This window comes from Phyllostomus discolor, chromosome 10 (genome assembly GCF_004126475.2).
Source record: "Phyllostomus discolor isolate MPI-MPIP mPhyDis1 chromosome 10, mPhyDis1.pri.v3, whole genome shotgun sequence".
In the NCBI taxonomy this organism is placed as follows: Eukaryota; Metazoa; Chordata; class Mammalia; order Chiroptera; family Phyllostomidae; genus Phyllostomus; species Phyllostomus discolor.
Genome location: NC_040912.2, coordinates 19,701,545 through 19,989,902, shown reverse-complemented (window position 1 = coordinate 19,989,902; position 288,358 = coordinate 19,701,545). Strand labels below are relative to the sequence as shown.

Below are 288,358 nucleotides of genomic sequence, written 5' to 3'. Positions count from 1 at the left end.
CCCGAAATGTTGTTCTTATTTTTACCATGTTGACTCAAGCAGTCCCTGTTCCTCCAGAAGCTCTGTCTGACAGGAGGCCTGCTCTGAGTCCTCTGTTTAGTATCCTCTTTGCCTGTTGGCCCCCTGAGAAATGGTATTATCCCCTATGCTGCTAACCAGGACTCAGGAGCAAATTTGGGCTCTACTTTCTATCGTCTCAATATCCTCTAATGGTGAAAAGCTGGGCGATTTCAGCTCTTGGACCAGGACAGAAGCAGCTGGAAGGTAGTCAGAATGTTACCAAGCTTCCAGCAAAAGACTGCCTGCTCCCAGGTCTCTACTGAGGACCCAGTTCACGGGGGTTGGAAAAACCAGGAACCTTCACTTGGGCCTATATGGGCTGTGCCTCAGGAGATGCGCAGAAGATAAGATCTTCTGTCCCTATCCTTGCCGTGGGTTTCTAAACACGTTCTCCAGACTCCACATCAAGGGCAGAAAGCCTCTCTTTGTTGTTTCTTGACATGAAGAAAAAAGGAACAAAAGAATTCCTAGAATGGCCCAGATCCATGCTTTATCTGTTCAATATTTTATTGTCAACAGTGGATCCCAGTAGCTATGGGAGGCCATAATATTGGAAACAGAGGGAATACAAGATAGCATTGATTTAGCACCTAGAATGTGCTGGGCACCATACCAGGCACGTCATATCTTTAGTCTTTGCAACTCTTCCACAAGGTAGATAATATTGACTTTGTACAAGAAGAACCCTATTGCAGGGAGGAGGTAAGAAAGTGCTCCTCCACTTCACACCAGACAGAATGGCCATCATAAACAAAGCAACAAACAACAAGTGTTGGAGAGGTTGTGGAGAAAAGGGATCCCTAGTGCACTGCTGGTGGGACTGCAGACTGGTACAACCACTATGGAAAGCAGTATGGAACTTCCTCAGAAAACTAAAAATGGATCTGCCTTTTGACCCTGCAATTCCACTGCTGGGACTCTATCCTAATACTAAAACACCAATTCAAAAGAACCTATGCATCCCAATGTTCATAGCAGCACAGTTTATGATAGCTAGATGCTGGAAGCAACCAAGATGCCCATCAGTAAATGAACGGATCAAAAAACTATGGTACATTTACACAATGGAATTCTATGCAGCAGAAAGAAAGAAAGAGCTCCTACCCTTTGCAACAGCGTGGATGGAGCTGGAAAACATTATGCTAAGCGAAACAAGCCAGGCAGTGAAAGACAAATACCATATGATCTCACCTTTAACAGGAACCTAAATAACAAAACAAAGAAACAAGCAAAATGTAACCAAAGACACTGAAATAGAGGCCAGGCTGACAGTGCCCACAGAAGAGAGTAGAGAGAATTTAAAGGGACAGTGGGAAGGGTTCACAGGAACAAACTTAAAGGACACATGGTCATAAACTAAGGGGAGAGTGGTAGTAGGAGGGAAGTGGGAGGGGGGACTGGATTGGGAGTAAAAAGGAGAAAACTGTATTTGAACAATGATTAAAATAAAAAAAATTATTGTTATTCTAAAAAAAGAAAAAGAAAGTGCTCCTCATCAGTGTCAACCCAAATCTTTCTGACCCCAAACCCAATGGCTTAGTAAAACTCTTTTACTCTTAAAATATGTGCCATGTTCCTAAAAACATTGACACATATAAATATGTCTGAATACTTTTTAAACATTTCTTGATATTTTCTGCATGTACTATCTCTTGGGATGAAGCCCCCAAGCGTCTCAGCCAGTCTGTCTGCCAGTACATGTGGAGTGGGTGTTGGAACCCAGGACTGGCCTGTCTCCAAAGCACATGCTCTTTGCACTACACAGTATTTTCTAGAGTAAAATATATATTATTTCCATGTTAGCTGCATCTCAGTTCCATTTTATTAATGTGCATATATATATATATATATATATATATATATATTTAAGGGTTGATACTGTTTACAGAAATCACTGAACTTCAGTAGGTAAACACAAATTTCTCTGTCTTCCTAGACGTAAGGAAATTCCTAGAAGTTCAGACCACCTGCCTTGATATATTCCAGTTATTGCTCAATCTGAGTTGGGCCTTGAAAGATGCTAAACAAAGTTGGCAGCAGAGTTGGTGAGGTGTGTTTGGCATAATCTATACATTGTCCCTGAACTATCTCAGTCTTTCCAATTTATTCTATTGATATTCTCAGGAGTAATCATCATTTTTAACAGACTGGACCTTGTCCAAGCTAACATTTTTGGACTTCTCTGAATCTCTTATGATGGTCCCAGAACCAAACTCTATTAACTGCTAAAGACCACCCAGGGGTAGCATTTAAACTGGATGTAGCCATATCAAATTTCCCAGAGCTCCTTGGTCACCCAGGACCACACAGAGAGAGGACAGGAGATCTAGTGACTAAGTTTTGGTTCAGACTCAACTTCCAAAAAGTGTGATATCTTCTCCAGCATCATGAAACCCAGCCAGAAAAGCTAGAGCCTATTTACTCATGGAAATGGCTTGGATGCTGTATATCATCCCACCACTTGGCTTCAGGGATGTGTATGAGCATCAGCCTTCTTCCTCTGAGGATCACAGCCTGGGTATCCTAAACCAAATTTTCCAAGAATGTTGCAAAAGCCAGATCTCCCATATAGTCTAGCTAATTAGATTGAAGACAGCTTTAACTTTCTTTCCTCTAATTTTGATTCTTGGTAAGTTCAGAATATTTGATGTTATAGTGTATTGAGATTTTTAGGTGAAATGTATTGTATACATGAAAGATGTTGACCTTTTCATTCAGCATATCTCTCCGCGTGAGTTTTGGAAACAGCAGAATTGGACATATACATGATGTAAAGATAACATTAGGGTGAATCCTGTGAATTGTCAGAGGTACTTTTTGTAAGTGTAATTTTGCAGTACAGTAGTTGAATGTATTTGTATGTCTTTGTTTTACATGAGCAAACGTGGAATGTGATGAATGAGTATGTTGAACTATTCTCTAGCTGAAAATTTTTGACCTTCCAAGCATATATTAGCACTGTCATATTCCAAACCTTTCTGTTAAATCCCTTGAGCAACCCCAAATTGGTATTGTTATTTAAAAGAAATTTTTCTTGTGTAAAAAGATACTAGTATAGTTACACTGCAAGTCACCATATAATCTGACCTAAGCGTAGACATGCCTTACAAAACCCAGGATGCTGCTTTTCCTTCAACCATCTATCAACCTAATGACTGGGAACGTAAGAAAATTCTATTATTGATATTCCACTTTCCCCTCAAACCAAGAACAGAAGGTTTCATCAGTTTATGAAATATTTAAAATTTCATCTAGGATAGATAAATTGATGCCCAAGTGATAGTTCCAATGAAAAAAGAGAAAATTCTGCTAGATTTATTTGTCTATTCCTTGACTAAATGGAGGGGTTAACCCAAGAGTCATTTGTCAACCACCATGTGGAATCGCTTATGCCAGACTGAGCCATCAATTAAATGGGAAAGCATTTCCTTATACTTTCTAGATTATAGAAAGAAAGAAAAAAAAAACAACACTTATACAAATGAGAAAGAGGGAGCAGCAAGATTATACCTGGTTGATCCAATTCCCTGAGTTCCTCCAATTCTATTACCGTAGATTGTCTTTCACCACCTCCTGGATTTTCACCTACAACTGCACTGCAACACCAGCATCCAGTTACACAACCACACCACTGGTTAGCAGACAGGCTAAGAAACCTCTCCAATTTAGTCATTTATGTGTCAGCAAGCAGGGAGCCCTGCTTCCCTCATTGCCAGAAAACTTACTCCTGCAGCCCCGGAGTGATGGCCAGACATTTCCAAGCCATTTTCTTTGGCTGACAATTTTGTTTTTAAACCTTTAATGGAGCATCTGCAACTACTGTTTTATTGAACTAATGTCAAATGCAGTCATGTTTTCAATAATCTATGGCAGTTTCAGAAGGTCGAAGAGACCAGGAGTTGGAGACGAAAGTGGAGTAGATGTGTTGCATCAGGATTCACTAACATCTTACTAAAGTATGGTATAGATATATCTTAGGAGGCGAATAACAGGTCAAGCAACAACTGCTTTTCCTTAAACATGCATAATTCCATGTCACGTGATAGAATGAGAGCACACAAGCCAACGAATTCCTAGTTAAATATGCAACTCTGGCAGGTATATATAAAATATGAGGTGAAAATTTTAAAAAGCCCTGAACATGCCACAACAGATTAATTTTAAGGAAAATATACCCCTTCATTAAAAAAAAATCAGCCCCTATTTTATGCCAGACACTGTCTTAGATCCACGGGACTTATCAGTGACTAAGGTGTCTGAGTTCCAGAAGCTTCCATTCTGGGGGGTGGTGAAACTGACCAAAACAAAGACAATAAGCAAATTCCCAATCTTGTTAGAATGCGGTAAATGCAATAGAATGGAGGGAGGTAAGGGAGCTTCTGAGTAAAGGAACTGGGGAAGGGTGTCGGGTCACGTAAATTGGGTGGTCAGTATACTCTTTGACAAAGTGATATTTGTTTGTTCAGATATGAAGGATGTGAGTTGAAGTGTAATCTGTCAATTATATAAGAAGTCCAACAAATGAATACATAAATCACACAACAATTTGATAAACGGAGCTGATGACTAATATTCAAGTGTCAGAGTGCAAGAATGATGGTAAAATATACTCCTTCTCAAGGATGTCTCATTTTGCTCCTCCCAACTGCTTTTCAAACTCCCTTCTCCCTCATTTTCTATTTTGCTCTTCTATTCTTTCCCTGACAAACTGACATACTTCCTCTCCCTCTATACATGAATTTTTAAAAAATATATTAATAACTGTTTATAATAACACATTATATTACTGTTTTCCCAGGAAACCAACACCCCCACTCAGCCTTACAGAAGACACATTCTTTTCTCATTCTGTGACCATCAGAATCATGTAAAGTCTGTAGCTCATCAAATGAGTTCAATTTTGTTCCTGAAACCCTTGTCCTAAATTGAAAACAAAATCCATTAATTTTAAAGGAAAATAATGAAGTATATGATCCCAATCCACAAACTTCAAACAACTTTCATAGATTGGAATATAGAGAGAAATAGTTATCAACTAAACAATGAAAACAAGTTAGTATAAATAATAAACAATAGTATGAAAGTAAAATACAGGTTGAAGATAAATTGTAATGAAGTTTATTAAATTCATCACGAAGGAAGATATTGGATAAGTGAGCAGTTGGTGCTTATCTTAAGACAGGTATCTGGGAACTTCCGGCAAGATGGAGGAATAGGTGGTCGCACCGTACCTCCTCGTACAACCAAGATTAGAAAACCAATAATTTACAACAATAATTTACTATCAGAATAACACCCAGATCCGGCAGAGGATTTATCTGAATCCTTCCATTTATCTGAATGGAAGTCGGGCAGCCAAGAAGTTGAAGTAGACGCGTTCATCCGGACTGGTAGGAGAAGACCAGCCGGGCGGGCGCGGGGCTGCCTCGGGTCGGCGGAGGTCGGGGGAAGGTTTGGCGCGAAATCGGCGCAAAAGCCATCGGGCGCGTAAGAAGGCAGCGGTGATCCCTGAGTACGCAAGCTGCGGCTGGCAGACCCAGAGGAGCAGCGATTGTGGACCAGGGCAGAACTCGCGGCCCGGAAGCCCAGACAAGGGTCTGAGTCCAGGGGAACGGAACTACCGCCATTGTTTTCTCCCGCCCCGCTCCCGCCCCGCCCCCACATATAACGTCACAATCTAGCGACCAGGGTGCCCAGCCCCGTTGAGCACCTAAGGCTCCGCCCCCCACCGTAACTAGAGCAACCAGACCGGAAAAAAAAAAAAAAGGAGAGACAGGGGGAAAGAAAAAAAAAACAAAACCATGTTTTCAACAGAGCAAATCAGTCCCCCAGGACTTATCCTTTTGAGTGACCAAGAATTAGCCAATCTATCAGATGCGCAGTTCAAAACACTGGTGATCAGAAAGCTCACGGAACTGGTTGATTTTGGACGAAATTTAGATGAAAGAATGCAGATTACCATAAAACAGATGCAGGAAGACACGCGGAGGAGAGCCAATAGTGAAAGGAAGGAATATGAGTCTCAAAACAATACAGTGGACCAGAAGGAAGATAGAATCAACCAAGCAGGAAAGCATGATGAAATAAGAATTCAAAAAATTGAGGAAAAGATTAAGAGCATCCAAGACACCTTTAAACGTTCCAATATCCGAATTATAGGGGTACCAGAATCGGAAGGGGAAAAGCAACAGATTGAGCACGTATTTGAACAAATAATAAAGGAGAACTTCCCCAATCTGGCAAAGGGAACAGTCTTCCAAGAAATCCAAGAAGCTCAGAGAGCCCCAAAGAAGTTGGACCCAAGAAGAAACACACCAAGGCACATCATAATTACATTAGCCAAGGTAAAAATGAAGGAGAGAATCCTAGAAGCAGCAAGAGGTAAGGGGACAGTCACCTACAAAGGAGTTCCCATCAGACTGTCAGCTGATTTCTCCAAAGACACCTTACAGGCAAGAAGGGGCTGGAAAGATATATTCCAAGTCATGAAAGACAAGGACCTACATCCCAGATTGCTCTATCCAGCAAAGCTCTCATTTAGAATGGAAGGGCAGATAAAGTGCTTCTCAGATAAGGTCAAGTTAAAGGAGTTCATCATCACCAAGCCCTTATATTATGAAATGCTAAAGGGACTTATCTAAGAAAAGAAGAGAAAGAAAAGACATCTATAGTAAAAGGACAGCAAACTCACAAATATCAACAACCACACCTAAAGCAAAACCAAAAGAAACTAAGCAAACAACTAGAACAGGAACAGAACCACAGAAATGGAAGGCACATGGAGGGTTAGCAGCAGGAGGGTGGGAAGAGGAGAGAGGGGGAAAAGGTATAGAGAATAAGTAGCATAGAATGTAGGTTGAAAATAGATAGGGGGAGGGCAAGAATAGTATGGGAAATATAGAAACTAAAGAACTCATAAATATGACACATGGACATGAACTAAAGGGGGAAATGTGGGTGGGAGGGGGTACAGGGTGGAGGGGAGAGAAGAGGGGAAATGGGACAACTGTAATAGCATAATCAATAAAATATATTAAAAAAAAAAAGACAGGTATCTGATACCAAAATTGGATATGCTATTTATTAGTTTTCTAGGGCTGCCTTAAAAAATTATTACAAATCAGATAGCTTGAAATAACAGAAATTTATTCCCATAGTTCTGATGCCAGAAGTTCAAAATCAAGTGCAAAAGCCTAAGCAAGCTGTCTGAGGCCTCTGTAGGAGAATCTCTCCTATGCCTCTCTCCTAGCTTCTGGTGATTGCCGGCAATCCTTGGCATTCTACAACTTACACACATCATTCCAATCTGTTTCACATGCTGTCTTCTGCTGTGTCTATGACTCCAGATTTCCCTCTTCCTGTAAGGGCATCAGTCACTAGATAAAGATCCACCCTCCATTATGAGCTTATTGTAAGTTGATTACATCTGCAAAGACCATATTTCCCAATAAGGTCACTTTCATAGGTACCAGAGTTTAGAACTTGAATGTACCTTTTTGGTGAATGCAGTCAACCCACTGGACAAAATTCTTCTTTTTCTTAAGACTATGACAAAATACAGGCTAAACCTGAGAGCTGATCAAAACACATGGGGGATACTTGTACAAAGTGTATTATTCAGAAGATGTACCACTTCTTCCTTCTCACCTGGCAGAGCAACAGTGTTTTATTTCATCCAAACATGATGCTTAATTAGAATTTGTCCCACATGTCCCACATGATATTCTTTATTAAAAACTATTATGTTAAGTAAGTAGATAAACATGTCTTTTTCTGAAATTGTACTGTTGATTTAGTGTATTGTATTCATCATGTTTGGGGATGAAAAGGAGTTGTTATTGCCCCCCCAAACAAAAAGTGTTATTTTTGAGAAAAGCGAGATGTTTAAAGTGGTTAATTAGACAGTCATAATGTAAATATGTACATCAGAATCAAGAGCAATCCAACTGTGATCTAGACACATCATATCTTTTATGATAACATATAGCAATGTTTCTAATGTATGCTATTGAGTAGGCACTTAAGAAATTCTTAAATGCCTTTATAGTCTAGACTCTCCACAAAAATGGAGGAAAAGGAAAAGGTTGTTGTGGTGTAGATGCTGCAGGGTTTGTCCTGTGTACCAGCTGTTCATAAGTTGAATTATAGCCCCTCGAAAAGGTAGGTTGAGGTCCTAACCCCCAAAACCTCAGAACATGAGCATATTTGGAAAAAGAATCTTTGTAGATTTGGTCAAATTAACATAAAGTCATAAGGGTCCTAATTTAGTATGACAAAAAGAGGAAATTGGGACAGAGACAGATACTATATAAAGACAAAAGGCCACGTAAAGATGACTGAAGTTGGGGTGATGCATCTGCAAGCCGGGGAATACCAAGGATTGCCAGGAAGCCCCCAGCAGCTAGGAGAAAGGTATGGGACAGATTCACTCTCACAACCAGCCCAACTGACACCTCGGCCTTGGTCTTCTAGTCTCCAGATCTGTGAGACAATACATTTTTATTGTTTAAGCCACTCAGTGTATGGTAGTTTGCTATGGCAGCCCTGGAAAATATACCAGCCTTGGTATAAAGTTAAGATTAATGTGACATAAAAATTTGAAGTTATTTATTACATGCCCAAAACTTTCAACTTTGGTCTTAAGCAATGGAAACCTCAAACATTGAATGCCAAGGGTCTATCCTATGTGGGAGATTTCCATCACAACCCTGTCCATACGCTCCAGATGAGTGGGCTCTAATTGTTTCTCTACTAACAATAGAAGGTGAAACTCAGGCTCCCATAACGAAAGTGGTGGGTGGATGAAATATTGTCTCTTTCACTTTGGGTTATTAACTTCAAAGACGAGTACATATGAGATGGAACTAAAATGTAACATATACAGGGCAGTAACTCTACACTGCATGCATAATATCTATGTTTTTAACTCCTTCCATTGTAAGAGAGGATAGGGGAGGCAGTGTACCCAGCTAAAAAGACATCCCTCAGCCTTACTTGCTCAAAGGATGCCCAGTAAGATGAAAGAATACATCATAAGCAAGATATAATAGTGGAATGAGACTTCTGGAAATGTTTATTAAGCAGACAGGTGCTCCTTTACACACCCTCCCTTCTTTTCTTTCTTTCCCAAAGCATAGTTACAATGTCTTGTGGTCCATCCACCATTTTGGGACCATTAGTAAAAAACTATGCAATTTGTCCCAGAATTCCTGACACATTTGTGCTATTGAACAGATATCAGTAACTGCCAGTCTCCATACTTTTTGTTGATAAAGATAAAACCATAGTGTTTAAATCACTCTAGTCAGCAGATTGTCAGTAGTAGCCACGCACAATGCTTAATCACTATAAAAACTACCCACACAGTGGGCACACTGTTGGTTCCATGGCTCCAGATAGCATAATCTAAATTGTCATATTTTACAATGCAGATTAATACACTAACATATTCATTTTGTCATTGAAATAAGGTTTGACCATGAGAACATTACTGCAAATTTCAAGAAACAGAATTTTAATGAAAGTACATGAATGTTTTTGAGATGTATTCTCATTTTATCAGGCAACTGCTTCAGGAATAAAGAAAATAAAACCAAATAACCCCAAAACCTTTGACCTACTTTAAAATTTTTCATTAACCAGAAAAAGTAATAATCATTTTCAACAGCCACAAAATGGGTCTGATCTAACTGTTTGATACAAGTTTACGAGAGTTTTAAGTTATTTGTGGGCTGCTAAGATACATGAAGTCTGGCAGTGATTACTGACTGAGTCGCTGAGACCTCTCCAACTAGCTTCACTAGCAGAGGAGTGAAGAAAGTGAAAATTTAGGCAGAGCTAAAGGGACTCTCTATTCTTTAGGTATACTAAAGAAAAGCTAGGGCATAATTCTAAGATGAGTATAGGTAGTTGTAGTGCAAAAACACTCTAAAAGATATATCAGAGAACCACTCACCTGGGAGCCTACCCAGGTAAGTTTTATTCATAGTTCTATGTATAAGAGGATAATTGGGAACCACTCTTTGCTTTTAATACTTCCTGTTTCCTTTCTCTACTCAATGAAAAGTGAAAGGAAAGAGAGGAAAAAGGATACTATCATCTGAATTCCTTCTGAGCTGAAACTATAACATTCCCTAAGATTACGTTTGTATAATCACCAAGATCATAAGATTAAAGTACCTGATCAAAATACCTCTTTAAAAGAAAAAGTATAGTTTAAAAAGATTTCCTAGTTAAAATAAAGAGCATATTAAAAACCTGTGATTTTAAAGTAATTTCTTCCCTAAAAAACTGCACTATTTCATTAACAAATACAATGGAAGGTCTACAGCTTGAGTGGATTGATGGGGGTACAAAATGTGAGATTCTGCTTATCTACCTTATACTTAAAGAGAAAACAGTCCGTTTTTTTAATAAATGAAACTACGCTGTCTATACATTATTTCTGCTTTACACAGGCTGTGTATGTATTATATCATTCCTGCTTTTATTATATGTTAATGTTATTTTAGGTTTTATGTCATCTGGTATGGTTTCATGGGTTATTATTTGAATCTAGGAATGCTCAAGATTTTTCCATATATGTCCATGGTAATTGCTTCTTCACTTTCTGTCATTCCAGCTTATAGAAGCTTGCATAGGAACACGCCACTTTCAGACAGTGTGGAAAACTTATAGGATCAGTAAAAAGTTTAAGAAGTTCTTAAGGTATAGAAAAACTTCCATTTGAAATAAGAAATTTGTATTGCTACACTGAACACTATATTTGGTCACTTACCAAAAGGACATTCAATACCAACCACTGCAAACCTAACACAAGGCCATTCTTAAAAGCTGAATAACTGACAAAAGTTTCCAGTGGTCTCTTTTGCCTGAGTTATGTGTTTACCCTAGAGGATTTTATGAAGCCAGGTACAGGATGTCATTACAACATCTACTTGAATCAGAAGGTTTTTGCTTCTAGATTTACAGGACATTTGGCTTGTATTCCTTGTTCCTCTATCTCATCGGTTATTTCTAAGGAGACCTATGTTGCCCCAGTCTTGGAAAATGGTCTGCATGGTTAGCGAAGGATGAAGATTGGTGGCAAACATCCAGTTCTTCTCTTCTGTTCTTTCAGTTCCTACTTAATTTTAGCTCCATCTGTAGCCACGAGAATCAGCCTAGCACAACTACAAAAATAAGGTTGAGTAAGCACACCCAGAGCCTAAAGAAATAAAAACAAACTTTGAAGGTGAGAGTATAAGTAGCTGTGAGCTTAAAATTCATGTATACCTGTATTTTCTTTTGAATTTCTTTTGTTTTTCTTAGAGATTTTATGGGAGATGAGTATTCTGAGTTTACACAAATGTTAAACCTTCTCTTAAACCAAGAAGTAATTTGCTAAATCAATTATCCATTCGATAAATATTTGTTGAACGCTTATTCTGAGAGACACTGTGGTAAGTACCAGGGATATGATATGAACCAGGCAAGTCCGGTCTTGCATTCTTAAAGCTACAGTATGATGAAAATGTAAAAATGTAAAAATAAAAATTAAGTTAAACATAATAACTGCTATAGTAGTTAAAATATAGGATACTATGAGAGAATTTAGAATATGACATTCCCATGAGCATGTCTAAGATTAAACACAATCCACTGCATATAAGTTTTAACTAAACTTAGCCTTTCTCCTGCTCTTAAGAAAGTATGTAGAGATAAAAATAAATAACAGAGACATTAGTATAAGGATAACTTTGAGCTTGCTATAAGGCAGAAAAAAATGTAGAACATTCTTAAACTTGAATCCATTAATACATTTTCTATTTTATTCATTGCAAGGCGGCTCATTGTCACACTGTTTATGCTGTCATATTTCTAAATATGAAGAGATTATTTTGAACATTAACCTAGGCTACTCTTTTATAATAATGATCAAAAGGCAAACCCTTTTTTGCTAATATTTTTTTATAACAGTGTAACTCTACCTTCCTTCATCCATGTCTTAAATTGGGTACATATAAGGTATAACTCCATGAGGAAATAAAGCAAACCAAATTCTATTGGTATGGTTGAAGATGGACAGCTACAGTTAATGTCCATCTATGTTAAAAATAATAAGAAATTATATTATTCTATAAGGTGGTCAATGCTTTTGCATGATCATCCAATAGATATCACATCTTCAAATTGTTCACCTAAATTCATTGTTAAGAAGCTGTACATAATAATGGCCCAGTACTGATTTTAATACTCAAAAGTAATAATGAAATGGAACACATTATAAATTGCCTTCATAACTCACTGAATATACATAGTGTATATATGTAAAATAACCAAGAAATCCTTGGAAAGATTCCATACTGATTTCGCAATGTCGTTTTAGGAATAGAACTTGTGGCGGAATCCGTAACTCTCCACTGCAAAAAAAACTTAGCTTTGAGTTTATATTTTGAAAAATAACAACAATCACATTGCATGCACGGGAACATTTAATTCTGTTTATAATCTGTAGTGCTATCAGATGGTTTAGAAAAAGTTTCCACAGGAAACTCACTGTAGTCATCAAGATAGCCAACAAGTAGGACAGATGATAAAAGACACTCAAAGACATGCCAGCTGGATTTTCAAGGTTTTTCATAATTTGAGATGCCTTTCCATTTCAACAGAATCAAGTCCCCTGAATTTTTGTCTTGGCCAGAGTTATTGTGGTATAAATGTAACAAAGGAATATTTTTTGAAGACTTTGGTTCCTGTCTGTCTAATGGAAACAAAAAAATGCCCATTTGATCACTGATGCAAATTTAACTATAGGGGACCCATGGAACTGACAGGGGTCACAGTCCCCCAAACGACAAAATCTGAGCAAATGTTGGCTAAACTCAGGTTTATATCTGCTAAAATAAATACCTTCTAACTTCTCCATCTAACTTTATCTCCTAAAGGGCTACCAATTCTGACAGCTGCAATAGCTACCACTCTAGCCAAGCCCATGCTAGAGCAGATAGTACCAAACAAATACGAGATAGAATCAAAAAAATAAAATAAAGACATGGTGTTTTTTGCTGTTCACAATTCCCAAGAGAGTAGTTGTCAACTGGCCAGGGAATGTCTCTATGTGGGCCAAACCACAGAGAAATATTCTTATCTAGTGTATATTTATTTTACTATTTGGCATATCATAAATATGATCCAAATTTCCCTTTCTTCGTGAAATGTTAATATATGTGTTCTGATCCAAGGCCAGAAATCTCTGCCATACCAGTGATTTTAAAAGAATAGCAAAATAAAACATTTCATATTATATCCAGATATTTGACTTCATGTATTTAAAAAATTTTGACTTATATAACTAGCCTTAGTAATATTTAAACTACGCATAATATTCAAAAACAGAATATTCTTATTCTTTAAATACATTTCTGAGGAAAATATTCTAATTCTTAAATTAAGTAGTATACTTTCCATGGATATTTTTGTCTGGCATATGGCATTACAGCACATGTCCAAAAAGATTGTTGAATTTATTAAAAGATCAAGTTAAGTATATAATTCTTTAAAAATATCTAATTGCATTAGCATTATGTTAATTGTGATACTAAAAACACTCATGCATCCAGTCCAATATAAAACCCCATTTCACTCATCTGCTAAAAAATCCACTTTCAAAATAAAGAACATCATACTTACTTTTTAAATCTTTTACTCTCTTCTATTTTGAAAATTAACTTTTTCAGAGTAATTAAAATGTGGCTGTAATTTGTAGCTTACGAAATTTTTCTGAGCTACATATTTGTTTTCCCTTCCTGTGGCGACCCCCTGAAAATGACAGTAACGACAACAAAAATAAGGAATACACTCCTAACAGTGAAAGAAATGGAAGAAGGATGAACAGTATACTAGAGATTTCAAGAACCACAAAAAGTGGATGAGAATTCTTTTTCCTGGCGGCTGGGCAGCCTTAGATTCCCTAACATAACCTGCCCTAAAAATAACAACAAAAGCTGGATACAATGTACACAGCATCAGTTCAATTAGTGGGCACACTACAAAAAGGTAAGGATTATTCAAGGCCAAAATTGAAGTGAGAGGAACTAAGAAAAAATTTCTTTTTACCTTGAAAAGATATTTTCCAAACCCAGGTAATCTCACTTGAGGTCTAGTTTTCAAGGTTTCACAGATCACGGGAAACCTAAAATAAATCCTAGCGCCAAGCCAATGTGGAAAATCTTATGGATGATTTTTCTCCATAAACTTTAGAAGACACGGTGCCATATTCTTGGTTCACGTGTAGTTAGCATAAATCTCTTTCCCACCTTCACACCCTCCACCCCTGCACCTTCCACCGCCACCACCTGCATCCCTGCTGCTGATGTTAAAAGGAAAATCACCTGTCATGAAACTTGGCACTGGTAGAGAAAAAACATTAACTCTCTTAAGAATTTATAAATACAAACAGGTTCTCGATGAGTTTTACAAACCAATGCTATCCCCCCTGGCATGCCTGCAGAATTTTATGCCATGAATTTATTTTGAAGTGGTCCTAGATTATTACTAACTATAGGCACTGGTGGAAACAACTTTAGACCTTGGCTGAGGGAAACCAATCTTAAATCAAAGCCTTAAGGATATACCAGGTAAACTTCCAAGAAATATGAACTCACACTCAAATATCACCAAACATGTAGAAAATCAAGAACCGTGAAAGAGAACAGGCAGAATTAACAAAGAGCAGAATCAGAAACTCAATGGATCAAACAAATGACACAAATATATATATATATATTTTCTAACAGAAAAGGATTGAATGTATGAGTAAAGACCAAAAGACTCTAAAAACAACAAAACAGATTAGAACATAATCAAATCTACCTTTTTCAATAAAAAATGAATAACTATGCTAACTTTTGCTTTTGATCATATTAGAGTATCAAAAACCAGTTTTATTATCCTACCTTAAATATATGGAAAGTTTACAAAATATATGAAATGCTATATTTCAGACATTATATACTAGGCTGTGCAAATCTTTGATCCCCGCAGAAAGGGGAACCAATAAAGAGATCTATGACTGCCTCACCTGCCGGCACTCTCTAGCCCACAGTATGGGAAGCAGAAATCCAAACGGAGCCCAGTGCTGTTACTGAGTTGAAGACAGGGAGACGAATTTGGGGAGGCCAAAAAACAGCTAATTCCTATAGGAGAAAATATTGAAAAAGTGGGAGCTACATAGAAAGCAAGCCCCAGAGAGAGTATGTGGTGAGTATGTACCTATACATACCTGACTTGAAATTACCTGAGACGACAGAAATAAGAATTGGAAACCATCAGGCCACATAATGCCTGGAACTCACACAAGGCTAGGAATAGTGTTCCATGTAGCCAGAGCAAAAAGAACACGTGAGGCATAGGGAAGAAACCCCAAAAAGTTATACATAAAGATAGTATGTTATTATGTTGTATATTATATTACATTATATTATATTATGAAAAACTCACAAGATCATTTCAATTGATGATTCATCATGATGCAAAGTAATTGACTAATATAATACCTGTTCACAGTAAAAACTCTCAACTAAGAATAAAGGGAAATGTGTTCACCCTAAAAAAAAGACATCTATGTCAAACCTCCAAATAAAATCATATTGCTAATGAAAGACTAATGCCTACACAGTAAGACTGAGAAAAAGACAAGGATGCCCTCTTCAGAGGACTTACTTAGCACAGTACTGGAAGTTCTAGCCAGTGCAATAAGGCATGCATACATATGTTCATAGAAAATGCATATTTATTGAAAAGGAGGGTGTAAAATTATCTCTATGTGCAGATCCTATGGTCATCTTGCAGAAAATCCTGGAAATCTACTCCTATCATAAAATACAAATAAAAAACTTATCACAGTCTACTCCTCTAAAAGCAACTATCAGTAAATGAGAAAAACAGGAAAATTATGAAAGTTCAGTAATCAAAAATCTATTGTGTTTATACTTTAACAACAGATAATTGGATGCTGAACTTTTTTAAAAAATAGCATTTACAATATTATTGTATAAAATGAAATACTTAAGAATAAATTTAGCAAAATATATGTAAGACTTGTACATTAAAAATTACAAAATGTTGCATGAAAAAATAGAGACCTAAATACATTAAAAGATATATTATTAGAAGATTCAATATTGTTAATAGGTCAGTTCTTCCCAGTTTGATCTTTAAATCCAACGAACAAAAGTAAATTCTAGTAGACCTTTAAAAAAATTATTTATTTATTTATTTTTAGAGAGAGGGGAAAGGAGGGAGAAAGAGAATGAGAGAAACATCAATGTGTGGTTGCTTCCCACATGTCCCCCACTGGTGACCTGGCCAGCAACGCAGGCCTGTGCCTTGACTGGGAATCAAACTGGCAACCTTTTGGTTCACAGGCCAGCACTCAATCCACTGAGCCACCCTATCCAGGGTCTAGTAGACCTTTTTAAAATCAAAATTAGCAAGGTGATTCTAAAATGTAAATGAAAATGCAGAGGATTATAATAATCTCTTACTCTACTTGGCCCATTATTTTAAAATAAAAAACAAAGCAGAATGACTTATAGTACATGATTTCAAGATATTTTAAAGATTTAATTTATTTATTTTTAGAGAGGGAAGGGAGGGAGGGGGAGAGAGAGAGAAACATCAATGTGCGGTTGCTGGGGGTCACGGCCTGCAACCCAGGCATGTACCCTGACTGGGAATCGAACCTGTGACACTTTGGTTCCCAGCCCACGCTCAATCCACTGAGCTATGCCAGCCAGGGCTTCAAGATATTTTAATGCTACCATAATCAAAAGATAGTGCAGGATTCTTATAAGGTGGAAGAGTCTAAAAATGTGTGTGTATATGTATGTATATATATTACATATATATAATATTTATGAACAAATATATCAAGATAATAGGGAAGAGGTAGTCTAACAAAATGTGCCAAAACTACTGAATATATATATATGGGGAAATTTAATGACTTGTAAACTAAATGTTCATAACAGCTCCACTGCCAAAAATGGAAAATAGCCCAAATGTCCACTGGCCATTGATTATCTAACAAATTTTGATTTATCTATACAATGGAATGCTACTTAGCAACAAAGAAAAATGAACTACTGATATGTACAATACTGTGGTTGAATCTCAGAACTGTTATGCTAAGTGAAAGAAGTAGACACAAAAGACGACGTGGTTTACGGTTACATTTATGGGACATTTTAGAAAAGATAAGTACACTGAGAGCAGACGAGTGCTTTCCCAGGGGAGGGACTGTGAAAGGCTGATGACAGCACAAGCGGGAAGAGACTTCCTGGAGTGATGGGAAATGGTCTATATTTTGATGCGGTGGTGGCGGTTATAAGACTATGTACAATGTTTCCAGACTCATGGATTTCAAATGATGACTTCATTCCTTGCAATTATATTTCAACAAGATCACTTTTTGACCGCTGGGGAAAAAATAAGCAAGTGAAACCCTTATTCTTAGTTATGAGAATTAATAGATTCTCAATGAGAATCTATTGAATGATGAAAATTAGGAACTCATTTAATATCAACCATTGGAGAATATGTAGATGAATGCAATCTTTTGTACATTATTGGTGGAAGCATCCTTTGGTTCATCACGCTGTAAGACGTGTTTGCATTCTTTTGAAATTGAATAATTACATACCCAATAGCCTAGCAATTTCACCATGAATCCATTTACGTTAACTCTCATATGTATGAACCATGAAACATGTACAAAAAGATTCATGTCTGCACTCCATATGAAATAATTAAACTATTAAACATGTATCACCAAGATGACAAATTATAGTATATTAACACAAGGAAGAATTATACTGCAGTAAAAAATATGTTAACCATATCCACATGTGCCAACATAGAACAAATCTTAGTAACATAATGTTAAGAAAAACAGCTAGTCTTAAAAGATTACACATAGCATGATACTCTATTCATAAAACTCAAAACCAAATAAAACACTATTAGTCATTTAGTTCTTGGTTACTGTTGTGAGAGTTCAGTATAATATAAATGCATGCATTAGTACATGGACCAGTGATAATAAAGTATAAATCAGGAATAATTAATTTAGTTCTGTGTTCCTACAGGTCCAGTTCAAATAAATATATAAATGGAAAGAAAAATGAATAAGCAGATGACACATATTAACAATATTCATTAAAACATTTTGCCTCTCAATAGAAAAAGAGATGTACTAGTAGAATCCTCAGGGAAAATAAAAAACAATACTGAAAATAAGGCACCAATGAAGCTGGTGGCACATCGAGCTGCTCACTGAGCACAGTTCATGAAAGAACTGACGAGCCGGACTTTACTAAAATTAAAAACTTCTGCTTTTCAGGAGACGATATCAAGAGGATAAGAAAATAAGAGACAAACTGGGAGAACATATTTGCAAATAACACCTCTTATAAAGGACTATTATCCAAAACATACAAAGAATTTTTGGAAGTCCACAATAAGAAAAACAACCGGATTTTAAAAATGGACCAAATACTTTAAGAGATATTTCACCAAAGAGGGTATATGGGTGGCAAATGATATATGAGGAGATGTTCCATATCATGTGCCATTTGGGAAATGCAGATTAAAACAATGAGATACCACTACAGATTGTTAGAATGGCAAGGACGGTCCACATATGCAGAGGAAATGAAGCAACCAAACTCTCGTGCCCTGTTGGTGGGAATGCAAAGTGGTGCAGCCACCACTGAGGGCAGTTTGCCAGTCAACATGTTCTTAACATACAATACAGCGATCAGCCTCCTTGATTACTTACTTACTTGATACTTACCCAAAGAAAATAAAAACATATCCACACAAAACCTGCACAAATATATGTATGGCAATTTATTCGTAATTGCAAAAACTTGGAAGTAACCAATTAGGAAGTCACCTTTAGGGGGTGAATTGATACATAAATTTTGGTGCATCCAGACAATGGAATATTATTCAGCACTAAAGAAAAATGAGCTTTCAAGCCATGGGAAGATTTGGGAAAATCTTCAATGCATAATACTAAGTCACAGAAGCCAATCTGAAAAGGCCACATACTATGTAATTCTAACTATATCACACCATGGAAAGGGCAAAATTATGGAGACAGTAAAAACATCAGTGGTTGCCATGGGTTGAGGGTGGGATGAAGTGAAGAAATAGAGCACAATATATTTTTAGGGTGCTGAAAATATTCTGAATGGCGACATAACAATGCATTTGTCTGAACCCATAGAATACACAACATACACACCACCAGGAGTGAACCGTAAGCAAACTATGGACTCTGAGTGATGATGGTGTGTCAGCGTAGGCTCATAGTTTGTAGCAAGTGCACTGCTCTGATGGGGGACATTGATAAAGGGGGAGATTACACAGGGCTATATTGGAAATCTCTATACTTCCCCACCTATTTTGCCGTGATGCTAAAATTTCTCTTAAAAGGTTTTTTTTAAGATAAGACTTAGGGAAATAAATGTTTTAGATTAAGAAAAAACAAGTAGCAGAACAGAAAATTAAAAATTACAAGTGGCTGCCTCTTTGGAACGGGACTGTAGGTAGAAAGATGGGTGAGTCAGAGAACTGCTGTTTTTCATTAGAAGGCCTCCTCTGCTAGGTGCACTTTTTTCTATTAAAACAAAGCACTTTCATCTACATCAATAAATGACCAAATAAATAACAAAACCAAAATAAAAGGACACTTGTGTGGAATTTGTATTATTCCTGTAAATAGTGGCTGCCACAACATCACTATTTTTAATCCCGTGTGGAAATATGCTATTTCATATCATGAATAATCTATTTTTTTTGCATGAACCTAAATAAACCTCAGAGCTGAATCACAGTTTTTCAAGTTTTTGCAATAGCTTATAATGATCCCTAGAAGGGAGCTAAGTTGTCAACTGTCGGTCATGGAGGAAGAACATTGTAGTTCACAGACCAGCACTCAATCCACTGAGCCACACCAGCCAGGGCTGGAGGAGGAATGCAGCAGAGAGGCCCTGGAATCATGCAAACTCATTGATAGCCAGGGCACCACTGGCATTTAGAGATCCCTCGAGGCTGCAGGGATGGCGGCTCAGCCGTCCGAACACACTGCCCACAAAGTATGTAACAGCCCACAGAGAAACAGAGGCACTCTCTGTCCGAGGTTCACTCCATGACCAAAGATACAGGACCAGCTGGCAGAGGACAGGACTCACTCCTAAGCCCGTCCCATTCTTCTCTCCTAGTTAACCTTGTACAAAGCACATGGAGCTTGTCTCCCCCTACCTTCCCCTGTACCACCCGCCCCCCTTTAATAAGTAAAGAACATCTTGGAGGACAAAGCCCCTTGTTCTTCTCTTTCTTCATGTAGGAATAGGGAGGACAAGTTAGGAACCCACCCTCTTGTGAGGTAGCAGATGCCTCCTGGGTGCTTTGCTGCCTCTGCTATGGAAAGGACACAGATCTTAGATGTTGTCAAAGCAAATATATAACTTTTTTTTTAGACTTTTTTTTTAAACTTTTGAAGCATCCACTACAAAGGACATTTTCTTTTCTTTTTTTTTTAAAGATTTTATTTATTTATTTTTTAGAGAGGGAAGGGAGGGAGATAGAGAGAGAGAGAAACATCAATGTGCGGTTGCTAGGGGTTATGGCCTGCAACCCAGGAATGTACCCTGGCTGGGAATCGAACCTGGGACACTTTGGTTCCCAGCCCGCGCTCAATCCACTGAGCTATGCCAGCCAGGGCTGCAAATATATAACTTCATCAGGGAGCCAAATGTATTCTCTTCCTTCTACAATTAAAGGAGAATAAAGGAAAGTTCCAGTCTTGACTCTCTATCACTAGCTGGATTTTACTCTTCCGTGCAATTTTCTTATCAAGAAACTAATCTCAAAACATAACCCAAGAACTGGGAAACCCAGAATCACACCTTTCTAAAAGTATCCCCTGTTGATGAGCAAGCATACAGTGTAGTTGGAAACTGTACCAAATGGATGATTGCGATTCAGTTGTTTTCCCTATACCTTGTTTACTAATTTACCGCATCCTTCAACGGCCTATTTTTACTACATCTTCTCTAAAGCTTTACTTGTTCAGAACTGAACGCATCTTGTGTTTTGCATCATCTTCAAAGCTATTTAAAGAGGGATAAGGGGATAATTTCACAGGCTAATTTTCCCCAAAAGAAAGGATTAGTAAAAAATCATTGCCAGTCTCATGATGAAATCTGTTTATGCTTCAGAGCACTTAATATACTGTAAAACATTAGCATAATATAATCATTCAGATGATGAAAAACCCAGAAACACATCAGACTCATCTTTCGCCTCGCTGTGATTTCTGATCCTTTTCATTTCCACACAGAGAAATTTTCAAAGAACAGTTTCCCTAAACTTAAATTGTGAAAAGTACACCCTCACATTCAATGACAAAACTCCTGTTGAAATGTGAATTTACTCCAAATTGCTCAAGCATTTTAAAGAGTCTGCCTGTATATAGGGTGGAGATACATTTGCACACATGTGCACATGCAATTAACATACCCACGAACATGCACACCACAAACAGTGGCCTTCCTGCTCCTCCTCCAGCGCACCACATGTCCCGTTGGCCTGGGCTGTACACGTGCGGTTGTCCCTCTGCCTGCATGCTGTCCTGGGGACGGCAACATGGTTCGCTCCTTCCACAACTTCATGCTTTGTCCCAATGTTGCTTTCTTGGGTGTCACCAAATCACCAAATGGGGGAGTTGTATGAATTTGCAACTCCCCCATCCCAGCACTCTATCTCCTTCCCTATTTCGTTTTTCTCCACAGCACCTAATACTTCCACTATATAACTTATTTATGTCGTTCTTTAATGTGAATATCCCTGGCACATCAAAATGCTCAAAAACATTACTTGAATGAATTCAAAGATGATGCAAATAATATCAGTTTGGTATCCTAATAAATTTTCTAGATCAGTTCCCCACTACAAACATGCATTTTCTTTTCTATTTCAGTAAAATGATATGTTCTTTCCAATATCCAAGTGTTGTTTCATTTTTTTCCCCTCAAGAGATTTCTCAGCTTCCCTCATTTTCAATGGCCTCCTAGGCTGTCCTTATCCAGTGTTTATTTGATATTTCCTAGTGCACTGAGGACTACCTCACAAAGGGGTTTTCCAAGCAAAAAAATCCCACAAAGAAAAAACAAAATCAACCCTGCTCCAGGAAAGAAAAGGATTTGCTAGAGGAGATCACATAGGCAGAATGAAAAACGGAGTTCTAGGCCGGGGTCTGCCCAGTAGGAGAGAGAAATCGCACTGCCCGAGGAAGCCCTTGCTCCCCTTCCTCCAATGAGATGTCTCTGGCAGGGATCCCAGCTACCCCCACTCAAAGGACAATCATTTTCCAGAAGAGCCATTTGGACACATGATTTACTTTCCAATCACTTGAGAAATTCTCCAGCAAATGTGTCCTGTGAAGATATCTACAGTGTAGGTATGATTTCAGAAGATGGATCTGCCTGAGTGATTTCTTGCCTGGACCTGGCTGGGACTTTTTCCATCTATTCTAATATTTTCAGGCTCAATTTTTATGAGTATTGAATAATCAGAGTATTTTAGATGTCTCTAGTAGCTGAGATCCAGCCTGAGACAAAGGACCTCTGAGACTGAAATATAAATAGAGGAGGGCTCGGGATGACATCATGTTGTATGCATACCAGAAGTGACCACAAATAACCTACAATAACCTTTAAAATTAGTTTTTTCCTGACTTCATAAAACAATATTTTATTTGGCAGGCATGTATTGGCAAGCGCTTTCAAAAGCTCTATTTGTTTTCTGTATCCAGGAAGACACAACCAGTGTTTTCACATAGGTTTCCTTCTCGGCCGCGGTTCTGCCATTTCGGCTGCTTTATGAGTGGCGGCTGCAGAATATTTTTCTTTGGGACATTTATTAAGAGTAACAAGGATATGAATGAAAAACCATCCTTATAACAATACAGGGTGGGTTTCTGCTTCCATATGGAATGCAGACAAATCCGAAGGACAGAAGAAGAATGTATCGGCAGTGATATGGTTGCTTAATCTGAGGTTATAAAACATGCAGTTGGATAAAAAAATATATAGCACATTGAAGGAAATCAGCCCACGTGTCCTTTAATGCATTAATTAAAACCAAGGTTAGAAAGAGAATGTAAAATCATAACATAGCTTTGAAAAAGGCATAGAATTATCCAAGCCAAATTAAGGTGCAGCAGACGGTAGAAAAACTTAATCTCAAAATTACAGCATAGGCTAGACGATTGTTCCAGGTTTATATTTTTTTAAGTTCCCATTATTATAAAATAAAATATATTTCTAAATATTTTAACATCTTTAATCAGAAACCCTTTCTGAATCTGATTAATTCCATATCACTCAGGTTTTCAAACTTCTACTTTTTTCCTAAAAGACAAAGATGACTAAGTAAATCTCCTCAAGTATAATAAAAACAAAACAAGTATTTCTCAAGTAAACATTCCTTCTAGCATAAGTCACTCCATTTCATTTTCTTTTGGTCACTAGTAATCTTTTACTCTCACACAGGCAAAAGAGGAAGGTTCCAATAATTAACCTTGTGCTGTTGACCTAACCAAAATTAACTGGCTATGCAACAATTTAGTTGTCCATATAAAAACAGGAAGAGAGATTTCCCCAAGTAACCCTTATTCACCATGAGAAAAACAGCTGGTGCTCTCCCCTCCCATGTAAGCCTGTGGGGCATGGATGAAAGGATGTATATTTCTGATATCCTCTCTTGTAAATGGTTGGGGGTGGTTGGTGTGTGTGTGTGTGTGTGTGTGTGTGTGTGTGTTTTCTCCAGTGGAAGTGTGCCAACACTCAGTTCCTGAGAGGTGGGGACCCAAGAAAGTCTGGTCCAAATATTTAGAATTGTACCTTTATAAGATGAGGTCTGTGAAAATGAACAGAGTTCCCTCACCAGTGTTACAGGAATGATCACGGCAGAATCATAGTGGAAACCTATACCTTCTCCTCCTGTGAAAGGAGAGAAAGATTGAAAAGAAACACTGCCGTTCCAACACCAGAAATCAAAGTTTTAGTACCAGACTTCTTTGTGTCCTGTTTTCCAGTAGTTCTGCTACATTTCCCACAGTACACTGCTGGGATTTTTTATTTTTTATTTTCGCTACGCATGCTCACACATCTGTTGCACATGTGTGATCAACCGACGAGATTTTTTGAGCCAAATGTCCTGTTAAATGGACAGAGTGGGCAGAGCATTCCTTTGAGAGTTAGATTTGGCCTCTGGTGGATTGCCTCTAAATGCAATGGTGTAATAAAGACAAGAAATCTGCTCATTTGAATTGCATTGAAATGAACTGTGTCCTCCCCTAAAATGCCATATGGTAGTGGTCCCTGGAGGTATGGCCCATAACACCTAGGCCTGGCAGGCTCCCCTGGAAGGCAGTAAACGTCCCTATGCAGTGAGGCTGTGAAAGGCAAGACAGTTGACAAGAAGTCTGCAGGGTGAAACAAGAATCCTATCTGATGTCCTTCAATCAACCTTAAATGAAAGAAAGTAGATTGAACAAAGAAATCCCAGCAAGTCAGCTTGGAGAAATCCTTCTTCCCCCATTAAAAAGCAGTTCTTGGATCTCACCTCCAGTAAAGTGAAACCTTATGGAAAGAAAGCTGTTTCACCTGAGCAGTAGCCAGAGTTTCTTTGCAGCAAATTATCTCAATAAGACTCAAGTGCATGTCTGCAAAGCAAAATGCAGTCTTCATAATCAAACCTCCACCGGAGCCGAGCGCAGATGGGCCTGTAACCGGAGACACGAGAGTCCTGCCTCTGCTTTGGCTAGCACTCTCAGTGAACCTGATTCTGCCGCAGGTAGTAGCTAGCGACCTGCATGCCATTCCAGGGAGTCTCTCGAGGGGCGCACGCGCACACACACGGCTTGTTTAGTGGGGAGAAATTCAGGTAATGGTGGTGAGTTACTAAAATGTCTGTGTGGCAAACAATAGGAAAAAACAACCTACTTTATCCCTTACAGCAGTAAGGCACTGCTATAGAAGTGTTATATTTAACTACAATAAAACCCCAACAGCCAGTAGTAGTTATAATATTTTCACTTGTATCAACAGCTCAATTCTGGTCTTTTCTTTCATCTTTCTTATAAAGGGACAAATTTTCCACTAATTGAGTCCATAATCAAATATGTTTATAGACACAATATGGTAAATTACCTCAAGACATGAAGTTATTCCTACCTGAATTGTTTCTATCTTAATAAATGCATTATAAATGGTGTCTATTTATAGGTGAAAGAATTCCTAAAACTATAGCTTTTTTCTCAAACCTCACCTTTCTATTTTTTTATCTAAAAGCTTTGGTAACTAAATAAAAGCCTATCCACATACTCAACTTTAAATTTTGGATTTATAGACTTATTGTTCATTTTCCTGAAAATCTGTGTTATCGTTTTATCTCAAATGTGACTTTGTGCTTTAATTTCTACAATTGCTTTGTGATTATTTTGGGGAAAGTCAATTTATAAAACATAAATATTGTATAATGAAATAACAGTAGCTACCACATATTGGGCAGTTTTATCTTAAATGAGTTAATAGTAACTCATTTAATCTTAATGACAATATAGTAAAATTGGTATTACTATTGGCCCTGTTTGTTACAGGTGAGGATATTGAAACTTAGCAGAATTTTGTAATATGCCCAAGGCTACAAGTAGGCAGTGTACCTGAAGTATAATCCCGTAGTTCTGAGATGTCTATTACACCATCATGTAAGAAGGGGGTTGGTTTGGTTTGGTTTTTGAAATCCAGAGTCTAGAATGGTCATTTCAAACCTGTTTTCCTTATGTTCTAAGACCATCAAAAGGGAAAACTCTGTTTACATCAATATTTTCATAGGACTTTTAAAAACATTGTGTAACAATATTTTTCCTCCTTTAAATCTGAATATTTGCCTTGACAAAACTATTTACCCATTGTCTCAAATTCTGTCTCTCATTTTATCATAAAGCTTAACTTTTTCTTTAACCTTTTCTTCATAGAAAGAAAGAACGAGTTTCTTTAATCTTGCCACAGAAGTCAACTTTTTTCTTACTTTCTAAAGCAAGGTATTTTGTGAAAAGTAGAGACCTCTGAGCAAAAATAGATTTTGTTTTGAAATGTTGTGAAAGCAATGTGTTTTAATTGAAGTCTTAGTACTGTTTGAGTCATTTGTACTTGAGGACCTTTATGAATTTGGGGATCAAAAAATGACCCTTGGAAATCATATGGCAGGTAGTTGACATTCCCAGTGACATCTGTATTTCAGAATAATCCTCACGGTATTGACACAGATAATTCTTTTTGCATTAACTATACGATATTCAAATTTGATACTGAAATACCAAATAAATGCCAGCCCATCTTTGTCATCGATAAAGAGGACAATGGGTTTTGAAGCAGTACTCAAACCCATACGGCACGGCCCTGTTTATCATTGGAACAGGGGAATCCTGAGTGCCAAGTATGTGGGAAGAATATTTATCTTATTCTGACAGATCAGAAAGCTGATGCATAGAGACTGAATGATAGTTAGAGGTCAATGAAAAGATCAACAGGGCTGTGATGAGCCAACTCTGCATTCCACAAACCGTCTAAAAATAAATTGGATTTCCAAAGCCGTATATTACTAGCATTCTATAATATCTTGCAAAATTAATATATTCATATATTCATGACTTACATCTCAGCTCTAATTTAGGCCATCAACGGTTTATCAGCTTGACAGGAAATTCCCAGCACAGTGTGCCAACTGATCTAAGAGCGTGGAGTCCAGAGGGGTCACGTCCACGCAGAGATGTATGTTTTTAATTTACAGGATATGTACTTATAAAATGCACTGGGTTATCTGTGGTAAGTAACGAAAAGTACTGAGGTGCTTTTAGATGGGGACAAGATGACAGGAATACCAATTCTCACACTTCTCAGCTCATTCCTAACAGCTATTTTCTGGCCATTGTAACAATGCTCCTAATTGTCCCAGATGTAAATTTGGGTGTGGCTGTATTTCTTTTTGGATATTTGGTGTCTCTCATCTAATCATTCAGAATCTTAGAATCTGATCGATTCCAAAAGAGGCTTGATTTATTCATTCAGGTACCCATATCAATAATTCCTGTCTCTTGCTGAATTTAAGTAAAATTGTCACAAAAAGTTTCAGTGACAAGCAAATAGCATTCTCTACCATTAGCATCTCCAAGACTATGAGAAATAAAATCCTGATCAGACATTTAAGCATGGCCTAATAATATTCCTCCTGAAATTTCATATCTGAAGTTAAGTAATTAATATTTATAGCCCCCTTCTCTCTCTCTCTCTCTCTCTCTCTCTCACACACACACACACACACACACACACAATGAGAGAGAAGCAAATAAACCACAAATAAGGATATGGCGCACCAGCCTCGGGAGCTTTTCCATTCAGCTGTTTGCTCTCCAGTTAGCATGCAGTATGTGGTGTGTGAAAACTCTCGCGTGTAATCAGGAATCTGAGCTCAGCGACATTCCTGTTCACTTTCTTTTCCTGCCCCTTCCCTTCCCAATGTCCTGTCACTTCCTAATCTGCCAAATCAAATACTAAATCAGGAGCAATAGCCAACAATTAGCTTTTTCAATTAAAATATAGACTTCAAAGTTCACTCCAGAGTGAGTAATTGCTTTTGCAAACCACAACCAGCAGGCAGCTGCCAGATTATTACAACAGTTTATTTAACCTCAAAACATCAGATCAATTTTATTATCTTAGCAGAAGGGAGATATCCTGAAGAGGAGGGTTTAGGATATACTACTCATCCTAAATGTTTGAGAGGAAATACAAGTTCCTCAATGCTATAAATATCCTTTGCCATCAACTTGCTGAGAAAACAAACTCAAATCACACTTTCTTCACTCGAAAGTCAACGGAAATAAAGAAACTGAATGCAAAAGCTTCATGACATCAACTTGGGCAGGAGCAAGGGGAAGGGGCCAGGAACAGACAATTTTAAAAATTACAGGGTTTAGAAACATTCAAACATCCGGTTCATGATGTTTGGGGTTTTATTCATCCAGAAAGGAGACACAGGGAGGGCCGCCAACCTCACCAAAACAAAAAAAAAATATCACGTTTCCAGAATCCTGATTTGGCCATCTCCACAATGCCAAATTTATTTGTCTCAAATCTGCTCTAAGAATGGGGGGATGCGGCGGATTGGAATCTGATTACACACAAGGATTGAGTTGACCCTCAGCACCCCTGCCTCCCCCAGCAAGGCTGGCCTCCCCCAAATGGCGCCCCTGGGTATTTCTCCCAAGTCTTTCTTCCTGACCCTTCTACCCCCAGTCTGCGAGGCCTCCCCTACAGATCTTCGGGTTCAGTCTCCCTCAGGGCTTGCACCCCACTGCATACGACAGGTTGTGGTGACCGACTGTTCCACCCTCCCCACCCACTTCGAAGGGACAGCAGGGAATGAGAACCCAGACTCTTCAGCCAGTCTCGCTGGACTGCAGTCCCGGTTCCACTGCACACAAACAGAAAGCTCCTGGGCAAGTTAGTCTTTCTCTCTGTAGCTCAGTTTCCTCACGCATCGCATTGCTGGGAGGTTTTTGTGTCCAGTGCTGAGAACCGGGCCCAGCACGTAGGAAAGTGCAGTAGAAGTCTCAGCAGTTTGTTTTCACCGTTCACCCGGGATGCATTCTTCGGTTGCCTCTGGCTCTGGATCCTGCCTGTCGGACAGTTCTACCCAGTCTCAGGCCCGGCTCCCAACTGTTGGGACATCTCCCCCAACAGTCTGGAGGGAGAGGTCAGACACAGAGCTTCCTGGGCTCTCCCTGTGTCCTGACGTTGGGGTCGTGCTATTGTACGAGAAAGCTTTAATGCAACCAATCACGTATCTCTCACCTTTCTAGCAATGTAACCACCTTGAACAATGTCTCAGGTAGACCCAGAACACAGGTAACCCCTACCTACAGTCATCGCCAGAACAGACCACCGTTCACAGCTACACAAGTGTAGCCAGAAACTAAATGCCATTGCTGCATTGGAGGGATATGAGGACTGTATCTTTTGTGCCTATTTCAGCAAATGTTGACTTGAAAGAAAGAAAAAACATAGTCAAAGAACAAATCAATTTAGAAAGTGTTGATTTTTACAAAAGGTACATGAGTAACTTACCCCCACCCAAATCATGAAAACACTGCTTAAAAGCTGTTCTTTCTGTGTGTTTTATTTTTCGTTTTTTTAATATGCATTCCCCAATCCCATTTCACTTTTCCTTCTAGAACTATGCTAATGTATTTGATAGCCTTGAATTCTTAGGATTTCTTGTATATATAATGCTTTATATGTATTTTAATGTGAAGTACAGTGATTTATAAACTAGCAATCAATAAAAGTTAGTGATTTGTAAAGATTTTGAATAATTCTGTGTTACTTTTAATCTTTCAACAGTGTTCTTACAATATACTTGTGTCATTTCGGGTTCAGATGTTGGTTGCTTTGAATTACTGCAGAGCACTCCGGAGAGTGTGCCCAGGCCCTTCTTACCTGCCACTCAGTGCACGCTATTTAATTAACAGCAACAGCGTAAATATTACCATCCGGTAGTCACTCTCACACTTGACCAACCTGATCTAAACTCCCAATCGTTCTGACAATTCTTGAGGGACTTTTTTTTTCCTTCCAATCTTTTGCTTCAGGGTTTACCACCTGAATATAGAGACGAAGGATTCTCTTTCACTTTCCAGTAAAGAGACACTCAGAGACATTAGCATTCTTTTGTTTGGAAATTCAATTGTTGGCCACCAATATGTTTTGTTGGTAAAAGTAAATATCTTTCAGAGACACAGACCAACATAAAACACAGACGTGCTCAAAGCTTTGTGGAAATAGTCAGGTCATGAATAAAAAGTAAATAATGAGCCAGCCACGTCCTCAGCATCTACAGCATGTTGATTATAAAAATGTAGGACGCACACGGGATCCCAGGGATGTTTACTCTAATTCCTGCCTTGCAGGACTATCTGACATAATGCAATACTGGAAACAATTCAAATGCCTATCAATAAGAAACTGGAGACAAAATAAAATATGGGATTCTATGCAACTGCAAAAGATGATGTAATTTTGTAAGCACTGACACAGAAACATCATAAAAATACATTGTTAGTAGAAAAAGCAAGCCATGGGAGAGTGGTTTTCAGATGATTCCTTGTTTGAAAAAAGTAAAGGAAATATTTCCGTCTCATAATGTGAATATATACTAGATTGTATAGCAAATACACCAGCAGATTCACACTGCACAGAGGGATAGCGAAGCCTACAAGAGGAGAAAAAAAAATTCACCTTCCAATTTTTGTCTTTTAGTACCATTGGCATATTTTTGGTTGTTTGCAGCAATTATTAATTTTATACTCAACTTTTCTAAACATAAGTAAAATAAGACTACAACCCATAAGCCTGGCTCCCGAGGAAGCTTGGAGATTGGCTCTATTTACAAATAGGGCGGCAGAGGGTCCAACCTGCAACAGCATCCCGCGACGGACGAGCAGAAGCAGACGTAAGGAGACTCAGGGCAGAGCAAAAGTCACCCCCACCCCACCTCTCTCACGAAAAGGTAATGTGGGATCAAAATATTGTAGCCATTTCTACCTGGACACATCACTTGCGAAGTTTTTTGTTGTTTTTTTTAATTGCAATGGACAAGAAAAAAAATGAGTTAAATGGAAGCAACAACTTGCAGGGAACTGAGAGATTAGGAAAAAACTCTTGTGGCCATGGATGCTGACAGGAGGGTGAGTTTCAAAAAAACAGAAATGTATTTCAAATAGTTAAGATGCTAAGAAATTAATTTTTATTAAAATAGATTTGAAATAACACACATGCACTTTTTCCTTGATGAAAGTTACCTAAACACAGTTGAAAAGGTATTTTGTCAATAAAAAGCTAAGATCTCAATTTTTCATAAATATTTTACTTTTGAACTTTTAAAATGATTTCTGTAATGTTCAGCATTTCTAAATAGATTATAAATCACTTCTAGTTTTTCTCCAAATATTCAAACAAAAAGTTCAATGCAAAATGGAACTTGGAGATTAACATCAAAATTTGACTGTATTTCAAATTATTTACAGAAATTGGGGAAAATATAAGAAATTTTTAATAGAAACATGAAAATAAAAAAGGGGTAAATGCAGAACCAGTAATCCCAGAGTAAGCAGTGCTTTTATCCCTGAGAAATATGTATTTTAAATGTTTCTAAGACAGGTAAGCAGTTTTTTAAAATTTAAAAATTTAACATTGATTTTGTGACTATATAACCAAACTAGTTCTTTAGCAATGCAGTTATCTTACTTACATGTCTGGAAAAGCCATAACTGAAAGTGGTAGACTAACAGGTAAATACTGGAATTATATCCACGGCAAATAAAACAATAACAACAGACCTAATAAACTTGGTAAGATACGCTCAGTGCAAAACCAAGGTGTTTTACATAATGACAGCCGCAAATAGTTGATCTAGATTCTGTTTCCACATAATGATTTTAAATTCTGGCTTCCTCACATATAGAAATAAAAATATTAATGTTACATAGTTTATATTACACTTGTTTTTAGCAAATTTTTTGCTTACCAGTATATTTTATATTTTAATGAGAAAAATGTTAGAATACGAAATGAACTCTAGGTATTGCAGTCGAATCTCGCTTTCTTGCTCCTTTACTAGAAGCAAGGCAACTGAAATGAAAATATTTATGATGTTATACTCCCTCTAGTGGCCATTTCTAATATGGAAAGGTCAGCACTCTCCCTACACACTCCAGTGTATTCTGAGCCTCAAGATTCTCCTGATCCTGCGAGGGTCTTTGCAGGTCGTCTACTCAACACTCCTGTGATGCTGGAACCTCAGAGGACGCCAGTTCATGGTTCTAAGACTCACTCCCTCAAGAAAGCTACTGTTTCTACTTTGGGATAACTATCACTAGCAAGTTACCTTTATACTGAATCTAAATTCCACTCAGTGAGACCTGCACTTTTAGATCTCTTGAAGAAACGGGACAATTTATTCCCTTTCCCATTTTGCCTCTCCTTAAAGCATATTTAGAAATATCTCATCATAAAGGTATCCACTAAAAAAAAATTAGAAAGAGAGTAACCACTAAACAAGTGAAAAACATTCACTTGTTTAAGCATTAAGAAGCCATTTAAAATATGTATTCTTTCAGGCAGGAGTAACAAAATTCAAATGCACCATTAATAATCCATGAAATTACAAACATAAAATGTTTTTGTTATTATATAATACCATTACTGAGCATATCCCAGACTGTGTTGTACCTAATAGCAAATAGTGTATGCACATATGCGCCCCCAAAATGTTTGTTAATTTGCATTTAAAGAAGTGGCCCTTCACTTTGTATAAAACTACACAACTCATTCTTGTTATAAGGAAGATTTAGGTCACCTGACTATGTTTGCCAGCCCGCAGTGGGAGAGGAGCTCTGTGTGGAATCTAAAAGGCCTGGAGGGACTTCCAGTCCAAAGGGTCCGGTAAAGATATCTGTACAAAGTACCAGAACTTAGTCATAGTAAAGAGACCCAAAGTGAACCTATCCTACACACGAACCATTTAATCTCCCCAGTTAAATGGCTTCACGCTGACATTGCCACCATTGAGTTATATGCCCCTTGAGCAGGAAGCTCCTCCTTGGTCCTGTGACCCTGAGAGCTAGCACAGAACCTGCGACTGAGAGCCGTGGAGGTCATGTGCACTTGAAGTTGATGGAGATGAAGCTCCAGGCTTCTCCAATGCTCGGGTTTTCCAATGTGTATTCATTCCCATTTGTCCCATATGACAGGTTAACTTGCCTTTCAGATTATCTGCTGCCATCAGAGTGTTTTGGAAGGGTCCAGAGAGTAGTGAGACTTAGGACGGGTGTGAGGGTGTGTCGTGGTGGGGACACTGTGGCAGACAGCGCACTTCAAGGTTGGAAGAAAGAGAGGCATTTAAGGGAGAGGATAGGGGCACCAAGGACATACTTGTCTAGGGCAGCCCAGATCCACTTTCCCACCGAAAATCAAGCTCAGCCTTTTGGAAAGCCTAGTGCCACCTACCCCAGAGGAAAATTAAAGGACGTTTTCCTATAACAATACTAATTTTATCTACCCTAGGTCTCCTGGGAAGCACGAATTTGTAAAATTGCTATATGGTTGCTGGGGTGAGGGGCAGGTATGAGGTAGGAGTACGGTGACAGGGACAAGCAGATGGAAGAGTTCTTCATAGATTAGATCGCTCAGGCACGCACGGATGTTTGTACAACTAAACAACTCACATGGGGTGGGGGCGGGCAGGAGAGACGATGGCAGCAGGGGAGGGGGGCTCTAAGTATCAGCTACCATGGGGAAAAGCAGACATAACTTTGATAAATCCCTTAGAAACTGTCATTTGGGGACCGACATGCCCTCAATTAGATTTCCCTTCTCTGTGGGAACGGAATTTGTTTTCCTTGAATAAACACGAGATTACATAGTTGTCCAGCATTTGGAGGCCATATTGAAAAATATTTATGTTTAAATTATAGAAATACCTTGAGCTTGGAGAAATTACACTCTGAGAAGCCCTGGGTAAAACCAAGACCAGCTGAAGAATCAGAAGCTTTAAATCCTTCTTCAGGCTAAACCAGAGAAAGTACTGATAAACTGAAAGATAGATATATTGATTTATTGGTTCATTCACTACATATAAGGTGCTGTATTTAATGATTTGAATATCAAGAAAATGAGTGAAATCAGTGTGATCCTGATTAATGAGTTTGTTGTATTTCCAGAACCAACGTTATGAAAAGTTATAAATTAATGAGAAAAACTTTCCAGTGCATATTTTATTTTTAGGTTGATACTATGAACTCTATTAAGGATTCTAGTTAAGTGAAAAAAAACATAAGGACAATAGGTGGAGCTAAAGAGATGAATTTTAATTATTCACAGGTGATAACGGAAGAAAAGTAAACACTACATCTTTCCACAAGAATTAGATCTACTTCAATATTCACCTTCAAGTATAGCTTATTGGCCTCCTTAGTTGGTGTTATTATTTAAAGGTATTACAGCTGATATCCCCAGCCTCCTCCTTAGAAACCCAGTGTATGACTTTAAGAAGTAGTCTCCTATGAGGTCTTAAGTGAATACTCAGGTCTGGAGCTTGACTTCCCGAGTTGCCCTTTGCATATGTAACCACATCATTGTTGTATGTATACCTGACAGCTGACACACACAGAACACACAAAGTTCTTCCTGTGCCATAATCTCGTGGAAAAATTTATAAAGCATCACTCTCTTAGTGGGTTGCAAAATGTCAGCAGTTTTCTGGTTCAAAAGCGGCAGGAAAAAAACCTCCCTAACGCACATCGTGCATCTCAGGAGGAACAGCAGTGATATGGCCGAAGTGACCGTAATTGGAAACAGACTCTATTCCTAAGGTCAATTGCAGGGGTAGGAAAGGGCTATGTGAGTTTATGCTTTTATTTTCGAAGCACTATTTCAATCCCACACCTAGAAGGGTACTGATGCAGAGTTACGATTCGCTGTAAGAAGTGCATTTCTAAACTGGAGAGAATATTTATCTATAAACGATGCGTGCTTAAATCCATTTCTGTTGATAAAGTCTCAATATTCTGAGGTCTAAGCTTTCACATTTAACTCCTAATTCCCCACTCAAGATAGACTGCCTCCTTCTCAGCCCCTTCTACTTACTTCACTCTCACAAATCCATACGCTGTGAACTTGAACCAGAGTCCTTACATCTGTAGGAACACTGGCTGTGGCCTTTCTATTCACTAGATAAACTGTGGCAAAATCACTTTGTTATTTTGAGACTTCCTCCATATGTCGTGTTTAAATCTAATCTATGCAGACACTACAGCAATCTTGGGGAAAATATAAGAAAGCTCATCTTTTGATACCTTCTATCTACCACATGTCTCCTAGTCACCAGCCCATCTCCCTGCCTCACGGTAGGAGCACAGTCCTTTACCCATGGCCTTCTCTCCCTGCTGTTTAAGGCTAGGAATAAATTAGGACAATGACTGTCAAGACAAAGAGGAGAACGAGAATGGAAGGGTAAGAATCTTTCATTGTTTTAAAAATCATTTTAGTACTATAGCTTTCTATCTTGAAAATGTATAATTTTTTATAACAAAAACTTCAGAGAGCAAACTTCAACTAAAACATCTTTGCTGGTAGAATATGTTTTTATGGTTGCTCTAATAAATGACCACAAACTTGGTAGTTTTACAACAATACAAATTCATCATTGTCTAGTTTTCCTCACTGAGTTAAAACCAAGGTGTCCACTGGGCTGCATCTCTAGAGATTCAAGGGGCAAATCAGTGTCCTGGCTTCTGAAGGACACCTGCAGCCTTGGCCTGTGCCCCCCACCCCCCATCTCCCAGCCAGCCATGTCGCCTCTCTGACCATTCCTGCACACTCATTCCTCCCCCGAACTCTCCTCCTGGCCTCTGTTTTCATGTTTAAGGGCCCTTAGGATTATGGGGCCCACCACTTAACCCAGGATAATCTAGTTAAGGTCAGCTGATCAACCACCTTAATTTCACCTTCGATCCTAAATCTCCTCCATCCTATAAAATAATATGTCCACAGCTTACGGGGATTTAGATGCACACACCTCTGGGGAACCATTTATTCTGCCTACTCCAACCGGTGAGAATGGTCGTATAACATGATAATTACTGATTATAGGAGAAGTGCTCCTTTAAAGCAAGATACACATGCAAATCAAAAAGTGGTGGAGCATGAATATTTAAGCTCATTCGAGGGGGACCAGGTTGGGAAAGCTGGCAGCTCTGGCTTCCACCTAATATTGCCGATCAGGAGGGGGCAAACACATTTATTTAGGTGGGAGCTCAGGTTTGAGCCTCAAACCCTCAGCTGAGGAGTCTGTGCCCTTGTCCAAGTCCCTCTGTCTGTCGTCCAGTCCCCTCTGTGAAGTGAGCAGTTGGACCGGATGATGCCTGAAACGATCTCAAAGTGAAAAGAAATAATACAGCCTCAGATAGGCGCCGGCATGGGAATTTGTATTTTAAAGAAAAGTTTTAAAATGTGTGCCGCCTGTAGTTAGGATAAGTGAGCATCCCTTTAACTTAGGTACCACACCATGTGAAGCTTCCTATTCCGTCACTGGTACAATGCATAAAAAGAGAGAGAGAGCAATTTTCTGTACCTTTTGTTCCCTTCATAATTTTGGTGATTATTCACCTGTGTCTCTTCACTTTCTTCTTTTACCAGACTCCGGGGGTCTCAGGTAGGCACCGCAGACGAACCACCCTGCTCACAAATGCTAACACCTACACGAGCCAGGCAAGAAAGTAAGTGGAGCCAGAGTGCACAACGCAGGGAACAGCAGGGCTCATGGACCATCAGAGGGTGTGACCACCTGCAAAAGGCACCTGCTCCTCGGGCTGAGATCACTGGCCCAGCCAGGAAAGGGCCCTGCCTTGCTAGAGAGCTGCATTTTTAGAATGAAATTTCCATTTCCCAGTTTTCAAATATAGGCAACTTTCTCATAGTTTAATACAAATGTAAAAACAAACAAACAAACAAACAAAAACAGGTGGTTAAATCCAGCTCGAGGGCTGCTGGTATGTAAGCTCTGACTGATGTTCTAGTCCTTATAAAATGAAAGGCGACAAACCACCACTCAGCTGAGGGATGGACACAATAATGCCCCCACACGCTGTAAGAACATGCTGTGTGCTGAGTAAAGGGTGGGGTGATCCAGCATTAATATATGATTTATGTTAATGTTTTCAAATGTTTCTCCATTTCATCTTTGTGATTTTATATGCATCATGAAAGCCTTTGAATTCTTCTTGTACTACCAAAGCAAAAATCAAGTCCTTCCAAAAAATAATGGGGGAATAATGAGGACAACTGTGATTGAACAACAATTAAAAGAAAAAAAAGAAAAAAAAAGCAGTTTTGATGCGAGTCAGGGGTGGGAGGAAGGATTCAGTCTGGGATATCACACTGAGATTATTCTGGTCACCTCTGAGAGCCTAAACATCATAAAACACTTGTACCAATCGAATGCTGAATGCCATGTTTTAAACATCGATGTCAGTAAATAACACACACATTTCACGACTCTGGGGACAGAGGAAAGCCTGTGACACACACACAAATATGTCTAGGTATGTTTTCACATAGAGACATGAGCACAGATCTTCATTGCTAAATCGATCTCACTGCGTCTGCTGAAGTCCAAACAAGATGTGAATTCTACCACCAGGTGGAGCTTAGCTTCCATTTAAGTAGCAAATACATAAAAAAGATTTCAGGGGATTATTTAAATTCTTTGTGTATCTTAGGAAAAGACTGAAGGAAAGGGAAAACAGCAAAGGGACCTGCGTGTTTGGAAAGGCCAGTCAGCAGGCCTGAGCTTTCTTTAGGAGCCCCCCCCCACCCCCACAATTTGGTGCCTGGGGCAGCTCGTAAATGATTTGACAACTGACTTCCTTTCTGTTCTTTTCCATTTCCTTGCATGAGAATGTTGCTAAATTCCTATACATTTAGGCACTTGCCTTTAAATAAAAACCACAGACACTGCTAGGAGAGGCCCTAAGAACTAAAACTACCAAAAGCAATAGCTTCCGTTATGAAAAGGTTGCACTATTTCTGTTACCCATTAGAAGAAATGAAATTCAGTGCATAAAGCATCTATGGCAGAGACTGACTATTCAGGTGATAATAAAAGTTCCTTCTGCCCTATGCACAAGAAGACAACCATTTCATATTCATCATGATTAATCCCCACCAAATCAATGTTTTGGGGTGTCTACAAAATGCTCACTGCCATGTTCAAAGCACTTCTAGGCCTCCTAGAGCAGCCAGTTGTAAATTGAGGTTCCATGTCTGTCCTTAAACTGAAAAGACATTACAGCAGTTAGCGTTTGAACTAAGTCTCAAGGTATGAATTTATCCCTTGTATTCATACTTACTATACAAATAAAGAGAGGTCAGGGAAGGTATCCCAGTGGAACAGAAACAGGAATGAACATCAGGAAGAACGGGGGTTGACCCGACAGAGGACAGGTGAGAGCCAGCAAAGGAGTCCGAGCGCAGAGCAGGGGAGGGCCCAGGAGGCCAGCAGGTCTGATTCCACTGCAGGGGTGTTTTGGCCTAGAGTAAAGCGAGACTGGGAAGTGAGATGACGCGCCATAATATTAAGTGGATGACAAAATGTGGGTTTACTTGCTAGAAAATTAGGTCAAAAGTTATTGAAGCCTGTTGTTCAGGAATGCAGGAGGAGAAGAACAGTATTTATGTGTCTTAGGAAGGAAAAGAAAATTTGGGAATCTCATTCAGTAATAAGCATGCCTGTCTGCCAAAATGCTTTTATACCTGTTTCCAATCATTAATATTCTAGATTCAAAGAAAATAGGCATGTGTGAAACACGCCCTCTACTCTTAAGTTGTAAGGTACCGCAGGTTCCATAATGATGAGAGAGCACTGCATACAAACAGGTGTAGAATAAATTACACGTGTGTAAAAGATATAATAGAGCATGTCAGGCAACAACAGCTGTTCTGAGGCCCAAGGTAAAGAGCAGAGTGTGATCAGGATAGAGTGACTTACTGGTGCATGAGGCAGATAAGGCACTGTGAGTGAGCAGCTCAGAGTGACGAGCCCACAACCCCGAGTGATGGCAGGAGAACTAAAGGAGAAGGCCTAGACTCACTGGAGAGCTCAAGGAATTGGGTGGCGGTTGCATAGGAAATGAGGCTAAACAAAAGGGTCCAGAACTCCAAAAGTGGAAGAGCAGTGAGCACTGGCAACACTGACAAGACATGAAGTTGAGGAACAAGTCAAACTTGGGGAGAAAGTACAACCTCTGTTTTCTACTAGGTTAACTAAGTTGTAAGAGACCCGAGTGCACAAAGGTTGTTCAGCAGGCGATTGGAGATGTGAAGGGAGTACCTGAGATATTCACTGGTGGGGGCGGGGCTTGGGAGAGACCAGAAAAGTGCACTGAGTGACTTTCCTGGTCTGTGTCCCTCATTTAATACTTAATATATGAAAGCCAGGCTTTCTTGAGTAATTTCTTTGTGTTTCGCTCTTTGTGCTTTTCCCTCTCCCTTATATTTAAAGCTAGTAACCTGGTTTTATGGTTCCTTGCCACAAGGCATTTTGGAAGAAAGGAAGCAGGAAGAATCTAAAGTTACAGAAGCTGCTGGTTCTGGTGTAAAAGCCAAAGTCCATTAGATTTGCTAATGACCTCTGTGTAAGGGAAGACAAGACAGGCCACTGAGGCAAGTAGAGGAAAAGAGAGCGACCTGGAGATCCAGAAGGGGATGACAGGACCCAAGAGTTCAGGGAGGCTGGTCACGCTGCTGCTGATCCCTGACTTGTAGCGACAGGGAGACTGGCCCCTGAGGAGGAGGGGACAGTTCCAACACTTCTTGAGACTATGTATTCCTAATGCAAGAAGAGTCAGAGGATGCCTGAGGTTGATGTTATTTCTACCCCATGAGACTGGGGCTGGAAATCAGGGATGAGTTGATTTTTCTAAAAAAAAGATATTTTCGAATACATGAATTTATGAGTTGAGATTCAACCCATTACACATGCTTTAGTTGGTTCCCAGGTGTCACTTGATCTACAGTCAGCCTTCTGTACCCAAGGGTTTTCTGTACTTGTGACTTCAAACATCATAGTTTTGAAATAATAAAGAAAAAAGTTATGTTGCTGTCCAGGTAGTTTTTATAGAGTTAGGCCTATTATGTCAATAGTTAGGCCTGTGATGGTTGCATCTGCATTCACTAAATTCAGACCATTTTTTTTTTGGCCATTCCCTAAACAATATACATTACCCTTTACATAGCATTTATTTTAAGTCATCTAGAGACTACCTGAAGTATATGGGAAGATGTGTGTAGGTTAAATGCTAATACTATGCCATTTTATTGGACTTGAGCCTCCATGGATATCCACGGGGGTCCTGGAAGCAATCCGCCACAGTATGGAGGGGCAGCTGCACACAGGGGTGGGCAACAGTGGGTTTACATTGTAATACAAATAACTAACACAACAATTATGAAACAATAATATAAGGATAACTGTTTCTCGTACTCACAGCTGTAAACCTACCTTTGCCAAACGCATATGTTCTGTCTTCCTTGCTGAGCAAGTCTGTAAATTTCTCAAGAGTCGATATCCCACCTGATAAAGACTTAATTAAAGAATTGTTGACAATGCTACTAGACAGAAATTAAATTTTGTGCCTCAGAGGGACCTTAGCAGATTACTGCTACGTTTATTGAAAGCTAAACTTAACCAGATAGGTAAAGCAATGTTTAGCCTCAAGGAGATTACATCTTAAAAGTGGACAGAGATTTTGCAAAGAGAACATTTCAGTTTAATATGTCATCAGTAAGTGAAGGTGTCTCCTGGTGCTATGTGAATACTGGAGAAAAAAAGATGTGTTGCCCAGTCAGAAAGCTTAGAGACAAAAATTCATAGGAACTGTAGTGAAATCTTCAATGCTAAGGTCATAAGGAGACAGAAGATCCTGTACCTGAACTCTTATCACTACCTAATGATGCCATGTATTTCATTTTTACCATATTGCCTTTGATGGTCATAATTTTCATTTGTTTTTCTCATCTTTCCACAAAAAAATGTCAAGAAGAAAAGGAATCCTGTTTTTGATCTCTTAGTAAAATTTCCATAGGACCTCGAGGTCTCAAACCTAAGACTGGCTCAGTAATTAGGAATGGCTGCGTAGTCCTAATAATTCAGTCGGCTGCGTAGTTCTCATCTCAGTGACCAGGAGCGTGCAGCTGTTGTTAGTGAATAACTCTGCCAACTGACTTGAGCCCACAGAAGAATGAGAATCAAAACAAAAACAATTGAAAAAAGTGGACTAATCATTGTTATCACCAGATCTATTCTCAGTCGTTTTTCATTATTTAGGAAAACTCTCAGATCCTATCAATGACCAGCAGTGTAAGAAGAGGGAAAAAACACCACGTTTGGGGATTGGCCGTGCCCTTGACAGACTGTGTGATCCGAGGATGCTCACCGGGTCTCTGTGAGCCTCAGGCTCCTCTGTAAACTGTGATGTCCTCGCTCCCAAGGAAGTTACATCAGATGTGTGAACATTGGCAAAGAGTAGGACATAACTTAATGGTAATTATTATTAAATAACTAGTTTGTCTCCAAGATACTCTTTTACCACAATAAAGATCACAGGGATTTTTAAAGAAAAAAAAGCAGAGCCTTTCTTTGACCTATTTCGTCCACATTTGTGTCACTTTGTAAAATTGTCTTCTTTCATGTATTCAAGTCTCATAAAGTATTTCTCCCTGCTAAGTACAAGATATTTTTGAAAAAGATCTTTTTCTTTTAGTGTTACAAGTTGATCATGGCTAAGATTTTTTTAAAAATGGAGAGGTTGGGGAATGTGTCAATAGTCACACTATTCTGTGTTTAACACACGAGCGTTTCTCTCCGAAGTAACGGATGATAGTATCATCACCCATGCTGGGGAGTGTCTCATCTTAACATCAGGAATTAGGCAAGTGCGTTGGGCAGGGATGTAGTAGAGAGTGGGCACTGCTTGCTCTCTGGTCCAGGAATAGTTAGGCCCAAACATCTAGGAATTGAAAGTGTTTCTGAGAGTAAACCAAGTGCAAACAGGCCTGATGTGAGCGGCAAACCTACCTTTGCTTCTCTCTATACTGACAGATAGATGATGGCAATTTCTGAAGAGTGTGGGCTCCCCCTCCTTGAACTGTGCGCACCTGAGATGAAGCTCTCTGAGGAAGATGGAAGGGCATCCAAGGCAGGTACCCTGAACGCAAGGACAGTCCCTCATTCGGGGCTTTAGTGGGACATACGGGGCAGCTCAGGCTGGAGGAGGCAGTGCCTGGTAGAGTGGCTTTCTCATGAGGGTCTTCAGCCACAGACGTAACAGCGTGCAATAATGAAGAAGGAAGGGTAAAGGAAACCGAGGTATTTATTTTAAAGCAAGCAGGAAATTGCTGGGGAGGATGCTGTGAATCAGGTTAGTTTCTGGCAGAAACCAGGTGGGTTCATGTTTTAAGAGTTTGGCTTAATAAAAAAGACACGATTGTAAAATCATTTTTGCATCACAGGTTAGTGAGGCCACCAATATCAAAGTTATACAATTGATCTGTATTGCCAGTGAGTATTGTTAATTATGTATAATTATTATACATAAATACGTATTTGTTATATATAAATACATACAATATATTTTCTCTATTTTCCCAATTTATTTTAAAATATACTTTACTAAATCAGTAATGCCTAATCTAAGTTCTTGTATTTGCATACAAAGCACAAGCTTACAATCCAATTGTTTTAGAACAACTCTTTCAAGAAAAGGTTGACATGAAAAAAATATTTATTTCTCTCTCTCTCTACATATCCTTTCTACACACAAAAAAAAATCAAGAGGAAATTAATGAAGATACAGTGATGAAATTTTAAACTTATGGGTTCTCTTTCTTAAGAGGAAATTTTACATTTAAGTCTGGGTCAAAGGCAATAAAAAGACCCTAATTTTACATTCATACAGAGACAGTTGCAAGAAGAGAAGAGTGCATATCAAAAAAGCGCTAAAGGAAAAGTCCTATATCAATGTATCTTCCACTGTGATAAATTCATGTAAGTCTATCACAGATTTATGTAATTATGTAGAGAGTCATTAATTTGTTATTAATGATAAGACTAAATTTACATACATATGTATATGTATGATAATTTACATACATACGTAGTGTACTAAAAGAGTATTAAGCAGTGGCTTCACAGTTGAAGAGATGTTTGATATTAAGCAAAAATTAAAAGTTAGTAAAATAAAAACAAAATTCCATTTAAGCAACATATAGAAGTTTGATAAAACATAGTGCTGTGTATAACCTCATAATTAACCCAAATCTTTTACTATTAAGATTCCCACACCAGAGCCAAGAATATTTGGTCTGCAGTTGCTTCTCCCTGCTATCTTACTATAGCACATTATACTTATCTTAAATTCCTGATTTATGGTAGAACTTATGGATATTCCCACTGGGATCCTCAAAACTCTTAATTTGTTTACATAGTTTGGCTTCTTTCCAGATTTATGTGAACAGTATCTGATCCAAGACACAAACAGGCGGAAACGTCTTTGAATAGCATTCTTTTACTATCAGGTCATACACATCCCATTCAGTAAAACAGGCAACTGAATTCCTGAACTGGGCAGTTCAATAATACATTTTTTAAAACTCAGGGGGAGATTAAAGAGAATTATTTTCTATTCAAACGAGAAAAGAAAAAGGAACTATGAACTTAATAGGGTCTTAAAAACACACACAGGATGGGAAAGAAATTCCTCCAAACTATTGAAAAAAATGAGTAACATACAGATTTTATCATCTATTTCCTCCTCCTCCTCAAAAGGATGTTTTGTTATCCACTTAGACTGAAGAGCTTACTTTCTACCATATTAAGGGCTCAGATGTAAAGAATAGGAAAGGGAAAGAAAAAAAAAACACTTGACATACCAACAAACCAACCAATTTCAACAGTCCATTTTATAAGGAGGTAGAACAAAGAACAAAATAGATAACTCCCAAATGGCAAAGTTCCAGAAACTTCATTCGGTTAATCTACCAGACGCTGTGCCAAACCTCATCCAAATAACCCAATTATTACAGTCGACAGACTAGGGGAAATTCTTACAAAATTGGCCTCTGTGTGGAATCTCAAATCATGTCTCCACTCGGGTCAAAAAGATCACTAGGATTGCCTTGTTGAAGCTTTTGCCTCTGGGCTTAACTGCAATTTTGCAAAATGGAAAATGAGGGAATGCATCCAGGTATAATTCTGGATGTAGATTTAAATCAGATTTAAAAAAAAACTTTAAGTAAAAAAATAGTTCCTCCTTACTATAATCTAATTCCCTGAACAACTGTCCAAAGTAGAGTCAGAAATTCTGGACTTCCAACCTCAGTTTAACTTTGAGAGTACTGGGTGTGCCCAAAATCTCTGCATCTGCCTTTCTTCAATTGTCCTATCACAAAGTGGACAAGGACCTACCTCACAGAGACCATTCGAGGATTAATTAAGGGTAAACTGGAAGAAAACAATTGCATTTGACAAGCCAGGCTTTATCCATGTTGCTAAAGAGACCCAGATGTTTTCACAACTGTCCAGATTATTTGGTAGCATTCTGAGTAGAAAATAAATTTGCATAATGCATTTCAGCTGTGAAGACATTTTTAAAAATCAAAGATTCCAGTATTTCAGAACGGAAGAGAAAAACAATCTGTCTCCATTCAGGTCGGACTCATAGGGAGCACCATTCACCCCAGCTTTCCCACTGAGTAAACATTGTGAACACATGTGCTTAGGAAAGTCTCAAGGCAAGAGAAGACTTCATACTTCCTCATGCCTGGATACTCCCTAACCTTCCTTTCTCTCACAAATACAGTGATGGCGTTTAACTTCTCTTGCCCCATCTTTCTGCATTGCTGAGGCAAATGGCTAGATGCAACTCTGATTCAGCTCACCAACTTAATCATCTTACCCTTTCCCTATCCAAGTGTCTGATCATTCATTGCCTGAGGCAATCCCAACAATGACAGAGTTTCACAGAGATAGCACTGATAATAATTGTAAGGGAGTGTCAGTCTTTGCAGATTTTCCTGGCACATGCAGATCCAAGGATGTTCCAAAATATGTTTGTGTGTTGGGGGTGGTGATGGCAAAGGGAAGAAAGAGTTTAGAAACACTGCAAGTACAGAAATAATTTTCTTTCTCTTGCTATTCAAGGAAAAAAAATCTTGGGATTTCCATCTTGGAGGGTCATACTTTAAGGAATCTTAAAATAATATGTTTTATAATATTGTATAGCAACATACTTAGGAATGTAAGCACTGAAGTTCAATAACCAAATTTTGATCTCTTTTCTCCCACTTGCTGTTTGGGTGACTTGGAATAAGTTATTCAAAATGTATGTGCCTTGGTTTCCTCATCTTTAAATGGAAATTGGTATACTACCTATTACATAAAATTATTATAAAGAAAATAAGTTACATACATGTAAATCACTAAGAAGAATTTCTGGGACATAGTAATCACTTACTAAATGTTAGTTATTTTTATTATCTATTATTTTGAATTCCCATATTTTAACTCAGCATCATATCAGGGCAAAGAAATTTTAATCTTTTTTAAAAATCTTTCTAAAACACTCAGGTCTACTCTGTCTTTTAGTAACTATTGAATAGAGAAGGAAGCAATCCTCTGAACCTCCTAGCACTTTGGGGTCATTTCCCTGACCAACATTTCCCCTTGCTTTAGCAAAATGTGCGTCCCGAGGTACATCCCAGATTTGTGAGGGCAAATATACCAAACACTGCCACAGAGCTCTCGTTGCTTAGCAATTGATGTGCAATAGAAAGACTCAAAACTCATTGATATTAAAAAACATGGAACACTTATTTAACTCACCTGTCTGCTGGAGGCTGACTGAACTGGGCTAGGTGGCCCTGCTGATCTCCACTGGACTGGTCCATTCACGTGGTTAGAGATCAGCTGATACATGCTCTCCCTTTCCTTTTGGAGGCAGCAGGCCAGGCTGGGCATGTCCACCTCCTGGGGTGGCACGAGTGGAAGAGAGCAGGCAGCAACATGGACACTCTCTTAGGGTCCAGTCTCTGTGGTGAGCCGCCATTCTGACTCACTCTATTGGTCAAAGCAGGTCACGTGATGAATCTCAAAGTCAAGAGGTAGAAATATACTTCTCCTATAGAAGCTAACTAGAGGGGAAGAGTATTTCTGAACAATAATTCAACCCACCACTCTCATGCCGTCATTGTTAAGAGATCACATTCTTTTCCATTGTATCCAAGTATCGGTTTTATAGTCTTGGCAGCCACTATAAATGCAAGAAACCTGCTAAATATGAGGGAGGGAAGAAAAACTCTAATTGAGACTTCTGGTTTTGCAAACATTTAATATGTTTTATAGAATAATATATCTGGATATAAAATTCTATTTATGACATAAAACATCGCATTGGTGTATTTTCAGAACAAAAGGTTATATTTAATCATTCAATTGTAACTGAGTGACTTTGAAAAGATATGCATACATGTTATGGAACAGCAAGTGGGGTCCTGCTGCCCACCACCACCCTCCAGGGAAAATTCTGGAAGCAGAGGTTTGGCGGTAAAGGAACGGAGTCTTTATTCAAAAGCTACACAACTGGGCAATAACAACTTTCCACGTGCATTAGTCACTTAAGCCTACCAATTAAGGCTAAACTCTTTAACTCTTTAGTTATAGCTGTAATAATCACTAAGCCTATCAATTAAGGCTAAAATATTTAACTCCTGAGTTCCCTATCATTTTCCCCTCTTTAGTTTTTAATTATCTTATTTCTATAGGATTAGGTTACAAACTAAAACAACATAAGATACAAAAGCGACACAATTTTAGAAGAATGGCAGGCTTCTGCTCAGAGCCCACCCCTACTAGAACACCCAAAGAAAAATAACCCTGCTCCCCTGCCAGGCCAGCCCAGCCCAATCCTAGGCGGTGCCGGGAGTTTCTTCTCTCATCCAAAATACCATCTTCCGGCAAACGCAAGCAGCTGCAGCACGGTCATCCAAGCATCCTCGAGGAAGGGAGCCCAAGAGCCAGTCTCTGCCCTCCTTTTGTATGAAATCTTCTGGCCCATAATCCCAGGCAACCCAGAAGCATTCAGCTTCTCCTCCAGCCCCTTCATAAACTGCTTACATTGCCTTGGGCAACCTCCTCCTACGGCCCCTCCCTTCTCCTCCCCAGTGATCTGATCAGATTTCTCTGTACCACATATATAATAAATATAATGAAAATTGACACTTGATTTTAAAATATCAATGGTTTATTTAGTTATTTATTAATTACTTTTGTGAAGAGAATATATTGAGAATCTTTAACAGTGATTTGTTACTTTTCATTTTAAAAATATCCATACGTTTTCACAATTTTGAAACTAAAAATGTGTAAGAACGTATATAATTGTTACAATGCCAAAACCACTTACACAGCCACTTACTTTAAACCATACTAATAAATACTAAATTGATATGCATTTTTCATTTATTGTTTATTTTTGAATTAAACTTTTAAAATAACTTCAAATTTTCTTCTTCCACATGGCTTTCTTTATATTTTTATTAAAGTATTATGATTTTATTTGACATAATTAGTTTAAACATTAAAAGTAAATAAAATTTGAAGATTCAATATTAAAAAATACTGTATTGCAACTTGATTTTATAAAATAATCATTGGGTTAATACATATAAAGGAAAAAGTGATTATAATTATAATAAAGTAGCATGGGAAAAAAACACTTTTTTGTTAAACCAGTGCAAAATGTTTAAACTGACCACAGTAAGAATGGCTCTGGGTAGAATATACGGGTTTGAATTTTATCTGTAAATGAGTATACATGCAGCACATTATCTCTCAAACTGAGCGCTTTAATGAGAAAAACGACTACCTCTTACCAATGTCATTAATAAAATCATTGATCAAACTGTTAAATTCCTAAAAAGGTTATCTTTAAATTGCATTTAATGAGCTAGCATATGTTCAGGAAAAAGAAAGTCTTTTTACAAAATTGTCCCCAAGTAGAAAGCAATTTCAGGAACCTGAGGAATAATTACTAGTATTTTTAATGGCTTTTGGAAATAAAGTGAAAATAGACAGTTTTCCTGAAAGGAAGCCTCTGGATCTTTTAAACAATAGAAACAGCTAATTTATCTTTCTCTCCTGGTCAATAACTCCCTCCACTCCCTTCGCCCTTAGGTACAATTTTTGTACGCTGGAAAGATGGCTACAAGGCCCAAAGCTTCAGGACTGCTGCAGCTGACGTGGCTCAGTTCGTTGGGTACCATCCCACAAACGGAAAGGTCCCCGACTGGATTCTGCTGGATTCTGGCCGGGGTGCTTGTCTGGGTTGTAGGTTCAGCCCCTGGTCAGAGCACATTCATATGGCAACCAATCGATGTTCTCTCCCACATTGATGTTTCCCTGTCTTTCTCCCTCCCTTCCCCTCTCTCTAAAATCAAACATCAAAATTAAAAACAAACGCTTCAAGACGTTCCTCCGGTAACTGGGCAGAGCTGTCCCTTCTGTCCATCCCCCAGCGCTCACCCGAGCCTCTGGCTGACTTCCCACGCACAGCCTCTCTGCCAGGTGTCCCTCGCCAGCAATCACGGTTTACAGTGGTCCTGACTTTAAGCCCTGGCTTTTGTTACTAGGCAGCCACATGGCTTTGGGCAAAGTAGTTATGACTCCTGAGCATCCCTTCCCATCTAAACTGTAAAAGATGTGGGGGGATTTCATTAAATGGTTTCCAAGGCTGTGAATCAGTTGTAAACTATAAAGAAAAAATAAAATAAAATTTTATGATGATGGTGATGATGATGGTAGTGATTAGTTTAGACACAATTTAATATTTTATTAGCTAAACCTCATTACACTGAATGTTTCCAATTGCCTAGGGTAAAGTCATACTGATTACTCCCAGATAAATTCTTGTCTGGCGTAACATTCCATTATTAGGCTGAATCTAAGGTACTCAGCCAGCACTCGGTCCATACAGTGGCTTTGTTGTGCCATAGATACGCCTTCCCTGCCTTGAACTTGAAGACACTCACCCTCTCTTTAAAACCCTGACAACATTTCCCCATTTGCCTTTATAAACAACTTTAAATTCTTAAAAACATTTTCACCTGATGACTTCAACAGGCAGAAGGTGTGAACCTTTCACAACACAGCTGACCCTCCACCTAAACAACATAGACCTTCTACCCAAAATTCACACATTGCCCGTATACATCCACCCTCAGGATTCAAATTAAATGATTTATTTTTTATTTCTGAATATGGAGAGAGAGAGAGAGAGAGAGAGAGAGAGGGAGAGAGAGAGAGACAGGCAAGCCCAGGAACATAGATAGAAAGTAAAAAATCGCATTTCATTTAGCGGAATGGATTGCAGTATTTACCCCACGTCCATTGCCTTCTACTCACCACCACTTCCATGTGAAGTACAAACTCCCCTGCTAATAGTCGCACTTGAGAAATACAGGAAAAGTTATCCCACACGTTAAAAAGAAATTCCACAAGGTAGATATGTTATAGGAAATATTTTGTGCAACTTTCATAGTTTCCATGTGCAGCCTAAACCCTGGAATAATCTGATCTAATGTGATTTTAGAAAGTACATGTAAATATAGAATAAAAGTCATCCCTAATGACTGGATGTACATAATTACACGATGCAATTAATATAGGGGAAATCACTACTATGTAAGATGTATATACCGGTGGAAATTTGAAAGAATAAAAACCTGCTTTACAGAGCAGCATCTGTATCAAACGAATAATTATGTTCTTGGACATGCAATGACTTCCTGATTTTTAAAAGACTAACATGAGGTTGACCAGAATAACTTCACTTTTACGAAGTTTCCCAGGCTTCTTTAAAATTCATTCAGAAAACCCAGAAAGCTTTTTAAAATGAGTAAAACTTACATTAAATCAAGGAGCATATTACATCTTGTTTAGGGATCTTGAGTAATGTGAGGACCAATGGTGAAGATATTTGAACCAGAATTCCCTATCTACTGTTTTATTTTACTTTGTTTTAAGGCATGGAAAATCAGAACACAAGTCAGTATCTCATGGTGAGAGGACAATTTTAGAATTAAGAATAATTCTGAATCTTATCTATTAATTTCATTTTAGTGTCATTTATTAATTAGCACAGAGATAATAGTTCAAGATTTCCAAATTCTCATTCCTTGGAGGATTAGCTCACCCATCATTATTTCTATTTGATCTTTCATGCTTTTGTGAAAAGATTATGTGAGGGCTATTATTTTCCACTTATCTACTCTTTCCTGGTTCAGGCAATTTATATTTGACATTCACAAAAAGTAAATTTTAATTTCACAGATATAAACATTGATCCACTTTTATAGCCCGAGCATGATATTCTACAAACTGTGAAACATAAAAGACAACTTAAACATTCCTCCACATACAATAGGGAGGGAAGCACAAAAGAGATACAGTACTTAGATAAATGTTTCTATAAGCTCAGTAGGTAACTCTCTGTGTTCTTCATGCTACCAGAAGCTGACCAATGAATCCAGAGTTTCTTTCTTTGATGAAGGTGGTAATGATAGTGGCACCTTGCCTTACACTCTCCTGTAGCTTCTGCTTGTCCTGAGAAAAAGAAAAAAGGATAAAATAGTATTTTAGAAAGAACAGATGTCACACACTAAATTTAGTAAGGAGTTACTTTTCAAAAACCATATTTATTTAAATGTTTTTCCCCAGCCTAATAGAGATATAATTGACACATAATATTGTATAAGTTTAAGGGGTACAATGCAATTATATATATGTATGGGTATATATATACACATATACATACACATATACATAATCTATCCAGAAAGTATCCATCCATGTACTATGAAAAATAGAAACACGCACTGAGGAAGATACAAGATACAAGAAACGTTGTACATGGGACAGTGATGCCTCAGTCCCCTTCAAAGTAGGCGCCTTGGGACCTCACACAGTTCTCCCAAATGCAGCACGTGTTCCTTCTGCTCTGGTAGCAGAAGCCATGGAACAAATTTTGCCACATGTTTCATGCCAAGATCCTACATCAAAATCTCGGACACAGTAGTTTTTGGAATCTCCAGGTCAGCTTCTGGTTCTCACACTGTCAGTTGCTGATCTTTGTTGATTGCAGCCCATACATGCTCAACATTGTCAGGTGTTCTGCTTGTTGCAGGCCTTCCAGAACGTGGCTCACTTTCAACAGATTCTCAACCATCTTTGAAGCATTTGTGCCACACTATTATTTGTGCTGCACTCATTGCATCATTTTGAAAGCCTTCTGAATCATCCAAATAGTTTCCATGGAGGAATGTTCAAGCTTAACACAAAACTGGATGCAGATTCATTGGCTCTACTCACTCACTTTGAATGCAACAGCCACACAATACACATGCTCACTCAACAGCATCTACTGCCCCCCCAACTAGTACAGCAAAGTCGTCATTGTTCATGCATGTGCATTCCAGTCCACTCTCCTTAGCTGCCAGGCTACACTGATGTTGCACGAACTGTTCTTGTTATATTAACAATGGGTGGACTTTTTCTGGACAGACCTCAGTTGTGTATATATATATATATATATATATATACACACACATTATATATATATATATATAATGTAGTGATTAAGGGAATAGTTGTCCATGTGTCACTTCACAGAGTTACCATTTTATGAGGCTGGGTGTATGAGAACACTTAAGACCTACTCTCTTAGCAACTCTCAAGTATGCAATACACTACTGTTAACTATAATCACCATGCCATACAGTTCCCAGAACTTACTCACCTTGTAACTGGAAGTTTGCACCCTCTGACTGACATCCCCTCATTTCTTCCCCCCTCAGCCCTGACGAAGACCGTTCTACTCTGTTCCTATGAGTTCAAGAAGCCGCCTTTCACAGTCTGCAGCTCTCCTGCCTTGGTATTCTGCGGTGCTCAGACCACAGCCACAGGCAGGACCACAGTGCCCCGGACAAGGGAGAAAGGCTTTTGCTGAAGATAGCCAGAAAAACACTGAAGCAATTTCAAGCGCTAACACTATGAAACAAAAGATTGTTTTCCTTTAATCCAATAGCTGACCGACTTTGGCTCTCCGCTGAAGTGTGGCTGTTCTGTTGAAGATGTGCCCCTTTGCTCTGCCTTGTTTCCCAGTGTCCTCCAAGGACAGACTGTCACAAACGGTGAGTGCTGGTGTGGGGGACGGCAGGGGGTGGGGCACTGGGGAGGAGACCTGCCATTTGTGAAGTCAGGATCAGGCAAATTTGTGAAATGAGTTATCTCTCAGTTGATAAAATGTGGTTTTGCCTTTGAAGTCACTTTGGTTATTAGAATATGTTTATCCTAATCACTGAGACTTCTCAAAGCTATGAAGAAGTGATACTGTGAAGGGAAAGGGAAAGTGGAAATGGAGCTCGTATCTTTAAGTCTCTGTGTTAAGAATTGTGCTGCATTCAAAAGGTGGGATCTGGTAACCAGTCTCTGAATTTGGCACCATCCTGAATGCATTATCCCAATGCTCAGCGTGTCTCTAGGACCTACTGCCTCTAAATCCTTTGCATTTCTCGAGTTCACATGCTCCACTCCATCTTGCATTCACCTATGGCCATTGCCAGCACGACACCTCTGTCCTGAGTTACTGAACAATCTCACAAACCGTCTCTCCAAAGTCCTGCACTGTCCCACCCCGTTTCCCACACAGCACTCAAAACACTTACTTTAGAAAAGAGATCTGGCCTGGTTGGCGTAGTTCAGTGGATTGAGCGTGGGCTGCGAACCAAGGTGTCACAGGTTCGATTCCCAGTCAAGGTACATGCCTGGGTTGCAGGCCATGACCCCCAGCAACTGCACATTGATGTTTCTCTCTCTTTCTCCCCCCTTCCCTCTCTAAAAAATAAATAAATAAAATCTTTAAAAAAAACTTAGTGATTGTAATATGTGAAAAAGATAAAATTCTATGTAAATATTAAAAAAAATGCCTTTAAAAAAGAAAAGAGATCTGATCTCATCACTATCCTGCCTAAAATCCTCTGAAGGCTACTTTTAAACTTCAGGATCAAGTCTGAACCCTTTGCCTGGCAAAGACAAGAGTCTTGTATATCCAGCCTCTCCTTCAAAGCCACTCAAATCTCCAGGCCACACAGAACTGTTTAGGATTGCTCACGCAAGCCGTTTTTCCAAGCTTCATACCTGTGCACCAGCTAATCCCCTTGCCAGAAAAGCCTTCCCACTCTCTTCCCAGCTTAGCAGGCCCCGGTTATTCCTTGTGGTTCCATCCAGATAGCAGTGACTCCTGAAACCTGTCCTGTCTCCTGTCCTCCGGCCCAGTTCGGGCGAGGTGACTCTGTTCCCACAGCTGGGAACTCCTCTAGCACGCTGGGTTCTAAATAGTCTTTTTAATTGACCATTTATTCCATCACATGATGTTGCTTGATGTAAAGAATTTTTCATTTTATCTTTGAATATGAAACACTTAGCTCAATGCCTAACACATGGTATCACTCCATAAATTATAAGAATTCAAAGCAAAGGAGGCTCTAGGATGGAGATATCATCACCCTTTCAGTGTAACTCATTTGTTAACGATGACCACTATTTGGTTACTTTGTTTACTCCTATTTGCATATTTAGCCAGAAGCCTTGGCAGTAGTACAAAGAACAACAGTCTCTAAGCTTCACCACTGCCACCAGCCTCCACTAGCCCAGGCCCTGGGCTTCTCATCTATGAGGATGGTGATGAGAGACTGCCTCCATTACGCTACTCCTTTCATCCCTTTCCTGGATTGAGTTCTCAAAGGTGAAGTGGGGCAAGACACGCAAGGGGCTGCATGGTGGCCACCCTGGCCTCTTGCCTGTGGGTTTTAATGACATTTCAGCATTCCAAATGCTGTACTGGTTTCCAAATATCACAAGACCTAAATGACACAAAACCAAATGATTCTAAAACCAAATATGTTTGGGCTTAAACTGTGATGCACTTACGTGCCACATCATTCCTAAACAAAGACATAAGTATTCTGAAACTGAACAAAACGAAAACCAACTATATATATATATATATGTATTTGTCAGTCTTAATGATTAATTAATTACAATGTTGCAGGGTTTATAATACACATCCACTCCCAAGTCTCATTTTTTAAATTAAGACATACAACAGATGATGATAATTAAAATTTCCCCTTCAAAAATAAACACAGAAAGGCTATCTGTATAGCTTCTTTGAAATCAGTTTGGACTTGTCAAAATGAAAGCAGAATAGTAACAAATGAAGAAGCAAAAGGGAAAAATCTATTTAAGATTCTAGGGCTAGAAAAAGCACCTTTCCATATCTCCAAATAAATTTCTATTCTCATCGTGGTAGTCCCATAACTTATGTATCTTTAGATAATAAAGAATTGAAGTAAGAATGCTCTTTCAAGGATTCATTTACTTGTGCATGTTTTCCAGTCCTCATTTGGAAAGATTAGAATTCAGTGAGGAAGACCTGTGTTATTCCACTGACTGTGTGTTTTCTCTCTCTGCCTCAGCTCAATTGCTCATTTCATCCTTGAAAGACATGGAAATTTAAAATGGATTAAACAAAATAGTGAGACATACACAAAATTCTAGTGTGTACGAAGAGCATACAGCCCATCTATTTGTGGGTTTCAAACTCATCTCACAATTCTGTATCTCTACAAAAGTATTGATAACACAAGCACAAAAAAATGCCAACTCAAATGGGTCTTAAAAGAGCATTTCTTGATGCCATCAGATATTCAGAACAATGTGTTTGATTCTTGTCAAGGATGGAGAGTGAAGGGGCATTAATAGGTGGTCACTTTAGCATCACTCACACATATTATGTATAAGTATATACATGTACATTCCTCATGTGTTCTAAATATCACATCATAAAAATGTTTAACTGCTAACACTAAGTAAGAAAGGTCAACACGAGGCTGGAAAATCATGTTGATGATAATGCACTCTTTTTTTTAAAGATTTTATTTATTTATTTTTAGATACAGGGGAAGGGAGGGAGAAAGGGGAGAGAAACATCCAAGTGTGGCTGCCTCTTGTGCGCCCCCTACTGGAGACCTGGCTGCAACCCAGGCATGTGCTCCATCTGGGAATCCAAACAGCAACCCTTTGGTTCACAGGCTGGCACTCAATCCACTGAGCCACACCAGCCAGGACTGATAATGCACTCTTGATACGATGGGATGTAAATGGCATTCACCTTTGTGGTCTTCCCCCCGCCAAACCCGTAATCCCAGTCTAAACCACGAGAAAAACATCAAACAAATCCCAATAAAGGGGCCCCTCCCACAATATATCTACACAGTCCTCAAAACTGTCAAGTCATCAAAAACAAGAAACTGTCACAGCCAGGAGAAACCTAAGAAGATCTGGCAACTAGAAGTCATATGGAATCCTGGAATTCAAAAAAATATATTAAGTAAAACTAAAAAAAAATCTGAATAAACTATGGACTTCAGTTGCTAATAGGGAAAACCAGGTGCAGGGCCTATGGAGAACTCTGTGTGATCATCTCAACTTTTTGTAAATCTAAAAAGCAAAGTATTATTTTTCAAAGAAAAGGTAAGTACATATTTAATTGCAGAGTCTGAATTGCAAGACAAATTTGGGGAACAAGAAATCATGACTAATTTTCATTGTTCATGTGACTGTGATAAGCTGGACCTTGCAAAAGTATTGGGGGGAAAGTGGGTACCCAAATTCCCACAATAAAAGAATAAAAAAAATTACCAAAATTAAATCTGTCAGCAGTTTATTTACTATCTTCAACTCTTAGGATTTCCAAGCTTCAGGTTTTCCTTGATTTTTACTCACCAGCCATAAAGAGCATAAGCTATAAACACAGCACACCAATGCTTACACACCCATTCATAAAAATTACAAATTCAACACTTGTTGAATCTAAACAAAAACAGGAATCCTTTTAATGATATAAGGTGCATTCAAGTCTGCATTATTGCCATAATTATAATTACTTGTTTTATCTTATACTGTTCACTTAATAACAATGTCAAATTTTTGAGAAAAATCTTAAAAATTATAAACTCTATCCCCTCATGACACAATACAAACATAACTTCTGGAATATTATCATCTTTAGCTATTTCTCTATTCCTTGCAATTTTAAGATGAGGATGAAAATATACTATGTTTAGATAAAATATACATGCAAGTTCCAATCGCCATTGTCTTTTGAACACATAAGATAATTCTAAGTTTATTCAATAGTAATTAAGTCTTGTCAGCAGAATCCTGGATGTAGCCCTCTAGTATATGGAGTTGTTTTTGTTTTTGTTTTTGGTTATTAGTAGGTTTCCCTATCATGGTCATATGTGTCTATCAGCTCCAGTAGAGGAGTAAAGCCTTGATACGGAAATTCTCATGAGACTTCTAAGACTTTGGCAAGATTCAGGAAATCAGGGAAAGTAGATAATTTTTTACTTTCACAAAAGATTGAGAATGACAGCAGCACCTGCACAGTTCAGGGCAGCTGTCTTTTCTCCCCTCCCCACCATCCACGTCACAATCTGGACAAGCGGTTCCAGAAGTAAATCACTAGGAAGGTGCACCACCTTGCACGGGAGTACAGATGGTCAATTTCCTATACTGCCCGAGTCTTCCAGATTCCTTACTTACTGTCCCTTTCAATTTTCTCAAATGACAACTTTTGGCAAAACTTCTACCAGTGTATATAAGCTTGAAAAACTCAAAGGTATATTCTAAAACGTTAAATCCTATTGTACTACACAGCTCTCGGTACTTGAATTAAAGAGGTATAAACAAATGATGGTATGCCGTTAGATTAAAATTTACGTGAGTTTTGTAGAATCCTGTCTCAAAGAATAGCAGGAAAAGCTATGATGTCATTGCTGTCTAAATCTTTATAGACAACCTGAAAGGAAATCTTTTAGAGAAATTCATCCTCTGTGCATATCATTCCTAAGAACACAATGAACTCTGTTAAAAGGAAATCTATAAAGGTAAAATACATGTATATATATTTAGGCTTAAGATGTCTCAGGAGATTACACAGCTCTTTCTGAAGGGTAAACATTACGATGTCTCAGCAGATTCCACGCCTAACGCCTAATTCAATTTCCATGAGTTACAAAGCTGTCCTGAAATTCAGATGCTTATATTTTGATATAAATATTCTTCTTCCACCCATTCTTGTTTTGGTGAACTCATGCAAAAATTACCTATATGCAATGAAATTTCAAACACTCTAAATAAATAAAACTGCACTATCCATGTCTACGCACACATAGGCATCTACAACTCTCTAAATCTAGCTACCCAGATGATACACAATTACAAACATCCTAAATTGTAGACTTTATAAACATTTCAACAATTTGTTACATTTCTAAGATAATTAATACCAAATCAAAAATGTGTACACATTTTGCTGATTTAGAAGAAAAAAAAAAATCTAATGGTGACACACTGTCCCCTAGTGGGGATGAAAGTGAATGTTTGGTGTTTGCAAATTTCTGAAACTGCAGGGGAAAAAAGTCACCCGGTGATAAAATCTGAGAAAAACTAAACTGTCTTCTCTGAATGAAAGCATTCTTGCTCATTCCAGCGCAACGCCACCTCCTAAAACCTCGAGATAAAAAAAGTGCTTGTGAAAATGCACCTGGGCCCATGGCTTAACATGATCATCAGCCAGCACTTTTCATCTCCTCTATTCTCTGTGCCCAGTACGACGCCTTGCCCATGCTGTCGGTGCTCAGTAAGTCTTTGTGGCATGTGATGATGAAGAAAAAATAATTGGTCAATAAAACTCTGGGGGGCAGCACTGGGACTTCGTTAAATAGGAAAGGCCTGAACTGCGCGCTGCCCCGAGCCAAAGTGCAGTGGGGCAAAACGCGGGCAGCCAAGAGCACCAGACGTCTGGCCTGAGAAACAAGCAGTCCATTATTGTGTCAATTATTTCTAGATCTGGGACTTGTCACACTGTCATACTTTATTTTCTTACAACATCATTCACAATATAAATTCCACAGCTTAATGAAGTTGAAAGAGCGATCTCATACACAATGTCCCTTTTAATTAGCAAACCTGTTTTGATCTTCTGCAACTCACCCTTCACCCGCCAGGCTGTGACCACTCTGAGTCACATCCACACCACCCTGTCGCTAGCTGCATGCCCTGTAGGGTGCCCTCAGTGACTACTTCCCTTTGCCTTGGGCTACTGCTCTAACTAACCTCACTGGAATAACCGTTTTCACTCTATCAAACCCACATGACTTTAGCACAAACTTCATCTTAGTGTTCGAGACCAACCACCAATAGCCTCTTCTGCCCCAGCTCTCACTCCCTTACTGTGCAGAATCCACTGCTGCGGCCGTTCTGACATAACCGTTGTTATTCCTTCTCCAGTCAAATGGTTTCCCCAAAACGTTCATTCTAGTCACACTGCTTTTCAAAATCCTTGCTGTGACAACTTCCTCATGAAATCATCTGTTTTACTGAACATCAGTAATTTACATGATCGTAGGCTCACCATCCTTTACTCATATTTTTCTTAGGTTTATATACATATAGGCCTTATTTTCTTAGCTAAATTGTAGGTAGGAAAAGACAACTCTTTTGACATAAATTCGAAGGCAATAAAGTACTATGCCCATAGTAGGTACTCAGTACACGTCTACTCACTGGATTCATTTGCTGATCAATTCTGTCAAGATCTGCCTTTACATACAAGTTATAAAGACATCTTTGAAGCATTAAAGTTTTTAAAGAATATATCATTATGAAACTAATCCCAAAAAATAAAAATAAGAAGAGAATTCTACCTGTTTTTGGGAACTAGACCGATGTCAAAAGCTAGAATTGCATGCTACGTGGTTCCCCGTCTACCAAGGAATGTCTGGCCTGGGAGGTAGGTGCGAGGGACATTGTCTCATCAGGGGGATAAAGGCGGATGATGAGGTGGTGCTCTCTTAGGTGAGGAAAAAGCTGCAGACCAGATGTCGGTGGGTGATGGGTGCTGTTCTGCAACACGTGGGAAATGCTAAAGGGGCAGGAAGATGATCCGGAGGAGTTTCTTCTTGAGTGGACGGTCCAGGTGTTAGTAAAAAAAATGATACTGTCTCTTGAAACAGAAAGACTGGTTATATAGTTCCCACAAAATATAGTTTCAAACTTTTAATTATAAACTTAATGCAAAGAAAGAATTAAAATGAGCAATTCAAACATCTCTTTCTGGCAGTAGTGTGTGTGTGTGTGTGTGTGAGAGAGAGAGAGAGAGAGAGAGAAAGATGGGGTGGTATGGGGAAGAAGATTACTCTGAGAATACTTCTGAGCACAGAAAAAGAAAAAAAGATGTCTGATGAATGACTGTTAAACTCTCCAATGTTGGTTAAATGGCTGAGTATCCAAAGTCTTAATCTCAGAATCCCATAGAAAAGTGTTTACTATTAAATTAAAAGCTCTACTTCCTTCCTTCCAAGAAGGAGGCTTTGAATAGTAACCTACAAAAAAAAAAGTTCTATCCTAACCAGTCCGGTGCTTGTCGGTCTTAACTAGGAAGAGACTGGCCTGGCAAAACGTCCCCCCCAGAACTGAGTGCAGAGAGAGGCTCTTTTCATGGAGAAGGTCACAGATTTAAAAGATTACCTACGGTGCTTTTTCCCCTTGGCATGAAAATGTATGGTAACTGGCATATTCACATAGTCGTAAAGTAGCTCCCCACAAGATATTTATTAATTATAAAGGGAAAATAATACATTTTCAGTGGCTAAACCTGGCAGCCACCACCTCACCCAAGGACCATAATTAATATCAGCAGTGGTGGGGCGCACGGACACCCAGTAACCCCTGATATAACGCACTGAGAAGAACACAAAGTTACTTCTTTGGTGTTCTTGCCAAGAATGCCTCGTCTGGATTTATTCATCAGAAAATATCAAACAAACTTAAATTGAGAGACGCCGCACAATATAGCAGGCTGACATTTAGCAAAAGTGCAAGGTCATCGAGGCAGACTGATGAAGTGTCCCAGATTAAGTGAGACTAAAAACAGATGACAACAAAATGCAGCCTGTGTTCCAGGATGGGATCCTCGACCAGAAAAAAAGATAATAGTAGGAAAGCTGACAAAATGTAAGAAGATTTGTAGATTAGATAATAGGTTGTATCCATGTTGATTTCCTGGTTTTGATACTGTGAGGATGTGCGCTTTAAAATTGGGAATTCTGGATCAAGAGGACACAGGAATTATTTGTACTATTTTCGAATTTCACATTTTATACAAAATCAGGACAATATATACCAAATAAATCATCACTGATTTTAAGTTAACAAGAAATGAAAAAGTAAATATGCATGTAAAATTCAACAATCAGCAGGAGTATGAAACAGAATTATGCCTGACACAATCACTAGGAGAAAAAGTAAAGAAAAGGTAACACATACTATGAAGTAAATTCTATTACTCAGAAACTTAAACCAAGAGAGATTCCATAACCTGCCCAAAGTCACATAGATAGTGAATGAAAAAAATCAGACTTGAAACCCAAATCACAATCAATAGAGTCCAAGCACTTAACAACATTAAGGACATTTTTATCTCAGAAAACATGCTTCTGAAGGACTGTTTAAAATTTACATCCATTAATTTTTTTGCTTAGTTTAATAGATTTAAGAATATAATCCCTGTTGGGCTGTGTACATGACTCAGCAGCAGGAAACTGGCTGTGGGGTCTAACTCACGTGCACACCTCCACGGAGTGCATATGCTGCCCTCCGGAACTGCATAAAAACGACCAATTTATGTTCTATGTCATGAATAGATGGGTGAGAGAACTACATCTCTTGGGTCAATAATAATAAAAGCTCTATTTGTAAATAATTGGAACGCTGATGCTAGAATTTGTAACATCCAGGCAAAAGGTAAAAGCAAGTGTTTTTCAGTGACTATTGGTGAAAAAATTAAAAATGGAGTTCTGTAAAACAGATGTAGGGAACATAACGTAAATATTTACTGAGTCAAAATGTCATCTTTCTCTTATAGTTTATGTCGTCACACATATACATTGCAAAGGTAAGCAGGAAGCCTTGTCAGTTTCAGGAACTGTCACGCCCTAAAATGGTAAGTCATAGGGAACAACAAATACTGGAGTCAAGTTGCTAAAGCAAAGGCAAAAATAAAAATTTAAACCAAAACATACATTGATTTGACTGTCATGGTTGGGTGGGTTTGGCATGATCTCTGGCAGGATCTGGTTTATATTGAGAAATGATGAACGTTTGCTTTCTCCGCTGACATGTTTTCAGTGAGGTGTGGAACATAGGAAAGGCTAGGCAACACTTTAATTATTGCTTCAGCATTATAATAAACTGAAAAGATCAGGGGAGAGCACAAATAAGCGGCACATTGGAAACCTCCTGTGGCACCCTGGAAAACTTACAAAGGAAACACCAGCATGTTTTCCATTCACCCAGCCTACAGCGTAATTCTCGTTTCCTGGATATACTAATTTCATAAAGAATAATTTAAGTGTTATATAGAACACACACAATCAAAAGGAAAATAGGGCTACAAAATCTTTCTTCATTTTAATTGTTTATTCATTCTGATTGAGATTGGAAGGCTTTTAAAAGGCAAATAAATGCCTGATGGCTATGAAATAATTAAAATGCTAGCAAAAAGGAGGAGGAATTACAAAAAAAAATGTGTGTCTTGATTATACACATATCCAATGAATAGAACTAGAGACACTAGGGGATACTAAACACTGAATCACAAAAGCAAAAAAAATGATAATTTTTATAGGAATTCTTAAATACAAGACATTTAAAAGTAAACCTGAGTTCAACGATAGGAAGTTCTTACAGGTAATTACATACATCGTTCTTATGAAAAAGCAGAGCCCTCTGGTAGAATGAAATCTTTCCTGCCAGGACTTGAACTGTGAAAGGAAAACGTGTACTGAGACGTCTAGCCTGCACAGATTCGTTCTGCTCGCGTTTCAGTTCTTCACTCAGAAGTGCGTTCCCATCACTGTACGGGACAAAAACAAAACAAAAACACACACTCACAGAGATTGCCTCCACAGACTAGAGAGTCTTCTAGATGTTACACTTCTCATTTCTAGAAATACGTCTCGTGAAGTTAAGGAGAAGAAAGGGGGGGGGCGGTGTGTGATCATCATGGAAGAAGCCTTTGGGTTTGTCCTTCATGTTCTCCATAACCAATGCTGTAATCAATGCCTGATTCACAGTAATTATTTCCACTCTGAGGTAACGATGTCTTGTACATCCCTTTTTGACATTTACCTTTCTACTTTGAATTAATTATTTGGTGGACAGAAGAAATAAAGTGGTTGTTTTACAAAAGAAACAAAACAGGTTTGTTTAAGCAAATGGTAAAAATTCCTTGCTCTAAAGTATTCCATTTTAGATATCGGATTTTCAGGGAACACAGGACAGTGAGAGAGTTTTTACGATCTCATAACACTAATTTGGTTGCTTATGATAGGGCTTATTAATCCAAAAAAAGAAGTTATAAAAAGAATGTAAATATAAATGATAAATGCTGTATTTTAATTTAAACACTCCAAGGCATGACAATAAGCTTCTAAGTACTTCTTCTTCTTCTCTTCATAACAAAATAATTAGTAGTCATTTCCTGCAGCCTGATATGTTACTAATTTCTGGGGCACATAAAACAGCAAAAAATCAGCTTAAGTTATAGCAGATGAATATTGAATACAGATGAACCATATGGAACTCAAATTTCAGATAAGTCCAAAGGCAAACTATGTCATATTCAGGAGGAGCTCTCTTGTTTGTCAAGAAACGACATTCAGAAACTCCAGTAACTTACGGCTAGCAACATCCACTTTCACGTCAACCACAAGAGACCAAGGATATTTTTTAAAAATAACTTTTATATTATAGGTCTTAGCAGAGGATCACCCACCATGCTAGGCCACCCAATAAATATCACGTGGTGGCGATCATGGACTCTACACTAGGGATCGTATGCCAAGTTGTGTGGTGCTTAAGAGACATGGGAACAAGTCACTGAGCCACAGTAAACTCGATGGATACTCATGGATTGGAGATTTCAAAAGGATAGTAAATTTGGGGAGTTTTAACTCTTTTATTTATAACTCTCCACGATTTAGAAAAAATAACTTGACAAATTGAGGGACGAATATATAAAGGTTCTCCAGCACCAAAAAAATGACAAAATGAGATTTTAATAAAACAAATATAAACAAAATAAAATATAAATAAATTTGACTTAATAAACATGCTGATTTTAAACTGATAATCACCTCTTTTCAAGAGCTACTCAGAAAATGAGTACCTGAAATGGCATTTAAAATATAAACTCTTTTTATCCTGCTACTATACTGCTTTCTCTTATGAATTATATTAATTTTTTGTCGGATTCTTTTAGATTTCACTTTTGGGTCATTATCCAAAGAAAATGAACACACTAATTTGAAAAGATATGTGCACCCCTATATTCACTGCAGCACTATTTACAATAGCCAAAGTATGGAAGTAATTTAGTTGCCCATTGATAGATGAATGGATAACAAAGATGTGATACACACACATATACAATGGAATATTGTGCAACAATAAAAAAGAATGAAGTTTTATCATGAATACACTTAGAGGGTACTATGCTAAATAAAATAAGCCCAACAGAAAAAGACAAGTATCATATGGTTTCATGTCTATGTGGAATCTAGAAAGCAAAACAAACAAAATAAAATAAAGCAGACTCATCGAAAACAGATACCAAAGGGATGGTTGCCAGAGGGGCAGGGGGATAGAGAGATAGGTGATAAAGGTGAAGGGAAATATAACATTATTAAATAGGCAATAATAGTGTGATGTTTGCATGGTGACATGATTACTAGACTTAGTGGGATGATTGCATTGTAGGGTATAAAAATGTTGAATCACTAGACTATATACCTGAAATCAACATAATACAATATATTGTATACCAACTAAAATAAAAATATAATTTCTTATTTTCAATGTTGGATAGGGTGAGAATGTGCAAAGTAACAGTGGTTCCTCTTTTGAAAATAAAACTAAGACATAACCTATTAAAGCTGTGAATAAACATAAAAGAATTCTTATCACTTTAAACATAGTAGCTGTTTAATTTTTCTCAAGTTATAAAATGGCCCCAAGCATACCCTCCAGCATTTACCCCGGGGCCAGCTTTGTAATGTACGATTCATCCAAAAATAGCTCAATTTCTTTTATGCAACCCAGTAGAATAATTTAGAAGCTCATTAAAATTAAACTCATTGAATCAACTAGAGAGTAATCATCATATATTTGAAAATAATGTGAGGAAGATAATAGTGAAGGCAGCATGAGCTTTCAAAGATGGGATTACAAGAAATGGGAATTATAATGGTGAACTCTTAGGAACATATCCTACCCAAATGTTATAAATTCTAAGAACATCTTTAAAGAAGAAATCAATCTACTACTTTTTAATTGTATGAATTAGGTTGTCTAATGAATGATGGCTTGAGAATATAACAGAAGAACAAAAATTTATTTTTGAAAGATACCTTATTTTAATAAATCTTTGCAAATGTGTATTGGTGGTGATAGTGGGATTAAATGCACTCTGGAAGTACACACACTGACACACAAATACACTAGGAAGGAAGGGGGGATGTACCAGTCTGGAAATATACAGCATAGAACACAACATGCACAAGGTAAGGCTCTGCAGAAGATAATTCTGGGTTGACTCAAACTGAGGGTGAACAGATTCCAGGAGCAGAAAAAGACCCTGAGCCAATATTCAGGGTAAGTTTTCATTAGCTATATTCTGAGTCAATGGGATGGCCCATCCCTCATTCCCTGCCTGCATTAAAAAACTGGAAATAAAGATGTTTACCCACAGCCTAGAGAAGATCGTGTAGGTGCTGGGTGCAAGGAAATAACAATGCTTCAGGTTCTTAGGAAATTCCAGAGAGAAAAATGGTCCTTTATGAAGGTAACAAGCTATCAGAAGTAAATGGCATGTATATAGTAATAATAATGTAAACCCTTAATGTTGTGTTAACTAGAAGTTGTAGTAATATGCATATGATGTTCTTTCACATTAATGCACTGTGGGAAAAAAGAGTTTACACTAGGATTTCAAGTTGGTTGCAATATATAAAAATCTATTGTGATTTAACACATTATGAAAGTAAAGAAAAAACAGAATAGGAATGCTTAATTAGATGCCAAAAAGCATTTAGTACTATCCAACATCTATCCCTTATAAGAAAGACAAAAAGAAATAAAGGAAAAGTGGGGAGAAGAATCAGTTTTATTATTTTAAGAATTTCCCTTAAAGTTAGAGAAAGCACAAAGAGAATCACTAGTGAAAGTATCATTGTACTGGGTTGCTTAGACAATGTAACAAGACAAGAAAAGTAAATTAGAGGGTTAAATATTACAAAGACATAATCCATTCTCCCTTTTAACTATAAAAAGTAATCATTTGAAAATATGAAAGAACTATGAACACTGTTGAGTAAGTGATTATGTACAAGATCAAGGGCATATAATAATGTGGCCTTTCTTGTGTAATAGTATTAACCAATTAAAAATTTAATATTTTAAAGATCCCACTTGCAAAATTTTGTAGCTCTCAAAACACTGGCAATACCAATTACAAAATGTGATGAAAAAGAAAATAATCGCAATAGCAAAAACAAACAAAGCCCATAAAAGGGTCATAAGTAAGTCTTGAAAATATCAGGCAAACCACTGATATTTCCAGATTAAAATGGCTAGTCAACAATAAAAACTAGTAATTGCAACTTAAAATAAGTAATTTGACTCCACATTTTCAGGATGTTCAAACAGAATAAGTCACAAATAACTACTATAATGTTAAATCTTACTCATCCAGTAGTTTCCCAGCTAACATTATTAGTCTTAACTTGCATTTACTTTTGTTGACTAACAAAACAATCAAATATCATGTTAAATTTGGCCAAGATTTCAGTTAAAAGAATAATAAATTCATGCAGCTTTTTGAAGCTACCATACTCTTTAACTACAGCAACAAATAAATCAGGTTGCTCTTAGGTGTCACGTGGAGAAAAAGTAAAGAAGCATTCTTCTAAGTTTGTCAAAATTCATCTCAACTCCCCTAAACAATGCAAGTGACCAAGAATGCCACTTTCTTTTCTTTTCCCAAAATGATATATAAAACTTTAAGAAAGCAATTCCATGGTTAGGGGAATCAGAGGGGCATTTAAATGACAAATCTGCTAATTTGGTTAGAGCTAATCTGTGACTTTCACACAAGCAGTAAAACAGGGAGAAAGAAGAAAAAGGGGGTTTCTGAAGTAGGGAAGAGAAATAAGAGGCAAATCAGGCCAAAGGAATAACTCGACAAGAAAGCTAGATTTTGGCCAAAACATAAAACATAGGAGTTCTTAGTGATAGAAAGGAAAAACATAGTCAAAAAAAGGAAAAACAAAGAAAGAAAAATAATCCATACCAGTTTCCAAAATGTAAAACAGAAGGAAAAATCGGGCCCAAGTAACATACCACCTTAGTAGGATTCTCTAATGGACAGAATTAAGGAAAAGCCAGATATGTTGCATTTATACAGATTATGATAGTCATAGAAATAAAGTTAACCAATCAAAAGCAACAAAATTCATGACTACAAGGTGCATGAATTTTTTAATTAACTAAATTACTTTTAAATAAACTTAGAAAAGATATTGAAACCATACCTAGTGGTCAGTTAATAAATCTTAGTTTAGTCCTACCTTTTAAACTAAGGGTATTAGAATGTAAAACTGTATATTTTTACTGGATTGTTAAGGCTTATCAGTTACTCAGCTGAGAATTTGAAGTGTCTTTTTGATACAGAATATCATAATGCATTAATTTGTCACATGACAAAACTCCATGTAAAAATGAAGGAATGAACACCATTCTATTTCCTTTGACTCTTAATTTCTCTTATTTTACAAAAGAACAATGAATGGCTGAATAAAACTGGTAGTTCAGAAATATTACAGAGTCTGTATAACAGATAAAGACAACATCTTTTGATCAATAATTGAATAAATGAACCCACAGCTGAATAGCTGAAACTATGTTTATATTCTTTGAATTCTAATGATATCTAACTCTTCTTCTTCAGGTTTAGTGGTTAATAAAGATCAGTCAATATATGAAAAAGTTATAACTAGGAATAAGATGAGTAAAAAGGAGAAGAGTATAGAGATAGTTGTGAGCAATCTATAGACATAAGAAAATAATTATTTTTACTTCATGATTAAATACATAATATACAAATTATTTTCAGTCTTATAGTACAGTTGTAAACAAGAAACACTGGTATATATTGCTTTAATTATTGTAGCTAAGCCATAAGAGTAAAAGCATAAAAGGAAAAGATTCAAAGTTTTAGCAATCCATCCAATTTTAATTAGTACTGCAAAACCCACTATTTTTTAGGGGCAAATGACATTGATCCCTCTTGCCACATAACACATTATGCTTCCCTCTAATGATGCTCCTCCTTTATCTGTCCCATCAGCCTATTTTCATCCCTTTGAATTTGTTCTCTTCTATCACAGGCCTTTTTATATGTTGTTGTTTTTCTTTAGAATGCATTCTCTTCCATCTTTACTTTCCTCCAGATAATTGCTTGGTGGGAAAAGTTTCTTTTCATTTTCATTCCTCTTCCTCAAGAAACTGTTTCTTAGCATCCCTGCCACGGTCAAATCCATCCATTTTAAGCTCTCATTTGTGTCTCTCCTTTGTCTCTGTTCCAATTTTTTCCCAATTCATTTTATTTTTATCATTTTTTATTATTATTCAATTACAGTTGTCTCCATTTTCCCCCTTTGCCCTCCTCCACCCATCCTGCCCTGCTCCCACAGTCAATTTCCACACTGTTGCAATTTTCTATTTATTAGTGTAATTCTCTCCTGACCTGAAGCTCCACGTTGTGACATCAGATACCACATAACCTTGTCTGGCTATTCTCAGCACTGCAAACCGAGTGTCTGCCGTGATGCACAAGCTGGAGTAGGTGCCCGTGCCCACGTTTACAGGGAATTATGTATCTTAAATGAATAAACATATAAAGAATAATTTAGGTTTCTGGCATTACTTGTTGATGGATTTCTGCAAGTTGTTCAGCTTGTTACTTTTTCCCTTTTCCTATTCTAAGCTTCCATTTCATCTCCCTCCCACCCTTTCCCATTCCTCCTTGATGTCCAGTTCCAGTGACCAGGAAGAACGTTCCTGTTTCAGGGGTCCAATTCTTGTGGAATATCAGCATTCTCACACTCAGGGCCCATTCTTTCCTGGTTGATGACCCAGCTTCACATAAGACTTGGAACAAAAATGTAACTGTGCACATCAAATAAATAACTATTGAACTTTAAAAGAAATGTTTTCTGCATTCTATCTTAGAGATTCTCAGATTCCACACATAGCATCCCTCCCACACTCCCCAGAAAATCTGTTGTCCTAATCAAACTCCTGATAGGAGTTATGTGCAATAAAAATATAATAATGAAGTCACTATAATGTTAAAAATAATAGATACGCTATGATTTTATTTACTGAAAATAGATGATAATCTATTTTTAAAACAAAATATTTATTTTTCTTTAATGCTATCTATTAGGTATTTTCCTGTCAAGAAGCAGCAAGAAGAAGGGAAGGGGTCCCTTTAAATAAAGACTCCTGAAAATCTTCAGTTATGTCATGGAGACCACCCCACACTGCATGGCGAGCTGGGAGGTGATATTGGTCTCCCAAGTAAAACTGGGTTTCTGAGGTGAGCAGGAGAGAGGCTGTTAGTGGGCTCGGTCTTGCATATTTTATGTAACCCTTGCAACAGAGTTAAACAAGTTAAGAAAAAAATTCCATGGCTGCAAATCCTTCCTTCTACCCTGCACTGCCTATCCCCAAATGGAGGAATGGATTTCCAAAGGGCAAGGGTCCACTTCCAACACTGCCTCCAGCCCCCATCCTGCCAAGCTGCAATGACGGGGAAGCTCCCTGGAGCCTCCCTTTCCCCTGTCGTACACTGCTGCGGAGCACATCAATTTGTGGGAATACGTGATGAATCTCTAGGTCTTATTTTTAAAATAAGGTCCAAACAGAACAACATCTGGAAAATATCCCTAGAAGTTTGAGATCCAAAGAGGAAGAGGTTCCCTATTTTCAGAATGAAATATATTTCCAATTTTGAGATCTTTTAATTCATTTCAGTGAATTTTCAGAGAAAAGATGTATGTATTTATCTACTCAGCCCTTGTACTCTATAAATCTTCTTCCCAGGCTAAGAATCTGCCTTCTGACTAGCTGGTTTCCAGAACAATTTTTGATGACTTGGCCATTCTGTTCCATTCACGCTTCCTAAATACCCATCATGTATATGCACAGTGCTATATAAGGAACTATGAGGTGTATGGAAGTGTATTAACAGGAAGTTCTTGTCATAAAGAGGTTTATAGTCTCTAAAGTTTTTTATGGTGAAACATATACCAAAAAGTTAAAGAATACTATAAATGTTAGCATGGTAATATCCTCTGATAATGCCTCAAAAGCTGCTCAGGAAACAAGCAGAAAGTCAAGGAGACTGAAGCTGAAGCATCTCATTCTGCTCCTCCAGGAGATAACACTCCACTTTTATCTGTTTTATATAAAAGGGAATCCACTCCATATTAAATTTTTTTCAAAATGGATGACACTGATAGAGTTTTTAAAAAGTGATAATGACAGAAATGAGGAAATGAGTGGTTAATAAGTAATATACAGATAGTGAGAAAATCATTGGAAGAATTCTCTCTTTCAATGGTTAGGTGAGCCTTCCAAACTTGAGCTGGAAGTTCAGAAGTACGGAGAACAGGATTCCCTGGCGCCACGGAAGGGGGAGGCTGTAAAGACTCCGGAAACTTGAAATGTGTGATGTCTCTGATGACCATGAGGACCACGCCCTCACAAAAGCCACAGAAGACCCCATAGCAAAGGTGTTCAATATGCTGGTTGCACAAGTGTGAAACAAGGGTAGAGAATTTAGACTATATACTCAAGATAATACCCCTGAAGATGCCTCATTATGTGATTTATGCCTCAAAAGTAGCATTTTTTTAAAGAATCATCTGAAAGAAAATGATCAAAGAGGGATTCAAGCAGAGGGTCCCGCCCTTAGTATATTGTCACTTTGGATTGGATAATTATAATTGGGGACTGTCCTATGCTTTATACAGTGTTTATCATCATCCATAGCTTTTAATTACTAGATGCCCACAGCATCACACCCTCAGTTTTGATGATCTCCAGATATTGCCCAATGTCCCCTGGGGCTTTGCCTCTGGTTGAGAACCACTGGTTAAGAGGTAGAGGGAGTAATTATTTTTAGATACAAAATGAGAGAGACCTTGACTAAAGTAATGGAGACAAGGTCTGTATAAGCCTCGAAGACATAAAGAAGAAAACATTTACAGAATTCTTGTATTGATTCAAGTTTCTAGTCTTTGTTACATGAAAATACCCCTCACAAAAGAGACATTAGAGAAAAAAGTATATGTTTTAATAAAGTGAAGGAAGGGATGAAAAAGAGATATTGAGGGATGGTTTCTTCAAACAAAACCTAAGTCTACAGAGAAGAATAGTCAATAACTTCAAGAACCTTTCCTTAAATTTTAACAGGTAAAAATAGAAATAGAAGTGACACAGAAATGGTCTGAGAATATGGCCAATCCTGATATTTCTAAACTTGTAAATTATGACAATTGCAAACAGACAATATACAAATTTACCTGTCAGAATATTAGCAATGTTCCTAAAAGTTGTGCAAAATTAAACCTAATCATAGAGCAAAGGTATTGAGGAGAAGTTCCATATTTAAGTGACTACTACATTAACCTTTTCTGAAAAGCAAAGAATAATTTTGTAGTATCATCACTGACTGATATGACTGCTTTGGAGCCTGGAGTTTTTTACTGCATTTCCCTAAAAATGGAACACACTATTAAAACAGTAAATAAGTAACTAGGTGTCCTTGGTCAAGCTCTCAAAACCATTTTATTCCAATATACTTAAGCAAAGATGGAGAATTCTCTGCCCTTTGAAGATCATGTTTTTATCATTATGGTTGGGTGCTCTTGGAAATGCTCGCAACCAAATAGAAAATCTGTAAAAGGATGTTTTAAACAGGCATAATTTCAAATGCACAGCCATAAGGTTTTAATAAATTTAAACAAGTATAGTGTCAAGCAAAAGGTTAATACATACCTCTGTGAAGACCTCTGTGTGACTGGTCCTTGCGTATTTATTTTGTGGTTAGGTAAGACTTTATTACATAAACTCTATATTGAGCTTTATGTCTTGTAATTATGTTAAGTGTTATTTGCGAAAGTTCCTTCAACTTCTTTGAATCTGGCTTCCTCAGCTGGCAGCAATTACAGATTCAAAGACCACCAGAAAAAACTCCTCAGCCCCTTTCGGGATCTACAGCTTGTTATGAACTCTAAAGCAAGGGTCCAGGAACATTACATCCAGAGAGTACACAAGGCCAGAGGGAAGGTTATTCTTTTCCATTAAGAAAAAAAAAATCTTGCTCATAAATGATTCAAAAGCCAAAAGAGAAATGATAACTCTACCAACATAATGCAACTTGATCTGAAATCAGAGCCACCCTATGCAGGGTTTTGAACTTTGAAAGTAACAGCTCACACAGATTACTGACTACTTCTCGCCCAGTCTGTACACTCATCTAACAAAGCAATTTCCATATGAGCAACCGCAAACATTTCTGGCTTCAGTTGTTAATCTCCCATGAAACACTCTTTCCATACTATTTTTAACTTATATATGGTAATGATTATCTGTTTATCTCTGAAGCATGACAACCCTTGCGGTGCCCTTTATAATGTATTTATACCATTTTCCCCTCCATGTCCTTGGCAGATGGAAGTGTTCACATCTTCCTCCCAGGAAGAAAAGTTGAGAAACACATTGCCTTTCTTTCAAAACTGGCTCCTCTTTGTCTCCCAAATTCTCACACTATTAGGTCCACTTCGCAATAGATTTTCAAGTTCAACGTCTTAGATTAAAAAATGCAGTTGTATGATACTTGAAGTTAATTAATGTTGAAAAGCAGATTAAACGTCAAATGAAGTTCATAATACACCTTGACTATGTATCTATAAAATTAAGTATTAAATATTTTACTATAAATTAGAGCTTGGACTTAAAAAGCGTAGGAATCCTTTCAAGATGTTTACAGATATGAATTAAGATTTCTTATACATATTTTACCAACTGTTTTAAATTAACTCATTTAATATTCTTAATATCCATATGATATGAATATTCTTTTATCTTCACAGATGAGAAAAATAAACTTCAGAAAAATTAAGTATCTCATCCTGGTTTACAGACCAAATAAGTGCTGGTCATGGGTATTAGATCCAGTTCCATCTAAATTTCAAAGATAAATTTTTCTATGATTCTATGCTCTATCCTTTCCGAAGTTCAAGGAGAGCCCAATTACCAACCGGACAGACTCAAATATGTAAAACCTGAAACAGAATTACAAATTAATGCTAACAATTGCTATACTACACATGGTCTTTAATCTTAAGGAACTCACAGTTTAGTGTTGGAGACAAACATTTTTATTTCCACAGTGTCTTTTCGAGCTTTGTCTGTTGCATCAAATACATGGAACATCAACAAGATACAGACAAGGTTTCACGGAGGAAAACAGATATCCATTGTCCATTGGGGTGGAGTGAGAGGAGGGTAGCAGGAAGATACAGAACATGCATATAATTATATCAAGATTCCATATATAAAAATAGAAGTATATTATGTAATACAATTGCATTAATTATATTAAATATTACATAAATAATATATAGTTATAGTAATTAATATTAATCTTAATAATATATAGGTATTATATAAATACATATACACATATGTATAGATGGATAGATAGGTCTTCTCACTACCCTGCTCTTACTCCAACCCAGTTAACAATGGATACCTACTTCCTGCCATGAAACCTTCTCTGAGGTGAAGCACTGATGATCCATGCATTATATAAGCACACATAAATATCTTTACATACACATATGCATATGATATATCTATGCATTATATACATTAGCATATGTATTTACATATATTAGTTTTAAAGTTCTGTCTAGATTACAATCTCTAAATGTCTTCCCTGTATCTGGCAGTTCTGAGTTCTATAATTTGAGCCAAGTTTGAATTCACTAAGATTAGTCCTTGAAACAGTCTATTACAGAAAATAAGACATACTTCAGAAAGGAGACCCGACAGGTTCACTCTAGTGATCTGCACTGTGACCTTTCTGATGTGGTTCACCATGGATGGGAAAGGAGTGGAATGGGTGGATGAAAAGGGACTTCTGCTCTTTATTAGGTACACTTTTATATTTTTAAAATTGTTTCATAAAAAACATGGGTTCATGTATGAATTTTTATAATGATAACAAGACCAAAGACATATTGGAATTCAAAATTAAATACTCAAAGAAAGTTGAATTTAGACACAGCTATATAAAATTTCCCTTTATTGGCATATGATTGAAAACACTATGTAATATTTAAGTTTAATTTTCCTTCATCTTAATCCAACAAGAGGTTAATTTTCCCTTCAACTTTGACTGACACTATACATGAGTTTTTCATTAGAATGTCTACTGCTTTGGAGATTCTGTTTTTTCATAAGCACTTCATACAGAAAAACAACTTGACAATAAACCTAATAAATAATTCTGAACCAGATTAAAGTTAGCTATGACCTTTGTTTTTCCATTACCACATTGCCTGCAGTATAGAAACAACCCATGATGAATTATATAGTGCATGCTTACAATTACTATCTTGAAAAAATATGAACATTTAGTGCTAATTATTAATGCTTCATTAAAACTTTAGGAAAATATCCTATAGGAAAAGTATTGCACAACATAAGCTTTATTCATTTTTGAAGGGACAAAAAATAGGTAACATAAATATTAAAACAACATCCTGTAAAAATAAGCCAAGTCAACAGAATATACAGTATGTCAACCATTCGTATACATCTGACATATTAATCTAACTGAACCCTTCACAGCTGTAGATATTTATATGAAAACAAGATCATCATTTCTAGAGAGTGTCTGCTGTTGACTCAACACCGCTGGTAACAACTCAGGTAGGACAAGCTCCTTACAGCTAAATATCTATAATTTCTCAAGAAAATAAATAGGCTATTAGAGGGTAGACTTGAATAAGATACTATATCTTGAGGCAAGGGGGGATTTTCAAAAAACTATTCATCGAGAAAGTTTTTGAATCATTCTTCTTTTGAAGCAAGAGCTTTTACGAGGTAGTCAGAGAGTATCCGAATTATACTGCAAGTTCACATTTACCTGTATTAACCTGTATTTCACGCTTTATCTGACATCAGTGAGGTGTGTGAGCTTATTCTAACTGTAATCCTACACAAGCTGAGAAACATAAACATGAGGAAAACTGTAACTTCATAAACCTAACATGCTTTTCTAGTTATATGAAAAAGTCTACATATTATAAAACCATTTTTTAAAAATACAGATTCTTCTTTAAAATTGTCACAGACTTTGACAAATGGTAGAAAGTTAGAATCATTAGTTAAAATATGTGCTAAACATCTGAAAGGACCTATTTACTCTCTCTGTGAGAGACTCACATCACATGAGGAAGTCAGAAGGCCATTAGCTGGAGCGAGGCAGTGAGGAGCACTGGAGAGAATACAGGAGGAGGAGAGGGGCCGTCTAAATCACAGATCTACGACGGAAGAACACTGGTACCCTGGGTATCTCAGTAAGCTCCTCCATTCCTCATTTTCTCTCTCATCTGCAAAACTGAGAGAAGAAAGCCTGTCCAACCCTGAATGTGCCCTATCCACACCAATATTTTTCAAAGGTTTAAATGTGAGTTTTGATAAATTCCTGAGAAAACAACGTTTTATGAAGTCACCACAGTTTTTTATCACTGATTCTCTTCATGCTACTGGGGAAAAACATTATAATACTTTATATCATTAGTTTTTTTCTGAATAATAGTATTAATATTAAAACAAAACAGAAATGTGATACAGAAATCAGATAATTTTGCTTTCCTTCACAACTTTATAGACTACACTTGCCTTCAAATCCCTGGCATCTAGCATATAGTTGACAGTTAACAAAAATCGACCAATAAAAGAAATAAAGAATGTAAAATTTATCTCGTGTGTTACCCATACTGGAATCTGCTATATGGCTTAAGAATTCCTATAACTTAAACATTCCCAACTTAGATACCTGGCATAATTCTCTATTTTTGGAATTCTAAGACCAACCATATACAGTTGCCTTGTTTTTACTGAGCAGAGACCTTGCTGCAAAATCAGGGACGTTGCATGGTTAACTGATTCAGGCTGGTTGGCCACACTTCCCACAGACAATTCAATTTGAGATTATTATTACTATTTTGGCATCAATAAAATTATTTGTAAAAAAAAATCAAGGAAAACTATTGCTCTTGAAAAAAGTATACCTGAAGGAATACTATACCAAAAAAAGAAAAAGAAAATATAAGTACTATGTGTATGTTGTTCATCAATTGATTATATGACTGGCTTGTACATATGTTACCTGCATTCATCTAAGTTACTACGCAGAGACACAGAAAGCGAGCTGTAAAGTTGAACGGCCTCAGTCTGAGAACCAGGCTGGAAGCACAGGGAGACACTTTTCTCCCCGGCCCCTCACTCACCAGCCACGGAAACCCCAGAAGTGACCTGTCAAATCTTTCTCTAGAGCACAGTTTGAAAACCACAGTCTTAGATGATCCTTTTTATCTCGACCTTGTAATCTAATTCACAGGGAAACTTTTATAAGATTTGACAATTTCCCAGCATCTCCTGTATATCTGTTTCAATAATCCAGGATACATTGATTTCTAAATTTTTGGCATTTTTAACAAATAGAATTCTTTTTTTTGTTGTTGTGTTTTACATTTGGGGTTCCGAAACTGCTGAGAATCATTCGATTTTTTTAAACAACTATTTTTGAGCACCTAGTTTGTCTCAGGCACTGAAGACAGACAGGAAACATTTTACCAGAAAGAGGAGCCAATGCACATTTTTCACGTTAATGCCTAAAGCTGGTAATGAACCTGAGGCTAAGATCTTTCCTTAGTCGGTCCACCCCACTTGTAGATACAATGTCCTATTCCCTGCACCTCCTTCCTCCATGTCAGTTGGGATCCTACGCCAGAAAACAGAACAGGTCAAGGTTACCTCCCATTTCTGTAACTAACGTGTCATAGGAACAGAAGCATCCACTCATTTGCTGTTGGTCTTGACCACTTCTGCATTATAACGGCACAGCTGAGTACCCAAAGCTGTTATCCCCTTTTAATAAGAGAAAGAAAACTATTTTACAACAACTTACAAAAATAAATAATTTTAACACATAGGCTTAAATTACACAATTTCTTAAATATTTAATCAACGCTCGACATCTGAATTTTATGCAAAATACCAAGAACCAACATCTCTATATTTTTCTTCTCTAATTTATGTAAATGAGTTTAAAAAATAAGTCCTAAATGAGCTAACAGCTGTACAGGACTTTTGATTTAGTTTTCTACAAAGACTAAAAAATCTAAAATATTCAACAGAAGAGATTTAAGTGAACTATGTAAGCATAAATCTTAAAACTCCACTTTAAAGGGCATACTAAAAAGTTATCATATATATTCTAACATTCATTATAATTTTTACCCTTCCCAGACTAGTAATTATCAGAGTGATAGGAAGATTATTTATTTAACTGCATTCGAAGTTGCTTGATAAGGAAAACCCCAGCAAAGCATTTGTATTAGTAATTTCAGGTAAGCCTGGATTTCACTGAGTACAAGAATAAAGTTTTATATTATCATATAGAAATTGTACAAGGAGAGGAAGAATTTATACATTGTGATGCTTGGTAATTTAATAAATGCTGATGAAACTGTTGAATTTTAAGCTAGTCATGGGCAAATAATTGTTCCAAAATGGTCCCCCTTTTCTAAAGAAAAGTGCAGTTTGTGAAAAGAGTTTTCCAAGGTTTGTACTCATACACTAATATTTTCAGTATTTGGCTACCTCCCTGTTCTAATCAAAATACAATGTCTGCCCTATAAGTATAAATCTATAATAAATCTCCTCTTGAGAGTAATATATAATTCAAAAATCTACCCCATGATAAATTCCAATGAGGTGTTGAGCACTTTTAGATGTTAGCACATTAATGCTTTATAAAATCATGAGAGCAAAGAATAAGGAATCTCAATTCTAGTTTACCTCTAACTTAGATGCTTCCTGTGCAGAAGGACTGTAATAAGAGTTCGCCAAGAGGATTTCAAGATGTATAACAAATGCTGAATATATCAAGAAAAAAAAAACAGAGTAAACATTGGGTAGGCTGGTAGTATATACACTCTATTGGAAGCTCAAGGTTAAAAAATGATGTTGGAAAAATAAAAGATACTCCTTATCTTGTAAGTGGCAGAGTTGATGAGCACAGAGCACTGAGAAGAGTGCCTGGCGTACGGTAAGCAGTATCTGGAGTCCGTATTATCATTAATGTCATCACAACCATCACCATCATCCTGTCTTAGAAACAGAACAACATAAACAAGCAAAAAACAACAAACAAATCCAAAACTCATCTATACACAATTTTCCTATCTATGAGTAAAAGTACCAATGACAGATGTGTATGTTTCTGGATGTTTAGAAGGTGAAAATTTCCACTATTCAGGAATGATTTTACCATAAGACATACAGGGAACCAAAATGTACTCAGTAATTTGGAGACTAAAAACAGTAGAAATGCAAGGCCAGAAAAGTAAAACCTATGGACATGTGTGAAATCCATTTAAGTCTAGTGTAAGTAGGATAGTAAATGTGTCCATAGAAACAAGTTCACAAATACCTAAAGAGAAGTACAAATAAAATTACTGCCACTTACCTCCAAAAGGAATCCTGAAACTCTAAACTTTCCATTGTGATAGACATAAGACTAATCAGGTTTATTTCTCTCTGATAGGGGTTGACTAGCTAAGGTCTCTATAGTCATGTGCAGAGTGCTAGTGTACATACGGTCATTCTCTCTTAATAGTAGAACAATGCAGTGACAATGGTACGGGCAATGGAATTAGACATGGTCAGATATTTTAGCTGTAGAATGTAGGACAATTTTCAGGAAAGACATTACTAGGGGAAACACCTAGGAAACCGCCCCAGCTCCTGACAGGAGGCAAGCAGCACCTGAATTATAGTGGTGACAGCAGGAATAGGAAAAAAGGGAGGGGGTACCAGAAATACATTAAGAATTAGAATCCAAAAGATTGAGTTATTGGTTCTAGGGCACTAAGAAGTAATCGGGGTGATTCTTGGAGGTATTCAGGCAACAGTGTCTCCCCTAACAAACATGGGAGTCAGGAGAATATAATGGTTCAGATCCCTTGTCTATAAAATTGGAATGGCTACGCCCTCATGGATGTGCCATGCCAAAAAGAGAAAGTATGAAGACTAAGCACTGTGGTGCACAGTCAGTCTTTCAACATGCTGGCCTCTGTTGCCTAAGCGGAGCTGATATTCCTTGGGAAGCATATTACGGTAGCTTTTCCAATCAAAGTAAGAATGATCGCATGTATCTGATTTATAGTTTCATATAGTAAAACTTACATACAATTTGTTCAATAGATAAATGCCATAGAATTAAATTTAATAGATATAGATATAGATGTGGCCTGTCCAGAAGATATCCAGCCATGTAATATGAAAAATAGAGACATTTATTGGAGAAAATACAAGAAACAAGAAACGCTGTACATAGAGCAATGACACCCCAGTCCCCTTCAAAGTAGGTACCTTGGGACCTCACACAGTTCTCCCAGTTGCCATCAGCTGCCCCATCATAGTTTCCTGAATCTCATCAATGGACAGAAATCTCTTTCCTTTCAAAGGTGATTTTAGTTTTGGAAAAAGCCAGAAGTCACAGGGCACCAAACCTGGGCTGAGGGGGACTGAGTCACCTGAGTGATTTGATCTTTTGCCAAAAAACTATGCATAAGATTTGATGCATGAGAAGGCCCATTGTCATGATGAAGCTGCCAATCACCAGTTGCCCACAGCTGTAGCCTTCTGAATCATCCAAATAGTTTCTACAGAGGAATATTCAAGCTTACTGCAAAACCTGATGCAGACTCACTGCTCTACTCACTAAATCATTTTGAGTGCCACAGCCACACAGTACACATGCTGACTCAATGGCATCTACCATCCCCATTGATTAGTACAGTGAAGTCGTCATTGTTCATGCATGCACATTCCAGTCCACTCGTCTTGGCTGCCAGGCTACATTGATGCTGCACAAACTGTTCTCATTATATTAACAATGGCTGGACTTTTTCCAGACTGTGCACACAGCTTTTGAACCTCATCTAAGTTTTCCAAAATACTACTATGTTATGACTTTAAACTCAAATGTGGTTCTGTAAAATTATTAGTAACCATTCATAAATTATGTCATACACAGTTTTTACTACAGTTATCACAAATACTGAAAACAGGCTAGTTAGAATCAAATGGAAAATAATAATAATAAGTAAACAAAAATAAAGTTATGCCATTAAAGATACTAAAAATTATCTCCAAAATCCCTCAGAAATACCATAAAAACCTGCTAAAACTCTGTGGTTCTCTCCCTGCAAAATGTAAAGAAAAAATCAAGAAACTAATTGAAAATTTCATTGATTGAAGATACAGTGACTTCTTCCTCATCTCCAGCCATAAGCCCCCGAACCCTGTTTCCTCATGTGTAAGTTTCTGTGTGAAGGTATTTTCCAAGTAACATTAAATTACATATATTATATGCTTTGTGATAAAGGACCATTATAGTAAGCTAAGTATGGTAAATGCTGGGTTAAACTGACTTTTTTATTACCTGAATACCCAGAGTCTTTTATAAGTCAATATAAATCTTGAATCTCATTCTGCAAAATAATTTAACCATGCAGTCATTCACTTCTTGGGGGAGAAAGAAAATGACACATTGAGAATCTATGCCTTAGGTTATTTCACATGAGTTTCCAATATATGACATAATTTGAGCCTCACAACAACCAGGGAAGAAGGCAGGCCGGATAAAGATCCAATTACTAGTGATAAAAGATATTTAAATTCAAAGAGGTAATGCAAGCAGCAAATAGATGTTTGGAATCTCAATTTACCAATATTGTTTTATTAACTGAGACAAAATTTCTGGTCCCAAGGAGAATACCACCTACAAGTGGGGGAACCTTGCGCCTCTTCCAAGTATGACATTCTAGTGTGCTCTATAAAACAGCCACAGAATAGTTTACTGGCTGTTTAACTTTGAAAAACTTAAGCTATTTGGAAACATGCCTCATAAATTAATACTAAATGTGGAGACACTCAATCTCATTAAAGCATGTGCCAAGTAAAGTTTTTAATGTCCTAGTAACTTTCTGTGATTATCCAGATTCAAAGTTCTCTTGGGAGACAGTGTATGGTGCCTAGGAAATAGACAAGAGCAAAATTAAGCCTTTCCAATATGAAGTAATATTTCTGAAAAGACAATCAGCTGCTGGATCTTCAGGGACAACCTTCATGAGAAGCTCTTTCAAATTCTTGAGAAATTATTAACTGCACATTTGCTCTAAGAGTCAAAATATTTTTGGCACATGCCCTCATTTTAAATTGTAAAAACATATGCATACATAGTTATTTATCCAATATTTTATGAGGGAGACCTGGCCCCAGTACCAAAAATTCTCCTGAGAAATCTCATTATGGTACTATTTGCAACTCAGAGAAGATGATTTATATTTTGTTAAAATACAACCCCCCCCCCCCCCACACACAGAGAAGCTCACAGAGATATACACATTTCATTATGAATTTTGGGAACTTCACAAATATATGAAAGATTGGGGAAATCTCTTCACCAAGATCATGACACAGAGAACATGATTCCCTGAATCTGAGGTACTCTATTCTACTGTTCACATACAAATAATCCATATGCCAGAATATTCATGATTCTGGTAGTACATTTAAAAATAAGTATACCCCCTTTTCTGGGATCCCTAAATGACATCACTAAACTTCATTTGGGTTTGTTTGGTTAAAATTGCTATTGCTTAATTTGCAAGGATTTTAAAAAAATCTATAGTACCCTAAGGCTTTCATTTAAAGTTATATTCACAACTACTCTAAACAGTAACAAAACCATGCTTTAACAGTATGCGGTTAAACTCCAGTGACTTCGACATTCCATTCTACAGCTCATGTTATCAATACAATGCTTTTCTGACAGTAATTTGTAAATGGTCCTTACCAGTATTTAATGTTGGTGCACTGATTTTCTATTTGCTGCCATAATTGCCACAAATTCAGTGGCTAACAAGAGTATACATTTATTATCTCATAGTTCTGTAGGTGAGGAAACTGATACAGTCTCACCAGGCTGAAGGCTGTAGGGGAGATCCACCCCCCTGTGGTTTACGGCTTCTCACCCACATTCTTAACGGGTGCTTCCATCCTCACAGCCTGCGACAGCTGGTTGGATTTCTCACTTCATGCCACTTGGACTCTGTGCCCTCCCTCTTCCACTCGTGATTCCAGGGGCCTCATCCACAGCATTCAGGATGTTTTCCCCATTTCAAGGTCAGCTGAGTGGCAACCTTGTCTGTATCTGCAACTGTGATTCCCCTTTGCCATTTACGGTCACATGTCTACGAGTTCCAGCAGTTTGGGAAGACCGCTGTCCTGCTCCCTAGAGTTGGCCACATGCTCTCTTTACAGGCCATCAGTAGGACCCGTGTTTATCATCACAGGCATTTCTCTTCAAGGAACATTTGCTTCATTGCACTCGTGAGTCTCCATGAGTGGAATACAGTAGTACCATTCTGCACACAAACTTGACCGTTCGGTCATTCCCTTTCTGGGGCAAGGCAGCGGGTAGGGGAGCTCCAAATAAGTATAACAGTAAATGGTTTCTTTATGGAAAACTGAAGAGAAAGACTGAAGCAACTTAATAAGACCTTGAGCATAACTTACAATTTCAGACATTTTAATAGAACCCAATGAACTTTAAAATCATCAAATTTGAAGTCATAAAATGAAGACAATCTCACAGCTATCATTCCAACCATCTCTTAGAAATAGGTTACTCCCTGGCTTTTGGAAAAGCGTTTGCCTGATGTTTACCACATGTTTCTCATCTGTCTGCTCTATAAACTCCCAGGGATTCCCCTTGTAAATGAAGCCTTCTATCGGCATCCTGACATCAATGTGTGGCTGCCACCACCCGCTAGATCTTCCTGATCACACAAGCCCCCATTCTTCTGTGCTGCTCTCCAGCAATCACGGTCTTCATACGACTGATGTCACTGAAGCAGTAGTTGCGTAGTTATCTGTGTTCCAGATTTAATTGAGGAAAGCACTTCCCGTTTGAGAAAAATGTGAGTTTTTCCTACATAAGGGAAGTTATACCCTAAGCTCTTTGATGGTTGGAATACATTTTAGTGCCTTATTTTAGTGCCTTTCACAGGTCCCAGCACATAGTGCAAATACAAAAAAAAAGTTCAAAGAATAAATAGAGGTGTATTAACAGATATCGCAAGTCTTTTGCCATGTTGTCCTTACTTGCCTTATAAAATATATTTCTTTGATTATATACATGTTTCCCTATTTAAACTCCGACATTCAGTCATGTTTTTTTATTAAATGCTAACTGTGCACCATGATTGTGATATTCTTTATTAATACAGGGGTGACTTACTTCCTGCCTTCATCCATATATCATACGGTTTTTCAGATGATTTTTAAATCTTAGTGCATTTGTAAATTGATATCTATTTCATGAAGCATTTCACAATCAACTCAAGCAGAAATGGTCTGCCTATTCTAGTCCTTAATATGTCTATTCCACTCACCATTTACATTGCCTCATGGTGATTATTTGCATACACATCTCATCACCCCACTGTAATTTCTTATGTAGCCCCTTATAAGTTATTTTACTCACATGTATACACATGCTACTGTCAGCATAATGGAACATACCATGTATTTTTTTCTAAAAAATATAGCCTCCACAAAAACTTAGAAAAGATATATGCTCTACTCTGAAACTCTAATTCTCATTTTCACCAAATATAATTCTTTCTTCTTTATCAACTGTGAAATATTTATGAATCTCAGCCAATAGAAAATATTTAGAGTGTGATTATACACTAACTATAGGTAAATATACAGTAACTATTATTCTGCAAATAGGTAATCTGCAAATAGGTAATTTGCAGAATAATAGTTACTTTACCCATAGTTAGTTTATATTCCTTTCAATCAGTTAAATTCCTTTCAATCACTCTTGTATTCTAAGGAAGTCACCACACACAGTGTTCTCTTCTGGGTATGATGATTACAGTCTTTCCTTCCCAGTGATGTCTCAGCAATGACTGGCGTTCAGAACAACCATTAATTGATAGATTAATTTTATGACACTTTCCATCACAAGGAAAGTGAGGCAAAGGCAATATAAGATATTAGATCAAGAGTTCTAAATAGAATTCTAAATAAAGTACAAGATATATATCTCATTCTCAAATCTGTGAGATTCTCCTACAAAGCATATAAATGTTATTTGCACAATATTTTACAGTGTTAATGCAAGAGAAAGTGCAAAAAATTTGCCTGAGCTTGATAGGAGTGACCCTTCTTAGAGTACATTTGAATCTAAAAAACTTAAATTAGATGACAATGGGTATGTGAGACAGATTAAGTAAACCATGCCCAAGAGAATGTGGCTATTTGGCAAGGGAACTAGAACTTGATCTGGAAATCATTATCAGCTCTTACTTATAACCCTTCCTAATAAGTAACACTGTCGCCTCAGGAGAGGGTACTGATGCAGACCTGTGGGGTAGGGACACAGTTTTGGTTTCTTTGAGTATTTTTAGTCATCCATTACTAAAAAATGCTCTCCAAGACCTCCTTAAATAAACAAGCCTGCCAAATACAATAAAAACTAGTTGATATTCTATAGTGAAACAAGGAGATAAGCAACAAACTACACACTAAATGCTTCACTTCATGCACAGAAGAAAACAATTTCAAATGGTAAACAAAAATAAAATGCTCTCTAAATTTTCAAAACATCTTAATGTACCATTTAGGCTTGAAACAATTTGTATCTAGAAAAAATGAATACTGTATGTTAAGGATCAGTAAAGCCTCAAATTTAAAGTTAGCTGTTTCCAAGATTGAAACCTTCTTCCATTTTATTTCATTTAGTTAATGTTCAGAAAACAAAAAATCTCTTCAACCTCTAAGCAACATTTGTAAGAGTCAATGTAGCTGTGATATCATTAGTGTAAGCAAAGGAAAATCAATAGCAGACTCAGATCATAATTTCATATACTCACAATGGAAACAGATTTTAGATGAATAAACAAGGAATTAAAAGTAATTAGGTCTAGCCTTGGCTGGTGAGGATAGACCTAATTGGTTGGAGCATCATCCTGTAAACTGGAAGGTCACAGGTTCAATTCTTGGTCAGGGCACATGCCTAGGTCGTGGGTTCTGTCCCCAGTTGGGGCACGTGGAAGAGGCAACAGCTCAACGCTTCTTTCTCATATCGATGTTTCTGTCCCTCTCTCTTCCCTTCTCCCTTCCCTCTCTCTAAAATCAATAAGCATGTCCTTGGGCGAGGATAAAAACAAAATGGGTGTATGTACAATCTATTTCACCAAGTCACTGATGATCTCGAAGGAACTGAGTTAACTAGGACTCACCCGGATGGGTTCCAGGAACCTCTACGTTTAAACAGCTATTTGTAAAGCAGACATCTTGACTACAAAAACTGAAAATTAAGGACATTGTTTAAAACTGCCACCACCACGCGTAGCTAAAGAATAACTTACTTATTAGCACCAAAAGAAATTCCTTTCTTAGTTTATTAGCACCAGTAGAAATTCCTTCCTTCCAGTCACGTAATTATTACCTTCCCTTTCTCATAAAACCCTCTTGCCTTCACCTGTAACTGAAATGCTCTTCAGATTTCTGCCTGAATCACTGCTGCCCGAATAGCTATTAATCACAAATAAATGTTTGTTGCATCTCACTTTGGCTGTTTTATTTTTAGGTTGCCATGATAAACCACCCACCAGGCAGAGCTGAGGATGGGTTCATTCCAGCAACGGCTGGAATGAAATGTCAAGCATAAACAATTTTTTCTAGTATTGTATGTATAACTTTTATTAAGATAATGCCAATTTGATTTGTCTTATAGGTAGCAGAGCATAGACATTTAGCCACTCAAACTCAAAATTATAACTATAGACTAGCATTTGGAACCAGTGCACCCAGAAAGCCTTTCGTTGGGTAAATGGTTAGAAATTTAAGGGTATGTGGCTCTCAGGTGATTTAGTGTACTAATGTAACCCAACAGTAAGCAGTGGTAAATAACATAATGGGGTGAGCAAAAACTAAACAAAAACAGAACTCGAGGTTTCTATTTCCAGGAATTTAATATAAACATTTATTGGGTACTGGTTAAGTTTTATGGGCTTGATTCCCAACATGAATTAATTATATGTTGAAAGTGAAAGATGCTTATTAAGAGTATATAATGCTAAATACTTGTCATAACAAGATCAAACTTCCGTCGTACAAGTGTGAGAGTACCAATGCATGCTGGAGTATTAAATGCATAACTAACCACTGATAAATTAATTTCTTCTTAGACTTATTATCTGAGACTTGAACTGGAGAAAAAAATTGATATTTTGTTGTTTTTAAGACTTTATAACAAATCATGAAAGTCTTTTTTAGTATAGTTGTTGGATTAATACTTTTATATATTTTTATTTTACTACTAATTCTTAGTTTTAAAATTTGAAAATTAATGTTATTGCACTTAGATTATAATGTACTGCTGTTTTGTGTGCTTTGCTTTGTTCATCATTTTTACGAAACTCCGAGGCAGCTATCACTGTCATACATCAATCGTCCTCTTGTGTTTATGGCACAAAAATTCCTGCAAATCATATTTCTGCAGCATCCAGGGAAGTTATCAGAGACCCACCTCCCTGGGCAGGCTATAGACCAGTTGAGATATCACTGAATTTAATGTGGTGAGACACGTGACGTGCTGCTTACCAGGAATGTCCAGGAGAAACACAATGATGGATTGACAAGAATTACAATTTAATAATAAAAAAAATGAGTTCTTTAACTTCAGTTAGTTTGAGAAGCAGTGTTCTCCAGGATATAATGGAAAGTCCAGGTGAGGAAGTGGCATAAATATGATTATGTCAACATAGATAATGTGTACATTTCTTAAAAATTAAATCATGTTTATAAATTAACTAAGCAAACACAAATGAAGCTAAACCCTGTATATTCTTACTGAGTTACTGAGAAAAAAAAGTAATCACTATATAATTTTGCTATCTGAAATGTAAGGAGTTTGGGTTAGTTTATTGGAGCATTAGTCGAGGTTCAGATTTAAAAATAGCCGTAGGGTCAACATTCATTGTCATTTTATCTCACTCCCCTTATCTCAGCAACTGTCACTAGTCTGTCTGAGTGAGACAAGCTTTCGGCCAGTTTTGTCCGCACTTGAATTTTGCAGCCAATTTCTGTGTCGAGGACAGACATTGGCAGCTATCTGAAAAGGCCGTGCCAAGGGTTTGACATTCTTTCTTGTGGCTTGTGTGAGTGAAGGGAAGAAAATCTAAATATGTGCGCGGTCTGAGAGGCAGGGGGTCTGAGAGTCAGGAGGCAGAGGCTTCGGCCACACACAGCATCTTCCCTTTGTGACCCCTCTAACTACACTTGATTTCCTCCACTGCATCCTCTCCCTCAGGGACCAGTGGCTGGGATTTCATTGACGGCATCTTAAAAGATCAGAGAGGCACGGAAAGACTTATGAATGAATTTATAAAATGATAGGCCTACTCTAAGAAAATTCCATACTAAATTATGTGGAATATTTTCACTGTCATCAACAAAAAATAAAATAAAGGAAGATTTATGGCAAGAAACCCAGTACTCATGTCAAATGATCGTAACAGTATGTTTCGTTTTTCTTTGAACTTTTTGGGTGTCCCAGAACCCTAAGAATCTGATGAAAGCTGTGGATCCTGTAGAAATGTGCTTGGATCATAGATCACCCAAAATGAGGCCAACGACCCCAATTTAAGAAACCCTGATCTAATCCAACCCTTTAATTGTACAATTAGCAAAATAAAAATAAAGCTCCAAAGAGGTGACATCTTTTGCCTAACACAACCCAGTGAGTTAGCAGCAAAAACACACACGTTTTTTCACTCCAATTCTAACGCCCTGAAGAGACTTTGAAATGAATTCTTTTGATAACAGACTTCAAAGCAAGTTATTTATAGAAAGCTTCCAAGAAAGGGGAGACATACTTCTAGTGTTCTGAGGTCTGAGAAATATGTTAGAGCACAAATGCTTCTTTATTTATTTTTTCCTAAAGAGACAAGAAGTGAGATTCATAAGCTTATTCTTGTTGCTCTGACTTGGAGAGACAGAGTGAGGGGGATGAACGACCGGAGTCACGTACAGTACCGGGAAGGACAGCTGAGAGTCGGGAACGAGATGATTCGGCAACAAGTCTGCAGTCATCGGGATAAAACCAAGTCACCCTGAACATTACCGCAATTATATTAATAAAGAATATTAATTAAATTTATGAAACAACACAGGTCTCACCCACCCTCTTCTAGCTGCTCCCTCTCTTCCAGTGCCGACGCCCGTGACCTCTACCACTATCTACCGAGACTGGAGGCCTGAAACACACGTCCTCCTAGGCTCCGCCTCTCCCTGGTCCCTCTCACTCTCTGAGACTTATCAGTTCTACACCTCCTTTCCGGTCTCCTCCCCACCATCCTCTCTTGTAAGGTGGGGGTGGGGGGGTTGGCATATCTAAGGTGTTACATGAACTTCGTGCATTGTCACTGAACCTACAATGGCACAGAGCAATCTGGCATAACATCAATGTGACAACACAAAATTTTACCTGTCAAGAGTCTATTCATGAGTGGAATGATGCTCTTAAAATAGTATATGTTTCCTTGTACATCTAATTGTACCTGTGTCAGGTCTTGTTAGTCTCCAGAAGACTTCCCCCCACCCCTCCATAACAGTAAAGCATGGCTGAAACATGGCTGCCAGCTGGGGACTGGGTTTCTCAGCTGTCTTTGCTACATGTATGGCCATGTGATTAACCCCTCATTGTTAATGGAGGCATGCAAGAATGATGGGAGCAACCTCTATTTGACTTGGTTAAGAGGAAATCTTTGGCCCAAGCTTAAGTTCTGTTCCTTTCACTTCTATCCAGAGTAGTGACAATCAGTGACTTCGAAAATTATGCATTACCAATGGCAGGGGCGCCACCTGAATGAAACAGCTAGTAACAGACCTGAGCAATCTATGCAGACTGTTACCTGAGCGAAGACTAAACTATCTCGTTTAGGCCATTGCATTTTGGGATCACTTTGTTAGAGGAGGTAGCCTTCACCCTAACGGATACAGTATCAGGCATTAGAAAACTACAAATCTTTGTATATCCTTGTACATATTATATTGTTATCCAATTGAAATAAATCCCCAAAGTAGACCTTTAAAGTTAGCAAATATTAATATTTGCAGTGAGAACTGTAATGCCTTTGAATAGCAAATTTTATACAACCTGATATAAAAGTTAACTTTGTACTTAGATTTATAAGTGATTTGCTGACAAAGATAAACCAAGTTTTACGCAGAATGGTCACGATAAATTTCCTGTTATGAGGCACTGCAGAAAGAGGAAGGCAAAGGTACTAAAAAAGAACCATCTGCTGCAAATCCCAGCAGGCTGATGTTCTCCAAAATGGTTGAGTTCCATTAAAAATTTCTGAAGTTTAAGTATAACTTCTGAATAATTTAACAAAACTACTGCCAGTTTCTTTTTTTCAGATGTGAACTATCTAATTATTAATGAGATTCTAGATCCTCAGAAGACAGAACTGTTAGTATAAACACAAGGTAGAATCATTATTTAGAAATCTAGTTTCTGCTAATTTTCAAGTTGACTTAATCAACTGGTTCGGCTTAATCATACATATTTTATAATTCATTACCGAAAGGAGCCCTGTAGTCATGTGTCTTTTCTATTTTCATTGCCAAAGGTCACTCATTAAAAAAGGGTCCATTAGGAGAAACTGAGTTTCTATAGGAAAGTATTCAACAAGGGAGTTCTTGGTATTACAAATAAGTGGATAGAGAGACACATAGTTTAATACATAATTCAGTGCTTTCTGAATGCTTTCTTTCCCTAGCACTTTACATTCGATGAAAAAGACAGAATGGACAACTCTATAGCATCATTCCTGGCATCACTTGCATGGCTTTCAGTAACGTGGCCCACTTTTATAAACCAGACCTTTGCCTGCTCAGGGATGCTTGTCGACACCCCCCAAAGCTTTACTGCAGCTGATGGGATTGCACTGGAGTGATGAACCAGGAGACGTTGTTGTTTCTTAATGAAATAAGTAATTCCAGTGAATGGGCCCAAGGCTGGTTCCATTTCAGTCAATTTTCACTCCAAAAGACAAGTGACACTTCCTCCTCAGAGACTGGCTTTTTATGTTATGCTTCTGAAAACACACATCTCTTTATTTCTAAGAGAACGTGCTAGCCATCGGACAGGAGCTCCCTCAACTAGTGGCCACCAAGGTTACAAAGCACAGTAGCTGCATAGGAACCTCTCCTACCTCCTTGCATGCTGTTAGAGCCCAGCAGGGTCCTCCCTCTTCTCCAAGGCCCACCACTCAACTACGCTCTGTATCCTGCCACTCTGGATGTCCTCATGCTACGGAGCATCCCCCCTCCCTGCCAACTGCCACCTTCTTAGCCCCTCCTTCACATCAGCATGTTCTCCCACCTTAAAACGGTACAAATCTGTACCTGCTGGTCACTTTTCGGGCCATACCTTCCTCCCCACCCTCCTCACAGGCATTGTCACTGTCCTCAATCACCTCGGCTCTCACTTAGACTCCAACTTACTGCCATTTGACTTCTTTCCAACAAGGACACTGCAACAGCCCTTGTCAAGGTTACCACTTGCCTGCATTTGAAGATAAATGCTTCAAAATACTTAACCTACTTGACATCCTTTTAGAATCTGAGAGTATTCTGCCCTAACAAACTTTGAGCCCATCATTCATTTTGTAGTACATGAACTTGGGACAAGGGGTTATATTCAGATAGTAACAAACTAATGGTGGCACTTGGAGGTGTGACATGTGACAGCTTGCTTTTTTTTTTTAGCATCTGGTAACCTTAACCAATTCTCATTGTCTTGAAATGCCCTTTTAACTTAGTTTCTACATTATCATACTTGCCTGATTTTCTTTCTAACCACAGGGTTACCTGTGCCTTAAATGTGACCTTCCTTGGGATGCTGTCCAAGGCATTCCTCACTGTCTGCCTAGAATATAACCTATTAAATCTACGGCTTCGACTGACTCTACACTGATAACATCTACATACATATCCTAACAATAATGATAACAGATCATTATTTCTCTGACTCTTATACTTCACCATGCATTTTACATGTGTGAACACATTTAATCCTCACAACTCCATGAGTATAGTACTATTTTTATTCAAATTTCAAAGAAGTAGGAAGTTAAGGCAGAGAGTTGTAAGCAACCTGCCTACAGCTGCAGTGTTGGTTGGTGGCAGAGCCAGTACCTCGACCAGATAACTTGGCCCCCAGGCTTCACTGGGGGGCTTCCAGCATCACCACACTAACCCTTCACGACGGCACAGATCCACGTCCCCCCAGTGAGCCTTCTCCACACCGCCTCCTCGACTTTTGATCTTTATATGTGACTACTGAGTCCATCTCCCTGAGCGTGGCTGATTTTTCAGTAATGCAACCACATGACTGGCTAGGCCTGCGTGAGCCTTTGGTCAACAGAGAGCCCCAAGTGAGACCAACTACACCAGCCCATGGCCAAATACAGCTGAGATTAAGGTGATCAAGTTGGAGAAAAACATGTTCCTAGTTCATTCACATAACTATGGTTTAAGTAAAATACATAATTTAAAAATAAATGTAATTCCAACACTTCTTGAAGTACTGTATTTGGGAAAACTATAAATTCATGATGCTAAACATCAGTCCATTAATTTAGAGGTAGTAAATTACATGAAAATGCAAAAAAAAAAAAAGTAACATTCACTTTAGCTGAAGAATGTGACTTACTCGGAGCTGCGTGGAGCCTTCGGCCTATACACCAATTAACCAATGTGGACATGGCAATGTCCCGACCTAAGACTACTCCAAGGAGAGATCTGTATTTGCTCTAGCTCAGGAAGAAGGGATTGTAATAAAGATGTACATTTTAGGTACCACAGATATATGAAAAAAATGATTTAGTTATGGTAGCTGGAAAAATGACGACATTTTACCCCTAGCAGCTGTACACATGACACAGGCAGACCTGCTTATCACCTCATGTGCAACAAAACCAGTGACAGCTTGTGTCTGTGTGCGACACTCAGACAAGCTCCTCTGCTCTACAGTTGCTTCAGCCTCAGGTTCATGTGCCCAGAATGGAACTCTTCACCTGTTCCCTGAAACCTCCTTCCCACCTTGGGGCAGGGTTACAGTGAAGGACCCCATCATGAACCAGTGCTCCAGCTAGAAACATGGGCATCACTTTTGATTTCTCCTTCTTGACAATTTCTGAATGCTTTTGTAATGTAACCTCATTTGTAATCAAATGAGATTATAGCTTTGACTATAGCAGCCCTGTGAGGCTGTATTATCTGCATTTTATAAATAAAAATATTTGTGCTCCAAGAAGGAAAGTGCTTTGCCCAGAGTCACAAAACTAATAGCTGTTTTGTGGTGCCTCACTTAGTTAATATATTTATACACATTATCTCATTTAATCATTAGAATATTCCTATGATTAAACCCTTTTATTCTCAAATTAGGTAACTAAGCACATGCAGAGATTGAACTGGTCATTTAAGGATTTAATTCAAGATTTGAACTCAAGTCTGTCAGGCTTTAAATCTCCTCTTGATTATTACTGCCCTTAATAAATTACAGTATAGGGATCCAAATCCAATTTATTTCCCTAGTAGGTAGTCATTCAGTTGACCAGATATTCCAGTGATGGGACATTCACAAGTTCATTTGGGGGCTAAAAGCTTCATAAGAAACTATTTTACTTTAGACCTTCTTCTTGAAAACAATATTAAAACATTTTATATGCTCTTAGGTTGGCAGAGTGTAATAAACCTGTTATTTTAGCTATTGAGAAATTTATGTTTTACTAAAGGTTTTATTGAAAACTATTTTCAATAATAGTGCTGGAGTTTTATTTATAGGAAACATGGCACAACATGTAGAAAACCTAACATACAGCAGACCCTGGAAGCTACATTTAGAGCAATTTTTTAAGTCTATTTTCTTTCTTACTTAAAATAAGATGTATAACTCTTCTCTATCCATCTTCCCTAACCGTCTCCAAAAACATCCAACAATGTTGGATATTTTACAATAATAAAGACTGTAAGTTTTATTTATAATTATATGTGATACAGGAGAAACACTGAGAGATTAAATGATCTGTTTAAATCATACAAATAAACTAGCAATAGTGCGAGGTACATAATAGATTTAAATTTGTCTTATAAACAAAACCCAAGTACTTGATTTTTGACATCTGGGGAAAAGAGCCCAATTTAAAATATGTTCAGCCTTCATCGGTTCCAGGAAGTAGATCAATGCCATAAACATATTCTTGCCATTGAAGAGCAACATAAGACCATATATGCTATAGCCACAATCTATGTATGGGACCACCACACACAAGGAAAACTCACCAATTAACTAACTTCCTATGTTCATTTTGTCAGATGGAACCCACATGTAAATGTACAATCAAAAATAGTCTTTTCATTAGAAAATACTTAGAATGAGCTTTTGAAAATGTCATAATTGCTTTCTTCCACCTCACTCTCTTCTTCCTCCCCCTCTCCACAGTTAGACTGCTATAAACACCATTGGCACCCCTAAATTATTAACATATATAGCTCATGCTGGTAAACTAGGTCAGGTTCATTTATACAGAGGTCTTGCCGTGTGTCCTTATAGATCCATCTGTAGACTCAGGGATCAGACTCAGTTTAACTTTATCTGATAAAATTTTCCCAAAACAACCCCAAAAGAATGGATGATATTGAACACTAGGATGTGATGGTCAAGGAAGTATCACTTGGGAAAACATTGCTTTCTCCTATTAACCACTAACCTCATTTTACTTCAGCCTTGAATTAAAACTGATTGAAGATTCTTAACACACACACACACACACACACACACACACACACACACACGAAAGCTTTCAGAGGTGATAGATTCATTTAATACCTCGACCATGGCAATAGCATCAAAGCAGTATTATAGGTCCAAACACATCAGGTATACATGAAACATGTACAGTGTTTGTATATCAGTTATACCTCAATAAAGCTGATTAAAAACTGGGGGAAAAAACCCCTTAGGTTGAACAAAGCCATGAGGTTTTAGGTACTTTATCCTCACTCTTTCTTCATTTAAAAAGCTCCAAAAGCCCATATTAAATTTTTCTTAATTGAAAGAAAGTGAAAAATTCCCCTGATCATTTTCTGTCTAAATGTGAACATTTTTATGACTGTCCCTTCATTTACTACCTCATAAATATTAAAATATTCCTTGTTTGTAAACAAAATTAAATTCCTGTTCAGTAGGCTTTGATAATTACAACAGTTTTGCCTGTTTTCATTTGTCAAGTCTTAGAAGAAAGGTGTACTAGTAAATAATTCTCTGTTTAAATGGTTCTTATTTTAATGACGCTGGGATAGACAGTTGCATGAATATCTCTAATACTGTTGCCACAGCCTGACGTATTTTTTAACAGACCATAAGAAAGGAGGTTCTACAGCTTCTGTTAGTTATCAGTTGGTGAAAGATACTTAGAGCCTCCAACGTCTCCTGACTATCAGCTGGGCCAAGTTTAAAGTCTTCAGACCACTTAATGAGACTCTCATGGCATGGCCTCACTGGGGCTCTGCTGGTGTTTGTTAGAGACCCAGAACCCCCCTGCTGTGGGTGCCCTGCTCCTTTCCATCTGTCACCACTGCCAGTGCCCTTCTCTTTGCTTTTCCACAGAACAATGCAGCCCTTAGACTGTTCGAAACCCCTACCAGAAAGCTTTCTCCGCTTTTCCAGCCTACTTTCATCACCCACTTCTCCGAACTATTTTTTTCTCACAAGGGTGAAAACATTTTATACCTTTTCTTTGCATATGACAATTTCCCTCTGAATCTTATGCAACATTTTTTTTGCATTGACACATTTTATTTTATTTTTCAATCAGTTTCACATTCAACACTATTTTATATTAGTTTCAGGTATACTGTATAGAGGCCAGACAAATACCTTACACAGTGATTCTCCAACACTTCAAGTACCCCCTGATACCATACATAGTTATTACAATATTACTGCACATACTTCCTGCCGTGCTCCACATCCCTGTGACTCTTCTGTAACTTTCAATTTGTACTTCTTAATCCCTTAACCTTTTTCACCCAGCCCTCTAACCCCTCCCCTCTGACAGCCATCCGTCTGTTCTCTGTATCCATGAGTCTGTTTCTATTTTGTTTCCAACTTCTCCAAATCTGGAGAAAATTTGTTAGGCCATAACACAGACTGGCATTTATTTATATGCTGCCTCCTAGTTGATTGCAGAGAGTTGATGCAATCTTGTCATCTGATTTATAAACTCAGTAAGCCCAGGAAATATGTCTTAAGCTTTCTTTGGACATTTCCTACCAATGCTGCCTATACAGACATGATCAATATAGCCGAATGTATCAAGATCAAAACATCATCTGTCCCAAGTTTTCCAAAAAGGGTGATCCAGTCTGGAACAAAGGAACAGAGGTCAAGTTGCCAGGTCCATTACTTATCTACATCTTTTCCTCACCCTGGTCTGTATGGTATTCTGGAAAAGGAAGGGGCTTGTAGCTATTTCTGCTTTCTACTTCTTAGTTGTCTTTTTTAGGCAAGCGTGCTCATCTTTGAGCCTCTGAAGCCTGTGTACAAAACCAAAGAATACTTTTATTTCGCTTACTACTTTGATTTCCTTGAATATACTTGCATATCCTGTCTCAGGGCTCTTTCTTCTGTCCTTTTCTCCTGGGAAAATACTTCATCCCCATCTATTTATCAGTTTAATTCCTTTCTATCCTTACACATAATATTCTTACAGAAGCTTTCCTTCTTACCCCTTTGTCATCTCCATTTACTCAATGACCATCTTCCCTGGGAAACTGCGCCTTGCTAGAAAGCAGGGACACAGGTGTTATTCCACACTGTGTATCTGGTGCAGTGTGTAAGCATATGAACGTTATTTACTAAATATCTGTTTCCCTTACGCTTATCTCTTGTTGGTTTTTTTTTTAAGGATTTATTTGTAGTTAAAATCTCCTAAGTGACTTTTCTTATTCTTTTATGTGTTTCTTAGCATTTGATGACGGTCACCAACCACCACTCAATAATTGGAAGTGAAAGAACACAAATATTGTTATTTACAGGAGGAAAATGACAAAGCCAAGCAAACCACACAAACACGGGCCACACCCCCTTTCGTGAACTGGCTAAAGACAAGATTGGTGGTAAATGCTAAGTGAGCTACTCATTTTGATACCTATGATTATTTCTTAAACTTGATCCCCTATAGACAATATGGTTCTTTTTTTAACTAGTTGATGTAAAAGTGTTTCTAAGTGAACAGAGAGAAATACTACGAAACAGAACATTTAAAGATAAATTTGGAGCCCTGGCTGGCGTAGCTCAGTGGATTGAGCATGGGCTGCGAACCAAAGCATCGCAGGTTCGATTTCCAGTCAGGGCACATGCCTGGGTTGCAGGCCACGGCCCCCAGCAACCACACATTGGTGTTTCTCTCTCTCTCTCTCTATCTCCCTCCCTTCCCTCTCTAAAAATAAATAAATAAAATCTTTCAAAAAAAGATAAATTTGGAAATCCTCTTGAATACAAATCATTATTTATTTTCATTTTCACCAATAACTTTATTGATTTGGATATTTTGAGTATTAATATGTACTTCACCAAGATTTCTGTGCCAGAGAATATGCAAATATTAAATTGATAGGCATTAATATTTGTATACCTCATATCAGTGTTTTCAACCCCATTAAACCTGAGTAAGAATCCAGACTGACATGTTACTAAGAGTGAAGCAAAACATACACACACACACACACACACACACACTGAATAAAAAGTGACAGCAATATTCTCACTGAAATGAGAAGACACTCATTATCAAAACAAGAGTTCTAACATCATTTAATCACAAATAGTAGGGTGTTTATCTAATTTTAAAAAAAAAACTCAAAGTCTACACAAATAAATTCTCTTGTTTAATTTACAGTGAAGTTTAAGGTTAACCAGTACCCACAAAAGAGTAAAAAGGAAGAAGAAGAAATATGTACTATGTGATTTTATTTACTCAACTGTTAATGAAAATAAAGTTTCTCAGCACACAGGTAATGAAAGCTACCTGTGCAGTTACAGTGAGATTTGGTGACAGTGCTTGGCGAAGCCGTGGTCCCTGAGGGTCCTTCTCACACACCAGCAACCCGACACAGCTGAGGACTTATAGTCCATGCTGACGTTATGGAAAATTTTGTTAGAGAAGTTTCAGGCATGTAGGACTTAAGGAATTCAACTCCAACTCCCAGAAACATGACTTTCTATACTTCTTAGCTGGCAGAACTACACAATTTATTACACAAATAAAAAAAAAAAGACCTTAATTTTAATGCCTGGTTTATAGCTTCCCTGACTTACAAAAGGCAAGACATCATTCAAATGGATAAAAATACCACCGGGAAACATTAAAAAGTACATGTGCTACATTAATAAAAAAAAGAAAGGAAGTAAGGACAGGAAATTATAAGGTAGAAATTTCAATCCATTCTTATTTTAAGAAATAAAAATGTTGTTAAAAGATAAAACATGCTTCAGCGGTACATTTGTCTAACCCTATAATTTTATTGAATACATTTTTATAATGAAACATGGCCAATCATAATCTAAAATTGAGCTCCAGGAAGGTGAATGATACATAAATGGAATATTTCTCATAAACTGGTAAAACGATTGCCTTTTATAAGGTATTAAACACTCACAGAGAAGCATGCTTACTAAGACAACAAGAATGTAGACAGCTTAAGGATGAAATACTAAATGTTTGAAATTCAAATAAAAAGAATTCAGTGACATTTAATTTGACATTCAGCTAACTCACAGTGTGACTCGGTTGCCTAAGAATAAATGGTCTTAAACCAGACATCTTATTGCATCATCGTTTCACTAGCGCTCCTCTCAAAGATTATATCAGAAAAGTATAAAATGCATATGCTTCTTCTAAACAATTGGCAAAATGAAGTTATTTCCAACAATAGTCCTTTTGTCTACCTAGATAATGGAAAAGAACTCTCTTTAGATCCAGAGAGAAGCACTGAACTTAGGGAAAATGAAGACAAACACAAATACTAACATTAAATTATAAGCAAATAATTTAGAATTTCCTGGTAGAGATGATAATATACTGGCTTTAGGAAGCTCTAAATTTCTGTGACTAGCACTAGCCTTTCTAATTAGCCTATATATTAAAGGGAATTTTAGGCCCTAAATAAATTAAAATAGGTTATTAAAAGCCAGTAAAGTGTGGAAGTGTAAATCACAAGCATCCCATAAAGTAAGATATCGTTACTTCTGTTGTTTCATCTCCTTGGGAGCACTATTCACCCACATTCTCCTGCTTCCTTTGCAGGGGCAGAAAGCAAACAATTAAATAACAAACAAATAAAAAATGGGTGGGTAGCCAGAAGAGAAATATTGGAACCCAAGATCTTTCGAAAAATAGTACAGAATATATTTTTTGCTGAAACACATCATTTTTAAACCTCTCACTCCTGCGTGTCAGGGCCCTGCATCAGCGAACATTTAAAATGTTACATTCCCTTTTTGTGTGGCAGCACTGACTGCCCATCCCCGTGTGATTAAAAAGCTAACTCATGCTAAAATTTAAACAATGAAATATAAATGTACATATACTTTTATGTGGCTTGTCTGTTTTATATAATCTTTATTTAAAGTGTATACCATTAATTCTTAACCTCAAAAAGTACTGTATTTTGCCATGTATAATGCACAATGTTTTGTCTACATTTTTGAGGGAAAAATAAGGATGCACATTATACATGGGAATTAGTGCTAAAGCATGGGTGTGCATTATACACGGAAGTATGCTTTTCCAAACAAACCTGGTTAGAACAAAGGATGAATTTTCCCTTAGAAGGGAGTGCTTTCTGCCCACGACTCTGTATATTTTTCTCTTGCCAAGACCCTGGAGATCTATCTATTCCACATTCTTAGCAGGTGCACTTGCTTATCAGTATCCTCCTCATGCTGACCCCTTCCTTGGATAACCATGGTACAATTTTTTTCAAATTTGAAATTTATTTAAACAGATAAGGTAAACTTTATTATAAATAGTACAGTTTTCTTTTCCTTTTCTATTGAAAATGCCTTTTCAACACCATATAGCAGCCTCCTTTCCTTTGTTTCCCTCCCCAGAGTGACAGAGTGTGGATGCTGTTGTACCTCCTAAACAATCTTAATTTGGTAATTAGAAGGAATGCTCTCCCAGTTCCTCTCGTATCTAAATAAAGGGGCAGAGACACTGGGGCATTTCCCCTCTGAATCACACATGGAGGTGCGGGCGGAATAAACAAAGGGAACTCGATGTTCATTGTTCTGGAATTGGGCAGCAGCTAGAGGGGAAAGTGAGGCAGTCACACAGGAGGCTCCACTCTCAGACAGGGGAATGGTAAGAAGCAGCGGGGTATGCAACGCGAGGCGAGGACTGGGTGATGAGGGGGAGTAAAATGTATGTCCCATAACAAAGGAGATGTGGAAAGACTATTTCTCCCTGAGTGGTAGTCTTGTCAGCCAAGAACATAAGTTTGAAATGACATTTTAAAATATGGATCACTTCCATGTCAGGTTTTTTGAAGAGGAGGTTACTAATATAGAGTGGTGAGTTAACTCATCCTGAACATTCTGATAAGGTAGACAAATGAAAACAACACAGTAGCTATTGTTTGGTGAGTTATATGTATATGATTGTGAATATTTTAAACTGTGTAACTCACATCTATCCTATGTAACCTTCATATAGGTTTAGAATGGGTTTTCAGGTGATGGGTAAAAGATATTTAACATGTAAATCTCAATCCTAATTCATTTTAGGAGCATTTAAATTGGGCATGAGGGGTGGGGTGGAGAGAAGACCTTTGAAACAAACATCATTTTAAGTATAGATAAGTCATCAGTATACTCAACATACACAGGAATGCTTTTCTCCTTAAGAAACAAAACCTGTCCTCTAGCATATAAAAATTCATGATATCCATAAACAAAACACTGATGTACTTTTTTACCTGGAGAAATCCACACTTCTCTATAGTTTTGTGAATATCCTTTTAATTATGAAGTCAGTATTTAAAATGTTAACTAGTTCAGATACATACTCATTACAGGTTAATGGGTACAATGGGCTCTTCTAATAGTTCTCAACCTGGTTGCATGCAAGAATCATATGGGAAGCTTACTGATCGATGTGTATACACTACAGACAGACAGATGCTGAATGTGAGTTTCAAAACAAAGCAAAGTGTTAAGTATAAAAACCCAAAAAGGATGAAGCATATATAATATGCTCTATTTGGGCCAACTTCATGCACCTTTTTAAAAGGTGGCGACAGAGGGCTTTCTGTTCACCAAGACTCTGTGCGGCACACAGAGGCGTAACTCCGTGAAGCAGGTGTGGTGTCGCCTGTGGAGGCCAGATGGGTCTGGAGACAATCAGCTAGAGGCTGTCTCCACGTAAATGGAAGGAAGAATGTAATAACCCAGAGAAGAATGAATAAATGTACATGTTTCTACCAAATATGATCCAACACTAAAGAGTTCAAAGGCAAATGACTAGTGATCCTCACTAATATCTGTAATTATATCCAATAAGATGTTCTAAGAAAATATTTATTAGACTCTTTCTTATCATTCAAATCACCACAATCAAACTTACAAGTGGAAGAATATATGCATGGCACTAAACAGGTCAAATTCTTGAACCATAGTACTATTTATGTATCTATTTACCAAATCTCTAGCTTTAAGACGTAAACAAAATATATACATGGAATCAAATGCACCAAAACCACAAACCTAATGACAGTTTTCACTGTAAAATCCAAAACTTACTGTCAGAAAAAAACTTTTTTTTTCCAAAATGGCATTCCTTTGGAAAATAAGGGAGCACTTTTCTCAATTTTAAAAAAAGCATAAATTATTAAATTGATCCAAGGATGTGATATTTGCTGTTCCACAACCAGTGTGTAATTATATTCCTCCACATATACAAAGGCTTTCAAGACATTTTCATACTAAGGCATCTAGAAATATTATCAATACTAAATATTAGCAAACAAAAAAGCATTGACTCTATTCCTTAACAAATAGAAATAGTTGCTTAAATCAAACCACTCTATTTACAGTACATAACATATGGATTTTTAAACTACCCCATATACAATTCATATGCATGCACATATTCAATGTAATTAATCTCTAATGAGCAAGAGGACTAGTATAATTTTGATTATCATTAGTATTTATTTCTCAATCTGTAAACCTCATGTTCAATTGCTATAAAGGATAGTAAACATTTACCACTAAACAATAAAATCATATGCAATTTATACTCTACATTTGTTTCATAAAATATCTCTTGGCATCTGGCTGAAATGTATTATTTCAGATTCTTCCATGAGGGCCAACTAATATTATCATTAGGAAACCTTAACAGGAATAACAGGAAAAATATTTGGTCCTGGTGAAATTACATCAACTACTATAATCATTTTAATTTATTACAAAGTTTTATAGGTTTCAAACTTTTAAAAATATATGAAATACCTGGAGTTTATTAGGAATTTTTAGGGAGGGTATTAGTAAACAAGCTACAGTAAAATTTTTTGTTTAAACCGAAAATGATTTAAGAACTACAAAAGTATAGATTGACACTATGGTTTGTAAACACCATTTCAATAACATCCTAATAGATCAGCCCATCCGCAACAAAGCCCACTGCAACAAAAACTAAAGAAATGAAGTATTTCATATGTTATCCAAAGAAAAACTCCAGTGTTAACTTGACCAAAATAATTTGTAGACAGACAGGACTTCAGAGAACATCTACTCCAATATGTTCATTTTAAGAAGAGGAAACTGATGCTCAAAGAATTCTATTTATTATTTTCATAACCAAGTTTGTTATTAGTAAAGCATCAGTCCCGGCTTCCCAATTTCCACCTTTAGACCACGCTGAGCCACACTAATCTTTAATAAATTAGATTACACTCAAAGTTTAATTGTGACTTGTACCAAGCTTTTCTTCCTCTTACCCATTTGGTCTTTTTCCACTGACCTGTGTCCTTCCACTTTCAACATACTGCTCCAGCTCAAGTCAAAAAATTCAAGACAAAAATCTGATGACGCATCTCTACCCTTGTGGAGTGTGCACTGATAGAGTATGCCAACAGAGTCAAAAGATTAAAAAAAAGACTTCCTTTTTTATTGAGGTGCCATTGGTTAAAAAGGTTATACACGTTTCAAGTGCACGTTTCTATGATACATGATCTTCATACTGCATTGTGCTCCCGCCACCCAAAGTCAAATCCCCTCCCTCCACCATCGATTTGATGACCCCCTTTACCTTTCGGTAACTTTGTGGGTAGTGTCAAAAGTTCTCCTTTAGATTTATTTAAACCACTTCATGTAAGTGTCCAAAGAAAGGTTTTGTGTTTCAAGTAACAGAAAATCCTAAATTACATACGTGGGCTCAAGTTTTAAAAAACGAGAACATTATTATCTGAAGCTACATGTGCCTTACGGCCAGAGCACCAGGTTCCATGCCTCAATGACGCTCCCCATCATTTTGATCATCAGCCAGGGATGTGTGATCTTCTTTAGTCCAGTACCTCTCTGGAACAAAGGATGGGTAGGTTTTCCCTCAGAAACACAACTTTATGCAACAGGGATAGATATTAAACAAAATTTGGGTTTTGATAGAAAAGAAGGGATCATGGTCACTAAGCAGTCAACCATCAATGTTAGCTATTCCTTCAGCTAAACAATTTCCATGAACAATATTCTTGCCTTATTTTCGAAACTTCCCAGGTCTACCTACATGTTCACATCCCTTCCCAAGAGAAGAAAGACCCAATGTATCATCTGGTCCCTACATCAAGCTCAAGTCCAGGATCTTCAGGTAAGAGTCATTATTTCCAGGAGGTCCAAATGGCTTAGAAAATTATTCCTAAATGATAAGGTATCTACTCCCTCACATTTACACATCAGTCAACAGAATTTTTTTTAAAATAACAATCATGAAATGCCAAAAGGAGGTCAGTAAAAAGCAACACAAAGTAATCCGTGGTTCATAGCAAGGTTCCTCATTTCAAACTCTGCTTCAACTTAGACTTAAAGCCACATGCAGAAAGGGCCTCTCTGAGTAGAGCAATACTCTTTCCTTTCCATTTTCCATTGGGCCCACTTCAGTCTGGTTTGTTTCTTTATTAAATGTTGCAGAAATATGTTGTAATCCAGTACCATCCATTTTCCCACCATTCCCTCTGACGTTGCAGCACCTATGAGCACATGGCCAACTCTCAAAGGAACAACATGTAACGTTCTCTGGTTTTACTGAAACTAATAACAAGAGCCACCCTCACTACTCTACTCTCTTGATCCTCCACTCATTCAAGTACATGTTCGAAGATGTTCCTGGAAGTACCTCACTCCACAGACCCAAATACTAACATTTTAAAAAATATATATTTGGTTCCCAATAACAAATATTCTTTATCCAAATTAGATTATCCAAGAAGGACATCTGCGGCTCACATAACAGAAGTCAGACATAGAATATTTCCATAAGGTCGATCCATCTCACCGTGTGGCTGTGTCACCACGGCCTGATGCTCGCTCTCTCTTGCCCTGCTTTCCTATCTTGAATGTTGGCTCCGTTGACAGAGTAGTAGCAAGATGGCTACAACGGTTTCAGAAATCACATCTTGACGCAACACTGCAGTGTGACAGCAGCTCTTCATTCGTGGTCATTTTTTCTCGTGACCAAGGAAAGCTTTCCCTAAGCCTCTAGCAGAGCTCCCTTCATGTCCTATTGCCTAAGGCCAGTTTCAATGCCTGTTCTTTAATCACCAGCACGGCGAGTCGTCTAATCTAATCACGGCAACCCTAACAATTCAGGATAGATTTGATGTGGGGAGCAAACCCCCATGCCCACAATAAATCATTTGCTCACTGTTCGAGTAACTTTAGGCTGAGTGAACATACAGAGAACAACTCTGTAGCGAAGGCCCTTCCTTAAATGACAGGGCTTCCCTGCAAAGTAAATGCATGCCTTCATCACAGTCTTTCCACTGGAATGTTCCAGATATCCCACAGAAGTACGAATCAGGGTAACATAATGTACAAGTATGGTGACTGTTTGTTTATTACCACCTCTTAGGACCAGGCAGTCTCCCTGTTAGATATAAAGCCGGTGGCAGGTTCCGAGAACACGTGGGACTTGGTAACAAGTAGGCTGTAGTTAAATCCCAGCTCTTGCAGTTACTTGCTGTTTGATCCAGAGCAAGTGTTTAAATTCCCTGAGGCTCAATTTCCTCAACAGGTAAATAGAGATACTAACAGGACTTCATCTTACAGGGAGATGGGGAGTTTTGGGCAAAATAATGTGTGGACAGGGTCTGCACCGTTCCTTGCACATACTAGATAATGAACTTCTATTTTATTTCATTTTACTTTTCATTCCCAGAACATGATTTTCCCTCACACATTCTCCGTTTAAATCAATTGCTTTCATCCAGCATTATTATTCACATAGATGAGGTTATCAGGAAAGATACAAAATCATCCTGTTAGCAGGGTGAGTCCCTATGATTACTAAATTCTTTCAAAATCTATTTACAATATTGTTGTCTAAAGCATCTCATTGGAATACATTTCTTCAAAGAAGTGCTATTATATATGTATATAATATGTAACATATATCCCACAGGTATTTTAAAGTTGTACATAATTTTTATACCAATATAGTAAGTCAAACTGGAGAAAAGTAGGCAAAAATATCTAAGTTCCCAATTATTTAGTAAAAAAAAGTATTAAAAAGAATATCCTATGTAGTTCCCCAGGTTTACAATTAGTAATTACTGAAAAACAAATCTACATTATGTCATTTAATTAATATCAATATTTGATTGTAAAGCAACTTAAGCAATAAAACAAACATTGTTTTCCTACATACTTAACAGTGATTTTTAATCTATTTCCAAAATTATTCATTTTTTCTCAGTAAAATGTTGTAAGTGACTTACCAAAACAATGTACAAAATACGATCTTCCAACTTTGCAGTAAAGTATAAAGTGTGCTCTCACCTCCCCCCATATTCATCTCACACTCATTGTGTGGGACAACACTGGTTCTCACTTCACATTGTTTTGATCTCCCACCTATCTGAGAAGTGTCACATCTGGTAAGAAGGTAAATGGCCTGATATGAACTAAAAATCTAATATAAATGCAACAGCCATATTATTCTTAATCAATCAGAAGACACTATCTGGGAAATAATTGTTTTCATTTATTCTCTTTGGCAAGGACACCCTGGGAAACACAATTAAGATACAGATGCTAGTTATAACGGATTGTTTTTAAAGTAAAGCAAAAGCAGTTCTAAGGAAAAGACATTAAGTAAAGAAAAAGTCCCCCTATCTTCCTCATCATTACACATTAGTAATTGTATTTACTTTTTTTCCCTAATGCTTAGGTGGGTTGAGGTGCTTTTGTTTTTGTTTTCATTCGTCCATTCCTTTACTGTAGATTGTTTGAGTATTTATAGCCAGAATCACATCTTTTCATACAATTTGGATTGTTAACTAAGCATAACAAATATTTCCCATAATTGTTACTTATAATTTTTAATAAATCCATAACCTATACTTGATATTATGTATAAATTTAATAACCATTCCTATCAAGTCTTTCAAGTAATTTCCAATGTTTGGGACATTTTGTACATATAATTTTCTATACTTATGATAATTTAAATGGGATAGAATGTAAAAGTAAAATATCCAGCTGAGGTAATGCAGACAATTTAAGACATACATAATTCCAAGGTTCAGCTTACTATTCCACACCTTCTCTCTTATGATTCTCTAGTCCTGACATAACAAGGCGGTGGTGGGAGCAGGAATGGAAAGAAAAGCTCAGTGATTTTGTATGTGGCTCCTGGGTGGCCCCTCTTAATATGGATACAGCAAAACTTACCCTCTAGATGATCATTTATTTAGTTTTATCTCGAGGCCAATTGATGATTAGGAGAGTAACAATAATTGCAATACGCGAACCATTTCAAATACATATTTTATGTTCCACAGGGGATTAAAAAAACAGGCAAAAGGAAATACGCCTGGGGTCAAATTACACAGGAAATACCATTTATGGCTAATGGCATGGCCTGAGGCATCGGAAAAGTGAACATGGGACCGAAGTGGCAGTGACACTAATGAGCTGCCTGTGGTAGCAGGGAAGAAGGAGGCAACTGGAAAAGAATGTGCATGCTATTTAACCTAAAAATTGTACTTCCAAGAATAAACTATTTTTCTTTTGCAGAAATAAACACACAGGAGCATGATAGCACATATTGATACACATTAATGTTCTCAAGAGCATCAATAGGCTATGAAATAATTTGCAGCAATTAAAACAAATGATAGACTTAAATATATTAGTGTGGAACGTTCTTCTGGATGTAAAAATCCATGTGGACACATACATACATACATCAATATAACAGATTTGATGATGCATACAAATGTACGAAGCTTGACGCCCACTAACATGTCAGCAGTCATTTTCTTGGGAGGAGTGAGATTAAGAGGGATTTGTGAGTTGATGCACACTGCACTTATTATTTTTCAACAAATATAAATATATAAAATGATAGCTCATTCAGTCAAGCAAACATAATGCCCATCAAAGAAGCCTTAGCTTTGGGGTGTGGTTCCACACAATTCATGTTCCACACAATTCACGTCATCAAACGTTTTGACTCCTGATTTCTTGGAGATAATAAAGACAAGAAAAACTGTGCCCCTGGGTTTCCCATATGTACTTGGAGGACACTGATGGACAAAGCAGAGCCGGTGACAGACTCAGCAGAGGGGGATATCAAAGCGGGAACCCAGTCCCATCATCAAGGGCTGCAAGGAGTTCAGCAATATTTGTTAACTTACAGGGAAGGTTTGCTGAAGGAGCTACCAGAAAAGACCTAAGAAAGAGTTTTAATTTTCTCAATTTAGCCTATAATTTTATTGTAATTTTTCTCACCTGCAAAAAGTTGAAAATAAAGTATTTAAAGGAAAAAAAGCTCTTCATTCATATTGTCATAATTTCCACTTTTCAGAGAGGTTGGAGAGGAATCGTTTAGAGATGCTATAATCAGTCATTAAAAAGAGAACCTTCCCCTTTTCCATTTCATAATATCAGAGTAAAAAACAAAACCTCAAATAATTTTAATTTGTATCATGAAACAATACTCCGTGATTTACAGACCAAAGAGTAAAGAGAAGGTTTTCGTTTCTTAGGTACTGTCACCGCCATGCTACCTAGAACATAATTATAGGCCCACTGAGCATATGTGCCATGTGGTTTTCTTTCTGTTCTGTTTGTGTTTAATTAGTCATGGTACAGTGAGACACACAGTTGCTAGGCAAATTTCTATGGGATTTTCTATTCCTAACACTGGAACCTCACAGTATTTCTGGATTATGGCTCAATAAATGCATTTATAGTGTTTTATTTTGTTTAGACAGGAATACTTTTTATCAGCATTTTAATAACCCATGCTAACAACATAAGCGTTGTAATGGAAAAAATAACATATGAAATAGGGCATTTTCCTGACTCCTTTCCAAACCTATTTTCTGCTTATCGATTTTTTCATCCTCACCTGAGGGTATCTTTATTGATTTGAGAGAGAAAGAAATGGAGGAAGGAAGGGAAGGAGGGAGGGAAGGAAGCAAGAGAGAAGGGAGAGAGTTGAGAAGACAGGGGGAGAGAGAGAAACATTGATTGGTTGCCTCCCATATGTACCCTGACCAAGGATCAAACCTACAGCCTTTCTGGTGTATGGGATGACACTCCAACCAACTTTGCCACCCAGTCACAGCTTTGCTTATCACTTTTTAAAATATTCTATCTCATTTTTTTCTGTTAACCTTAAGAGATTGAAAACAACTCATTCAAAAAGAGCGAGTATCTTCGGTATTCAGTACAATCACAGATACTATGAAGGAACTGTAGACACATAAAACATCAGAAAAACACGTAATGCTCCACATAAAGAGAAATGTGACCACAACTTGATAGATACACACAAATTTCAGTAGTGGGGAAGGGGTATGGAATGGAGAGAACTTAAATAACTCCTTAAGAAGTGGGAGCTGATGAAGATGCATGGACATAGGAGGATGGAGAGTCAAACCACCATAGAAGCAAAAGCAGGAACAATGCAGAGGAGAATCTGCAGATCCTACGGCTGAGGCAGACGGTCACAGTTAGTTTCAAGGTTAATAAGACATATTTAGAGGCCAGGGAAGTGCAAGTACCAGGAGGAGTATTTCAGGTGTGATGTGATCTAGTTAATGGTTTACAGGTAAGTGAGAAACTGTCTCAGTGTCAGGAGATGTACGGATTTAGACAAAATCAGTATTTCATTCTGCAAGTAATCTTTGTTTTGTGCTGTCTTACAGCAAGGGCAACAAGGACGAACGTGTGGTGGTGAGGCAAAGGGAGACAAGGAGAGGGACTAGAGGAAAATAGATGCTAATCTATTAACCATATTCAATGCATATTCAATTGCATATTCAATGAGAGCAGTACGGTTTCAAAACCATATTCACTGATTAAATGTTATTTATACACACATGTTTTCAAACAAGGTATCATACAGTCCTGTACTTGTTAACGTTATGGGCTTAGGTCTCAGCCTGGCTTGAGATTCTGTGCTATGCCTGTCTCTGCCAGCAGCATGACCTTGGGCAAGTTACAGGAACTCTCTGAGCCAGTTTCTGTGCCCCAGATGGTAATCCCCCCGCAGGTCATTGTCAGTATAACATTAGATAATGACCCTAGAGACATAAATTCAGTGTTAGAGCATAGTAGTCTCTCATTAAATTATATTTTTACCATCATCATCATCATCAGCCTCACTTCTCAAAAAAACACTATAATCTGTTAAGTTGCATGCACTTTTACACACATTTATTTTGAAAGAAATGCTTGTTTTACAAAGACAGTCTGAAGAGTACTATAGTTCTTCTGTCCTTTTTCATTCAGAATGCATTTTATAAATAGGAATTGACTAATATACATCAGGACTTTTAGGTCCTTAACAAGTTCCAAGACATAAAGGACCATCATTTCAGCTTTTCTAGCCTAATAATTGAAAAGGAAAAAAAAAAAAGAAAGAAAGAAAGAAACAGAAGAAAGGCAAGGTTAAACGCAGGCCGAATGCCTGGCACCCGCGCAAACATGCAGCGTGCTGCGACACCGTTCGGTACCCCCTGGCCCGTGGTACCGGGTACCATGGTACCAGACAGACACACAGCACTGTTCTATGTGGATTTCATGTTGCATTTCTTTTCTTGGCTCATACAGGTCATTGGGACTGGAGTGTATCTCAGCAAGAGTGTGGCTGAGACTATCTCACTAAGTCTCAGTAGCAACCAGTATATTAACAGGGGAAGTTATGCCCTAATGGTGAATAAAACCACTGCAAATGTAAAAGCTGAGGACTCCCATAACCTGGGTAGGCAAAGGACAGCCATTCTGCTGTTACCAGGTCACACTTAATACGCACTGAGATGAAAAGTACACATGAAAAATTCAGAATGTATATTGATTTCTACCCAGACAGCAATAGTGTCTGTAAAATTGTGGCTGCATGTGTACCATCTGGCAAGGGGGAGGCACTAGAAATCGAGCATCTAGATGTTTGAGTGAGAGCTACCACATACCCACATGCATGGAAAAATCTGAATCAGCAACAAAGCCAGAAGCATGTGTCCTGCCAAAGAATGAATATTCATAGTGTTGCCAGTACCACACAGGTTGAATTAAATATAAATGCAAACAACTGTTACAATTTCACATTGATATTCTGCCTGACAGCAACATCAAAGATCAAAATATACCACAATGTAAGATAATTCATCAAGGCTGTGTATATAGTCAGTGTGAAGAAATGAATTGGAGACCAGCCGTGATCACAGAGAAACGGGTTTCCTGAGTGGGCAAGAATACTACACAGAAATAAAATATAAAACACAAGGAGAATCCCAAGTGAAAATACCCAAGACAAGCAGAAGGCTTTGGGGATCCTTTACAAAGACAGAGTTGCTTTGGCCTGTGAAACCTGAGTACACTGATTTCCATCTTTGTCAAGTCTCTTAAAATGTATTTATCAATACTCAAACCATTCCATGTTGAATATTGATTGAGGGATTTTTACTGAGATTAAATATATATTTCCAAACCTCTCATACAATAATTCTTTGATTCACCAGTGTGTCAAGACCAGAAAGGCTCAAACACTGAAGGCAAGACATGCAAGCATGAGGCTGAAAGGAAAGTGCACCCAGCCATAGGCATGTCCAGTCAGCTTGCAGGCACACAAACCAGATGTCCATCTGCTGGCACGTACACAGACCCTCGCAGGGGTCTGTTATCACCATTCCCAGCATTTCACTTCAGGTTCTGCAGCCAGGGCTAACCTATAACACTACTTTTAATTGTTGACTTTCAGTAGAAGGAGCGTCTAATTTAGAAATACTAATTCACATATGCAAAGATATTGGGATTTGAATCTCTCTTAAGTATCAGGAACAAAGAATTAAGTACAGTGCAGTTTGGATCACTGTTACAAAATCAATCAGGTAACTACAATTAAACAATATGCATTCCTCAATAGATGTATTCCACTTGGTATCCTCTATATAACTGACAATAAAAATAAATCTTCAGAAAACACAGGTCTGATCATGTTATTCCTCCAGTTAAAAACTTTCAAAGGCCTCCCTTGTCTTTAGGAACAGCACATTTTTACTGTGGCTTTTGGAGCTAACTTCAGCTGGCAAGCTCATCGAACGGAGCAGAAGTTCGTCCAGCATTTTCCAGAATGGGAACCCTTTTCAGCTTCAGAATTGCTCACAGGCTGTATACCACCCACCATGATCACAGCAGGACTTTCAGTATCTATCAGTTGAATAATGTGTAATGATAATTATTAAGTTACTGAAGTTGTTAAATTATCAATAACACCTATATATCGGAAAATAATATACACACATTTACTGTCTACCAAAAATTCTGACAGCAAAATAGATTTAAAGACCCTTTTAAATAAAGACTTTGTGGATCATGGTTAAGGACCACTCCTATGGTGAAAAGAATAAGGAATCAGCAATTTCCTGGGCAAAGTATCTATTTTTATTACTGAAGCTCCGATGCCTAGAACCACACCTGCAGAAAGAGTGTGCTCAATACCTGATGAAAGAATGAACTCCTTAAGACCAGGGTTCCAGTCTCAGGGACCAGGCTTTGGGGCTTTTTATCAGGTGCTTCCTCAAGCGGGCTGGCTGTCCTGGGGTATCCACAAGGCTCCTTCCCTCAGCTCATCTTCAAGCCTCTGCCTAAATGCTACCTTCTTAATGAGGCAACCCCCGTGTGAGATTCTCAGCACCCCTGGCATACCCCATTTTTTTCTCTCAGCACTTATCATTTTCTATCACTCTCTAACTTACTATAGAATTTTCTATAGGGTTATTTTCACTCTGTCTCCCACCCACTAGAATGCAAGCTTCATGAGTATAGAGATTTCCTGTGACTTGTTCACTGGTGCCTTGCAAGCTGCTAAAACCAAAATGCCTGGCATAGTGAATTTCTTAAAAATGATTAAACCTTTGACAAATCTATCCATCTCATTACTACTGATTCTTCAACTGTTTAAAAAAAGTATATCTCTCTTACTCAACTTACAGAATGGTTTGAGGATCAAGTGAAGGTGATCCAATCATTGTTCTAAAATTTATGTGATTAGCCCTGACTGGTGTGGTTCAGTGGGTTGGACATCATTTGGAAAACTGAAAGGTTGCAGGTTTGATTCTGGGTCAGGGCACATGCCTGGGTTGCGGGCCAGGTCCCTGGGAGGGAGCCTGCGAGAGGTAATCAATTGATGTTTCTCTCCCTCACTTTCTCCCTCCCCTCCCCTCTCTCTACAAATAAATAAAATCTTTTTTAAAAATATTTAAAATTTATGTGATTAAACTTATCATTTTTCCTCATTGGATGGAGCTGGAGAAGAGGGTGAGGGAAGGGAGGTCTCCCCTCTTGCCAAGGGCCTACGGTTTGGAAGTGATAACGTACCCCGTTAGCCAACTACAGTTCAACTCAGGAGCCTGATCCTATATACTTCACAGACATGGCTGGGGGTTGTGACTAAAAAGATAGCCTACATGTTTTAATTACAAACTATAAGCCATTCTGCTTCAATTTGGAAATTTTTTTACCCCAAAGTACCTTCAGCTTCTCAACTGAGTTATGCAAAATCCTCCATAATTACAAGGGGTGGGCCCCAAAAATGCATTACCTTGTGGAGGGCAGGCCCCTTGCAGTAAGGGCTTGCCCTGCTCGGTGAGTGTTCTAGGAACCCACCCATCTCAGTGTACCAGCTGGCATGGTTATGAGAGGCTGTGTTTGGCTTCAGTGAATTTTTTTGAAAACTCTTTCAAGGCTTCTTAATGGGCAATTTAGGAGCTCACTCTGCACTCTTCTGAGTGTTCACAGTTTTTGACCAAAAACGGCATGACCCTATGACACACACCCCCTACTTATGATCTCAGCCCAAGCAACATTTTTGTTTCCCCAGATGAAAAAAGTCATCAGAGGGAAACGTTTCGCCCCTCTGAACGTTTTGCCCATGTGAAAGAGGCGAAACAAAAAATGGCAGAGGCAGGAACAGGCATCAAAATCAATGCGTTCAAAAACTGTTTTGAGTGGTAGAAAGAATGTCTCGATAGGTGTATTGCATCAAATGGAAAGTACATTGAAGGTGACTGAAGTTTAAACATTTAAGAGCAAATACAAAACTTTTTATAAATAAATTCTGTTTTTGTGGGTCCCCCTTCCTTAGGCATGGCAGTTAATTTTATGTGTCTACTTGGCTAGGCTACGGTGCTCAGTTATTTGATCAAACTGCAGTCTATGTGTGGCTGTGAAGGTATTTTTTAGATGTCATTAATATTTACAATCAGCTGACCTTAAAGCACAGCATATTATCCTCATGCTGTGGTGGGCCACACCCAATCAGTTGAAGGCCTTAAGAACAATGACTGAGGCTTCCGAGGGAAGAAGGACTTCTTCCTCATGACTAAAACACAGGAATCCTGCCTGAGTTCCCAGCCTGCGAAGCTGCCCTAACAGATCCCGACTTGCTAGCTCACACAATTGTGGCACCCTCATTTCACATATATCCTAGCTGCTTCTTTCTCTGGAGGACACTAACTAATACAATAGAGCTCTGAAGCAACCAAAGTTTTAGAAACAGTACTTGTGAAAAGCTTGCTTGGAGAGGCAAAGGCAACATGCACAGTTATCCCACAGTCTGATAAGTTATTCCTTAAAGAAACTAGTTTTCATTGAGACATAATTCATGCACAGATTTTAAGTGTAACATTTGAGTTTTCAGAAATAAGTGCAATTGTATATCCACCATCTCATCACTACACTGAACATATCCACTACCCCTATTGTCTTTTTCCACTGTTCTAGTTTCTGTTACTACATATTAGTTTTACCTGTTATAGGGCCTCACATAAAAGATTCATACAGTATACACTCTTTGTATTCTTACTAATGCTTAACATGCTTTTGAGATTCAGCCATGTTGTGTGTACCTATAGATTTCATTTTTTTTAAGATTTTATTTATTTTTAGAGAGGGAAGGGAGGGAGATAGAGAGAGAGAGAGAAACATCAATGTGCGGTTGCTGGGGGTTATGCCTGCAACCCAAGAATGTACCCTGACTGGGATCGAACCTGCGATGCTTTGGTTTGCAGTCTGTGCTCAATCCACTGAGCTACGCTAGCCAGGGCTTTGTAGATTTCATTTTTAATTTTTGTGTTTAGGTTTCTAATCACCTGGACTGTATTTCTGTATTAAGTGCAATGTGAAGGTTGAAATTCAGTTCTCTGAGAACTCTTTCCAATTGTTCTAGAAAAGTTCATTGAAAAGATTTCTTTCCCTATTAAATCACTTTAATGTCTTTTTAAAAATCAATCAATAGGCCCACTATCTATGTGTGGGTGTATTTCTAGATGCTCTGTTTTGTTCAGTTCCTCTGTCTTTAGTACACCGATTCCACACTGATTCGATTCTGTAGCCTCGCAAGTCTTTACATCAGTTGATGTGACTCCTACAGTTTTGCTGTACTTTAAAAAAAATAATTAAATAGTATGGGAAATGGAGAAGCCAAAGAACTTATACATACGGCCCATGGACATGCATTAAGGCAGGGGAATGACGGAGGGGGTATGCAGGGCGGAGTGGGATAAACAGGTGGGAAAAATGGGACAATGGTAAAAGCATAATCAATAAAATATATTTAAGAAAAGAAAGTCAGTGCCTTTTCCATTATGGATATTCTCTTTTTTAAAAAAAGGTTATTCCACACATTTTATATTTCCATATACATTTTAAAAATCAGTTTGTCACTTTAAAAAATAAATTACTGTCAGCATTTTGATTGGATTGCAGTGAAGTAGAGCTCAATTGGTAGAAACCTGTCAATACATGAGGTTGATATATATCTCCACTTATTTAGGTATTAATTTCTCTCAGTGGTATTTTATAGCATCAGGTATAGAAATTGTGAACATTTTTCTAAAATTATATTTATAAGGCTTTTATCCTTTATTATGCTACTGTAATTGTCTGTTTTTTAAACTTCAATTTTCAATTATTTGTTGCTAGAATATGAAAATAATTTAAATTTTCTGTATTGACCTTATTTTTAAGGAAACTCAACATTCCCTCAAAGCTAGTTAACTATGGGACTATTTCATGATATGCTTATTAAAACCATATGAAATTAATATCCTATACAACACAATGTATTAATAAATTGCTTTATATCTAAGATAAATTTGCTTCAATAAAAAACTCTACATTTATCATTGGTGATAGTCTCAAACTCAGAGTCTCTGATAGATTAAAATGATAAACTGTAGATAATAATACCACTGTATTTTTTAACTGGTTCACAAAACCATACAGGCTTCAAGTGTACAAACAAACACCATCTGTACACTGCACTGCGTGCCCATCGCCCAGAGCAAAGTCTCTTTCTGTTCTCATTTACCCCTCCTTTGCCCTCTGGCTATCCGCACACTGTGGTCTGTTTCTATATGTTTTATAGATATATGGGTTTTTCTGCTTAATCCCTTCACCTTCTTTCATCTACTCCCAACCCCCATCCCCTCTGACAGTTGTTAGTCTGTTCCATGTGTCCAGGCCTCTGTTCCTATTTTGCTCATCGATTTATTTCATTCACTATATTCCACATATAAGTGAGATCATATGGTGTTTGCCTTTCTCTGACTGGCTTATTTCACTTAGCATAATAATTTCCAGTTCCACCCATGCTGTCGCAAAAGGTAAGATTTCCTCCCTTTTAGTGGCTGAGTAGTACTCCATTGTGTAAATGTACTACAGCGGTTTTATCCACTTATCTACCGATGAGCTAGGGCTGTTTCCAGATCTTGGCTATTGTAAATAACACTGCTATGAACACAGGAGTGCATATATTCTTTCAAACTAGTGTTTCAGGTTTCTTCAGATATATTTCCAGAAGTGGGATTGCTGGGTCAAAAGGCAGTTCTATTTTTAATTTCTGAGGAAACTCCTTACTATTTTCGACAGTGGCTGCACCAGTCTGTCTGCATCCCCACCAACAGTGCATGAGGGTTGCCTTTTCTCCACCTCCTCACCAGCACTTGTTGTTTGTTGATTTATTTGTGACAGTCATTCTACTAGGTGTGAGGTAACATCCACCATGGTTTTAATTTGCATTTCTCTAACGATTAGTGACATTAAGCATTTTTTCATATGTCTATTGGCCATCTGTATGTCTTTTTGGAGAAGTATCTATTCAGGTCCTTTGCCCATTTCTTAATTGGGCTGTTTGTCTTCTTGGTGTTGAGTTGTATAAGTTCTTTACATATTTTGGAAATTAACAACTTATCAGATATATCACTGGCAAGCATGTTCTCTCATTCAATGAGTTCCCTTTTCATTTTGTATCTGTGCTTTTAAGTTGCTGCTCACACAAGATTAGGAAGAAATTGAATAAGTGATCTAGTATAAATGCTATAAATATTCAAGAGGTTAAATATCAATCTTTTTTAACAAGACTTTTTAAAAGTCATCATAAATTAATAAAGTAGCACTGCTTTTTCAGAGACAAGATGAAAATACGCCAGCTCCTCCGTGCTGGCTCCTTGTGTGAGAACAGAGCCAACTCACTGAGCATTGTTTTCTGCCATGTGCAGGATTCTCCACCGACTGCCTGCAGGGATTCAGAATTCTCCTGGCCCCTTCACCACCAGCATCAATCTTTCCGCTTTGATCAAATGATTGTGAATCTGACTTTTTATGTACTGTGGCTGATTGGTTGATTTCACTAAAACATAAACATTCTATGGTAAAAATTTACCAGGACCAGGCAATTCAAGCCTTAATGATGGAATTAAGTACCTGTTCATCCAAAAAAAAAAAATCCATCATTATTAAGCAGATGGAGAGCCTGGAAATCACACTGCAATTCCTGTTAGCCCTGGAGGAAACCTAAGTGAGGCCCTTTAAACTATGTTGTAAGCAGAAGGGTGTATGAACCCAGGTCTTTATTTTCCACATACAGCACTATTGTGCTGTGAATTTAAAAAAAAAAAAAATGAGGGCCTTCTACAAGAGGAGAGGCAGGGCACTTTTACCTCTGGCTCCTTCTAGAATACGGAGCTTTCCTTGGGATTCTCTTGACAGACCACACCTGCTCTTCCCCAAGGAGATTTTACACACACACTCTGTTGTTAGTACTTATTTTCCAAGTCTCCAGCTCTCTTACTAGTGTCTATCCACATCCTTTTGCCACTCAACTTTCCCCTAAATTTGACTACAGGGCTTTTAAAAAGTTGCATGTCATGAAGCTACAATCCCCATCAACACAGATCTAACTAAATATTTCAGAAAACAGAAACATCTATGGAAAATATTTCTCCCCCCAGAACAATCCAAGTGACAAAGAAAACTAACTTTAGACTTACTCCTTATATCACATTTTATGTTGTGGCACTATTTCTATGAATAAGTTTTTTTAATGGGTTGAGTGACAGGATTATAAGGTACACATTTCCCAACGATCATGCTGACGAGAGCTGAAGACAGACCACCAGACTGCACAGCAGTCAGCCGTCGGCTCTACCTTAGTACTCTGGAACCTGTGCAAACTTTTAAAATGGTGCTGTGTGAATTTAAGTGTTTTGTTTGGTTTTATTTTGTTTCTGGTGCTTTATTTGGGGGAGGGGCTCCTAAGGTACCTAAAAGACACAGCATATTTTCCAGGAATGTTCTATGGCAGGTGGCTTGCAGCCATAGGTGAAGTGGAGAATGTGCAGCTTGAAAAACTCCCCGGGTCATTCTGATAGGTTCCTGCACTGCCAGCACGACTACCCCATGCCACGAAAAATCGTGGAGCTCAAGTTACAGAAGCAAATAAATAAGGCATGAAAAACGCTGTTTAGAATGCTCTTTATAATATACATTTAGAAGCTCAACTCAAAGCACAGTAAGCTGCACAATGATCCCTGGAAGCAAAGATAATTACGATAAGCAGATAATTAAGGGAAGAGCTATTAAAGAAACAGTGCTGTGGCTCCCTAGCACTCTCTGGAATGTATCCCACCAAGCCGATTCCAGCAGTAAGTCGAAGCAAGTATCTAAGAGTGATTCCTCCTGGAACCAAGTGTTTACAGAGATTCTGCTTCAAAAAAAAAACACACATTTTTTAAATTTTACACTGACTTGAGATTTTACTTTACTTCTCTACAAAATTAAAACTGTCCTAATACAACCCTACCTACAGCGCAGCACAGTTCAGGACACCAGCTGACTACATCTCCAGATGACACAGCCGGTGTCCGATCCCAGCACCCTGAGATGGCCACTTCCCGGGAGAGCAAAGAAGGACCTCAGCCTCCCGCGTTCAGACGATGCAGAACAAGCCCTGGGAAGTCCTCAGCTTCCCTCTGGCCAGGAGTAGAGTCTGAGAAGTCACAGTGATACCTGAAGTGGTCAAGCAATTGTAGTATCTTTGGGACCAGGCTACAGGTGCACCATTACGAAAAGCCTCTTTTTCCTTGAGATGACTTTTTCCTGAGGAATGTCTTCAGGATCTGCTCTCTAAGGCCCTTCCCATCCCTTCACATTTGTTCTCGCCACTCCACAGGAACAGATCACTGGCTTCCACTCCACTTCTTGTTCTTCGTGCCTTTGCAAAGCCTGATGGCAAAGACTGCATCTGGGTTTCCGAGCACACCCAGGCCAGGATCCTGTTCACTGCTCTCTGTTCCACCTCCTATAGATGAAGAAACACCTTCCCAGCCTGCATGCCCAGCAGCATCCATCTCCAAATAGCCAAGAAGAGAAGACTGGATCATAAATAATCTAAAAAGGACAATGCACTAGCTTGATTTCTAGGATAAGTGAAAAGTCCACTAAATGTTAATAAGTAACATGGCTTACATTTCAGTGTGTGTGTGTGGTGGTGGGAAATTGAAGACAACTGTACTTGAGCAACAATAAAAAAAAGGAAGCTCTTATAAAGCCTCAGTGAGCAAGTGAGCATTGTGGTACGTTTGAGGTCCAAATTCAGTTGCAACTCAAATGTACCACATAAGCCACTTATTAGCTTATGTACAGGGAGTTATTTAAGTTTCTGGGCCAGGATCCCTCACCAGGATATGGCAGAGCTATTAACACCCATATCACAGGACAATTCTGAAGTTTTGGTGAGAGCGTATATGAAAGTGGCTGGTGCACACAGCGCCCAAGAAGCATTAGTCTTCTTCCCATACTCTGTAAGTGGCTAACTTTAACAAATGACCTTTCTTTAGCAGCTTTATTGTTCAGTTAGCCATGAGCAGCAGAGGGGAATAAGATCTACAGTCACAGTCAGAGAGATTATCTCAAGCAAAGAGGAAAGAAGAAATGTCCTAGATACTGACACCAAGGGCATTCAGATGCAGCTGCCAGGTAGGCAGTTAGACAGACATGAGCAGAGCAAAGACCTGGTACAGACGGTCACCAGGGCAAAGGCCCAAGGTGCCTAGCAATGGGCAAAACTGGTAAAACAAGAACCTCACCCCACTCCCCAGGGTAACTTTTCCTCCCCTAGCATACTGCTGGGCATGCAGTTTAAACCCCTGACCTTGCCTATCACTAGACATGTGGTTCGGACCATCCCTGACCTTTCCTCGCTTGGCGCGTCACTACTCACATGGTAGATCCATTAGAGGACAAACAAGGCACCGAAGAGTGGCCTCATGTGATTCCCATGTGGGACTCTATACAACCAGACCCCTAAGCACTAATCCTAGAGATCACATCTAGGCCTCAGTAGTGTTTCAAGCTGCAAACTCAGAAAAGCAGCAAAACCAGACTAGTGATGCTATGGCTGACATCAGGACCAGCTGCATTCACTAATGACCCCCTGCCCCACTGCCAACCATCAGTACAGACCACAACCCTGAAAGCACACACCCGGAAAGCTGATGAAGATTCTATTGAGATCCTCCCCTGCAACCTCCCCTAAAATCTCCACCCTTAAGAGTTTTGGGGATAGAGAACCCAGAGTGCTCTTCTTCTCGGGAGCAGACCCACACTTGTCCAGACCCCTTCTCTCCCCTCCCAAGTATACATTTACCCTTCTCTCCACTAAATTTTAAGGGCTCCTTCTTTTGCTTCTGTTAACTTGACTCCTGCGCCCATCCCTGCTACCACTCACTTCTACCTCTGTGACTTTCTAAATAAATTTTCTCTTACAGTTGGAGTCTTGACTCTGAATTCTTTCTTAGTTGGAACTCAAGTACCAAGGTTGCTGCAGCAAGTCAAAAAATCATAAGTTGAAACATGGTAAATCAGGGACTATATAATAAGCTCAAGACATAAATTAATGTTTTTCAACTTCAGTACAGTATTTTTGCATCATTATGGCATTTCTGGCTTCCAGATTTTGTTAATTTCATGAACCCAAGTCAATCAAATATTCCACTCTAATTTACTCTAAAACATCACTTAAGATCTGTAAACTTTCAGAAGAAATGCCCTTCCTGCTATGGATCTTACTCCCTTTCGATGAATAAATGAATTTCTACCATGTCACATGAGTTTTTGCGCAAGAAGCAAATTGACTATGCTTAAATTAAGTTCATGCTTCAGCACAACTATAAGTTGTTAATTGTTATGGATGTTGAAAAGCATTTTCTCACATTAGAAACTGGAAATTTAATCTACAAATCTCAAATCTACATGTTGTAGTATTTTAAAAAATTTTACATCAAGAACAGCATTTAATCACAATAGCTACATGTACAATGAACATCTAAAAATACTATAAACATGATCTACACTAAACATTTTCTTCCTAGAATTCACATTCCTACAAGTTCAAAACACTTGTGAAATTCTAGAAAGTTCTAAGTTACTGCCTAATTTGATTTCTAGACACCCCATATTAAGATTCAGCTACCTATGGCACCTTAAAATGTCTCCTGATAAGTCAATTAAATTTTCCTTAGCAAAACATTTTGCAAAAACTTAAATCACAAGGCTTTTTCCAAAATGTGTTAAGTACAGCCCTGGCTGGGTAGTTCAGCTGGTTGGAGCACTGTCCTGATACGCCAAGGTTGCAGGGCCGATCCCTGCTCAGGGTACCAATGAAGCACCCAATGAATGCATAGCTAAGTGGAACAACAAATCGATGTCTCTCTCTCTCTCTCTCTCTCTCTCTCTCTTACCCCTTCCATCCTTCCTGTCTCTAAAATGAATAAATAAAAATTTTTAAATGCATTATGTACTTTTAAATGTCTGATATTGTAAAAAACTAATAAATTGGCATATTATCAATTTAAGTAAAAAAGCAAGTACCTAACAATAAATGTGCACACAAAACTGTGGTAAGGAAGCATGCAGAAACCTGAAATCAAAACTAAATGATTACATCAACACATAAATACATTAAGAAATCAAATTCACTGCAAGTTAAATGAATTAAAATAATTATTATAGATCCTTTAAGCTGAAGAAGAAAGAGGAGATCAAGGGAACACACACATATACAAACACACACCCCATTTAGTATATTTATATTTTATAAAAGATAGCATTTAAAGTTTCTAATAGTTGTTTGCTCTTGTGTTAAAATATGTTAGTATATTGATTCTGTGTGCATAACTTTTATCAGTTCCTAAATTTAAAAATGTGTCTATAGGTTCTTGAGGTTTCTACATAAATAATCATATTACTTGCAAAAAATGATAGGTTTGTTTCATCTTTCCAATCTTTTAGCTTTTTATTTCTCTGCCTTGTCTTACTGTGCTAGTCAGTACATCTACTAAAAGGTTGACCAGAAATACTGATGTGAATATTCTTTTCTTATTCTTTATTTTATGGTAGTGTTCCTAACACATATCAAGTTGATGTTTGCTTTAAATTTTTAGTATATCAGTTAGCCAAATTAAGAAAATTTACTTTGACCCTCAGTATGCTTAGGGTTTATCATGACTGGGTAACGAATTTTACCATGATTTTCCTTCAGCTATTGTGGTGATATTATTTTTCTTCTGTTGTTTCAATATATGAAATATATAATAACAATATATAGTATTTTTACTAGATTACTATAGGAAGCTTTTTAATAATAAGCTCTCTCTAATAATAAACTGTTAATGAATAATATTGGCCTGCAATTCAGACTTCATTAACTTGTACCTCTATAAATTCAACTTATAACAAATACTATATGGTTTAAGCACTTTTCTGTTAATATTTTGCACACTTTCACACATACAACAGGAGCAGCATGAACAGAAGCCATCAGAGAGGTATATAGTACTATAAACAAGAAAGGTAAAGATACTCCTCAAATCTATGATCATATTTTCATATACATTTTTATTTTCACACATTACATATCAGTCAATCAACAATGAGTTAATAAAGACCTACTCTGTGCCAGGTGCCATATGGGGTACTAGAAATAAATCAGTGAAACAGACCAAAACATGCACACACACACAGACACACACATACACACAACCCTGCTTCTCAGGGTTCATATTTTAGACGAAGAAGCCAGAATGAGCATAGTTTACATAAGTAAAAGACACTGTGCACCAGATCGTGTTAAATTGCTATGAAGAAAAAGTATGAAGCATTATGGGGATTACTTGAGAGAAGGAAGGGCAGGATCAATGCACTATTTCATATAGTTACATCTTGAAAGAAACCAGTATGATAAAGGAAACCAAAGCTAAGCATTATGATAAACAATACAAATATATGAAAGCTCTAATATTGTTTTTCTGGAAAGAAGATAATATTGCAAAGCTGATAGATATGGTAGGACAATTCTCAACCTATTTCCTTCCATTGTAACGAAAATAAGGGATGATCAAAGAACATGTGTAAAGGACCCATGGACAAAGCCAAACAGGGGAAGGATTGAGGTAGGGTGGTCAGGGGGAAGTTAAGGGGGGGGAAATGGAGACAACTGTACTTGAAAACCAAAAAACATTTTATTAAAAAAGCTTAAAATGCAAAAAATAAATAAATCTCCCCCCCAAAAAATTAAGGAATGATGTTCAAGGTGTGAATTATCTTTTTTTCCCTATGTCCAGAGAGCATGCATGAATGAAAATGAGACTAATGGGTATTACTATTATCGTGGCTGATTATTTTTATTAAACTAAATTTTTTCCAAACTTTGAAACTATTTTTAACAATACATAATTTACAAGGTATCTCACAAGTGATTAAAAATAACTGTGGTTGACAATATTTCAAGCAGAGTTTGGCTATCTGTGCTTTGAAGTCCCCCAAAACTTTGATACTCTAGAATTCCATAGGTAATTAATAAACAAGCACCTAACTTTATCATGTAACCACAAATATTGAATGTCCTTACACACTTTAGTGTGTAAGATAAGCGTGTACACACTTTAGTAAGTGTATAAGATAAGTGTGTAAGATGGAAAGGTGCCCTAAGTAATAAATTGCGTTAGTTAAATCAGGATGTTGCAATAAATCACTGCTGACTAGTTAGACTAAGCCACAAATATTTACTTCTCACAGTTCTGCAGGGTGGGAGTCCCAAGACCAAGATGCAGGCAGATCTGGCATCCAGTGCGAACCCACTTCCTGGTGTGCAGCTTGCTGTCTTCTAGTGTCCTGATGTAACAGAGGGTAAGGGCACTCATCCGATTCATAAGGGACCCATCTTCATCACTTAATTATTTCCCAAAGGCCTCACTTCCTAATACTATCAGAGTTGGGGTTAGGATTTCAACATATGCATTTTGGCAGAGATATCCATTCAGTCCATAACACAAACACATAATCTATTGTTTTGGTCTGTCCAGCATCTGTCCCCCACAATGTTGAGAATGGTACCATAATTTCCTTTTCAGAATGCACCCAGTCCTTTCACTCATCCATGTACTATACGTAAGCGCACTGAGTTCCGGAGATGGGCATCTTAACTGGTCTGGTTAATAGGATGAACATCCACACTGGGCACAGTAATTGAATCAGAAAAGACAGATATGTTTTACAAACAAGCTTTAATTAGAGTGAGGACCAAGACTTTGGTGAAAATATCAGGATGCAGATACTCTTACTCCACTGAGTTTACTAAGCTAATAGAATGTAGACATGGAACAGGAGAAGGTTATGTTTAATGCTATTTAGAAAACTGCATGAGAATAAAGAAACAAGTCAAAAACTATGCATGGTGTGAGGTGGGAACTATGGGGTGAGGGGACAATTCTGTAATGTATGTGATTGTCTAACAACTATACTGTACACCTGAGACTAGTACAAAATAATGCTAAATATAAACTGTAATTGAAAAATAAAATTAAAAAGAAATAAAATGTTAGAGAAAAAAATAAACAAGCTCTTGGGTATAGGTAGGTGGAGAAGAGACAGACTAGAGAGAGAAAAAGGCAATTACCCTTTGAGCAGATGGGTTCGGCAAAGGCTAATGCCATGGGTTTTCAATTATATTGTTAAATCAGTTTGTGTTGTGTTTCTGACATTTGCAATTAAAAATTTCTGACTGGTAAACCGAGTAGTTCAACAAATTCATTCCACTGGCTTAAAAAGTCATTCTGCCTTGATCTTCCTCCAGTAAATTTAGTTGAAACTGACAAAAATGCTGCATTCTTATTTATTGATTTTAGAGAGAGAGGAGAAGGGGGAGAGAGAGAAACATCAATCTGTTGTTCCACATATTTATGCATTCACTGGTTGAGTCTTATATGTACCATGACCAGGGATCAAACCCGCAACCTTGGTGTAGCAGGACAATGCTCTGACCAACTGAGCTATCCAGACAGGGCCAAAAGTGCTGCATTTTTTAAAGTTTTAAAATAATCATAAAATTTTTTTCAGGAAGTATCATACTAAAATCTGTATCCTAACATAAAGCTCCATATAGCTCCAAATATATGGATAAATATATCCATATATTTATTAAGAGGTAATATCTTGAGAAACCAAAAAATAATCTATTTTCAAAATATTAAGGTAACTAGTTGAAAATTTAAAAATAAATTAAAATTGACAGGTCTGTGTTATATAACAAACTATGGCAAGTGTATGTTTTTTTCATATCTCACTAAACATTATAGTTATATTTACCTAAGTTACAAATTTGCAGTTTTCAAACAATATACAGTCTAAATTTTTTTTAAAAAAATAAAATTTTTAATGAATTGGTATTTTGGCCAAAACCTTTTATGTCTCCCATCTAAACCATCATAAGCATTAAAAATACATGGAATTTAATATTCAAAAATTATAAATCAATTGAAACTCTGACTGGGAAGGCAAGGAATTAGCAGTAATTTAGTCACGAAAGACAAACTGGATACTTGAGACAATTACACAATTTAAAAATTCCCATTTACATTTAGTATCTAAAGTTAAATTAAAGGTCATAGAGAGAAAAATTACCTTCTTTCATAAACGTTGTTAAAGTCAGGGAATCTATAAGAACGGACACACATTTAGTAATTTCTGCATCTTTTCTAAGATTTTTTAAAAATCATAACTTGGTAAGCTTTCGGGATTGTACTGTTTTTCTTTATTGCACATTTTAGTTAGTCAGCAAATTCACTTCTCACCAGAGCTGAGACAAGACAGCGCTCCGCTATTTGTCTTAGCACATCTGCTTTCTTACTAAACAAGGTCCCAGAGATACACAAGCTGAAAAGGTCTGTAATCTCAAGGTGGAGGCTTCCACAGAGCACGCCACACTGGCAGCAAAAGGCAAAATAAGTATTTCCCATTATTTATTTTCATGAATTTACCCCAAGGGCCACGTTTGCTAACCTCTGGGATACACATATCTGTGGAAATAAAACCCAAAATACAAAAGTTATGCATTTTAAATACCCAACTACTCTGCTATAGTTAAAACTCCTATAGTTAAAACCCTTCAGTGAAAACTCTCTCATTGAGGGCAAGGGTCAAATCTGAGTCATCACTTGACTTCTTCCTGATGCCTGGCAAAGGGCCTTTCTTGCACATACTTAACAATCAAACAAACAAACAAACAAACAAACAAAAACAAAAAACCCTTGTTTCTTTCCAAGACCTTAAAACAATTAGCAAAACTTGAAGGAAGGTAAGGAGCATTCACTTGTGATTTATTTAAGAAATATATTTGAGTAGAAAACCCACATTCTGAAGATGTTGCTAGCAAAGCCTTGTGTTTAGTTTATGAAAAAAAAAAATGGAAACCACAACACAGAAGGCACAACTTTAGAAAATATGAATGAGGCTTTCTGAAACCATATTGGCTGGTTCATTTATTAAAAATTATTAAGCTCTTCCCCAGTTGTGTTCATGTAGTTCTTCAACTGGTATTTTTTAGGATAAATGCATTGCCTTCATTATTATATTGCTGTTAAGGTTCAGGGAGATTGGTCATTGCATACTTCAATCTTTGCTCTATGATCAGCATATTTTGGGAAAATTATGTAACATCTTCATTGAAAAATTAGATAATGCCTATTCTCTCCATGGGCCGGAACTGAGAATTCAGAAACTAAATTTTTAGTAACTTCTTATCTAGGTTTTTAGCTTGTTTCTTCTCATGAGGACCAGAAAGACAATTTGTGAGAATGCTGGGCTTTTAACAAATTATTAATATTTTTCATTATTGACACTAGCACAGATGTCCCCCGTTTCCCCGCCATCACCCCCTCCACCCAGTCTCCCTCCCCAGCAGCCTCCACCACATTGTTGTCCAGGTGCAGGGACTATGCATATATGCATATATGTTCTTTGGCTAATCTCCTCCAATCTTAAATTTAAAAGAGAAAGAGAGACCACCCTCCCTGAAGAGCCTAAATCCTTTAATTGCATCAAGGCATTTTAAATAATGAAGTCAGAAATTTAATAATGGGATCAGAGGATTATGATGGTGAAGAATATCACACAATTATGTTAAACTCTGGTAGACATATGTAGCAAAACTTATTATTCCTATTAAAAATTCAAAACTAAATAGATCGAATCAGACTCAAAGACATCTACCTAGTAAATAAGCGAGAAATGTCCTGACTTTTCAGTAGAAAGGAATTAGAAATATAGAGTATAGTGCAGATGCACTAGAACACCACTAAATGCACACATTTGTACACCAAACATTTTTTATACATAGCTTGGTATTTGCTAGTCTGAACCTGGTCACAGCAGCATATCTTCAAAAGGATCTTTTATTTACCTTACTTTAGAGTAAGAACAGAGCAGAAGGTTGGCTCAGGCCTGCAAACTGAAAGTAGAGACATACCAGGAAGTGGCCAAATAGATTAGTTTAATGGTCCTTGTTTTAATGCATTTCAACACCCTAATTTTAGGTTGAAAGCCTGTAAGCAAAAATTAAACTTCCTGTCTTCAAGTACTTCCACCAAAAAAATCTTTGTGGCAAACAATAAAAGAAAAATGTGAAGTGTGTCCTATAGTAAACAATTTCTTGTGTTCTTAAAAGCCTTCTTAAAAGTCTGTCCATAAAGCAGACCTGCGGCCTAGTTATGAAGTTTACTATAATCTAGAAGAACTTAGGTCATAAATATAGTTTGAGAGTCATATATTTTTAAAAAGTAGACTAAAAACCAAAAAGATGAAAATATCTAAGTTTAACTGGGAAAAGTGGTAAATTATCTGTGGTACTCCTTAAACACTATTTCCTATATTCTTCCTGATACAAGATTTCAGCATAACTTAGTGATAAAAATATACCAAATGTAAACAATGACCAAAACTGAATAACAATAATCATTAGTAGTGTCTTTGTGAAACATTTTTTTTCTGCCCATTAAAATCCAGATTCTAAAAGAGTCACTCTAGATATATTCGTAACTAAACCAACTCATTTCCTAATAGCATTAGTATATAATTGCCATTATGCATTCAGTAAGAGGAAGCCGAAGCTTAATTAAAATATATTTCTTTACCAACTGTCAAAAGTGAGTAACGAGATTAATTGAAAGCTAATAAACCTCACCGTTTTCCAAACATAAATCTACATGCCAAACATGACTCATACCTCTCTGGTCCTCAGTGGAGAAGGTCTCTCTATATTTTCATTGTGATTATAATTAGAAACACTGATAGGATTTTCAGAGACAATAAACACATGTTACAAACTATTATCTTTTCCAAATATTGACGGATTCAGGCAGAAAATAAGGACTTTACAACCAACTCTCATTTCTGGTAAACGGTCCTTAGTCTATGATTTTGGAAATGTTACCCTTAATCTAAATTACATAGAATATCTAAGAGTCAATAAGCCATGGATATTTCAAAGTATTTAGAATTATTGCCACTGACATAGGATGTCAAACCTTAAAATAATTATTTTGGCTTCACATTTCTCCTGTCTAGTTTCACTTCTCACTCAACTTGAGCTTTTCAAGTCTTTAGCATGCACATCATGTCCTCTAGTTGACTCAGTTAAACACTGAAATTTTAGAGTTCTTTGCACAGCTGCTTCTGAAGTTTAGATAATTAGTGTCCATAAAATGAAAATAAACAGTAAAGGTATCTCCCTCCCTCTAATGTTATTTAAGGAAAGTCTGCATAAAATTGCTGTGAGCAGGATATATACAACACATTTTATTTCAAAGGGCTGAAATGATACCATCTATATTAGAAAACTCTCCATTTTTCCAGGGACTAATTATTCAGTTTGTTCTTTTGTCCTATTTGTCATGCCACCTATTATTTCTATTTTATTAGTCAAAAATCTCAGAAAGTACCTGGCTGGCGTAGCTCAGTGGATTGAGCGCGGGCTGGGAACCAAAGTGTCCCAGGTTCGATTCCCAGCCAGGGTACATGCCTGGGTTGCAGGCCATAACCCCCAGCAACCGCACATTGATGTTTCTCTCTCTCTCTCTGTTTCTCTCTCTCTCTCTCTCTCTCTCTCTCTCTCTCTCTATATATATATATATATATATATATATATATATATATATCTCCCTTCCCTCTCTAAAAATAAATAAATAAAATCTTAAAAAAAAAATCTCAGAAAGTAAATTAAATCTTATTCCAAACTTTTTAAAGACATCAATGATAATAGCAAGAATTTTACTGAGGAAGAGTTTATAAGAAATCTGTTGATTCCCAGTTAATTTCTCAGTATTTTCCACATGTCCACATGCATGTCTTCCCTGAAGATGACCAACAGATTCCAATGATCAGATTCATTGGCTTCCTTTTATCCCTCTTGACTTACTACCGCAACTCTGTTTCCTGGGAACTCTTTTCCAAGTTTCTGAGACAAAACATTTCTGGGTTACATGCTCTTAAGGTAAAGGGTCACAACTTTTTCAAATGCAACACCACCATTTTATAGCAATTATTTTGTAATGCTAGCTTCACTAACTGGAACTGAAATAATATAGCCCATCTGTACATATATGCCCCCAAAGCATTTGATATGTATCTAACCTGAATCAAGCTCTTTTAAAACAACTGTACAAATAACGTAAAAGTAAGTTTTCATGTCTTCGGCTCTCCACTTCCTTGATAACCTGCTCCAGCTGTTATGACTCCAGTAATATGTCAAGAGAAAAAATATACGTGTGTATGTGTGATCATATGCACACATATATACACACATGCACATATGTGTGTGAGTATACGGCATCTGTATTTTTTACCTTTAAACATTTCTAGTCCTATTTATGTTACAAGCCCTTTAATCTGCACTCAGTGGGTACAAGCAAATATGATTCTCAGCCTGCAATATTAGCACTCCGGTACTGCTGCGGTAGGCAGCATCCAGTATGGCTCCCAATGATCACCGCCTCCTGGTATCCATGTCTTGTCAATCACCTCCCTTGGTTGTGGGTGGAACCTAGTAATTTGCTTCAGATGAACAGGATACAATAAAGGTGTTGGAATGTCACTTGCTGATTTTTGACAAAGACTGTGACTTCCATGTTAGTTCCCTCTCTTGCCAGCACTGATGTTTTGAGATGCTCTATGGACAGGCCCCCATGGCAAGGAATAGAGGCAGGTGTCCATCCATGAGCATGTGAAGAACGGAGGCCCCAGCAGAACCGAGTCCTTCCAATCCATCTCAGTGAGCTAAGGAAGCACATCATTCCCAGGGAGCCCTGAGATGACTACGGCCTTGAGAAATGCCCAGGGCCAGAGAAACCACAGACTGGGAGATAACAAATGTTGTTTTAAGCCTCTAAGTTTTGGGATAATTTGTTACACAATAATAGCTAACTAATACATTGTTCAAAGGAATTCATTCATTAAGAAATTTCCAAGGCTGTTGTAATTCACAGAGTTGAACTTTTTATTTTAAAAAATCAAGGGGTGATCTGTAGCAGAGGTTTGCATCTGACACTCCACTTGGCTAGGATATGTCTGAGTACAATAGCTGACTGCCACTCTCTCTAATGAGTCTTCCAAGTAAGCTAACCAAACCCACAAAAACAGATTTGTTTTTCAAACTTACTCAATTTGAAGAGACATTGCATTTCATGACCTTCATATTTTCCCAAAGAATGACTTAAGTCTAAACAATAAAAGCCAAAACAATATTGAAAGTAAGAAATATTTAGTCTCATAAACATAACCACATCAAAAAAGCCTGATTATTCTGAACAGGGCATTACAGCTTTCTGTAAACAGATTTGGTGCTGCGTGTTTGGTGTGCATGCCACGTGACTCATAGCAATGGAAAGTACTGTGTGTTTAGCAAATAATTCCCAGTTACATTCCAAGGAACTGCTCATTGTAGGAAGGAGAGTTTTTAAGTCTAGCTTCCTCTGAGATTGTCATTAAAAAATGTGTGTGTGTGTGTGTGTGTGTGTGTGTTCTGCTACTTGACAACATCTGCCTACCTGTTCTTCAAATGACCACACATACTTGAAGGGGAACTCATGGCTAGAAGACACAAAGCAAACGGAGTGCATCTGAGTGGGATATAATTGGTGTCAGTTGTATCCTACAAATACAGGCCTTTGGGCACAAAGGTATCCTAGAGTAGCAGGCCCTATTCATATATTTCTTGATGTCTCGTTATGAACTTACCTGAGGTAATTACAAAGAGATTCAGAATCCAGAATGCTTCCTGAGTGTTCTTTACAGTACACACAAAAGCTTTGAAACCCAGACAACAGGGAAAGACAATGGTATTTAACTAATCAAAAAAGACAGATCTCGTTTACACTTTCTGACAGATGAATTCACACAGCTTTATCTAATTTAATGTTGTTGCCAAAAAGCCTCACTTCTTTGTTCCATGTCCTATTCTGGAGTTACACAGAAGGATTTTCATAGATATTTTATATGTATTTTTTAAATTACAAAACTACTTTGGCAACGTTCTTCCTTTTTTGTATGCCTTCTGGTGCTACAGTTGTAGGAACAGAAGACAGAGGGCGCTCAGGAGCGGGAAGACAGTAATGAGCCCCTCTGTGTCATCCCCTCCCCTCTTCGGGGCTTGCTTTTTGTAGCTCTGCTGGGTAGTGCAGGATCATCTTCTTCCCACTTTTGGAAGCTCAGTAGAGAGCTGGCTTAGAAGGTCCATCTTGGCCCGAAGCAACAAAGGTCAGATACCAAGCAGTGGGCAGCAGAGGCTCCGCCTTCCCCGCCAGGCCACCTTTCCAATCAGGGAGCCTTCGCGGGTACAAGAGTTACACATTCACTGCACTCTAGTCCATAAATGTGGCAGGGGTGTCCGAACTTTCGGCATTTCTGGGCCACACTGGTAGAAGAAGAACTGTCTTGGGCCACACATTAAATACACAACGCTGACGAAAACTGACGAGCAAAAAAAGGTGTTAAGTGGATTTACGATTTTGTGTTGGGCTATATCCATAGCCATCCTGGGCCGCATGTGGCCCGTGGGCAATGGGTTGGACACCCCTGGAGCATACCAGGGGTGGGAAAATGCATCGTTTTACTGTAGATATAAACTCTACAAGGGTTAGCAAAGAAAAACACAAGATGCTCAGTTATATTCAAATTTCAGAGTAACAACACAGGATTTTTAGTGCAAATGTATTCCATGTAATATTTGGGATACACCTATACTAAAAATTATTGTTTACCTGAAATTCAAATTTAACTGGGGATACTGTATTTCATGTGGTAACCAAACTCCCCCCTGCTATGTCAGGTACAGTGCACCGTGGCTGTTTTTGCTTAACCTAAGTCACAGAGAGCTCCAGGCATTGTGTGTGCTCTACCATTTCTCAGCTTTTGAGATTTTCCTCAGTGAACTGTATGTTCTGTCTGCAGAGCGCAGCATTAGTGTGCGTCTGTGGTCCTTGCGTGGCACAGAAGAAGGAACTGATCTACTTTTCCTACCATAATAATCTGGAGTACAACCACAGGCAATCCAGTGAAGAGAAAATATTCCTGAACTCTGACAGTTATCTGTCCTTGGGCAAGTTTATGTATCTCCTGAGGCTCTGGTTGTTCTGACTCCAACAACCCCTACAGCACTAACACTGTATGATCCCATGATCCTAAATAAACTAAATTTTGCCTTGTTCCTGATGACTCACTGGAGGTCATGCTTTCATGTTTTGGAAGCAGAGGAAACAACCTCAACATTTAAAGAAAACCGAGGGATTCTCTAAAAGATGATCTTTGCATTTAATTAAAATTCTTTTGTTTCACAGGAAATGTTACCTTCAGTCTAAAAAGGCACCTTAAATATTTCAGCAACAATAGCTGTTATTCATCAACCATAACTTTAAATACCTGTCATTTCCTGGATAGTCAGTACCGAATAACTTTCATTCCGAAACATTACAAAAGCAGTCAACTATTTCATTTCTTTGACTCCTGCGTGGCATTGCTGAGAGACTATAAAGCATTCTGTAAATTCCATGAAAGGTATCGATGTACAAAGGGCAAATCCTCTAAAGATTCTCCAAATGGTTTGATTTTATATAACATTTCTCTGTGCAAATAATTCATTTGCTAATTCATTTTACCTTCAACTTAACTAACCTGCTGCTATTAAAAGACAATGATGATGTTTTCTCTAATTAAATTAAATGACATGGACTCCTGCAAACTGAATGCTAAGCCCTGCTTTCAAGTGATTAACAACTTGTTCACCAACATCTTCAGCACAACACAAAAATAAGTGACACCAAAATATACAAATGGCTAAGAGTTACAACATTAGGGTTGTCGGTTAAATACAAAAGTCCAGTTAAATCTGGATTTCAAATTTGAACTTTCAAATTTGGAACACACTTAAAATTATTTATTATCTGAAATTCAAATTTAACTGGGCATTCTGTTTTATTGTTTGCATATCTGGCAATTCTATGTGGACTATCTAGCATGAGATACCTGCCAATTTTCATCTTTTTTCCCTAATCAAAAAACTTGTTTTCATTAAAAAAATATTTTAGTTATTTATTTTTAGAAAGAGGGGAAGGGAGGGAGAAAAAGAGGGAAACATCAATGTGCACCGGAAACAATGATTGGTTGCCCAGCCCAGGCATGTGCCCTAACCAGGAATCGAACCAGCAACCTTTCAGTATTCAGGACAATGCCCAACCCACTGAACCACATTGGTCAGGGCTTGTTTTGATTTTTACTTTTCCCCTCGAGTCAACATGTTATATCTACTATAGAACATCGATAGATGAGTACTTTTCCAGCCTATTTTCTCTTATTAATATGTCTTTGCTTTTAACAAAGTCAGGTTGCCACTGTTAAAACTGTAGTCTATAGAACACACAGTCTGAAGAGACCAACATTTTACCTACCTGTGGGTAAAATATGAGAAGACCACACAGTAAAATATTTCTTTTTTTCACTTCCTTTGCTAGTTCTCTAATCTGCATTAGGTTTTCCATTTTCTGATCAACAGGCACTGATTTGTAATCAAGAAAATGCACCTGAAAAGTAATATAAAAGTTAACCATTAGGATACCATTACTTCACTTTTCTTTGAAAGTGTAACATTAAAGAATCTACAATTATAATATTGCAATTCTTTTTATCAATTTGTGTTAATGTCTAGTCAATCATTCCAAGCCATAAATACTTAATATGATCAATGAATCATCCTTTATAAATACAGATGCATGGAGGCTACAATGCTGAAAAACATAAAGTACTAATATTCCGTTTCAACCTGTGACAGAGTCAAACATGTTAAAAATATGATCTCACCAGTTCATTGAACTTAAATCATAATTTGTAATTTGAAACTAGGCTAGAAGTAAATATATGTGTTAAATTAATAATATCAATAAAATTCAAGAGTGCTTAACTAAGTACATAAAATTTTTAGAAGAATCTATTTTAAAGTAATTAACTGGTTTCTTACAAGTAATAATCTATTCCTTAAATTAAATCTAGAAGAATTTTATACAGAATTATTTTTAGCAGTGTCAAAATAATGTTTTTCTTGAAATTACTCAACTATTTTTTGAACATTATTTTTCTATTTTAAATTTTAAAGACTCAAGGTGATCTTTTCTCATTTCTCCAAATAACTGCAGTTTTACAGTACCTTTTTTCTTTTATGGAATATAAAAGTCATATAGTCTTCAAATCAACAATTTAAAATGCAAATGCACACATAGACTGAACATTCAGAAATAGATGTATTCTTTCACAATACCAAATTTTAAGAACTCTCAAGGGTTGTAATTTGTTCAATTGTAGGTGTTCATTAACTAGAAGAATTTTAAAATATATTCCACCCTCATACTCTTCTACTAATCCCTTCCCTTTCCCTCTACTATTTTATATGAATATATAGTCTATTAGAAAACAACAACAAAACTTATCATATTTTTTTCTGTAATATGAAAGAATAATTTTTTTAAAGATTTTATTTATTTATTTTTAGAGAGGGAAGGGAGGGAGGGAGGGAGAGGGAGACAGAGAGAGAAACATCAATGTGTGGTTGCTGGGGGTTATGGCCTGCAACCCAGGAATATACCCTGGCTGGGAATCGAACCTGGGACACTTTTGGTTCCCAGCCCGCACTCAATCCACTGAGCTACGCCAGCCAGGGCTGAAAGAATAATTTTTGACCCATCACATTGCGTTTTGCTTTTTAGGGAAAAATACTTACACAACATCCATTATTACAGAGAATTGTATGATGATAATGTAATGTATATTAATTATTTCTTAGAATTTTTCATTAAGTATATGTAATTAAAGACATATAACTGCTTTCCCCTGAAATATAAGGAGACAGAAAGACTTTTTTTCCCTTAAAAATGTTCAATCCATAAAGAAACTAAAAGAACAGACAAACAAGAAAAGCAAGAAAAATAAAGGAAAAGTTTTCAGGTTTCTGGTCTATTGAATAGCTGAAGAAAAGACCATGTGACCCTAGGATCTTGAGCTCACGTCTTGTAGCTCTTTCCCTGAAAACTTACAATGGTGAAATTTCAGCCTTTTTTTTTTAACCAGGTAGCATTGCTATGATAAAAGTAACTCCTGGCTGTTGAACCACAGCCAGGCTGGAAGAACTGTAAGTGAGCTATAAATACTAGAATTTCCTTCTGTGTAATTTAACTCGTAACCAGGTGTTCCCATAGTTGGTACCTGGAAGCTAATGACTATTAGCTGATGCAAAAGATGTTCATTCCTATTTGTAGTTTAAGCCTTTTAAAAGGATGGCTCATATGCCACCTCTGTGGTCCCCTTCCTTTGCCCTTGAGAAACCAAGGTGAAGGAAGAAGTTGCAACAAAACAAAACAAAACAGCCCCTGTACTAACGTGAGTCGGTGAAATCAAGAGCTAAAACGGAAGAGACCTGTCTGTGCTCTGCCTTTCTTTTCTGCCCTATAGTCTTCAACAAAGTTGGGCAAACCAGCACCACAAAGGCCTCTTCCAGTCGTTTGAATTTGAAACATCTAGGTGAACCTAAAATTGCTGCTGATGGGCTTGCTCGCAATAAAGTAGGCTAATTCCACAAACTCAAGGCAGTTTTGGAAATTATAGTCAAGGTATGGATCCGAAGATTGGGCAGCGGGTGGGGGGGAGCGGGCCTGGTGGCAGGTAAGATTCTCTCCTGACCCCTTGTGGCCAGATCACTACATGGCTCCATACCAGCTGGGCTGGGGCACAACACCACCGTTTGAGGACTTGAATTCTTTTGACCATGTAACCACCGAGCTACTTAGATGCCATGAAATGAATGACAGAGGACAGCATGTCCAGCAGATTTTACAGGGGCAGAAAGCCCAGGCGGTTTGCAGTGCATGAGCAGGGCGACCTCAGTGCCAGCCTGGACAGACAGGCATTTCTGGTTTAATAGAATGTGAGTTTTCCTGAGAAATTTTGAGTGCTGAAAAATCTCACTGATACAAGAGAGAAGGAGGAGGGTTTGTGGGGAAAATAGCACAAGGACAGTAAAGACAAAAACCACTCTGATTTGTAATTACAGCCATCACAGAGATTTAAAATGCACAGAAATAAGAGTGAAAATAATGGAAACACATTAGAAGGAGAACGAATGATGAATAAGCATACGATAAAACGGGGAATGGATGTCCCGGCTGTGCAGCTGCCCCTCAGGTTGGCCCAGGAGGGAGTCGGCCACCGCCAAGAGCGAGGGGACCTCTGGGAGGTCAGAGCGGGAGCCGGTGCTCGCTTTTCATTTTCCCAGGGGTGTCCTAAAGGAGAGCCTGCAGCTATTTTTTACTGTGAGTTAATTACATTAACTACCAATCACAGAAGTAAATCATAACTTTGGGAACCTAAACATGGTAGAACTAAAACTGTAGATGAGAATACATTATATTGGAATGAGAATGTTCAATGGATAATTAAAACATGCTGAATCGGTGTTTTGCTTTGGAGGCCAGAAATTAGAAACTTCACAACTAACAGCTAATTATGCATATTTTAAAGTGACGTTATTTATTTAAGCCATATACAACTATATTTTATAGTTTCTAACTTGCATAATACTTGAGAAAAGTATTATGTATATCAATGCAGCAACACATAAGGAGAAAGCAGCAAACAAAGCAAATGGCCAATAGCAACAACAAAATAAAGTAAGCTTGTAGAAAGAATCCCAAATACAAAACTAATAAGAATAAATGTAATACACTTAATTCTTTCATAAGAGACGATACAAATAACTCTTTCATTTATCAGATTGGATTTTTAAGAAAAATCTAATAATACACTAGTTATAAATATCAAAACATTACTATCCTGAAAAGTACAAAAGAAAAAGATGAAAAAGACATTCCATGCAATTCCACCAAAAATAAATGTTTTAGCAATATAGTGACCCAGTAGGACTTAAGACAAAAAATATTAATATAGATGAAAAGGAGTAGTACATAATAAAAAATTATAATCATAATATTATGAAGAACATAGATTTCTATGCACAAAGCAAAAAATTGACTAAATTCTAAGAACACAATTTCCAAATTCATAAACATAGAGTATGTTTTAGCACAGTTCTCTTAGAAACTAATATAACAATCAAATGAAAAACAAATGGTCCAAAGGCTCTTACTTCCGGTGCAGCAACTGAGTTGAGGTTTTTTGTTTGTTTGTTTGTTTACCTTTCCTTCCAAGTTTCTAATTCTATTCCTGTTTTTCTGCTTGTTCTTATCTAGGAAAAGTTGCACATGAGCTTATGCTACTTCTGCATTACATGGGCCTAACTCTCTTATTTATCAATCCCATGTAACCTAATTTTTCTTAGAAAGCCATGTGCTATAGCAAAAATACCAAGGTTGAACTAAAGGTCATGGTACCATGGTTTTTAAAAGTTCTTGCCAAGCCATGAGACATCTAAACAGGAACAAGAAGACTTTCCACTCAGCTACAGATCTGTAAGATACAACATACTCTAGATCCTTGGAAAGAAAAAAGTAACAACACACACACACACACACACACACACACACACAAAGAATTAGGTGGCGAATGCTTTTCAGTGCAGATTCCATGAATTAAATTAAGGAAATGGTGCATAAAAGTGAGTTCCAGGCAAGCTATTCAGACATCTACAAACTGCCTGTGTTATCCCATCAAAACAAGTACTTAAATTATAGGGAGCCCTGGCTGGATATCTCAGTTAGAGTTTGTCCAGATGTGCCAAGGTTGCAGGTTCGATCTCCGGTCAAGCCCATGTGAGAAGCAACCAATGAGTGCATAAATAAATAGAACAACAAATCAATGTTTCTCTGTCTCTCTTTGAATCTCTCTCTGTTCCTCTGTTTCTAAAATCAATCTAGAAAAATAATTATAGGGAAACTTAATCATGTAGTAAAAGAACATAGGGAATTAATACAGGTTTTCTTGAGCGCTTAGTATGTGCTGAACACTGTGCTAGTCGACATAATTAAATTTTAAGTAAATAGATGTTGACCTTAGGAAATGTATAATCTGGTTGATACAGGCATAAACCAATAGGATGCATCTCAAGAGTTCTCTTTCACCAGGCAGGAAGGCCTGATGACCTGTGAAAAGCAGAAGATAACCTCCAGCAGGTGTACTTCCTGATAGCAATATGGGAAAACTTGAATATATACTTCCCATTGTGCTACTAATATTAACCTTTCAAACATACCAGCTACTTATGTGTTCCAGGAAGAATTTCAGTTGTTACAAGAACATAATCAATTTTAATCTTTTTTATTTTTAAAAACTGGCCAGGTTTATATGATGACAGCAGAGAGTTACAAAAATGATCATAAGAACTCAAAAGAAATGTAAACGCTTTTGCTCTAGTAAAACAAACGTACAGCCTGGACAGGCTACACCCATTGAAATAAAGCAAAGCATTCCTCTAGGTTGAGTTCTTTGATCTCTTTTTTTTTTTTTACTGTTCGCTAATCTGCTACATGTAAATTACACTAACATTACTTCCCAGTCAGGATGTCATTTCTAACAGTCCTTTTCCATGCACACATAAATGAAGATAAGGATTGCTTCCTACCCCTAAAAATGTGCATTTTTAAAAGGTAGCAAATTCACTCCTATAAACCAGCAAATTGCTTGAAGGTATAACACATGGGTAGCTTCACAGCTTTGTGGGTGAGCCGGGTTTCCACCCACGAACTTTGGAAAAGGATTCTCTGCGCCTCACATCTTCTACATGCAGTCGTACACGTGCTTTGTATTTGTCTAGGAACCATTTCCTATGTCCCTGGTCCCAGATGAATTCCAACTGACTTTTTATGTTTAAAATGCGATTTTTCACCTGTCTCTGAAGACAGGTACATTAAATAAAAACAATAATTAATATCACATACATATTCTCTAAACATCGGGAACGTTCCATAACCCATATTTAATACTTCTTTCAATCCAGAGTCCATGTTCACAGGAAGGCCTGAGAAGGGAGTCAGGATTTATGAGAAGAAGGGAAGTAGGTTCTTCGCTTATTTGCAAATTTGCAATTTGTGAAGCATAAGTATATATCCAAATAATGCACTGCTTAATGGCCACCAAAGTGGAAGGAAGAACAGTCTAAATGAGAGTTCTGGTAATTATCAAATAATTGAGTTAGAAAGATTCAGCAGATAGACCAGAGGTTCTCTGAATCCAAACAATAGATACCGCAAAATTATCTACATATGTGCACAGACAAGTAAATTGTATGAATTAGGCTCAACAACATCTTCAAAAACGGGAAATCTAATAACTGATGAAACTGGCCAATACTAAACAGATCAAAGTAACACTGCATCTTAAGGACTAAAATATATTAGGAAAACTTTCATCTCGCTTCAACTATTTATAAATTGTGTGGGCTCTATTAATGAAAATGGCTTTAACTTAATGAATTGTACTATTAAAAAGAAAAAAGAACAAACCTTCAATATTGAATCATTGCATTTCAGAACAAATTTAAATCAATGCCATCATGAAATTTAACTCATACTTCTGATGAATGGAAACTAATGAAGTTATAAACTATCATAAAAACTCAGAATTCATGCTCAACAACTCATTTGTAAATCTAACAAAGTAAAATGCCACCAAAATTGGTAGATTGAAAATAACAGCATGTAACAAAAGGTAGAAAATAAAATAACTGTACTTTGTATTACATTACTAACCACACAAAAGTTTTTAAATGTTTCTACTCACCCAAAGAACTTTTTAAAAATGAGTTTTATAATGTTATACTTTTGTACACTTTTTTCAGATCTAAAAGGTTAAAGAAGAAATGAACCCAGAACTTCACAGTTTACACAGTCAATAGAAAAACCTAACATTATTTTAAAATGTTTTTAAAAATCAAAATGAATATTTTTTTAGTTACTTACAAAGTAATTTCTCCTATAAGAACATAACTTTGCCTCTGTGGTATTGTAGCACAATTATCTGAAGCATTACATACATCTACAATGAACATCTCTACCCTCTGAAACATACTTTAGAATCAAAACTTAAAAGCAATTCAATGATTGATATAAAGCACTCATTTGTTTATCTAACATTATTTAAAATATACAACTATATTTATTTACTAATTTTTCTTTGAAAAGAGTTTTCAATACATCTGTGAGAATATATATCACAGAGGTTACAAAAAGCAGATAAGTGATTTTTTTCATGAGTTAATATATAATCCTTACATATTTTAGTGACTTGCCAAAATTTCACTTTACAAGATAAAATTCACTACTGCTTAAGCAACAATCTATAATTATTATTGTGGTTGTCCAAAAGCCACTTAGATAAGCATTATGTGGTATTTAAAAAATAAATTTAGAACATTTTTGCAGTTCACAAATAGACATTTTATGCATTTAGGCCAATATTAAACATTAGTCTTAAAAAAAACCCCACAATACCCAGTAATTCCAATTAGAGTGCTTCCAATAACCAGTTGAAGGATCATTGAAATTTGTTTTATTGAGCTTTTTTATTAAAATAAGGTGCTAGCCTAACTTCTTTATTTCTAAGAAATTTGTTTCCATAAAGCTACATCATATAAAAGGGTGATTCAATACAAGGATGGCCAAATGAAGCATAGTCTAGAATTGTACTGTCTCCACTAGAGTAGCCACTAGCTATACATGGCTATTTTCATTCAATTCAAATGTATTAAAGTGAAACAAAAATGCAGTTGCTATACCTCAAGTGCTCATAGTCATAGGTAGTAATGGCCACAATACACAAGAGTATAGAGCTCAAGTGTGTCCCACACTTGTCTAGCACAAAAGTTTATGTAATATTATTGCTGGTCATACATCCCATTAACATAGTTTGGTCATTAACTTACATGTCTATTATCACAAAAGGAATTTTCATTCCTGCCTAAATGTTCTGTTAATACTTAAAATCCTGCTCTGAGAAACTATATTGGGAATTGGCAAAATTATATAGAGTATGAACTAACACAGCCTGAGTTTCTCTTCTTTATATATAAAATACATTCCTGAAAAATGTGGATGAATAGAAAAGGTGTGAAAATAAAACTTTCAAACTGTGATAGGCCCAGCTTGTTTCCACCCAAGTGGGAGTAACACATCCTAAATTTACTTTCCTACCCAAAACAAGTGAAAAAGTGTACAAACTATATGAAAGAAAGATTTCCATGACATAATGCACAATGCAACAGGGACACCTCTGAGAGATGAGAAACAAATGAGGTGAGGCCTGTGTTTGCCCCAACTCACTGCTGTAAAAACAGTGGGGCAGCCTTGTGGCTCCCCTGATTTTGGAGCCTGTGGCAGGCTACCTGGGAGGAGACAGGTGCACAGAGGGAGAACTCGGGAGATTACGTAAGTGTCACATACTCAGCAGCGTACGGGTCAGGGCATGCATAGAAGAGAACTGTCTGGGGCTGGGGAAAATCCATCCACCAAGATTAGAAGCAACGATGCCGGTTGGACTGCCAGGGTGGAGAAAAGTGGTGGTGGCCATTACTCAGGCTAGAAAACTTCATCATTTTCAGTGCTTTAGGTACAGGACTAAGAAGGAAATGGTTACCCTGTACTAAATACACCAGCTAGTCCCATCTAAAGATCACACAAACAATACTTAAAATGTAAAATTGTTTCTAATTAACTGCCTTCTGGAACAAAGCTTGAAGTATTGCTGCTGGCACACACAAAAAAAAATCCGATACCCACCAAGGTAAATTTCAAAATATCTTGCAGTTCATAGGAAAATATCAAATGTGAAAAAAGAAAAAGAGCAGAAAAATATGACCAATAACTAGAACAAATACCAATCAGTCAAAACCAATTTTGAAGTGACACAGTTATTAGAATTAATAGAAAAATATTAAAATTATTTTATAGCTGTGTTCCATGTGTTCAGAAAGCTACAAGAAAGAATGAGCATGTTATATAGAGAAAAGAAAAATGTAAAATAGACCTAAACCTAACTTCTAAGGAGGAAAACAACATCTGGGATTAAAAAATAAAAAATAACACTGGAGGAATTAACAGCAGATTAGACATGGCAGAAAAAAAAGATAAATGAACTTGAAAATATACTAAGAGAAACTATTTAAAATAAAACTAAGAAAAAGGAAAGACTGAGAACAAAAAAGGAAAAACAAACAGAGCATCAGTGAGATGTGGATCAACTTCAAAAGCCTAATATGCAGGTAACTGAAGTTCCCAGGTGGGGAAAAAAGCAGAAAATATAATGAAAAAATAATGGCTGAAAAATTTCCAAGTTAATGAAAATTAAAAACCCATGTAACACACCTTAAACACACATAGACATAAAATTTCCAGGCATATAAAGAAGCCGAAAAATGGGCTCCATAATAAGGAAATAAATACATCACTTACAACTGACTCAAAACTGATCAAGATGTTCAAATTAACAAAAATGTGAAAATTGTAACTGTATCCCATATATTCCAAAGTGAGTACAGAAATAGAAGACATAAAAATGGTGCAAATCAAACTTGTAGAGATGAAAACTACAATGTCTAAGATGGAAAATGCACTGTGTTTTTTTAAAATTCAGGCCCGGGCATGTCTGCACACACCGAACCGGACGACGAGGCGCACTTTCATGGCGCATGTGCGCTGAGCCCGGTTGAGTGGCCAGCAGGGCTAAGAAACACCTGCTTAGCACGTGCGTTCATCATGATGGGGCAAGAGTAAGCTGAGTAACACAGATGGATGCGTGCAATAACACATTCTGTTGACAAATTGTAATCTTAGTAGGTAAGTTTAAAGATGACTTTTGATCGATATATTTATGACAAGGGCACACTCTACTTACTTTCAGCCTTCTGGACCCATTTTCTTGAAGAGGATAGATTACAAGAAGAAAACTCTTCTTCAAATGTTAACATTATAAATGTCTAATAGATTGATCAGCTTATTTCACAATCCAAATAAAATGCAAAAATAGTCTAGGAAAAGAAACCTCTATCTTCCATGATCTTTAATTCAAACTTTTATCATCAAAATAACCTAATATTTCTTATTAATTAAATACATAAGTAAATGTGCCCTGGCTGGTGTGGCTCAGTGGATTGAGCACCGGCCTGCAAACCAAAGGATTACAGATTCACTTCGCAGTCAGGGCACATGCTCGGGTTTCGGGCCAGGTCCCCAGGGTGGGGCATTCGAGAGGCAACCACATATTGATGTTTCTCTCCCTCTCTTTCTCCCTCACTTCCCCTCTCTCTAAAAGTAAATAAATAAAATATTTAATAAATACATAAGGGCTACCCACATGAATTAAAAAATAAAAATTAATGCTCCCAAATGCAAGCTTTTTACTTGCTTAATACATTGTAGTAGTAATCCATTTAAAATAAATTCGAAATAAAAAATTCCTCTTCTCTAAAATGTTAGAAAATTACACCCTAAGTTCAATTTATAAGAGAAAAATTAAGTCCCCCGTAAGAATGAGAAACACTTCAAAGTTTAATTCTACCTTTTAGAGTCAAAACAGAAAGTGAATTGAAAGAACACAAGCAGTCATTTATTGACGCAGTGAGGTGTAGTTCCGAACACAAAGCATGAAGATAGAACTCACAAAAATTAAAAACAGGTATCTGTAAATTAGACATTTATCACTGCTACATGAAACAAAAATTCTTTCTTGAAAAGGCAAAATGGAAAAAATGAAACTACCAAAAAGTAAGAAGGATAGCATAAATCAAGGTAGTAAAATTTGTAAATCTAAATGTATACATAGTAAATAACAGCCTAAAATCTCAGGTAGAACTAGCAGTATTATTCTCCTTGATAGAACGTAGCTAGTATTTGAAATGCAATTCCTATTTAGCTCCTTATACCCAGTCTCCGTCATTTCTGCAAGTCACCACAAAGCATCTCCTTGTGGTAGCAGCCTAGGAACAGGGTGGGGTAGAAGGCATCATGACTAGGAATGTCAAGGAAAGTTCAAGTCAATAAACATTTCCAAATGCCTGCTCACACTGCATGGGGAAAGGGGGGAAGAGTCTGGGCACAGGGGTGTGAAGGAAGGACTGCAAGAAGGAATACTGTCACTCAAATTTTAAGCATAATAAGAGCCATGCAAGAAAACATATGAAAATGGTGTTTCAGGTAGAAAAACTCAAGAGGAAACATTGATATGTTAGGTAATATGAGGCATGTGGGAACTACGTCAGTTTGGTGTTACCAAAGGGGAAAGTGCTCAGTGAGAAATGAGAGCAAGGGCTATAAAAATTAGCAAGACCCGCCCAGGCCAAGCCTTTATGATAGGTCTGAGCCTTCTCCACTAGGGATCTGGAGCCTCTGGAAAATTTTTGTAAGGACAGTGGCTTGGTCAATTTGCAATTAGCAAAGTTTGTTATGGTGGCAACGATGAGGTCAAAATAGAAAAGAAAAAAAGAGAGAGACTTTGGGGAAGGGATAGTTCCTGGAGGGAAGAAGATGAATTCGAATTTTTCAGACTTCATGCCCTTGAACATTCCTGTCAAAACTTAGGAATTGGTACGTGAGCAACACTTCAAATCACGAGAATTGATGACTCAGAGAGTATATGTCTACTAAAGAACTTTCTAACAGATATTTTAAGCAATGGTACTAATTAACTGTGACAAATGGTTATACAGAAATGAAAAATCCAAACCAAAATTTAGGAAACAATGGTCCATGGGTTCATTACAGCCTCCTGGTTTTGTTTTGTTTTTTTTGTTTGTTTGTTTTTTGGGGTTTTTTTTGTAAATATAGTTTCATTGGAATACAGCCATGCCAATTTTTTAAAATATTGTCTATGGCTGCTTTTGCATTATAACAACAGAGTAGAATGGTTGCAGCATCAATGGCCCATAAAGCCTACACTATTTCCTATCTGGCCCTTTCACAAGAAAAATCCCCAATCCCCAACACAAAGAAGTTATCTCAGATCTAGGTAAAGAAAAGGGCCTGGGTCATCTCTGGCAAAACGAGAGCATGCTCTGAAATGGATTTTAAAATCCTTTTCTCCTCTAACAACGTGGTTTCTAGTACCTGAAAAGGGAGAGTATTTGCGTCCCTAATGAACGTCATGTGGTAACGTGAAATGAGTATGGGACCTCCTTACAGAGATAATGGCATCTATGATCACCAACCCTCAGGACTGCTCTGAGGATTGAAGGGATCACGGATTTTAAAGAAAAGAATGATGATTCACTATTTAAAGTATTCAGTAAGTGTCTGTGATTGCTAACATCCACATAATTATACTAAAAATACACATCAGCAGGCCAGTTATTGCTGAGAGACTGAGAATTATAACTGTAGCAGGAGTTCCAGCTCCTCCAAATTGAACACAAAACACAAGATCATAGTTGGAGTCCTGTTGGAGAACAAAAACTCAGAATGCTGTCATAAACATATTAAACTTCAAAAAAAAATAGAAATTTTCACTCCTCTCACAAGAGATCTAGAAATGGGTATAATATTTAAAGTACTCAGAAGAGACATGCAGGTGACTAGTCCTATCATTGCCACATAAGAATTTCCAAAGCTAGCCCCGGCTGGCGTAGCTCAGTGGACTGAGTGCGGGCTGTGAACCAAAGCATCGCAGGTTCGATTCCCAGTCAGGGCACATGCCTGGGTTGCAGGCCACAGCCCCCAGCAACCGCACATTGATGTTTCTCTCTCTCTCTCTTTCTCCCTTCCCTCTCTAAAAATAAATAAATAAAATCTTTAAAAAATATATTGTAAAATTATTTTTAAAAAAAGAATTTCCAAAGCTAACACCAAGATCATCTCTGCAACTCTTGCTGCATCCCACCTTAGCGGGTGCCAGTGAATCAAGCACCCCAGCATTTAGGTAGAATAAGTTAAGCTTCAAAAGCCCATAAAATAAAACCTCACATGCCTGGAAAATTAAATCATACTATACTTTTCAAAAGTATTAAGTATCACATATAACTTTACTACAAACAGCATTCAGGCCAAAGCATGTTTGGATCAAGAAGCTTTTTGCACTGACTCCATCACCTTTATACGATCTCAATAAAGTGCCTTCAATAAAAAAGGTTTTCCAGAACACTGGGAAAGCAATCTATTCTTCGGTGGCTATTGATTTTTATGCTAAAGGAGTAGAGTTTAGGCCTGGTAAGATTCTTACCACCTTTCTATCCACTACCGTTTTTATTCTTACCATCTTCCTAAATACTAATGTTTTGACTCTTGCAAAAGGTGTTTTTCTTTTTTATTTTATATTTTTCAGAATATGAAACACTAGTACTGAAAAATTTTCATAAAAAACATGATCATGCAAACACTAGATAACACTTGGCAAAATTATTGTGATATGAAAAATATATATTTTAAATTGTGCCTATACCTGAAATTCTATTAAAATTCAAACATTAAGGAGGCCTTAGAAGAGTATAACTTGCCTTTCAAAAAAAGTTTTAGGATAAGCTCTTTTACATATACAATAAACACACACACATATAAAAGAATAGAGAACTTTTGAATATAAGTGAAATCATTCTAATTATCTGTCAACAAAGTTGGGATAATTATCTGCTTCCTCAACCTTCAGAAACAAATTAAAAAATCCTCTCTAATGTCCCTATCTTACTATCTAATGTCCCTATCTTACTATCACTTATCCAGTCTCACGAGATATCAAATCAGAAGTTTTCTGTGTCATTAAATAAAGTGCCTATTCTTAGTGCTTCTATGTCTTAAACATATCTTGATTCCAGCTATTTCTGCCCATCCACTCTAGAATTACTGTAGTCTTTCTTAGCTGCCATCATTATTTCTTGGACTGCTGAAATAGCCTCCTAACTAAACCAAATGCATCCAGGAATCTCTCTGATCTCTTTCATCATTTCTGTGAGGCATCCCGAGGATGTGTAAAATGCAGATCTCACCAGATCGATTTTCCACTGGGCAGTGATGCTTTATAAAGTTCAAACTTCAAAGGCTCACCTTGACATAGACCTGCCCAGTCCACGCTTCAAATCTCCCCAATGTGTAGTTCATTTTGTTTCTGGTCCAGTAGCTCTTTCCAGCTTCAACTATCCTCATGTGCTACTTTTTCCATATGGACATGCTATTCTACCTACACGCACATAACTGGACCCTGTCCAGCCTTCCAAATTTCAGCTTCCTTTCCTGTCTCATTAACAAGATCTCTCTCGATCTTCTATTCCAAGCTGACTTGCCTCTTTCTCAGGTAGACCTAGTTAAAGTTATCACCTTGGGGTGGTGGACGGAAGGGGCAGTGACCAGGACCCCATGAACTCCCAGTCACTGAATCATTTCCCAGCCTAATTCTGGTCATTTAATTAAGCTCATATTATTAATAATCTTTCTCCTGGAAAATAAATAAATATTATTTCCTTATTAAGATAAAACCATCTAGAAAATTAGCTTGTACAAATGTGTCATTCTTCTAAAGTACAATGCTGTTTTTAAAAATATATATTAATTATTAAATAAGCTGCATGTATGTCAAAATACCTGTCACACAGAAGTTCAAAAAAATGTTACATAAATCTATATTAATCAATAAATTAGGTAACAAAGAGAATAGGCTATAGTTCCCCAGAAAGTGCTAACTCGATAGCACCTAAAGTGAGTTTTAAATGAATTGGCAATAAGAAGCATCAGTGTGAGCTCCAACGATTAAGGAGTCATTTCCAGAAGACAGTTGCCTGGACTAGACATGGAAGGACAGATTCTTTGGGAGAGGGGTGTGGGTCAAGGAAAAGATTAATCTTGCAACTGTTACTAAACAGAGAGGAAAAAAGGAGGAATGAACATAAAAAGAGAAGAAATAGACTTAACCTAATAAAAACCAGACCATAAAAAGAAGATATGTAAGAAAGGCATAAATAAAGACAAACCATAAAAAAGTCTCACGAATCTTGTGATCAGGATTAAAGCTAGAAAAGTCTCAAAATTGGCTCAGAAAAGAAATACCAAAGCACCTGATTCTTATTTAGCATAACTATAATCATCTGAATTGTCCTACTATATATATATACCTTATATATACAACATCTTTATAACATAGTGTAGTATAAGAAAGAGTTTTAGAAAGAGAAGCTACTCAGATGTCTTTGAGAGCTTCCAGCTCTGTTTCCAGATAAAGATTCGGAACTAAATTCAGAGACACAAAGTTACTTAGTCAGGTTAATAGACACTTGTCATTTGAAAACACAGTATCAATACTTGTACCTTGAACCCCACTCCAGGTTCAGCATCCTTACCATGACGAAGATCTCCTAAAACTAAAATAAAAGTCAATGCTTTCTACACAATGCCCCCTTTACAACAATATAATTTATTTTTCTTCATGCAGTAAAACCCTTTTATTGTTATAAACAAAGTCAGGCTTAGCATATTTATATTAACACATGTATTACATTAGTTTATTATTAATTATAGAAGTATAACATTTAATTTTTAAATATTACATGATATTAAAATATATTTGGTTCTAATTGGTAAAGAAATAGCATAATATAAATGAGCTAAGGAACATTTCTATTATTTAAAATAAAATCGAGTACACACACACACAAATCTAACAAAACTCCCAGGCATATTTTTTGAAAAATGGAATGACCATTTTTCTAGGACCAAAATTAATGTAAGCTGCCTAATGAGGGTGAATTTCATTTATTTTGCCTCCTGTACATTCCATGTTACATTGTATACACTGATTTATTGTACCAGAACAGCACTGGCAAATAAATTCTCAAACACATTTGCTTAACTGACTAAGCTCAGTAAACTATTTAAAGTAGGAAAATAAATAGTGATTCCAAACCCGGTGCTTAATCGAGAGAAATAATTATTCATAAAACATAGGAAGAGTCTTCTGGAGTTCATTCTATTTGCATGCTCCACTAGAACATAACTCTATCTGCAAATGAATAGCCCATATTCACTAACAGAGAGAACACTAGGAATGCATGTCCTGGGAGAGTCGCACCTTCACACATCGCCGGTTACATGTGCTTCACGATGAATCTTGGAGAATGTCTATATCCCACAACGCAAACCTTCCAGTGACCATTTAGCCACAAGCAAAAATCTCCTAAAACTTAAAATAACAGTCAATTCTTTCTATTCAACACCTTCTATAAGAATGACTTCATCATTCTGCATCTTCGTGTTAGAAATGAATCCCTTCAAGAAAGAAATTGCAAAAAGGTTCTAGAGGTATTTTAAACCAGAATTATTCAGATTTTATTATTGATTTAGGCAGGAAATACCTGAGACTTACTATATTAGCGGAAAACAAATAAAAACATTTGTAGAATTTGTGGAATTGATTGCGTATCTGCCACTGAAGCTGTGCACAACCACAAAACAGAAAACTTTAATGCATCTTAAGTGGAAATAAAGTTATAATTTTCTAAAGGAAAAGTCAAGGAATCCATAAAGGTACAGTAGCAACATGGTTGAGAATGAAGTAGAACAGGTATTTGAACCTACTCCCTAGGTCACTCACTGCCTGTTAAATAGATAAAATATCCATTTGCAAATACACACAAATAAACTAGAGATCTGATATATACATAAAAGCAAACCCAACATGGGAGCAGCGAGAATTATGATAGCCAGCTCTGTTTTGTCTGTTTTATAATAACTTGTGTCTTAAAAACAAATTTTCTTAGCCTAGTGATAATAGGGTTAACAGGCAGAAGGCTATAGAACAAATAGTTAAGTAAAAGTTGACAAAGATACATGTCTGGGGTCTGGTAAGAAATTTAACAGAATTATAGAGGTTTTATAAATATTACATTCAATAAAGGCTCAATACCCTGTGAAGCTAAAGTAAGAACTCATTAGCACTTAAAAGAGGGAATCTATATGTTTTTCCAATTGTCATTTGTTCTTTATTAGGAAGAAATATTAAATACATATACTTTTGTATATGTATATTTTTAATCTTGTTCCATCTTATTATTTAACACATTCATGAGAGCATAAAAGTAACAAGTGTATTTGATACATTGCATATTGGATTGATTCTGTTCCTGGCTTTGACATTGGTGAGCTGTGGAATGTTCTGGAAACAATTTACATCTCTGTGACAGTTTCCCCAGATGTGAAAATATCAAGTGTCAATGAAGAGTGGTTTTCTATTTTTTTATTTGCTGACATGTTCAAATATTAAACATTTTGAAGTTTTTAAAGATCATATATTCTGATCTGTTGTGGCAATAAACTACTTCCTAGTAACTAGAACTAAATTAGGCACTTTTGAAGGTTTATTTATATGTTTTCCAAGCATTAAAACTCCATATGATAATTTCTTTTGCTGAAGCGAATTCACAAAGAGAACTCTTATCTCTCATAAAGCACCAATACAATTGCCAAAGAAAGTAGAACTCACATGTAATTGTCCAAATTTCTAGTGTAAAATTATTTTGCTGTGGAGAAGTGATAAACTACTTTATTAAATAAAATCAAAGAGTTTGCTTCATTTCTCGATTTTAAACTTCTATTTCGATTTATTGCTATTTACTTTCTGCTTTTAAAAATTAATCATTTCTTTGGTGCCTATTATATGAAGCAGCTATGACCATTGAAAAAATAAGCTTTAAATAAGAATGTTTTGTGAAAATCTTGCCAGATCCAAATAAATTAGAATCTCTAGCTTACTTTCAGAACAGATAAAGTTATTACTTTTTCAGTTTTACATAATCTTGATGAGAAAACAGCTATAGTAATATTGTCTCCTGAAATTCTCTTGCCCATTGTTATGAAAAAAAAAGGCTCTCTGATCATTAATTTCTAAACCAAGAATTCAGTCCTTAATTTGCTTTTGGCACTGTTTAGTTTTGTTTAGCCTAGGTAAAAAAAAAAAAAAAAAAAAAAACTATGTTCTTTTGGAGTGATTTCTAGATCAGAAATTTGATGAAATTGCCTTATACTATTTTAATACACATAATAAATATATCACTTTACTAAATAACTGTTCATCATTATTTAAAAGCAGTGAACAAAAACACATAAAAGGGGTAGAAAATAGAAAACTGAACATGTCCCACGGTGATGGCTATCGTATCAGGTGATTCCAAACAGAGCGTTCACATTATCCTCTTGAGAGCGGCAACCGGAAAAGGTGCCGGCCATACTCTACAGCCCCTGGTGACCACAGATAAGGGGAGGCCAACAACAGCAACTTCAGTCAACTCGGGATAAAAACTTTGGCTCCATGATGATTTATACAGCAAACTAAACAGCATCTGAAAAGACCTCTCAACATAATCCCTGCCCTATTTAACTTTACAAAAGAAAGTATTGATTTTTAATGTTTATAAGGTTTTCTTGTTAAAAGACATAGAAAGGGATCTAAATTTTTAAAGTTCCTTTTTGCCAACCAGTCTGGAATAAAAGCTGTTTATTTTTTTTTTCTTTCAAGTAGGGAGTATTCTCCTAGTACAAGGTGTGCTCGTGATCTGCTTTCAAAGGCTTGCAGTTAAAAGACAGAGAGGTTCGCTGAGAACAGAACACTTCTAAAGTGACCCCATCCGACCATCTCTGCCCTTCTGAATGCTCGCATCGACTTCAGCCCGAGTAGTTAGCATTACCATCAGTTGGTCTCGAGTTGATTGTAGAAATTTGGAAAATTCTGATAATTTAATATAATCACAATGAAATTAGGTTACAGCTACCAAAAACTAGGATGTCATAAAGTTGATCAAATTAACATTTGTAAACTCCTTAAAACCATACTCAACGCCATCAACAAATGAGAACTTGGCAAAATTACACAATTTAAAATAGATGAAAAGAAAGTAAGAATAAAGCTCCAAAAGAACATGTTGAACATCAAATTATTATTAACAAAAGATATTATTACAAAACTAAAAATGTCCAAAATATTTTGGAAAAATGACCACTTGAAAGACATCACAATATATCATCCTATAATGTCCACAAAATTATGCAAAATAGTTCAGTTTTGCAAACATAACCAAATTTTCTTAAATAGAAGATAAAATTATTTTAATAAGTACCTTAGTTCTTTAAAGATAAAGTCCCAGTTATTTTTTTTCTACTCTTCATGTGTAATTTTGTTTCTTTCTTTACATGGTTCTTAAAGCAGTATGCTCTACTTACACTAGTTTACCTTAGAAAATAAAAACCTCTCATATTAAATGTTCCCAACCCAGTTCCCTTTCGTAAGAGCCAAAGAGAACTGACACTTTAACAATCAAGACTCGTGTAGAACCTAAAGTAAAATCTAGCTATACTAAATATCCATTCTTTACCTTCCCAGTGATTTGCTTCATACTAAGAATACACATTCTATATTATGTTCCAGTGACATTCTCTTGTTAATTTTAATAATATCCTTAATATCAGCACAGTGAATCTATTTACACAATAAGAAAACAATGGGTGTACAAATATTAATTATGGAGTGATAACTCTCCAACTTAAAGTATTTTACAGTGTTTATAGTATGTTGATTTAGAGTATACAGACTTATAATATTCTCACACTAGTCCTGAGAGCCATTTCTTCCCTAACTAGAGGATTGTCCATCTTTTCCCTTAGTTTGATACAGAACACCAGGTAGCCAAACAGCCTTGCATTTACTGGGGTACATAAAATGGAACTCAACAGAAGTCAACAGAAAATTAAATTCAAATATTTATGGAAGCAATACAAAGGACTTAGGCCGAGATACAACAGTAGAAATGAAATAGAAGAACAAATAGTTTAAGCAACTATGTCTGTGTGTTTGACAAAAAGAGGCAGAAGAAAAAGGTAGAAAGCAAATTCAAAAGTGACACTGATTCTCACCTGGGTACCTGCCACAGTGGCATTGCCACTAAAAGAAATCAACTGAGGCAGACTGTGCTTTGGGGATAGATCTGGCAAGCCAGGTGTGAGAAGATAGCTAAGCATTCAAAACGAAGTACCTAACAGAATGTTGGAAAATGCATAACTGAAGCTCTAGAATCAGGTTAAAGCTAAGAAAGTAAATTTTCAGTCATCCCAACCTAACCCTAAATAAAAGGAGCTAGCCTAGTAAAGGAAATTAGCATTGTGCTCCTGCCAAGGGCCCAGGACTGTGATGTCAACTACACTTTGCATTCATTCATTTTAATCCTTAATGGCTTAAGAGGTAGGGTTATTAACCTCATCTCCAAAACGAAGAAAGCAAGCTCCATAAAAGTTCAGAAACTTGATCAAGGAACCGAGGCATTGTGAGTTGTAAGCTCTTGTTCTCACCACAGCGCTGTACTGCCTCTTCAGAATAATATCTGGGAACATGAACCAAATGAAATTTCTAAGCAAGTTACAATGTGGACAGAGCGATAAAGAGCCTAACACAGGACTCTGAACTTATCACTATTCTACAGAGCCTTAGAGCCTTCCAGCACTGGGTACATTTCCTAATGCTCCTAAAAAGTCTCAGTGATAACACCTATATAGCTGTTAAAATCAGTATGTGTGGAATTTATCTTTGGGGCATATAACTAAGTACAACAGGACAGTGAAATAAACCTCCTTCGATTGCTAATTTGTTTCTACTTGCACCGCTTAGTCTAGAATTACCTATTTGTCAAGCAAATTATCTTCATTCTGTATGAATGATCTCACCTAACGATAGAACTATTCAATGACCACACTGCAGAACAGGCCTGAGCTTTAGAAACATGGCAACGGTGTGCACTTGTTTTGAGAATGTCCTGTTGGGAACCCCTTCCCACAGCAAAGTGCCACACACCAAACACGACTCCTCAGCCCCTGGGTAGGCGGGACCTCGGATGTGCTTTCTTCCTGGTTTTGCTCTCTGATATTCCCCTCAGCGACACAATTAAATGCTATACTAAACATGACACTGCTAGTCTTTCATAGAAATCTCTCTCCAAAAATTTTATGGGCTCTTGTCCTAGGAATTCTCTCAAGCTGTTGTTCACTCTGCTTTGCCTGTCCATAGAACAGAGAAGATGAGACAACCCAAGAGTAAATTTTCTTCCATCTGCTTTTCCCCCTCATTTTTTTTAACTTCAGTGATGCTTCTCTAACGGCACCCTGATCAAACTCTAAATAAAGCTCTTTTACATTATCCAAACTAGTCGACGCAGCAACACACGTCCAGATTTTAATGAAGAAAATGAAATGAAATTGGTTGCTAGGTTGAATTCCATTATTCTCCAACCCTGTCTTCAACCAAATACGAGCAGGCAGTCAAAAAAGAAATCACAGCAAGAGAGTAAGCTCAAGAGTCCACAAAGAAGACTTTCTTCTTTGGGGTTTGGATGGATTTCCTCAGCTTGATAAAGCTTTGTTAAATAAAAAGTTGAACTCCAAAAAGAAAGCACATGTTTAAAGCGAAAAATCTGCATTAATTCACTTACTGAAATAACAACAACAGGATACAAAATGGAGAGATTACTCTCTTTAAGTGTATTCAGTAATTTCTGGGTTTCTTCAAATTCAGAGGTCATAACCTGAAAGACCAGACAGATAAAAGGGAGTTAAAAGAAGTTCTGAAATGATGTAAAGTTAATTCAAGGAGAAAACATGCAGAACTTTTATGTAACCATTCAAAATATGCAGAAAGCTCAATTTTTTCATTTTAATCTATTTTAAAGACTTTCCATAAGTTTATAATTACTAAAAGTTGTATTACTTATTAATTCAAACCTGTGGAGCCTTATCTGCTTATAACGAAACAGAAAATTATACATGTTGTTTAAAGAATTATTATCACCATCTCCTCATTATAGGGAATGCTATTTTCCTGTTTCAAAAGGTGAAAAATAAAGTTTCCACGTACATATTCAAAAACACAACTCATCTATCAAAATCTTAAAGTCAAATATTTAATAATCAAGGAACATAAGGTCTCTTCCACATTACGTTTATAAGATCCTCAAGTGCTTCCAGTCATTTCTATTTGCTACTTACGTTCACACAAACAAAACTGTAGCATTGCTCTAAGATGACTTGCTGAAGGTCTCTGCCAGCATGACACAGAGTCACGGATGTGACTTTCAGATGCTGGGAGAGAAACAAAACAGAGAAAAAAGAGTTTACAAATTAGATAGGAAAACCAAACATGAACATAAACAACCAACTTTGTTACAAATGAGCACAAAATTGCTATCGGCACCTAAAGCCAAGGACCACATGGAAGTGAAAACAAAATAATTTCACTTATGACACCATCAAGAAAAAGGAATTTGAACCAGCCCATAAATAAACATTATCTTTAGCAAACAAGGACATTGGGGAATTATTTCAGATAAGAAGAAAATGTAGAAAAAGCAGAGGGTATATTCTGGTATAGGAAAGTAGTCCATTTTCTTTTCTTATACAAAGAATGTTTGCAAAGAATGTTGGAATAAAATTTAAAGGTTAGTTAAACAGGGATGGTCGGACGATTCTAGAAGCACATTAAATTAACTCCAGTCACAAAGAACAGGTTTAACGAAACCTGGAATGACCAGCAGCAGAGAGAGCAAGAGAAAATTACCATAGCAACACATGGCAGAGAAAAAGAGTGGATCTCGGATGAAAGACGAGACTGAGAGATGACTACCAGTGCCGGTCCCAGGCTCGGTGTAGAAAAAAATGGTACGTGTATTGTTACAGCAACTTACCTAATATGATTTTATCCCATATAGTTCAACATTCTAATTAATTTCTATTTTTCCTATTACAACAGTATGAACAGCATAATGACTAAGCAAGGGATCTTCTGTAATGTTACCTCTGCTATAAGAGTTCCACAGGAAGTCACAGTTCAGGGGTTAATGCTGGCATTACATTTAGAATGTTTTACAAATTCATATCTAAAATACATTTTCACGTTCCTTGGTAAAGTATAAAACTTTGTAACTCTCAATTTTCTTCCAATTGAGTGTGCAATTTAATACATATACACATATATTACATGAATGTGTATGTAATTCCTATTAGATTAAACCCACAATTGTGAATTTGTCATTAAAGTACTCTAGATCTACTTATGTTGTATTCAAATCTTAACCATCCAACTCCGCTTTTCCACACAAATATTCTTAAACTCTAAGGCCATTTTCCTCTGTTGTCACAGACACTGGGCTCACTCTAGCCTGTGATGGCCACCCCACATTCTCCTTATTAAAGGAGGTGGCCTTATTAAAGCTATCACAGATATATACATATTTCTTAAACTCAATTATTAAGTTAATAAAGTTAATAAATATAACATAAGCTCTTAGAAAATAGGATAGGTATAGAAAGCACAGTGCCCAGCCACAAGATTAGTTGTTATTATTATTATTAAAATGTATTTGCTCAACTAATATGTGATCAATTAAAATCTCTAATTAAAAGATAAAGTCATTTACCAACGAATGCCCACAGACTAAGGCAGAAATACACACAATATTTTTACAAAAGGTACTAAATATTAGCATTTTTGCCCCCCCTTTGGGAAAAAAAAAACACAAAAACAGAATTATAATTTCCTTCCTTCTTGAAATTGAGACTCTTTTAATAATTGTTTCCAGTTAAGCACGATTCTTTTATTTGGTCATACTGCTTTCCTCCCAACCAGAAACAAACAATATTTTCCATGCTTGAGTAAAGAAATGTAGATTTAACCTAAATATAGCAAAGGAGTCTCTGACACCTTCCATAAACAAAAACCGCATTAGACAATGCTATTAGGTTGTTTATGAAAACGCTGGGCAGCGTGATCTTGTGCTGTCATTCCCAATGTTTCCACACTCAAAGGCAACAAATGGAAGGATCTGCGGGCTGGAGGAACTCCCTGTTCTGTAAATATTTTGGTTCAAAGAACATTTAAACAAAATTTAAAACAACCTTCCAATGTGTTCAGTAAAATTAAAGAAGTATACAAAAATAAAATGAAATATTTTCTTTACATCATAACAAATAAAAATTCAGAAAAGATTTAGTAGTAAGTAAATGCGAACATCTGCATATGGAGAATACTATTTAAAGCATGAATTTTAGGGAGGAAGATAGGTTGTCAAAAAAATATTTTCCATTTCAAGAAGAGTTACGCCTTAACTGAGCCTGAAAGCCTTTGGTTCAAGTCCCATGAGTCAGAAGTTCAAAAATGTGTTTCACTTTTTACAGACAGAATGTGTTGGCTGCATCATCTCTGATTGTGAATCCATCCATTTTTCACCTCCCTCCTATTCAAACAAATGGCACTAATGTGGGTATAAACAAGGGAACTGGAGAGAGATGCACTTTCGTCTTAGGGGCTGGGGTGTGGGGGGGATGGGAAAATGCTGATCTAAGGGTACAAAGTTTCAGTCACGCAAGATGAATGTATTCTGGAGGTCTCATGACAGCACAGTGGCAATAGTTAACAATGCAGTATTGTATACTTAAAATTTACTGAAAAGGTATACCTTAAGTGCTCTTACCAAGAGAAGGAAGGAAGGAAGGAAGGAAGGAAGGAAGGAAGGAAGGAAGGAAGGAAGGGAGGGAGGGAGGGAGGGAGGGAGGGAGGGAGGGAGGAAGGGAGGAAGGGAGGAAAGGAGGGAGGGAAGGGAAGGGAAGGGAAGGGAAGGGAAGGGGAAGGTGAAGGAGAAGGGGGTAACTATATGAGTTCATGGATAAGTTAATAACTTGACCATGATGATCATTTCAAAGTATACATGTATATTGAAATATCAGTTTGTACTCCTTAAATATATACAATTTTTATTTGTCAAATATACTTCCATAAAGTAGAGGGGAGCAGGGGGAGTCTTTCTGTATTGCAAATCCAGGTTTTGGAGGGGAATCTTCTGTAGCCAGGGCTGCTGCCAATTGAAGGCCGAGACCAGGCGGCCAGCTCATCAGTCACGGTCTCTACCAGAGTTGTCTCGGGCTGCTGGGTGCTGCATCTGGACCTTCGGCCAGAGCCTCTCCATCTCTATTTTTAGAAACTGTCACCTGAGATACTCCTTTAAGTAGTCACTATTTTCAAATTTTGATTTGCCAATTTAAATGTACTTCATGGTTATTTTTAGACTTCTGTGGAAGTTTTATCCCCCTAGGATTCAGCACTTACTGTACTACTTTTATTTTCTATTCTTTAGAATTAGCTTTAAAGCATCTTTTTGAAATTATAAGCATGACCTCTGGATGTGAATTGAACTCTGCAAAAAACCTGCTGTGTGACTGTGGGTAAATTACTCAAGGCCTGTGGCTCAGTTTATTCATCAGTAAAAAAGAAATACTTTCAAACTGTTAGGAAGATTGATTAAACTAATATGTGGGAGTTAAGGATTAATATTTCTAGGAGTCATGCCTATAAGTTAGCCTCCTGGACAGCTTCAGAGAAAACGGCCACAGCTTTAAGCCAATGGATCCTGGCAGAGTTTTTAGGTAATAAATGAACTTGGTTCCTATTCTGTCATGTTCAGTGGATCTTCAACCTTGAGCACCGAGCTGCCGAATCGTACCAGTGGCCCCAAGACTCAGACCCTAGCCTGTTCGATACTCCAAAGAAAGTCTTCCTATTCTCCCAATCCTAAACACTGGACAGGCAGAAAAGCACTAGGACCAAGGTTTTGCCATGTTGCTCTGGTGTTGAATCCCAGGGGAAAGGGTTGGTGATTCCTTAGTAATGTAGCTTAAAAGACACACTGCACAAAGATTGGAGTCTAACACTGAGCCCTGAGGATCCATTTGCAATGCCACATAACGCACTAGACACTGTCTCTGTTCCTAAGACCGTGGACTTCTCATCGATAATCACTGTTCTAGAAAGTCTAATGTCTAGTGTGAATGCTGTCATGTCAATTAGTATTTGTCTGCTAATAACCGTCCTTGCACATATTAATATATTAAATGTTTGCTATTATTATTCTACTCACTAATAATTGAGTATATATCTATGCATATATTGTTGTGTGTTTAAAGTACTTAGCACCATAACATGTTACAGATAAAAATGCTGAGACACTGAACTTTAAATAATCTGTTCGAGATCATACAGCCAGTAAGGGGTAGTACTCTGACGAAGGTCTATTGGAACCGCAGGTCCACCTACTTAACCTCTGAAGTCCACTCGGTGTCAGTGCCCTCCAGGTGACTACTGCCTCATCATGGGAGTCACAAGACCTTCACTCGGAGCAGAGTGCTACTACAGGTCCCAAGTCAACTGAAGAGAAACACCTCACCTGGAGAAAGTCATCTGAGTACTAAAAAGCTTAATTGCTTCCATACACACTCCTTTAACTCAGATCATCTTTCTGGGCCCTGGACAGGGAAGAATGGACCCAAGGAAGTCCTCCTGGATATTCAGATTTGATCCTGGAGAAGAGTCAAGTGCTCTGAACCACTGCATTCCGTACACATCGAGCAGCTGGCAATGGTCGCAGGAGAGACCACCGTGGTATTGATCCCTCAGTGCAGCCCTCTCACACTGTTAAAAGTCCCTCTGAAGGCCAAGTATTGTTCTGATGCAGAACTACAGGATTGCACGATGGAAAACAAAAGCCTCAATGCTAGCAAACCTGAGTATTATCACAAAAAAATTCAATGTTCCCATTTTATCATGCAGATTATTCATCCAAAGCTAGGTCATGTGTAATCAAAACCAGCTACTAAATGTACATCTGCTCAAGCTTTTTTTTCCATTGAGTTTTATTACAGAATACTGGACTACATATTACTAATGAATAATATTGTAATAAGTGAAAAGTGACTGGGGGTTGCTCATCCAGACCATGTTTGGCAGGCATATTTTATAAATATTATCTGTTTTTTAATTCTATAAATAACAGGATGAAATGTTAAAAAGGTATATGCAGCAATATAACCTCTTAGTGGTTCTTAGTAGTGCATAAAACATTTGCAAGCTGAGAATTGGCAAGGTGACATAAACAAATTTTGTCTTAATTTAACAAAAATATCATGAAGAATAGAGTATCCTATCCACTGATGGATTAGTTTCTTTCACTCAACCAATAAATATTTATTGAAGGCTCTGAGCCAGACACTGGATTGTGTATTGAAACTATGGCAATGAACCAGACAAAGTTTCTGTGGTCGTGGAACTTACATCATACTGAGAAGAAAAAATTAAGATTCTACCTGTGTTTCTCCAATTTCAGTATGCATAAGAATCTCTAGGTATCTTATTAAATACAAATTTTGAGACCATTAGATGTGGTGTGGAGTCTAAGAATGTGACTTTATACCAAGCAACCAGCTGATGTTGTGATAACTGGTCCATGGACCACACTTGGAAGCAGCAAGAGGTCAGACCATTTGAACTCACCTTACCACAAAGCTCCCCCTTCATTTTCAGTAGATACGTGCACTGAGGAGTGCGCTTCCAGGCAGCAATTGGAAGGCAAGTTTCACCTGGACTCTGCCATAGCTACTGCCTTATGTAGCCTCTAAAACAGACCACCTGTATCTTTATTAAATCTATCACTAAGGCAAACCTAAGTGACTAAATTGAAAAATTCATTGCTTCAACTGTTTTCCCCTCAAACTCTTGCCAAATTTATAGCATAATCTAGTTTATGTTTATAAAATTTTACCTTTTTCTACATAATACAGAAACTCCCCAGATGTATATACAGTAGTATAATGAGAGCCTGTTTTCCTAATAGAGTATATACCAGTAAATTATATTCTAATCAAAATGTCAATTTGAAATTAGTAATTAATATTGTTTCCAATCAGTTTTATAGATGATTTAAAGTCTACAAAAGAATATAGTTTATCACAGTTAGCTATGTATTCATTTTAAATTATAAACATGGCTTACGTAACTTTAACCCCCAGCCACCGTAAAACTGAGTGTGCGTGAAATGGAACAGGGGGGAGCAGCAGTTCATAGCTGTGGGCAGCTCCGTCCTTAGGGGTCAGTGAGCAATGTCGGGAAACGTTTTTAGTTTCACAGTGGGCTGGGAAGTACTACTGGGGCCTACCGGGCAGAGATGACAGGGATGCTATTAAATATTCTATAATGCATGCCCAGGGCAGCCCCCAGTGCAAAGAATTAACTGTATCAAGTGTCAACAGCATAGCCAGTGCAAAATTCAGGGTGACATGGAGAATTCTCGTTTTTGGTGTCCAGCACTTATTCACGAACCAACAACTGACACAAAAAGCAGTAATATTCTAGCAACTTTAAGGCCTTAGGACAGTCATTCTTTTTACATGGGAAGTACTAACACTGTATTTTATCAGGCAAGTGTTTTAATGTAATTTTTAAATGACAGTATACCACAAATGTGACAAGTGTTCAAAATGGCTAGATGAGGTGTATATTAAAAACAGATAGGCTATCTAGTTTCTATGCTATCTCCAATTTTAAATTAGGAAATAAACAAGAAAACTAAAATGAGTTATAAACACATATGAGTAGCTTAGTGAAGAGTTCTTCCACATGTAATCACAAAGAAACTACACACTAGATTAACTTTTAAGGGATATTTAACACCACCCAATACATACACAATCCAAATACTACCATTATAATTCCCCAAACCCTACATAGTAAGCAAACCGTTTTCCATTAATATATGTTCCTCCCAAGTGAGACATATAATTGCCATATTTACATTTAAAATAATATTTCTGTATCATACAACTTTCTATTACATATTAGTAACTTATTAAATATATATCATTTACCCTATAGATAAGAATATTTTAAATGGTAAAAATACGTAATATTTTGAGCAAAAATAATAAACATAATCATGTATTTTAGAAGTATGTAAACATGTGTATACCTCAGGATATTTTTTTAAGTAGTATATTTCTTAATAACATAGTAGGGCAGATTCGTATCTTAATAGAGAATCTTATTACAGATTCTAAAGAATAAGTCTTGAAGTGTTGTCCGTGGGCCTAGCTCCTCACCCCTCTGTAGCACCCCCTGCACAGCTCCTTTCTCCCCCCGTGTCTCTCTGTCTCTCCTTCCCTGACAGAAGGCCACGGGCCACCTACTTATCACTGTTGCTAACTGCAGTTCAGCGAACCTCTGCAACATCTGCTATTTCCCCCTCTCTTCCCTCCTTTTGTGAAAACAGTTTTCTTCTGGTTGGGAAATCAATTAGAACTTCATGGGCGTGCTTTGTATTCTAAGCTTCTCAACCGTTCACATGATTGATGGATGCCCAGCGGCTACCTCTCTATCTCCAGAAACATATTTGGCTGATGTCCAGGGGGAGAGGTATTCCAGAAGCTTTCTTATTCGTCATCCAATCACCATTACCCACAACTATTCACTGGCTCCCATCGTATGTGTGAGGGACCAGTGATAAAAGAGAGAGTAAGCCCTGGCTGGCGTAGCTCAGTGGATTGAGCACAGGTGGCGAACCAAAGTGTTGCAGGTTCGATTCCCGGTCAGGGTACATGCCTGGGTTGCAGGCCATGACCCCCAGCAACTGCACATTGATGTTTCTCTCTCTCTCTCTCCCTCCCTTCCCTCTCTAAAAATAAATAAATAAAATCTTTTTAAAAAATAAAAAAATAAAAGAGAGAGTGAAAGAGATGTAATGCATCATAACAATAAAAATAACAGCAGAAAGCAGGATGGGCAGAAACTCACCACTGTGGGTGAGTAGTTTAGCAAGTCCAAAAACCAGAAAAATGGGGACAACCTCATGAAAATAGGAATATTAAAGACTTAAATAAAATATAAAACTGAGAAGTAGAGACAACATTCAATCAAGCACAATGCTGGAGCGCACTGTTTAGCTAAAGCCACCAGCACAGTAGGATAATCCAGTTTTTGGTGTTACAGAATTAGACTGTGTGCAAATAGTGGAAATGAAATACATCATCAAACTCAATTTTTAGAGGGAATATATTAATGAATAAGTATAAAGTGATATTTTAAAACTACTTTGCTATATTTGTAAAAAATCAATAAAATAAAATCATAGTGAATAAGCTTTAACTTTATATACCTCAATTAAAATAGCATAAGAAAATTAGTATATGCATACTCATCAAAATCAACTGTTGAAGGTTAAAAACTATAACCTACATTCCGAAAAGCAATTTTTTCAGGCTTTTAATAAGGATTTTCCTTCTACACTTACCATGTGTATAAAGTCAATTTCCTGATTTAGAAGACCTGGTTTTTACAAATATGTGTCCAAAGCTAGATGTCAGCTATTCTTTTGGTTTATTTGTTTATTTTTAAACTCAGCATAACAGCTGACCTCATTCCTAAGTAGACAAAGATGTATAATATCATTTTCCCAAATTAACCATCTGGTTCCTTTAGGAAGAATAATATTTCAATAGGTCGTTTCTCAAAGATATAGACAGATATAAAAGCTGAAGATATGTTAGGTATATAAAGAAAAAATAGAGGAAGCGTCATTTAAGGAGAATTTTCCTTACTCTTTCATTAATAATCACATTGTAAAATCATGACATTATTAGAATTATAAACTCTTAACTTTATTAAATACAGCATGAACATAATTGATACCATCCCGAGCAACTAGGTGGTCCAAGAATTTTGAACCTTCTTTTCACCTCTGGAAAACTGATCAGGAAGCCTGGCTGACATCCCAAATAAACCTAAGGGAGTTAATTGGACGGTCTTCAGCTAGTTTCTGCAGTCTTGTGCACGCCCCAAACCACGTCCTCCGGCTGAGTTACTGCTGTTGGAGTGGTTCAAAGTCAAAGGCCCAATGGGAGTGTTTACAGGTTGTTTTTCTGTTATTACACCGCTTCGCAGTGTTCTGCTTCAAAAAATAAAAAGTTTTGTATCTCTAAACTATTATTTATAATATGTGTAAAAATAAGCACACAATAACCCTATATTGAATGAGTCTTACAATGCTGCAATGGCTTAATTTGTTCTGTTTCTTTTATTTCTGCCTTTTTTCATTTGCTATTTTTGATGTTTTGTTTGATAAATATGTCATACACCGAATTCAGTTAGGTCTATAAGAAAAGGCAGAGATCCGTACCCTGGACACAATCTTGAGGGCATTAGGAAAAATAAACTAGGTACCACAGACAACCTCAACAAAACCAAGGCATGCCTTACACCCAGGAAAACAAATGATTTTCAGGCATATCCTGCTTGTCATTTGTGGTTACACAAAACAATAATTAAATTATGTGCTCCAGGAAACAGGAAGGAGTGGATAAGCAAAATACATGAAAAGAGCCTATAGTCCCTGTTTGTCCAAAATATAAGTCAGCATTCATTTATTTTGTTATTGGAATGAAAATGGGGTTGAAGTAATGTGTTTCTAGGGGTAATATGATATCTGAAAGCATTTAAATACTACATGTTTTCTATACAATTTTACTTTTAAGGAGTAGCGGCCAACATAATCTTTTCACAGAAGTAAATTGGATCGTACCATTTTCAGCTAAAGTTTTCTATCACTTTGTGTAGCTCTTAGCACCAAACATGAGCATAGTGGTGGCATTGACAATGGTGGCAGTAGCCTTAGTAAGTGCAATACAGGCTGTGAGGCTGCATCATGGCCTGTGCCCATCTCTCCCGTAGCCTCCCGCCCTCCCTGACCATTCTGATCCGGTTGTTCCAGTCATGGAAGTCTTATTTAAGCCACCGCAAATGAAGGTCTTTATGTGCCTTTCACACACTCTTCCATCTGCATTTCTCTTTCAGTAGCTAGTTCTTGATTAGCCCTTTAGACTTAACTAAATGATGCACCTACCAACAGATTCTATCTCAATACACTCCACTCCCAATTTAAATCATTTCCAGGTCTTTCTGGCTTCAGCGCAGTTTACTTTTTCCTCAGAAAAGTTACCACCATATGTAATTAAACATATTTTTGTGTTTTACTGTTTTATCCCCAACTTAACAAATAGCATGTTCCCTGAGGACAGAGAACCATACTTGCTTAGTTCAACTCCCGGTATCCAATGACTACACATTGATAAGCATTTATTATTTGGGAAATCAATTAGTGAATTAAGAAACTAGTAAAAAAAACTGACCCCATCTTCCTTCTTAAGAATTCCTTACTACTTTCAGCACAGTATATAGTATAAATTATTCTTCAAAATTTGTCAAGTGTTCGGGAAAAGTGAAAGCAGCCTCTTGGTGATATATCTCTGGAGACTTCTCTCTGCAAAGTAGGAAGGTTCTGCGAAATACTTCAAACTCCCTAAGAATTCAAAGAACGAATATAACAAGCCTGATAATGATGCCTTGAAACTCAAGTATGAGTATGAAATTTAAGAAATGTGCATGTATATGAAGAGTGGAGGGCTGTACCACACCCAGTTAGTTCCTTATTTTACTTTTTAAACAACCTTTTCCATTTATTTGTTGTGTGTCATTACATTAGGGTTCAGACAGTCAGTTCACCTCTAAGGTATATCTCAAAATCAAGCAAAGCATGCCCAACCTCTTCCTTTAGTTTCAATGGGAAACATTTTTTCTTTTCATGCCAGTGAAACAATCCTCCCATTGTGTGCTGAGCAGCTCCACACCCACACTGATCTCCCCTTCAGGTGCCTGGATTTCAATAGAGGTGACTTCATCCTTTTTATATTTCTTTTCAAAGTGAGACAAATGCTCTGGGAGGTAAAAATGTTCAAATGCACAGCATGAGATGTTTGTAAGTTATAGGCTAAAAATGCTAGAAAATAACGTTGTCCTCAAGAGGGGAGAGAAAAGTTATATAAAACTAGATCTTTTTTATCCTAAGGGGACCCCTTTCTGGCCTTAGGTATAAGATCAAGGAAAAAAATCTGTTTTATTTCTTTTATTTCACCTTTGCATAGTAGAATATTAAGTAGTATAAATTATAATAAGTCAACTAGCACCTACATTCATTAGTTATGTGATCTTAGGGAAATCATTAAACCACAAGAATTCCCCCTTTCTTTTTGTAAAATGAGGGGGGAAATTATAAGTTATCCTGCAGGATTAGGTACGTAGCACTGTCTCTGGCACACAGAAGGTATTCCATAATTGTTAGAGCTCTTGAGTGAGGGAAAACATTCTGATAAGTCCATACAGTTTAAAAATTGTTAGGGAAATCTAGAAGACAGGATAGATTTAGAAGAAATGGATATTTCCTTCCAAAGCCAACCAAGATTTGCTGATGAAGCTAAGAGGACACACAAAATTCATTTTTAAAAGTTCTACATTATCTCCTAGTTTAAAAAATCTAATCTACATCCTCAAAGGTTGGCATTACAGTTAAGAGATACTTGAGAAACAGTAGTATTTCTTTCTTTAAACATTTGTGTACTTCTTGGCTTTGTTTACTATACAAAGAAAATCTCTGAGTTCAACTCAAGCCTAATTTTTAAAAACTCCAAAGTTGTTATCTGTGGTCATAGATAAATTATGTACTTGAAATTAACAAACAGAGAAATTTAAGTGCTTAAAAATTAGAAACGCTAAACACAGCATACATACAGAATAAAGGGGAAGATTCTGGAAATACAGTTGTTAGTTTTAAAATCTTTGCAGATTCTCCATAAAAACAGTGCAAGAAGGGCTTCAAAAATCTATAGATAACATCTCCCACCAAACCAACATTTGGTAGGAATAAACTGCCAGGAATTAAAAAGGCTCACACAGTTTAAGAAACTACATGAGAAAGGATGGGGAGGAGAGAAGCCAAAAAAGGAAAAAAAAAAAAAACCACAAATCATCATCAGCTACTCTCTGAATAGCTTAGTGGGCTATTCTGGAAATAGAAGAATCAAGGAAAGGTGTTTGGAAGCTTCAATTCAGAGTTGAAAACAAAGGAACCACATCATAAAGGTTCCCACTGGACTGGGATAACTAGAGGTCTGGGCCCAACAGCATTCAAATCTGACAAAGCGAGGCACCGTCATATCGAAGCAGCAGCCTACGAAGAACAGACTGACGGAGAGAGGTGCACCGAGAATGAAGAAAGAGATGTTGCAGGTCAAGGAGAAGGGCAGTGGAGGTAGGAGCTCAGAACGAGCATGGCCCTCTCTCCCACCTTTTCCTGAAAACAACTGAGTAAGAAGCATTATGCTAATAAGACAGAAAAATTATTATGACCTACCCCTTCCTCCTAAAACCTGATAAAACTCTCTTACTTAAAAAAGAAGAACTGGGAGAGGATCTTAAAAAATCTCAAATATATTTACTATGAAAAAAATAAAATAGCCTCAGCCAGGTGGCTAAGTCGGTTGGAACATGGTCCCCTACATCAGAAGGTTGCCAGTTCGATCTCCAATCTGGCACACCCCTGGTCACAGTTTTGATCCCTGGTCGGGGCACACATCTGGGTTGCGAGTTCAGTCCCTGGTCAGGGCCCATATGGGAAAAAACCAGTCGATGTTTCTCTCTCACATGGATGCTTCTCTCTCTCTCTAAAAATCAATGATTATATCCTTGGGTGAGGATAAAAAAATAAATAATACAAAAAATAGAAGAGAAAAAGACAAAATAATGTCCCTACAGGCACATCAGAAAGAGGCATCCACATAATAAATGAAAATGGCAATCCAACATTTAATAATAAGATAAAAGAATCTAAGAAAACTATAGAACTATAAAAGTAGGAAGCAGAATAAATCAGAAATTGATTAAAACAGGAGAATTGAATAAATAATGTTTCAGAAATAAAGGGTAAATTAGGAAGGATACAAAACTGAATAAAAACAATGGATAATGCCTAAAGAAAAATATAAGATTGAGGGTTTGAAAAGTTTAAAATCAAAAAGACACTTAAAAAATCCAAGATAAAATAATAGCTGTAAAGATGGACAAAGAGCATATAACCTTTATGTAATAGAAATCTTTGAAAATGAAAGCTAAAGCAATGGAAAAGAAAATATTAGAAATAGTCATGCCATAACATGTTTAATGACATAAAATATGTGAAATTATACAATTTAAAAAGCATATTGTGTAAATAAGAATATCAACCTAAAATGGCCAAGAATGGGTAAATCCTAGTAAAAATATTGGACTTTAAATTAAAAAAAATTCCTTGGGCACTGAGACAAAGAGACCAAGTCATTTATCAGACAAAGAAGATCAGATTTTTATCACACTTCATAAAAATGTTTTACGATAAAGACAATGGAGAAGTATATTAAAGATGCTCATGGAGAATTTTTTGAAGCAAGGATTTTTTTTATCAAACCAAAATAAAAATGTAGATCTTCAGCCACAGAAAAACTGTGTTCATATGCAAGAACTCAGGAACACCGTACCCAGGAAAGCTTCTAAGGAACTCTATCGGAAGATTCATTTCAGAACCAAAAGGATTCGCAAGATACCAACATAAGGCTTCACAGTGGGCGTTATCTACAAATTTTCTTATGGAGCAAAGAATAAATCATGGTTTTAAGAGAAACTTTAGTATATAATTACATATGAATGGGAGAGTATTGTCTTAACATTTATTAACTGAGTTTAAAAGTGTCAATTCAAATTAGATAGTGAAAGAGGGAAGGTAGAAAAAGGAAGAAACTAATATCAATGTACCCCAGAATAGAGAAGCATTAGACAATAGTCAATTTATTAAGGTTAATAAATAAAAGACAAAAGTATTTTTTAAAGATTTTATTTATTTATTTTTAGAGAGGGGAAGGGAGGGAGAGAAACATCAATGTGTGGTTGCCTCTGGAGCATTCCCTACTGGGGACCTGACCCGCAACCCAGGCATATGCCCTGACTGGGAGTTGAACCGGTGACCCTTTGTTTCCCAGACCACTGCTCAATCCACTGAGCCACACCAGCCAAGGCAAGACAATAGTATTTTATAACAATATTAATATCAACATAGTCATCAAGAGGGAAGGAGAAAGAAAACCATAATAAATGTAATTATTTTTTTCCTCCAGCAAAGAGAGGATATGTGAAGCCATCAACATGGTTTTCTAGAGGAAAAAGAATCCCCACCCAACTATGTAAAGAAACCTAAAAATTAGGAACAGAATCCTGTAAAAGAAACTGAGAAAAGAAAGCCAAAAACACAAAAGAAGGATCAGAAAAATAAGATGTTACAAAAGCCACAGAATGAGATTTTTTTTCTAGAAGTATTAGACAAGCGAGTCAAGTCCTGCAATAAATCAGGGTAAAGATGGATAAATGTTTCACGGATTGTGCATAGGGAGGCCACTAAGGACCTCCCTGAGAGTGGTTCCTACAAAAGGTTAAGAAAGAAATCAGATTGCAATGGATGGGAGAAGGAGAAGGAAAGTTATTCTAAAGAAGTTTGACTGCAGGGTAACCTTGGGTTAGGAGAAAATGATTTGTTTGTTTGCTTTGCTTTAATTAACCGGAGGAACTGGAATATGTCGCAATGTTGATAAGAGTGAGGTAGAGGAGGGAGGGGAGCCAGAGCTCAGGAGAGAAAGCAGTCTTCCTAAGAGGATGGCAACAGATACAAGATTCTTTAGAGATCTGGCACTGGGAAGATACGGACATCCCCACCAGGAAGGGTGGACCTCTCTCTGAAGCAGAGGGCAAGGCCATATCTCGGAATGAAGGTCAAGATGGAAGAGTTATACCAGTGGTTCCTAACTGCAGGGTTATTTTGCCCCTACCCAGGCAACACTTAGCAACATCTGGAAACATTTTTGGTTGCTACAGCTAGGGGTTGGGGGTGATACTGGTATTCAGTGGGCAGAGCAGGGGTGCTCTGAAACAGTGTACTAAGCACAGCACAGGGCCTCACAACACAGAACCATCTAACCCTGATGCCAAGAGTGCTGAGGTTAACAATCTCTGGGTTAGCATTCGAAGAGGTTTAAAATATTCACAGAGGAGAATGGGCAGCTGAGTATGGAATCATGGTTGTTTTAAAACAGTCAGTGCTAGCCCTGGCTGGCGTAGCTCAGTGCATTGAGCGTGTGCTGCGAACCAAAGTGCCGCAGGTTCGATTCCCAGTCAGGGCACATGCCTGGGTTGCAGCCCATGGCCCCCAGCAACCGCACGTTGATCTTTCTCTCTCTCTCTTTCTCCCTCTTTTCCCTCTCTAAAAATAAATAAATAAATACAATCTTTAAAAAAAACAGTCAGTGCCCACTAAAGAACAACAATCTGCATTGTTGTATAATTTTCCCCGACAGTATCAAGATTAAGTGAAAGCTTAGAGAACTGAAAAGTTCTGACTAATATATACATGGGCAGTTACCAAGTGGGTGCATTCTAAAGACAAGAGAATTGAAGATATCAATAAAAGATACATGATCCACCCTGGCCGGTGTGGCTCAGTTGGAGCATTATCCTGTAACCAAAAGGTTGCAGGTTCAATCCCCAGTCCGGGCACAACCAATCCCTGGTCCAGGTGCCTGCAGGAGGCAACTGCTCGAAGTTTCTCTCTCACATTGATGTTGCTCTTTCTCCCTTCCTCTCTCTCTAAAAGCAATGAAAAGTGTCGTTGGGTGAGTTTTTAAAAATGAAATAAAACCCATGATCCATCCATTGAAGATTCCGATGGATCATGGAATCTAAGCTAGTTAAGGAACAGGATAAAACGAAAGGAAGCTGAAAGAAAGAAAGAAAAAAGATGAGGAGTCTGGGGCTTCCTAGAAATTTGAAATATGTGCTGTAGGAGTAATTTAGTAAAAGATATGAAATGATAAAATATGATGGTCAGAAGTTGCAAATAGACTTAGTATTTTTCAATACAATGGAGATGACGACAAAACCCAGGCTGGACCCAGTGGGGAATAGATGAAGTGCACTGAAAATGAAGGTCCCCGGAATGAGAAGGACAAGGACCTGAGAGGCCAGGGTGACGAATGTATCAGAGAAGGCCAGTGTGCATCCCTAAGTCCCATGTCATTTTGTCATTAAACACATACAGGAAAAGCAGAAAACAAAAGTGGGTATTGTAATAATTGTAACCAAAGGGCTCCTTGCAGGGTCTAATACTAGAAAAACCAATCAAGGAATTCGTCACACAAATCCACCAGCTAGGTGCTCAAGTTATAGAAAAACCCAGCTCTCTAAATTTTGGGTTGGTTGATAGCCGGAGTGCCAATAATATACTTTCAGGGCCCCATCTTACCAGTTTTGGTATTGACTGGATAAAGGATGAATGAGATTATTCAAGAGTGAAGGACCATTTTTGAGACAAAAGGGTGCTTCAGTGGGCCAGGCAGTGGCAAGTTACCGACAGCTAAGTATTCTGCAAGGCACACCAGTGAAATTGGGACACAGAACTTACCTCCAGGTTCTTAACAGCAGACTTGACACAGAAAGTGGAGAACAGGTGCTAAAATCCCAACACTGGGGGGAAATGCCCAGAAAGTCACTGGGTAAAAGCAACACGGGAGATTGCAATACAACCTTTATGCCTAAGAGACAGCTAAGATGGCCATTATTTTCTTTTCAGTCTTGGGTTGTTCTCTAAATGCTACGGGTAGAATTTGGGTAGAATTTGGACTGCCCGCCATCAAATTTCCCCACCTGAGGGAACTTCTTAAAAACTTGGATTCCGCCCTTGCTGGCATAGCTTAGTGGATTGAGCGTGGGCTGGGAATCAAAGTGTCCCAGGTTCGATTCCCAGCCAGGGTACATGCCTGGGTTGCAGGCCATAACCCCCAGCAACCGCACATTGATGTTTCTCTCTCTCTCTCTCTCTATCTCCCTCCCTTCCCTCTCTAAAAATAAATAAATAAAATCTTTAAAAAAAAAAAACTTGGATTCCAAAACTAATCCCAGACTATGGTTCATTAAATTTACATATTCCAGGAATCTACATTTCTAACAGTCTTCCATGTATCCAGTTCAGGGCTGAAGTTTGGGAACTAGTCATCGTCATACTGAGGTATGAGAATACCTCAGCTCATCCTCAAAAGTTGAATTATCACAGTTCACATTCACTGAAAACTCACTGCAAGCCAGAGACATTTCTGAGCCGTTTAAATATATTTATTTTATTCAGCAATTTCAACCAATTTACCATGTAGATGTTATTGGCATTTTCAATTTGAGATAAGGAAATTGGGCCATGAAGCTGACACCTGGGCACAGACAGTCCGATAAGAGAGCCTGTCCTCTCTCCAACGGTGCCCTTGTGATAAAATTAGCTAAATAAAATGAACTTTTTCTTTCTGCTTTTAACTACAACTTTATCATGTATATTGTTAAAAAGTCATCACATGTTTATCATAAGCTCTGATTGGTGGTGATACATTTCAATGAAAATAGGGAAATTAAAACTTAATAAAGTCCATTTGGTAAACAAAACATTTCAAACACACTGTTGTCATGAAAATCTACAATGGAAGTCTTTACTGGTAAAAGTGGCAAATAATTACTGGCGGCCTCGTCACGCATTACCACTTCTTCCATTTCCTTAGACTGCTATTAGATGTGACTTTGACTAGGAAGTTGATCAGTTCACCAAACAAGGGGAAGATAAAAGAACATATGTTCACTTCTTCAATATCATTAAACTCGATATCTGAATACTTACATTTAATTCATTTTTCAGCATTTCTTCAAGATGACGACCTACATGTTCTTCATCTTCTTTGGTATCCATAACTATGCAAATCTGTTGTGAAATTCTTTCTGAGATAAAAAAAATTTAAAAAAGAAGTAAGTTCCAAACACAATACGGAACAAAGCCCTAGTACACTGAAACTTATGCTTACCTACTGTTCATAGTTATTGAACAAGAATGGGAAGGTTTCAGCTTTGGGCCAAGTGGACTGACTTGGACTACACGCTCAGATGTCCTTGACTCTCTTAACCTACAAGTCAATGAATCCATCTATTTTACACTTTGTGGGTAGCTAACTACATGTATAAGCAATGGAAACAAAAGATCATAAGATACATTCGACAGGGAGTAACTGGAGATGAGAGCCCTTTGGCTCGCCAACTCAATCTTTCCCCTGTTTATAAGGAGTCACAGAATCTGATCAACCAGCTCCCCGGCAGAGCCTCTCTTCAGGCTGTGTCTCTGTGTGCAGCTCACTGTGCCACCTGGTGTCCTGAGTGAGTATAGCGCTTCCCTTGGCTTCCTTCTAGATTGAATTTAACACAATTGCGTTCCTATCCCCTTAACTATTCTCACAACAAGTGAAAATGCTAAATGGATTTTCTTTGAATTTGGAAGGCTTACTGCACGTGGTTTAAAGACCTAAGCTATATGACACAGTGATAGCCACTTTGGGAACCCTGGATGCACTCTCCCCAAAGCTATGCACTGCTCCTCTACAGCAGATAGATCTGAAATACTAAGCAATGGCTAAGGAGATATTGAATGGTATTATGTCATGGATAAAGGGGAAAGTGTCATTTTAAATAGGAATCCCAAATGAAAGTCCACTTCTTACATGGGCAACTTTATATAGCGTGCCTTAAAAAAACATTGATCTGGCAAAAGTTAATGACTCTTCCAAGCAAGGCTGGGGAGGACAGACCATTTAAAATAATAACATCACCAGTTAATAGTACTCATATTACTAACTACCTCCCACCTATTGAGAACATTATACAGGGGTGAGCAAAAGTAGGTTTACATAATACAAATAAATAATGCAATAATTAGAAAGTAATAATACAAGAATAAACTGTGTTTCGCATACTCACAACTATAAACCTACTTTTACCTCCCTCTGTATTTTTTCTATTTAGGACTCTGTTTACACATCTGCAAGCTTCCTACCAATTTTTAAATATCTGTCATTCTAAGTTACACTATTCTAATAAAATTATAACATAATTTTGAACATAAATCAATGATCTAGATAGTAAGTGATGTGAAGCATCATTTTGCTAGAGATATAAACCGATTGACAATATCAGATAAATCTTTACAATAAAAATGATCTAGGAGCTCACTCTTGAAAGGTTAATAGGTTTTGCTTACAAACACAGGCAGGGGTTTTGAAAGCAATTAAGAGGGACAAGGTTAAAAAATACTTTTAATGCGCTGAGACAGGAGCAATGTGGGCATAAGCTTCATGTGACCAGAGACGAGAGGAGTCCTGGAGAGCCAGGGGAGGGTGTAGCAGTGAGCTATGAAGCGGGACGTGCAGTGACAGCAGATCATGGAGGTAACACGCTGTCTTAGACACTACGTTGTCCCAAAAGTGTTAGACCAGAAGGTAATGATCACACAAGCAATGGCTTGAAAACAGAGTTAATCCAAACTTACGCAGGGTAAAATTACTAAACGTTTAGAGAAATTTGTACTTTATCATGTCCTAGTAAAAATTCAGATAGCTTTCAAATGCCTCTTATACATACACACACAAAAAAAATATGATTAATTGATTATATGGGAATAGTAAAAAAAAAAAACTCCAAATTATGGGATTTAAAATTTTTTCCCGCTACATGGACTTAGTAAAGACCCTACATTACAAGATTTTAATGAGGAATAAATGAGCCAGTATGTATACAGTTATGTAGTGTGACCAGTGCAAGTAGATCTCAATAAATCACAGAATAATGCTTTTGTCATTATGGTTGCATACACTCAATAAGAATATAAAATAAGGTTCCTTTTGTCTACTCAAAACACAACCCATTTCTAACTTCTAACTGCTCCTCGTGGTCTTAATACTTCAAAGTTGGGTGAATAATCTCTACCAATTTGGTCCCATTAAGTCTTCTTTTCAAATTTCCAAGTTTCCCCAAATACACAACTGTTAGGTGTAACACTGGAATACCTGTCTTGAGTAATACACAATACTATGTTTTGTGTATTACTGAATTCCTTTCAACTAAAATGAATACCTTCTACTTAGGACCATTCATTTGTATCTCTGTTTGTCTATTACATCTAGGTTGAAGCATCCGATGTGATTTCTGTTAATAATCCCACAAACATACAGTGACAATCTTAAATGGGAATGTTAATGTACTTAAGGCCTTCATCAAAAAAAAAAAAAAAAAAGACAACAGCCGCAATGACTATACTTGAGCCATACGTCTGGAAGGCCAAAATGAAAAAGAATGTAGCTATTGGAACAGGGTTCAAATAAGCTGAACCTCTTTAATTCCATAGTTATTCTAGTATTGCCCAACTCAAAGAGAGAGAAAAAATATATATAACATTTAAAAATGTTTTTACATGAAGCACAAAACTCTTTCCAAACATAATACGATTAATCTTCATTGTTTCTCAAAGCAAAGTCTTTAACAACTTCCTTGAGGTTAATGATGAAATCAAAACAAAAATAGGAGGCTTTAGGATTAATCTGCTGTTCTATTAATATGGCATGTCTTAGAAATTTTTAGAGGTTAAAATAAAACAGAAGCACTGGGAAAACTATAAAGTCATGTTACTTCCCAGAATCATAAAAACTCTAAGCAAGAATCTAGCCTTTGTTCTCACTCCTGAAAACACCTAAGGATAAATGAGAAAAATATTGGAATTAACATGAAATCATACCTTACCTGTCAACTTGATGACTACTATTAATCTCTGAGATTTAGTTTTCACACTACTTTCTAGCTTTTTAAAAATCTTCCTAAAAGGAAACTCGTGTCACATGATGAAATATTTTGATAACTAAACCATTATAATACATTCCCCTCAAAATTATTTTTAACATGTACTCTCTGATTTAAAGAGAATTAACTCTTCATGTGTATATAGCTTCTGAGTATCCCATAGTTCAATGTGACTTAGCAGAGAGAAAATTCAAACTGGAACATGACTTGAAGTCTACAGGCTAGTATTAAAAGCTATGAGCATTAGTTAATAAGCCCAGTTAATACCTTGTCCCTGTGCATGAGAACTTGTACATGGTCAAGGTATCATGGACAATGACAATGCAGTAATTACGCCCTTTTCTGCTGGGCATATGTTCCAGGACCTCCAGCAGATGCCTTAAACCAGATATACCAAACCCTACATGTAATGTTGCTTCCTGTAAATACACACCTATAATAAATTTTCATTTATAAATTGGGCACAGTAAGAGATTAACAGCAACACCAGTAAAAAAGAACAACTATAACAAAATGCTGTAATAAAATTCACATAAATGTGTTTTCTACCTTCTTCTGTCTTCATGGTTTCTGATGAGAAATCTACAGTCATTCAAATTATTGTTCTCCTACAAAAGAATACATCATTTTTCACTGCCTTCAAGATTTTTATTTTGCCTTCATTTTTCAGCAGTTTATGAAGTGACTGGTGTGGATTTCTTTGGGGTACCGTGTTGGAGCTACCTGAGCTTCTTGAGTCTGTAGATTTATGTCTTTAACCAAATTTGGGGCTTTATTTTTAATTTAGAATTCCTTAAAATATTTTTCTTTTTTTTAAAGATTTTATTTATTTATTTTTAGTCAGAGGGGAAAGGAAGGAGAGAGAGAAACAATGTGTGGTTGCCTCTTGTGTGCCCCCTACTGGGGATATGGCCTGCAACCAAGGCATGTGCCCTGACTGGGAATCAAACAAGCAACCCTTTGGTTTGCAGGCCAGCACTCAATCCACTGAGCCACATCAGCCAGGGAATTCTTTTTCCTATACTGTACTCTCTCCTCTTTTTCCAGAACTGAGATTAAATGTTGCATTCCCACCTATACTCAGTACTATTTATTTTTCCCCCAATCTCTTTTCATTCTGTAGTTCAGACTAAAAAAAATCTGATGATATAATTAACTTTACTGGCACTTTCTCTGTCACCCATATTCTGTTTTTTATTTTGGTTATTGTAATTTTTTCCAGTTCTAAATTTCCATTTGGCTCTTCTTTGTGTTCTCTATGCCTTTGCTGAGATTTCCTGTCTTTCATTTCAAAAGCATTCCCGTGATTGTATAACCACTATCCTATACACCTGAAACTAGTATTAAATAATATTGAATGTGAAGTGTAATTGAAAAGTATCTAATTTTTCTACAAGGATTCCCCCATATTTCTTGTAGCATTTTTTAAATCAGTGCTTTAAAGTATTTGTCAGATAATCCCAACACCTATGTATTCCCAGCATGGGTATGTATTGATTGTTCTTTCCCCTGTGAGTTTAGGTTTTCCTGGTTCTTTGTGTGCCAAGTGATATTGGAGCACATCCTGTGTATTTCGGTAATATCCTCTCTTACCGCCATCTCTCCTGTCCATTCTGTTTCTCTAATGCAACCCTTTTTAGCACTCCACAATGTGTTTTCATAAGTGTTTAATTCCAATGGTATTTTAACTAAAGTCCTTCATAAAAGTTTATGAATGAGACCAAAATTTAATTTGTAATATACTCATCTTTCAATAGTTCCTCTTGGTACACATAAACTACACCGGCTTCATCCAAAGGTTAAAAAAAAATAGGTACAGTTTGGGATCTTTTCATTTAACTTCACAAAATAGTGATATGTACAATTTCTGACTTACACAGCTTCCTCTTTGCTGCATGGCAGATACACTGCCATATTAAAGAGAAAACACATCTAGATATACACCTCCATCAATTAATCATCAGTAGAGACTTATGAGTGCTCAGGATGGTGTCTGTATTTTACAAGGAATTTTCAAATAGCATGGAGGAGAGACAAGCTTAAACAGTATGTTAGTCCCACAAGCAAGTGCGGAAAAAAATCAAGAAGCCAGCCTTCAGTTTTCTTGAAAACATTCAACACCGTGACTTCCATAAGGTCTCATTATCCACTATACTGATCTCTGACCTAAAATGTTAGTGTTCTGAGGTAAATAAGAAACAACTATATCGAATCCAACTATAATCCTTTGCAAAAGATGTTTGAAGCCCTACTCCATTCAAAGGAAGGGCAGTTATCTTCTATTCTGTGGAGTTCCTTCAATCAAAAGCCAATCTGCAGGATCCATTTTCTGTCTCACATGGGATATTTTAAAGTAGTGTTACTAAAAATAGAACTGCCTTTTGACCTCGCAATTCCATTGCTGGGGGTATATCCTAAGAACCCTGAAACAACAATCCAAAAGAACCTATGCACCCCAATGTTCAGAGGGGACGGCAGGCAACTCAGGAAAAGCAGCCGACAAGCCACTGCCATAGGACAAGTGGACAATGGGGCAGCAGACAGAGACCCACGGGAGAACCATACACCCCGCATTAAAGGGTCAAAGTGGCCTTCCGAGAAGTTAGCTCTACTGCTGACTGCACATGTTTCAACTGGAGGGCAATGGTATGTAGGCAGATTTTTCAAAAGAGATGTTTTATATCAGATCTTAACCGCATTTGTAAATGAGTCACTAAATACAGGATGAAGTTTCCTACCTTACAACTAAAAGTGAAGAGCAGACCTGTGACATCTTGTTTCCTGCACATGTTTTTACATGTACCTATATTACCATTTTCCAAGTGAATGATGAAGTACTCTTTTTTCTTTTCAAAGTATATATTCTTTCTCAATTAAAAGAGAAATAAATTTAAAGGAAGTGCTAGTGACTCATCAGTACATTTACAAAATGTATAATTGCTTTGAGCAAAAATGTCATGTTTGGATTTTTTGTTGTTGGTTTTTTTTTCCCTACCTACATCAGAGTAAAATATAACTGGCTGGCTTTTGACTGTTATCAGGTCTTGTTTAGCTAGCTGCTTAGCACTGTACTGTGGTCTTAGAAGCTTTTCATCATGGCTAATTTACTTGACTATGTTTGCATTCACATCCCACTAATGACAAATTTAAAATTATAAAATTAAACCAAAAAAGTGAACTCTACTTTTTCTAATCTGGACCCAAATATTTAACTTTCCAATTGAATATTTTAACAATACTCCAAGGAAACCAAACCGCTATTAAATCACACTGTAATCTTCCTATTCTGATTAATTAAAGCTTGACGCAAATGTTCTTACAGATCAGCGTAGGGTAGAGTCATAGCACTATTATTTTCAAGAGAGAGAGGAACAAAAACTATATTATGTACAAAGAACTCATGGTATTAGTGTGAAAATTTGGGAAATGAAGCAGCACAGTCAAAAGGCAGACATCAAAAATCACAGTTTCCATGTAAATCTTAGCTGTCACTTTGCATTGTCCGAAAAGCATAGTTAATAACACAAATGGTGCCATCATTGAGTATTTAACAATAACAATTTGATGAAGACTCCCACAGATGCAAAATACCATCCAGTTACAGATGTAGAAAACTTGATTTAAAGTGTCTCACTTTTTCAATTTGATTTAAAAATTTACAAAATACTTTTCACATAACATGCCATGATTTTAAGTGAAAATATTAATGGGTCACTAAACGATTAAGGCATTAGTTTCTTCATATGTATAAATATGCACTGGGACATAATGAGTCATCTTTTCCCATAACACAGAATCAATTATATTCAAATGTGATTTTATTTTATATTCTTTAAGACAGAGCCCATTTAAAAGTACATTCAGCTACTTTCAATGTACAATATAAGCACAAAAGATTCAATTGCTTCCCTACTGGTACAATAATTTTAACTGTATAAAATATAAAAAAGCAGGTCCTGGCTGGTGTGGCTCAGTGGCTTGAATGCTGCTGCCTGCAAACTACAGGGTCACCAGTTCGATTCCCAGTCAAGGCACATGCCTGGGTTGCAAGCCAGGTCCCCAATAGGGGGTGCACAAGAGGCAACCACATATGATGTTTCCCTCTTTCCCTTCCCCTCTCTAAAAATAAAAAAGATTAAAAAAAATATATATATATATAGTACAGTATGTATATGTATATATATATATATAAAGCAGGTATTTGAGAATTTATATCTTGACTTTATAAGTACTTAACATTAAAAGGTATCACTTCTATCACTGAGGCTGAAAATAAAAATGTATTTTCGGTATATAGTCTAAATTTCTGAACCAATAGGAGATGTGATTTTCGGTATATAGTCTAAATTTCTGAACCAATAGGAGATGTGATTTGACTAAGAAATCAAATTCAATTAATTTCCATTAAAATAAAGTGCTTTGTTAAATAAAAAACATGCATAATGACTGGGAAAAACATGAATTTTTACATGAACATTAATATTAACCATTTTAACTAATATTAAATAAAGGCAGTTAAAAACAAAATAATTTTAAATTTTAGCTATTTTATTTTTCCATTTTTATATAAACCACTATTTGAAAAGAGATACCATGAGGCTTTTGTGTATCACACGTTCACTTGGGTTTGTACAATCATAACCAGGAAAGAACAAAATATAGTAAGTTCAAAAACACTCTTAACAAAATTAAATATATTAAAAGATCTGAGGAGGAATGGTGGTAGAAAATGAATACAATCATCTATTTAGAAGTTCAATAGAGACTTTTCTTCTTAGAAGACCAGAATATTGATCATTTTGCCAGGATCAGGTCAGCATATTAAATCAAATGTGGGTTGGAACTGTTTGGCGTGTGCAAGTCTAGATAAAGTATTTACTGCTGGCATCTGTTATCACTTTGATAGTTTGGATATGTTTGAGCATCCAGAGCAGGCTTGGGTGGGCTCAGCCAGCTTGTGCGTCAAAAGCACAATACCTCTTTGTTAAGTGGCTGTTTATACACTTATCAGTCAGCCAGTGTCTTGTGCCAATTAATCACACTACTCCCTAGAAAAGTTTATGTTTAAAATTTCACTCATAGTCAAAGCCTAAAAGGGATAAACATTACAGAGAAATGACCAAAGCCAACTCTCTGCCTCAAAAAAATTTAAGAATGCTTTATTAACAGTAAATTTGTTATTAACTGTACATTTTTCAATGCAGACAACATGTGAAAGAGAAATACGGGGATGCTGCTTTATGTATGCTCCCTATTATTGAATTGTTTACTATAAATAAAAACCTAGGTAAGTAAAAAAGTAATGTTAAAAATAACACTTCTCTAACAACATAAAATAAAAGTCAGATTTTGAGTCTTGTTATAAATCACAATTTGAGGATCTTATTCAAAAGCTTATCTAAAATTAGCTGCATCAAAATTCCATAGTAAACTGAAAGTACAGACTTGAACATAAATCAGGATGAACTAAAATATACATGCTATTGTAGTGACAAGCAAATTTTAGATTACTAAATGCTTTTGCAAGACATGACATTTATCAAATAACTGTTTTATATAAGTCTGAAAAAACTAAACAAGAAAATAGTTACATCAAATATAATTTTTTAACCAGCAATAACTGGTATTCAAGTAAAAACAGCTCAGGGAGAACAACTTACAGAATATTAAGCACTCATATCACAGCATGGGAAAAAAAAAGAATTCCATCATAGAATAGAAACACTGTTGTGTCTAGGTAATAAATGCTAAACTACCAGAATCAGCACAAAAAGAAAAAATAAACTAAACCAGTATCAAACCAGTCATTTTAAAAGTATTATTCTGATTTTGAATTTTAACCTTTCCTCTTTCTGTGTTGCTATCTAGATCATCCATTTCAATGTTACAGGTTTTTCTCACACTTTCTAGAAGACTACTATGTGCTGAGCATAGTACTGGCAGAAAACATCTTGAGTCCTGACTGTGTGATTATTCTTCATCAGGCCCACTGAAGATAACAGTTTTAACCAAACAGAATCAGAGTTGGGCAGGCTGAACTGTACAAGCCATTCACTGTACCCACCAAAGAGAGATACTAAATCCAGTGTCCACTTTAGTGGTCAGCATGAGTAGCTCCATAACTCAGAGGTGCAAAGTGGCCAAGTCCCAGAGTAGAGTCAGACTCAAGAAAAGGGAGACCCTGGTTTAAAATGTGGGTCTTGATCTTACTGTGTGACCCAGAGGACAGTACCTAGTCCATCTAAGTCTCACTGTTCCCACCTGCAAATGGGAACGACAACATCTACAGCACCTCATTTTTGTAAGTAAATGAGATAACACATACAAAGTCCCTGCCATATGCTCCAAGTCCTGGTTTTATACCTGGACAAAAATGCATAATCAGATATCATATCATCTTTCTTTTAAAAAAGAAAATTAAAAAGATACATGATATTGGGATAGATTCACTAGGTCCCAATGTGCATCTGTTCCCAATCTGCAAGGGGGAAAAAAGTGTAGCCGCACCCTTTAACAGGCTACTCAATTCAATTCAGCTCAATGTTAGAGGGCAGAAAAGAGAAAAGACTAGACATTCTTCCCGCCTTCATTGATTCACAACCTGAAAGAGCTTCACACCAAGTTATGGGTGGTGCTGAAATCCAAAGAGTTCTTAAAATACATTTTTTAAGGTGTTGCACTATATAAATTTGGTGGCAAAATCAGTCCTGAATTTGAACTGGCTAGATGCTTTATAGTTACTACTCCTGCACTAAATGTAAACACTTAGGCATTTCAAGTCTCATTATGTGGCAGGGTCCCAAATCCCACTGATGATGTGGCATAATATGTGGTGGAATGCAGTAGCTTTGGAAAATATAAAGTATTCCAAGTTCCAAAACACGCATAGCCCCAGGATTTAATAGAAGGGAATCTGAACAATTTTTGCTTAAGGAATCAAAGGGAGACAAGCGGTATAAAAAGGTAAACCACCTGACGTGGAAAGCTGTTTTGAAAAATGTATTTTCTATCCTTCTTAAGTCAGAATTTGCTTAGAACCCTTGGATGTGCTATAACATGGAAACAATAACACTACTTACATTGCTGTGTTCTTGGAAAAGCAAGTAGAAATACACATAAAATGCTTTAAACAATGATTGGCACAAAGTAAATACCAATAAATGCCATGTGGTGGAAATGCCTAAAAAATACTTTGAACACACTGTAGGAAAAGGCAAACAGGTAAATATACAGTTCAGACAGTTAGCTGGCTCTATACCATATTATATTTTGGAACTTCAGTTTTAAAAATCCAAGAATTTTCTCTTTCCTCTGCCCAGAGGAACTTCTACCCATTGGACCTCAGAGGTAGTATTAGTGCAAGTCCATGGAGGCAAGTAGCAATCACAGTTGAACAAAAAAGCATCTGGAGCTGACAGAACATACTAAGATGTCAAGCTCTTGATGTAAAATATACTATTTGGAAAGAAATAAACTATGAAGAGCAATCAGGAGGGATGCTTCCAGAATTCAATGTACAAACTAATCAGAGTTTTTGTTAACATGCAGATTCTAACTTAATGTGGTGGGGCCAGATGTTCCATAATCCAGTTCTCAGGTCATCAGAACACTGCTGGCCCACACGGAGGGTAGGAGGGCCCCAGAGCGGCGGTCCTCAAAGTGCACAAGCGACACCAGACCCTGTTGGGAATGAGTAGAAATGCACACCCTAGAGCATAAGGAGACACTGGGAGACTGTTGGTCTAAATCAGGCTTTCCCTGAGAGTAAAAGTAGAATACTTCTAAAATACCTCAAAAATAGAAGGAGTATAGTAGGTCATGTTACCTAAATAAGGAAATCAATTTCTCTCTGCAAACAATTTCCAAAATTATAGCCTCTATAATTACACTTACCATGTAGGCTTTTACATGATAAGAAGCCTGCTCTGCTAATGTATAGGCAGAAGTGTGTAAAATTCCCAGTTGAACCACTCGCTAAACTAACTATTCACAAAACAGATTGTTTCCATTTGACCTAGGTAACAGGAATATGACTTTGTAGAAAGCAAACTGAGTTTTTTATTTTCTTGTGTTGAGAATGTAACTCAACCACATCATGGTTTAGTCAACTTCTCCAGAGTAATGTTTATACATCTCCTGGTTCATATGTAAATATGTCAACATTTTGATTTATAGCTATAGGTGATCTGTTTACACACACTGATACACAAATTACATTAATGGTCTGAAACACAGTATTCTTAAAGGACAAAAACTTGAGGCTAAACTATAAATATAGAAGGTCATGACCAGAGAAAAATTTTCATTTTCTGAATATGAAGCCAATTGATTGTTAAACAGCTGGTTTCCCAAAATGTTATAATAACCTGATGCATTCAGAATTAAGATTCAGGGGTTGGTTTGTTTGTTTTTTTCAACTTCAAAGTTTGAATTTACAAGTTCATCTCCCAACCAAGCCTACAAGTTCACCTCTCAAAAACTGAGCACACAGGTCGGTACTTAACCTGTTTTTGAAAGAGTCGGTTACTAACCTTGTGAAGCACAACACCTGCTTCAGGATTGGGGGAGGGCCCTCTGATTTCTGCTAGGACCGTATCTTTAAAAGAGTGCTGCTGTCAGAAGACATCTCTGATGTCCACACCACAGGGAGGGCAGGGAGGGAGGATGCTTCTGTAACCTAGTGAGCAGAGGCCAGGCATGCAGCTCAACAACCCCATGCAGGAAACAGAGCCCTCAACCAGGAATTACTCAGCCAAAAGTGCCACTAATGCCAAGGTGAAGAAAGTTTGACTTGAAGCAACGGAGGCTGCAAAATCACAGAATGAATGTCCTGTGTGTGTGTCACCATTACATTCCTAGCACCGTGGGAAGCACAGCAATAAATAATTGTTGACTAGCAAATAAACTACCTCTGTGTAATAGGGACCTTACAGTCATAGAGATGAAAAGGAATGAGAAAGGCATTACTACATGTGTAATATCTAAAATTACAAAACAAAATTAGTCATTGTCAAAACCAGGAGGAAAGATGAGGACAACTGTACTTGAACAACAATAAAAGGTTTTTTTAAAAGAAAACAAACACCCACCATTCAGTCCAATTTCCATATTTTGGGAAAAAAAACGTTTCCTACAAAAGATGTTATCTAATGTGTTGCTTTTACAGTGATGGGAGTATCAGTTCTCTTACTAGTAAAAGTAAAATATAAAATCTTTATAGATATATTAAAATATCAGTTCTTACTTCTAATAGTGCCAATGTCCCATACTTTTTTCAAATTAATAAAGCATTTCCTTTATAAAAAGTAAAACAAAACCAATATGACATAAGTCATACATAATAAGTGATATTCCACAGGCGGGAAACAAAACAAAATGTAATTATTTTTCAAAAAAGCAAATCACAGACTTCCACGGCCTGCAGGCATTTATACTTCTGAGAATTTGGAGATCTAAAATGTCATGAGAAATCCTGAACTGGCTTACATTTTTGAAACACAGGAACTGAGAGTCACAAGGCCAAACATACCCTTAATAATCGATTCAGCTGCATACAAATCGCGTTTGTAGGTCACCTAAAGGACAGATAAACCTCATTAGACTTAACAGAGCAGGAAGGAATGTGAAAGCAATAAAATTATGCCCCCAAGGAAATTCTTGATTTTGGAGAAACTATAAACACATTAATACTGACAATTTCTAAATTACGACATCAGCAAATTCAGAATAATGTATCCTATTTCTATGAATGGTGGAAGTTTTTTCAATATTTAAATAAATAGAGATACTATATGGAAGTGTTTACCAAAATCTTATTAATGTAACTGAAGTATTATATCAAAGAATATGTGGTCGTATTTAAATAAAAGTTTTAGCATTATTGTTTAACAGTAAGGTCTTACTTTGAAAAGAAAAAAAGGGTAAGTGTAACAAAAATCACCAAATTGCATTTTTAGTTGAAATGAGGAAATTCCCAAAAATCAATTCACAGTAAGAAGGGAGTTCCTTCTGAATTGAGTGTAACTGTATATACCCAGGTAAGGTTCACCTTGTAAGGATTTTATGGCCCTGATAAAAAGAGCATGGAAGACACCACCCTAAGAACAATCACAATCTTTCCTTACAAACACACAGCCTCCTTGCAATTATAACCTGCTCTTTGTAATGTAACAGAACCTGGTCCTATGGGAGATACTTCCCAGGCCACATCCAGTGAGCTTAGGCATAGAACATGTCAGGTGCATTGCACTGCAGAATTATTTCTCCCATCTCACAGAGCTGAAAACGCAGTAAATAATGAACTATACTAATAACACCAAGGTCTTAGGAACTCACCGATCAAGTGCCCAGATGATGCTGATGCTAATGGTCTAAAAAATCCACTTCGAAAAGTAGTCATCAAATTAGTACCTGTCTATGCTTACAATTCAAACTTTTCTCCTCCAAATTATCTCATATCTAGGCATGTAGAAATGTTGTTCAGCTCAAGTAGCTCAGGATATTTCTACCCAAAATAGATTCCTGTGTTGTGCCTTTATCATAGCAAGTAAATCCTAGTCCAAAACTACAGTCCAGAATTAAAGGAGCAGTTAGCCCTGGCTGGTGTGGCTCAGTGGATTGAATGCCAACCTGGGAACCAATGGGTCACTGGTTCAATTCTCAGACAGGGCACATGCCTGGGTTGCAGGCCAGGTCCCCAGTTGCGGGGCGGGAGGCGGGGGCACATGATAGGCAACCACACATTGATGTTTCTCTCCCTTTCCTTCTCCCTCCCTTTCCTTCTGTCTAAAAATAAATAAATAAAATCTTTTAAAAAATAAAATAGCAGTTAATTTGTAAGACAGATGACAAGTTGTTCAAGCACTCAACTAATCTATTTAAATGAAATGTGACACAGCTACATTATCTCTAAAACAAGCACATGTCCAACCGAAACTAGTACTGTATACAGTAGTTACTGATCCAAAGTGTAATTCTATTATCTGGGGGAAATATCAGTAGAAAACATACCTTTAAAGGTTCATGGTATGCATTTTACCAAATTAAAGAATGTATAGATCTCATTCATTCATTCAAAAAATATTTATCAAGTAACTACTGTGTTCTAAGTCCTGTTCCAAGTGCTGGCAATAGAGCAATCAAAAGAATGAGGAAAGCTTCACTTGTAACAACTGCATTTTAATGGAGAAATTTTTCTTATAAGAATTAAATAAGTAACGATGTTTGCAATTTAAATGAGAAAATGCTTTTCTTCTATAACTTTCTGCTGTGTAGAGTAAACTCAGAAATTAATGGGAACATAGTTAATTACCATTATTCATTTTTCATCCCTTCCTGCTTTTGTTGCGGGATTAACACTGCATTCCAATTTAAAATAGAATTGTGAAGGTACCTTTTTTTTTTAAATAAACATTAATGATGGGTTTTTAAATTTAAAGAAAACTTGCTTTCAAAAACTAAAATGTTTTTTCTAGCATACTTGCAAGACAACATTTTTATACTGGAGTCAGTCTTATGAATTAAATACATGTTTTTATTACCCAAAGTTCCTTTCTTAACTGTATAAGCAAGAAAGACTCCTCAATTTCCTTTTCTGTCTACTTTTTCCTGTAGGCTGTGGACACCTACTGATATTCTGATTAAAGACTTTGTACTTTATTAATATCTTCAGTATAAAGCTTTATTGAATATCTCCACTATACTTCTTAAGCACTCTATACTCCTAAACATTGAATTAATGAAACTAAACTACAAAATATTTCTGACAAACTTGTAAAGTACTGTGTTTAAAACAGCCTTATTTTTGTCCAAATAAAATATCTAACATACATCAAAGGCGAAAGCACCAAGAAATGTAGTTCTCCACTGATGAATTATTCTCTTCCTGCCAAACTCTTACAGTAATATGGGTTACCCTTTCCTTATTTTTAATTTCAAAACACTTTAATAATCAGTTTTGAAGTTGATCTTCTTCTGTCAGCATGTTCTACAGTTTCTCTTTGTCTTTATATAATAGAATTTTTTTTTTTTGAAAAATCAGCCCTGCAGTGATGGAAGAGAGCCTCAGTCCTCTGATTCACTGGTTCTCACACTGCGTCCATCACGGCCTCAGGGGCCACCTGCAGACCAGGTTGGTGCTCTGAGCAGCAGAGACCCTGAGCCCCACATCTGCTGCTCATGTAGTGAAGGTCAGTGGTTGTCTGTATTGTCCCACTGTGCTTCGGTGCAATATTTCATCGGAGTAAAATGGTTAGCTAACATACATATTTTTTTCAATGAAGAAAAACCCTAAACCAAGAGCCACAGAGATAGTTTTCTTCCAACTCCTTAGGCCAGGGCTATCTCAGCTACCTCAAGATGAGCACCAAAAAAACACAAAAACTGTTCCTCCTTCTCTGCGTTGCTCCATCTGTGTTGACGCTCAGTATCATAAATTAGACTTTTTAGAGCCAAATCTAATTGGCTACCGTCTTACATGAGTTAGCTGGCACTACATTCAATGTTCTCCTGTCTTTCATCTAATGAGAAAACAAGCATAGAACCACAATAATTAGGAGCCAGAAAATCTTAAATATATGGAATGTTTATTAGATACAAATTTAGATCAGATGGTAATATTTATTACATTTATTTCCATTTCATCGATTGCATCTATGGTGAAAATACTGGGTAACTAAATGAAAACTTCTAAAGAAAAATGATGCCGCCACAGTGTATGTATGAGGTTAAAGAAAAAAGGCCAAAAGTGAGAGACTATTGTGTTTCTTTTGTTCTCAACAAAGATGTTGTAACACTTGGATCTTTAAAAAAAAGTAGTTCATATCAAAAGGAATCATCAAAAGTCATCCATTCTAGTAATATTGTGATGACTTGAACACTTCAGAAACTCTTTTCTAAAGAAATATTTTCAGACTATGGGACAGAGTTGAATCTCTTAAATAACTGGCTATAAATCTTTCCTAAATCTGTCAAGCCTTGGGGATGATTTTAGCCATTAGAAACAAGATGTCTGTTCAATTAGGTCTGTATGGTGTAGTAAGGGACCAAATAGTTAATTATATTGGGACCAAAACCATGGTATAATTACAAAGAAATAAACGGTCTTCTGTAGGCTAGGTGAGGGCTCACTGAAGTGAGTACGTGTTCACTCTGGCCTGGCAAGGCACCGCCACTCAGAAAGCATGCGAGCTGGTAGCTGCTCCTGGGCATCAACCCTACACTCCTCTGTGCTTGGTCGCTCTCTGGGGAGGCGGTTGGTCGTGCATGGAGATGCCCTCTACTCTGCATGGTCATCTAAACAAACTGAGGCCCCTCAGTATCTGCTGTAAGAGGGCTAGCATCGACTCTGAATGTTTACTTTTTTCCTCTACTTGTGTAAAAAAAGTATGTAAAATACAAAACAATAACCCTCCTGGGATTTCTGGTGTCAGTTAGAATAACAGTCCTGGCCATTCCTCACACCACCTGGCGTGAACGCCCTGACCTCGGAGAGGCAGGGGAAGGTGCCCTGGCCCTGGACTTCCGAACCTTCCTTGCTTTGCTGCTTCATGGCACTGACATGCCTCCTGAAATGCGTTCTTCACTGTGTCAGGTTTCTGAATCATGTTCCAGGTAGAGTGCCTGGCATTGCCGGCCGAGTCCAGTACCGGTTTTAGACTAATTATACGAAATCTGCCCTCAAATCTAAGTTTAAAAAAAATGGTAGCACCTTTGGAATTATTATAGAATTAGAACACTAAAGTCAAAGGGTGGATTCCATTGCTTTGGTTTAAAAGCAACTGAAATAATCTTTATCCACACAAAATAGCAAGACCACAAAATTAATTAAATTAGAAGCCTATACAAAAGACAACTCATACAATGCCATGACAAGAGGCTAAATGGGGCTTAATAAATAGCTAGGAAAGTATCAAAAAGATAAAGGTGGAAAATAATGAAAGATAGGAGGCAGGTTGGAATAGGGAACCAGAAACAACTGCAATACTTATACTCAAAGTAATTTCATCTCACTTAACAGAATAAATGCGGTACCTAAAAAAGGCCTCATAACTGTCATGTGGTAGGCATTTTGCCCAACCCATCACATTACATGCCCCTTTAGAATCCAAGATCCTGTTAAGATACATCATTATTCAAATATCATTCATAAGAGGGGGGCTTCCTTCCCTCCCTCCCTCCCTGTTTGGAAAGTGATACTAGAAAGATGATTACTCTGGGCCTATGAGTGTGTCACCCTTTGGTATGCGCAGGAGTTTCTTAGGGCTTTATAATAAGCCCAAACTGAGTGGCTTAAAGCAACAGAAATGTCTTGTCTCACAACACTGGGTGACAACTGTGCAGGTATTCTTTCAACCCAGTCAGGTTGGGGCTCCCACCCAGGGCTACTGTGCAGAGCAGAGCTCCCTCCTCAAACCCAGCTGAGAGTAAGGCAACAGAGGAAAAGGATACATACAGAGAACAAGAAAAAAATATGAATGAAACAATCTTACTGGCTAAGTGGAATTTGTTTGAATAAATTATGACAAAGTGAATTTTCTTCTGAACAAGCTATAGAAATGATACTATACTTTAATGGCTCAGAAAACCCAGTGGGACTCTTAATTCCTGTAATATATGCAGACACAGACACACACACACACCTTTTCTCCCAGAAAAATTCAGTATGAAACCAAGTATTTTTATGCTACTTCTCCATTTCCTAAAGCCCTGGAAGTGTTTGTACTTGCACCATATGTCCTTAAGAATAACATAAGCATGAACAAGACCCAGAACAATGTACCAGCTCCATTACCTTCCAGAGATCAGGTGATCCTTCCACAAGTTTGGCTTTAACATGACAATATTTTAGAGCCAACTGCAAACACTCAGTTCCAAATTCCAGGTCGTAGTCACTACACTGAGTAATAACAGAAAAAGAGTTAGTAAGTTAAAATATAATTTTAAATGAAACTATGCATAATCAATTGCACCAAGAAAAGAAAGAGCCCAGAGAACTCCCAAGCTCTTTAATTAGCTACTGATTATTCAAGTTTCAGAATAATTTTCCCCATGCCCTAAAAGCCAGTAGAAAACAGGACTGTTGCAATTATAAAAGTCTCAAACTTCCTCCATCGTTTCGGGTGTCAGATAAACATAATACTTAATTTCCTTTACTCATAAGCTTCCTTCCCAAACATGTTTCTAAAATGCCTGAAGGGATGGCTAAGGATTACCATATTATAATTTGATTAACAAAATATATATTCATGAAACTTCAAATCCCCTACCTTGTATTTATGTCAATTTACATTTATAGTCATAACTTTATTATTCACCTTAATATTTTAAATATCAACATACCCTTTTTAAAAGATTTATATTTTGATTCTAAAACTGGACACAGTTTTGCAAAGGTCTCTCAGAGATTTGGTAAAATACAAACACCATGTTTAAGCTTATGAAGCAGAACCATTAAAATGACCAACAAAATACAAATCAGCTGAATGATATTAAGTGCCTGTTATGTCCAAGCTTTATATTAAGTGCCAGCATGTAAACATAAATGAGACATATATTGTGTCCTCAAGGAACTCAAGCCTAGAAGGGGGGCTGATTTCTAACAAATATTTTGCAGCACAGTGTGACAGATGCAGCCCCAGAGGAACATCCAGAAGCAGGCCAGGGGATAAAACACAGAACGCTAAGGGAGGACTTCAGGGAAGGCCTGGCAGAGGAAATGGTCTCTGATCTCCTTTTAAAGACTGAATAAGACTGGAGGAAATGAATACCTTTAAGGCAAAAGGCACCATACAAACGATACAGAGGTTTCAGATTTGCATTTTATTTTTTTAAAGGTTTTATTTATTTATTTTTAGAGAGACAGGACAGGAAGGAGAAAGGGAGGGAGAGAAACATCAATGAGTGGTTGCCTCTCGCACAGCCCCTACTGGGGACCTGGCCGGCACCCTGGGAATCCAACCAGCGACTCTTTGGTTTGCAGGCCAGTGCTCAATCCACCGAGCCACACCAGCCAGGGCCAGATTTGCATTTTAGACAAGAGTATAATCATGTAACAAAGACAGCAAGAAGGCAGTAAATATAATTATGACATTCAGCATCCTTTGCCAATGCTATTTTATCATAAAGGAGGTTACAAAGCCCTAACTGTAATTGTTCATAAAGTTAATGTACAAGGAAATATAACCATCAGATATATGTAGAGTCCCAAATTGACCAGAACGGTCTCAGTTTAAATGTTCTATTCTGCTATATGATATAACACGACATGTTTCTTACACATTTTCATTTCATTATCAGTAGTAGTTACATTCAAATAAGTTAAGACAAATTTTGGTAAACCCCTGCTTTGTACTTCCAGCGTCTGCACAGTCCCATCTACCCGTACATGAGTGACATGTATGTACAGTGGACAGAGTTTTCTCTTTAACCCATGGTAAAATCCCAAAGGGGACTAGCAGTGACGCTTTTCCTGACTCTCTCCGGAGGCAAGATACTGAACACGTCTATCTGTGGACAGCCTTAAAAGTGCTCATAAAGTTCATGCCAGGAGGAGCCCATTGGAACAGCTGCCTCCTTTCCATCCCAGCTGATGAGGGAATATTACTTGATGAGGTACTCCTGCCAGCCACATGATGTACCAGCCAAGACGGCAACAGCCTATAAATTGCATGAAGTCTTTAGGATTCCAGTCACCAGGGTCAGTGGGAAGCATGGAAAATTATGGGTCATGTATATACGAAATATAAATCAGATATAGAGGCTAAGCAGTATTGGCAGAAAAGGTAGCCTGAACTTGTCACTCATGGTATGGACTATTATTACAATTGTTTATGGAATTTTTTGGTAATTTTTTGGCAATAAAACCTTGCTTTCACAGTGAGTTAAAAAAAAATGCATGCTTTCTGACAAATTAAATTCTGAACTTTTGAGTCTCAAGAACATTGATGTTGGTTTCAACTTTTGTCTAGGATATGGAAAGTTGAAAAAAATGATGCTCATTTCTGAACAAAAGAAAAAGCAGATAAACTACATAAGCACCACTTTTTCTTGAACCCAGAGGCTGCAAGAAAATCAAGTAGCCTTAAATTTAAAAAAAAAAGGCATCCACCCCCCGCCCCACCAAGGAGAGAGAGGATGCCGTCACCAGGTCACATATGGCAGAACATCAAAGGAAATGACACTGGGTGCCATACAGGCAGGTGAGAAGAAATCAGCTAAAAAGGGTCTACAAATGCTAACTACTGAGCAGAGGCTACTAGGGGGATACAGATTACAGAACCTCCAGGAGCCACAGTCCCGCTGGAGTTTGTACCCACTTCCGGGCTCCTCTTCAGCACCACACTACTGGGAGTTCATGAAGTGGCATAAAGGTGACTTGTGAGTAGATATGTATTCAAAACTCAAAGCAATCACTAACAGACATTTTTAAGTTAAAAATAAGATGTTAATAGTGATAAGATGAAATCATAAAAAATAAGATATTAATACAAGGCAGGCAGAAAAAAAGAGAAAAACAACAGATGGAACACATTGAAAATAACCAGCAAGATGACAGATTTTTATCAACAAAGGCCATGGATGTCAACATTGATTATCCAGCATGGGAGCCACAGTGATAGAATTGATCACGTGAAACACAAATACTCACAAACACACTCACACACGGATGCTGAGAGAACTCTATGCCTCCCTGAACTTGAAGCATGTTCTCCCCAGGCAGAAGTACTGAGGGCACGATTGTCAGACGTCCCCAAACACACAGTCCCTCCTAGTCACGTTTCAGTGAAGCTCGTAGCCAATGAGCCGCACCTTCAAACGCAGCAAGTCCAATGGGTCTTCAACACACACACATGAGCAGAAAGCCCAGACTTCACTGCAACCCAAGGAAAAGCTCAAACATGAAGTATAAGTTAAAAAGGCAAAGAATACTTTGGAGGAACTAGAAATTGTGCGGTTAAAAAAAAAAGTCCAGAATGAAAAAGTATTCATACTCACAAAGGAAGAAAGGACAATATTTAAGAGGGCATGAAGCTGAAATACGGGAGAGAAAAGAATAAAGGATGACAACCACAAAGTCCAGTATGTTCAAAATAATAAGAAGAAAAATAAAACGAAAGGGCAGCGCAGAAAAGGGTAAGGCACGGAAACAACCGAATAATTTTTTTTTAAACTGCAGTAATAAAGAACATGAGTTTCCAAATTAAAAATTCTTTTGAAGTGAAGAAGTTAATAGAGGAAAGTACAATTAGCAGAAAAAACAAGAAGTCTTATAAAGAAGCAGAAAACCGAATCAGTTGAAATTTCTTAATAGCAACAATAAAAATCAGAAAAACGACGAAATGGTTTCTTTATAATTTCAAAGGTCACTGTCAACATAAAACTATACTCCCAGAAAAGCTACATATATCATTTTTGAGGATGGAATATGGATTATTACAAACATTGCAGATCTCAACAGATTTTAAATTCCTGTAGGCTCATTTTTATTTTCAGTTTTTTAATGAACTTTGGGGATCAGTTTTAGATTCACAGCATAATTGGGCAGAAGGTCCAGATATTTCCTACATACTCCTACCCATACCCACTCACAGCCTTGCCCACTCTAAAAACCCTACGCCAGTGTGGTACATCTATTAAAATCAATGGACTTACACCAGCAAATCATTATCACCCAAAGCCCACAGCTTACATTAGGGTTCACTCTTAGTGTTTCAGGTCCTATGGGTTGTCACAAACGTACAATGGTATATATCTATCATTATGGTATCACACAGAACATTCTCACCGTCTAAAAATCCTGTATTCCTATTCACCCTCCTCCTTGCCCCCAACCTTTGGCAGCCATGAATACTCTCCTATCTCCCTAGTTTTGCCTTTTCCGGAAGTTACATACTTGAAATCATACAATAGCCTGTTCAAATTGGCTTCTTTTATTTAGCATAATGCATTTAAGGTTCCTGCATGTCTTTTGTGTCTTGATGAACCATACTTTAGCACTGGATAATACCCCATTTTCTGAATGTACCACAGTTCATGCATGCATTCACATTCTGAAGGACACTTTGGTTGTTTCCAAGTTCTGGTAATTATGAAAAAAGCTAGTATGAACATTCATGTGTACATTTTTATGTGCCATACATTTTCACTTACTTGGGCAAAATGTGAAGGAGTAAAATTGCTGGATCATACAATAAGAGTATGTTTACTTTTGTAAGAAACTGTCAAACTTTCTTCTCAAGTGGATGTACCATTTTGCTTTTCCACCAGCAATGAATGAGAGACTACTTGTTACTTCACATCCTCACCAGCATTAGGCGTTGGTGTTCTGGATTTTGGCCATTCTGACAGATGTGTAGGGATGCCTCGTTTTTGTTATAATTTGCATTTTCCTAATGACATATATAATGTGGAACATCTTTCCAAATGCTGATTTGCCACCTGCATACCTTATTCAGTGCAGTGTCTACTCAGGTCTTTTATCTTTTTATTGAAATTGAATTGTTCATTTTTTTATTATTGAGTTCAAGAGTTCTTTGTATATTTTATATAACAATACTTTATCACATATGTTTTTTGCAAATATATTCTTCAACTTGTGTCTTGTATTCTCATTCTCTTCTAAGATTCTTCTGCAGAGCAGACGTTTTTCATTTTAATGAAGTCCAGATTTTAAATCCTTTCATAAATCATTCCCTTTGGTGTTATATCTAAAAAGTTATTGCCACATCCAAGGTCATCATGGTTTTCTCCTGTGTTACCTTCTATGGATTTTTAGTTCTATGTTTTACAGTTAGGTCTATGATCCATTTTAAGTTAATTTTTGTGAAGGTCTATGATCCATTTTAAGTTAATTTTTGCACACAGGTGCAAAGTCTGTGTCTAGATTTTTTTTGGCATGTGGATGTCCAGTTGTTTTCGATACCATTTATTAAAATAACTAGCTCTGCTCCATTGTACTGCCTTTGCTCTTTGACAAAGATCAATTAACTCTGTTATGTGGGTCTATTTCTCAGCTCTCTTTTATGTTCCATTGACTGATTTGTCTGTTCTTTTGCTGATACCACACTGTCTTGATTGCTCTGGCTTTCCGGTAATTCTTCAAGTCGAGTAGTCTCAGTGTTCCAACTTTTTGTCCTCTTCCAACATTGCACTAGCTATTCTGGGTCTTCTGCTACATATAACTTTATAATTAGTTTATCAAAAGCTGTAATAATTGACATCTTGATATTAGTGAGTCTTCTTATCCATGAACATGGAATATCTCTCCATTTATTTCTTCTTTGGTTTCATTCATCAGACTTTTGTAGTTTTGTCCATATAGCCTTTGTACACATTTTGTTAGATTTATAACTAAGTGTATAATTTGGGGGGTACTAATATAAATGGTATTGTGTTTTTTATTTTAAAGTTCACCTGTTCATTGCTGTTCTATAGGAAAGCAATGGAGTGTTGTATATTAACTATGAATCTTGCAATATTTCTATCATCACTTATTAGTTCCAGAAGTTTTTTGTCACTTATTCCAGCTTTTCTACATAGACAATTATGTCATCTGCAAAGGAAATTTTGTTCTGTCCTTCTCAAACAGAACACTTATTTTCTTTTCTTGTCTTATTCATTAGCTGGTAATTCCAGTTAAAGGTTTTTAAACAATGGTGAGAGGGGATATTCTTACCTTGTTCCTAATCTCAATGGGAAGCTTCTAGTTTCTAATCATTAAGTATAAGGTTAGCTATAGGGGGTTTTTTAGATGGTCTTTACCAAGTTGAAAAAGTTTTTCCCTCTATTCTTAGTTTGCTGAGAGGCTTTTTATTATTAAGAATGAGCACTGGATTTCGTCAAATACTTTTTCTGCATCTATTGAAATGACCTTTTGATTTTTTCTTCTTCACTCTGTCATTGTGATATATTACAACAATTGTTTTTTTTTTAAAGCTGAACTTTAACCCTAGATGCCTGGGATAAATCCTGCTTGGTTGTAGTCTATAATTCTTTACATGCATTGTTTTGTTCTATTTACTAATATAGAATTCTGTTGAGAAATTTCCATTTATGTTTATAAGATACTAGCACATAGTTCTCCTTCTTTGCAATGTTTTTGTCTGGTTTTGGTATTAGGCTGGCATCAGAGTGAGCTAGAAAGGCCATCTTCTGCTTCTATCTTCTAGAAAAGATTGTAGAAATTGGTAAAATTTCTTAAATGTTTGTTAGAATTCATAAGTAAACCCATCTGGGCCTGGTGCTTTCTATTTTAGAAAGTTATTAAGTATTAATTCAATTTTTAATAGATACAGCCTGCTCAGATTGTCTGTTCCTGTGTGAGTTTTGGAAGATTGTGTCTTGCAAGGAATTTGGCCCATTTTATCTAGGTTATTAAATTTGAGAATATAGAATTTTTCATAATGTTCCTTCACTATCCCTACAATATCTGTTGGTTCTGTAATAATGATCCTTTTTCATTTTTAGTATTATTAATTTGTGTCTCATCTCTTTTATTCTTAGTGTGGCCTGTTGATTTTATTAATCTTTTTAAAGACCAGATTTCAGTTTTATTGATTTTTGTCTGATTTTCTCTTTTCTATTTCATTGATTTCCACTTCAAATTTTATTATATTTTTTCATCTGCTTACTTTAAAATTAATTTGCTCTACCTTTTTCTAATTTCCTAAAAAAATATTAGATTATTGGTTATATCTTTCCTCTTTTCTAATATATACATTCAATGCTATATAATTCCATTTAAGTAGTGTTTTTGCTGCATCCCAAAATTGCAGTATGTTGTTTTTTCAATTGTATTAACTGAAAATAGTCTTTTTAAAGATTGTATTTATTTATTTTTAGAGAGAGGGGAAGGGAGAAAGAGAGGGGGAGAAACATCAATGTGTGGTTGCTTCTCTCATGCCCCCTGCTAGAGACCTGGCCCACAACCAGGCATGTGCCCTGACTGGGAATCAAACTGGCGACCTTTTGGTTGGCAGGCTGGCTCTCAATTCACTAAGCCACACCAGCCAGGGCTAAAATACTTTTAAATTTTCTCTTGAGGTGTATTCTTTGATCAACATGGTATCTAGAACTGCAACATTTAATCTCCAAGTATTTGGGGATTTTCCATCTACCTTCCTGTTATTGATTTCTAGTTAAAGTCCACTGTGGTCTGAGAGCAGACATTGTGTGATTTGTGTTGGTTTGAATTTGTTAAGGTGTGTTTATGGTCCAGAACATGATCTATCTTGGTTAAGTTCCATTTGAACTTACAAAGAATGCATATTCCAGCATTGTTGGACAAAGTAATAGATAGTCAATTATGTCCAGTTGATTGATGGTATTTTTTAGTATAATTATGTCCTTACTGATCTTCTGCCTGCTGGATTTGTCTATTTCTAATAGTGGGGTGTTAAAATCTCCAACTATAATAGTAAAGTCACCCATTTCTCCTTGCAGTTCTACCAAGTTGGCCTCATGTATTTGAAGTTTTGTTCTTAGGCACACGAATGTTAAGGATTTTTGTGTCTTCTATAGAGTTGACTCTTTTATGTAATATCCCTCTTTCTCCCTGGTAACTAATTTCTCTGAAGCCTGCTTTGTCTAAAATTAATATAACCACTTCTGCTATCTTTTCGTTAGCATTATCAAAGTATATCTTCCTGATATCCTTTAATTTTAATCTGTATGTCTATTGAAAATGGATTTCCTGTAGATAGCACATATTTGGGTCTTGTTTTTTAACCCACTCTAACAATCTCTGCCTTTAAATTAGAATACCGACATTTAAGGTAACTGATATAGTTAAATTAATTTCTACCATATTGTTACTCTTTTCCTTTTGTGCCCTCTTATTCTTTGTTTCTGTTCTTCACCTACCTTTTCTGGTTTGAAGTGAGCACTTCATATAATTCTATTTTTTCTTTTTCTTAGTATATCAAATATACTTGTTTTTTTTTACTTTTATTAGTAGTTGTCCTCGAGTTAGCAATATACATATACCAGTGATCCAAGTCTACTTTCAAATAACACTATACTACTTCATAGCTTGCAAGAGTGCCTTATCACAAAATATTCCTAATTCCTACCTCCCTTCATCACTGCTGTCATTCATTTCACTTATAGATAAGCAAACATATGTGTGTATATATATACACACATAAGCATTCATTAAATACTGTGTTGTTCGTAAGATTTTGAACACACTGTTACCTGTCATGTCTGTAAAAATAAAAAAACTAAAGCTTTTCCTTTTAATTTACTTCTCCTCCAATGTTCATTCTTTCTTTATGTAGATCCGAGTTTCTGATCTGCATCATTTTCTTTCTCTCTGAAGAACTTCTTTTAACACTTTTGGAACGCAGATGTACTGGCAACAAATTCCCTGAATAGTTATTTGAGAAAGTCTTATATGGCTTTTTTTATTTTTAGATATTAATTTTAATGACTAGAGAATCTAAGTGGGTATTTTTTTTTCTCTTTCCCTCTCAACACTGAATATTTCACTTCACTCTCTCTTCTTGCTGTCATGGCTTCTTAGGAGAAGTAGGATATAAATCTTATCTTTGGCCCTCTATAGGTAAAGTGTTTTTCCTTTGGCTTTTTTCAAGGTTATATCTCTTCAATTTTCTGCAGTTTAAATATCATATGCCTAGGTATACTTTATCTGGCATTTATCCTGCTTGCTGTTCACTGAGCTTCCTGGATCTGTAGATTTGGTGTCTGACATTAATCTGGGAAAATTCTCAGTCTTTGTTGCTTCAAATGTAGTCTTCCTTTCTTTTTTTCTTCTCCTCATATGTTATACTTTTTGTAGTTGACTCAGAGTTCTTGTGTATTTTCTCCTGTTTTTCTTTTTAACCCATGCTTTTTTCTCTTAGCCTTTTAGTTTTGGAAGTTTCTACTGAGACATCCTCAAGCTCACAGATTCTTTTCTCAGCTATGTCCAGTCTACTAATAAATCCAAATGTAATCTTCATTTCTGTTAGTGTTTTTTATTTCTAGCAGTTCTTTTTTATTTCTTCTTAAAATTTCCATCTCTGATTCCATTGTCCAACTATTGACATTATACGGCCTGAATTCAAGGTCCACATGTAGAGTCTCAAATACCCCAGCAGCTTCCTGGAACTTTACCTGCCCTTGAATAACTAACTTCTGTAATCAAACCTGAAAACTTGGTTTCACCTCTACTAGCAGTTCTCTGAAATTCTTAACTTCCAGAATTCAGTCTCTGACCAGAGATTTCATGCATCATTTCTCTTACTTTCTCCTCGCATTAAAGTGGACATGTTATCTCACTGAGGCATCCAATCCTGTAGAACCTCCATTTCCTCTTGGTTAAAAACCCTCCCTTTTAGACTGCCCTTATCAACCAGGAGACTATGGTTGAAGACATGAAAAATTTTATTGCAAACACCCCAACTGCCTAATGTCCATCTACTAGATCTCCTTTATAACCTCCAACTACAAATCAATCATATAATCTGTTTTCTTATTTTATGATTTTTAGTTCAAATTTTAGCAGTTATAATTTATGGTTTGAAGAAGCAAATATCCATACAAGATTAGTTATCACAAAGCTTGCCCTACTCCCTTCACCTTACTTCAGCTTCTCAGAGGTAGTCATGTTTCCTTCTAAATACACATACGATCTCAGTGGCAGGTAGCAATACACTTTTCTTGCTCACACAGCTGTGGGATGGCTGAGGTGACTCTGCTACCAAGCTGCAGGGCTGTGGGTTGGCTGTGGCAGCTCTGATCTGTGGATGGCACTGTGCAGGCCAAATGGAGAGGCAGCTACTACCTAGCCTATGCCTTCCTTAGGGCAACTGTAGAAGCACAAGAGGGCACACTCAATGGCACAGGCACATTTAATCCTCTGCTTATATCATTTTTATTAAAATACCAAAGCAAGTAGGAGGCCAAGCTGAGAATCAAGGAGCAGGAAAATACACTTCACTTGCCAGGAGGCCAGAGTAAGGGTGCAAAAGTAGAGCACTATGACAGAAGATGAAGAATTGGATCAAATACTTTGCCTATCACACCACGTCTCTCAATAACATACTTGCAATACTGCCTCTTGATTTTCAGAATTGGGCATCGTCTATGGAAGAAGAATTCATCTTCTTTCCTCCCAGCCTCACCTCAATACACACTAACACTTCCCATTCCCCATCTCTTCTGTATCATAATTTTTTTCAATCAATATTAAGTATTTACATCATTGTCTATGTAAACACTATTCACTGCCAAGTCATATATTATAATTCCTTTCCTACACAAGTCTTTGTTTCCCTAGAACTAGAGCTTACCTTCTGTTTTAAGTGTTTAGTTTTCTATATACACATGACTCATTCAACAGCAAACAGTTAACTATTTGCCTAGATCTACTCTCAAGATGTTCAGACACATAAAGCATGTTGACAATTTTGTATGCCTGAAGAATCACCTTTGGAGATTTCTGACCTTTCCAAAATGGACTACTTATCCTCTGCCAGCCACAAAATATTATTCTAAAAACTCCCAAATCATCATCCTAGTAATAATTTTCATCTCTCCCCTGTCATGGATCTCCTGTCCCCTGTATCCAATATAATCTTTTTTGATTTGACTCCCTAATTTCTGCAGAAAAAAATCCTCTAGGAACTTTCTGAAAAGGGAGAGGTAAGTTTTTATAAACTTTATTATTATTTTGTTGATATTTCCTCCCTCTATTTTGTTTTTTTGGAATCTTTTGCTATACAGGATTGTCTCTTTGACTGGACTTCTGATTTTCCTTTCTTTCCTATACATTTTTTGTTCTTTGGGGAAGGGTTTCTCAGATTTATTTTTAACCCCAGATCATCTTTTTCCCCTAAATGTTTATTTTCTAGCATTTTAATCTTGTTTTACATTTCCAATAACTTTTACCTCTGTAATGATACTAACTTTTTTAAAGTTTCCTTTTCCTGCATATTCACTGCTTCTTCTACATTACTCTTTTCTATTTGCTTTGGTCTCTACCTTCCAGGAAGTGCATTCTTCAGATGGTATGGTAATGCTCATCAGCTTATATTTAAGAATAGGAGATTCAAAAGCTATGAAGCAATGAGTACAGTGGTGGAGTTTCTGCAGAGCAAGCTTTACTGTAGGGTGATAAGGTTCAGATGTTTACTGGGCAACCCCTGAGATTAGTATTTTTAGGTCTTTCTTCTCAGACTGAACAGATTCTCCAAACAATACTCTTACAATGTTTAGCCAGGAGGGAAAGCCAAGCCACCACAATACTGGCTGCTGAGCGGAGAAGAGGCCATGGGCTTCCCCATTCAGTAGGCAGTAGGCACGTGGTCTGTAGTCAGTGTTTAGGCAAGGCACTCCTTCCCCTAATTACATTCGGTATTCTACCCACACAGAGGGAGCCTTTCTCACTCACCTGCCTCTGTAGGTAGACGGGCAGGGTCTTAAGATACAGAGGGTGATTTAAAGATTGGACTGCTTGTAAATAGTTTTCAGCAATCCCACCTTATTTCGTCCCCTTTCACTCAGTTCTAGAGGTACCTGGTGCTGCAAGGCACTGAACTTTTGGGGAGTTGTACTGTAAGCAATTTTAATTTTTAGCTTTCCCTACAACTTTTTTATAATTCAGCCTTCTCAGATCTCATTTACCTGTTTCTCAGCTATTTGTTTGCCATTGTCCTCTTTCTTCTTCTCCTTAGTCTTACAGGTCCATGTCATTTTTTTAAAAAAAAATCCTTTTCTAGTAGCCTTAATAAAGTTTGAGTAGTGGGCAAAATTAGATACATGTTCAGTTGGTTATCTTTACCCAAAAACAGAAGTATGTGTGTTCTAATTAGATAAATAATTCCAAGTTCTCTTCCATAAAGGTGGTTTCAATTTATATTCCCATAAGCAGTGTATGAGAATGTAACACGGATGTTAACATGAGGTAAATGAATAGGACTCATAGGGACTGTAAAACCTCTGAAAAAAATATTTTTTATGTAATGTGGTTATTTTTCTTGGAAGATATTTCACAAGTTTCAGAGCTTTAATAATGCAATAAAGTTAGGAACCATTGTTTTCTGGTAATTATGCAATGGTCATGGCTACAAATAATCCGATTACATATCTACCCTTCCAGCTTCAACATCATTCACAGTATTATTTCTGCAAGGCAGCCTGGGAAGTTTGCCCAACAAAGAACAATATATACATTAGAGAAACATTAAATCAAAGGCATGCATGCACACGTTTCTCACTCTGCAGTTATACATCCATGCTCAGAATGTTTCAAGTAGAAACAAAATAGGCTATCTTACAATTAGGTAAACAATGAACACCTGCATTCAATTTATCATCTGAAAATCAAACTTGAAGCATTTTGCATACATTTACATTGTTTGAATTATGCAATATATTTTAGAATGGCAGGAGAGACGGCTATCCAAGACACTTTGTTCTTGCAATATGTAAGATTTTTTTATGAGTAAACACATAATCTCAGCCTAAGTCTGTAAGAGACTGATAATGTAGATTCAGCCCTCACTCTTCAGGAAACAATGTACATATGAGCTGGCTAAGGCCAAGATTTCTTTGGGTATAAATTTTTAGATAAGTTTACACAAAGTTACATTCATGAAAGACTTTCAAACACCTCTCAGGTAAGGGGGAAAAGCCGTCAGTTTTTCACATTTTTGCCAGCCCTACCCAACCAAAATCCAGTATAAACTTTAGAGGCAAACACCATCCATATCTAGTCATACTAAACATTATCTAGAAGATGATATTTCTTTTTCTACACTCAGATTATCATGGGAGAAAGTAACGGGGGAGAACGAACTTCACCATTAATTCTAAAACCCTGCTTTTAGCCATTTCTACTGCTCTCACAATCGAATCTTGTCGAGCACAATTAAAAACTGAGAATCTCATTGGAATATTTTACTCTTCTCTTTTGTGTACCTTCTTTGAAAAAGTGAACTGATGAAAAGTTAGCAATAAAAATAAAAAGAAATTAAGATACTGCCCAGAAACACACTGAGTAGACATAATCTTGTCCCAGTGTAAACTACTAAAGTAGAAACTGAAACCCTATAGCACTACCCAACCCCAGAGACAAGGCAGCTTGAAATTTATGCACAGAGCGACGACCTGAAAAGATCATGGGGGTCTGAAATAAATTCAGGAAATACAGAGAAGGGAGGGCCCAGAACCAGAAGTTATTTCAACAGTAACAGGACTCATGATGGTATTACCCAGACTGGAAGATGTAGAAAAAAGAGCGGGTCTATTGATTAGGTTAATGGTATCAGTTAGATTTAAGTTACCAGCACGACATCTAGTAAAAGGGGTCACAGAAAATTGCAGATATGTGCCCAAAATTTGGGGGAGGAAAACGAATACAAATGATCACAAAAGTTGGGGAACATCTATCTCTTTAGTAAGCAAATATTTAGGGAAAATTTCCACGAGACACTCTAAGCACTGACAGGATGAATAAGGCTGGGGACACCATACAAGAAAATGTAACACAAGGAGGTGGCAGAAACATCAGAGATGTATTCACAGACTAGGAGGGACTGAGAGAAGTAACAATGATTTCATGAGGTAAGCTTGAATTTTTTATAATTGACACATGTACAGGCTACAAATAATTTAACTTGAGTTCAGTGCAATTAAAATTGTAACAATCTGATTTAAACCTGAGTCAAACCATCATTTCAAGTGTTTTATTGACCAAAAGTATAGCTTTAAAATTATTGCTCTGGCTGGTGTGGCTCAGTGCTTGAGTGCAGGCCTAGGCATCAAGGGATCACAGGTTCGATTTCTGGTCTACGGCACTTGCCTGGGTTATGAGCCAGGTCCCCAGTAGTGGGTGCCTGAGAGGCAACCACACATTGATGTTTCTCTCCCTCTTTTTCTCCCTCCCTTCCCCTCTGTCTAAAAACAAAATAAATAATTTTTTTAAATGATCTCATAGTCTAGTGGTAAAAAATAGGCATTTAGCAGATCACGCAAATTCTGTATAGCTAATAACAATCAGAATGTCAAATCAGGCACAAATGTACATTTTAGAGAAATGTACATTTCTATGAGAAAGTTGCCTTGTCGATTAAAGGATATTCATAAAGAAGTAGAAATTATAAAGAACCAGATGGAAATTCTGAAGTTGAAAACTTTAATAATAAAAATTAAAAAATGTAATAGAGAGGCACAATAGTATGCTTGAGCAGCCAGAAAATGGGACTGGCATATTGAAAATAGGTCAACTGAGATTATCCTCTCTGAGTAACACAAAGAAAAAAATAAACAGATCCTCAGAGGCTATAGGACATTATCAAGCATACCAAAATATCCATGATGAGAGACCTACCCAGAAGAGAAGGGGAAGAAAGAACTTTAAAGAAGAGAAGTAATAACTAAAAACTTCCTACATTTGATGGGAAAATGTAGACCTATATATTCAAGAAGCTCCATGAGCTGCAAGTAAGATAAACAAAGAGATTCATGATGCATGACAGTCAAACTGTCAAAAACCAAAGACAAAAAGACCATTTTGAAAGCAAAATAAGAGAAGTAACTTATCATGCACAAGATTCACTAGTAAGATTAACAGCTAACTTCTTAACAGAACCCATAGAGGCCAGAATGCAGTGGGAGAATACATTCAAAGGGCTAAACAAAAAAGACTGCCAACCATGAATTTTGTATCCAACAAAATAATCCTTCAAAAATAATGAGGAAATTAAGACATTTCCAGGTAAGCAAAAACTGATAGAATGTTTTGCTCACCAGCATGGCCTACAAGAAATACCAAAAGGAGTCTCTGAGGCTAAACATGAAAGGACACTACACAGCAACTTAAATCTACATAAATAAATAAAGAGAATTACAGAAATAACTACATACCTAGGTAAGTACAAAAGACAGTATAAATATTCTCTTTTTCTCTCCTACCTGACTTTTTAAAATTGTAAAGAGTAATAATCACAAATGAGTATTGAAGAGTATACTGTGTACAAAATGAAATCTGTATAAACGACAGTATAGCACAAAGGAGATTAAAGAAAACCCAGTATTTCTGAATCTTTTATTGTTTAAGAAGGAAATAATGTGGATTTTTTAATGTGGAGAAAATTTCCATTAAAAATATATGTAAGACAGACCTATCTGCAGAAACTCCATCCTCAAGTGCCCAGTTTGGGAACTCGGCTGTAATGTCACTTGCAGCCCTATAAAATTTATAAAATATGTAGCATTATCCCATTTTATCCTCGCTAATGTCATCAATAGGTTATTGTAGACTGACTTTAAGCAAAACAGTGTATGATGAAACCAATTTTACCATAGGCTAATTGATATAAACAAGACTTAAACGCCTATTTTGGTCACAAGAATATCATCAAACTAAATAAAGCCCCAAAACACTTCTGATATTAAACACTGAAATAAATGTGTGCTATGCATGCAGTTAAGAAAAATTAATAAAAACAAGTAAGGTTCAGGGTTGCAGGTGGCCAGAGCTCATCCCAGCTGCTGGGGAGGAGAGGCAGGAAGTAAGCAAGCCTTCCATCGCAGGGCCACGCACAGCCTGCACTCACCCAGACTGGGAGCACTCAGACATGCCAGCTGACCTCACATACACATCTTTGGAATGCGGGGAAAACATAAAGCACTGAGGGAAACTCACATGGATATGCAGCAACGTGAAAACTCCACACAGAAAGTGACCCTGCCCTGAAATCCATTTTGTTTCCTCATCGACATTTTGACAAAATGATGTTGAATGAAATGAAATTACTCGAGGACCTGCTATGTAGGAAATTCGCTCTCCAAAAGCATAAGCAATCTGTTGCTGGAGCTGGAATATTTATTCAGGTTATGTCCTTCAGAATCCAAATGATTTCTTTAATCTTCTGCATCTTTAAGATATAAAGGTTAGCTTAATCATTGCTAAATTCACTCCCTAAAAAAATCACTATTTCTCAAATGAAGTCCTTTATTGTATGTGTGAGTGCACTAATGTGTTATTTTATAAAAGCTTATAGTAAACTAACACTCCAATGTGAGAAACACTAGAGAAGATAATCAATTTCAACTAAAAGTATAAACCTATATCCGTCATCTCATCCAAATTGTTCATTCTTGTAAGGGATGGGAAATTTTTTACTGAGTGGCCATTGTACGTCAGACACTCAGCTCAGCACTGTGCTCACACAGTGATAAAGACAAAGTCCCTGCCTCCCTGGAGTGCATATTATAGGAGGATAAAGGAAATAAACAACAACAAAAAAATAAATAGAAAATTACAAATGAAAATAAGTACTCTAAATGAAATAAACGACTGACAAAAGAAGTCAAAGAAAGCACAGACAGAAAGGCTTCATAAGAATTTAATATTTAAGCCATGATCTAAAGGCTGAAATTAAGCCAGTGTATAAGAAAAAGAGCTTGTGGCTAGGCAGGCTTATAATGCTGCTAAAACCACAAGAATGGTACATGTTCAGCACCTATTTTGCCCACACCAGAAAGTTTTTGGCTAAAGGGGAAAGAAAAGAAAGAGGTTAAGACTAATTAAAAAAAGAGTAACAGAAGCAATATCTAATATTTGTTGAGCACTGAGGAAAACTGAAATATTGGTCATATTTTTTTCATTTCCTTGTAAATGATATACATATACCCTTGCCACAATCTCATAAACATGAAGTGCACCTGCATACTACACTGATGTTGGGATTGGTCACATGGCATGTCCAATGGAATGTGAATGCAAGTGGCACTGTGCTAGTTTCATGTCTATTTCTTATAAAAATCATCTTTCCACTTGTTCTCTCATTATTTCTGCCATTGCTATAAGAACTGTCCTGAGCTGGCTGCTGCCACTTCAGCCTGGGCTCCAGAAAACACACACACACAGAACAAACCTGAGCACAGCCCTCGGGAAGCAGCTACACATAAAAGAAAACAGCCACGACTAGAACCACCCAGTCAAGCCCAGCCTAGACTGACCAATGCCCAGCCAACCAGAGACAAGTGAGCAAGAACAAATGATTGTTCTTTTCTGCCATGAAGTTTTCCAAGTATCCATACATAATAACTGCTAACAAACATTTCTATCATCAGTCACTGCTTTTTGGAATTTTATGTGGGTTAGCTCCTCCAAACTTTCCACAGACCCTCTGAGATAAATACTACATTTAGCCTTATTTGCCTGTTAAGAAAACTGACATTGACAGGTTGAATAATCTACTTACAGTCACAGCTAATAACTGGGAGAATCAAGAAGCAAATTCACACAGTATAATTTCAAAGTCCTATGGCTCATTACAACTGTAATAGTCTCCCTGTCCTACTTGGCTTCAGTTTGCTAACAATACCATCGGTAAGTATATTCTTATTCTATTTCTAATCTAATACTGATGGATGTAAGCTATAAAAAATAATAAAACTAGGGACTCTGTGTTTCCAGGTTTGTTTTTGTTGTTCCTATCTCAGTCAGGACTAACTTTACCTAGGTGCAAACTGAACAGGGTGCTATTACACCTCTATACCACTTTAAGCAACACCATTGGTGCATCTTCCGGAAAATACAGAACCAAGAAGTAAGCTGCTCCACCAGTAAAGAGTGCTATTTATGGTTTACTGATTCTAAGAAAAAAAATTAAATTAAATTCCATTCTTAGAAGATTATCTTACTGAAAATAGTATGTTCTTTTCAGGCGACATTATCAGTACACAATTTTATAGTGACAACATCTTCTTGGAAAAGAAAATAGGATGACAACAATGTTCTTTTGATAAATAAAACAGAGCTTAATAAGTTCCTTCATCTGAATCAATAAAGCCATAAGCATAAAAAGTAGAATCTATTTAATGCTGCTTCTTTTCTCATAATATCATACTGCTTTATATAGCACTAGGACAAGATAAAACATGCTGATTTGTAATATGGTTGAAGACAAAGGGTATTTATGCATTCCACAACCCACAGAACCCAGGCACGCAGTAAGCAGACTGACCAACCTCTAATGTAAGGAAAGAAATCTGTAACTTCTGATACTCTTCACTGAATTTAATATTTTGTGCTAGGGAACACACAGGCCACAGGACATGAGGTAACCTATCTTTATCAGCCTAAGGAGGCTTTAGACACTTACTCCTATTCTTTCTTTTATTTCTTTTTTTTTTAATTTACAGGGTAACTTGAGATTACTTTAAAGGAAAGGAAATGAAAAAAAAAGTCTGGCCAAATCATCTTAGAATGTAGTTATTTTTAAAAATGGAAGATATAAAATTTTTCCTTGTTCAAAACCCCTGCTATAAGCTAGAAGATCAATTTACAGGAGCTTTGCATACAAAGACCAGTATTTTTGCCATTGAAATGAGCCTTCTGGTGTCCCCCCACACCAACTTCACTAATTTAAGTCTAAAATCTCTTTTAAAGCAAATGTTTCTTCTCTAACACAACTTAAAATATCCTTTTAGTGATTCATCTGGCAGATGTGTTACCACTATAACGCCTGGTGTATATATACTTCAGCTAAATCATTCCACCAGTTCAGTCTGTTTGGCTGCATTGATAGCTCATGCCTGTTTATGCTCATATCACCAAGCAAATGAACGCTGGATGTCTTTTCAATCTCTACTCTGTTTTTTTTTCCTCAGATAATCATCACCCTTACCCAACCCTTTGGCTGTTTCTGAATCATAAAATCAGAGCTAGGAAGAATTTTAGATCATGTAGTCCAAATCCTTCACTTACAGGCATATGTATGCCCAGGGAAATTAAAGCCTGTGCCCATTATTTTTCAAGGTCACTGAGCTAGATATAAACATACGGCATTTTGAACGCCCAACGTCATTATTTCTGGCCCCTCCCATCATGAGGGAACACACTTGAGGAAGACAGACAGTAATGTTACAATGCCAGAGTGCAAGGCAGGTGGACCCAGCAGAGGAAGCACTACCAGAACAGGGACTAGGGCAGGCACCTGGTCAAGGTGTCAGTTCATCCGCATTGCCTATGACAACCTCAAGGCACTAATGCCCATTACTACTTTATATATAATAATAATTTTCAAGAATCAAATGATTTGACCACAGTTGTAACAGTACCAATACCTTTCTGGTTTAACAACTTATACACCCTATCTATACTGAATAACAGTACAATTGAAATTTTTTTAATTACATAGAAGAATTTCTAGTCCACTTCCAAATCTATCTCAAAATTATAACCCTTAAAGAAAAAAGTTTATATACTTAATAAGTACAAACATGTGAAAATTGTATAGGGGATGGAACAAACTGAACCAAACAATAGAATTATTCATAACAGCCAACTTCCATTAATTTTCTACTATTTCTACATACCTTCTTTTCAAAACCCCAGCAAAGATCATATTTTTAATCCTCCTCCATGGACAAAACTATCAAGGCTCAAAGAGGTTCTAGCAGGGAACTAGAACCTCTGTTTTATGCATCAGACTACCTCCTATGAGGTTTATGAAGTGTATGGCCATCTTGTCAGTGAGCATTGCACATAAATTTCACTAACAACCAATCCTTGTCCAAACTATTCTCAGTGAAAAAACTGATTTCTATTAGTCCAAAAAAGATTTAGAAAAAAATAAGCTTATTCAAAAGCACATAAAAATATCTCCTTTAGCTGAGCAGATTTTGCTTACCTACATCTCTAGCTTATGATCTGAAATATCAAACTCTTGCTCAGGATATTAATGCCCTCAAATAACAATGTCCACAAAATAATGACAAACTCTGAAATCACATGTAGGGCGATAATTAAATTTTTATTTGTTAAAAGTCCATAATATGTAAGTACATGCTGAAGGGCACATCGTTAGAAGGGCTGTATCCCAAAGAACTGTTTCACATCTCATTATTGTCTACAAGGAAGGAGGTTCCTAAATGTGCCAGCTTTAATATTAGTAGTTAGTAACTTTCATGCCATTATATCTGACTTTTCAATATTCTAGGCAGCAGACCAACAAAACAAAACCCTGCCAGAACCACTTAAAAGCAAAACTTGCCTCCTAGTTCTTTCAGCAATACTTTGTGAAACACCCAAGAAGAAAGCTGTATTACAAACTCAGACAACTTTGGCACCGAACACCACGTAAAATTTTCCTTTTTAAGCGAGAGGCATATCTTCTAAAAATGTATTATTTTTAGGTCAAATCAAGGTAAAAAGTATAATTTAGTGATGGTAAAAAAAAAAACCCATCGGAATTAGCTGGTACAACATGTAAGGGGACACAGTATAGACATAACTCCCCTGTTGAATTAGATAGTGTACCAGTCTGAGGGCAGAGCCACAGTAGGTGATAGGCGATAGGGGTCATAGGAATTAGACTTTATACAGTTGTGTTGCTGGGGAAGGTACAGATGGGAAGAGCTGACTGAGGAATTAGAGAAGATATCATTGACTAGTCAAGTTTCCGAGACAAGCACATCCAGTCATTAAAGGGAGACCTTGAGGGGAAAGACATGGAAAAATAGTTGCATCCAGGTAGCTGCTGCCTCAGTGGGTCCTGGGCCAAGTATCCGGTATTGAAGCATAGTTAACAATAATCAATAGTTCTAGCATTCAGGAGGAAAATGAAATGTCAAGGAAAAGCTGGAACCCACCAGACACAAGGTGTCTGATGGTCACTCCATCTGACAGTAAAAAGACATTAAGAGAAAATGGTTTTTGCTTTATTTCAGCCTTCTAAATTTCATTCACACAGACTTCTGGTCACGATGGCAGCATAAGTAAACACAGCTCACCTCCTGGCACAACCACATTAAGATTACAACTAAATTATAAAACAGCCATCACTCAGAATCATCAGAAATTGGGTTGACTTGAAGTCTGACAACCACAGAATTAAAGAAAGAACATCCGCCAGACTGGTAGAACGGGTGGAGACATGGAACAGGCTGGTCCCACATTCACGTGTGGTGGATAAAAATGTGAAAGGAATATCTTGGGAGCAAAGAGTCCCAGCCCCACAACAGGCTCCCCAGCCCAGGGTTCCAGTTCCAGGAAGAAGAGTCCCCACAACTTCTGGCTGCAAAAACCAGAAGAAACTTCTGGAGTCCCAAGCAGTTCCTCTTAAAGAACCCATATATGGACTTACTCAGACACGCCCTCTGAGCTCCAGCGTGAAAAGCACCAGTGTCACACAGGGAGGAACTGAAGTATCTGGCATCAAGGCAATAGCTGAGGGGCAGTTTTCTCCAAGACAGAAAGGCAGGCAGAGACCATTGCTCCTTTTATGAACCCTCCCCCTAGAGAGCCACAGAGCTGGCAGGTGGGTACTTAATCTGACACTCCATCAACATGGCTGACACTGTTTGCCCCACCCTGGAGATCCCCTGAGGCTTCATCCCACCCAATTTACAGAAGTTGACAGTGAGTTTTCCGTATCAATGGCTGGTCTTGGTTCATGCTTCTCAACTTCCTAAATCCTATCAAACAAGCAATAGCTGGCCTCAGTGAGTTCCCATCCCTCATATCTCTTGCTAAATGGCTCCAGACCAGGCAAGAGCAGTAACCAGCCTAAATTCACAGCTTGGCTTGGTCTGGGGAGCTCCAAGTCCAGCACCAGTAGCAGCTATCTCAGATTGCTTTATAGCTTAGGCAGGGTGTTCCTGGGCAAAACTCAGGTGGGGATTGACCTTGGTCCCCACCACCCAGAAAACCCTAGGGCCTGTGCACCCGGTGGACAGTAACAGACCACATTGGAGCACCACCACCCTGCACAGCTGATCCTCCACAAAAGGCAGAGGTTGGTGGTCAATGGTCACAACCAGTCCTTGCAGCTGACCAGCCTGGTAAATCCCTACATTGATCTGCCAACAGCAACCAAGACTCAACTACAAGAGGAGGATGTACTCAGCCCCTCGAGTACCAGCTTGAGTGATAGGGGAGGCTGTGTCACTGGACCCTACAGAACCTACTACATTAGTCCATGCTACCAAGACAGAGAGTCATAACAGCTCTACCTAATACACAGAAACAAACACAGGGAGGCTGCCAAAATGAGGAGACAAACATGGCCCCAATGAAAAAACATAGCAAAACTCTAGAAAAAGGGCTAAACAAAATGGAGATGAGCAATCTATCAGATGCAGAGTTCAAAACACTGGTTTTAAGGATGCTCAAGGAACTTAAGGAAGATCTCAACAGCATAAAAAAGATCCAGTCAGAAACAAAGGATAGACTAATTCAAATAAAGAAAAATGTACAGGGAACAACAATAGCATGAATGAAGTGAAGAATCAGATCAATGATTTGGAACATAAGGAAGCAAAAAGCAACAAATCAGAACAACAAGAAGAAAAAAGAATCCAAAAAAAAATGAGTATAAGTAGTCCCTGGGATAACTTCAAGAGGTCCAACATTTGCATCATTGGTGCACCAAAAGGAAAACAGAAAGACCGAGAAACTGGAAATCTATTTGAAAAAATTATGAAAGAAAACTTCCCTAATTTGGTAAAGGAAATAGACATGCAAGTCCAGGGAACACAGAGAATCCTAAACAAGATGTATGAAAGAAGGCTCACTCCAAGACACATCATAATTAAAATGCCAAAGGTTAGAGATAGAGATTCTTAAAAGCAGCAAGTTAAAAGCAATTAATTAACTGTAGAAGAACTCCAGTAAGATTGTCAGCTAAAGATTTCTCTAAAGAAACTTTGCAAGCTAGAAGGAATTGACAAGAAATACTCAAAATCATGAAAAGCAGGGACCTACAGCCATGATTGCTCTACCCAGCAAAGCTATCATTTCAAATCAAAGGGCAGACAAAGAGCTTCCCAGATAAGAAAAAACTAAAGGAGTTCATCATCACCTAAACATTATTATATGAAATGTAAAAGGGACTCATTTAAGAGAAAAAAGTTCAAAACTGTGAACAATAAGATGGCATTAAATACATACCTATCAATAACTGAATCTAAAAAACAAAGTAAACAAACAAGAACAGAGACAGAATCATGGATACAGAGAGCATTTTGATGGCTTCCAGGTGGGAGGGGGATGAAGAGTGAAGAGGTGAGGGGATTAAGAAGTACAAAAACTAGGTAGTTACAGAATAGCTATGGGGATATAAAACACAGGACAGGAAATGGAGTAGCCAAAGAACTTATACCCATGACTCACAGACGTGAACAATGGTATAGGGATTGCCTGAGGGAGTGGGAGGTGCTGGGTGGAGGGGGACAGAGAGGGAAAAAGGTCAGGACAACTGTAATAGCATAATCAATAAAATATAATTAAAAATAAATAAATAAATTTCATTCATATGGCTCTTTTGGTAAATGTAATCAAGAGAAATAGTTTCCAATTTAACCAAACTGGCACAGCAATTTCCACCATAGTTAAATAGCACATAATTCAGATATACACAGGAAAAACTTTTCATTAATTCATCTGCTTAACACAACAGACACAGTATTTAAAAAGGCATGAATCGAGTTATATAAGTTTTAAAACCCATATTCCTTCATTATAAGGTATAATATATCCTCAAAATATCTCACTATACTTCTGCAATTTTTCTAAAGTAAAAGAACCTCAAGTAAGAGTTGAAGTTCACAGATCTGCCTAGAAAATAGGTTTTGTTTCAGCCATGAACTGCTAAAGTTACCACCAAGATGCTAACGTATAATTGCATCAATTCACATAAAAGGACAAAGTGAAAGTGAAATCAAAATTTATTTTATGAGCTGATTCTGGATGAACCCATACCTCACCTAGAATTCAAGTGAAATAAAAAGTTTTCATTTTGAACCTTATTTCTTCCCACTAAATAATGGTATCTCTTTGCTAGTTCATGCGACCAGCGAGTTGTGTGGTGACCTATAGCTCTGTCACCCTTGGCAGGGGATGAGTTAGAAGGACTACCTGGGAACTGGTGTCTGTCAGCACTCGCCACACACAAAGCCTAGAATTTGATGGCCACTTATTTATAAGTGTTCAGTGTCCACCTTTGTAACTTCTCAAACCTCCCTATACCCCCTGTCCTCTCCTAACTATCCTTCAGAAGACGTCAGTACCTTCTTGGAGATAACAGAGTTAAAAAAATCAAGAAGAGGCTCACACTATGTCTCTCAGTTCATTTCTGTTTCTTTTTAAAAAGCAGCTTTTCTTGCCAAATTCTGTAGCAGAGAGATCAGGACTTTTAGAACATAAAACAAAAAGCACTTGACAACTCCAAGAGGCCCTGCTGCTCCTGACAGAGTAAGTGTTTCCATTGTAGGCCTCTTCCCACACATTCCATTCCCCACCTTTAACTTTCTCACCAGAAAAGCGCAAACATAGAAGAGATTTCCAGTAATCTACCAGACTGAAGAAGGCTTTTCCAGGATCTTGTTTTCCCAACTCAATAACATGAACTCAGGACAAACCACAAGAAGAAAGTAATAACCCTATTATTGTTGATATCCTCTCCAGTCTGATTCTGTGTCTTCTGTTTGCCTCATCCTTCGTTTTCTGTTGTTCATACAGACGCCCACAACTGAAATGTACCCACACGGCATTTTTAAAAATTGTCTACACAGGTAAAGACATGTTCATATCTTTTAAAGACATAATTCCTAGAGAACAAGTGTGAACTAGGGTAAGAGTATGAAAAAATATGTAGTATTGTTCTCTAAGGTTTCTACAGTAAGTCCAATGTTCTACTCTACAGTACTAAGGAAAACATGCACAGCTGTCTGGAAGAGCATTCCATATTTTATACATAAAAAGTCTTCGTAGTTTTTTTAAAATTCTCACAACAACATGTATTATACATACACTATGCTTAAGGTACTATGAGAAATAGTGAAAACAGGAGGAAGAATAAGGGAGAAATATGATTAGAGTCACTGACATCAAAGAGTGCACAATCACCCCAAATAGTCAAGCCTGTGTCACACCAGTTAGGATGGCTATTACCAAAATAGGTAGGTAGATAGATAGATAGATAGATAGATATAGATAGATAAAGTATTGGCAAAATGTGGAGAAATTGGAAATTAAAACCCTTTCATACTATTGGTGGAAATATAAAATGGTGTAGCCTCTATAGAAAACAATAAGGAGTTTCCTTAAAAAAATTAAAAATAAAAAAGGAAAAAAGGTACTCTTCTAACCCTATCCCCCTTAAAAAGTCTCCAAGATTATACAGTTTTACTGGGAAGTTCTATCCAAATTTAAAGAATAAATACTATATTTCTCATAAGAATTGTTACAAAAATTTTTAAAGCAGAAAAATGACCAACTGATTCTTTACGATTAATATAGTCTTGCTAAGAAAAACAAATAAGAATGGCACAAGAAAAAAAAAGAGGACAATTTTACTATAAACACAGAGGGAAAATCCCAAATAAAATATTAGGTAGCTAAATCAAATATCATTAAAAAATATACCAAGTAGTGTCCACCCCAGAATAAAAGATGGTTCAATATCAGTAAATCTATTATGTTAATTTACCACATTATTAGACTAAACATAAAAATCACACAATGACCATATTACATGTAGAAAATAAGAGTTCAAAAAGCATAATACTTATTTGTGATTTTTCAAGAGACCTCTCCAGAAAATAAAGATTAATTTAAGTTGTTAAAAGCTTTCTATCAAAAAAGACCTACTGTAATCATTATACTTTAGAGTTAAATATAAACCCTTTAATAACAGAATTCAGAAAACATACTTTATTGTCTTTGCTATTCTACAGCATGATACCAGACGTCCTTGCAAAGGCAACAATAAAAGAAAAATAAAGATTCAAAAACACAGAGATGACTCAGTATTACCATACAATAAGATCATTTATGTAAAACAGAATTCAAGTACAAACTTAAAAATGGAGTTCGATGTATCCTGTTATAAGCTCAATCCTCCAAAGGGAGTGCAAGGGAACATAACATATAGTAACAAATACAAATTAGAAAACATAATATGAAACAGTTTACAACAGCTCATATGTATAATCTAAGAAATTACTAATAAATAATATATGACACATAACAAAGTAAAAATCCTTCAAAGAATAAAAGATCCAAATAATTGAGCTATACTATATTCATAAATTAGACAATTTACTTTTATTCAATTTTTATTGTATTTTTGCATATCATTTATCCCCCTTATGCCCCCCTCACCCACCAATCACCACACTGTTATCCATGCCCATGAGTCCTTTTTCCTTTTTGCTCAATCTCTCCAACCCCTAATCTCCCCTGCATCCCAACTGTCATCCTACTCTCTATCTATGAGTCTGTCCCCATTTTCCTGGTTAGTTCAGTTTGTTCATTAGATTCCATATATGAATCTACATATGATTGAAATCATGTGGTATTTTCCTTTCTCTGACTGACTTATTCACTTAGCATGATGTTCACCAGGTCCATGCACAGTGTCACAAAGGGTAAAATTTTCTTCTTTTTTATGGCCCAGTAGAATTCCATTATGTGAATGTCCCATAGTTGTTTTATCCACTCATCTACTGATGGACACTTGAGCTGCTTCCATATACTGGTGACTGTAAATAATGCTGCAATGAACATAGAGGTGCTTACGTTCTTTCAAATTAGTGTTTTGGGTTCCTTTGGATATATCCCCAGAAGTAGGACTGCTGGCTTGAAAGGCAGGTCCATTTTTTAATTTTTTGAGGTATCTCCATACTGCTTTCCACAGTGGTTGCACCAGTCTGCATTCCCACCAACAGTGCAAAAGTGTGCCTCTTTCTACACAAGCTTGCCAGCACTTGTCGTTTGTTGATTTATTGACAATAGCCATTCTGACGGGTGTGAGATAATATCTCAATGTAGCTTTAATTTGCATTTCTGTGATGATTAGTGACATTGGGCATCTATTCGTCTCTCTATTGGCCATTTATACATCCTCTTTAAATAAGTGTCTATTCAGGTCCTTCGACCATTTTTAAATTTGACTGGTTGTTTTTTGGTGTTGAGTTTTGTAAGTTGAGCAAATATGTTTCCCACTTTTGGGGTTGTCTTTTTATTTTCTGGATATGTCTGGATACGTCCTATGTGATGAAGTGACCAGTGTATTTCTCTGTGAAGTGGCGGTCAGATTGGCAATACAGAAGGTCCTCTAATAGGATGATTTTGTTTAACAGTATTTTGTTCAAATGTTGATTGTTCCTGGCTGGAGCTCCTGCCAGTGTGGAGTTTACATGTTCTCCCATGTCTGCATGGGTTTTTTCTGGGCACTGCAGTTTACCCTCACGTCCCAAAGATATGCATGTGAGGTGGATCTGCATGTCTACATTGTCCCAGTGTGAGTGAGTGTGGGTATGGGTGTGAGTGTGTCCTGCAGGGCAGGCTCCCACCTTGCACCCTGCGCTGCCAGGAAAGGCTCTGGTCAGCTGGGAGCCCGAACTGAAATCAGCCAACTGGAAAGAAAACATCCTACTTGTTTTTATTAATCTCTGTTCAATGTATGTCTAACTCACATTTATTTCAATGCTTAATATTAGAAGTGTTTTGGGCCTTTATTTAGAAGTTTGGTGATGTATTTGTGACCAGAAATATGCTGTGGAACTTAATTCTTGTTTATATCAGTCAACCTATGGTCAAGCTGGTTTAGGTCCATCTCGTTTCACTTAAAGTCACATTTTCCAAGGACCTACAAACAACGTAAGTGAGGACTTCATGTACATGACCTCACATCACTACTGAAGCCTTGCCTAAGGCTCTGTTTGCTAGGGAACCTTTGCCGAAAGAGACAATTTTGGAAATAATTAACAAAGTCTGAAAACAATGTAGGAAGAAATTTCTTAAGACCTTATGTGAAAAGAATGTGGTTGCATCAAAATGAAGAACATTAAAGAGAACACTAACACACAAGTTTTAGACTAAGAGAAGATATTTGTAACATGTAAAACTAAGAAAGAATACTATCTAGCATATATAAAATACTCTACCAAATCAACAAGAAACTCAAAATAAACTGGACAAAGATATTAACAAGCATTATTAAGAAATTAGCACAGAGAAATTTTAAACATACATAGAATGGCTCACCCTCCGTAGCAATCAAATAAATTCAAATTAAAAACACAGACCAGTATATGTCTATCAGAATGACAAAAGTTAGTGAGTTACAACACTTCCAAACTATAGAAGATGTGGCTGACACTAGAAACAATGACCCCCACTTCACAGCTAGTAGGATCTCACACTGGTAGAGTCATTCTGGAGAGCAACTTGGTCGTGGTTTAGAGAAATTAAGAATTGTGTACATTATGACCTGGCAATTCCATTCCTTGATACATACCCCAGAGAAACTCCTGCACACCCTTGCACTATGCTTACAGAATGACATCCATGAGGATATTCATTTCTGCATTTCTGGTAGCAAGCAATATAGGTATCTATCAAAAAGGGGTAGAAAAGTAAAACATAGTCTATGCAAATGATTAACAACTAAGAACTAATCAAGAAGTACCCAATGAGCCTGAGATTCATCGACATGGATAATTTCACAAATAATGCTAAATAAAAGTCATGTATGTATATACATAAAATTATGTGTATTTTAAAAGTATAACATGATACATTCTAGGAAAATGCATATATCTAGAAATATATATGACAGGTTTATTAAGAGCATAAGCATTGAATACAACAGAAAAGATTCTTCTGGAAGCAGAAGAGTAAGATCTTCCATACAAAAGGAAAACATGCATTTTTTTAAACATGAAAAGAGGTGACTAGAACACTAAACAATAATAGCCAACTATAAACTGAGGGGGAGCATCAACTCAGTTCTACACACCTGAGGTCCAAACAAAACAGAGGGAACAAACTGACATATTTGCACTCCAGTGTGTCTCAGAATACATGTTAAAGTAGTTTTTAAGACAACTGAATGGGAACAGATATCTGCAAATGATGCCACCAATAAGGGGCTAATATATAAAATACATAAACACAACTCAAAAACAACAAAACACAATCTGGTTAAAAAAATGAAAGGAACTGGAAAGCATTATGCTAAGTGAAATAAGCCAGGCAGTGAAAGGCAAATACCATATGATCTCACCTTTAACAGGAACCTAATCAACAAAACAAACAAACAAGCAAAATATAACCAAAGACACTGAAACAGAGAACAGGCTAACAGTGGCCAGAGGGGAGAAGGGAGGGAATTTCAGGGGAAAGGGGGAAGAGTTTGCAGGAACAAGTATAAAGGACACATGGACAAAAACAAGGGGGGGGGGGGGCAGAAATGGGAGGGAGGTAGGGAGGCCTGGAGGGTGGGCTGAGATGAGAGTAAAAGGCAGAAAACTGTACTTGAACAACAATTAAAATAAAAATAAATAAATAGATTTTAAAAAAATGGGCAGAGGGCCTGAATAGATACTTTTCCAAGGAAGACATAGAGATAGCCAACCAATATATGAAAAAATGCTCAACATCACTAATCATGAAGAAAATGCAAATCAAAACCCTAATGAGACAACACCTCGCACCCATTATAATGGCTGTTTTCAGTAAGACAAGAAATAAATGTTGGAGAGGATGTAGAGAAAAGGAACCCTCATACACTGCTGTTAGGAATGTACACTGGCACAGCCACTGTAAAAAACAGTAGGGAGGTTCCTCAAAAAATTAAGAATAGAATGACCACATTAATAAGCAGTTCCTCTCTGGGTATCTACCTGAAGAAATTGAAAAAACTTATTCATAAAGATATATAAGCCCCTGTGTTCACTGAAGCATTATTTACCATAGCCAATGCATGGAAACAACCCAAGTGTGCAGATGACTGAATAAAGATATGGTAAATATGTATACAGTGGAATAGTACTCACCCATTAAAAAGTAAAATATTTGCATTTGCAGTCATATGGATAGATTTTGAGAGTACTATGTTAAGTGAAACAAGTCAGGTGAAAAAGGACAAGAACTGTATGATTTCTTGCATATGTGGGATACAAAACAGAAAGGAAAAAACAAAAATAAAACAAACTCATAGATACAGAGAGCAGTGGGGGAGGGGAAGGTGAAAAGAAAAAATGGAGTGAATACACGGTAATTAAAGGATCTAGACACTCCAGGTGGTGAGCACACAATAGAATACACAGGTGTTGTATTATAAAATTATACACCTGAAATCTATATAATGTTATTAACCTAAGTTACTTCAACAAATTTAATTAAAAATAAATAAAACAAAGATTAAGGTTAAAACGTGTCAGGGTGCACAAAGACAGATTTCAATAGTTTCCATAAATCATCAGGCATTCAGGGATTAGTAAAATGACAGTGAGGAGGAGGTAAAGCCCTAAATGGAGGTGTGTTTCTTCTTCCTTGTCTGTCTGCTTCTTTTTAATGAAAAGTAAAAGAAATCACCCATACCAAAAATAGACCCTGTAGAGCACAAGGTAGGTGTGGTGAGAAAACTAAGTCATGCGCTGCACAGGCCGGAGTTCTGGGCAGTGGAAGACAGTTACGCCATGCTGCCTGACATCCTTTACCCTGGGGGCCTTCCAGGGCCACTCGAGGTCCAAAGGCTGCGGACCAATATGGACTGCTTTTCAGGCGAGAACCATCACCTGCTGTGATTTTTGATGTGGCATGTTGATCAAGACGGACAAGAAGGACAGGAGGAAAACTGTCAAAAGATTTATTTTCCTCAAAACCTATTTAGAGAAGAGTTCATGGAGCAGTTTTAAAACCACAGTCAATTGTAGAAGATTCAGAGAAAGGCAAGTTTGTGAAAATCATTTATAACTGGTACCACACATATAAAGTAAATGAAGAACAAAAATAATTTATAACTGTCAGCTATTAAGAAATCTCTGGAGGTGAGGATATCGTTCTCAAAGGAAGTCCCTGCCAGTGCCACAAAACATTTTTTTCTACAACACTTTTGAATTTCTCCAAGATCGGGACCAGGAAAATGATCTGGCTGTATGAGCCTACCTAGAAAAACTGGTAAAGAAAGCCTAATGGCAGGGGAGACAACAAGGGAATAGGATTTAAAAAATGAGGAATATGACAAACAGGAAAAAGCATGACTTTGGCGAGTGTTTAAATAACTTTTCAACAGCACCACAAAGTTGTGAATTTATTTTATCTTATAAAGTATAATAAATAATACAGAGATCATGGTTCATTAATGACTGTGCATCTTACTACCATGCTTTGCAGCTAAAATTCATGAGGGGCAAAATGATGGACCTAATCAGACAGCTCTTTAGGATGCAGAAAGCTTTATCTTTAAAACCCTCATTTCTCCTTTTCTTCACATTTTCTTCCTTTGTTCACTCAGTCTTCCCCTTGATGATCTTTTCCTTCTTGTCCGGTCCTCAATTCTCCATTTGTTAAAAGATGATTTGTACCCTCCTCCTATCCCTTCTTATGTGACCTTTTTAGAATCTCACGTAACATGAGATTTCTTCTGAGACTTTCTTCTGAGGCTTTTCCTAATCACCTTTGAATCCAGTGGGCCCAACTAAACATTCATCAAAGCCCCCTCCTTTGGGGAACTACACACTGTAAAATGACAATAAAGCCTCTGAAAATTGTAATGCTTGTGGATATAAAGAAAAGACATGCTTCAAAACATTCCTTCTTCTTGACCGGTTTCTCATCAACTCAGCACTCAAAGCCCAATGTGTTCGCACTCATTACAAGATATGAGTTCCATTGATTCTAATGCACATGGATGGGGGCAGAATATTATAAAAGAACATTCCTGTTGTATTCATTTAATATTATGATTATGACATTGTTGTACCAGAATCTTTGTGCCAACAAAGTACCAACATACCAATCTTGGTACATTGTACCAACGTAACAGGAATCTTTAATGATGGGTTTGTTTTGATTGTGATTCTTAAGGGTATTTTTCTCCTTTCAAGTTAAATGGGCACTTAAAAAAACTCTTATAATGAAGATTGAGAAGCTGTAATATTTAACTATTAAATATTTCCACAGTAAACTCTAAGATATCAAAATCTTGATATTCTAAGATATCAAGCCAGGTTATTAATAACCTGAAGAACTCTTTCATTGGTTGAGTCCTGCTGTATCTTTCATGCAAACTTAACTAACAAGTTATGTTCCAAAACTCACTTTCTGAGAAGAATCTAAATCTTAAGTGTTAGAAATTACGCAGGTCTCTAAACAATAAAGTTCAGAATACCATCTGTGACCACACCAATTTTCTCAAGAAATGGATTAATGTAATTTGAAAAGCTTATTTCTATAAGCCATTCTTATTTTTCCTAAAACTGCATAGAAGAATTATATATTTGAATATTTAATATGTATTAATTCTCTGGACCAATTGTTGGGGTTGCCCCCATGTTCCTAGAGACTATAATTTCCACTATTGAATTTGATATTATTTAATTTAGCAATATTTTCCTTTAGCAAACTCATAATTGTCATTAAAAATTTTTAGATGATTTTAAGCAACAAAAGAAAACCAATAAACAAATACCTACTTACATGAAAAAGCCCAAAAAGCATTAAAAATAATACTTAAGTACTTATATATCTTATATGTCTACCATAACTTTAGATTTTTAATGACTTTTAAATTAATGCCAACCCAGGCATAAACACTAATAACATTTCAGTAATTAATTATGCAATTAATTTTTCTACATATATATTTAGACCTATAAGGATATAAAATATATTTTATATATAATTATTAATATAACTTTGTATCATTGTTATATCATTAATATAACATTATGTCATGAGCATTTTCATTCCCAGAAATTCTACAAAAGCACAAACTTTAAGTGACCCATTAAAAGTTTTATCAATATCACTCATTGATCTCTAGAAACATAGGCTGCATAAAATTTCACACTTACAAAAATGCTGCCATTAACAACTTTATACAGAAATCTTTGCCCATACTTCTAATAATTGTTCAGATGTTTTTCTTAAAGGTTCTAGAAAGAATTTATAATATACACATATGTGAATACATATTATCCCCATGCAGAGCTTTTTATATAACAACTGACATTAGTGTTAACATATAAGTATGTGTCTACATACACATTTGTAAGTATGCATTAAATACATTCATTTTACAATCTTAAGAACCTCATGCAAGCTATGAACTCTTCCAGATGCTAGAGATAAGAAATGTCCCTGCACCCATGGAACTGACATAATAGTAGTAGGGAGAGACAAATACCTGCCAGAAACAGGGGTTTCTCAAAAAGTGATATCAAACAAGGAAAACTAAAGCAGAATAAAGAAATACAAGAGAGAGGATGCTATTTCATGTAAGATTAGAAAGGCGGGCTTCCTGGGGAAGGTGACATGTGCATAAGGACCTAAGTGAAGAACAGAGACAACCAGCGTGACTATCTGGAGAAAGTGGCCCAGGCAGAGGGAAGGACAAGAACATATTTATACACATGCACATCTTGCATGTTTTTCCACTGAACAAACACGTACTTGGTACTAACAATATATCAGGCAGGTTGCTAAGGACAAGACAGAGACTGCCTTGCCTCTCTGGGCCCCGAATCTAGCAGGGGAGTCACGTATTTTAAAAATGATTTCCCAAATAATTAATTATAATTTTGATGGTGGGCAGAAAAACAGAGCACTGGGAAAACATATATTGTGTTGATCTAACCTAGCCTGGAGAGGGGGTAGGGGGGCAGGGAAGTGATGATTTACCTAGTATCTAAGGGATACGTAGCAAGATAAGTGAGCAGTCGAGTTCCAGAAAACAAGAAACTTGTATTTGAGAACCAGGGCCTCAGTGCATTAGGGCTAATTCTCCAGCAAAAACCATTGAAAAAAAATGATGCTTTACTGTGAAGACCATGAGATTATATTCAAATTTTTGTCTAAAATATAGCTGTCATATATTTATTCTTCCTGATGTAAATGCTTATAGAAGAATAAACAAATCCTCTCATTAATTTCAGGAAAGATGGGAATGCAGTCTAGCTCAGCAAGATTTAGGCTATAAAATAGAATATTTGAATTTAAAAAAAAGATATTTATAGTAGCATAACAATTATAGGATTAATGACGAAGTACAGACAAATTCCTATACTTCCAATTCATTATTTTAAGAATACAATATAAGCCACGGCTGACTATTCAGATCATTAAAATGAATTCTAACTTATATAATCTCACTCTTAAACAGTAACTCATAGTCAAGACTGTCATAATTTAATGTATGTATGTGATTAACTACCTTCTAGGCAAAATATGTAGTATTTTTCTATTATGTTAAATGTCAATATTCATAGTGCCATTATCTCATATTTCCTGTTGTCCAGCATCAAGCGAGCACTGGGTTCGTCTCTAAGTTATATTTCATGAGGAAGTTTCTGACAAGCCTAATGACTGATACTCAGTAACTGTTTAACCAATAAATATGCAAATTAATGGCAGTAACATTTACATAGGTACAAAATGTTTCCAAAAGATGAAAAACAAAACAAAGGTAATCCAGGATAATTAACACATGAATAAATTATTTGATGCTTTGAAAGAACTTACTACTAAAGTTTTAATTAGCAAAATGTCTACACAGCTGTGCAGAAAATCTGCCACATCAGGCCTGAGAATGCTGTAACTCAGAAACACCTGTCAGCTAGGTGGGCCCTCGGCCAGCATCTGGGAAATTGGCTCTGGGGGTATTCCCAGTGAACCGTTAACTAACTGATAAGGGTGGCTCTCTGAGCTGAGACCGTTTGCATAAACAGTATGATTTATGTTAAATACCTGCTCTCCTTCCGGGAATCTGGAACTTTTTAATGTGGTAGGGTGGGATGTCTACGTGACCTACGCCACTAAACACCTTGGACTCCAAGTCTCTAATGGGCTTCCCTGGGGAGAAACATTGAGCATGCTGCTGCTTTTCTGATGCTCAGAGGAAGGTGGTCTTTGTGTTACCCTTCAGGGAAGAAGGAGAGCATAAGGAAACCAGCATGCGGATTCCTCCACTCTCTGTCTATGTCTCTTTCCCACAGAATTGGCTATGCACCCTCACTACTCCACTGTAATCAACTTAAGTCATGTGTACAACTGTACACTGAGCTGCATGAGTTCTTTTACAAAATCTCCAAGTATAGGGGTGGTTTTAGTGACCCTGAAGATAGCAGCTTTTTTAAAAAGCCAGAATTTTTTCCCTAACCATGTGGCTTTGTTGGTTGGGCATTGTCCCACAAAAGCGAAAGGTGGCTGGTTCAATTCTCCATCAGGACGCATGCCTGGATTGCAGGCCACCCCAGTCCCCAGTTTGGGTGTGGGAGAGGCAGCCAGTCAATGTTTTTCTTGCACATCAAAGTTTCTCTCCCACTCTTTGCCTCCCTTATCCCTCTCTCCCTCTCTCTAAAAATAAGTAAAATCTTTTTTTAGAAAAGCCAGAATTCTTACCTGCTGATATGCTGCATAGATCACATCATACAGAAAGGCCTGCGGCATCTCACTTGCTCTGTGTCGGGCGCGTTCCAGTGAGTGGTCTAAGCAACCGTCCGGGGATGGGCTGATGACAGTGGACACAAGAGGTCTAATGGCTCCTGCTGCCTAAATGACAAGCAAAAAGACAAGTAACACATTTATTTCACCTAGAAAATACACTGAAGTAAAACTCTGTCTCTTATTTCTGAAAGCAGACCTCATTCATACCTTCAACAAACTACCTCAAGAAAATATTTGAATAACTATTAATTTGGTTCATAAATCAAACCATGCCACTTCAAAAACCAATCTCATAATAGTACAGTTCCATGTGCTAAGAGGTAGAAACTTTTCTTCATTATAGGATCAAAATCCTTTTTATATAGGCCATGAAGTCAAGTACCAAAAAGGGATGCAAAGACATAATTGAGTATTCCCTGCAGATCAGAGAAAGAAAAAGACTATAATGAAAGAACTGAAATGGGTTATACATAAATTACTGACCAGTGTGCCTTCAAAAGATTGGGTTTACACATTAGATAATTGAGGAAACAGACATATTCCCTAAGATCCCCAAAATGAGACTCAACAACAACCCTTGTAACAATGAATTTATGTTCTTGCTCTAATTCCTGTGAAAAATATTTCCCTTCAAACATAGCATCAGTGGAATGCCGACTCAGGAAAAACATTAATATCCATTGTTCTGATAAAAGCTGCCTCATTAATAGATGCATCTAACCTTTTTAAAAAACACACCTTCATATCTGATCATTTTTACTTTTATTTGTATACAGGCTCATTGTAAGATCTCAAAGGTCATTACCAAACAGCTGCCTTGGAGAAGTAGCCTTAAAATACAGTCCCCATGTGAGGCAGTTAAATCTAACCTCCTCATATGTCACCCAAAATATCCTATTTTCCAGGTAATTGCTACATGGGGATTGCAGCACATGAAGCTAATACACAAATACAACAAATTTGGTCTTAAGACCAACATGGGAGCAAGAGAGTCCATAATTTAGTTTATAAAAGCCAAGAGATTGGCTGAAAATCAAAGTTAATGTATGAGTCATATAGATAGTTTACAAACTGTGTCACCATTTCCAGTGACTCAAGTAAAAATTTGGACTGTAGGCATAAAACCAAAAAATGAGGAGACCACCGAGGGTGACAGGGAGGAAGTTACGTCCAAGTAGGTGAAAGGTAGGTAAGGCAGATGAGGATGGCCCAACTGGTCAAGCCGATCAGCAGGGGCTAGAAAACAAAACAGGAAAGAAACACATGCACACACATGCAGACACACATACTGCTTTTTAAGAAAAAAATATCAAATATCCATTGCAACTACTTATAGATAATTTTATGCCAGGCCACGAAGTAAAAATTTATTTGAAAGAGAATGTGACACATTCAACTTGTCAACATGAGTGGCTCCGCAGATTCTCTCCCCAGCAAAACAACTAGAACTAGTGAAAAGCATTTTTAAAAAACAACCATTTAAAAGCCTTAGAAAACTGTCTTAAGGGTATTCAGCAAAGTAGGAAACATTTATTAAACAAAATCTACTGAATCTGGGTGAAAACAGAGAGAGCCTGCAGTACTCGAGTCGTGATCTGTTTCCTCCCTCATTCCACACCCAGGTTAGTGTGCCTGAAGTTCCTCTTAGATAAGACAGGCACGGCCAAAAATTAGGGTCCTCGCCCCCTCGTTCCCAATAGGAGAAGCAGAGTGCTGACGTGCCCCATCACACCCAGCTCCATGTCACTCACAGAGGCTAAAGAACGCAAGTGTGGCTCAGAGGCTGGAAATGCCCACCTACAGGGCGAGGACCTGCCCTGGAAATGGTAGGCAGAGATACTGGGGCCCGGCTCTGTTGCCCCAGATCACACATAGTGCAGGGGTTCTGTACCAGAAGAAGGAAAAAGAGAATATGCGAGTCTTCTAATGCCCCCGAGCAGCACCTTGCACATGAAGAAGGGTTAGTGCTCTGAAAGAAACAAGTCATCAAGCCCACCCATCAGCTCCAAAGCAGTGATGCAGTGGTTGTTTATGAGGCAAGACATGGGATCTAAGAAGAGGCATCAAATATAACAAAAGTATGGACAATGACAGTGAGTTGCCTCCCAAATACAGTGATCTGAGAAGTCTGTTACATGAAGCACTACTCCCAAGTTATCAAATACACTGTCTCCTTGGGAATTAGCATAATAAGCTCAGATTGGAAGCTTAACAGCTCAGCACCACAGTGATTACTTGCCTCTCAGACTAATCTATCAAAGTATTTCCACATGTCAATGCACGGAAATGATCGTAGATACGTAAAGCATACAATGTGGAATAATGAATCCCAACTCTACTTGTTCACTTTTTAAAAGCAAAATTGAACAATACTTATCCATCCACACAGCAGATGGTAACAAGCATTCCTCCTCAGGCATCTACATTCAAGTAATTATGACAATGTGCAACAGAAATCCTCCGGCCTTGTAATTACAATTTCAGTTAGCTGAGTTGTCTCTACTGAAGGGCTTAGTAAATATTTACAGAATAACATATTCAAAGCTAATCATTGGCAATTACAAGATTTTGAATATTTTGCCCTGACTGGTGTGGCTCAGTGGATTGAGCATAGTCAGACAGAAAGGTCACGGTTCTCTTCCCGGTCAGGGCACATGCCTGGGTTGCGGGCCAGGTCCCTGGTTGGGGGTGCACAAGAGGCAACCACACATTGACGTTTCTCTCCCTCTCTCTCTCTCCCTCCTTTCCCCTCTCTCTAACAATGAATAAAGTCTTTTTTAAAAAAGATTTTTAATATTTTATAATAGAATACTTCTAAACTCCTTTTTGGACAAGTTAAAAGAATCTATTATTTATTCAATATAGAAATATAGGTATTTTAGAAAAAGCTCTGTCCAAGTTACTATACTACTACAAAATACCTCTAAAAGTGAATATGCAGCAAAAAAGAATGAGTCCTCATTTTACATACAGAGTGGGCTTACATACAGAGAGTAGGTTTACAGCTATTTGTATGGAAAATAATATGATAATTAATAAACAGTAAAACAAGAATAAACTGTTTCACGTACTCACAGTTGTAAACCCACTTTTGCCCCATCCTGCACTGAAATTTAATTCCTGGAAGTTAAACTAGTAACATTTACCTCAAACCTAATATGATTAGGTATATTATTGTACACTAGGCTATGTAAATTTCATTTTAATCCCTGGATACACTCATCTTGCCTTGATCCCCTTCCCCAACTTCATTTTAAGGTAATTCACTGAATATATATACAGGTGTTGGTAATTCCAAGTAATGAAGTAAAAGGAAACTTTTTCCACACACTATGTTCTCTAGCATCAGAACCACATTAAGTCTTACCTCATCCCATGGCAGCTAAGGAATAGCTCAGCACCTTTCCTGGGCATTTAAATCTTTCTCAGAGTAAGCCTAAAATTCCCCACTAAATCATAACTCGCTGCTTACTCACAAATAAAACTGCTTCATTAGAGCCAGGATTTAAATCAACACCACAGTGTCTCTTCAATAGAGAATGACACAGGATCCAATGACCCAGAACGGCTCATTACCTGAACTCCACCCAGGACTCAACTCTGACCTTCAGTGCACTTGCTCATGATCAAAACTATCCAACAGGGATCAAGTACAAGTGATTATTAGCCATGGTTGCTTCTACCTAATGTCAGATTTCCAAAACCAGTCAAAACCTGCCAAGTGGTTTTCCATCTTTATTTTAGAACATGCCCAGATTATACTGCATAAAGTTGTAAAACTAAGTAGTGGGAAAGCATGTTCTTCCTGATGCACAAATACTAAACTTAAAAGAATTGCCAAAGTGCTATCAATCATCGATAAATATAGTCGGGCTGCAGAATCCACAGAGATCACATAAAAATACACCCACACACCACATGTCGCAATTTCTGGTTATTATATAAATCTCAGTTCCTCTATCATCAAGAGTGAGGCTGAATAAACACGAAAAGGATTTCACTGCTGGTCTCATTGAGGTCACACAAAGTCTGTGGAACCCAGGAATGGTGCAGACACAATGAAGAGGGCGAAACTGTGTCCTTGTGATCCTTTCGAGATCCTGCATGCAGGCAACTCTCGTGTCACCCTTGATTTTGGACATCATAGTTTCTTGAGGTAATTTACCTTCATCAATTTATTTTGTTTTGTTTTGTTTTGTTTTGTTTTATCCAAAATGTGATGTAAGTCAAAATATCACAGTTACCACCCCGGCTGGTGTGGCTCGGCGGATTAAGCGCTGGACTGTGAACCAAAGTTCAATTCCCAGTCAGGGCACATGCCTGGGTTTCAGGCCAGGTCCCCAGCTGCTCAAGAGGCAACCACACATTGATGTTTCTGTCTCTCTCCTTCTCCCTCCCTCCCCTTCTCTAAAAATAAATACAAACTTTAAAAAATATATCACAGTTACCTTTAGCATGCATACTACCTAAATACACTACCTAGCATGTATATTTTTAGGGGCTGTTACACTGTGTAGCTTACATAGAAAACGATTTATGTGACTGGGACCTTTCGGCAGAGCTTGAAACAGGGACTAAAAAAACAAGAAAATCAGTTCTGAGTCTATAGAATATAATTTAAGAAAATAAAAAAGAAGGAGTCCAAAGGAATCCATGAAAAACAAATTGTGCAGTGGCTTTGACTAAGCAGTCATTACTCTTCCCTTGCCTTGGGATAGCATTTGATTCAAACCAAGCTTTTCCAATTTACTGGCCAGTGATTATAAAAGATGTCAATAGTTTCTATCAATGTAAGAACTTCAACTACTAGTATAAGTCTCTATTAATTGCATTTATATTTTTATGTTTAGAGCAGCAGGAGAGTTAGCAGGAAGCAGTACCTGGATTTTCTGAGGTTATCTGGTGACTATCCTAACCATTGTAAGGAAATTTAGAATAAGCAAAAAAAATATTACTGAGTGTCTCTGACGGAAAACTACCTGTTATTTAGAGAAGACCCTTTCAGATTAGCTCAGTCTAGCTTTTCATTACCTTCGGGCTCTTCTATAACTCTCAGAAATTATAGGCAACTGATAGCAATGCAAAAATCATTCTTATCCATAAACATGCGAATAATTCCTGTCCCATGCAGGTCCAGTGGACAACTTTCCTTCCTGGAAAAGCGGTTTTGCTTATTTGTGAATTCATTTCACCATTCCTTTATTTCACATAAATCTGTGCTTCTCAATAGTTGTAACATGTCTTGTTCCCTCTTTAATGAGTTAAGTAAAATCCTTAATATATGCTCCACTTACATCTGTGTGAAATGCATCATCTCCTTAACTTATTAAGTGAAGCAAGTTAAAAGGCCTCGTTTGCCCTGTCAGACATATACCCCAAAGAAACACTTTCTAGACAATCTCCTAGATCTAATCTCTCACAAATATAATACTCAACAAGGAAATTCCAAATATGTGTGAATTTTACAGTGAGCTTGAGTACTATTTTCCCAAAGGTAACATAGGCAAAGAGCCGTATTTTTATGTGTATTTAATATGTGTTAAAACTTCTAACGATCTGCCCAAATTATGCAGTCTTCCCTAGGAAGTTTTCAAATTGTAAAATTTGACTCAAATTCCTACGAGTTAGAAATTCTTTGCTCCATTATTGTTGCTCACCACTCTTTTAACAGACTACATTGTCTGTGCCACAGCGGAGGGGCTGGAGAAGCTGAAAGCGGTCCCAGAAGAAGCATGAGAACCATGAGAAAGTGTTGTGGTCCCTAATGCTCCTGGACCAAGTTTTCACTATAACAAAATACCATTTAGAAACCATGTTAATGAAATCAAAATGTTTCATTTGATCTACGGAAGTCTCCCACAGTTCTAAATTTAAATAAATCCGTGTTGCAGGAAAAAGAGATGAAATTAGAGAACATTTCCTAATTACATGATCCAAATACATATAGTTAACTTAGGAGAAGTCATAGGCTGGCTTTCCCAGATGAATATTTTACAACTTCCTGACCCGCTGGATGGCTAGGAAGGCTTGGATGATTCCTTCCATTATTCTGCACTCCTTGGAGGAAACTCTATTACAGAGATGTTATAACTCATCTTAAAATAATATCATTTGTAAGTATTTAGAACTTTACTAAAAGTTAACCTATAAGTTTTCTATCCTAAAAACCTTATATATATCTTTACAAGTAAGGAAAACAGGCCCAAAGAGGTTGTGAAAGTTGAACACATTCCACCACTAGTAATTAGAAAAACTGAAAATCGGGACTAAGTCTGTCAGACCCCGCAGATCATTTCTATCACACTATACCAAGTCTGAGTGATAATTTTTCACTAAGTCTGAAATTTAGACTGTGGACTTAGTTTAAAGTCTATTACTTTATTTATAGAATTTTACCTGATAGCATAAGAAAAACACATGTTCTAGAGATTACAGGTCTTTTGCAAGTCTATGGTTACTCTGGTGAAATAAAAGTAAAAACAATTTTGTTATTGTTAAGTATACTTTGTTGGTTATGCTATTACAGTTTTCTCCATTTTTTCTCCCCTTTATCCCCGCTCCTCCCTGCACCCCTCAACCCTCCAGCATTCCCTCCACCTCAGTTCATGTCCATGGGTTGTATGTATAAGTCCTTCGACTTCTCTGTTTCCTATACCATTCTTAACCTCCCCCCATCTATTTTATGCCTCCCAATTATGCTTCTCATTCCCTGTACCTTTTCCCTGATGTTCTTCCCCCCTGCTCCCCACTGAAAACCCTCCATGGGATCTCCATTTCTCGGTTCTGTTCCTGTTCTAGCTGTTTGCTCAGTTTTTGTTTTTGTTTCTTGGGTTCAGTTGTTGATAGTTGTGAGTTTGGTGTCATTTTATTGTTCATAGTTTCTGATCTCCTTCAATTCTGCTATCTTAAGAGGATTCACTTTACAGAGTGCAAAAATCTTATGTGGCTGTTCTGCTATAAAATAAACCACTTCTGAAAACTCAAAACACAACATTTGGATGCAATGAACCAGATTTTTGAGTGATTTCTTAGATATTTTCCTTATTTTACTGACATCACTACTACACTCTTCTCCAAATAGCTCACATTACGTTGTGGTGATCAATGACTCCAGCAAAGACAAGTTCCAGAACAGTCTCACAGGCCATAATACTACAAAGTTCCCAAAACAAATCACCCTACCATCTTTAGATCGACATGCCCATTTTAAATAACTTGAAATGTAAATATAATCCCAACAAAATTCAGCAAATGAGCCACTCTATAGTGTTTGCTTCTCTTATCTAGTCTCATTATGCGTAAATACTTACCCCATGTTCCTTAGCAGCTGCGGCAACTTGAAAGAGGACATCTTCCTCGACAAACGGTCTCACAGCGTCATGGATAATCACTACTTCTGGCCTCGAGAGCTTCGAGTCCGGCTGATCCTGGGCCAGCGCTTTCAGTCCGTTGAATATCGACCTGTGGCGGGTCACCCCAGCCTCGACGAGGGAGATGCGTTTATGCTGGTACCGCCGAATAATGCCCTCCATTGCTTCCATGTTCTCTGCAGTGACCGCCACGACAATGTCCTTTATCCAGCATGCTCTAAAAGGAAAGAGTATATGCATTTCTTTTTTTTTTAACATATTTTATTGATTATGCTATTATAGTTGTCCCATTTCCCCCCTTCTCTCCCCTCCACCCTGTACCCCCCTCCCACCCACATTTCCCCCTTTAGTTCATGTCCATGTGTCGTACTTGTGAGTTCTTTAGTTTCTACATTTCCCGTACTATTCTTGCCCTCCCCCTATCTGTTTTCAACCTACATTCTATGCTACTTATTCTCTATACCTTTTCCCCCTCTCTCCTCCTCCCACCCCCCTGCTGCTAACCCTACATGTGCCCTCCATTTCTGTGGTTCTGTTCCTGTTCTAATTGTTTACTTAGTTTCTTTTGGTTTTGCTTTAGGTGTGGTTATTAATATTTGTGAGTTTGCTGTCCTTTTACTATACATGTCTTTTCTTTATCTTCTTTTCTTAGATAAGTCCCTTTAGCATTTCATAAAATAAGGGCTTGGTGATGATGAACTCCTTTAACTTGACCTTATCTGAGAAGCACTTTATCTGCCCTTCCATTCTAAATGAGAGCTTTGCTGGATAGAGCAATCTGGAATGTAGGTCCTTGTCTTTCATGTCTTGGAATATTTCTTTCCAGCCCCTTCTTGCCTGTAAGGTCTCTTTGGAGAAATCAGCTGACAGTCTGATGGGAACTCCTTTGTAGGTGACTGTCCCCTTATCTCTTGCTGCTTCTAGGATTCTCTCCTTCGTTTTTACCTTGGCTAATGTAATTATGATGTGCCTTGGTGTGTTTCTTCTTGGGTCCAACTTCTTTGGGGCTCTCTGAGCTTCTTGGATTTCTTGGAAGACTGTTCCCTTTGCCAGATTGGGGAAGTTCTCCTTTAGTATTTGTTCAAATACGTGCTCAATCTGTTGCTTTTCCCCTTCCGGTTCTGGTACCCCTATAATTCGGATATTGGAACGTTTAAAGGTGTCTTGGATGCTCTTAATCTTTTCCTCAATTTTTTGAATTCTTATTTCATCCTGCTTTCCTGCTTGGTTGATTCTATCTTCCTTCTGGTCCACTGTATTGTTTTGAGACTCATATTCCTTCCTTTCACTATTGGATCTCTTCCGCGTGTCTTCCTGCATCTGTTTTATGGTAATCTGCATTCTTTCATCTAAATTTCGTCCAAAATCAACCAGTTCCGTGAGCTTTCTGATCACCAGTGTTTTGAACTGCGCATCTGATAGATTGGCTAATTCTTGGTCGCTCAAAAGGATGAGTCCTGGGGGACTGATCTGCTCTGTTGAAAACATGTTTTTTTTTTCCCCGTCTCTCCTTTTTTTTTTCCGGTCTGGTTGCTCTTGTTACGGTGGCGGGCGGAGCCTTAGGTGCTCACCGGGGCTGGGCACCCCGGGTCGCTAGATTGTGACGTTATATGTGGGGGCGGGGCAGGAGAAAACAATGGCGGTAGTTCCGTTCCCCTGGACTCAGACCCTTGTCTGGGCTTCTGGGCCGCGAGTTCTGCCCTGGTCCACAATCGCTGCCCCTCTGGGTCTGCCAGCCGCAGCTTGCGTACTCAGGGATCACCGCTGCCTTCTTGCGCCCCCCGATGGCTTTTGCGCCAATTTCGCGCCAAACCTTCCCCCAACCTCCGCGCCGCTGACCGGAGCCAGCCCCGCGCCCGCCGGCTCGTCTTCTCCTACCAGTCCGGATGAACGCGTCTACTTCAACTTCTTGGCTGCCTGACTTCCATTCAGATAAATCCTCTGCCGGATCTGGGCGTTATTCTGATAGTAAATTATTGTTGTAAATTATTGGTTTTCTAATCTTGGTTGTACGAGGAGGTACGGTGCATCCACCTATTCCTCCATCTTGCCGGAAGTCAAGAGTATATGCATTTCATATCGATTGATTCTTATACAACAACCAAAGGTAAGCTAAAAACAAAAAAAAATTTGAATACTAAGTACTAGTTTATCTTCATGGAGAGATTAAAAACTGAAAGTTAATAACAATCAGTTTTATGAATTTTTATCAAGTCCAGTAAAAAGCTTTAAAAAATAAAACATCAGTGATTATCACACTACAGACAGATAGATAAAAAATAGTATTTCACAATATATATAACATGTGAAATTGTCTATATATAGTGTGAAAAATAGATACGGTATACAGATTTATGTAATAGAATTTTCTGACTTAAAAGTTAAGTTTGACTAATTATAATATTAATCAGTTGATAGAGAAAATATGATAAGAATATGCTTTTAAATTGATTTTCTCCAAGTAATTTTTTCTCATGGAATAGGAATGCTTCAAAGCACTTTTAAATTCCAAAAGTTCTGTTCTCTTTCTTTCAGAAAGTTCATTGAATTGGCAACAAAGCTGATAACTAACATAAACTTTAGTACATCAAGGTGAAATACTGTAGCTTAAATGGAAACTATAATGATTAAAGTTGCGTAAATATAAATCAAGCTTAAAAATGGGAAAACTCATAATTTAATAAAATGTAAAATTAAAATTAAAAAGAATTAAAATATAAAAATCATAATTTAATAAAATATAAAGTTAAAAATATAAATTATAAAAATTAATCTGATATAAATTATCAGATTAATTTTTAATATAAAACAACTGAGTTGAGTCAGATATAAAATATAAAACATTTTTTTATCTGTTGTAAAACATTTTCTTACAGAAAACCAGTCTGACATACACTGAGTGATGACTGCATGGAAGTTTGGCTGACTGCTTTTGAACACCAGTGTTCAATGCTCCACAGGCCTAACCCAGGACAACCTTCTCTGAAGCACAACATCAACTCTGAATGAGGTGACTTCAAAATTCAATGGAATCCCTAGCCTATGACTCTATATGTTCATACCAGACTGTTAAAAACCTTAAACATACTTTTAAAGAGTTGGAAGAGGGGTCTTAAAATTACAAAATAGTGAAATTAACTCCTTTATTGAAAAATGAATAAAAAAGTTTGGGTTGCTTTACTCAATAATTATCAATCTCCTCTTTTCCATTATTGAACAAACCCTTCCCATGCTTCCCAAAACCCATAACCTGAAACCCATTCTTCCTGTGGCTACAAAAATACTGAACAAAACCAAGAGCTACTTGACAGGCACACTGTCTTTTCATTTTAAGCCCGTCCCTTTAACAAATATTTATTGAGCACCAAATAAATGATTGGCATTGAGTATACAACAGAAATAGCCACTGCCTTCATAGGGCTTACAGATGAAGCAAATCAGAACACCAATAAAGAATCGCAAGCTGTGATCAAGTGCCATGAAGGAGAATTCCAGGTTCCAGGACTGGGTCCAAGTAGAATATTTAACCAGCAAAGAAAAGTCCAAAATGATGCTCTTTAAGGGAAGCAGAGTTTGCTCTACCATCCAAATGGCGAGTGGCAGGAAAACAGCCAACGGGGTGCGGAGGAAGGGACAGAGAGCTGGTGGAAGCAAAGGCCACAGCAAGGTCCCGAGGGGCTGGGAAGAAATGGAGCTGAGTTCTGTGAGCAAGGGGGAGAAGAGCCCACAAAGAGGTGGGAGGCCCAGGAAAGCACCAGGCTTGGCTGGGCCATGAGGACCCCCAGGCCACAGTAGGGACTGAAGTCTTTAATCCTAAAAGTAATAGGAAGCAATAGAAAGGCTTTATGGAAGAGAAGATATTTATGCTGAATTAATTAATTAATTATGAAACTCACTTCCACCAGTGTTCTAGACACTGTTCTATACCATGATGGTAGCAGAATAATGTCCTTCCAAAAATCTCCATCTCCTAGTTCCCAAAACCTGTGAATATGTAGCCTTATAGGTCGAAGTAACATTTCACATGTGATTAAGGATCTTGAGATGGAAAGATCACTCTGGACTTTCTTATTGGGCCCAATATAATCAGAAGATTCCTTATAAGTGAAAGAGAGGGGCAGACGCGTCAAAGAAGGAGGCGTGACAACAGAAGCAGCGGTCCGAGTGCTGCAGGACCACGAGTCCAGGGTGACCCATTCTAGAGTCCAGAAAATGCTGAGTAAATACATCGACTCTGGAGCGTCCAGAAGGAACACAGCACTGTCAGCCTCTTTATTTCAGCCCAGTGGAACTGATTTTGGGCTTCTTACCTCCAGAAGTGGGAGGTAATAAATTTCTGCTGCTTTAAGCCACTTGGTTCACTGAAATTTTTACAGAAGCAACAGGAAACTAATTTAACAGCATAAATTTTACTCTGGCTGGAAAGCAGAAAACTGACTGGGGAGACAGAGAAAGGATGCAGACAGACTGGGAAGGAGGCTACTGCCGAAGTCTAGTCAAGACGATGACAGTAGTACGGCTGCTCAATGGAGCTCCTAGGTGGGATTTAGGCGATGAATTAGAGGTAATCTACATTAGTCAGTAAGATTGGCAAAATAACTCAATTATCCCATTATGTAAATAATAGCTAACTGTAATTAAGCACTATAACTTAGCATTAGTAATGTTCTAACTCTCATGGGATCTTCACAACACCATGCTATCTCTTATAGTCTAGAAAACAAATCAGAAAGATATCTGATACAAAGATACATCATACCTTCTTTTCCTATGTTACCTTCTTATGTCAAAAAAATACTTGGAAGAAAATTTTTTTACCATTTTTCATCAAGATCATACAACATTCCATCTTCTAGAATGTAGGCTCCGTGATACCAGGAATCATCTGTTTTGCCTATTGTTTTACACCTAACACCTAGTGCGTACTTGATTATTTGTTGAATGAATAAATGACTTTGGTCTGTCTCATCTACCAGGACCACCGTAACATCTCACTACATTGAACAGTTTTGAGGACTTTGAAAACACAGGAAGCTCTCTTCATTAACTCAGTGAACCATAAAAATCAAGAATGCAAACAGCCTTCTCTATGCAGTGTGGGTTTGTGGATTGTTTTGTTTTGAGATATTTGACTTTTCACTATAATTTCTAGATCCTAAGGCTCCTAGAGGGCCAGGATTTCTTATGTTATGTGAGCAATGGGGGGAAATTTTGATCACATATAAACAATGCAATAATTCACAGAATACCAAAGAATAAATATGTAGTAATCTGTGTGGCAGTGAAAGGGATTCTTAGAATAAAGGTAAGTGTGGGTTGCTCCTTGTTTTTATCCCATCCATCCTCCACCCCTTTCACTGCAAATTTAATAATTGATAGAACAAAGAACATATATGTGTAACGCAAAGGCACAAACAAAAGCGTGGCAATGGCCAGAGGCAGGGGCCAGGGTCGTGGAGAGGCTGGGTGGAGGCGGACAAAAGAGGGGAAAATGAAGACATCTATAACAATAAAGAAAAAAAACTTACACTGAATTGACATGGTTTAGAGTTTACACTGTACTTAGCAAAGTCCTTAGCAAATGACAGAGACAGTTCCTCAGTGTCCCCAAAATACGGGTTTCCCGAGATTCTGTCTCCATCGGCACAGTTCTCCCATAATGTATCACACCAGCCTTTAATCTGGTCTCCTCATCTTATCCCAACACAATCCATTCTCACCAGTGCTAGACAGTTTCTTCAAGTGCAAACCTGGGGCCATTCCCTGCTGGCTCTTGATCAGGGCCCTTCAAGACTTGACCTCAGCCTACTTCTCCCGGCACTACTTGGTCTCTCCCTGGCCCTCTTACTCTACTGACCACGTTCTCTCTCACGCCCTTGTCTTTGCTTGTGCTGCTTCCTTGGCCTCTCAACACCGTGCCCTGACCCTGTCACTTCCCCATCCCCATCCACTGCAGGCTGAGTCCCACTCCCTTCAGATTTCAGGTCAGACACTGCCTTCTCCCGGAAGCTTTCTCTGTCATTCTGGGTGAAGTATCACTTTAAGAGGACTCTTACCAGTAGGGAATCTTATCAAGCATCATGCTGTATTCTGTTTCATTTTCTATCTCCCTCAGTAGGCTGCTAACTCATAAAAGGCAAAGACTATACCCCAGGGCTTGGTATCTACTAAACTTTCAGTAATATTAATAGTAGAAACAGCAACTAAGATGTACAGCTTATTTGCTAGGTGCCATGTACTCCTTAGTGCATTTGCCTGCAATATCCTGTAATATCTCAATACTCATAGCAGCTCTATGAGAGAAGTTACTACTATAATCTTCATTTTACAGTGGACACAGAGGCAGTGATCTCTGACCACATAATTAGTTAATAAAGGGACCTGGGTAAACCCCAGTTTGACTTTGCAGCTCACATTGTTAGCCTCCATAAATGCACTAAACTATCTCTCAGAAAGAGGTCACAAAGTTCAAGAGAGAAAGATTACGTCCAGATCACTGTGTCTCCAGCACTTCATTTATGTTATTAGTGTTGAACCATATAATATGCTACATTTGTGATCAACAAATGGTCAAATTTCTTATAATTCAAGCAAAAGCAGGCATTCTTTCATTTGTGTGTTCATTTAGTCACTCAACAAACATCAAGCATTGAGAATTTGCCAGGCACTATGCTAGACACTGGTGATACAATAGTGGACAAAGACAGGCAGAATTCCTGACCTTGCAGACCATATATCAATAAACATCTGCTAAATGAATCAATGAGTAGAGAAGAGAAAGCTTAAACAATTACAAAGGAATGAAAACTGCTCTTGGGTTTATTTATAGAAAAGAATTTTAAAGTAATCAAATATATTTCAGTTGTTTATTAATATAACCATCACACTAAGCTTTTTTTAAGATAGAGAAATTATAAAAACATGTTCTACTAAATCAGGGGGCAGGATTATTCTACAAAGCAAGAATTTAACTTGTACCCGAAGTTATTCATCTCTGTTGCTTTTCATAGCATATTTTACCAGGAAAAAAATAGGTTAAAAGAAATTTTTAAAGGTATGATATCACTGTTTTTTATCAAAAATTATGTTGAATTACATGTTAAAATATAGAATAATCAAGAGGGAAAAGGACGATGGGACATTGCTCCACACGGAGTAGTCATTCAAACACCTGTTCAATGAGTTAATAAATTAATGAACTCCCAAAGGTAAATTCCAATTTTACTGGTATACCTTAAAATAGCTATAAAATAATTATCTATGTTTCATCAGACAGAAAGCAGCCAAAGTAGATGTAAATAATTACTAACAGAGAAATTCCTGGCTTCAGGCTATTGCACACAATTGTACGAGGCCATAGACAGATAAGTGTTTTTAAACCAGTGTTTCTCAAACTGCAGCTATCAGGTCCCATTATGTGTTATAGATAGAATCAATGTAATAAGATCAGACTAATACTTTTGAGTAAATTAAATAGAAGTTAATAGAAAAATTAGAATGCACAGCAAATAGTAAGGGTAAGTTGTTTTCATGAAATTCTTTCATATGTGTGCATGCATATATTTAGGTATGTATTTGTCATTGAGTCCTGACAAAAAGTATAATTCTTATAACAGGTCACAATAAAAAATTGGAAGACACCATTCTAGACCATTCTTAAGAGATAATGGGCTTATTATGCGTTTTATTCAGCAACCAAGCATATAACCAGCACTTGCAAGCCTTTGTAAGTACTGTTGTATTTCAGAGGATTTACCCTCATTCTTTTCTAATTATAGAATTAAGAGTCTTTCACAGCATTAAAATTTAATAATGTAGGATCATAAAACTGAGAAAGACCTTAAGTACCTCACACAGTGCCTACTGAACAAATATTTGCTGAATAAATGGATCTGGCTGACCCACTTAGCTGAAGGCAAGTCCACACTGAAGCCCTTGTAGCTGGATTTTATCAGGTTCTCCTCAGTATTTCCTGTGTGGCACATTCCACAGGAAAACACAAACCGTACCTCAAGCTCCACTGCACCTACAGACCTTTTGAGGAAGAAATACAATATCTCAATGGTTATTTTCTCCTAGCATAGGATAAATTTTACTAGAATACTCTCCTCAGATAGTTTAATCAGTTGAAAATGAAGATTTCAACAATATTTTTTAAAACCATGGAAAATCGGGCTTTGTTAACACCTGCTAGTCGTTCTCCTGAAGCTGCAAAGCTGGGCCTGAAGGGGCAGCGGCCACTAGGGCTCACTGCCATGGCAATCCTCCTGGAAATGGGGCCTCTGTTTTGTGCTGTGGCCCTAACTTACAAATCTCAATATTTCCATGTCCACCCTGGTATTTTAGCAGCAAAATACTGAAAGGGCTGGCTCCTGACTGTCTTCACAAAGTCAAGTCTCCTTACTTACTACAACCCACGAAGGCTTCCAGTTGTCGAGTGCTGTCTACCAGTCCTGGTCTTATCTCACATGCTGAAGGAGCCCCATAGGAGCCACTGGGAACTTACCACAAAATTCGAATCATCTGATCTGTACAAAACATCAGCCTGTTCCTTCCTTTGACTCAGAGTTGACCCTTCTATTAATGAAGCATTAAGACAAAATTTTTTAAAGTCAAATTCACATATCTGAACAATCGATCGATGAAAACCTTCCTAAATGCCTTTCTATTTCTGAATCTCTGATCCAATTAATCACTAAGCTCTGTCAATTCTTATCTAAATATTTCTCCTGGCTTCCCTACTCCAGTCCTACGTTCAGCTTAATTCAAGCAATCAACATTGCTCATTTGGATTAAAATTTATCTATTTATTTCTATTCTATCTTACACAGAATTTGCAGTGGGTTCAGAAACATAAGAAAGAACAATTTTTAAAAGTACACAGGAAACAAAACTGAAAGACAAGGAGGAAACAGAAAATCTTATAACCCGTAAGTTAATACTTTGAAAGACATACCATGGAGTCTTAAACACTTGCTAAAAACGGACTTCCATTGATTTTCCAAGCAATAAGATAACAATCCAACCTCAATCACAAAATAGTTTCCATAACAAACACATATAAATGGACAAAACAGACTACTTTCCTTTCAAATTCGTCTTGAGTTAGGAGACTCAAGAACATCAACTTATATTAACTAACCCAATAAGGGACAGAAACATGAATTAGAACACCAATATTTTAATGTAAAATGACCCACATTACTATCACTATAGCACTCTGCTTTTTATTAGCGGGACACCATATTTTCCTCTTATAGAAATGCATATGGGAGGCCAATTTATAATAAGATTTTTGATGAGCATGGGACCATATCAAGGAACAAGTTACCTCAAGCAATATCCTTCACCAGGGAGAACTGGAGGAACCTCAGGGGTATAGAGAAGGCTGTGCCAGACATTTTTCAAATCTTTTGTCAGAAGAATTCCCCACCCCACCCAGCCCACCAACACCACCAAGAATCTGAATAAGCCAAAATTCAAGTCCCTAGCTTGCTTTTGTTGTGGTTGTCATTTTAATCTGTTTAGCTAGTCCAGATTGTCTGACCCTCCTTAATGACGATTTCTTTCCTTAGATATTTGAAACCAGAAATTAGATTACTGGCAGGAATATTTACTTCCTAGTTGAGATCTGAAAAGACATTTTTTTAAGTAAAATTTAAACATATGAGTCTATCAGCTGTGGATGGATTTTACAATTTAACTTTCAGAGCTTCTCGCCCTTGCCAATAATACCCCTTTCCCATGCTTTATTTTCTTAGAGCAACATTTCCTTTCAGAAACTCAAGTCATACATAGTTATGTAAAAGATTAATATCCTTGATCTCAGTTTCTTGTTAGTAAAATGAAAAAATCAAAGTCCTCTTCAAGTTATATAATCTGTGCTTCAATAATTTATATTGCAATTCCTTCTAAAAGGCCAAAATAAACTTTCAAACTCCTAGCAACTTTAATCAACTTCTGAAAAGCCCTTGTTCTTAGTACAACTAAAAATTTAGTTGTTATACTTGATTATTTTAATTGTACCCATAATACACAGATCTGAACTACCAGTTGCATAATTTTAGTATAGAACATGTGACCATATATAAACAGATACATATATACTTGTTCATGTCTATACATACATACATATAATGGTTAATTATAATAAATATACCTCCACACAACTGATTTGGATAGGTAGAGCCTTTAGCCAATGTCTCAGATTTGTGAGGTTTCAGAGATTCTTCTGAATCTTTCAATCTGATCAACAGTTATCGAAGAAATGGTGCACAAGTAGAACTTGGCTAAACTAGAAAAATGTGTACTTTTGCCATTTTGCCAGCAAGAAGACACAAAGCAAGCAAACAAACAAACAGAAATCTGAAGTCCTAGTCAATTCACAAGATAGATTTTTTTCTCTGAAAGTTCTTCTCCAACTTCTCAGTCACATATACCTCTATACAGTGATTTCCAACCAGTGTGTGGCACACTGGTGTGCCACAAGAATCTTTAAAACATGCAGTACCTGACTATTAAGTCAGGGGCTCTGGCCTCTTTTCCCTTAGATTGTCAAAGAAAAAATGACAACAGTCAACACAATAGCCATCTGGTGTGAATGAACTCCAAAAGTATACCTCATTTTTTTTTTGGTCAGATCAGCAAAAAGCCTATTTTTTGCTATGCTGCAGAATTTTAGTAATTAGTTTATGAGTGCCATGAGATGGAAAAGCTTGAAAATCACTGCTCTAATACATGTCCCTTTAATTCTTGAAATGTTCGAAGGTCTTATGACCAATCAACTTGCTTCTTTATAGATGTTGTACCTCAGGGCTTATGTTTCCACTTTCTTGGGCCTGTTAAATCTGATTGGTTAATACTCCTCTATCACCTTTCTTCCAGAGTTTTATCTTCTATCCGCTCTTCTTCCTCAGACATTTATTTTTCCTTAATGTGTCTATACGTTTTTAGTCCCTTTGGGTGGATGAATGAAGGCGTGGAAATAAACACATGTGTTAATAGCATTGTTTAAAATTTATGATGGCAAAACAATTTTTAAAAAATAAAAGTCACACTGGTCATGTTTCTTTACATTTCCCTATCTCAACTCAGGAACTTGGGGCCAAATTTCGGGGTGTCCTCCTTCTCTATCCTAAGCTCTAAGCAGTTTGTTGGTTCCAAATTCCAAAAAAAGAAATTGACCCATAAGGATTATTTTTCAAAAAGTATCTTTAATGTCTTAGTCAAGAAAGAACTGAAAAACAAAGATTACTCACAAAAACTGTTCAACCCTCTATTAGTGAGATGCCAAAGCTTGAGCAAGGGAAATCCTAAGTACTAAAAAAAAAGTCAAACTCTGGACACTCTAATACTCACAGCTGTTAAAGGACAAGGAGAGCGGACACTCTCTTAATAGCACCTGGATGATTGACAGTGATGGCACCCAATTACATCTTGTCTTATACAGGACAATGAGAACTCCGCTACACCTTTAATAAGTAGTAAGCAGGTATAATTTCTCCAAAGAGCAAAAGATAAGAATTTTACAAGACACTCTATGCTTCCATTTCCTTTCCTTATTTGAACTTGCATAATTTATCTTTCAGGATGAAATAACCTGAGCATTTTGGTACCAGGCTGAAGGGAAACTATCAGCAGTCTAGAGATCCCACCTTTTACCAAAAGAAGAGAATGGCTTTCATTTGCCAAACAGCTAAGAAGCACCTATACATACACTCCTGGAATGCAAGGTATCCGAGGATTTCCAGAGACATACCCAAAATATAATATTCCATAATTTCTTCAGGCATTGGAATAGTGACAAAAATGAGCCCTGGTGTATTTCAAAATGGAGGTTTTGATTAGTCACTATTAAGATTTTTATGGCTGCTGTTAACAATTAAATAAAAATGGAAAACAAGTGTTGCTTCATTTTCCATAAACAGGATCTTTCCAGAATGTTCTTTTACTTTAAAAGTTTTTTTAGTGTCTACCTATCTCAGGCTGCCTCATAAGATGCAAAACTAACAGAAGTTTTTATAGAAAGGAAAGTTAAATGTATAACGACTCTATTCCTCTATATCTAATTACTAAATAGAAAAAGACCCTGCTGAAAAAGATCCATCGTGTTCCATAACATTAACTACGTAATGAGCTCTGTTGTCATAGTGTCTGTGACACCAGAATATTGTAGATGCATGATCCATACATGGCTTCAACGAACTCACTCTCAACTAACTACCCCAAGAAATGGAAGACTACAGAAGACGAGAGGAAGCACTTGGAACTGTTTCAAGGTTTGTAAGAATTTCAGATGTAATCACAGGGCAGATTATATGAATCAGGGGTGATTGGGGCTTTTTATAATTCCCTTTTCCAAATAACAATATTCAAAAAGTAAAATTAACGATATGCAAAGCAACTTGAGCCCTCTGGCTTCTGGGGTGCTTGAAAGCATGACGGAGAACTCTTTTTTTTTCTGTATAACATGCAACCATCCTTTAACTAGAATCTCACTAGCTTCCTTTTCCTTAAAGTCACCTACAAAGGACGCTAAAAGATGCCATCTATCTTTAATTGCAAACGGTTCACGTCAATCAAGTTTTAAACATACTACCACAGCTCCCCACTAGCTTCAAGAAGTCTAAACACCTCAGCAACACGAATGTGGGCCTTTGCAATCCCCCTGCTTCCCACACCTCCAGCTTTATCCCGCACTATCCTCGCATCACTTGGGGCTAAAGACAAGGTAAGACTAATATAATAACATACCCCTCTTTTCACCTCTTTAGCTCCACACTACAGCTCCTCTAATCCTCCTTGTTCCATTCCCTCTCCCTCCTTCATTTCCCCGCTTTCCTAATAAGGTATGTGCTGGCTTCAACATAGCACCCTCAACTCCCTTTCCACCATTAAAAGCCTTCGGTTGAATTCTCCTCGGTCCACCTTCAGCACACAGTAATTAGCAGTGTATCTCACAGGAAGTGCTCAGTTACTGTGTGTGAATGAGTGGATAAAGTGAATTGAACAAATGCCCACGAACACAGCTGTGCAAGTAAAACTCATAACCCGCGTGCATGCATGCGCAAGAGGGAGAAAGACTATGCCAAAGAGAAAGAATGAGAAGGTGAGGACAAGTGAAAGGCTATGAGAGACAGGCAGGGCCAGGGAGCCTCCAAGAACAGTTTCTCCCCATTAGTTCTCCCTGTGGGGCCACAGTTAGAACTAGGGTCCCTTCGTCCCACCCCGTGCGCCCATTAGTCCAGCTTCGACGTGGGCCGTCTTTCCCCACCACGTGGACCGCCTGGGCCACGTAAAGGGCTCCGTGGGGCAGCCCCAGCCTCCGGGCCCATCTGTTAAAGCAGAGCGTCCATCTCTGAAGTGCGAGCGGGAATGGAAGCCCAGCTCCAGTGACTGAGACGGTGGAGACGGCCCCACAGTCGGCCGAGAGAAGGCGCCCGCGCGAGAGCAGCACAGGGGAAGGTGTCGCAGGCCGGGCCGGGGCGGGCAGGGCGGAGGGCGGGGAGGCGGAGGCCGGGCCGAGCCGTGGGGCGCGCTCGGCGCCGCATTACCTCTCCAGGGCCTGCAGGGTGTAGCTGATGAGCGGCCTCTCCAGGATGGGGCAGAACTGCTTCGGGGTGGGGACGCCCATCCTCTCCCCGCTCCCCCCCGCCGGCAGCACGGCCGCCACGGCCAGCGCGCGCCGCTGGGGCTCGGCCTCGGCCCGGCTCAGCAAGGAGGCCGAGGCCGCCAGGTCCGCGCCGCACTCGCCGTGCAGGCGAGGCCCCGGCTCTGCGGGCCTTGTGGCTCCGGGCGGCCCGGGCTCCATGGCGGCAGGCGGCGCAGCAGGAACCGCTCGCTTCGGACCAAAGCGCCGGTGGCTGCTCGGGCACCCAGACGGGATCGCGCGGGATCGCGGGGTGCAGAAGGCAGGGACAACGCCCACCCGATCCGAGCGCCCGGGCAGTTGAGGGTCCCCAGGGAACGATCCCCGCTGCCGATCTTCCCTCTCCCCGACTCAGCGGCCTCTGCACTGAGCCCAGCGCCCCCGGCCGGCCTGAGTTTCTAGGCTCTTTCCTTCTCCTCTGGCAGGCCCAGCAGGCGCCAGCAGGTGCAAGTGTCAGCCTTCCTGTACCTAAAGGGTCCCGCTAAACTTGGAAGCTATGAGAAGGCAGTAGAGGTCTGGGCTTCCTCCCATCCCTCATCCCTTGAAGATTTGAAAGAATTTGGAATAAAATCACAGGATGGAGCAGAAAAATGTGCACCTCGATTATCTGACTTTCATTAAACTCTGGTAAAGGAAGGTAGATGGACAAACGCTATTAGGATGCATCAATAACCCAATTTGAACATTGAAGCCACCTACGGTGTTTCAAAACTGCCGTTTATGCCCTACCTCCATTAGACTGGAGTTTAATTGGTCTGGTGTGTAGCCCAGGGTTTGAAATGCCTTTAAAGGCCCCCAGATTCCAATGAGCAGGAACGTTTTGGAACCACAGCCAAAGCAGTAATAGGAATAACTGGTGAACATTCGACGCACATTATCTCATTTAATCTCCAGGAGAACCCAACTAGTACTGTATCCCTTTTACAGAAGCGGAAACAAGGGGTAGTGATTAAGTAACTTGTGTAAGATTGCACACCTAAGGGCAAAGCTGCCGTCAAGCCCTTGCACAGAAGTACAGAGTTGAAAAATACTCAGCCTGAATTGTATCTTGCCCTTTTTTTAGCACTGCCCTTGCTGTCTGTGTTTAGCATGAAAATGTAGTGAAGTACATGGAGTGTCAGAGCATATTTCTTTTTATTTTCTGTCTTGAGAGGACCATGGATTTGTTGTTATGTGCTCTGACCCAGGATGGAACTGCAGCCTTGGTGTATCAGGACGGTGCTCTAACCAACTGAGCCACTAGGCCAGGGCCTGTGTCAGAGCACATTATAGTAGTTCCCAGGAATGTAAACTCCTTGCGTTCAAAGGCCTCACTTTTTTGACTCTGGTTGTGTACCCAGCTCCTGGAATATAACAGAGGCTTAATAAATATGTATTGAATGAACTATGATTAAATAAATTAATGTGAATTTAAATTAAATATTTACTAATTAATATTGATCAATATTCTCCCATCAATAGTTGATATAAAGTTCATAAAAATGGAATCTTTTAAGCACTGAGAATATAATAGAGTTATAATATTCCAATTCAGTATTTTTACCCATTTTTCTCAGTTAAGATTAAAGCATACAAAATTAACATATAAATGTTCTGCTCTTATTATTATTGCAAGTACTCTGCTTCACTTGTGATACTATTATTATTATTATTAACATTTAGCTTCATTCTAGTAGAAGATTGTTAGATCACTGACTCAACTCAAAAGTGGGCATCATAATACACCTGACTTTTTAGCACCACTACCACACCTGTGTCTGGCCTATTCTATGCATTCAATTACCGTCTGTTGACTAACCAGATGAATAAATGAAAGAGTGAGTCTACTAGAGAGGCAGAAAGGTAAATGAATTGTTTCTATTAATATGGATCTTTATATCTCTTTTTAACCTAACAGTAGAGTTAAAGCTAGTGTTCATTTTCTTAGTCTTGAGAGAGGAATAAAAGCATAGTAACAAAGGTCTTATTATGTTAATTGATACATAATCATTATATATCACTAATCCTTGACTACTTTTAGCCAGAATCTTATTTTATTGATTTATTTCTCTTCTTAGAACAAATATATCAATTTTGCTTTGTTCACTATGAATCCTTAGAACTTATTCAATGTGTGTTAACAATGTTTCACAGACTTGTATAGAAAAAAGAACAGGCTGTTCATTTGTATATCACAGTATGAGAAGCAATATTTTTCTGTCTTTTTATATAGATATAAATAATTAGTTTCTTATTATGAATACTTCAGGTGAAAGATGTAATTTCCATATTACTTAATACGAAGTTACAGCAGCCACATTATGAGAATATCTTCTCTGTAACAGGCATTTGAAAGCATGTACTGTGAGAAGGACATCTCACAGGTTGGGCCCGGCTCCCCCTGAAGCTGTGGCAACAGAGAGACCCTAGAACTACTAACACGTGCCAGCCAAAAAGGTAAGAATTCTTGCCAAGTTAGACTCTCAGATTTCTACTTACAGAGTTTGGTGGAAGCAGAGTGGTAAGTGTCCTTTTTTTTTCCTTTTACTAAATATAGATTAGCAGAATAAAATATTTGTGAAACTAATTTCTTAGGCTTAGTGACTCTTGGTTACTTGGTATGAGAACTCATGGATTTTGTTAATTCTGTTTTTTCTCTGTGTGTCTGGTGTCTCTCCTTGAATCATGTATTGTGTCCTGAGAGTTTGGTCTTTATGACCGGTGAGAATATTTTTCTCTCTGGCCTCCACCATCCAGAGGGTGCTCTCGCTGGGGTGCATCATGCTCTCTGTCCAACCATTTCCTTCTAGATAGACCAGAAGGGAGTTTTCTACGTCTATCAGTTTCCTCCCAGAGGCAGTAAAGACAGGGCTGCTCATTCTCGTTTTCCGCCAGTCAGAGTGTGCATATACTCACACATCCGACAGAGACGATGAACTCTGGGAGGATTTATAAAAGTTTATTTGTAAATGGATTACCTCCTAAGCCCAGTGAAAGATGAAAATAAAATTTGACACTTTCTCTTCCCAAATCCAGACCAGTTGGTAACTGATCCTTTCTTTCCCAGGGATAGGTATTACCCATGTCCTGTGGGTTTGGCTTGGCCTTCTGCCTGCCTGGGACAGGTAGGTTGTGGATTCTTTTGGCTATCAGAGAGAACAACTCTGGAAGTTAATAACCTTTGCACCCTTTGAGGCCGTTTGAGTCCGTGGCATTGTTTAATGCTGCCAGAACTATTTACAGTTGTCCCGGCTGAAACCTGAGAAAATATTTCAAAAGATGTAAAAGCTCTATGATGAAAAAATTGGCCAAATTAGAAGCTGCTGGGGTGGGGAGCTGTTTCCCATAAGCTAAAATAAAACTATGGGCCCAGAGGGAAAGAAGAAATTAGAGGTGATGTAGATGGACAGGTAGATCAACCTGTGATGTCACTTAAGTTACAATCGACTCTTTGGGAAATTGAGAACAATTGTGTTTATCTTACACGTCTCTGCAAAACCAGCAATGCAGTCTAGAGGCAGTTCAGAGCCCAATTATCTTTACCACCCGAGTTCTTAAGGCTGGAGGAAAGAAAAGAAAATGGGGAATATTTTTTTTAAAGCACAACAAACCACTGTTCTGGTTACAAGGTTGCCGTGTTAAGGAAAAATAAAAATCATAATTGTCTTCACACATATTAATAAGGAAAAAGCTTAAGCCATTCCTGAGCAGATGAACTTATCACTTATCTCATGGCTAAAAAGTTTAAACGAAGGCAAGGAGGTCTCTGTTTGCACCTGTCTGTATGTTCATGTGCCTTGTATGGTATTTTCCACCTTCAGATGATATTGCTAATTTGTAAAATCTCTATTTAATTGGCGCAAACAAACACATATTTAAAAATTCCCAAAAATGTAGTAGAAATTAACTAAATGCTTTTCTAGTGCTTGTAATCTAAAGGATATATTTGGTATTAAGCTAATTAACTATGTTTATTTAATTTAAACAGGCAGGTCTTTAGAGCTTTTATCATTAAGTATAATCTTTTTATTCTACCTGGACTTATTCATCAAATGAGTTTGTGTTATCTCCATTGCAAAATTTGTCAGCAAGACAAATAACTCAGTATGATGGAATTTCCACAAGTGATCTAAACATAATTGCTAAGAACAAGTAAATGAAATAGATATAAACAGAATAAACATTTTTAGGTGAACTTTAACAATAATTATATATGTACTTAAAATGGCTTCCTAAGTCTCTTTGGTAACTTAAAAGGTTTTGCTAAATTAAATTAAATGATAGAAATGTGTTTAATATTCATATAATTTCCAAATAAGATAAAATAATGAAAATATTAATTACTGAACATAGGTTTACAACTTTTGGCTATTAAAGGAAAACTAAAGATACATGAGTTTGGTAGTAAACAAGACTTGTGCCTCATTGAAAGACTGTACTATGAAAAAGCATATATTTCCAGAAATTATAGAATATATTCATAAACTTATCATTCTAAGGAATACTGATGTAATAGTTCACAATTGCTTACTTCTTAGTTTTCACAAGAAATTAAGGTATCCAAGGGTTAAAAATTCCAATTACTGTGGGAGGAAATATATGTTTTGGGTAATAGGAGGTATAAAGTATGGAAATACATTTCTGAGAAAATTGAAAGAAAGTGGTTTGTCCTAGAATAAGTTGGTTATTTCAGAATGGGTAAGAGAACAAGAGATAAACTGAAAGGAATAAGGAAAGTCGTAAAAGATTCATGAAAAGAAATCTTGAGAAAGACATTTATGTATGATCAAAATGGGTAAGATTGAATGCATTTGTTAGAAGGGATTTTTTAAAATATATTTTATTGATTATGCTATTACAGTTATCCCATTTCCCCCCTTCATTCCCCTCCATCCTGCACACCCTCTCCCACCCACATTCCCCCCTTTAGTTCATGTCCATGGGTCATAAGTTCTTTAGCTTCTACATTTCCCATACTATTCTTGCCCTCCCCCTGTCTATTTTCTACCTACCATCTATGCTACTTATTCTCTGTACCTTTTCCCCCTCTCTCCTCCTCCCATTCCCCTGTTGCTGACCCTCCATGTGATCTCCATTTCTGTGGTTCTGTTCCTGTTCTAGTTGTTTGCTTAGTTTCTTTTTGTGTTTGTTTTAGGTGTGGTTGTTAATAACTGTGAGTTTGCTGTCATTTTACTATACATGTTTTTTTTTATCTTCTTTTTCTTAGATAAGTCTCTTTAACATTTCATAAAATAAGGGCTTCGTGATGAACTCTTTTAACTTGGCCTTATCTGAGAAGCACTTTATCTGCCCTTCCATGATAAATGAAAGCTTTACTAGACAGAGCAATCTTGGATGTAGGTCATGACTTGGAACACTTCTTTCCAGCCCCTTCTTGCCTGTAAGGTCTCTTTTGAGAAATCAGCTGACAGTCTGATGGGAAATCCTTTGTACGTTACTGTCTCCTTGTCTCTTGCTGCTTCTAGGATTCTCTCCTTCATTTTTACCTTGGCTAATGTAATTATGATGTGCCTTGGTGTGTTCCTTCTTGGGTCCAACTTCTTTGGGACTCTCTGAGCTTCCTGGACTTCCTGCAAGTCTATTTCCTTTGCCAGAATAGGGTAGTTCTCCTTTATTATTTGTTCAAATAAGTTTTCCACTGGTTGCTCTTCTTCTTCTCCTTCTGGTACCCCTATAATTCAGATGTTGGATCATTTAAAGATGTCCTGGAGGTTCCTAAGCCTCTCCTCATTTTTTTTGAATTCTTATTGCTTCATTCTTTTCTGGATGTATGTTTTTTTTTTCTTCCTTCTGGTCCACTCCATTGATGTGAGACCCAGCTTTCATTCCATCACTATTGGTTCCCTGTGCATTTTTCTTCATTTCACTTATTGTAGCCTTCATTTGCTCATCTAATTTGTGACCAAAATCAACCAATTCTGTGAGCATCCTGATCACCAGTGCTTTGAACTGTGCATATTGATAGGCTGGCTATCTCTTAGTCACTTAGAAAAACTGATGGCAGAGTTTTCAATTCTGTTTGAGCCATCTTCCTCCCCCCCTCCCCCCCCTCCCCCCCTCCCCCCCCCTCCCCGTTTGGTCCGGTCACGCCTGGGCACACGTATGTGAGGGGTGGAGCCTTAGGTGTTCACCAGGGCGGAACAACCCAGTCACTGGGTTGTGACGCTGTATGTGGGGGCGGGGTCCGAGAGGGAAAAATGGCGCTTGCTCCACTTTCCAGGGACCTCAGTCCCTTCCGCTGCTTCCCCGGAGCAAGCTCAGCCCCTCTGATGCCATTTCCTGTGTGGGTGGGCGTGTGCACGCCATCGGATTTTCCAAGGACCTCTCCTGTGAGGCTGGGAGTTTCTTCCTGCACCTCAAACCCCACAGGTGTTTTCAATCAGTGCCCCAAGGCTCTATTTCCCAGCGCTGGGATCCTGGGTTGCTCGAAGTGCCCTGCTTCACAATCACCGCCTCGCTGGGTCTGCCGGTTGCCACCCCTCGGCCAGGGTCTGCCAGCTGCCGCTTGCTCGCTCAGGGTCCACCCGCTGGGGTCTTGTGCACGCTGGATGCCTTACGTGCCTGGTCCCAAAGCTCTCTGCTCTCCGCGGGCTGCCCAACTCCGCTCCTCCTACGGGTCTGGATGAACGGGTGTATTTTAACTTCTTGGTTGTCCGACTTCCACACCGTTTCATTTTCTGTCAGTTCTGGTTGTTACTCTGTTTCTAAATTGTTGTTGTCCCTATCTTGGTTGTGGAAGGAGGCATAGTGTGTCTACCTATGCCTTCATCTTGGCGGGAAGTGTTAGAAGGGATTTTTAAAATAACCTTTAATACCAATAGTGTATTAAAACTTAATATTCTTTCACCTCCTAAAAAGACAAAGTTTACTTCAGCTTCTAATAACTGTGGAAACTTTTCTTCCAAGAAAGCAAAAATCTGTTTTACCCTAATAGTTTTCTGTTTTAGGTCATCTTAATCAGGTCTTTGATTACTAAAGAAACCTGGATTTTTTCCTTAGTAAAAGCTAACCTTCAATATTGAAAATGCCCTCGCTGACTTTGATGCAAAGGCAGCAGTCACAAAAGGCTGTGGATACGTTCCCTGACATTACTGAAGGGCATCTGTGATTGGGTTAAGCTCTTGAGATGGAGAAAGTATTCTGTACTATCCGGGTGGGCCCAGTGTAACCACGGGGGTCCTTATTAGAGGGACGTCAGAATCAGAGAAGGAAATGTGAGGATGGAAACAGGAGTAGGAGATATACAGGGCTATGAGCCAAGGAATTCAGGAAGCTTCTAGAAGCTGGATACAGCAAGGAATCATATTTTTTTCTGTTTAAGATTCCAGAATAACATAGCCCTTCTAACCCATTTCAGACTTCTGACACCCATAACAATGAGATAATAAACTTGTACTTTTTTAAGCCACTAAATTCATACTAATTTGTTACAAAAGGAAACTAATACAGCTTCATGCTCAGCAAGAGCTTCAAATTTACTATTACACATACACATACACATACACAGGCAAAATCTGTCCATTAAAAGTCCAGCCATTGTTACTATAACAAGAACAGTTTGTATGACATGGATGTTACCTGCCAGCCAAAGAGATTGGACTGGAATGTGCATGCATGAACAATGACAACTTCACTGTTCTAGTCAGTGGGGAGGGTGGATGCCATTGAGTGAGCCCGTGTACTGTGTGGCCATCGCACTCAAAATGACCGAAAAAGTAGAGCAATAAATCTGCATCAAATTTTGCATTAGGGTTGAACATTGCTATTCTGATGATTCAGGAGGCCACAGCCATGGTCATCTGGTGACTGACAGCTTCATCATGACAATGCAACTGCTCATGCATCACATCTTAAGCAGAGTTTTTGGTGAAACATCAAATCACCCAGGTGACCCAGCTTCCCTACAGCCCAGATTTGGCACCCTGCAGTTTCTGGCTTTTCCCAAAACTAAAATCACCTTTGAAAGGGAAGGGATTTCAGACCATCGATGAGATTCAGGAAAATACAACAGGGCAGCTGATGGTGATTGGGAGAACTGTGCAAGGTCCCAAGGTGCCTACTTTGAAGGGGACTGAGTCATCATTGTCCTGTGTATAATGTTCCTTGTATCCTGTATCTTCTTCAGTAAATGTCATTTTTCATGATACATGGCTGGATACCTTCTGAACAGACCATAAATGTATATATATATATATATATATATATATATAATCTCCAAATGAAGTTATATATTGTTACACTGATGTGATTAAAGAAAGAAAACACTGTTCATTCAATCTTATTGTGTCCATAACTAGATCTTCAGTGCATTATGATTTTTTAAATAAATACTTTGATTACCTTGTGAATAAAATAATGTATTCTTTTGTACTGCAATATTTAAAGCATATTTTTGTTAAATGTATACACAATTTTATAACCTCACTTTGGCATGTCTTTACTCTTTAGTGCACATAGAAGTGCCCATTAAATGGAAGGGACTGTCATCTTTATATCTGAAAGGCTTAAAACTACATTTTTCTGTTTGTCTGTTTCCACAAGTCAGTATCAGTATACCTTGCAATATTTCTCTTGAAGAATTTTTTATTATCAGAGAGTTTTAGATCAAGTTGGGTTCATTTTTCTAGTGTTAGTTCAGTTGTAATTAGTACTGTCAGTCACCTCCTGTCTTTCCAACCATACTTGCTGTTTTAATAGCGTTTCTGGAGGTTAGTTAAGGAGTTGCTCACAAATGTTAATGAACAGCTTAATGATCTACCCTTTAACCCTCTTGAAATTTGAGCCAAATAAAATCAATTATTGTTCTACCCTGGGCCAGCCCAGAATTTCTCCCAGCCTATGAATTCTAATTTCTGCTTTGCATTACGTATTTTATGTAGATGGCACAGGCTTTTAACCTCTGACCTTTAAGTCATTCTTATACATAAGAAAGGTGACACTCCAAGTTGAGGTCTTTCTGTTGAGAATTCAAACTAAATAGCACATGACAGCAAGATTATTATCTTTCATTTTCTCAATATACATTTTGCAGTTAATTATCAACTATCTCAACTGTCCACTTTGTTTTCCCTATATAGCTAAAAAGGGAAACAATGGTGAATTGAATACTTAGCCTTAGGACTGATTGGTAAATGTTACATCATTAATGCTACAAAAGTTTAACTTTTTGTAAGAACCACTTGGGTACAATTGTTTCTATATAGTATTTCTCATATGTTTTTATAATATAAACACTTACATATTATATGGCATAAAATAATCTTAGAAAACATATTACTGGCACCTTCCAAGAGAAATTTTGACTTGGTATATCTGAGGTAGGCCCAGAAATCTTCATTTTTAATAGGCTTTTTTATGTTACTCTAATGTAGGTATGAATCAGACTTAAGTAAGCATAGAATTTTAAAATAATTACAACCCAATCATCTTTATATTCAGTGCATTTAATTTCAAGACCTAAAGCAAAATGCATGTAATATGTTAAATGTGCCATAAAAAATTACCTAAGAAATCCATTAAAACCAATTAATCCAGTAATCCAATTAAAATTGCAAATAAATCCATTTCTTTGTTAATTTATAAGGCGAGAAACACAAAGAGAAAATGTTTAAGTGCCAGAACAACAACAACACAAAGGTGGTAGAGAAATGGAGTACTAAATTACCTCCTGGTATTTCTGCAGACCTGTCTTTTAAAAACACTTCGCCTCTGGGAGCCACCACAGCTTCAGAGAATCGAAATTGTTGCCTCGAACTCCTCTCTGAGCATGGAGCTAAGGGGTGAAATCCCTTTGAGGAGTGCCACATAACTCCAGAAACTAAAAGAGAGGAATGGCCAATGCAAAAGGGATGTCAGAGAGGTGAATCTATGATATATTTGTTTAGAAAACAAATGGCTAGTCTAGAATGATGGTGGCCAGTTTTCACAATCTGTGCAAGGGAAGAACATACTAATCATCAGAGAAAAAGAACAAATAGAAAAGGAAGATTTTCCATTTCTGCAAGGGAAGCCATTGGTAGCAACTATGCCTATACATTGAACTGCAACTCATTACTAAAACAAGATTTAAAGAAGAAGAAAAAAAACTATGCTTTAAGAAGAAAATGTCCTCAGAGAATTCAGATATCTGTTTTCTAAAGGAAGTGGACGTTTGACTATGGCATTATGACCACCACCCTGGCAAATGTAGAGTAAATATAGGAGGTGACCTGTCCACTACAGTCTGAATGTGGGTCATCATTGCCTTATAATGTCTTACCCAGGAAGGCACCAAGCCTTGATCATAAGCATGTCAAAAGGGACCGTTGCGGGGTACGGATACAGAGAGATGAAGGCAGTATGGATGATGAGAGAGAGAAGATGGAGACCCTGATGATATGGTCTCTGCAGTGATGGCAAAAGGATCTGAGGACATAAACAAGCTTTTAATTTTTTTTAAGTACTCCGTGCCCATACTTACTGGGCTAGCCAAAATTTAAAAAGAAGGAGGAGGATAAGGAAGAACAGGAGGAGGGGAAGAAGGAGAAGAAACCCAGTTTGGGCAGATGCTGCATAATCTAGTCAGGAGAAAAACAAACTAAACTGATCTGAAGTGGTGACCAGAAGTGGTGAGAAAGAATGTTTTATGTAGGAGTAAATTGTGGCTGATTGCAAAGAGGGAGAAAGGAGGTCACTGTGTTGTGTATGTTATATGTGAACAAAAATCAGTTAAATAGGAGTCAAGTACTTCCACTTGTGACCACAGCTACCACTAATTGGTTTAAGGTCTGAGTGAAAGAATGAAGGAATAAATGCATAAATGTTAAACATGCCAGTGAGTATAAACTTAAATACTTAAAAACCAATTTACACTTCATCTTCAGAAAAAATTAGAATGCTTAAAACTTTCCCCCTTCAAACAAAGTTACTTTTTAAATTTTTATTGACGTATTGGGGTGACATTGGTTAACACAATTTTATAGCTTTCGAGTGTACAATTCTATAATACATCATCTGTATATTATACTGTATGTTCACCACCCTAAGTTAAGTCTCCTTCCATCACCATTTATCCCCCCTTTACCCTATTCTCCTCCCCGACCCCACTTTCCCTCTCACAATCACTATACTGTCATCTGTCTATGAGTTTGCTTGTTTTGTTTTGTTTTGTTTTTGCTTAATCTTTTCACCCTTTTCACCCAGCCCTCCAACCCCTTCCCCTCTGACAGCTGTCAGTCTGTTTTCTGTATCCATAAGTCTGATTCTACTTTATGAGTTTATTTTGTTCATTAGATTCCACATATAAGTAAGATCATGTGGTATTTGTCTTTTTATGACTGGCTTATTTCACTTAGCACAATACTATCCAGGTCCATCTATGCTTTTACAAAAGGTAAGATTTCCTTTTTATGGCTGATTAGTATTCCATTGTATAAATGTACCACAGCTTTTTTTATCCACTTATCTACTGATGGGCATTTGTGCTGCTTCCAAATCTTGGCTATTTTTAGTAATGCTGCAATGAACATAGTGGGTGCATATATTTTTTTGAATTAGTGTTTTGGGATTCTTCAGATATATTCCCAGAAGTAGAATCACTGGATCTTAAGGTAGTTCTATTTTTTTATTTTTGGAAGGAACTCCAAAAAACAACCTCCACAGTGGCTGCACAAATCTGCATTCCCATCAACACTGTGCAAGGATTCCCTTTTGCCCACATCTTCACCCTCACTCGCTTGATTTATTGATGACAGTCATTCTGACAGGTATGAGGTTATATTTTGGTTTTAATTTGCATTTCTCTGATGATTAGTGATATTGAGCATCTTTTCATATGTTTATTGGCTATCTGTATGTCTTCATCTCACCTTTAACAGGAACCTAATCAACAAAACAAACAAACAAGCAAAATATAACCAAAGACACTAAAATTGAGAACAGGCTCACAGTGACCAGAAGGGAGAGGGGAGGGAATTTCAAAGGGAAAGTGTAAAGGTTTTGCAGAAACAAGTATAAAGGACACATGGACAGTAACAAAGGGTGGGTTGAAAATGGGAGGGAGGGAAAGAGGACTGGGGGGATTGGGCTAGGATGGGGGTAAAAGGCAGAAAACTGTACTTGAACAGCAAGTAAAATTAAAAAAAAAAAAGAAATGTTTGTTCAGATCCTTTGCCCATTTTTTAATGGGATTGTTTGGTTTTGGTATTGAGTTGTGTAAGTTCTTCATAAATTTTGGAAATGAACCCCTTATCAGATGTATCATTGATGAATAGGTTTTTCCATTCAGTGGGTTGTCTTTCATTTTGTTGATGAAAAACAGTTTGATGTTGAGTTTGCACTGATCTTCTTCACCCCAACTTCATATTTCTTCTACCTCTCCTATTATTTAGTCCTTGAAAGAACTCAAAACCTTGACAAATAATTAAAAGGAAAAAATACTTCTCTTTTAATAAAATCTTTTCTTATCAATTATTCTCTTTTAACTATATAAAAATCTATCATTATTAACTGAGGTAGTACAGTAACAAAAATATGCAAAAAATTAACCATTACTGAGCCTGGGTAAATGTTTAGATTTCATTACATTGCCTTTGGCCCTCCTGGCCTTTTGCCTTCCTGGCCCTTTTTCTTTCTTCCCACTATCTCTTGAATTGGGTGTCTTAGGATCAGCTCTGCTTCCAAGAATTCATCTATGGCTTTCACTTATAGTCTTAACTCTAACAGTCCTCATAACCAGGACAGGCTCCTCTGTTCTGTGAGAAGAATGCATCTTGAGTTTGTCTCATTGCCTGGAACCGCCTTACCTTTCATGGGTGTACCCACCTCCTGGCACCCTTCTTCCTAAACTCGACTCCCATTGACTCAAGTCTTATGATTGGCCCCTGCTTGAATGGAATTCCACGTCTGTTTGGGATGGGTGGAGCAGAACCCCTGTTTGACTGTCTAAGTCTGAGATACCAGAGGGCTGATCTCTGATTAATTGGCTGGATAATTTCTCTGAAGAGATTAATCACATAAACGCAGATATTATCACTTGGCTGGCTTTGTCAGTCCTGTGAGTTCTAATGCCTGGGTCTCACTTCCTTGCTCACCAGCTGCTGGTGCTAAGGTCTGGGACTGTTCAAGTCATGATGTTCAGGCCCTATTGCTCCTACTAACCTTGGTTCTCAAAGGGATGAAAATGCAACCCTCTCATTTATCCTGGAGAGTAATGACTAATAACAGTTTTTTGAGATATTTCCATTTCAGTAAATACTAGAACATAATCCAAATGCATAATATTCTAACCCTGGAATTTCCCAAGGCCTGGAAATAATAGCAATAACTCAAGAAATATAGCTTACACATGAGGCCAATGAGAATCTAACCTTATATGCAATCTAGTCACTATTATTTATTTTTTAATAGATGGTCAAAGGTAAGTGTGCTGTGTAATTGCTAAATAAGATTAAGGTGTGGAGAACTAGACTATATTGTTTTACAATTTTTTTCAGTTGTCTATTACTGTATAACAAACCATTCCAAAACTTAGTGTCTTTAAAAAACAGCATTTTATTGCTCACAATTCTGTGGATCAGAAATATGGGAAAGGCTGAATGAATCAGCTTTACCTCTTTTTCATCTGGGGTCAACTGCAGTAGTTCAACTGGAGTTGGGGAAGGATCTAAGATGCACTTCTTCATAGGTCTGGGTCCTTGATGCTGTCTATTGGTTGGGGTATCTCAGTTCTCTTCCATGTGGTCTTTCTCCAGCAAGATAGCCTGGTCTTTATATAGTGGATGGGTTATTAAAGAGCAAAAGCATTTTCTATCAGACTTCATAAATTCTGTGCCCAGAACACAGCATTACTTCTATCTCACTATACTGATCAAAGGAAGTCACAAGGCCAGCCCAAATTCAAGAGAAAAGGATATGGCTGTACACCTTGATGCAAGGAATGTCATGCACTTATAGGGAATGAGGAGTTCTTAATAGCCATTTTTGCAGACAGTCTTCTACCAATCATCTATTTTGGGGATTCACATATCTTCATATCAGGGCCACAACATCTACTCAAAAGATACAGGCTTCATAGATCAATGGCCACAGCAGGGCAGAGGATTCAAAGGGTTAGTTATTTCCTGGCCTTCCGCCCATAACAGAAAGAGGTCAAAGAATTGCAGAGTAATTTATATGGTCCTATCTGTTTTCTGGAATCTTTTGTTTCACTATAAACTATTAATATGTGTCCCAAACTCTCTTCTTTACCATCATAAAAGTCAAAACTAGGGCCGAAATATTAACAAAGTGAGCTAGCACTTTGTTAGAGAGTGAAATGGTGGAGAGAGTTAGTCATTATTCACATTTTTTTCATCTTTATTGCAGTCATGTTAGATTTAACTTTAATCAGAATTAAAACTATTTCACATGATGGTCTTAATTTAAAATTCAATAAAACTAAAAATATTTTGCAATAACAGTAGATGACCAAAAGAATTCCTTTGAAAGTCTATGAACAATTTGGCAAATAGCTTCCATTACCCCAAAATTGAACATTGTAAGCTCTGAGCATCACAATTTATTGTGGCCATTTATTCTAAAAAAGCCAAATCTTCAAAATGATATGGGCTTTCTTCTCCACCTACAGTTATAGACTCACCTAACAAAGAACTTCTTAACATTAATCCTACACTATCTGAAAAAGGGAGCCATAGGGCCTGATATGTTCTAGGGATACACAAATTTCTTTCAAATGAATGATTACCTGATTATTAGTTTGTGATCAACAACCCTCTGGTGGTACCTCTAGGGTAGAAATAATGTCTTTTGCTTAATCTCTTTTACATGACCCCGTGGTCCTGCTTCAACAACCTCACTCGCCTGAATCAGACCTCCCTTGAAATCATGTGCATCGCATTTGAACTATGAATTGCATTTTCATATCTTAGGAGTGGAACTGGATTGAGTCGTATCTTGTGGAAGCCTTCTCTCCTGTTCCACATCCTCTGAACAGCATAAGTAAATGTGTCAGGCCAGAAAACAGTGGAAGAAACTATCAACAGATAGGGAAAATCAGACGGAGTCAGGAGGGAGGGTGACTTTGACTTTTGCCATTGCCTTGTATATTCCAACTTCTGATTCCACTGCAAGTAGAACAGCAACTAAGAAAAAAGCTGCAGAACTGAGCAGAAACAGACAGTTCCAGGCCCTTCTCTGCACATACACAACCTAGTAGTTCCCAGTCAGTCTCCACATCAAAATCATTGGTGGGGTTTTTACAGGTACAAATGCTAAATCAGAATCTGAGGCAAGAGCTTGGAAAGGTTATTCTGATGAGTGTCTCTGTTGGTAATCTCTATACTAGATTTTATATGCAAAGGTAAAAAACCCGGACTACTTGTAATAATTCATCAGGGTGAACAGAGAGCCTTATTGCTTAATGGGCTGAATGAGCACTGATTTGAGGAACAGGTTCACTTCTACTCTGCAGTGACGTGTTTCCAGTTTGTTTTGAGCAGTCCGCATAGTGAGGGTCAGCTCTTTCATATAGGTGAACCTTGACAAAATGTTATAATAAACTTTTCTTCAGTGAACAGTGAGCAATATTTCTCCTACAGCAAAATTTCTCATATAAAATAAAATGAAATAAGTGAAAAAGTATTAAAAATGATAATATACCATAGAAATTAAGGTTTTTTTGTTCTTTTTTATTGTATTTTATTAATTATGCTATTCAAAATTACGATTTATTTTTTTCTTGAATGTTGGCTCTTACATAATCATTCTTTATTATAAATTAAATTTTTTCTCTAAATATTGCTACTTCTTCATTTCATTACTTGAATTCAACATTTTTATTTCAAAATCTTTAGTACTTCAAAATGTTTTTGGGAAATTAGCCACCACAGTTGTTCTTGAATAGAACTATAATATAAATAAATAAATTGAAACTGAGCCCTCTATTCATGATGAAATATTCCCAGAAATTGCACAGTGATGGAATTTTTAATAGCCTTTGTTTTAGGACCTTGAAAAGCCTTTTTAAAAGTCTTATGTCCAATTGGTTTGTCAAAGATCCCTAGTATAACACAGAGGCTGCTTACAAAAATCATATTTTCATTTCCTCATTAAGCTGTTCTAGCTTAACACTTAGAGACCAAGGCCACTATGTTGCAAAATTCTTGAAGAATGATGCCCAGTAAACATACTGTAAACTCTGCCTTCTCAAGTTGGGTAATGCAGTGCTACAGACAACACTTTCATTTATTATTCTACTGTTCGTTGTCAACTAATTTTAGAAATGTGGGATTTCAGTGTGTATGTTAGATTTGGGATTAAAAAAGATAATTGCATATGCCTAAATTACATGTTTTATAGTCTTCAAAGAAAGAATGAACTAAATTCTGTTAAGTTTTTTTAGTAAAAACTATTCTTGAGCTAACATATAAAAAATTGAATTTCAGTATTGCCATAAATTTTAAGTGGAAAATGTCTTTCCATGAAAGAAGAATTTGTGAGAATTGTTAAAAAGTAATTTAAATGGTGTTCAAATAAAGAGCATATTGTGGGAAAGAACGTGATCTCTTCTCTATGAGTAGAAACTAAATGTTTTCATAAAAGTGGCGTAGTTATTACAACAGCACAAATTATATTAATAACTACTTGGGAATTGAATAAAGTGTTACTAAGTTTCAAAGGCTTCCTTTTTAATTGATTTTTGTGTGATTGTCATTTGAATGAAGTAAAAGCTAAGTATTTCTCCTTTTTGTGCTTGGGGGACAGATATTCATTTGTTCAAACTTTTCCTGTTTATAATCATTAGCATTCATACTCTTTGATTGTCATGTTGTCAAAAGCTGAAAAGTGCCAACCAGAAACAAACTGGTAGAAGGGTGTAAAAAGACTTGCATCTCTCCAGTATTTGATAGAGACACTTATGACTGAAATCTTCGGAGCAGATTTTTTTAGATTGTTGATTATTCACCCCTATAACCTATCTAAAATATAGTGATAACACCCACTCCATTGTACCCCCATCCACAATGACTGTCCTCTGTTTTAATACTCATTTAAATTCATTGTCTATCAATACAATGATCACCAAAAAAGGTGTATGTATGCACCCTCAAGAGCATGCATGATAATTACATGGTTATAGATACTAAATGTTAAAACTTCTATTTGTATCTGCTTTTCTTTTCCACCTATTTTAAAATTTATTTTTGTGAGTTTTTTAATGTATTGACATTAGTATAGTAGCATATGTGTACTGTTTTAAAAATTTATAAATGGAAGATGGATGTGTAGGTAGATACGCATTGTTTCCTTGCACAACCAAAAGAAGGACAACAGCTTTAAAAAAAAAAAAAAAAAAAAAAAACTAGAACTTCCAGAAAATTGAACTATATGGAAGCCTGACAACCAAGGAATTAAAAAAGAAACCTTCATCCAGACTGAGTAGGAGGGATGGAGACTGGCAGCCAGGAAAATGAGGACTCATGGCAAGGTGGTAGCTGGCAGACTGGGTGGGCAAGGGTGCAGCTGGTGGACTGGGTAGTCCCACATTTGCATGCAGATAAACCAGGAAGAACAACTAGGGAATAAGATAGACCATGCAACCCAGGGTTCCAGCACAGGAAACTAAAGCCTCAAAACCTCTGGCTGTAAAAATCGGTGGGGGTTGTGGCAGTGGGAGAAACTCCCAGCCTCACAGGGGAGTTTGTTGGAGAAACCCACAGGATCCTAGAATATACAGCAGCCCACTCACCAGGAATCAGCACCAGAAGGCCCCAGTTTGCTTGTGGGTAGCAGGGGAAGTGACTGAAAGGGTGAAAGCCAAACAAGTGGCATTGTTCCCTCTCTGACTCCTTCTCCACACATAGCACCACAACTCAGTGATGTGGGTTGCCCTGTCCTGAATAACTAAGGCTCCACCCCCTACTACATAACAGGCATGCCGAGACAAAGAAATATGGCCCAAATGAAAGAATGCATCAAAACTCCAGAAAAAGAACTAAGCCATCAGGAGATAGCCAACCTACCACATGCAGAGTTCAAAACACTGGTAAGTGGGTTGCTCACAGAAATGATTGAATACAGATGCAAAATAGAGGAAGAAGTGTAGGCTATGCAAAGTGAAATAAAGAAAAAATATACAGGGAACCAACAGTGAAGGAAGGCAACTGGGACTCAAATCAACAATTTGGAACAGAAGGAAGAAATAAACATTCAACCAGAACAGAATGAAGAAAGAATTCAGAAAAATGAGGAGAGGCTTAGGAAACTCTGGAACAACTTTAAATACTCCAACATCCGAATTATAGGGGTGCCAGAAGGAAAAGAAGAAGAACAAGAAATTGAAAACTTATCTGAAAAAATAATGAAGGAAAATTTCCCCAATCTGGTGAAGGAAATAGACTTCCTGGAAGTCCAGGAAGCTCAGAGAGTCCCAAAGAAATTAGACTCAAGGAGGAACACACCAAGGCACATCATAATTGAATTACTCAAGGTTAAAGATAAAGAGAGAATCTTAAAAGCAGCAAGAGAAAAAGGACACTGTTACCTCTAAAGGAGTGCCCATAAAACTATCAGCTGATTTCTCAAAAGAGACCTTGCAGGCAAGAAGGGGCTGGAAAGAAGTATTTCAGGTCCTGAAAGGCAAGGACCTACATCCAAGATTACTCTATCCAGCAAAGCTATCATTTAGAATGGAAGGGCAGATAAAGTGCTTCTCAGATAAGGTAAAGTTAAAGGAGTTCATCATCACCTTATTATATCAAATGTTAAAGGGACATATTTAAGAAAAAGAAGATCAAAACTGTGAACAGTAAAATGACAATAAACACACAAGTATCAACAAATGAACCTAAAAAACAAAAACAAACTAAGCAAACAACTAGAACAGGAACAGAATCAGAGAAATGGAGATCACATGGAAGGTTATTAGCAGGGAAATGGAGCAGGGAGAATGGGGGGAAATGTACAGTGAATAAGAAGCATAAATAGTAGGTACAAAATAGACAGGGATGGTAAGAATAGTATAGGAAATGTAGAAGCCAAAGAATTTATATGTACGACCCATGGACATGAACTAAGAGGGGAGGAATGCTGTTGGGAGGGGGAGTGCAGGGCAGAGGGGGACAAAAGGGAGAAAAAAATGGGACAACTGTAATAGCATAATCAATAAAATATACTTAGAAAGAAAAATAAAATAAAAATTCACATATGTATATTGCTACTGCATGCTCAAAAATATTTTAGTGATAAAGATCCATGTCTAACAAGGTTTAGAACCAATGTTCTATATTTCTGTAGATATTTCAACACTTAAGTAGTGACTGAATCATCCTGGGCCCCTACTATCTTTATGATCTTAGGTGAGTTATTAAATTCCTCTACATGCAAAATAAAACTAATATTGATACACTGTAGAGGATGCAGTGATGCTTGTATCATTTTTGTGAGAAGATTTTGTAAGAAGTAAAGTGCTATTCAAATGTCTATGAACACCTGGAGAGAAGACAGGAGTTGATTTTTGTATCCCTGGGACTTTCCACAGCAGCGGGCAAATAGAATAGGTTCAATAAATACATGAGTGAATGAGTGAATGAATTAATGAATGAGTGTCTATATATCATTAACATCCTTATGGGAAAGAGCAAGCTCTGATGGAATATATAAATAATCATAAATGAGAACCAAGTCTTGCTGCATCCCTATTTCTGTGGTTTTTGAAGAAGTCATTCATTTTTGCTGAGCATAGTTTCTTCATCTATAAATTAAACATAATGATAACACCTCTCTGCCCTACCTTATAGGGTGTTTTCAGAGTAAAATTTATGTGAATTATACACATAAAAATTTGTCATGGACTCTAAAGAAAACTCTACACTAACATTGGTGAGTATGTGGATCTGTCATCTTCTCCTGGTAAATTGTATTTGACTGGAAGGAAAGGTTTCTCCCTGTTTTTTGCATTAGTTACATTTTCTTCAATTTTATGAGTAAATAAAATGCTTTGCCCATAAAGAATTCTTTTAAAAAGAAAGAAAGGCTTTCTAAGGAATGGTGACCTTCTGTTTTCAAAACTGCTCGTGCTTTTGAGCAAAAAGATGGTGGTATTTGAGGGGTTCCTACCGGTACCAACTTGCGTCCCCCCAAGCACTTTTTATCAGTAAAAAGGCAAAACATGTACTGGAGAGAATGCTTGATTTATACCTGTCTAGGCAATCAACCTGCCACCCACAGGAGTGTTGGAAGTTTGGCAGTTAATCAGCAAGGCAGTTTTTGAGCTCTGTTCTCTATTGGTGATCCTTTGAGTCTGTTCCATAACGGTGTTCCTTAATCATTTTGTCCCATAATGAAAACTCCGTGGATAGGGACTAACTCTCTATCTCCAGAGCATCTCCAGTGCTGGAAGAGTGCCTGGTTTATCCTGAGTGTCCAATTAATACTTTGTTGGATTAATGAATTAAACAACTCATGGACATGAAGAATATGTGTACTCAATTAAAAGTATTTACACAACTATTGATTTGACTTAATGTAGCAAAAATTTCCCCCAATTTTTGTGTCTATAAGAAAAGACTAGAAAAAACTAGTTTGTTGCTCAATTCTTTTCCAGTGTTTTTAACTTTCCCCATTTATTCAAATTACATTGTAATTTCTGTGTATGCATATTTGTTTTAAAGGTACATAAATAATTCCCATCCTTTCAATTGGAATCCAGTCCTATCTAACCTCCTATTTTTCTGAGGACCATAATTTCACGTTTGAGAAACAGAAAAAAACAATCACTGTGTTTGAACATAAATACATCAGTTCTCAAGGATATGCCTTTCTTTGGGCTGACTACGCTTTTTTCCTAAATTTATGACTCACTAAATTATTTTGTACACAAATCCAGAGAGGTTATAGAATGAATTTTAGAGTTTAACCATTCAAAATATTATTATATTTACTTTCAGAAGTTGAATCATGAATCTGAAAATTAGAAAATAATCACATTTTTTGTATTATTTAAATGTACTTTCTTCAAGACTCAAAATTTAGATGCAGTTTTTCGCACTCTCCCAAATAGCACTTTCTAAAGCAGTTGAATATTATCTCTACAAGGCTGATAGGGTAACAATACAGAGGGGCCCAGAGTTGTATCCAGTTGCTCAGTTGACCAATTAAGTTCCTTTCTCTTTTCTCACCCTGCCCACTTCTTGGTGAGTCCAATAATGAGTGTGCATTAGCCAAAAGGCAAGGGGATGAGGTATAAGGAGGAGTAAAGTCCTGGATAAAAAGAACTAGGTAATTAAATCCTGTCTAGTCAAGAGTTAACTTAAAATTGCTCTTTTCAAAGGAGACTTCAAATTGCTGTCTCCTTACCAGTCTGGAGAACTCGATTTGACAAAATCACTTGATTCTCTTACAGATGATGTAACCCAACAGAGAGCAACAAGTCAGGATCTGGTGACTAAGGCAAGAAATTTGGTAGCACAGAGTAAGCGGAGATGAATCTTTTTCTAATCTATCTAGGGTTACATTGCTTAGAGGTTATTTATCCTGCTACACATTAATAGCATGTTTTAAACACATTCTGAGCTTTTTAAAATATTCTATAAGTATAGAAAGTTAATCTCCCTGCTCACAACTATGGGAAAAAATGATGATGGAGACTTAGTTATTGACTCTTGTTTGTATGCTAGAATGTCAGGGACATTTCACAGGCAGATTGGCATAATTCCACTTCCTTTGGATGGACGACGAAATTGGGCTCAACTAGAACTTAATTTAGAGTTCAACCTATAAATGTTCATTTACTACAATACGATGAGGTTCTTTTTTATAAGTGACAGATTCTACTCTCATTATTAAATACATGCAACAAATTTCCCAGATGCCTAAGAATATAGCCAAGGAAAAAAAATGCTTTTGAAGATTGAAAGAAGATTTATATACTATCCAGATCTCAGCTAGCAAAAATTAATTAATCAATAAGTCTAAACTATGTCTGTCCATAATGTACTAGCTTCCCTGATGTGCTTAATGTCACCCATCCCATTATAAGTCTCAAAGGCTGACAGCACCTCCTTTGGGGCAAGGGAGACCTAAAAGAAAACATATGCTAGCAGAATGAGGGGGTGCAATTGTAAGTATGTTAGGCAGAATAATTATAGTTCTTAAGGCAAGAATACTCAAGGAGCATTGCATAATCATGCATTGCTGAAAAACCAAATGATCAACTGACCAGTCTGTAATATCTTCCACAGGAGACAGAGCATCTCCTTTCAACAAGTATCCATAGTCCTGGAAGACAAATGGCAGTGTGAATTGCCAAATGTTCTGCATATGTTGACTGTGATTGTCAAACAAAGGATCTTTTTCAGTGTGCTTTCTCCACTGTAGATACTTGATTAATATTTGTTGCAGTCTCTTCACTTCCATCCTCACACTTACTGCCATTCATCTATTTTCTTATTTGCTTATTTGTCTCCCCCTCTAAACTGCGAGCTACCTGCGGTCATTTTTCTTAGTAAGGGAGGTAATTTTTTAATCAAATTATAATTCATGCAGGAAAGTACACATATCCTTGTGTAGCTGAACAAATTTTCACAAATCAAATTCAACTGAATAACAAGTATCCAGATTAAAAAACAGAAGACTGGCAGCACCCCAGAATACTCCTGTGTTCTAAGTTGTTATACTCCAGTGGTAAACATTTCCTGACTCTGAAAAGCCAAGATTTCTTTGGCCTGCTCTTGGACTTAATTTAAATAATATTATAAAATATGGCTTCTTTTGTTCAAAATATTGTTTATGAGATTCATTTCTTGTGTGTAGTTTTGAATCATTCTGTTCCTCTACAGTATTACTTGTGTGAAGATGCCATAGTTTATCCATTCTATTGCCTATTTTCATTTGGGTAGTTTCTAGTTGGAGCTACTATAAATAATGCTGTTATAAATACACACTCACAAAAGGTCTATATGTTTTGCTGCACATACACACATACCTCTGTGGTGTATATACCTAACAGTGTAATTGTTGAGTCATAGGGTATGTATCTGTTCGGTTTTGATAGCTATGCCAGAAAGATTTCCAGTTCCCACTTTTTTTTTTTAACTTTTTTTTAAGATTTTTATTTATTTATTTTTAGAGAGGGAAGGGAAAGAGGGGGGAAGAGAGAGAGAGAGAGAGAGAAAGACATCAATGTGCGGTTGCTGGGGGTTATGGCCTGCAACCCAGGAATGTACCCTGGCTGGGAATCGAACCTGGGACATTTTGGTTCCCAGCCCGCGCTCAATCCACTGAGCTACACCAGCCAGGGTCCAGTTCCCACTTTTACCATCAGTGTGTGAGTGAGGAATCATACCTGGTTTGTTCACCATTGTGTCTCCTGCACATGTCACAGTGCTTTGCACTTAGTAGGCACTAAAGAAGTCTTGGCTGAATAAATTCAAATGATATATATTAAAAGTATCTAAATGGGTATTATAATTTCATTGATTTTTTTCAAGTTTGTAAAAAGCCAAAACAATCACTAGCTCACTTCACAGTTTTGTCAAAAGCCATTCCTAAATAATTAGTAGCTGAAAAAAAATGACCTCTTCATTGAATGCGCAAAGAGCTAATCCAATAGAACAAACAGTATCAATTTGACAACATAACAGACTGTGCATATGTTAGCATAGGAAGGCATTTTAGTCTCAACTTTCCCAAATCCTCTTTATACAATTGAAGACATAAACATATCAAATTAGGGACTGTAAGATTAAGAAAATATTCTTGAGATTCATAAGTGCATATTCTTTCTTTTATTCTTTAAAGGTGGGTTGAATGATTATTTCGTTTGTTTAATGAGTTTTACCAAGAACAGTCTGGAATTTTTATTTTATTGGAGTAACATTCATATTTTTACTTTAAGCACCCCCAAAACATGTTTTTTCCATTACTTAAGTTGAACAAATTATCTTTGTCAATATGCAAAATAGCTTTGATTTTATATTTGGAAGAAGATTCGCTCTCTTTTTTACATAGTATGCTCACAATCAGATCTGAGGATCAATTGCTTTTTAAATGAACTTTTTTATTCATTTCTTTTTACCAAATACATCTAATGAATTAAACCATGTTGATGAATAATAATGCCCCTAAGTCTTTCATCTAAAGAATAGGTACTTTACAGTGAATACAATGAAAATTGAGAGAAATTCAATTCAACACTTAATAGGTTCTTACTCAACAACTGCAAATATTCTGATGAGGGTTGAGTCATTGCAATATTCCAAGGTCTAGGACATAAACTGGATTTGGATGAAGATAGTAGATTCTACTAATGACTTTAAATCTTTACCCCTTCTTCAGTATCGGCACCCTTTGACAGGTTGCTTTGCAGTTTCTTCCAGTAAAGAGATGGACTATACTTCCCTACTCTTTGACTTTAAATTCAGTTATGTGACTTTCTTTGAAAAATGGGATGTTATGGGGGGATGAGTGACCAAATCTTGAAAAGCACCTATACTATTAAGATTTCTCTTTTCAGTGTCTCTATAACCATGAGCTACCCGAGCTAGAAGGCCAGTCCCCATAGAAAGCTGAGTGGAACAGAGCCTAACTGCCCCAGCTGAGCCTAACCTAGTTGACCTCCAGCTGTATAAATAAGCCAACATCAACCAGGCTAATCCAAACTCCATCTAGGTCAACTGACACTGCCCTCCACCCCACACACACCCAAAATCCTTAAATGTATGTTCTAAATAAATGCTTCTTATTGTATGTTTTCGTTGTTGTAATGCAGTGGTAATCCAAGACACAGTTAATTAATACAATATCATTAGCCAAGTACAGGTTGATAATGAGCATGTTTACCAGAGGATGGCAAAAGGGACAGGTGCCAAAGCAAGGGCAACTTGTCTGCAGATAAGAGGCTAATCCATTTACCCATTTTAGGTACAGAGTGTCTTCAAAACAGGACTGCAGTGAGACATATAAGGAGCTTAGAAGTCACACTCTTGTCCTAAAGAGTAAAATGCTAAACAAACTGACAAATCAACAACTCTTCTCAGATCTGTCAGAGAAATGAAATTGCAGGGTAAAACACGGCTCACGAATAAGTTTCATAATGTCTTGTAGTTCAGAGGTGGGGTTGGGAATCCACCTTTGGGATCCTTTCCATTCATTTCATCTTATCAACATGTTTTATATGCCATGCTTTGTCTTTCCAGAAATATGTGAGATGTTGTGTAAGAATAAACTGTTTAACTCACAAATACGCCATTGCTAAGGCCTATAAGTCTCAGGTTTCATCTGTAGTGAAAAAAACACAACTTTTTCAAGAAATAAAAAGTTTTAGTAAGTAAGGGCTAAAGTGAAAGGTGGTCTAATTCTCTCTAGTTTTATCAAGTTAAAAGAATATGTCAATATTGACAACTTGTTGGAAATGGCTCAAAAGCAATTTTTACCATGAACATCCCTGAAAGGAGCTTAAGACCAAGAAAGAAGAAATAAAACAATCAAAATATAACTGCCTGACTCAACTAACCCTATTTGGATGTAGAAAACCATATCACCATATCAAAGAGAGCATGCATCAGTTAGACTTGCACAAAAACCTACTTTGTTTCATCCACATTGTTGAGATTTTTCTATTTTATTAGACAATGATTCTTTGTGTTAAAGTCAGTGTGTATACACTGTAACTAGTCATCTGTCTGAGCTTCAAAACCCTGCTTGGGATGCTGATTTCACCTCCATAAGGAATTGAATTACTGAATCAAAAAAATATAGTGGAGAATTGGGTGTGATATTGCATTGAAATAAGGAGCCCTTTTAAAAAGTAGGAAAAAGGTAGGAAACATTAGGGCAAACATCATTCACATGAAATAGACTTCCCATAAATCCTTGACAAATGTTGGAACTAGTCTTAATATCGAACTTCTTCTCCCAGCAAACCTCACCGATATGTTTCATTTTTTAAATTAATTAACTTACAAATGCCTACTTAGAACTCATTTGTTAGAGGGGGATCCCAGAAAGCTGGGAATCACGGATTGTTCAAGGCCCACCTTCATCAGGAAGGTAGAGCTTCCACCAGGCCTTCTCGCCACGTATCAGGAGATGTTTCCCATGGCAGAAAGAATAAAAGGTAGCACTTCTGACCACCTTCTTGTCTGAGGGTCTCAATAGCTTCTGCCTGTCTCATAGCAGTAATCAATCCCAACTTCCTCACTGAAATTCTCTGGTTTGGAAAAACAGTGGAAATTTTTTTCTCATCAAGAGGATGCCAACCAATTATGCAAGAGCCATAAAGAGAGTACAAGTCATGGCTTACCTCTCCCAGAAATTTCAGTGTAATTGAAGAAAAAAATGATGCACACAAAACCTAGAGCAATTAAATGGTCGATTATGTGCTTCAGGTTATTGAGGCAACAGATGAGATAGGCATCCAATAATAATGTTGTTTCTATTTCCATTCCAAAGAGTTTTATTGTTATTCCAAAGTTTATGTGCTGCTGTCGTAATAGAAACAGCTTACTAATCAGAGCTGGTTTAACTAGTGTGGCAGTAGGTACACCTCTGGAAAGCTAACACAGATCAGGAGACAAAAGGGAGATTAACAGCTAACTACTACTTTAAATTTACCAAGTCATACCTTATTTCCATTATGGAATAGTAAAAGAAATGAAGTGTTTTTTCAATTTCTAGCAATGAAAATTCTAATATTTCTAGTGTGCCTACCTTTTCTAACATAAAAATGACACAAAGGGAGAGTTACTGTGCATACTCAATACAAACATTAATTAGGAATATAATGTTTATCAAGGATATGAAACAAATTTTTAAAATAATTTAATTATTGTTCAAGTACAATTTTCTATCTTTTACTCCCATCCCAGCCCACCCACCCAGCCCTCCCCACCTCCCTCCCATTTCCACCCACCCCTAGCTTTTGTCCATGTGTCCTTTATACTTGTTCCTGTAAACAAATTTGCCAAGCATATTAAAGATATACTGGCATGAGAAGTTTATTATTTTTTATGCTAGTTAACTAATTTGAAAGAATCTTCAGCAACAGAGACTCTAGTATGCTTTTCCTAATGATCTTCTTGCCAGGCCAAGGATAAAATAGACTTCAAATACAGCAGCATATTTTCCTGGAATTTTGCCATTGCTTTTTAGAATGGTTTTGAATACATTACCATGCTACCTTGGTACTTGTTCATTTGTTCCAACTCATGGTGAGAAAGCGACGATTGATGAAGTATTGTCTCATGCTGAATGGCGTCGTGACTCAAACAAGTTCTAGCAAGTGTGACCAGTAGCAAGCAAGTACTAAGTGCTGAAACGTTTTTTCTCAACCAAATGTGATGAATACCAGGTTTGAGGAGTTCTGAAGCTGATGAGTACTGAGGTACCACTGTATTTCCATTTATGTTATTGCCCTCTGCATGCCCCCTCATGAAACTATCTTGGCATATATAAAAAATATATATGACAAAGAACTTAGTAAATAAGGGAAAGATTAATCAGGTTGTGATTTCAAAGGAGACTGTAATTTGTAATGCACAATTATGATACAGAACATTTTAGGGAGTTAGGAATAGAGGATTCAGAAACATACAAAAATGCTTAGGAGTATAGTTTAAATAAACAGTACAAGATCTTGTACAAGTTTTCCAAAATTATATAGAGTTTATTATTTTCAGACACTTAAGTCGAATCCACTTGTTCTTATTCTTCTTTTGTGTTATTTTTAAAGCTTTATTGATCCGGTAGTATACAGCAAAGAAATTTGTATTCAATTTTATCATTTGATGAATTCCTATTTCTAAATGTGTTTCATAATGTACATAATACATTAGTATGGTTATATGTAATTTACAAGTAAATAAATAAATGTGCTTTTGAGAAAGGTGCTCAAAATTCCTTTTTTTCTTGTGAAGAACATGTCTTAAAAAATTTAGAGAATTATCCCTGGCTAGTGTGGCTCAGTGGATTGAGTGCCGGACTGTGAAGCAAAGGGTCGCTAGTTTGATTCCTAGTCAGGGCACATGCCTGGGTTGCAGGCCAGATCCCCAGTAGGGGGCACATGAGGAGCAACCACACAATGATGTTTCTCTCCCTCTCTTTCTCCTTCCTTTTCCCTTTCTCTAAAAATAAATAAATAAAATATTTTTTAAATTTTAGAGAATTACTTTATGGAGTTAAAAGCCATCAGTTAACACACATTATAAGAATAGAAAACAATAAAATAATAGCTTGAACATTTAGGATATGAATAACATTGTATTAGAATTTGAAAAAGCAAGAATGAAAGTAAGTGAAAAGCTACTGTTTCTCGTGCTGAAGAAACGAATGAAGGAGGATGAGCCCTGACATGACATACAGGTGAAATAAGCAAATAGCAGTGGTAGTCAATGTTAAGTATAGGTACCAAAGGAGAATAAACATGTGATGATGTTTCCTGCATCAATTTTTTTGTCACACAAATACATTAAATAAATGAGAAATGATAACACAGCCAAGAAAAGCAAACTTAGGGTACTTCAGGAAAAGTGGAGTCTTAGTGCTGTGTTTCAATGGTTGGAGCCTTTTTTTCTGTACACCAAAAATATTGCGGGTTCTTCTCTTTCAGGGCACATACCTAGGTTGTGGGTTCATCCCTGGTCCCAGCACAGGTGCATGCAAGCCTTGATCTGGTCCTGGTACAGATCCCCAGTCTGGAAGAAAGAAAGAAATGGAAAAAGGCATTGACACAGTAAAGAGAGAGGGAGAAGCAGAGAGAGGTAGGTTTCTCTCTTTGAAACCTACCATAATGCCAAAGCTTTGTATTTTTATTTAAAATTAAATAATCTTAAGCCAGAGTATCTTCCAAAGATGCTTCTGTTCTCCACATTGCATTCTCTTACCTTGCTAACTCTTCCTCCTTTCCTCTGCTTCTCTCTGTCTCACTCATAGTCTGCTTTCTGGACCAAGGGCTTGGAGAGGATGAAGTCCCTATCCAAGCCTACATTCTTCACCACTCAACTGTCTTGTCTCAGTGTAACAAATACAATAACAACAACAACAATAACAGTAACAACTAACACTGTGAGCACTTACATTGGGGAGCTCTTCTAAAGTAAATATAATTACCCCATTTTACAGATGAGGAAACTGAGGCATATATTGCTCAAAGTAGTCAACTATTTAGGTCAAGTCCAGGATTCAAACCCAGGTATTCAAGCTCCAGTACCTGTAATTGACTAGTATGCAATACTGTCTAACAGTATGCCAAATAAAACACAGTGGGTTCCCCATTTAATCTTTTCTTTGTATCCCTATTCCTAGCATCCCAATATTCTAGAATGTTTGTTTGGATCAATTAATATTATATTACCATTACTGGAATAAAGCCAACACATGGCCTTTCAAGTACAAAAGAATGGAATCAGAGGAAAAGGGAACTAGCCAATTACAAATGTTATTTCTATGTAATCGAATGTAGGTGAAGAAGAAATTGCAAAACTGGCAGTGCTTCTTATCCTTTGCACATCTAAAGGCTGTGCTCAGCAGTGAGCAAAGCCTGGCACAGCTGTTCATTCTTTCTCAGTGTCTTTTATCTATGTAGTGCTTTCCCCTCAAAGTGAGTCTTTGAAAGTCTGAAAGCCAAGTGCTTCCACACCTAAGCCAAGTTTCAAAATTGACTTTGATGTGTATTTAAAGTGTCTTGGCATTCTGCTGCCATCATTCCCTGGATCTGTCCCACTCCGTGAAACTATGATATGGTCATCAGTGCCCCGAGTGAAGAGACCAGCTGCCTACGGAACCGTGTTGATGCCCTCCTACAACTGTGTGAAGTTCATGGGTTATACTGAGGACTGCTGGAGGGTACAACGTGAATGGGTAAGCGTTACATGTTTTGAAATCATGTAGGAGTTATGTAGCTATCCTCCTTTTAATCCATAGACCTTGAATCTCAGGATTTAGTTGTGAAGTTTCATTCTTACCATAAAATACAGTGGCAGCCAAGCTTAAATGCTGCCAGATACAATGCTTTCTTTTCTAAGATTGAGGAATAAGCTTAACATAGTATATATTATTTGTGTTCTAGATAATGTTCTTTGCTGAGCATTATCACATCTGGGGAGTCATTCTCAGTTAATTTGTAACAGATTTATGGAATAGGTGATTTCTTCTTCCAAGTCACTGGTTCAAAGGTTGAATGGCTTTCATGAAACAGATTCCCAAAAGAAACCGATTTGTAGTTAATTTACCTATGACTGCATGTTCTACTGACATGGTTGTTATTAAAACACGTAACAACAGTAATAGCAAAAACGAACACCCAATCTCTATCCTCCACTCTATCCATAGACTGTAAATAAGAGGACATGTCTCAGAATCTATAGGAATCTATGGTAAACATGCTCCTGGTTTTTTTTTTTTTATGAGCTACATGAGATATTGCTGAAAAACTGTTATCTCAGGTTTTGTATCATTTTTGCTGCAACCTATTTGCAGCAAAAATAGGTTGATTTGTTTCTTTTTTATAATCATTCTTTTTTTTTAAAGAATTTATTTATTTATTTTTAGAGATGGAAGGGAGGGTGGGAGAGGGAGAGAGAGAGAGAGAGAGAGAGAGAGAGAGAGAGAGAGAGAGAAACATCAATGTGCGGTTGCTGGGGGTTATGGCCTGCAACCCAGGAATGTACCCTGGCTGGGAATCGAACCTGGGACACTTTGGTTCCCAGCCCGTGCTCAATTCACTGAGCTATGCCAGCCAGGGCTTCTTTTTTATAATCATTCTTATCATATTTTTTCCATTACCATTTATCCCCCTTACACCCTCTCCTGTCTCCACCTACACCCTCCCCCACCACCAATCACCACACTGTTGTTTGTGTCCTGAGTCCTTTTTCTTTTTGCTCAATTCCTCTACCCCCAACCTCCTCCCTCCCAGAGCTGTCAGTCTGCTATCTATAAATCTATCTCTATCTTACTTATTAGTTCAGTGTATTCATTAGATTCCACATATGAGTAAAATCATATAGTACTTGTCTTTCTCTGACTGGCTTATTTCACTTAGCATAATGTTCTCCAGGTCCATCCATGCTGTCGCAAAGGGTAAAATTTTCTTCTTTTTTATGGCTGAGTAGTATTCCACGATATAGCAGTAGAGTAAAAAACCCTGAACTTGACAAAGTATACAAAGCAAGCTATACATTTACCAAGATAGTTTAAGACGGTTTACAGCTCATGTGGGGTACTTAAAGAATCTCTCAGTCAGAAGTCAGGAGACTTTGACTCTAATCTCAAGTTTGCTACTTCTACAGAGCCTTGGGAAATTCAGCCAAATTGTAAACTTCCTGAGATCTGAGTTGACATCTATGTATCAGCATCCCAAAAGGAAACAGACAACACACTCAGAATAAGTTAAGTAGGATTTACTCACTAGTGGACTACCATATTTTGCCATGTATAATGTGCACTTCTTTGCCCAAATTTTTGAGGGAAAAATAAGGATGCATATTATACATGGGTAGTACCTGAAATACCTTGTATCTCTCCTTGTGTTTTGTAATTATTTGATACATACACTTTCTTGTACCATAATATGTTCAAAAATGCATGCTAAAGTTCCTTATAACACAAAAAACAAGTATCTAAATATAAATAAAGAATTGAATTTAAAAAAATTAAAATGAAAGATCTTTTTCCTGAAAGCCTGCACCCAAAATGTGGGCACACATTATACACAGCAAAATATGGTAATTATAAAAGTCTGGGTGGGGTAGAGGGAAAGCACCAGTTATCATCATGCAGGAGCCCAGGGACAGCAACCCCAGTGCTGGCACAACCGCAGACCCTGAGAAAACAGGCGAGGATGAGGTTATCTGAGCCTGGATGGCAGGAGCACCCACTGAAAGAAGTGTCTGCCGTCAGTCTGAGGAGTCAGAGGAACCAGCAAAGCCAGAGAACCAGGGGAATAATACCCTTGTCACTCTCCTCCCTCCCTCCTCCTCTGACTGATGTCTTGCCAGGGATTCCCACTGGCTAACTCAACTGGAGTCCATGGGATTGGGAACTGGTGAATGTAATCCATATTGGTCAGCTCGGGGCAAAGGGCAGGGTGAAGAGCAGAGGCTGGATACAAAGAGCCAGACATAAGCTGCCAGGCATAATCTCCTTTGGCATACATTTCTTTGCAACATTTGGAACAGTGTACTGCATTGAATAGGCACGGAATTATTACACAAGTTCTCTCTTTTTTAGTTTCTAAAGTGTAGATATTTAAGTTACTCTCCAAGGTCTCTTTCAACATTCATCTTCCAATTTCCTTGTTTTGTACTTTAGATGAGAATCTGAAGGAAATGTCTGGGAGAAATTCTGAGAGCTTTGGATGTCCTACCTTGAGGTTAGATATCATGTACCTCAAGAAACAAATCATTGTGTAAACGTACCATAGTTGTGCAATGGAATTGTGCCACTCTGTGTGAGCAGATTGGAAGCTGCCCCATTGTATGCGGGGATTTTCCCTATAGTTTCCACCATTTTCCCTTGCTTTACTCTCAACAAAGTAAAGCAAGTAGGCCATGAGGTTGCAATCTTTATTTTGATATGTTTTCTCTTCCAGAGATGTTTATATATGAGAGAAATTAAAAATGTTATATAATGGTGAAATATTAGGTATGGGTGGCTACAAAAAGAGCTGGAGAGAGGTTTTTGTTTTTTTTGGTTTTTGGGTTTTTCTGCTTATTTGTTTGCTGTTTTCACCAAGAAAGGAGGGCAGTAGGGCTTCTCATAGTCTGGAAATTACACAGTGTTTGAAGTTCCCTATTCTGGGCAGCAGTCTCCAGAGACTGTGGCGTTTCAGAACTCCTTCCAGAGCTATGCTATGGTGCTGACAGTGTGTCCTTACAAGCCTTTTCTCTCTGTCATCAGCCTTTTCCAGCTCTTCATCTCAGCTCAACATACAGCTGTTCTGATATTGTGGTCATCTTCCCATTGAACATGCTTATCGTTACTACTGGTAATAAAAGGGATAATAAAACACAACAGAAAATCTTTAACCTGGAATGTCCAGGAACCACACCTGTTTCAGTTTAATAATATTACTGAATCATAAATGTCTTAATTCCAAAAGAACACAATGGTCAAAAGGGGGCCTTTTTCCAGCTCTAACATCTGCTGGTGGCATTCTCTTGGATTTTTCCCATGTTGTGTGGGTTAAGAAGTAGGGCTATAACATACACTTACACAAATGCAATTAAGTCTTTTAAAAAATTATTAGCCTCAAATATATGGTTATGACTGAGAACCAATTTAAGTTATGCAATAGTAGCATGGGTTGCATGATATCATTGCAATCATCTGGTGTAATCCATAAAATTCTCCATATTTCTGGCAAATGCTCTGCTGGAACATGAGCCTACACAGCCAGGAGATCATTCAATCACATGCCCTTCTCCAGAGCAAGTTAATTGCAATGACATTTTTCAGAAGTGTATAATTATTTTAAAATGTCTATATAAATACCAGATACAAGCAATATTTAGTGTCCTAGATAAACAAATCTCCACATATTTTGTTTGCTGAAGTTGTCTACAGCTATTTATTTTACTCATGCTATCATCAATAAAATGTTTTTACCTAATATGTGGGAACTCAGGAAATGAATTTTTATGTTAAAAATCAATGTTCAGAAGAAGATGGACTACAAAAAGCAACTACTAAGACAAGAATATGTAAATAAACAGAAAAATATATATAACATTTCTAATAACTTTATATAAGAAAGTAGGTTCATTTGAGGAATGTAATGCTAAGGTTTTGTCCTCTTAAAAATAAAGCTCGTTTTGGCAGGCCTACCAATCACAAAGATAAGTTTTCCAGTATATTTTTATTTAATTTTTTTTAAATTAAGTTGACATATAATATTATATTAGCTTTAGGTATACAACAAGAGATTCAATGTTTGTATACCTTATGATGTGATGACTATGTTAAGTCTGGTAACTTTCTTTCATCATACAAAGTTATTACAGTATTATTGACTGTATTTCCTATGCTGTATATTATATCCCTGTGACTTATTTATTTTGTAACTGGAAGTTTGTACCTCTTATTTTCTTCTACCTTTTCCACCCATTCCTCTAACCTCTACTCCCCCTGGCAACTATCAGTTTATTCTCTGTATCTATGAGTCTGTTTTGTTTTGTTTGTTAATTTGTTTTAGTTTTTTTTTATTTCAAATATAAGTGAAATTACACAGTATTTGCCTTTCTTTGAGTTATTTCACTTAATGTAACACCCTCTTGGTCTATCCATGCTGTTGCAATTAGAAAGATTTCATTCTTTTTATTCTTAATATTCCATTGTGTATCAAGTTCTTTATCCATTCGCCTATCAATATCAATGGGCCCCCAGATTGTTCCCGTATCTTGGCTATTGTAAATAATCGTGCACTGAACAGAGAGGTCTATATGTTTTCAAATTATTGTTTTGGATTTTTTATATAAATACCCAGAAGTGGAATTGCTGGATTTAATTGATACTTTCATTTTTAATTTTTTGAAAAAACCCCATACTGTTTTTCATAGTGGCTCCACCAATTTACAATCCCACCAAAAGTGCTGAAGTGTTTCCTTTTCTTCATATCCTTGCCAACACATATTATTCACTGACTTTTCAATAATAGCCATTGAGACACGGGTGAGGTGATATCTCGTTGTGCTTTGGGTTTGCATTTCCCTGATGATTAGTGGTGTCGCGCATCTTTTCTTATGTCTCTTTAGCTATCTGTGTGTATGCTTTGGAGAAATGTCTTCTCAGGTCCTCTGCCCATTTTTTAAAATGTATTATTTATTTTTATTGTTTCCATTTATTTTTTTATTGTTATTCAGTTACAGTTGTCCCCATTTCTCCCCATGTTGCTCTCCCCTGCCCCATCTAACCCCCTATTTTTTGTTACTGAATTGTATGAGTTCTTTACATAGTTTGGATATCAACCCTTATTGGATATATCATTTGTGAATATCTCTCATTAGTAGGTTGTCTTTTTGTTTTGTTGATGGTTTCCTTTGCTGTGCAAAAGTGTTTTCATTTGATGTAGACCCATTTATTTATTTTTACTTTTATTGCTGTTGCCTTGGGAGACATATCCAAAAAAATGTTGCTAAGATTAATGTTAAAGAGTTTACTGCCTATGTTTTTCTTCCAGGAGTTTACTGATTTCAGATCTTACACATAAGTCTTCTATACATTTTAAATTTATTTGTGTATATTTTGTTAAAAAGTGGTCCAGTTTTGACTTCTGGCCAAGATGGAGGCATAGGTGGTCACACTTTACCTCCTCGCACAATCAAAACTAAGGACAACAAGAATTTACGAACAAAAACCAACCAGAACAGAGAGAAATGAACCAAATGGAAGTCTGACTACCATTCATCCAGTCCAGTAAGGAGGGGCGGAGTCGGAGGCCTTCGGAGAGGCGTCCAGGGGTCCCGGCAGGAAAAAGCAGTGACAGGTAGACGCAGGCATGCATGGCGCAGATGGCAGTTGGCGGACCCCAGAAGCACAGGGGCAGCTGATGGAGCGGTGGCAGACCCTGGGCATGGGAGGCAACAAGCAGACCCAGTGAGGCGCGCAAGGCAGCTGGCTGTCCGCAGCGGGCAGCCACACAGACCGGGCAACCCAGGGACCCAGCGCAGGAAACAAAGCCTGAGGGCACCAGCTGAAAACACCTGTGGGAGTTGAGGCCGGGAGATTGTCTCAGCCTCACAGGAGGCTCCCTGGGGAAACCCACAGAGTCTGAGAGAGTGCACAAGCCCACCCTCCCGGGAGCCAGCACCAGACGGGCCCAATTTGCTCGTGGAAAGCAGCAAAGGAGACTGAAGTCCTAGAGAGAGTGAGGGGGCGCCATTGTTCCCTCTCAGACCCCGCCCCCACATACAACATCACAACCCAGCAACTGGGGTGCCCCGCCCTGGTGAACACCTAAGGCTCCGACCCTCATACGTAACAGGCACGACCAGACCAAAGGAAAAAAATAAAATGAAATGAAAAAGATGGCTCAAACAGAGTTAAAAGCCCCAGAGCCAGATTTTTTAAGTGACCAAGAAATAGCCAACCTATCAGATGCACAGTTCAAAGCACTGGTGATCAGGATGCTCACAGAACTGGTTGACTTTGGTCATAAATTAGATGAACAAATGCAGACTACAATAAGAGAAATGAAGGAAAATTCACAGGGAACCAATAATGATGGAAAGAAAACTGGGTTTCAAATCAATGGAAGGGACCAGAAGGAGGAAAGGAACAACCAAACAGAAAAGAATGAAGAAACAGGAATTCAAAACAATGAGGAGAGGCTTAGGGACCTCCAGGACATCTTTAAATGTTCCAACATCTGAATTATAGGGGTACCAGAAGGGGAAGAGGAAAAACAACAAGTGGAAAAGTTATTTGAACAAATAATAAAGGAGAACTTCCCCATTCTGGCAAAGGAAATAGACTTCCAGGAAGTCCAGGAAGCTCAGAGAGTCCCAAAGAGGTTGGATCCAAGGAGGAACACACCAAGGCACATCATCATTACATTAGCCAAGGTAAAAATGAAGGAGAGAATCCTAGAAGCAGCAAGAGATAAGGGGACAGTTACCTACAAAGGAGTTCCCATCAAAATGTCAGCTGATTTCTCAAAAGAGCCCTTGCGGACAAGAAGGGGCTGGAAAGAAGTATTCCAAGTCCTGAAAGGCAAAGACCTACATCCAAGATTGCTCTATACAGCAAAGCCCTCATTTAGAATGGAAGGGCAAATAAAGGGCTTCTCAGATAAGGCCATGTTAAAGGATTTCATCACCACCAAGCCCTTATTATATGAAATGTTAAAGGGACTTATCTAAGAAAAAGAAGATAAAAAATATGAACAGTAAAAAAAGACATCAAACTCACAGTTAGTAACAACCATACCTAAAACAAAAGCAAACTAAGCAAACAAATAGAACAGGAGCGGAACCACAGAAATGGAGATCACATGGAGGGTTAGCAACAGGGGAGTGGGAGGAGGAGAAAGGGGGAAAAGATATAGAGAATAAGTAGCATGGACAATAGGTAGAAAATAGACGGGGAGGGCAGGAATAGTGTGGGAAATGTAGAAGCGAAAGAACTTATGACACATGGACATGAACTAAAGGAAGGGAATGTGAGTTGGAAGGGGTGGGCAGGGTGGAGGGGAGTGAAGGGTGAAAATGGGACAACTGTAATAGCATAATCAATAAAATATATTTTTAAAAAGTGGTCCAGTTTTATTTTTTTGCATGTATCTGTCCAGCTTCCAGTATGCTTTTATTGTTTGTAACAGTCTACTTCAAATTTTTATGTCAATGTTAGCATGCCCTTCTGAAATATATTTTTCTTGTTTTATGCCCATATAGTACAATTTATGTAATATATCATAACAATGATGTTCTTGTTCAAAAGTGAGATTGTATGTGGTTACTTTTACATTTAGCAACAGGGCATTTATTTTCTTAATTGGATCGCCATTTATCTACTGTATGCACTTAAAACCTAACAGACACAAACTAGATTTTCAACATTACTAAAACAATGAATTTTAAATATCATAAAATATTTGACTAGAAAATCACTATCCCACTTATATGACAATATATATGATTACGATTTTCAAAATGAAAACTTTCAGCAAAAACATTATATCATTACAATAAAATCCAATTCTTATTATAAACCACAGCTGGTTTTTCTTATTATTTTCTGTAGAAATAGAATAGCAATGATGTTTTTATGGGGAAAAATTCTAATACCTTTATCCTGGTCCTTAACATCTTCCTGGTATTTGCTAAAGTTTGAACAAAATATAGGAAATGCCCCAAAACAGGGTACTTTCTCAGCTCTCCTGGAGCTGGATTTCTGATTTCAGCTTATATTGTTTGCCTTACCAAGTATTTGTTATGATGGAATATTTCTATTCCATAATATGCCTGACCAAAATCCTATTCTGAAATTTCACGATTGAGTGAACTGGAAACATCAGAAGTAGACAGTAACATTATTCAAATGTGCCTTTGGGGGCCTCAGTGTGACTGAAAATACGGCCATATTGCTTGGGATAAAAGAACATGAGTATTTTACTCTGGAAGATACTTTAAACAATATCTAGTTCAACTCCCTTATTTTATGAATAAAGTAATTGAGCCTTAGGAAGCTTTAGACACAAGCATAAATTCACCCAAATAATTAGTAGCAACACAGTCTTCCCTAAACCGTATCTCAGTTCTTGTTTTCAAGTTCAGGTTTTGAAGTCACTTATATATAATTGCTACATAAAATATTGCAGATGAGCTCTGGCTCCGTGGCTCATTTGGTTGGGGTGTCATCCCGTACACCAAGGGTTGTGGGTTCAATTTCCTCTCAGGGCACATATTTCAGTTGCAGGTTCACTCCCTGGTCAGGGCACACACTTGGATTGTGGGTTAGGTCACGGGTTCTGGTGCATTCGGGAGGCAACCAATCGATGTTTCTCTGTCACATCAATGTTTCTCTTTCTCTCCCTTCCTCTCTAAAATTGATCAGCATATCCTCGAGTGAGGATTTTTAAAAAATTGCAGATGAGTCCAATTGAAAATTTTATTATTACTTCTAAAAAGTCAAACTAAGTCACAGATTAACTGTAAAAAGTTTATTAATTAGTAGTCAAAGTAGACAAAATGAATCAACTCTTAGGAAAGATAGTATCAACAAACAGGCACATTATTAAGTGCATTTGGCAATTATTGTCTTTGTTTTGTGATAAGGAAACTTGTGGCAAGAAAGAATTGGGTGTTCTTTGTTGTTGTTATTTAAGTTCTCTAAGCTTGAGAAATTTTAAAAATACCACAAACACACAAAGGAAATATTTTATCAACAACCTATAAAAAGTAAGAAAGCAAACAAATACACAGAAAGCTCCACAAAGTGAACATTTCCAACTATTTAATATATGGTGTTGATTAAAGATCGTAAAGGATTGTTAAAACATCCCAGTTCCTGGGCTGCTGGGTTCAGTGTTTTAGGCTGTCTTTAATACCAAATATAGGTTAACACCTCAGTGAATGAAGTATTTAGATGGTGTTTTTGTTAAAATTTGCCCATGTTATAATGTAAAAGATTTTTAAATTTGTGTGAATGTAAGGATAAATTTCAAAAAAGGGCTTTATTGCTACTGAAAAAAATGATGCTTGTATTTTTATAATAAATTATGTTTAAGCCTATCAGACTCTTATTTGGCTTTAATAATGATGAACTTTGGCTGAGAATGGCTTTGTCACTGATTCTGTCAATTTAGACATTCTGTCTCAGATTCGAGCACCTAATCCTACCTCTGAAAAATAAAATCAGTGATGCAAGGTAACTGTTGGTTTGCGGTTACTAAAATTCAAAGGAAAATATTTAAGTTCCTTTATAAACCTTACCAACCGATTCAGTCTTTATTTGTAACAGAAAATAAATCATTCAGCAGGTCTGCCAATACAGATGATAAACTATCACTCAGTCTAATTTGCACTGGAAATAATGATACAGTCAACTTGGTATTAATTCATTTTAATCAATTCTTGAACCTGGAAGTCAAAACATCTTCCCACTGGGGTTTCTACAATAGTTGTTACCCTGCAGCTCATCCAGATAATTTACTAAATATGCAGGCAAAAGGACTGATTGCCATGTTAGCTCAGGAGTCAGGAATGAAGGACATATCAATAAAATTTAAAATGATAATTGGCTTGAACTCACCCAGGGACACCAAAAAAAAAAAAAGTGGTACTGACAAGAAGAATGATTTGGGGGATATCTATTCTTGTAGGTCTCTCCTGTGGCTGTAACAAAAACTTCTAGTGGCCAAATGTCTGCTTAGTTCACAAATCTGGACTCATTCAGTTCAACATAGAGCCGTATTTTAATAGGTTCTGATGAAACCAAGATGGACGTCATCTCTGTCTGCCATTGATGGAAGGAAACACTCAAACAAGAGAATGCACTCCAACACTGAGGATATTCAGTCATTTCATCCTGAAATCCTTCTGGGTTTCTATAAGGATTCCATCAAATGCTTGACATGCGTTTCATCTTTATTAGATTTATACGACTATACTCATAAATGCTGAATTTAGGGTATGCAGTGAATTTCCACTTTAGTGCCAAAAACATTTTCAAGAATTAAGTCTAATCCAAATGATGCTTTAATTCCAAGCATAAAAAATTAGATGTTGATACCTAAATTTCATGATGATTGCAAAAAACACACACAAAAGAAAACTATTGCAACATACTAAATTTAAACTTTCAATGGCTTTAATTTTAGTCAGCAATTTGGAAGTTTCCTGGTTTTGCTTCAGCAAAGTATTATTCTTTCTGCTCATAATTGCCTAATGTAACCAGTCTACTGAGTGTCTATTAAAATAAATATCATGTTAACTAGATAGATCATGCTATGTAATAAAAAGAAATACTTCTAGTAGCATTGGATGAATGAAACACCTAGATCTCCTGGTAAAACCTTATTAATTTGATGCAGACCCAGATGGATTAAGATTCTTTTAATTAAAAAAAACTGAATATAACTTTAAAAAAAACTAATTTTCATTGCCTTTCAATAATGTACACTAAAATAAACATGGCTAACAGAGTATTGCCAATTAGTGGTTATTTGTAACTATAGTAAATGAATAAATATAAATACTTTGTAAATAAAATATTATTTTTTGCAAAGAGATAGTTCTATAAGCCTCATGTTCATATTTAGCTTATTTATAGCACACTATATGCACTATGTATTTGTATACATGCTATTAACTTTTTTATTCTTGTTATTAATATATATATCTATATACCTAATATATCTAATATAGCTATACATCACAGTATCTGTCTATCTATCCCTACCAATCTAACTGCCTTCTATCTATCAAGCCACTTGAAAAAGTCCTTTATCCACAGAGGCCAAAATAAATTTAATAAACAAATTCTTTATAGATAAACATTATGAATGTGAACTAGTGGTAACTGCTAAAATTATCACAATTCGCCATTTTGAAATGATGGTTACTAAGGTGAGAATAAAGTTACACAGAGTTTAAACAATTGGAACATGTGAGTTAAACTAAAAAAAAATGGAAATATTAACAATTCAGATGCAAGTGCTTTTTAGTATTTTTAAATAGTAACCACAAAGTTACCCATTCTGTTGATTTTTAAGTTTTACTTCACTGAGAGCCTGATTTTATTCTAGCCTTTTCTCATTAATTGCTGACCTTTCCTTTTCATTTAATGTTAATTACCATGCAATAAATACATCAACAATTCAAGATGGCCTGAAATACATTAGTACCTTGAATATGACCATGAGAAAAAGATCCAATTCTTGACTTAACAGAGACTAAACATGTCTTATTTATAAGCTCCCTTTCTTCTTTTTCATTTTTCCAGTACATTCCTTTAGTAAAACACTGTTAGCAATCAAATCAGTGATGATTTTAACATTTTATTATCACTAAAAACTTTGTTTCAATGTTTTATAAGTAAAAGGCAACAACATAGTCTCCTTGATTGTGAAAGCCTTTTCAGGTCAAATCCTTTTTATGCCTCAGATCGTAGGACACACTAATTTTTGAGATCATCTCTTAACGCTTTCTATAGAAGGTGATCTCTTATTGAGAAGGAATAAATAGCTACACTGTTTTTAGTTTTCTATGTTACATTAAATACACCTATACTGTATTGAGCAATAATAAACAAAAAAATAGACATATGGAATAATATATTTGGGGTATATTCAACCTATGCTATTCATTATCATGAATATTCCGTGTATTAATATAATGACAAAATATGAAATAGTTTAAAATCTTAGTTATTGAGATTGGAAGATAAATCAATAGTAGACTATGAATCATTATCTTATTTAATGATGCAAATAGTATTACTATAAAATCTAGAGATGTTTGTTTGTCCTTCAGTGTGTTCCTACCTCTCATAGGGAAGAGAAAACATTAATGTCC

At 37.3% G+C, this 288,358-nt stretch overlaps 1 protein-coding gene and 1 long non-coding RNA gene across 2 annotated transcripts; one reads left to right on the top strand and one right to left on the bottom strand.

The window, feature by feature from the left end:
* Positions 1–49,660: 49,660 nt before the first annotated feature.
* CRPPA (CDP-L-ribitol pyrophosphorylase A) lies at positions 49,661–246,748 on the bottom strand. The gene is made up of 10 exons (XM_028525859.2): positions 246,280–246,748; positions 232,667–232,943; positions 225,312–225,461; positions 189,735–189,839; positions 184,473–184,518; positions 171,948–172,045; positions 154,501–154,593; positions 153,948–154,040; positions 132,967–133,098; positions 49,661–50,448 (listed from the first exon to the last, which is right to left on the bottom strand). Exons 1-10 carry the CDS (start codon positions 246,534–246,536, stop codon positions 50,344–50,346), a joined length of 1,356 nt encoding a protein of 451 aa, XP_028381660.1. The 5' UTR covers positions 246,537–246,748; the 3' UTR covers positions 49,661–50,343.
* Positions 245,786–254,027, top strand: LOC118497057. The gene is made up of 3 exons (XR_004899608.1): positions 245,786–246,190; positions 248,699–248,810; positions 253,322–254,027. It is a non-coding gene; the product is annotated as an uncharacterized LOC118497057 (long non-coding RNA).
* The last annotated feature ends 34,331 nt before the right edge of the window (positions 254,028–288,358 follow it).

Bases quoted from the DNA above. Each gene is read 5' to 3' on its own strand.
- CRPPA (XM_028525859.2), bottom strand. From the start codon at position 246,536: ATGGAGCCCGGGCCGCCCGGAGCCACAAGGCCCGCAGAGCCGGGGCCT. The intron at 184,519-189,734 runs GTAATGGAGCTG...TCTGTCCTTTAG, and splicing joins GATCACCTGATCTCTGGAAG to GTGACCTACAAACGCGATTT. The intron at 172,046-184,472 runs GTATGTTTGGCC...TTTTTATCTCAG, and splicing joins AGCTGAATCGATTATTAAGG to AAAGAATTTCACAACAGATT.